The sequence below is a fragment of the Bos taurus genome, chromosome 16 (assembly GCF_002263795.3).
Source record: "Bos taurus isolate L1 Dominette 01449 registration number 42190680 breed Hereford chromosome 16, ARS-UCD2.0, whole genome shotgun sequence".
In the NCBI taxonomy this organism is placed as follows: Eukaryota; Metazoa; Chordata; class Mammalia; order Artiodactyla; family Bovidae; genus Bos; species Bos taurus.
Genome location: NC_037343.1, coordinates 27,290,519 through 27,549,844, shown reverse-complemented (window position 1 = coordinate 27,549,844; position 259,326 = coordinate 27,290,519). Strand labels below are relative to the sequence as shown.

At 40.2% G+C, this 259,326-nt stretch overlaps 4 protein-coding genes, 1 long non-coding RNA gene and 1 pseudogene across 14 annotated transcripts; 3 read left to right on the top strand and 3 right to left on the bottom strand.

Annotated features, from left to right (window-relative positions):
* Positions 1-6,568: 6,568 nt before the first annotated feature.
* On the bottom strand, positions 6,569-20,811 carry CNIH4 (cornichon family AMPA receptor auxiliary protein 4). Of its 2 annotated transcripts, none has more exon segments than NM_001034338.2 (5): positions 6,569-6,766; positions 9,828-9,968; positions 11,966-12,078; positions 17,216-17,284; positions 20,662-20,811. In NM_001034338.2, coding segments are annotated over 5 exon segments (420 nt in total). In that variant the 5' UTR covers positions 20,731-20,811; the 3' UTR covers positions 6,569-6,738.
* Positions 20,812-20,892: 81 nt separating this feature from the next.
* LOC101905510 (uncharacterized) lies at positions 20,893-27,269 on the top strand. The gene is made up of 2 exons (XR_237746.5): positions 20,893-21,166; positions 24,296-27,269. It is a non-coding gene; the product is annotated as an uncharacterized lncRNA (long non-coding RNA).
* A 20,015-nt stretch (positions 27,270-47,284) lies between these two features.
* Positions 47,285-227,351, top strand: NVL (nuclear VCP like). Of its 9 annotated transcripts, none has more exons than XM_059875668.1 (24): positions 47,285-47,376; positions 53,822-53,895; positions 56,399-56,451; positions 56,534-56,633; positions 60,011-60,065; positions 60,624-60,896; positions 63,782-63,914; positions 64,135-64,211; positions 64,771-64,905; positions 66,352-66,453; positions 68,583-68,700; positions 75,236-75,380; positions 79,796-80,060; positions 81,315-81,533; positions 84,378-84,482; positions 89,575-89,637; positions 92,276-92,395; positions 93,960-94,059; positions 107,619-107,725; positions 115,519-115,595; positions 118,606-118,694; positions 127,533-127,603; positions 213,027-213,105; positions 226,983-227,351. In XM_059875668.1, the coding sequence occupies exons 1-24, from the start codon at positions 47,320-47,322 to the stop codon at positions 227,009-227,011; spliced, it is 2,646 nt and encodes an 881-aa protein (XP_059731651.1). In that variant the 5' UTR covers positions 47,285-47,319; the 3' UTR covers positions 227,012-227,351. The 9 variants fall into 9 exon arrangements, with proteins under 9 accessions (XP_059731651.1, XP_059731654.1, XP_059731650.1 ...); XM_059875671.1 differs by lacking the exon at positions 226,983-227,351 and adding an exon at positions 224,567-224,676 and having other exon boundaries at positions 56,404-56,451; XM_059875667.1 differs by lacking the exon at positions 226,983-227,351 and adding an exon at positions 224,567-224,676.
* LOC112441800 (large ribosomal subunit protein P1-like) lies at positions 151,065-176,065 on the top strand (annotated as a pseudogene).
* On the bottom strand, positions 176,114-186,389 carry DEGS1 (delta 4-desaturase, sphingolipid 1). The gene is made up of 3 exons (NM_001034289.2): positions 186,212-186,389; positions 179,448-180,190; positions 176,114-176,601 (listed from the first exon to the last, which is right to left on the bottom strand). Exons 1-3 carry the CDS (start codon positions 186,291-186,293, stop codon positions 176,455-176,457), a joined length of 972 nt encoding a protein of 323 aa, NP_001029461.1. The 5' UTR covers positions 186,294-186,389; the 3' UTR covers positions 176,114-176,454.
* On the bottom strand, positions 218,946-242,867 carry FBXO28 (F-box protein 28). Its single transcript, NM_001046425.1, is given in 5 exon segments — positions 218,946-219,551; positions 220,947-221,142; positions 228,765-228,903; positions 232,081-232,190; positions 242,561-242,867. Coding segments are annotated over 5 exon segments (1,107 nt in total). The 5' UTR covers positions 242,828-242,867; the 3' UTR covers positions 218,946-219,156.
* Positions 242,868-259,326: the final 16,459 nt, after the last annotated feature.

The window sequence follows — 259,326 nt, the reverse complement described above, 5'->3', positions numbered from 1 at the left end:
CCTGAGCAAGAATACTCGAGTAGTCAATCAGTACTTCCAACAATTCTAGGTGACTACCACTGGTTTTACGGCAGTGGGCTCTTCTCCCTCAAACTTGATGAGTGTGCTTACCATGAGCATTTCCTTTTCTGATGTGAAGATTAGTGGCTTCTTTGGTCACTGTATTAAATGGATGTAATGAGTCCAAGCCTTTTTTCTTTTATAGCCTCAGGGAAAACATCTTATTTAAGATATAATTAGCCATGGTGATAGACTATCTACAATTCAAATATATTAATGTTCTTCATGTAAGTCCTGTGCGGCTTCCTTTTTAATATAATACTAAAATGCAGCTACATATTGAATTGAGAATTGTGTACCAAATAGTTTCCAAATACTAACCTTCCCTCATCCCCCAAATGGAAAAATACCAGTCTGCAGCCTGTGAATTCAGAAAAGGGGTCTTGATTTTATTATCAATGAAAAATTTGTTCTAAAAGTTCTTTCACGCTATGTTTAAACATGAAGACCTTTTCAGTAAGATTTTGTTTCCTTGTCCAGAAAGAACTGATTGATAAATCAACTGGTTTGGTTTTAATTTCCTTTTCCTTTGTATAGTTTCTCCTAATGTTTGTGTATATAATTGGGAGTGCTTATTGGATACCAGGTACTTTATATACATTATTTAAAGTTCTATCTCTGTAAGCAAGTATTGCTCACTTTTTTTTCAGTGATAAACTCAGGCTTAAGAAACTAATACAGTTAATAGGCGGTAGCATTGGGATTTGCAAACTCATTTTGATTCCAAAGCCTGTGGTTTTAACTCCTAAATCCAGGTGCACGTGGGACTCACCTGAAGGCGTTTTTAACTTTTAGATTTCTAAGCCATCTTCAGATCATGAGTCAGATTTGGTAACACACGAGGTAACTTGTCAGCTGGCACTTACTGGTGGTTTTTGAAAACTGGGACTGTGCTACATTACTTTAGCAGTGAGACCAAGAATTAAAAGTAGGAGCAAGAATGGTATTGACAGGGGCCAACCACAGCACGTAAGCTTCCCTGGTAGCTCATCCACCTGCAATGCAGGAGACCCCCTCAGCTCCTGGGTTGCAGAAGGGAACAGCTACCCATTCCAGTAGAATTGCCTGGAGAATTCCATAGACTATAGATAGAGTCCATGGGGTTGCAAAGAGTCAGACAATGGCTCAACCACAAAGCTATACACTAGTTGGTTAAGTAACACGATTACAGAACAGGTATTCCTTTGGGCTAATGTATTTGGTGCTTGCTTTAGGCCAGTCACTGTGGATGAGCCACTCATTTCATTCTCATTTCATTCTTATTCTCAAGGTAGCCTCATGGGGCAAATACTAATTTCCATTTTACAAATGAGGGAAGTAGGTTTAAATAACTGGTATGAAGGAACTGGGATTCAAAGCCAGGTGCCCCTGAGCTTATGCTTTTAGCCACTATGTCATACAAACCTTACTTGGTCTGTAGATGGCCACTTAACCCTGGATTAAAAATTGACTTAAAACTTGTCAAAGATAGGCAACATTTAAGGGCACACTTGACTGATTCTAATTAACTGTGTAGTTCATAGAAGAATATGACACCTTTGAAATTCTAGATATTTCTCCATATAATAAAACAGGCTCGTGAAGTTTTATAGAAGAAAACCTCCACAGTAAATATGAATATCTCAATTACTTTATAAAGTAGTGGTTAGAAGTAGTGGTTTTGGAATCATCAGACTTGAATACAAATCCTGTAACTTGCATGTCGCTTTAGGCAAGTACTTAAGTTAGTTCCCTTACCTAACTTAGAAAGGATCTAACAGTATCTTATCAGACAGCATTGTGATGGGTGAGAATGTACACAGTAAAATCACAAACTTTTTTTTTTAAGAGTTTATGGCAGAGGATGCAGTCAGCAAAAGCCAGAATACTACAAGTTCTACACAACAAATGACTTGATTGCTATGTCAAATGAAACCATTTCTTCAATAAATTGCAAAGGAAAAAAGAGGGAATTTAGTAGATTAAGAGTCTTAAAAGAGACTACTCAAGTGAATGTACAGATCTTTGGTGGATCCTGATGTGAACAAATTGTAAAACTTGAGCCAGTGGGGCAAATCAGAGCACCAATTGGCTATTTAGTACTAAGTAGTTACCAATTTATGTATGATATTGGGACTGTGTGTGTGTTTTAAGAACCTTATCTTATAGAAATATTACATATGTAATGTGTAGTACTGGCTTCAAAATAGGTGAGGGAGGGAAGGTAGTAGGTTGTGGATAAAACAAGAATGCCCTTATGTTTGATTACTGTAGCTGGTAAAATAGAAAATTACCAATTAACATGGACTAGTCCTATTACTGTCTTCCCAAAAGTTAGTATTTTATATAGACTTACACCAGAAGACTAGCCTTGCCCTGCAGGTCTCTTAGAGATTAGATGCAGTGGCAGCCAAACTTGCTTTTAATTGGGCTGTTGAGTTCAACCCTCACCTGGTTTGCATCCAGTCTGTGAAACAGGCTGCTGATCAGATCAAATGATAAGATCAGACTCTAGAACTTGATTTCCTGTTATATCCTCTCCTTCAGAGTTATCCATTTGAATGAACTGAGCTGTGAAAACACATGAAGGATGCAAGCTCCTTCCTTGTTCAAGTGCCAGTCTCTTACCTAAGAGTATATGGTACTTAAAATATCATATTTAAGATTAACTATGTCCCCTGGGTCAGTAACAAAGTGGGGACTGATAAACACAGCGTGTTTAAAAGTGAACCAAGAACACAAGAGATGGCTGGAGAGGATGATGTAGTAGGGTGTAGCTTGACACCTTCCTAGTCCTCTCAACCTCTATACACAAGGTGCTCTGCTGGAGAACAGCAAATTCAGTTTTTGTTAAGCTGACTCACTTTTTGACTAGGCACTAATGTTGAATGGGAACTAATACAGATGAAACCAAGATTGCTCCATAAATGGAAGCAGCAAACCAAATACACAGCAGGGAAGCCACAGTCAAACCTCTGAACTCTGAGCTAGCTGATCTGGACTGCCCACCCACTCACTCTTCCTCACCCAGCTTCAGAGGGAAGCAATTGAAAGCAAAAACAGCTTTTATCAAAGAATTTATTCTGAAGAGAATTTGAGCTCAGTACCAACTTAGTGATCAATCCCTTTAACATCTATGTCCTAAAGGTAATTATTACTGTGGTTACTGAAGTTCACAATGCTAACCCCTAAGGCTTTGAATGCCCCTCAGTCCTCAGACTATATTTAGAGCAAAACAGTTTGGCTACTATCTTAGAATTTTCATGGTAAATATGGCTTAAAACCAAAAGGCTTCACTGACAAGTTCTCACAAAGGCATAACAGCCCATTCTCTGAATGGCCTTATTCACTGTAGTGTCACTACACCAAGAATATCTCAAGCTTTGTTACACTACATTGCAAAATGGTAAATCTGGCCTAAAGTACATACATTCAGGTGGCACCAATCTAGATAATAAGCATAGAATTTCAGATTTCCTCTGTCTTGCTGCCTGTTCCATATATTAGAACAATTTTACTTACATTTGAGAATAATTATACCTAGTACATAATAACTCTTACCACAATTACTGACAAAATATTACTTGTGAGTAAAGTTCACAAGTCTCAAGTGCACCAAATACAGCTGTTTCCTTTCCTAACCTAGCATGTCTTAGAACATTCCATAATGTGACTGCCTCGAAAACAGACGGTAGACTTTGATTATGTTGCTCCATTACTTCTGACTTCTCTGACGTAAAGGACATCAGTTAAGACTTCATGCTGAAAGAGCAATAGAACAACACAATCAGATTTACTTTTTTTTTTTCCTATTAGTATCATCTTTAATTTGCACATGAGGAAACTTGAGGCTTGAGAAGGTTAATAACTTTAACTGGAAGATGCAGGGCTTGAAAATCTGAACCCAGAACTGTCTACTTCCTAAGTCCATCCCCCTTCTTCTATGTCAGATTTATTCATTCATTCAATAATCATTTATTGTTTCTGTGTGCAAGGCACTGTATTAGGTGCCAGGAGCAACAGGAAGAAGATACAAACATGAATAAGAATATACTCTGCCCTCCAGGAGTGTACAGTCTAGTAGGAGAGATGAATTGCATACAAATGACCATAATACCAGATAGAAAGTGGTGAGAGCACAGGAGAAAAAGTTCCATTGGGGAGCTTTCTTATCTCTCAAAGTTCAGGTGTGGGGAAGCAGATTTGGACAGTATTACTCCTTTGTCATCTGTGTGGCATGAAAAGGTGGCTGTCAGGCTTTGAAAAACCAAGCTGTACCTTAGATCTTTCTTCTTCAGCTCTCTTAGCTGAGAGTCCCATGATCAGTAAGGGCACCTGCTACCACTGAAGGGAGGGAAGGAAAAGGATAGAACACACAGATAAAAGTATTTTGCACCCAGGAGCACGCCATTGCAGCCTTCACTGGCTGGGCGCTGGGTACTGTCTTCACAGACAGGGAAGAGGAATGACAGGAGAGAGAGAACACTAACCTAACCATCAGGATTCCAGATGCAGTCCCCGGGGCTCTGCTCTCTACCGCTAAGATGAACTTAGACCAAAGGATTTCTAAAGCCCTCTGCAACTCTCCAGTCACATAAAAGCATAGAAAAGTAATCTTTAGCATCTTAACCACAGCTCTTTAAAGTCACTGCTATTTTCCTCTTTTCATCATTTGTAGAAGAGCCCCTAAAACAAAGAACTAGAGTCACCCCCTTTCCTGGCTTTGATACAGACAAGCAATAGAAGAAAGGTGGTTTTGCTTTTAACCACAGTTAATGTTTCAGAAGTAAAGAGCTCCTGTCTTGCTGTAAACAAGGCAACTTTCTGATCTGCTCAGCCTCTGCTCTGTGCCCGACGACATGCAAACTGACAGCCAGATGCTCTCAACTACATGGAGTTTCTATTTTGGTTACTGGGAATACTTGATATATTCAATACCTTGTAATAAACTATAATGGAATAAAATAAAAATGGAATCACTGCTATAGATATGAAACTAACAACATTGTGAATATTGGCATTTTTTTAAAAAGAATATTTGAATGAGAAGGTAAAACATTTTGTTCAACAGTCCTCCACTACCTTTGAGCTTCCTGAAGTAGCTTATTTATCTCTCAGTTCTAAAATTTTCCAACACCTTCACTGCTTTAAAAGCTTGAGCAGAACATTTAGAGGCACTGGAAGTTAGGGATACAGCCAGTTAAGTGACAGTTTTTTTTAAACAGGAAGGTGCCTAAGAAAGAAAAGGTAAGAGGGATGCAAACAAACTAACTTCTGTGTTACAGCTCCTTGGCTCTTTGCCTGGAAGAAATACAAGATAACCCCAAGGAGCAAATTCTGAGACTTGCAGACCAAAAGAACCAAGTTTACTTTGCTACCATTCACCCTTCCTTTCACGTGTGGACAGGGCATACCACCATCCTCAAAATGTGGGTCTGTCCATAAAGAGAGTTTTGCTTAGTGGCTCTCTGGCTTCTGCCAAGCCTAGTCCAAGGCTGGAAAGACATGCAACATTTGATATTTGGTGACCATACAACTTATCTGGCTAACCAATTCTGCCTCCACAGATTGAAGAATCTCTTTGGACTCTGTTGTAAAACACAGCTATGTTTCGCCTAAATACCAGCACCTAAGAGACATTAAAACACAAAGAACTGAGAATAAAATGCGAGGTTCACTTCACCTGGCAAACAGAACCTAAGAGGTTAACTTCTCTCAACAACTGCAAGAATTGACAAATACTCCAAGGAACCGAGTTTGGTTAGATATTGCTATGTCATGACATGGACAAAGCGGTCAGTGCAGCAGGACAGAAGTATCAGTCAGGAACCAAGCAGACTGGCGACAGGATCAATTTCACTGACATTGAATGACCAGCTACTCCTGCATCTAACCTGATGAGCATCTTCTACCAAATCACCTCTCCAAACCCATTAAAAGACATATCAGAGAGATCAAATATAATTAGATCAATTAGAATACAAAACCAAGATCCAGCAAGAGCCAGTGAGAGTGTATGTGTTCGAGGGTGATTGTGGAGGCAGTGGCTTTTAAATGAAAGCTCTTGATAAAATTTGTTTTGGCTTATTTTCCTTTCTATAGGCAGGAATTACATTGTACCTGTAATGGCTTATAAGGCTTCACAAATTCAGCAAAGAAATATATATTTTTTTGAAATGTCATTTTTAACATTCTTATGAAAAGATATTTGGCTTACAGTCCCATAAATCTGTAAACCATGTGAAATATAGGAAGCTGCCACAATATAGGCAAAAGGGTAGTTTAGTTTCTTTCCTCCTTTGCCCAGACTAACAACAATATGGTTTTGCACTCTTGACCTGAAGAGCCACCTTGCTTATCTATTACACTTTCCGTTTACAGCATGTCCTTTACTCTTTGGCATGCAAGGCTGGAATGAGTCCTCTTCCTGCATACAAATAACTGTCTTCTATATACAGATGATGAAACACACCTTCACATGTTGGGGGTTCAGGCTAAAGTTGAGAACCAGAAAGCTACAAAAACTCAATTCATGTTTTTTAAATACTTTATATGGTAAAAATACAGCAAAAATATTTTTTGTTCAAAGAGGAAAAAATATACTGCTATGGTCACGGTTCTAAGGATGATTTAAGTAGTCTCTGGCTCCTCAACTGTGCACTGTAGTGTAGGCTGACTTCAACCACGGCTGCTCCAGCTTCAGTCATTTATCAAAGCTAAAATCATACTGTGGAGAGAAGAAAGTCATGTTACTAACGTTTCCTTAGGAATGTTCCTACAGAGTCTGTTCTGTACAGACCTGCAGCCCTAAGGCTCACCAGGTGACACTCATTTGGGCAAAAAGCAATACCTAAAGGGAAGAAGATCTATTTGGGGGCACCAAGAGGCTCTTATGTTTCAAGAAAGAAGGAAGGAAAGAAAGAAACCTGGGGTAGAGGCGAGGGTGGGGAGTATAACCTAAAACCAACATTGGACTATAGTTGAGGAAAAACAGGCTATATCCAGGGAACAAACTTCAATTCTCTATGGAGGTCTCTGCACATGTTGTTCCTACTCCTGGAACCCCTTCTCTCACACCCTACATTACTCTCAGGCTTCATGACCCCCAGCTTTGGCACCTCCTCTGAGAAGCCGGCCTCTCAGCCCCCAGCAGTGGCCAGGCCTCCTTCCAGAGCTCTATCGCCTCTGCATGCCTCAGCTCCTGTCCACTTTCATTTTCCAGGTGACACCCACATACTGCCATCAGCAGGGTCCCAACTCCGACACAGGGATTCTGTGCTGCTCCTTTGTATCAAATGCAGTGTCTGACATGTGGTGATCACTCAATAAATACTCCATTAAAACCATCACATTTAACAAGAGTAACAAGACTATCATTTTTAACAGGAATCAGCCTTGCTCTGAGATCAAATGACTAAAAAACACAGAAATACCCTTACATTACTACTGCTAAAAGTGATTAGTTGTCCAAATTTAACAAAACTAAGAGTAAGCACTGCATAGCACAAATTAATGGTAATAACTAATATTTTTTAATGTGTTTTTTAGAGTTTACTAGAGATCAGCAAAAACCAAAGTGCTTTATATGCATTATCTCATTTAATCTGTATCATAATCCCATGAGGCAGATACTATTATTATCTCATTTTCAGATGAAGAAACTGAGGCACAGAGAGGGTAAGAAACTTGCCCTGGGTCACACCATGAGGAAGTAGTAGCTTCCACCAGATTAGTACCCAACAAACTCCAAAGGCATAGATTCCACCAATCTCTATAGAAGATGGGCATTTTTTCCCTTTAATTCTATCTAACAAACCCCAAGTGTCCACAAGGTGTCCTGGTGCAACGCACCATGCAAGTGGTGGCAGGTGATCCAGAAGGAGCAGCATAAATCCCTACATTAGAAATTGGTGATTCAGAATTATACACACTTTTTAAAGACAACAACCAAAAGCTAAGAGAAAATTACTCTTCCATCCTGAATCCCTGGGCTACAGGGAAATGCCAAGGAATAAGGCAATAGCACCATGGCTAAAAATGATAAGAAGGGAAGGGGAAAGGAAGGGGAAAGAGAAAAAGGACGCATTCACTGAAGAATGCAGCTCCTCAGTCAAACCAGTTTTATAGGTTGCCTATCTTTTATTTCATTGTAAAGGACCCTTCCTTAAACCTGCCCTCAACTGCTTTCTGATTCTTCCAATCCCCAGTCTTCAGTACATCTTCCCATCTCTTTAAATTCAATAGCTAAGAACTAAGAAAGTCTTGTCAATTTTAAAATCCTAAGACTTTTCTACTAAGCAAGATACTGTTCCCTAATCCTGTTTACACCCGGAAGTGTAACTACACTGGCTGTGCCCCTAGATGTCTCCAGAAGCTCATGTTATCAAGACTCAGGAGGCATCCACTCTAGTTTACTCTCCAAAAACATAAAACCTGGAGGGGAGAGGAGGATGAAGAAAGGATAACCACCTTGCTTTTTGCCTCTGACAAACAGAAGGGAACATATATGATGGTAATGATACCTTCATATGGTTTGACTTTAAAAGTAATAAAAATGAGAATAGATGTATCATTGTATTCTTAGTATTAAACTTCTTTGCTCTTTATGCTTTATGCTAGGATCTTTGCATCTTTAATGCTAGGATTAAAAATTAAACACATGAGCAATAAGTTAGAGTATGAGAACCAGAAACTGATACTACTGTGCTTTTTTGGTCCTGTTTTTTAAAATATAGGAAAGCAAATAAAATAGTAAAAAGGAAACCATCTGAACTCTAATTTCAACCTAATTTATGCTAGTGGGTGGAATCAGCACAGCAAAAGAATTTTAGGAAGCCTGCTTTTTCAGGCAGAGGCTAAAATGGCTCTGACTTCTAAGCTATTTCAGAAAATAGCAATTTTTAGAAATTCTTATCTATGTACAATTTCTAATTATTAGGACTCTTTTGAGTGACAGGAGTTTAATTCAGTACAAGTTTTTTCCCACTAGTCTTATGCCCATGTGAAAATTAAAATTTACCTCAGGAAAACAAATATGATATAATTATGCTTGGATACAAAAGTTAAGCCTTGACTTCTAGCCTCTTAAAGGCTTAACCAAATCATACACACGCATGACAATTTTTTTTTCTATTCTTTGGTCTATCCTATGGATCTATAATGGGTAAGGAAAGAAGTGGCATATTATCTCTAAAACTTTAGGTAATAAATTTAATTTTAAAACAGGATAGCATAAGGCTTGCAGTGTCTGACAGCTAATCCTTCATATTAATTCTTACTTCCAATCTAACTGGAAGACTGATGCTATCTTACCAGAACAGACCACTTGCATCTTGGAGAGAAGGCCATCACATCTAAATTCCCGAACACCAAGAAAGATCAGCCCAGTATGGATAAAAGTTGTTGAGAACTGCTGTCAGTGGTCTGACTCCCAGAAGACCCATGAGTGGGAAAGTCTCTGGGAGTACATTTAGAAATGCTTAAAACAGGCAGTAAGACCTCATAACTGGACACTAGGGCAGGGAAAGAAGAGCAAAGACAGTTTTAAGCCTGTGGACAGCCTCCACAGCTAAGGAGTAACTAATAACATGGAGTAACTCTACTGCAGGTCAGACAGAATGCTGATTGAATGACATGACATATAAAAAAAATCTACCTAAGTCACAAGAAACTCACATAACTCCCAAAAGTTTTGCAATGTCCAAATAAAATCTCACAGAATAGTAATATCTCACCCATCAAAAGCAGGCATGGCATGCGGGGAAATGCCAAGAGGACTGTAAACTCACCTGTAGAGATACATGAAGAAACAGAGCAGGTGGAAGCCAAGTTTGATCATGGCTTCTTTCATGTGTGACTTCAGCTGCCCTCGGTTGTGTATTTCTGTTGGATCAAATACTCCCATGTTACCACTTGGCACCATAATGTACCTGATAAATTAAAGGACGTACATACATTAGAAAGAAAATCAAACCATCAGCATATACACTGAAAAATAAGTAACCAGTAATAATCAAACTTTAAAAATGAATCAGTCATATTCAGACCATATACTGACAGGGTATTATAATGATATCACAGGTCATGACTTAAGTTTTCCTTTGAAAGATACAATACTATTAATTTTTGGTATAATTTCTGCTCTCTGAAACAAATCCACTAATATTCTAGAGAAGGATATTTTATGTACTAAGACCCTTTTACTCACTTTTTGTAGAAAACTACTGAATCAGTAATATCTATAGCCATCTTCCTTGAGACAAGTGAAAGGAGCTGCAAAGACCAAACCAACTTGATCAAGTTCTTAGCAACTTCTTCATCTACAAAGTTCTAAATTAATTAATGCAATTCCCTTCACCTTCACAACGTGTTTATAAGAAGAGTAGTGTCAAACATTATTCCCATTTCACAGATGACACTAAAGAGAGATTCTACATCCAGAATGTATGCTAAGCCACTTCAGTCATGACCAACTCTTTGTGACCCTATGGACTAGCCCACCAGGCTCCTCTATCCATGGGATTCTCCAGGTAAGAATACTACAGTGGGTTGCCATTTCCTATTCCAGGGAATCTTTCTGACCCAGGGATAGAACCCACATCTCTTACATCTCCTGCACAGGCAGATTCTTTACCACTAATGCAACCTGGGAAACCCAGAATAGAACACTCATATTTGATGCTCCTGCTGATCAATAGATGTGTCTCAATCTGCAAGGTAAATAAACAATACTTACCATAAAAGACCAATTTCAAGAAGACATAATTATTTAGAATAAATGCTACTATGGTAAAATAAAACTCTTCTTCAGTGAAGACTATAAATGGATAGTTCAGACACAAACGCAGTACCTAACATTACATGACTCAAAAAAAGATTAATTAAAATATAAATTTTATTTAGATTTAATTTACATCTAAATATTAAATTAAATACTGTTTTGACAAATAAGAACTGTACTTTTTATAGTGATGGAGGTATGACCACAGTGGGGGGAGGAGAATAGGGCTACAAAGTCGGTACAGAAGATAAAGGCCATGGAAAGCATACACCTAGTCCCCAAACCAGACCAATTCAATTCAGTGTTCCCACAGACCCAGACTCAAAACATCTTGAAGACACTGCATTTAACATACTGTGTAGTCTATGGGGCTCCTGATAACATATAACACTTCATATTTATGGAATACTGCTATGTACACAGTATTACAAATGATAATCTTCCTCAATGATTCCTTTTACAAGTAAGAAAACTGGGTAATTTTGAGAGCATCAGTGAGTTTAAGCATCTGAGCTTCAGCATTCACACTGTACCATCTGCACAACATGCATGTCCTAACCTAGTACCGTTCATGACCTCTTCCTTCTCTCATGTCCAAGCCTTTTCTAGTCCAACCTTGGGTTTCTCACCATTAGGTTTCTCAATTATGGCTTCTGAGAAATGCAAATGGCTCTCTGAGGTCCACAAATCTTAAATTCTCCCTCAAATCCTAGTAGCCCAAATGAATATCTGGATAACATTTTTACATTATTTAGCATGCAAGATTTAAAATGAAATTTTCTTCAGAGCATTTTATGTACACTATAATTAAAAACTGCAGATATAAATAATAAAGACCTTATATTCTCAGGTTTTTCATTATTCATAAAGAAAAAAGGTAGATAAGGAAAAAACAACTCACAAGTCTTTAGACATTGCAACATTAAATATTTTTTTAACTTACACATGTAAATTTGTGTTTTTACTACAAGACTGAGCCATGCAAATTGCTACTTGCCCAATATACCAAAGTGAATAAAAATGTATGCTGATTTAATGACGTGTTCTGCTCTCATTTATGAGTAGCATATGTTTTATTGGAGAAAAGAAAGCTGTCAAATCTTAAATTTTTTTCTCTAAACAAAACAATAAACAGAACGTACTCACCGATATATATTCCAGGCAGCAACAGGCAAGTTGAGAAGGAAGATGAACCAGTGCAATGAGATGAGCATTAGTACAGTGACAAGAGTATGGCCAACCAATTCTGGAATCACCCACTGCAAGGGAAGAACATAGTTATCACATCTCATGCTGTGTTCTTCCTAAATGTACATGTTGCTGCTGCTGCTGCTAAGGCGCTTCAGTCGTGTCCGACTCTGTGCGACCCCATAGACGGCAGCCCACCAGGCTCCCCCGTCCCTGAGATTCTCCAGGCAAGAGTACTGGAGTGGGTTGCCATTTCCTTCTCCAATGCATGAAAGTGAAAAGAGAAAGTGAAGTCGCTCAGTCGTGTCGGACTCTTAGTGACCCCATGGACTGCAGCCTACCAGGCTCCTCCGTCCATGGGATTTTCCAGGCAAGAGTACTGGAGTGGGGTGCCATTGCCTTCTCCGAATGTACATGTTACTTGAAGCTAAATCAAAGGAGTACATCTTCCAAGCTAGTATTTCAAGATTATTTTTAGACTCAGATGTCCCAGATTTGCATACTGCTATCACTGCTTACCTCTTGCAAATATATCAGGACACAGCTTAAAAATAATGCACTTAAACTTTAATTACATTTTATCCTAAGCATAGGTTCAGATTCATTCACTAAGCAGGTATGAATGACAACTAGAGAAAAAACAGAATATTATTTACTCTCTTTTCCAATATCTGTGCTAAAATCTCTAATTTGGGATGGTTTATATCCACATTCATGCTGCCTTTCAAGTCAGAGTATCTATCTATACATTTCCAAGCTCCAGAACCCTGGGGAAAATAATCTCACATTTACCAAAAAAAAAAAAAAGTACTTTAACAGCTTACAATATCAGTTCAAAGTTGAACAAATATGATAAAGGACCAGGATAAAAGAATCCCAGACTATTGCTTCTATAGCACCCAATGCCCTTATCCATGCTCTTTATTGTGTAATATTCTAGTTCTCATGTATGAAGAGCTACTGTGGCAGGCTGTCAATTCACCAATAGTCTTCCCCTCCTATGAGTAGAAAATCTTTCTTCTTTTGTTTTTTTTTTAAAGACTTTTCTTTTCATGGAAGTTAACACCTAGTATTTATGCAGCCAGAAACTGGCACTCCCAACTTGCAGAAAGGAGGAAAATAAAGCTCAAGAGAGATGAGGTAACTTGCCCAAGGTCACACAGCTACACAGTGGCAGGCACTGATGTAACAGAGGCTCAGGCTCACTGGCCCCAGGTCTCCGGCATTTAGATTTCAGATGCATTTGGGGGTGGGGGTTGGGGGCCCACTGCTGGGAGGGTTGTGGAATCTTAGTTGTACAACCAGGGATTAAACTCTCACCTTCGCAGTGAAAAGTGCAGAGTCCTAACCACTGGACCACCAGGGAATTTATTCCCTCAGATAGTATTTTGTGGCTACTTTTTTTTTTTTTTTTAAATAAACAAGAAGGGATTTTCTGGGCCTTAAACCTAATTTGCAATCAACAAGGAAATTTAAAATGTAAATTATTTTTAAAGTGTAACCAATTTAACATAATGCTATAATGGCAACCAACTCCAGTGTTCTTACCTGGAGAATTCCATGGACAGAAGAGCCTGGAGAACTACAGTCCATGGGTCTCAAAGAGTGGAACAAGACTGAGCTACTAACACATACACACAGTATGTGTAACCTGCAAAGTCAAATAAACTTGGAGCAAAACCCATGCTCTATCCTATTAGCTGTGCAACCTTAAGAAGCTACCTACCCTCTCTAAATCATGATTTCCTCATCTGTAAAATGGAGATAATAATACTTACACCTCAAGAGGTTGTTATTGAGAATTAGACCAAATAACATACATAAGCCACATGCAAAGCAAGCACTCAATAAATGTTAGCTGATGGTACTATTCCTCCCCTCCATGTTATCAGACCCACGCAGCAGTAGCTTTCAAACTGAACTTCTTACTATGGGCTGCACTTTGTTTTATATAAACACAAACCTAAAACAAAAGTTTCAGGAAGTGACACTTGACCTTATTATACTGGTATATTGGTTTACTGACTTTCAGCCAAGTCCTGTGTTCTCTTCCCTCATTAACAATGTGTTCTTCCCCTAACTTGTTCTCAGAATGCTAGCTCAAGGTTTGTTATCACCCAGGCAAGAGTTTGGAGGATCCTTCTCTGGAGTGCCTTAATGGCACAATAGAAAACACCTAAAAAAACTGCCATTTCAGGTACCCCCAAAAAAGGCAGAAACCAATCACCCTCAGTGAAGTCCACCTATCAGTCAATAGCCTGGACCACCCAATGAGCTTCCAATGAGTATTTTAGCATTTTATGATAAAGTATGACCAGAAAGCCACATATCAGAAACTGAGGAAAGCCCTCAGTATGAAATAAGGGGGAAAAAGAAAGAGAAAGGAACTTGGAAAAAACAGATATAATGTAGGAAGTAGAAGGAAATTTCAAAAACTACTATAATCAATATCCCAGAGAGATAAAGAGTCAAGTATGAACCAAGAGAACAAAAAGCTCTTAGAAATTAAAAGTTCAACATAAACTGTATACATACTAGAAAATTCAGAAGATAAAACAGCAAATCTTACAAGAAGGTAGAAAAAAAACTACAGGGACAAGAATAAGAAAAAAGAATTGGCAGATCAACCCAGCAGAAAAACATCCAGCAAATCCAAGTTGCTGAAAGAAAAGAGAGAAAATAGAGAGGGACAACATTATCAGAGAAAGAAGAAAATTTACCAGACTGAAGGAACCTCTCAGAAGCCTGCAAAATTCCCAAACACTGAGGATTACCATAAATAAATAAATAAAAAACAACAAGGGTAAAGAAAAGATTCTAAAGCTTCTGGAAAGGATGGAGGTGGGGGTGGGGGGAAAGGGGAGAGAAAGATCCCATCCAAAGGACAAGAAATCAAAATGCACCAGATTTCCCAACTTCATCAACACTGGAAGTTAAAAGACATTGATCAAGCAAACTCTGAAAAAAAAGAAGTCTTTTCTAACCTAGAATTCTATACTCAGAGAAACTGTCAAGCAAGGGAAACGATTAGACATTTTCAAACATGCAAGGTCTCAAAAAATTTAATTCCCATGTACCGAATCTCAAGAAGCTACTCCAGCAAAATGAGGTAGTAAGCCAAGAGAAAAGAAGACATGATTTCCAAGAATCGGGAGATCCAACCAGGAGTCCCAAGATGGAAGCTGTGAAAAGGTCTAAGAGCAACTGCTCCAGACTATAGCAAGAGGATGGAGGTCTTGAGGAGAAATGTCACCTGGAAAAAAACAACTGATAGGTTATTTTATGTTTGAGCCATGTAGAAAATAGTACTGAAAGACTTTAAAGATGTTATCTGAAAAGACAAGCTATCCAAAAAAAAAAATTAGAAAGAAAAATACGATCACTGTCTGCCATAAGGCTCAGCAATAAAAAACATAATAGTACATCATGATATAAACATTAAATATGAACTTACCTGCAAACAAAAACAGAAAAACAGGAGTGATGTTTAGAAGTTGGTACCTAAGAACAAAATCTACCATATTGACTCAGAAGTTGATAGATAATGTGTAAAATTGATAAATCAAGAAGTAGTGGGAGTTCCCTGGCAGCCTAGTGGTTAGGATTCTGGGCTTTCACTGCCTGGGTTCAATTCCTGGTAGGGGAAGTGAGATTCTGCAACCCATGCAGTAGAGTAAAACAAAAAAAAGAAAGAAAGAAATAGCATTGTATGCACATAGAGAAATATGAATGTAAATATCAGAAAAAAATTAACAGTTCAAGTGTTGAAATCAGTTGCTCCTCAAAGGCAAAACAGATATGATTTTAAAGGGTCAGGAAGGGTCTGCTGTTTTCACTGTGAGCTTTCTAATACTCTAACTTTAGTTGTGTGCAAGTATAACTTTCACAAAAACAAACATTTAAAAAAAAAAAACTACTTCAAATTGAAGGACTTACTGTCTCAATAGAAGAACACAGGTAATCTTTTCTTTGTATTTAAATTTTTATTTTTGTAAAAGAAAGCCCACAAAATATCCACTGAAAATACTGAGTAAGCAAGAAATATGAAACACACATACACATATACATATATGAGATGGATTTATCTCTCAGTAAAAAATTATTCTTCTAAAGATGAGAAGGCCTATTCAACCATACTTCAATTTTTTAAAAAGGGGGAAGACCCTGCCTGGCACACAGGAGGACTTTACTTTTTTTTAATTAATTAATTTAAATTTAAATTCTAAAAAAATTAAAAATAAAGATGAGGAGGACTGAAACTAATGAATGTTATATTTCAATTATATCTTGAGGAAAAACAAGAACTCTGAAAGCATACCAGATAAACAATCTTTTATTTAAATCTATCATTGTATTAAACCATATTCTGGAAAATTGGAAGGAAAGAAGGAAGGGAAGGACAGGAGAGGAGGAATATAGTTTGCCAGAAATTGTAACTTTTCAAGTATAACTCTATTTCCCTCATGGGTCAGAGAAACTAAGTAGGCTGAAGATGTGAAAAGACCCAAGAGAATTTTTAGGTCAAGCCAAAACGTGTTTCTCAGTATTGTATTTTTTTTCAGCACTGTATTTTTATATACAATAAAAGTATTTTATTGAATATATAAATATTTTATGAAGTTTTTCTTTGGCCGCACTGCACAGCACAGTTTTAACCACTGGACCGCCAGGGAAATCCCCTTTACATGAACTTTTATACCCAAAAAACTTTTGCCTACTCATCTCATAAAATGAATCAGGACCAACTGGTTTCCTCATACTTAGAGAAGCTGGAAAATTCAAAGTTTTATTGCCAATATAAAATTTTGATTATATACTAAAGATAAAACAGTCTGAAAACAAATCAACTAATTCAATTTCTCATCCAGCCACAAAAAGGTCATCTTTCATTTAAAAAAAGATAGACTGAGCTCTTTCCCATGAGTAGGAAGGAGAGGGTTTCCACACAGAAGGCAAAAACAATTACCTGATAATGAACCTTTACTAGTCTGAGTAATGGACAAAGGGACAAGGAAAAAGAGTAAAGAAACAAAATTTCAAGTTAAGTTAAGTATGCTTTCATGATCTAAAAATATTCCAAAGCACAGGAGCTCCACCAACACCTCGGTGTATACCAAAGACACACATGCTGACTATATATAATAATCTCTAGCACAGAAAATGGAGAACTGTCTTCAAGGTCAAAAAACGAGGAAAGACATGTCTTACCTTGTTTAATTTTGAGCAACATGATCTAGCATTAATGTAATCACATTCTAAATCAGACAATGTAATTATCTGACGATCAAGATAAGGAATTATTAGGTTTCTTTTATAATAACTATGTAAGTTTCAGAAAGCAACCCCAGTTGCAAGGCAGATTTGGATTTGACTTGAAAAGATTAAGTTCTTTCCTTAAAGCTCATTTATTAGACACCTAAATTTTCTCATTTATGTTCTTTCAACAAGTTATTTTTCACAAAATAATCCTCTTATTATGTGCAATTCTAATGTGATCCATATCAGAACATTCCACCAGGATTCCTCAAGTGTCGAACAGTGGCTACGAGAAATGGAAAATATGACCCATATAAACAGTTTAAATGTTATAAACCTTAATTCCCAACAGTAGAAAAAGTGTTTATTTATGATATATCCATAAAATATCTGAAAACTAAAATATGAAAAAAATAGGACACAAAACTATAAATTCAGCATGGTCGTAAGTCAGCAGTGTTTATGCTTTGAAAGTTGGATTACAGATAGTTTGTTTTCCCAGTACTTTTCCCTATCACCAAACTTTCCACAGTAAACATATATTACACTGGACTTACAGAAAAAATGGGTCTTAACACAAAATATAGACACATAAATAAAAATCTGAGGGACAGAAAGACAAAAAAGGAAAAGTCTTCCACTGAATGTGTATTTACTTTAAAATGCTCCCACAGCCTCCTCACAACAGTTGGGAGAAAAATGAGAAAGAAATCACAAAATGTTGAAAAATCACTGAAATAACAGAAACATGGGATCTATTACACGACTTTTATGTTTGAAAGTGTCCAATAAAATAGGTAAAAAGAAATGCTCTCAAGTAAATTCTATACATTTCCATATGGATAGTCCCCCCTATTACCTCAACACAGCTAAAATCAAAATCATCACTTTCTCCCCAAACTGTTCCACCTCCAATTTGTTTTATTTCTCTCAATGACGTAAGCATTATTTGTCCAGGCTCAAAATATGGAAAGCTGTTTCTGGATTGTTTCATTATCTCAGAATCAACTGTTACCAGGTTCTGTCAATCATTTCTTTATAATGCCACTCACATTAATCCCTCCTTTCACCTGCCCACAATTAGCCCACAATTAGCACCCCACTCAGATCCAAATGAACCTGTTCTCCAGTGGTTTCTTACCTTCCAGTCTTTCCTGTTTCCAACCTACTCTGCAGACTTATCTTCATAACACACCACTTTGTTTACGTCAAAAAATTGTCAATGGCTCACTATTGCCTAGAGGATAAAAGTGAAAGCCTTTCTCCTTAACAGTCAAACCCTCCCAAACTGAATCTAATCCAGCCTTTCCAAACCGGACCTTCGGCTGCTACCAAAAATCAACCTTTTGCTCCAGATGGCCTATTCCTCCATCACCCAGAAATGCCATGAACACATCTGTCTCTGCACCTTTGCTCTCGACTGTCTAATTTTGAATATCCACCCCTTTCCTTCTCTGCATGTTTTCTTCTAGGTTCAAAGTCCAGGAAAACTCTCATTCCTACAAAATGTATACTCTGGTGATTTTCTACCTCTCGGCTCTACTATTAAGCTTGTACAACTATTCAAAAATACAATATGCTGAATTTCATCAAAACACATCCTGAATATACCTTAATGTTTAAGTCTAAAACTCCACCTAATATGTTTCCATATACATAAATTTGTGTAAGCCAAGGCTTTTTTTTTTTTTTTTGGTTATGCTGCCTGGCTTGCAGGATCAGGGCTAGAACCCAGGTCCCCAGCAGTGAGAGCACTAAGTTCTAACCACTGAACTGCCAGGGAATTCCCTAGACAAGGTTATTTTAAATTATCAAGACTAGTTTTCCAAATTGCAAAAAAAGAAATCCAAGTTTCATTTCTCTGAACTTAAGCTCCAGTTTCTTATGCCACGGGAGAGGTAGATCACCAAAAACTTCCTAAGGGATGCTGCACTTTCAAGTTCCCCAAGCCTAATAAAAAGTCAGGGTTCTCCTCATCAGAAACCATCAGTTAAAGCAAAAACTGCTGTTCAGTGAGAGGTGAGGCGGGAAGGCAGAGCAACATTTACTAAGCATTGGCTATCGGGCACGCATTGTGCTGCTAGATGCCTAGCACACCTCTACCGTGCACACATCTATCTATCTAGAAAGTAAACATTTCCCATTAAAAAAAACAACAACTGAGGCTTAGAGAGGTGAAACAATGTGCATAGCAAATAACTAGCTAAGCAAGGAGTCTTGATTCCAAGTTTTGTCTCATCCCACTTTGACAGGTTGCCAGTCCATAATAAATTATAAAGCCACACTGAAAAATACTCTGTACAACCGTCCTAATGCCAGAATGCTCTGGCAAACAGTTTAATTCTGCCAGAAAGAGACGCATATAATTTCCAAGGGGAAAAAATAAAATGAAGAGTTTCTCATGCTTTTTCTTAGTTTACATTTAATTACTTAAAACTTGATTGTGCATTACATCACTGGGTGACAACTAAGACTAGAAGCTTCCTCAAGAGCAAAGCGGTAGCCCTACACGCTTTCTAGAGTTCAACGACCATTTATTAGCCTGGAAAATACAGTTTGAATACTATAGCGCGAACGGCTATACAAAATACGGAAGTTTTAAACACGCACCGACAGAGAAAACTTAAAGTTGAGAAACGAGGAGAATTAAATCACGTGTATAGATACTGAAATTTACAGATATGCAACCAACAAGGGCAACGAAATAATCAGCTGTAGCTGGTTTTTTAAAACAAACCGTTCCCAGCACTCCCTACAAAACCGCATCGTGAAAGAAACACTTCACTCGCTTTTGAAATGAGTCAACTTGGGGATGTGAAAGGTTCCCTACAAGTTCTAAAACCCGCGAGAACAAAGGGGCAGGCAGCGGGGGAGTTGCCCAAAGAATGACAAGAGGCGCCAAACCGTCTCCGCCTAGCTCAGCGCGGGACCGTCCACGAGAGACCGCCCCCGAGACGTGGGCCCTCGCTCTCCGGACCCCGGACATCAGGCGAAGGGCCCGGGCACAGGGCAGCTGCAAGACAAACCGTGATCCTTCTCTCTCGAGGGCCAAAAAAGAAGTAAACCGCGACCCTCTCCCCCGAGGGCCATAAGGAAAAGCCAAGTGCCAGTGCTGGCGCATGGCAGAGCGGGTCTGGGCGTCGCGGGGAGCAGAAGCGGCGGGCAGGCCGGGCCCGGGCGCTTCGAGAGTAAGGCCCGCTCGGACCCCCAGGTGAGGGGCGGAGTTGGGCCACCGAGCTCGCCTCCAGCAGTGCCAGCACCCAGGGTACCCGCGCCCGACGCCGGCCACCTCCCTCGTTCCCTCGACCCTGCCCTGGCCCCTACACGGGCCCAACCCCAGCCCGGTCCCTCGGACGGAGGGCCCCAGGCCGGCCTCCGCCCGTCTCAGGCAAGGATACGAAGTACACCGAAAGGAAGATGAGCGCGCAACAGTCGAGGAGAGAGAAGACAAACACCACCGCCTCCATCCTCCTCCGCCGCCGCCGCCGCAGCCACCGCTGCCGCGCCGCTTCTTCCGTCAAACCGGCTCAAGAGACCCGACCAGCCCCGCCCCGCCCCGCCTCCGGATAGTCTTTGCCCTGGCTTGTCGGGTCGTGTAGTCCGCTCCGCCAGGCCGCGGCATGCCGGGAGTTGTAGTCCATTAAAAAAAACTTTACCTCCCTAAGTCTGATGCATGCTGGGAAATGTGATTCAGAAGTACGAATACCTATCAAAACGGTGGACAAAGTCTCTGTCCTAAATCTGATTATTTCCAGAGATGTGACGAGCAATTAGTCAACAAGTGTTTACTGATCGCTTGTAATCTTCTGGATATCCAGTAGAACTTCTTTGCCATGTGCTAAATTCTTTAGATTCTGCACTGGACCCACAGGACCCCCTCACTTGGGAATGGACTTGGGAATGGTAAGAGAATTTAATCTCAAAGTACATATCTAACCTCAGTACTCCTGGCTTGATGGTTGAGACTTGCCCTTCCTGGTCTCAGTTTCTCCGGAGATTTCACAGTCTCTTGCTTATTCTTCGTTACAGCCATGTTTCTCTCCACTCTAGATTTTAAGATCTTTGAAAACTGAATATACTGCTTATCCATTCATTTACAACAGACTTACCAACTCCACTTCTCTATATGCCAAGAACTTCTGTAGACTCCAGAGATACAGAAATGAGTTAAGGCAGACAAGATGCTGCCCTTACCAGGTTGGGTGTGTGGGAGGAACCCACAATAAATAAGCAGCTAACCAAGAAAAAGATAACTTCAAAGGGTTATAGGATCTAGGAACATACCTTATGAAAGTCATACATTCATTCAACCAGTATTTTATGAGTAGCTAGCATATGCCAATACTGGACCTTAAAGATACAGAATGAATAAAAGAGAAAAATATCCCCTGTATTTTTTACAGTTGTAAAAAATTGTTTACAATTTTTTAAATTATTATTAGGCAATGGCACCCCACTCCAGTACTCTTGCCTGGAAAATCCCATGGATGGAGGAGCCTGGTAGGCTGCAGTCCATGGGGTTGCTAAGAGCCAGACACAACCCAGCGACTTCACTTTCACTTTTCACTTTCATGCACTGGAGAAGGAAATGGCAACCCACTCCAGTGTTCTTGCCTGGAGAATCCCAGGGACGGTGGAGCCTAGTGGGCTGCCGTCTATGGGATTGCACAGAGTCGGACAAGACTGAAGCGACTTAGCAGCAGCAGCAGCATAATATTATTTTTATATTTTTAAAATATAAGAACATCCTTTATATTTTAAGCTATATATTTTTTATATAGCTTACTTTACAGTCGGGGAGACAGACACATCCATACATGCACACATACATATATAAGTAAATATCCATGACAAGCAGTTTTCAGATTGGAGACTAACTGGTCAGAGACGGCCAAGCTGAGAAACTGACATATAAGTTGGAATCTGAACAATAGCTATGTAAAGATTTGCGGGCAAAGTTTCAGACACTGAGAAGAGAGATCCCAGAGGCCTAATTGCTCATACGAACTTCCTGTGTTTAAAGATCAGGGGGAAAAAGGTAGTGTAGCTGAAGTACAATGAATAAGGGTGAGAAAGTTTTGAGAAAGGATGTCAGAGGCGGGTAGGGCAAGGTCACCTGGGCCTTGTAGACCCCTAGCAAAGAGTTTTTAACTTTTATTCTCTTAAGATGATAAGCTGTTGGAGAGTTTTAAGTATAAAAGTACCTTGATCTGGTTTACATTTTTTACTCTGATTTACATTTTAAAAATATCCTTCTTGTTGGTACACTGAATGTATGAAAAGGTGATAAGTTTGTCTGCAAGGTAACCACTTAGGAGAAAAGAGGATGAATAGGAAAATTAGTATGAAAGCAAAACCAGTTGGATTTGCCTGACACAGCCTAGGTTCATAGGATCATAAAGGGTTCATAGGCTAAAGCTAGATGAACTGCTAAAAGATTATTTATAAACCAGCTATCATTACACTCCTACTGCACCTTGAACGTACCTGTATCAGAGCATTTATTACATTAACTGTCTTCCTTACATGCCTCGCCCACCATGCCTTAAATTTACAATGAAAGTAACATATTGTATTAGTTTTTGTACCACCAGTATCTTCTATCCTGAAAATAACTGGTGTTTGATAAGTGTTTGCCAAATGAATGATCCATACTGATTATATAGAAGAGATATTATTAAAATTAGTCCAGATTTTATTTAAAACATAAACTTCATCTCCCATATATTTTCCTCCAGTTCAAACAGAAAACACAGTCTATCTTATGTTCTCTATCAGCTGTTTTATCTTGAGTTAATTTTTAAAAAGGTGGCACCATAATCCAGGATTAGAAATATCAGTTCTAATTAAGATACTTTGTCTAATCTATGTGAAAAGTTAAAACATGGTTGCAATATCAAAACTATGGGGAATGCAAAATTTTAAAGGGGAAATAATCAGGATTAAAAAGCAATAAGTAGGGTGTGTGTATGTGTGTGTTGTGAGAGAGTTATCAGGACTTATGGTTTAAAATACATGCTATAGTGGGAATTCCCTGGCAGTCCAGAGGTTAGGACTCTCAGCTTTCACTGCCAAGGGCCCAGGGTGTGTGTGTGTGTGTATTAAAATGCATGTTATATGTTTAAAGTACTAATTGAATTGTTTTAGTTTCCAGTCTGACACATGAGGAGCTTAGAAGTTATCAGTAGGTCCTAACATCAAATAAAAAGCCAAAGAAACTGAAAAATCAAGTCTTCTTAGGTCTGTCAGAGAAGTGAGGCGGATAGAATCACAATTTGCCAGAGCAGGAAAAAAATAAAACAAAACCTCTAGTAGAAACCTCCGTGGAACCAGTACTGGAATAGCAAAACATGAACTGTACCTGAGGAGAGTATGGAGGCTTAGCATGGACAGGCCTGAATATAAAAACTCGGTGCAGGGAAGGAAGAAGGAAGGTAGGGGCTTACTTTTGTGAGTCTTATGCCCTATAGTTCTGCCAGATTTTCTTAGTGAAGATCAAAAAAATCTTCTGTCATGTCTGACTCTGCAACCTCATGGATTATAACCCGCCAGGCTCCTCTGTCCATTAGATTCTTCAGGCAATAATACTGGAGTGAGTTGCCATGCCCTTCTCCAGGGGATCTTCCCCACCGAGGGACTGAAGCCCTGTCTCTTGTGTCTCCTGCATTGGCAGGCAGTTCTTTACCACTAGCGCCACCAGGGAGGCCTGGTGATTCCTATGGGAGAAGGCAAAAAGAGGCCACTCAAAAAATACCAGAGCATTCTGCTCTTAACAAGTCCTGCCCTCAGGAGAAACTATATTACATGAGCCTAATCTACTGGAGTTTTATCAGAGTCCAAATGACCTGAGAGAAGGGAAGTACTCAACTCCAGTCCCTTTAAGTCATCAGTAGCCACTTAAGGAGATAGTGGGGGGAGCATTGAGAGGCACTTGTGAAGTTTACAGCTCAGGGGTAAAGAGTCACTAAAAAACTAAGACTTAGTTATAGGACTATATTTTTTGTTTCTAAACATTTTCTTTTTATCTTCCAGCTGTGCTGTGTGGAATGTGGATCTTATTCCCTGATCAGGGATCAAATATGTACTCCTAAGTCTGGAAGCAAGTAGAGTCTTCACTACTGGATCATCAGAGAAGTCCCCTAGTCATGTGACTGTACTATCTATCCGTCCATACCTTACTACTCTGTCACTAAAGGTGCCCTATGTATTGGAGTTTCTTTCATCCAATATATTTTGTCCAGCTTTCAACAACAACAACAAAATTACAAGCTATAATAAAAGGCAAAAAAAAAAAGAGAGACACAGTCATTTGAAGAGACAGCAAGCATGCGATTCAGACTCATGTGCCAGGGATCTTAGAATTATCGGACCATGCATTTAAAATGACTGTGATTAATATGCTAAGGGCACTACGGAAAAAGTAGGTAATATGCAAGAACAGATGGATAATGTAACCAAAATATAGACATTCTAAGAAAGACACACATAGAAATGCTAGAGATCAGAAACATTGCAACAGAAATGAAGAATGTCTCTCATAGGTTCATTAGTAGACTGGACATCACTAAGGAAAGACTGTCTGAGCCTGAGAATATGTCAATAGAAATGTCCAACAGTGAAAAGCAAAGGAAAAAAAAGACTGAAAAATGGACAAAATATCCAAAATCATGGGACAATTAGAAAAGATATAACATGCTATATGGGAATACCAGAAGGAAAAGAAAGAGAGAAACACACAGAAGAAATATTTGAGAAAATCATGACTGAGAATTTCTTCCAAATAAATATTAGACAAAACACAAATCCAGGAAACTTGGAGAATATAAAGCAGGATAAATGCCAAAAAACTAGGTATGTCATATTCAAATTTCAGAAAATCAAAGGTAAGTTTTAGAAATTGTTGAAAGAAGCCAGAAGAAAACAACAACTTACCTACAGAGAAGCAAAAATAAAAATTACATCCAACTCTTCTCAGAAGAAGAGAGTGAAATGAAATAGTATGGAGAGAAAAATACCACCAACTTGGAATTCTGTATCCCATAAAATTATCCTTCAAAAGTGAAGGAGAAAGAAACATTTTCTTAGACAAAAAGAAACAGAGAATTTGTTGTCAGTTGACCTGCCTTGCAAGAAATTTTATTTTATTTTATTTTTTTTTGCAAGAAATTTTAAAATAAGTTCTTTAAAGAGAAGGAAACTGGTTTAAGTCAGAAATTCAAATCTAAATAAAGATCTTTACAGAAGGAATAAGTGAAAATAAATAAAAACTTTTATTTTTCTTATTCTTGATTGATCTAACATAAAAATTTGTTCAAAATAATAATAGCAATATATTCAAATATATACATGCGTGCTTACTATAAGTGAAATGAATAACAGGAATGATACAACTGAAGAGATAAATTGTTTAATCACTAAGCCATGTCTGACTCTTTTGTGACCCTATGGACTGTAGCCCGCCAGGCTCCTCTGTCCATGGAATTTCCAAGCAAAAGTACTAAATTGGGTTGCCATTTCCTTCTCCAGGGGATCTTCCTGATCCAGGGATCTAACCCATGTCTCCTGCACTGCAAGCAGATTGTTTTACCACTGAGCCACCTGGTAAGCCCCAAAGAATATTTTATTATAAGGTACTTGCATTATCCACAAAATGGTATAGTGTTATTTAAAAGTGGAGTTGGATTAATTGTAAATGTATATTGCAAACCCTAAGGCAACCACTAAAAAAAAAAAGTTAAAACTAAAAAAAAGTTAAAAACAAAATAAAACTGACATGCTAAGAAAGAAGAGAAAATGGAATTATTTAAAATACTCAATTAAAACCCCAAATGGAAGGAAAAGAGTGAAGACAAAAATAGCAACAAAGGAGAAGGCAACAAATGAAAACAGTAACAAACATGAATCCAATATAGTATTGGTCCAGCTGTATATATCAATACTTCACTTTTTATTTATTTATATTTTTGGCTGTGCTGCACAGTTTGCAGGATTCTAGTTCCCTGACCAGGGGTTGAACCCATGCCTGAAGCAATGGAAATGCAGGGTCCAAACCACTCTGCCAGGGGATGTCTAAGAAATACAACCTAACTCTATATTGTCTACAAGAAACCCACTTTAAATATAAAAACACATAAAGATTGAAAGTAAAGGGATGGTTGCTATGACATTAGAGCTTTAATGTTTTCACTGTAATAACAAAATGGTAATTATGTGAAGCAAAGGACATGTTCACTAACTTTATTGTGGTAAATATTTTGTAGCAGTATATGTGCATCAATCTGTAAACCTAAAATTTACAGAATGTTATAAAGAAAGCTGAGCACCGAAGAATTGATACTTTTGAACTGTGGTGCTGGAGAAGACTCTTGAGAGTCCCTTGGACTGCAAGGAAATCAAACCAGTCAATCCTAAAAGAAATCAATCCTGAATATTTATTGGAAGGACTGATGCAAAAGCTGAAGCTTCAGTACTTTGGCCACCTGATGCAAAGAACTGACTCACTGGAAAAGACCCTGATGCTGGCAAAGATTGAAGGCAGGAGGAGAAGGGAATGACAGAGGATGAGATGGTTGGATGGCATCACCGACTCGATGGACATGAGTTTGAGCAAGCTCCAGGAGTTGGTGATGGACAGAGAAGCCTGGCGTGCTGCAGTCCATGGGGTCGCAAAGAGTCAGACACGAGTGAGCCACTGAACTGACTGAAAATGACTTATGTCTCATAAAATTGGAGGAAGAAGTAGCAAGGGGCTAGGGATGGAGAAAGATGTACTATGCTAACACTAATCAAAAGAAAGCAGGAGAAGCTATATTAATTTCAGACAGAGCCGTCTTCAGAACAAGAAAAGTTATCAGAGATAAGGGAGAGCACCACCTGGTGATAAAAGTTCAATTCTCCAGGAAGACACAACCATCTGTAATGTGTATGCACCTAACAACAGAGCATCAAAATACGTGAGTCAAAGTTGACAGAAATGCAAGGAGAAATAAATGAATTTACTATTATAGTTGGTGTGCTCAGTCGCATTCTCCTCTTTGCGATTCCGTGAACAACAGCCCACCAGACTCCTCTGCCTGTGGAATCTTCCTGGCAAGAATACTGGAGTGGGTTGACATGCCCTCCTCCGGGTGATCTTCCTGACCCAGGGATCGAACCCATGTTTCCTGCATCTCCTGCACTGCAGGCAGATTCTCTACACTGAGCTGCCAAAGACCTCAACAACTCTCTTAACAGAAATAGCTTCAGCAGGCAGAAAATCAGTAAGGACATAGCTGAGTTCAACAATACCATCAACCAAGTATATGTAATTGATATCTAAGGTGATTTCATCTGAGAGCAGAAGACACATTTTCTTCTCAAACTGAACTGTTCCCTCACTTTCAGGGGGCTTCCCTGATAGCTCAATTGGTAAAGAATCTGCCTGCAATGCAGGAGACACCAGTTGGATACCTGGGTCAGGAAGATCCACTGGAGAAGGGATAGGCTACCCACTCCAATATTCTTGGGCTTCTCTTGTGGCTCAGCTGGTAAAGAATATGTCTGCAGTGTGGGAGAACTGGGTTTGATCCTTGGGTTGGGAAGATCCCATGGAGAAGGGAAACGCTACCTGTTGTAGAAACCAGTACTCCAGAAACCAAGCACCACACTCAGAGAGCTGGAGAACTCAGGTTTATTATGCCAGCAGGCCCAGAGGAGTTAACACTCCAAGCTCTGAGCCCCAAACAAAGAGGTTACAGAGTTTTTATACATGGACAGGCATGATTAAGTGGGTTTGCGGGTTTGTAGGGGCTAGGGCAATTGCACAGAGCAGGACAAGGATGAGTGATATAAGCTCCAGTTCCTAGTGTTATGAGTCCCCACTTTCTGAGACCTACATGATCCAGACTTTGCAAGGAACAAGCTGAGTTACAGAGGCAGAAGGAGCAGGAGGTTATGTAAAAAATTTAACTTTTCCTCTTCACTCCCCACTCTTGATGCTTCTATCACTCATTGTAGAAAGCATCATCTCATGTTTTGGTAAGACATTCAGAGATCCCCCTCAATATAGGGGGCTATATTGAGCTATTACCATTTGTAACTTTACGGATTCAATTTGAGAGGTTATGGACTGGGTGATAGCTTTGAGAATACAAGGGCCAGACAAGAGCGCTGCAAAGAACATGAAGAAAGGATCAGTTAAAGGGAGAAGCCACAATGCCCAGCTCCAGATATTGTTCCAGTTACCCCAGGAATTTGCTAGTTCTTCTCTCCTCTTCATGATTCATTCCCTTAGCTGTTGGGCCATGTCCCTGACTAATCCTGATTGGTTTACATAAAAGCAGTATTCTTCATTTAAGAAGAGGCAGAGTCCTCCCTTTTCAGCTGGCAGTAGGTCTAGCCTTCTCCTATTCTGTAAAACCACCTCAGCCAGGGAATCCAGTTGGTCCCGTAAGGCCACTAAAGATTTGGCAACTCTCTCAATGTCGTGTGTGAAATCCCTGGATAGTGTATGGCAGAAGGTAGTTGATGAAGCAATTCCTCCTATTCCCATTCCTATACCAGCCATAATTCCCAGACCAATTCAGTTCAGTTCAGTTGCTCAGTCGTGTCTGACTCTGTGACCCCATGAATCGCAGCATGCCAGGCCCCCCTGTCCATCACCAACTCCCGGAGTTCAATCAAACTCATGTCCATCGAGTCTGTGATGCCATCCAGCCATGTCATCCTCTGTCGTCCCCTTCTCCTCCAGCCCTCAATCCCTCCCAGCATCAGGGTCTTTTCCAATGAGTCAACTCTTCACATGAGGTGGCCAAAGTACTGGAGTTTCAGCTTCAGCATCAGTCCTTCCAAAGAACACTCAGGACTGATCTCCTTTAGGATGGACTGGTTGGATCTCCTTGCAGTCCAAGGGACTCTCAAGAGTCTTCTCCAACACCACAATTCAAAAGCATCAATTCTTCGGCTCTCAGCTTTCTTTATAGTCCAACTCACATCCATACATGACCACAGGAAAAACCATAGCCTTGACTAGACAGACCTTTGTTGGCAAAGTAATGTCTCTGCTTTTTTCCTTCCAAGGAGTAAGCGTCTTTTAATTTCATGGCTGCAATCACCAGACCAATTAGTAGGGGTATAAACTGGCTGGCTCTTTTTGACCATATGTGTGCTGTCAGAGGTATGGCGAGAGTCCAGTTGTTAGGGACAATGTTCATCTGGGGAATGAGGAAAGCTACTGTGCAGATACCTGTCCGGTTGATTGGCAGATGTAAGTAAGCATTTGTCCCACAAACAAATAAAAGGCCTTGATGAGGGTGGCACCATATTGTGTTTGTGGGGGGATGAGTGAGCCACTCACCTTTTAAAGTTTGATTACATTGGTCCCTGGTTAAATTGCCTACAGGTTCAGTTCCTCCATCATTTGTAAAGCGTTCTGGAGCCTTTTGAGTTAACTCAATTGGCCTTAAGATTGGCCCTTGTAAGGGTGGATCTATAGGAGTTCCCATGGCTGTTGCATTATTTAATGGTACTGGTGTGCTCCACGGTGCTCCTAAGGATAAGCAAAGTCAGCAATCCCTGGCCAACTGGGGGTTGGTGTCATTAAAAAGGCGATGAGTTGTGTTGAGACCATGGTATACAGACAAGAGTCTAAGGGGGAGTTGACTCTGTAACCTGGGTCATACTGCTCAGTGTTACCTGAGGATAACACTAGCAAAGCAGCCTGCACATAACAGATAACTGAACACTAGCTAAAGGTTTTCTCCCTATCTTTGGGTTGTCACAGCTATAGCAACTGAGCCTATCGTGAAGAGGGGGTCAGCTATACTGTGAGTGATTTAGTTAGTAGGGAGAATTGATCATACTGCTGCTACTGCTGCTAAGTCACTTCAGTTGTGTCCGACTCTGTGCGACCCCATAGACAGCAGCCCACCAGGCTCCCCCGTCCCTGGGATTCTCCAGGCAAGAACACTGTAGTAGGTTGCCATTTCCTTCTCCAATGCGTAAAAGTGAAAGTGAAGTCGCTCAGTCGTATCCAACCCTTAGCAACCTCATGGACTGCAGCCTACCAGGCTCCTCCGTCCATGGGATTTTCCAGGCAAAAGTACAGGAGTGGGGTGCCATTGTCTTCTCCGAGAATCGATCATAAGAAACATCTAATAAGAATGAGGCTTCCCCACTACGGTGAGGTAACAGACAGCTAACTGGGGCTCAGTGTCTTTTTTGGGTGAAAACTATTGTTTTTGGAACCAGACCTTGAGGGGATTTTCAGGGTCCTGAACTGTTTTCCAGTTGTCCTCATTACAGGAGGCCACTGCCTTCTTGACTCTGGTGTGGTGGATCCAAGGGATGATGCCTGTAACTTTAACAGCAGTAGGGGTTGTCAGGACAACTGTGAGAAGGCCTGTCCAAACTGGCTAAAGTGGTTCTTTTTTCCAGTGTTTAACTCATACCTCATCTCCTGGCTTATAGGGATGAACCCAATTTCCCAAAAAATGGGTGTCATTTTTAAGGTTTCTCGGGAGAAATGGTGGAAGACTTTTCCCAGGGCCTGGAGATGTTGAGACATCTCCAGGTCAGCTAGTTATTGGTGGTCTCCCTTGAGCTTTTCTATCACTCAGGGTGATCTCGGGGAGATCAAAGATCTCAAAGGGAGACTAGCCTGAGGACCTCGGGGTGCCTTTACGGAGGGCGGTAAGAGTCCACAGAATGATAAGGCAGCTTGTTGTAGCGCTGTCTGGGTGTTGGCCGGCGGGTATTCTTGTTGTACAACTACTTGGAGAAACAAATTTAACAAGAAAGTTAAAGATACATGGCCCAAAGATGAATAGAAGTAGGAAAGCTGCTGAGGGGCTAGCCAGGAGAACCAGATCCAGACATTGATTTGTGACATTAGTGTTTCTCTAGGTTTGGAAGATGCAAGAATTTGGACTCACAAAAATCTTTACCTGAAAACATCTGACAATCTGAAGGCCTGTTTGTTTGTTTTTTTTTCCAGAGCACTGAGTGCCTTATTTTTTGTCTCCATCCTGAACTCCTTTCAAGAGGGTGTTGAAGGTCAGCATCTTGTATTGGTCATGATTTAATCTTTGTAGAGGCAGCTGGCAAGGACAACCTTTCAGTCAGCAGGGCCCCTTCATAGCCACATATTTGACTGTGTCTTGTGGGTTTTTCATGGTCATTGTGTCCCGTGGTGCTGGGAGGGCTCATTTCCAGGTCTAACAAAGATTCTATTGACAGGCCACTCAAATGTGTTGTCACTAGGCCAGGCCTTGTAAGTAGCAAAAATCTCTGGACCATACCTGTCTTACTAGCCTCTTGGTCCAGGAAAATATTTCCTCTTGTTGCTTCTTCCCATATCTAGAGTTACATTATTACAATTATTGATCTCATATGGAACTGCATATCAGCATTTTATCACAGGCTCAGTCACACATTTGGTAACATAAGAAATAATCTTTTGAAACAATCTACATAGAAAATAATATAGCTAGCAGTTATTAGTAAAGTTAAGTCAAAAACTTTCATTGGATATAGCCTGGTATTCCCCAGGTCAATTGACTCAGTTAAATGATTATGCTGCTGCTACTGCTTGCTAAGTCACTTCAGTTGTGTCTGACTCTGTGCAGCCCCATAGACGGCAGCCTACTAGGCTCCTCTGTCCCTGGGATTCTCCAGGCAAGAACACTGGAGTGGGTTGCCATTTCCTTCTCCAATGCATGAAAGTGAAAAGTGAAAGTGAAGTCGCTCAGTCGTGCCCAACTCTTAGCGACCCCATGGACTGCAGCCTACCAGGCTCCTCTGTCCATGGGATTTTCCAGGCAAGAGTACTGGAGTGGGTTGCCATTGCTTTCTCCGTAAATGATTATAGCTAAGTGTTAATCTCCTGGTTGTATATCATGGAGCATCTGACCTTTATCCAAAGACTGGTTACTGACATAAGCTTTAGAAATAATCTTAGAGTGTCCTTTTTAATAACTTAATTAAACCTTTTAGCAATATAATATAACAAGGAACTATTTCAGAAGTGCCTTAGTAAGCACAGACCTTAATTAGCAAAACTAGAACTTAATATTCAATGAAACATAATTTTTTCTTTTCTTTTTTTTTGAAGAACTCATTGTAAAGGCATTAACACTGTAGCCAGGGAAGGCTTTAACCCATCAAATAAAAATGAGGTCTGTCAGGGAGCCAGAAAAAGCCAAGCTACTGTCTTGGATTTCCCATAGCCCTGGCTCTTTGATTTTTAGCTGTTGTTTATCCATTTTTAATTTCCTGATTTAGGAGCAGACTATTACCATGTTTTAAGAACATCAAGATAGCAAAAGTCCAACCGTGAGGGATTATTTTTTTATAGAAGCAGAATGAGCTTTGTCTACATGTACCATAATCTTAAATAATGTTTATTTACTTTACCAAAGTAACAAAAAGATTTTAAAAACAAATAAAATCACTTAAAGGCAAAGAAATTCATAATCTGTTATCAAAAGCTGCATTCTAAGAAAACTTCATTCTCTAAACAGAAAGAAGACCAAATTCCAGTCTGGTACCAGCTTACTGTTAATAACAAAATTTGTTTATCTGCTTAATCTTAGAAAGTCTTTTCATATATTTTGAAAAACTAGTAGTATTCTTCTAAAGGCATGAGAGTAAAACCATAGGAGGCATGTTTAAAATCTGGTTCTATGGCAACTGATAAAGAAACCTGGTCATAACACTTTAATATGATAACTAGAATTATAATTGTATTTTATCATGGCATATCAGATCTATATGAATTTCACATAATTTTAGGGTATCTATATTGTAACATCAACCATACAGTATAACCTGAAAAGATTTATCACCCCTTCAACAGTACTTCTCATGTAATTTAACATGTCCAATGAACCCTGGTAGCTTAATAGCTCTTTGGGATGTTTCAGGGGCCCTCTGGAAGCATCCCAAAGCTAGCTGGAAGTCAAGTTATTTGGAAGTTTTGTTGATAAATATCAAAAGAGTTTATAACACTTAGTCAGGTAGGATCATATAAGTTACTGTGAAATAATAGTTATTCACTTAGCCAAAGTTAACAAAAGATTTCAAAGGTAAATATAGAACAGATCAATTAAGAGGTAAAGAAACTTAAATCTATTATTAAAAGAAGTTCAGCATCTGAAGAAAGTATGTCCTCTTAACAGAGAGAAAGGCCAAATTCAAGTTTTTGTATGAGCTTACTTTAAACTCATTTAGGTAAACTTAATTAAATTTATTTTAAACTCAGTCCTAACCATGCGTAAAACTTTTTTTCAGGGTCCACTTTCCACAAACCTTTTAATTACTTTCTGTAACAGCTACCTGTAAGTCAGACCTACTTTATTTTCCCTTTATAAAATGTAATTTTATTCTTATATCTTCTTTAGTAAAAGCATACATCCTACTTCCTTATTAGATTAGCAAAAAACATTAATACTAGATATTTAATATTGAATATTTCCAAGTTTATGTGAATCTGAAATTTATTTAGGTTAATTTTTCTTGTATTTAGAATTGTTTGATTTGTAAGTACTTACTTTTCTTTAGGCCAATTAAATTAGAACCCATTTACAACGTAAACAATATTATCAGAAAAAAACAAAAGACATACACTGAGACATACATAAATCCAGACAGACAGACTGACAGAGATCTTATAGTTTTTTTGTTTGAGATTTAAAATATCTCTTTGACCCCTTTTTTTCTTTGCTTGAAGTTCTAATTTGCCCAAGGATGAGGTTTCAGGCAAAGTTGGCTGTGTATTTCAAGGACATGGAAAGGGTTAACTTCAAGCTTTTTCCTAGGCAGGCCTTTTAACAAGCTGCTGCTGCTGCTGCTGCTAAGTCGCTTCAGTAGTGTCCGACTCTGTGCGACCCCATAGACAGCAGCCCATCGTTGTTTTTAATTGCATATGCAAAAAGAATTGGTTTTGCAGTTCCCAAGAAGAAAACTTTCACTCTGTTCAATCAGCAGTCACACACTCACAATCATTCAGAGGCTATCACAATGCCTCCTTTCTCCCGAGTCTTCAGGTTTCCTTAACTGTTGCTCCCTTCCTGGGAGCTCCAGGGAGGTTATCAGTCACAATACCTCCCTTCTCCCGGGTCCCCAGTTCTCGCTATCTGATGTTCCCTTCCTGGGAGCCCAAGGAGGTGATCAGTCTCCTCTTTTGCCCGTTGGGGTAGGTCCTCACTGGGGACTGGCCCTGGAGCTTTACCTTATCCTGTGGCCATTCCTGGTGAGTTGGTCCATCCCTCCAGTGAGTCCATTCGGGGCTTGGCCATCCGGAGAGTCGGAACACGGGTCCAAAAGAGAACCCGGAATACCGTCAGGTGGTGTGCCTCCTCCTTCTTCTCAGGGTTCCTTCCCTCCAGCCCGGCTGAGCCACCAGTCCAGTGACTCAAGGGGCTGGCGTGGTTGGAATCTTGCTGGGGCCTCCAGAAATGTTGTAGAAACCAAGCATCACACTCAGAGAGTTGGAGAACTCAGATTTACTATGCTGGCGGGCCCAGAGGAGTTAACACTCCAAGCTCTGAGCCCCAGACAAAGGGGTTACAGAGTTTTTATACACGGACAGGCATGATTAAGCGGGTTTGCGGTTTTGTAGGGGCTAGGGCAATTGCAAAGAGCAGGACAAGGGTAAGTGAGATAAGCTCCAGTTCCTAGTATTGTGAGTCCCCACTTTCTGAGACCTACGTGATTCAGACTTTGCAAGGAGCAAGCTGAGTTACAGAGACATAAGGAGCAGGAGGTTATGTAAAAATTTTAACTTTTCCTCTTCATACCCCTCCAGTATTCTGGCCTGGAGAATTCCATGGGCAGTCCATGGGGTCACAAAGAGTCAGACACAACTGAGCAACTTTCACTTCACTTTCTCACTTGCTGGATGGCTCCCTTCAGTAGATTCCAGCGTAAGGATGTGCATGCACTCTAAGTTGCTTCAGTCGTGTCCGACTCTTTGCAACCCTATGGACTGCAGCCTACCAGGCAACTCTGTCTGTGGGATTCTCCAGGAAAAATGACTGGAGTGGGTTGCCATTTCCTATTCCAGGGGATCTTCCCAATCCAGGGATCAAATCCACGTCTCTTATGTCTCCTGCATTGGCAGGCAGGTTCTTTACTACTAGTGCTACCTGGGAAGCCCCCAGAGAAAGGATATATGAATGTAAGGCTACATGGAAACTTAGTATATCTAGCTTTTTACTAACTATAGCTATTAAGACTAGCGTTTTACTCCTACCTTGATTGATACTTTGAATTAGTACAGAATTATAGGTTGAAATTATTTTCCAGAATAATTTTGACAGCACTGTATTACTGCACACATTGAAAATTTTCTGCCATTCTAAAATTTTTGACACTCTGGATGCATCTTGTCTGTTCTCCCTGAAAGATGTAGGATCTTCTCTTAGCCTAGACGTTCTGAAATGTCATAATAACATGCCTTCCTCATTGTTCAAGGCATTCAGTAGGCTCATTGAATTTAAATACCCATGCCTTCCAGTTCTGATCATTTTAAGGGTTGCTTCTTTGATTATTACTTTTTACTTCTGCTTTCTCCCTTCTAGGTTCATAAAACTCCTTTTAGTTATACACTGGGACCCCCTAGATTGAGGAATATTTCCTCTCCTCTCTTCATCCCTGTGTATTTTTTGTTTTACTTTCTATAAGAATTTCTCCACTTTACCTTATAAACATTCTAATGAAGTCTATAATATTATATTTTTACTTATGAGATTCTTTTTGTCCTCCGATTGCTCTGTTTTATAGCACCCTCTTCTTATTTCAGTGATACAGTATCTTCCCCTTTCTGTGTGCATGCCAAGTCACTTCAGTCGTGCCCAACTCTTTGCGACCCCATGGACTGTAGCCCACCAGGCTCCTCTGACCATGGGATTCTCCAGGCAAGAACACTGGAGTGGGTTGCCATGTCCTCCTCCAGGGGATCTTCCCGACCCAGGGATTGAACCCGTGTCACCTGCAGCTCCTGCATTGCAGGCAGATTCTTTACCTGCAGTGACCACTAGGGAAGCCCCTTCCCATTTTTACAAGAGTATAAGTTTTGACATACTTCAAATACTTCGCTCTGTGCTTTGCCTTTGTTTCCTCTATTCTTTTCACCATTACTTTGTTTTGATCTGTAATTCACAGTGCAAGCAAACTTTGATTCTTGACAGTCTTTTCATATGTTAAATTAAAAAAAAATAAACAATAAAAGGTAGTTGGAGAAATTCCCTGGCTCTTCAACGGTTGGAAGTCTACATTTTCACTGCCGATGGCCCAGATTCGATCCCTGGTCAGGGAACTAAGATCCCACAAGCCACACAGTATGGCCAAAAAAAACAAAACAAAAGAAAAAAGAAGGTAGTGGGAAGCTCAGTGTGGATGAGCAGGACTGGTTGGTTAATGGTTTCATTGTGTGTTGCTCAGTGGTGACCCAGTTGATCAGTAGTTGACCCTCACCTCCTCAAATATGGATCTTTTCCAGAGGGCCCTTCAGTTACTCCAGAAAAAAGCCCAAGTTCTTACCTACAGGAGTACAAGCCAGGCTGCCAGTGTTCTGAAAAACAAATGGGGAAATGGAACTGTGGTTTCGTATTCAAAGACTTTCTCTTAATCTTGTTTTCAGTGTTGGCCCTTCTGTTCTCTGCTATGACTAGTCAGTACAAGAAGGGAAGAAAAAATACTTATGGGCTAAAAAGGAGGGTATTGATTTTGTCTATATCAATTGTCTTATTAACAAGATTGGAAGACACAAAGTCAATACACAAGAACCAATTGCATTTTTATATACTACTGGGGCTTCCCAGGTGGGACTAGTGGTAAAGAATCTGGCTGCCAATGCAGACGACAAAAAAGACGTTAAGATCCCTGGGTCAAGAAGATCCCCTGGAACATGGAAGCAACCTGGATGTCCATCAGCAGACGAATGGATAAGAAAGCTGTGATATATATACACAATGGAGTATTACTCAGCCATTAAAAAGAATACATTTGAATCAGTTCTAATGAGGTGGATGAAACTGGGGCCTATTATACAGAGTGAAGTAAGCCAGAAAGAAAAACACCAATACAGTATACTAACGCATATATATGGAATTTAGAAAGATGGTAACGATAACCCTGTATGCGAGACAGCAAAAGAGACACTGATGTATAGAACAGTCTTTTGGATTCTGTGGGAGAGGGAGAGGGTAGGGTGATTTGGGAGAATGGCATTGAAGCATATATAATATCATATATGAAATGAATCGCCAGTCTAATTTCAATGCAGGATACAGGATGCTTGGGGCTGGTGCACTGGGATGACCCAGAGGGATGGTATGGGGAGGGAAGTGGACTGGAGGTTTCAGGATGGGGAACACGTGTACACCTGTGGCAGATTCATGTTGTATGGCAAAACCAATACAATATTGTAAAGTAAAGAAAATAAATCCTAAAAAAAGAAAAGAAGATCCCCTGGAATCAGAATTGGCAACCATTTCATTATTCTTGCCTGGAAAACTCCATGGACAGAGGAGTCTAGTGGGCTATAGTCCATGGGACTGGAAAGAATTCGACACAATTAAGCACATACTACCAATTAACAGTTAGAAATGAAAATTTTAAAACAGTACCACTTACACTATCACCAAAAATGTGTGAGATATTAGGGATAAAGCTACTAAGTTATCTTCAGGATCTTTTTTTCAAAAAGATCATGAACTAAATCAAACACTTAAATGAATAGAGAGAGAAACAATGTGGATGGATCAGAACATTCAAAATGCTTAAAATGTCAGTTCCTCCAAAAATGATCTATAGGTTCAACGCAATTCTAATCAAAACCATAGTAGGATTTCTTTTATAGAAATATCAAGCTTATTCTAAAATTTATGTAAAAAGGCAAAGGAAATATAATACTTTATATTATAATATAAATATCATTTCAAGATGATTTTGAAAAACAGAAACAAAGTTGAAGGATTCACATCAGCTGATTTCAAGATATACTAAATCTACAGCCATCAAGACATTGTGATATTAATGAGAGTTGAGACACAGTCAGCTTCCCAGGGGGCACAGTGGTAAAGAATCCACCTGTCAATGCAGGAGACTTGGGTTCGATCCTTGGGTTGGGATGATTCCCTGGAAGAGGAAATGGCAGCCCACTTCAGTGTTCTTGCCTGAAAAATTCCATGGACCAAGGGGCATGACAGGCTATACTCTACGGGGTTGCAAAGAGTCAATTACGACTGAGCTACTGAGCGCGCGCGCGCGCACACACACACACACACACACACACACACACAGGTAAGTGGAACAAAATAGAACATTCATAAGAAGACACATATTTATATGGTCAATATATGAGGCTATGGAGAAACTGGAACCATTTTGTACTGATAATGAGAACGTAAAATTGTGCAACCACTATAAAAAAGTAGGATGGAAGTGTCTTTAAAATTTCAGAATAGAATTACCATATGATCCAGCAATCTCATTTCTGGGTATATATATACAAAAGAATTGAAAGCAAAATCTTAAAGAGAGATTTGCACACCCATGTTTATTGCAGTATTATTGACAATAGCAAAGAGGTCCAAACAACCCAAATGTTCCTTGACAGATCAATGGATAAAGAAAATGTGATATATAAATGCAACAGAATATTATTCAGCCTTTCATGAATAATATTCATGTGACATGCTATGATGTGGATAAACCTTTAGGATATTATGCTACATTGAAATAAGCCAGCCACAAAAAGACAAATATTGAATCATTCCATTTATATAAGATACCCTAGTAGTAAATCTCACAGAAACAAAGCGTAGAATGGTGGTTTCCAGGGGCTGAGTTGAGGAGGAAATGTGGACTTTTTAGTCAATGCATACAGAGTTTCAGTTCTTCAAAATGAAAAAGTTGTGGAGATCTGTTGCCCAACAACGTTAATGTGGTTGACACTACTGAAATATACACTTAGAAATGGTTAAGATGGTGAACTGTTACATATTTTTGAAAATTTGCTTACATATTTTAAAATGTTTTTTTAGCTTTTTTTTGTGTGTTGGGGTATAGCCGTTTAACAATGTTGTGATAGTTTCAGGTGAACAGTGAAGGGACTCGGTCATACATAAACAAATATCCATTCTCCCCCCAACTCCCCTCCCCATCCAACCTGCCACAGAACATTGATCAGAGTTCCATGTGCTATACAGTAGGTCCTTGTTGGTTACCCACTTTAAATATAGCACTGTATCCATGTCCATCCCAAACTCCCTAATTATCCCTTTCCCATACTTTCCCCTCTAAAATGTTTTTAAATGAAGGAGAAATGAAAACATTCTCAGGTAAACAAAGACAGAGATTTCTGTGCTAGGAGACCCACTACTAAAAAGATAAAGAGTATCAGTCCTCATGCGAAGAGTTGACTCATTGGAAAAGACTGATGCTGGGAGGGATTGGGGGCAGGAGGAGAAGGGGACGACAGAGGATGAGATGGCTGGATGGCATCACTGACTCGATGGACATGAGTCTCAGTGAACTCTGGCAGTTGGTGATGGACAGGGAGGCCTGGCGTGCTGCAATTCATGGGGTCACAAAGAGTAGGACACGACTGAGCGACTGATCTGATCTGATCTGATCTGATCAGTCCTTTAGGCTGAAATAAAGGACACTAATTTGAAACCATGTGAGGAAATAAAGAATTCTGGTAAAAGTAACAACTTAAGTAAATATAAAAGTTAATGTTAATTTAATTTTGGTTTGTAATTCTTTCTTTCCTATATGATTTAAAATACAATTACATAAAACTATAATTACAAATCTACCGATGGGCACACAATGTATAAATATGTAATGAGAATGACAAAGCTATATATATGTGTGTGTGTGTGTGTGTGTGTGTGTGTGTGTGTGTGTATGCCAATATGCCAGCTTTTTCACTCTCCTCTTTCACTTCCATCAAGAGGTTCTTTAACTCCTCTTCACTTTCTGCCATAAGGGTGGTGTCATCTGCATATCTGAGGTCACTGTATTTATCCCAGCAATCTTGATTTCAGCTAGTGCTTTATCCAGCCCGGCATTTCACATGATGTACTCTGCATAGAAGTTAAAAAAGCAGGGTGATAATATACAGCCTTGACCTACTCCTTTCCCAACTTGGAACCAGTCCATTGTTCCATGTCTGGTTCTGTTGCTTCTTGACCTGCATACCAGTTTCTCAGGAGGCAGGCAAATGAGTGAGTGAAAGTTGCTCAGTCATGTCTGACTCTTTGCAACCCCATGTATTATACAGTCCATGGAATTCTCCAGGCCAGAATACTGGAGTGAGTAGCCTTTCCCTTCTCCAGGAGACCTTCCCGACCCAGGGATCAAACCCAGGTCTCCTGCACTGCAGGCAGATTCTTTACCAGCTAAGCCACAAGGAAAGCCCGGAGGCAGGTAAAGTGGTCTGGTATTCCCATCTCTGGAAGAATTTTCCAGTTTATTGTGATTCATAAGTCAAAGGCTATGGCGTAGTCAGTAAAGCAGAAGTAGATGTTTTTCTGGAACTCTGTTGCTTTTTCTATGATCCAACAGATGTTGGCAATTTGATCTCTGGTTCCTCTGCCTTTTCTAAATCCAGCTTGAACATCTGGAAGTTCTTGGCTCACATACTGTTGAAGCCTGGCTTGGAGAATTTTGAGCGTTACTTTGCTATATATATGTGTGTGTGTGTATATATATATATATATATATATATATATGTATATATATAGTAGTAGCAAAGTTTTCATATGCTGTTGAAATATATTAATTCAAAATAGATTGTTATAAATTAAGGTATTTAATTGTACATCCCAGGGCAACCATTAAGAAATAAACTTTAGGGAAATGCAAATCAAAAACAATGGGATATCATTTCACACCTATTAGGATAACTGAAATTAAAAAACAAAATAACAGAAAATAAGTCTTGGAGAGGATATGGAGAAATTGGAACCTTCATACGCTGCTTGTGGGAAGGTAAAATACTGCAGCTGCTGTGGACAGTGGTTTGGTTGTTCTTCAAAAAGATAAATATTGAATTCCCACATGACCTAGCAATCCCAATCTTAGCTGTATACCCAAGAGAAGTGAAACCACGTATTCATAGAACAATTTGTATACAAATGTTCAAAGCAGCATTATTCTTATAAGCTAAAAAGATGAAATAATCCTAATGTCAAACAACTATGAACTGATAAGTAAAATGTGACATATCTATACAATGGAACACAACCACAAAATGAATGAAATGCCAATACATGCTACAACCTGGATAAATCTTGGAAACAAACTATGCTCAGTGAAAGAAGCCAGACACAAAAAGTCACTATTGTATGGTTTCATGCATATGAAATGTCCATAATAGGCAAATCCAAAGAGATAGACAGTAGAGAATCCACCTGCAATGCAGGAAACATGGATTCGATCCTTGGGTTGGGAAGATCCCCTGCAGAAGGGAATGGCTAGCACTCCAGTATTCTTGCCTGGAGAATCCCATGGACAGAGGAGCCTGGAGGGCTATAGTCCACGAGGTTGCAAAGAGTGTGAAATGACTAAGTGACTAACACTCTCAGTTTCACTTTCATAGATCCAAAAAGTGGCTTAGAATGCTTTCCAGGGGCTGAGGAAAGGGAGGAATTGGGAGTGATTGCTTAAAGGGCACGGGCTTTCTTTTGGAACTGATGAAAATATTCTTGAACTACGTATTCATGACACTGGCCCAACACTGTAAATATACTAAAAGTCACAAAATATCATCTGTATTATATTTAAAATGGTGAATTTTATGTTAATTTTACCTCAATTAAAAAAGTATTGAATTATACACTTAAGATGAATACATTTTATTATAGATACAAGATACATCAATAAAGTTTTTTTAAAAAGAGTATTGATATTTAAATTCTCATTCAACAATCTTTTGCTCTTCTTGGCCATTTGTTCTTTCACATTAATCTTAGGCTCAACTTTTGAAATTTGTCATTATTGTAATTATATGTTTGTTTGTTTATTTATTTTGGCTGCATCAGGTCTTAGTTGCAGCATGCATGGCATGTGGGATCTTAGTTCTCCAATCAGGGATCAAACCCATGTCTCCTGCACTGCAAGGTGGATTCTTAACCACTGCACCACCAGGGAAGTTCCATGTGTTTATTATTTAGCCAGCCCACTGTTTGACCCTCTCACTAGAATATAAGTTCCAAGACCGTATCTGTGATCATCACTGTATCCTCTGGCTTTAGCATAGCAACTGCCATATAGTAGACAATAAACATTTGTAGATATAATGAAAAAATGACAGCTCAGAATATTACTTGTATTCTCTTAGGATTAGGGACGTGAATACGGCATTCATTTCAAAGGAGGACAAACTTGATTAGAAATCAGAATTATTGGCCTTCACAAAATAAACCAAATCAAAGGGTTTTTTCCTCATCTCAGAAAACATGGATACAGCCTCAGCCTCAAGCTCACAGCAAGCAGGCAACCTCCCTTTTGAACCTTGGTAAGGAATCTCAGCTATGCACACTCGCACAGTTTTTCTCCATATTCCTATCATACATTGATGACTATATAATTCATTGTCTAAACTGGAACCCTTATGAGACATAAAGGTGAGAAACTGGGTATTCAAATGAACAATGGCCAGACGCTGTAAAACAAAACAGAAAAACTATGCTCTGATTTATAATCTGCAGCAACCAGCCCAGGAAACCAACCTGCTATCTACAAGTTAGACTTATAGGAAGTGAGAACAATATCTCTAGCAAACAGTCCCAGAAGCCAAACCATAAACCCTGTAGCATTGGTCCTGAATGTCTAGGACTCCACTGACAGGACTCACCAGAAAAATCAAATATGCTCCCCTAAGTAGTCACCTGGGCTTCCCAGGTGGCACAGTGGTAAAGAATCCGCCTGCCAATGCAGGAGACACAAGAGATGCAGATTAGATTTCTGGATCAGGAAGATCCCCGGGAGTAGGAAATGGCAACCCTTCTAGTATTATGGTGGGCTATAGTCTATGGGGTCACAAAGAGTCAAACACAACCGAGGGACTGAGCACACACAACTAGTCACAGAGATGCCCTGCTCTTTAGTTAGCCTTTCAACAGCTTCTCCATGCCAACAGCCTTTAGTCAGCACACATCTGAAACCTTCCCTTCTCTCAGCTATGGTGCTTTCCCAGTCCTTTACCTGCCTTTGAGTCTCTGCCAAAATGCACGTGATTTTTGCAGTCTTTGAATAGTCCTTGCCTATTCTCATTTGGGTGACTTTCACTCATTTCCATGAAAGGAATACTCTTAATAATTGTGCCAAGGACTTCCCTGGCAGTCCGGTGGTTAAGATGTCATCTTCCAATGCAGGGGGTGCAAGTTTGATCCATGTTTGGGGAACTAAAATCCCACATGCCACAGAGTGTGGCCAAAAACTAAAATAAAATAACTTGTGCTGGGACTTCCCTGGTGGTCCAGTGTTTAAGACTCCATGCTCCCATTGCAGGGGACAGGGGTTCAATCCCTGGTCAGGGACGATCCCACATGCTGCAAGGCATGGACAAAATAATGATTGTGATGGGTCAAGAGGCAAAAATTGGGACTATTTTGAGTAAATCAGGACACATATCACCTTAATTAAGAAGCACAATTAGACAAGAGGCTATTTACTAGTGAGGTACAAGGTTTGGGAGGGCAAAGATGTGAAAAATAGATAGTAAAATGTATGACTACCACTAGGTGGGATTGTGCCATCAAAGAATGGAGGACAATTAACTTATAGGAAGTTCTTGAGATGTACATGCACTCAGGTTACTGTTCAGCAATCTTTTTGGTTTATCTGTATGGTACTGTAAAATCTGAATACTGGAATTGATGTAAAATTATCTTCAGGGCAATAATTAATGGAAATAACTCCAAAGGAAAATGTTATAGCATACCATTATTGATGCTGAGCATTAACTTACTTTGAATTATTGCCTACTGCACCTGATGCAATAAATGGGTGAAAAATACTCCTTGCCCTTAACAGGTTTGCATTCTAGAGTACTTAAGGTCCAAATAAGTTATATAATTTTCAGGGCCCTGTACAAAATTAAAATAAGGGGCCTCTTGTTCAAACTGTATTAAGAATTTCAGGATAGCAATTGTGGAGCATTAACCCGGTGTTGAGCCCTTTCTGAGCACAAAGCTCTTTGCAACTGCACAGGTCACACACCCATGAAGCTCACCCCAAATATAGGGTAGTACTCTCAAACAAATTATGGACTAATCAACTATGCTGCTTGGTATATGTTGTAATGCTGCTGGGCCTGTTTTATTCTATGTAGTACATTTGGTACTCAGTCCCTCAGTTGAGTCCGACTCTTTGTGACCCATAGACTGTAGCCCGACAAGCTCCTCTGTCCATGGGATTTCCCAGGCAAGAATAATGAAGTGGGTTGCCATTTCCCCAGTTCATGGGTCTCAGAGAGTCTGACTTGACTGAGTGACTAACACTTAGTGGGCTTCCCAAGTGGCGATAGTGGTAAGAATCTGCCTGCTGATGCAGGAGACATAAAAGACATGGGTTCAATTTCTGGATCAAGTGGAGGATATCCTCAAGCAGGAAATTGCAGCCTGCTCTAGTAGTCCTCTCAGGGTGCACCATTAGGGGCAGGATATGGCTGATGGCATTATGGCCACAACATTCTTTGTTTACTAAAATGGCAGGCAACATTCTTTATCCACACTGTCAACATTTCACCACCTTCTCTTAATTCCATCTCCTCTCCACACCTCAATGCACTACTTCAGTTCAGTTCAGTTCACTTGCTCCGTCTTTTCTGACGCTTTGCGACCCCATGAACTGCAGCACTCCAGGCCTCCCTGTCCATCACCAACCCCCTGAGCCTACCCAAATTCATGTCCATTGAGTCGGTGATGCCATCCAACCGTCTCATCCTCTGTCGTCCCCTTCTCCACCTGCCTTCAATCTTTCCCAGAATCAGGGTCTTTTCAAATAAGTCAGTTCTTTGCATCTGGTGGCCAAAGTATTGGAGTTTCAGCTTCAACATCAGTCCTTCCAATGAATACCCAGGACTCATCTCCTTTAGGATGGATTGGTTGGATCTCCTTGCAGTCCAAGGGACTCTCAAGAGTCTTCTCCAACACCACAATTCAAAAGCATCAATTCTTCAGTGCTCAGCTTTCTTTATAGTCCAACTCTCACATCCATACATGACTATTGGAAAAACCATAGCCTTGACTAGATGGACCTTTGTTGGCAAAGTAATGTCTCTGCTTTTTAATGTGCTGTCTAGGCTGGTCATAACTTTCCTTCCAAGGAGTAAGTGTCTTTTAATTTCACGGCTGCAGTCACCATCTGCAGTGATTTTGGAGCCCCCCAAAATAAAGTCAGCCACTGTTGCCACTGTTTCCCCATCTATTTGCCATGAAGTGATGGGACCAGATGCCATGATCTTAGTTTTTCTGAATGTTGAGCTTTAAGCCAATTTTTTCACTCTTCTTTTCCATTTTCATCAAGAGGCTCTTTAGTTCTTCTTCACTTTCTGCCATAAGGGTGGTGTCATCTGGATATCTGAGGTTATTGATATTTCTCCCAGAAAACTTGATTACAGCCTGTGCTTCATCCAGCCCAGCGTTTCTCATGATGTACTCATGATGTTTCTCATATAAATTAAATAAGCAGGATGACAATATACAGCCTTGAGGTATTCCTTTTCCTATTTGGAACCAGTCTGTTGTTCCATGTCCAGTTCTAACTGTTGCTTCCTGACCTGCAGACAGGTTTCTCCAGAGGCAGGTCAGGTGGTCTGGTATTCCCATCTCTTTCAGAATTTTCCAGTTTATTGTGATCCACACAGTCAAAGGCTTTGGCATAGTCAGTAAAGCAGAAGTAGATGTTTTTCTGGAACTCTCTTGCTTTTTCGATGATCCAGTGGATGTTGGCAATTTGATCTCTGGTTCCTCTGCCTTTTCTAAAACCAGCTTGAACATCTGGAAGTTTACAGTTCATGTATTGCTGAAGCCTGGCTTGGAGAATTTTGAGCATTACTTTACTAGCATGTGAGATGAGTGCAATTGTGCGGTAGTTTGAGCATTTTTTGGCATTGCCTTTCTTTGGGATTGGAACGAAAACTGACCTTTTCCAGTCCTGTGGCCACTGCTGAGATTTCCAAATTTTCTGACATATAGGCTGCACTTAATAGTCTCATAAGCCAAGTAAGACCTCAAATAAGAATATTGAGAACACAATTGAAACAAACAAACAGGTAGAAACTAAAGACAGTAAATTTTTTGAAAATTGATTCTTTATTTGTATCTTCTGAGATGCAAGATAAACTTCTTTGCGGGCAAATACATAGTTAAGAAAATCCCGGGCAGTTTCTAGCCCAAGATGGAGTCTGCCAGTGGATGTGCTCAAGGAATTATCTGCCGAAAATACCGTAAGACCAAGCGATTCCCAAATGTAACAGATGGTTTAGTTTTCTGGTTAAGCTAATTTTTTTTTTTTTTTGGACACCAAGCCCCTTTGTCGGGACTCACTAACGTGGGTCACTGTGTGCGAAAATAAGCAGGAGGGTGGCGGTGTGTTTTTACCCTGATCTAATCATCACAATTACCCAGCTTCGGTTTTAAGATTCCGGGTCAAGATTAACTAAATTCGCAAACTGTGCGCCTCGACAGGCTAGAAACCTGTTACAGACGTGGGTGGCCACGCCCCCGCAGGAACCTCCCAGCTCCCGCCCCTGCGCGTGTCCGCAGAGTCGGGAACAATAAAGTTGAGCGTGTTCAAATGGGTCCTTGTATTCCAGGGCCTCTTGGACAAGCCTGTAAAATAAGACTCTGAAAAACTCCCTTCTTCTCTCAAATCTTCATCTTGTTCTTGGTGATTTTTTCCCAGTTTACTCGCGGTACAAAAGTCTTGAAGGGAACGGCGTGGGCTAGGGCGGGTGGGGCGCATTTTCTTGGGCAGCTGGCTCGGCAATCGCCGTGGACAGCCTCGGGGAGGCCCCCGGTTCACGTGAAGTCCCTGCAGCAACAGTAGAGGCAGCTGCGATGAAGCCCAGGCCCGCGAGGTTCGTGGATAATAAACTGAAGCAGCGCGTTATCCAGGTGTGTATCCTGCACGGCCAGCTCTCAGAGTGGTCCGCGTTCGCTGCTCAGGAGCCCCAGAGGCCCTTTCTCGCCGCAGCTGGGAGAAGGGGGGAGGTTTCTAGATCGGACTGACTTGCCGCCAGCGTCAGTCTGGATTCCAGCGTGGGGCTGTTGACGACTCCACTTCTTCGCGGGTGGTTCAAGCCCCTTCCTCCTCATTTTGCGGCCGAGTTTCAAGGCGCAGCCCGAGACTCTGAGAGGCAGCAGCTTGATGAGGGCCTGCCCGGATCTGCCTGACCTCTGTGCAGATCCGTAAAGAGAGTGGAGATGGCGTTTGAGTTTAAAATTCCTGTCTTGTGTAGTTGGGAAGGAAATGTTCCTCGAAACCTTGTAGGGAAGAATTGCTTTCGGGGTCATAAAGAATACGTTAACTTCCTTTCTTAGGAAACTTGGAGTCAGGTTCGGACACCAGTAAAGACAAGTACTCTGAATCTTACTTCATAACGGGCACTTTACCTGCCTTTTTTTTTTTTTGTATTCATAATCGTCAGTGGAATGCATTGTGTGGTAAATGCCTTGGACATTTAGATTACTAAGCACTCAGTTAGAAGGAGGGAGGGACACTTTAAGAGCTATATTCTCACCTTGTTTTTCTTTTACCCTTCCAGCTCCTATATCGTCAGTTTTTTGAATCTGTTTCTTCCTTTCACCTTTAAATGTTGGAAGTGCCTTGAGCACCTGTGCTCTTACCTTCTCTTTATATTCTATCTATCTGTGCATACTTCTAGGTGATCTCATCCAGTCTAGTACCTTTAAATATTATACATCCATTCATGACTTCAAAATTTATATTATAATCCAGTGTTGATTTTATCTTGAGTTCCAGATTGATATATCCAGCTGCATACTCAACATCTTCTCATGAGTATCTTGTAGGATTTCAGCTTAGAGTATTGATCTCCAAACTGTTCTTTTCTTTGTGTTGTTTTATTTCAGTAAATGACATCGCACCATCTATCCATTTGTTAAGGCCCAGAACCTTAAGAATCATTCTGACTCTTGACTTGCTGTAACCAATTAATCAGTGACCTATTTGGCTTTACCTTCGAAATATACTTCAAACCTAATCACTTGGGCTTCCCTGATAACTCAGTTGGTAAAGAATCCAACTGCAATGCAGGAGACCCCGGTTCAATTCCTGGGTCGGGGAGATCCCCTGGAGAAGGGAGAGGCTACCCACTTCAGTATTCTGGCCTGGAGAATTCCGTGGACTACAGTCCATGGGATCTCAAAGAGTTGGACAGGACTTAGAGACTGTCACTTTCTTTCTAACATCCTAGTTCAAACCACACTCCCTTTAGACTGTTGAAATACCTCCTAACTGATCTCACTGTTACTGGTTTTACTTAGTCTGTTCTACACTAAGAGCACCCAGGGAGATCATTTTAAAGGGAAGATTGGAGTGTGCCAGGGTCCTACTCAAAACCCTTCTGTGGACTTTCAGACATCTAGAGTAAAATCCATCCTAAATAGCCCTTTGTATTTTGGCCCCATCTACCTTTTTGTCCATTGCTTTTTTCCCCTTTTGTAATCTCCCTTGATTGCACGGTCCTATCCACATGGACCTTCTTAAACTTCCTGGGCACAGGACTTCTGTTTTTGCAGTTTACTCACTTTATTGCTCTTTCTCTGAATGTTCGCACAATTTGCTGCTTCAGTTTATTCAGATCTCCGAGCAGTAACTCCTAATGGCTAAATCCAGTGGCCTCTTCTCAGTTTTTGCCACACTTGACTGCTCTGCAGCGTTTGACATTAGCAGTTTTCCTCTCTTTTTACTTTGGTTCATTATAAAAGTAATAGGGGGACTTCCCTGGTGGTCTGGTGGTTGAGACTCCATGCTCCCAATGCAGGAAACCTGGGTTTGAACACTGGTCAGGGAACTGGAACCCACATGCCGCATCGAAAACCAGGAATACTGTATGTCACAACTAAGACCTGGCACAGTCAAATAAATAGTAATTTAAAAAATAAGAGTAATAGGTTCTTATGGTTTAAAATAAAGGGAAAGAAAGTGAAGTTGCTCAGTCATGTCCGACTCTTTGCGACCCCGTGGACTGTAGCCCTCCAGGCTCCTCTGTCCATGGGATTCTCCAGGCAAGAATACTGGTGTGGGTTGCCATTTCCTTCTCCAAAAAAAGGGAACTGGAGGGTATAAAATGAGAAGAAAGAATTCTTTTCATCTCCACTCCACTTCTGCATGAGTAATCATGGAGAGTTTCTGTTGTACTTGTCTTAAAATTTTGTATGCATATATGCACTTATAGATTTTTTCTTTAAATCACACAGGCTCATTTGCATTTCTTCTGCTGCTTGTTTGTTTCATGTAGCAATACATTTTAGACATCTTTCAAGCAGTACACTTGCCTCCTTTTAACTAGCACATTAATCTATTGCTATATAACAGATTACTCTAAAACTTAGCAGGTTAAAGTGGTTTTAGTCCTGTTGTTTTTTGATTTGAAGTGGGTTTGAGATATATATGTGCAATTCAAGATTGACTGTGGTAAATGACAGCAATCTATAGGAGTCCAGAAAAGGGGACAATTAACTGAAACTGCAGCTTTGGACACCTAGTCTCTTGCCATTGGGGGCATTTATGCAGAGGCAGTTCTCATGCATTAGGGATCCTTGAGAAGAAATTGCTGTATAAAGTGGGGAACCTAAACTAGATAATTAGCAAATATTGAAACTTGTGAGTTGATCACTAAACATTCTAGGTTTGAAATCTGGCCCTGTAACCTACGGGCTGGTAAGCAAGTAAGTGATGCTTTCTAAGGCCCACTTGACTTCACATTCCAGAACGTCTGGCTCTAGGTCAGTGATCACACCATCGTGATTATCTGGGTCGTGAAGATCTTTTTTGTACAGTTCTTCTGTGTATTCTTGCCATCTCTTCTTAATATCTTCTGCTTCTGTTAAGTCCATACCATTTCTGTCCTTTATCGAGCCCATCTTTGCATGAAATGTTCCTTTGGTATCTCTGATTTTTTTGAAGAGATCTCTAGTCTTTCCCATTCTGTTGTTTTCCTCTATCTCTTTGCATTGATGGCTAAAGAAGGCTTTCTTATCTCTTCTTGCTATTCTTTGGAACTCTGCATTCAGATGTTTATATCTTTCCTTTTCTCCTTTGCTTTTCGCTTCTCTTCTTTTCACAGCTATTTGTAAGGCCTCCCCAGACAGCCATTTTGCTTTTTTGCATTTCTTTTCCATGGGGATGGTCTTGATCCCTGTCTCCTGTACAATGTCACGAACCTCATTCCATAGTTCATCAGGCACTCTATCTATCAGATCTAGGCCCTTAAATCTATTTCTCACTTCCACTGTATAATCGTAAAGCATCACTGTGAACAAAGCTAGTGGAGGTGATAGAATTCCAGTTGAGCTATTCCAAATCCTGAAAGATAATGCTGTGAAAGTGCTGCACTCAATATGCCAGAAAATTTGGAAAACTCAGCAGTGGCCACAGGACTGGAAAAGGTCAGTTTTCATTCCAATCCCAAAGAAAGGCAATGCCAAAGAATGTTCAAACTACCGCACAATTGCACTCATCTCACACGCTAGTAAAGTAATGCTCAAAATTCTCCAAGCCAGGCTTCAGCAATATGTGAACCGTGAACTGCCTGATGTTCAAGCTGGTTTTAGAAAAGGCAGAGGAACCAGAGATCAAATTGCCGACATCCGCTGGATCATGGAAAAAGCAAGAGAGTTCCAGAAAAACATCTATTTCTGCTTTATTGACTATAAAAAAATATTTGCTCTATTGACCAAAGCCTTGGACTTTGGTCAGTGTCACAATCACAATCACAATCACAATCAACTGTGGAAAATTCTGAAAGAGATGGGAATACCAGACCACCTGACCTGCCTCTGGAGAAACCTGTCTGCAGGTCAGGAAGCAACGGTTAGAACTGGACATGGAACAACAGACTGGTTCCAAATAGGAAAAGGAGTATGTCAAGGCTGTATATTGTCACCCTGTTTATTTAACTTATATGCAGAGTACATCATGAGAAACGCTGGACTGGAAGAAGCACAAGCTGGAATCAAGATTGCCAGGAGAAATATCAATAACCTCAGATATGCAGATGACACCACCCTTATGGCAGAAAGTGAAGAGGAACTAAAAAGCCTCTTGATGAAAGTGAAAGTGGAGAGTGAAAAAGTTGGCTTAAAGCTCAGCATTCAGAAAACGAAGATCATGGCATCCAGTCCCATCACTTCATGGGAAATAGATGGGGAAACAGTGTCAGACTTTATTTTTTGGGGCTCCAAAATCACTGCAGATGGTGACTGCAGCCATGAAATTAAAAGACGCTTACTCCTTGGAAGGAAGGTTATGACCAACCTAGAAAAGGTTGAAAAATTGAAATATTGAAATATCAATATTGAAAAGCAGAGACATTACTTTGCCAACAAAGGTTTGTCTAGTCAAGGCTATGGTTTTTCCTGTGGTCATGTATGGATATGACAGTTGGACTGTGGAGAAGGCTGAGCACCGAAGAATTGATGCTTTTGAACTGTGGTGTTGGAGAAGACTCTTGAGAGTCCCTTGGACTGCAAGGGGATCTAACCAGTCCATTCTAAAGGAGATCAGCCCTGGGATTTCTTTGGAAGGATGATGCTAAAGCTGAAACTCCAGTACTTTGGCCACCTCATGCGAAGAGGTGACTCATTGGAAAAGTCTCTGATGCTGGGAGGGATTGGGGACAGGAGGAGAAGGGGACGACAGAGGATGAGATGGCTGGATGGCATCACTGACTCAATGGACGTGAGTCTGGGTGAACTCCGGGAGTTGGTGATGGACAGGGAGGCCTGGCATGCTGTGATTCATGGGGTTGCAAAGAGTCGGACACGACTGAGCGAATGATCTGATCTGATCTGTTCTGAAGCAAGTAAGTAAGCTTTTAAAGCTTCAAATCAGAGCAGAGTGCTTCCCTTGTTACTCACTGGTAAAGAATCTGCCTGCCAATACAGGAGACATGGTTCCATCCCTGATCCTGGAAGAGCCTACATGCCCCAGAATAACTAAGCCCATGTACCACAACTACTGAGGCTGTGCTCTAGAGCCTGGAGCTGCACATACTGAAGCTTTTGCGTCCTATAGCCCCTGTTCTGCAGCCAGAGAAGCCACTGCAGTGAGAAGCCTGCGCAGCAACGAAGACCTAGCACAGCCAATAAATAAATAATTTTTAAAAAATAAAATAGGGGGAGAGTAACATCTACCTCAAAGCATTGTGAGCACTAAAAGAGAATGTGTAAAAGGCCCCTAGAACAGCTTTACCAGGCAGCTTTACCAGGCTCTTGTTTCTAGGTCCCAAAGTCAGTCAGTGAAAGTCACTCAGTCGTGTCCGACTCTTCATGACCCTGTGGACTATACAGTCCATGAAATTCTCCAGGCCAGAATACTGGAGTGGGTAGCCTTTTCCTTCTCCAGGGGGTCTTCTCAACCCAGGGATCAAACCCAGGTCCCCCACATTGCAGGTGAATTCTTTTACCAGCTGAACCACCGGGGAAGCCCAGGCCCCAGTATGTTTGTATTGGGTTGGCCAAAAAGTCCATTCAGGTTTTTTACTTTGGCTGACCCAATATTTCATTCTTAAATAACCACAGTTATTTACTGGTGAAATTTGTATGCCTTTTGGGCACTGCACAACTTCTCATACTTTGAGATCAGATTGACACTGCTATTCATTTCCTGTTCCACCTTGATTTTTATTACAAGAAACGCTGGAAACCCAGTTTTGCAAAGATGTGACATCGTTAGAAGGTGATTTAATATTGAAACCATGAATTGTCTCAGGCTAGTACAATTGACCCTTGAACAATATGAGGGTTGGGATGCCAACATTCCCTTCTCCCCCCAGCCCCATTCATTTGAAAATCTGTGTATAGCTACAGTTGGCTTTTTATATTTGTGGTTCTATATTGGCATATTCAACCAGCCCTGGATCATGTAGTACTGTAAAATGTATTTATCGAAAAAATCTGCTGTAAGTGGACTAGTGCAGTTCAAACCCATGTTGTTTGAGGGTCATATGTAGTTCCTGCAGATGGACAGATCAAATACTGTGTTCCTTCAAATTTAAAATATCCCTTAGTGCTCTTACGAGTTCAGTGCTTTGTTGTGGTATGTCTGGGAATCTGGGATATAATAAGCTCTCACCTACTGCCTTATAGCCATTCTGGTTATTGTTATTGCATTTCATAGTGATTAATAATGTTAATTAAATTCTTTTATTCTGACTTGGCAATTGTCTGGTGATTTTTGTTTATGTTTCTAGCATGCTTTATTAATGAGTTTGCATTAAAGTATAACATGTTCGAATAGCTCAGTTGCTTAGTCATTGATTACAGTCACTGAGTGTGAACTACTGTGCTGTATTTGTCATGTTTTCTGTTTCAGTACCTCACCAGTAACAGATGCGGCAAATATGTGGACACTGGAATCTTAGCATGTGATTTACAAAGAATGTACAGGTAAAGAAATGTAGTCTCCAAATTTTTGCTTTTCTTTCCTACCTTTCTTTAAAAACAGATTTATTTATTTATTTGTGTGGCTGTGCTGGGTCTTCGTGCTGCGAGGGCTTTCCTCTAGTGGCCATCAAGAACTACTCTCCAGTTATGGTACTTGGGCTTCTCGTTGTGGAGGCTCCTCTTGTTGCAGAGCATATGCTCTAGAGCATTTGGGCTCAGTATTTGTGGCTCCTGGGCTCTAGAGCACAGGCTCAGCAGTTGAGGCGCATGGGCTTAGTTGTCCTGCAGCGTGTGGGATCTTCCTGGGCCAGGGTTCAAACCCATGTCACCTGCATTGGCAGGGGATTCTTTATCACTGCGCCACCATGGAAGTCCCTTTCCAACCATTTTTTAAATTTCCATCCTACCTAAATTTCCAGTTGGTATTTATAGCTGCATTTCCAGTTGATATTTATAGCTGCTAGCTTTAGTTCACCAATCCACAGGTTTAGAACTCAGTTCATTTATATAAGCATTTATCAAGCACCAGTTATATGGAAGGAGCTGCCCTTGTTATTAATGAAAATGGCTACTTCTTAGATTTCAGCATCTTACTCACTCGTCAGTAGTAGTATTCTCTTCACTAAAAAATGAAAACCATCAGGCATGATCTCCTTCAGCTTCCTGACTATCTAAAAATGTGTCATTCCTGCAGTCTTTGCACTACAAATTAAATCCTTCTTTTGTGCCTCGGTTCCAGGTCTTCTGATATCTTTCCTCATTAATTATCCCTGCTTTGTGTATTGGTGTCTCTGTTTTTTTCTCTCCCTTTGTCTGTATATTAATTTGCTAAGGCTGCCATCAAAAAGCATCATAGACTAGGTGGCTTAAACAACAGAAATTGTATTCCTTAATGTTGTGGAGGCTACAGCTTCACGATCTAGGAGTTGTCAGGATTGCTTTCTTTTTGAGGTTTCTTCCTGACTTGCAGATGGCTATCTTCTCCCTGTGTCTCTACTTGCTCTTCCTTCTGTGTGCATCTGTATCCTGATCTCTTATTCTTAAGAAGACACTGGTCATATTGGATTAGGGCCCACCCATATGACTTCATTTTACCTTAGTTACCTCTTTTTATCTTTTGGCCAATACTGTGTGCCATGTGGCATCTTATTCCCTGACCAGGGATCGAACCTATGCCCCCGGCATTGGCAGTGCAGGGTCTTAACCACTGGACCTCCAGGGAAGTCCCTTTAGTTACATCTTTTTTTTTTTAATGTGTCTATTTATTTAAATTAATTTTAATTGGAGGATAATTTGTTTACAATATTGTGATGGTTTTTTGCCATACATCAGCATGAATCCACCACAGGTATGCATGTATCCCTCCCATCCTGAACGCCTCTCCTCCCTCCCTCCCTTTAGTTGCCTCTTTAAAGCCATATCTCCAAAAACAGGTATATCCTGAGATACTGAGGATTAGGACTTAAACATTATGAATTTTAGAGGGACACAGTTAAGCTCCTAACACTGCCCTTTTGCCCCCCAAATTCATGCCTTCATTGTTTGCAAATATACTCTGTCCATCCCAGCCACCCCAGAAGTTCTTAACCAATTTCAGCATCAACTCTGAATCCAAAATCTCATCTGAATATCATTTAACTCAAGTACAAGTGTGACTTGGAGAAGGAGATGGCAACTCACTCCAGTATTCTTGCCTGGAGAATTCCATGGACAGAGGAACCTGGTGGGTTACAGTCCATGGGGTCACAAAGAGTTGGACACGACTGAGTGACTAACATGCATGCATGAGTGTGACCCGAGGTATAGTTCCTCCTGAGGTAGAATTCCTGTCCGGCTGTGAACTTGTGAAGTCAGACAACAACTTAACCTGTTTCCTAAATATGATGGGATAGGCATAGGATAAACATTCTCATTCCAAAAGGAGAAATTGGGAAGAGGAAAGGTGTCCTGGTCTTAAGCAAGTCCAAAACCTGGCAAGGCAGATTCACTAGACTTTAAGAGTAATTGTTTTTGGCTCAGTGCTCTGTCCTCTGGACTCAATAGAATGACTGCCCTGCTCTTTGGGACCAAGCGAGAGACAGTGCCTCTGTCTGGGCCTGTGCGCCCTGGGTGCATGGTGTGAGTGGCAGCCCTGCCAACTTGGAGCTTCCCTTGGAGCCGCCTTTCCGTTTTTTTGAAAGGTAACACATGTTCACAGCTGCATTGTTCTTTTGGCTTGTCTTGTGGGATCCAAGAAATCCAGTAGCCTGCCTTCATTTCATCCCTCCTCTGTCTTCTTCAGTACAAGGTGGCAACTTTGCTGCGGCTATAACCCTATTTCTAGTCAAGGAAAATTAGAGTAGTAAAAATGTAAACATAGAATTTGTTTGAAAATAGGCTTATGGTTAATGTAAGTATAGTGACATAATTATATATACATGTAAGGTTAAGTTCTCAATTTAGATTGAGCTTAATGGGAAAATATTGGTGGAGACCCTGGTACTAAACTTCTTGTTATGTTTTTCAGTATAGACTATGGTCGAAGGAAAAGAAATGCCTTTAGGATTCAGGTGGAAAAAGGTAAGTCTTTTAGTGTTAGAGCCGAATTATTAATGAAGTCATAGAATTGTTTCAGCTCATGGCATTTTTCTTTTTGTTTCAGTTTTTAGCATAATTAGTAGTGAGAAAGAACATAAGGATCTAGCAGAATTAGAAGATGAACATCTGGCCAAAAGAGCAAGACACGGTGAAGAGGATAATGAGTAAGGATTATGGAGTGGAGGGTTTTTCTAAAACTTGAACCTGATCATGTTACATTCCTACTTGTAAAACTTCCAAACAGGATAACTTGGCTCTTCATTGCTGATAAGTTCCTGCAGAATACTTACCTAACCTCTCCAGACTTATTTCAGACATGCGGAATACTCGCTGTTTCTCAGAGAGGTTAGATTCTTTCTTTGTGCCTTTGTGTGGGTGGTTTTCTGTAGCTGGAGTGTTCATTTCCCCTTCATGAACTTTCACTCAGCCTTCAAGAGTCAGCCTTCAAAAGGTTATTTTCTTGCCTTTCAAGCCTTTTTGGACTCCTTTCTCAGCTTTTCCTTAACTCAAAGGTAATTTAGTATAGTGTTTCTGTCATCTGGTATATGAGATTATTTGTGTTACTTACAGAACTTTCTCGTTAGCTTTGTTTTTCTCTGTCCTAATACAATGCCAGGTATGTAAAAAGGTGTCAATTAATTTTTTGTTTAAGAAGTAATATTGTTGACACTTTTATGACTGTATTGCAGTATAATTGACGTACAATTAGTGGTACATTTTTAAAAATGTACAGTGTATTGATTTTTGACATATCTATATACTCATTAAACCATTACCCTAAGCAAGATACTAAGCATATCCATCAACTTCACAAATTTTCCTGCACCCATTTGCAGTTTATTTTTCCTTCCATTCCTATTCTGAGGTAGCCTTTGATTTACTTTCTGTCACTATATATTTATATTTTCTAGAATTTTGTATATATGGAATTGCAGAGTATGCATTAATACTTTAAAAATTTAGATTCTTTCATTCAGGATAATAAGTTTGAGATTTATCAGTGTTGTGTGTATCAAAATTCCATTGCTTTTTATTGCCCTGTATGTATGTATGTATGTATGTATATACCACTATTTTTTTTAATCTGCTTACATATTAGTTTTGGATTGTTTTCGTTTTTTGGTTTTTACAAATAAAGCTACTATGATCACTTATGTACTGGCATTTTTGTGGAGAGTGTTTTCATTTCTTAATACTGGAACCGGAATAGCTGAGTCATATGGTAACTGAGACTGCCAGACTCTTTTTCAGAATGTTTGTATCATTTTACCTTTGCATCAGCAGTATGTGAGAGTTCCTCTGTTACCATGTGAGAGTTCTACATATTACCAACATTTGGTATGATCAGGCTTTAACTTTAGATAGCCTGTAAAGGAAATGGCAACCCACTCCAGTATTGTTGCCTGGGGAATCCCAAGGACAGAGGAGCCTGGTGGGCTACTGTCCACCGAGTTGCAAAGAGTTGAACACGACTTTGTGACTAAGTAACAAAATGTATGTTAGCTGTAGGTTTTTTTAAAAGGTGTTCTTTATCAGATTGAGAAAGCTTCCTAATATTCCTAGTTTGCTGAAAGTTTTCATCGTGAATAGGTATAACATTCGTCAAATGCTTTTTATGTGGATATTTAAGGGTTTTATTATTGGCTTTTTCCCTTTATTCTATGAATCTGGTGAATTTTATTGATTTTTGAGTGGTAAACCAATCTTGCATTCCTGCCACAAACCCTACTTGGTCCTAAAACATTATCTTTGTAATATATTTTAAAACTCTATTTGCTAATCTTTTTCTGTAGATGTTTACATCTGTTTTCACATTGATCTGAATTTTTTCTTTCTTTTTTTTCCTCTTTGTTAGGTTTTGGTATGAGTTCTAGCAGAATACTTATCTAACCTCTTCAGACTTTTGTTATAGTGGTCTTATAATATTAGTTGGAAAGCGTGTGGGTTTTTTGGTCTCTAGTTTATGTTTGTATAATGTTACTGTTATTTTGTTCTGGAAAATTTCGTAGAATTCATCCAGGATTCATCTGGGCCTGGAGTCTTTTTTGTGGATAGGAGTTTGATAACATTTAATTTTGGTAGACATAGGTCTCGTCCCCCTTTTTTTCCCTTACATCAGCATTGGTAAATTGTACTTTTAAAAAAATTTGTTCATTTCACCTATTTTGGCATTTTGGCATTGAAAATTTGTGGCATTTATTGACATAAAACTTTTCCAGATACTCTTTTGTTTTCCTTTTAATAACTGTAGGATCTATGGATGATAACTCCTTTTTGTTCTTTATAGCTGCTCTTTTTTTATTTGGCTTTACCATAGTTCTTATAATTAGTTTCACATTTGTGGGCTTATAATTGTTACCATTTTTGCACTATTGTATATGTAATAAATAATCCTTTAATATATATATCTTTGTACAGATTTCTTTTTTATGTTGAAGTCCTGAAGCGGTATTTCTAGGATCAAAAAGATTTATATTTTTGAAATTTCTGGTACATATGCAGTTGCCATCCAAAAAAGTTGCCTTTGGTTTATATTCCCAACAGTTTTGTATAAAGAGTGCATTTCTCAACATGCTTGCAGTTCTAGTTATATTTGTTATTTAATCTTTGCCAGTTTTATAGGCAAAAAGTTGATTGTGTTATTTTCACTCGTAATATTTTGATAACTAATTTTGTGTTTCCTTTGTGAATTGCTTATTTATGGATTTTGTTTTTCATTTGAGATCTATTTGGACTTTCCTTATTGTCAGAGCTCTTTGTGTAAAATAATATCTCTTTTTATATGTGTTACAAATGCTTGTCACAGTTTGCCATTTGCATTTTATTTTTGTTTATAGTGACTTTTAATTGAAAAATTATACATCTTTACCTAGTCATATCTTTCAATCTGTTCTTTTATGATTTATGCTAATACACTTAGACCTCTGTCACAAGAGTATGTAGAATAATTACTTATACTTTTTTCTTGTATCTGTGGTATTTCATTTAACTCTTGATAATTTTGTAGAGCATGAATTGTAGGGCAAAACAATTTTTTTAAAGCTTTTATTTAATCCTCTGATAAGCCAGTGTGTGCGTGCTCAGTCATGTCTGACTCTTTGCAACCCCATGGACTGTAGCCCGCCAGGCTCCTCTGTCCATGGGATTTCCCAGGCAAGAATACTGGAATGGGTTGCCATGCCCTCCTCCAGGGGATCTTCCCAAGCCAGGAGTCAAACCTGTGTCTCTTGTACGTCCTGCATTGGCAGGCAGATTCTTTACCACTGTGCCATCTGGAAATCCGATAAGCCAGTGAGATAGACATCATTTATAATCTCCATTTTATAGATAAGGAAGCTGAGGCTCAGATTACAAAGCTAGTATCTGGTGAAGATGAATTTTTTTTTTAAGCTGTATTTTGAATCCACACTTCTCTGATTCCAAAGCCTGGATTCTTTACCACCATAGTATTTTGCCTCAGTTTATTTTCTTGTTTTGAGTAGTATTTTTTTTTAGGATGTGGGAGAAAATCATTTACATTTCTTTTCTTCTTTTTACTGAGGTATACTGAAAGCTATTCTGATGATTCAAGTATGGAAGATTACCCAGACCCACAGGTAAGCCAGATATTTAATGAACCAACTTTGATTTTTAGAAAATCATTTTGAATCCTCCTCAGAAAAGACCAGTAAGGAATAGAGTTAGAGACTTTGAACATCTTCATTAGTAAATAATTGAATATTTCTGTGTGGAGCATTGAACTCATGGATTGGCCATCCTTCCAGTATTTGTGTGTATAGCCTGTTACACAGGGAAAAAGAAGGGAAGAGAATGGCCAGAAAAGTCATGATGATATCGTTATATTTGATCTAGTTGAATTGATAGGATAATAATTGCCTACCAGCTCATTTTCATACTTCGATGTTTTAGAAACAACCTTTCTTATTTGGTTTTATTTGCCAAGTATAAATTTGTACATTAACCTGGAATGGAGGGGGTTCATCTTTTTGAATAGTAAATGTTTGTGAAGTATTGTATTGTGAGCACATGTATTTTCTGACTGTAATTGTTTTGGGAAAAGGTATTGAGAAGAAAATATAGAAAACTTAATACATGTAATCAAATTTTCATGAGTGCCTATTGAGTAATTTATGCTAAAATCATGTTTCCACCAGTCAGCAAATCATATGAACAGTTCACTGCTCTCCTTGTATCGGAAAGGAAATCTGGATTCTGTTTCAAGTACTCCTGAGATGGAACAAAAAGAATCCATTACTTCACCACCACGGATAACTTCCAGAACAGGCTCCATTCCTTCAAAGGCCCCTGCTGAAGGTTCTGAAGGAGGATGGTTTATTGACAAAACCCCGGGTAGAAAGAAGGACAGTTTTTTCTCGGATCTATCAGATGAGAAGTGTAATGATAAGAAGCCGATCTCTGAGACAGAGGTATTTTTTATGCTGGCATTTTAGCCTCTTGTAGTTGGAATACATTACACCCTTTTCATTGAATGTAACACCATGTAGATTCTTGTGTTTTATAAAAGGCTTACAAACTTGAGATAGAATTTGCTCACTTCCCACTATGGTCATCATTTTCATGTTGGTCCAAGCTTCTACTCTTTCTTCCCTTAACTTTTGAAATAACCTTCAATTGCTTCTGTGTTTGATCCCCTAGTTTATTCTACACACAGAGATCATTTTTTTACGAGTTAAGTCTGATGATTGTCCTTTTATTAAAAATCCTCCAGTGGCTTCATTCAGTCTTCAGTCAGAGATCTTGCAGTTGGCAGCCCTGCCTGACTTGGCTCTGTGCTGTCTGTTTAATCTTATCTCCTGCTCCCCTCCTCTCCCACCTCCTAAGTTTGGCCTCAGCCACAACTGGGCTTCTTGCTGTTTCTGAATATGCTGACCCTTCTCTCATTTGGGACAGTCACACTTGTACTTTCTGTTTGGAACATCTTTCCCGAGATTCCTGTGGCTTACTCTCTCATTTCTTCTTTTAATTTTTATATTGATTCTTATTCTTGGCTGCACCGTGCAGCATGTGGGATCTTAGTTCCCCCACCAGGGATCAATCAAACTGTGCCCCTTTGTTGGGAGTTCGGAGTCTTCACTACTGGACCACCAGGGAAGTCCCACCATCATTTCTTCACATCTTGTTTCACTTGCGATCTTCCCGGAGGCCTTCCCAGACATGTAAAATAGCGCATCGTTGGATATTCTGTTTCCTAACCCTACTTTTTTCAAGTAATTAAAAAAATCACTATATTTTAAGTATTTAAAATGACTGTTTGTATAATTGTTTTTGGGTTGTTGTATAAGAATGGCAACTCCAAGAGAGGAGGGGCTTTGTTTAATAATGTGTCCCTGGCTAAAATATGTCTAGCGTGAAGTTGTTAGTTTGTGAATTAGTGCCTGATAAACTTCCCGAGTTGTTTTTATTAGTGAAAGTTAAGGAGTAACTACCTCTGGTGTGCATCACAGAAAATTGATGATTGTAGACAGAAGGGAGGGTAGCTGCTAAAATATCTGTGTGGTTTATTTTCAGTTTAGGATGATACTTTGAGGGATCCAACATAAATAGATATACTATGAAAATGGATAAAATAAATAGATACTTAAAATAATTTTCTTTTAATTAATTAAAAAAATATTTATTTAGCTGCTCTGGGTCTTAGTTGCAGCATGCAAATTCTTAGCTGTGGCATGTGGGATCTAGTTTTCTGATCAGGGATCAAACCCAAGCCTCCTTTGTTGGGAGCAAGGAGTCTCAGCCACTGAATGACCACGGAAGTCCCTTTTTTTAATCTTTTTAAATTGGAATATACCATATATAAAAAAAGTAAAGCTTGATGGACTGTTACAGAGTGAGCACATCGGACATCATTCTTACTTGATTCTTTTAATGCCTGGCAGAGAGGGGGTTTCAGGTAATCTGTCTCCCAGTAGAGTGGCTGCTTGGGCTCTGGGTCTCGCTGTCTGGTATGGGAAATGTTAGCTGCCTGTGTCTTTTGAGCTGTTGAAATGGAGCTAGTGCTAATGAGGAATTGAATTTTTAATTTAAATGTAAAAACTATCAGTCAGTTTAGTTATTAGGAAACTTCTGCGTATATTTTAAATAACTTGGGTATGTGAATATACTTTTTCAGCTATAGATTTTATAAAATATAAACACATCAAGTATTTCTCCTGAAAATTTTTTGTCTGAATTAAGATGTGCAGTAGATATAAAGTATCCACTGGACTTTGACAGCTTATTGTAAAAACAATGTAAAACATTTTATTAATAATTCTTAAACTGACTATATGTTGATACTGTTTTGAATATATTTGGTTAAATAAAATAGATTATTATTTTCTTAAAAAATACTTCCACTTATTTTTTCCCTTTTTAAATGTGGCTGCTAGAATATTTGGGCTTCCCTGGTGGTGCAGTGGTTAAGAATATGTCTTCCAGTTCAGGGGACATGTGTTCAGTCCCTTGGTCGGAAAGATCCCCTGGAGTAGGAAATGACAACACACTCCAGTATTCTTGCCTAGGAAATCCCATGGACAGAGGAGCCTGGTGGGCTATAGCCCACAGGGTCATAAAAGAGTCAGACATGACTTAGCAACTAAACAATGACAACTAGAATATTTAAAATCTCATGTGTGGGTGGTATTATGTTTCTGTCGGGTGATGCCATTCTAAGTGGTTTTCAAGCACCAAGCTCTTTGATTTGGCGAAGCCTCTCCCCTCTGCTTTTGAATTATTAATAGGCCTTTTCCAAATCTATTTACTTTGTCTTTAAAGAACATTATTATTGTTGGCAAGGTCAAGGACAAAGCTCGACTTTTATGTTAAATTATATGGCTGTCAGAGCAGCTTTCTAGTCATATTTAATTTAGTGATTGATTAGACATCAGGTGAGTACCAACTACGTAAAAGGCTCAGTGAGGAATAAAAGATGAATGCTGTTATCTGAACTCCAGAAGCACACAACTCAGTGAGGAAGAAATAACATAGACAGGTGAGCCACTCATTTACAAGCAGATTGTATAGGCTCTGCCACAGTTGCAAATTCAGTGTTCTGAGAGTGTGAAGAAGAGATTAATTCTATCTAGAAGATTCTGGAAAGGTTTTTCAGGTTTTAGGAAGTAAACTGAGCATTAAGGTTGTGGAAAAGGACATCCCCAGCAGAGGTCACCCTTAAGCTAAAATGCTGGGAATAGCTAATGGGTGAAAGTACCAGGGTTGAAATGTATTTTTATTTATTTATTTTTTAGTAATTGCCCCCCCCCCTTTAAATGGCGTAGTTCCAAGCATGACACGTTTAATTTTTTTTCCGCAGAATTCAAAAGATTCTTCTCTTCTGGAGAGTAACAAAAAAAGAAAAGGCAAGCTAAACAGCAAAGGAGGCAAAAAGAAGAAAGAAGATCTTCAGGAAGTCGATGGGGAAATAGAAGCTGTCCTGCAGAAGAGAGGTGAGATGGAAGTCTTGTGGGTGGCGGCGGCTGTGTTTGCTTTGAGCGAGACATTGTGATTCCAAGCTCTTTGGCCTGGGGAACCTCCTACGTGTGGAGACATTTACTAGAAAATATTTCAGTGTCTAATGGACCTTTGTTTATGTAAAGATTATTCAGTATAGTTCTGAGTCGCTACTGAATCACTAATCTTTTCACCTCCTCCTTTTTTGTTTACCAGCTAAAGCCAAGGGGCTAGAATTACAGATCTCCAGTGTGAAGTTCGAAGACGTCGGTGGCAATGATACAACATTAAAAGTTAGTTCAGATTTAGAATTTCTACCTCAAATGGGTATATTGCCAATCAAATAAGGCCTTCAAATAAGGTATTCAATAAGGTATTCAAATAACGCCTTCCTCTTTGTATCTAATAGGAGCTGAGTCTAGAAAAGGAGGCCAGGAAAGTGAGAAGGGCAAGCCTGACTTGTCCCCTTCAGGGTCATGCGGGATACAAGAAACATATCTTCGGTTTTTTCACCATTTTAGCTACAGTGTGCATAAGATACTTGCTTTATCAGGAGTAGCACTTTAACAGTTGTAATGGTTAGTGTTTTTTTGTGTTTACTCTGTTTCAGTTACTATGCTAGTTACTATTCATTCTTTCTGCAAGGTAGGTATTATTACCCTTTGGAAATGGAAGCTCACAGAGGGGTTATTGCTAATGCCTCATGACAGTTACCAGAACAGGATTCAAACTCAGGTGTAAGTCTAAAACCTGTCTACTGCATGTTGCTGCTCCAAAGAACAGGTCCTTTCATTCCACATTGGTTCATTCCCTTTGGGGCTGTGAAGGACATGGTTCTGTTTATTCCTACAGGAGGTCTGCAAGATGCTCGTACACATGCGTCACCCAGAGGTGTACCACCACCTGGGCGTCATACCCCCACGTGGAGTTCTTCTTCATGGACCACCAGGCTGTGGGAAGACATTACTTGCACACGCGATTGCTGGGGTGAGGTTTACTGACGTTTGTTTGCTTTTGTTCTTTTGTTGTTATTTGTTTTTATTTTTTCTCATTGGTCAACTTGAGCCAGACTTGGCGTATTTTCAGGAGGACTGATCCCTTCATTCTTTTCATGCTGCTCTTTGTGAGATTTTTTTTTTTTTTTTTAATGTATCCAATTATATGGCAAGGGTCGGGTGGGAAGCCAAATAATATACTTATAAACAACCCATTTTTTTAACCCATAGTTCTTGTTTTAGTTTTAGTTCTTACCCATTGTTTTAGTTCTTGTTTTTAGTCACTGTTCTTTCCATTTAAGCTAGTGGTTTTCAAGAGCAATAAAATTAAACTGGAGGATCATATTTTACATAGAACCAAATTTATTCAGAATTTGCATCCAGAGTCATGTTTTTATCCTTTTTAGTGTAAAAATGTCCTTTCTTAAATGGTGATAATAGATACTCAGTTGGCAAAATAAAAAGTTAGCAATTTTCATTTTAGCCCCATCAGGTTTCTTGGAAACTGTAAAATGCAAAATGTCCAAGTAAGTTTAGTTTGAAGAGGAGCACACTGTCAGTCGTTAATAGATAGTGTGCTTTGAAAGAAAATTGTTTTTCTAGAAGAAATTGATAGATTTGCCTCATTTATTCATTTGTTAAATAAATCTTTTGTGTGACTATTGCGTGCCAGACATTGAGATATAGTGATAAGTACAAGAAACTCAGTTTTTATCCAAAAGGGGTTTTTTGATCTAATACACGAGACGCGTTAAACTGTCTTTTACACGAATAAATGTTGCTTCATGGTTACGATTACACTGAGTGGGAGACAGAAGCAGTGCAGAATGCCATGTGGTGTGTTGTTGGTATGCTGCCTTTACCCACGTTAAGAATTAGGGTTAAAGAGAATATCATTGAGGAAGTGAAATTTAAAGATAGTCAGAAGAATAATAGGGTTTAGGATGGGTTGTTGCCAGTTATATTGGTGGGACAGTGGTAGTTTCTCTTCCTTTAAGAATCTGCCTCCTCTGACTTGTTACTGGCTATTTCTCTGGGTTTCTTTGGTGGAGAAATGCCAGTAGGGTGTGTGGGAAATGACTGTGTCACAACTCCCTGCTGTTTCATATCCAGCAGATAAATAACAGATTTGTTTTGGCTCAGCTCTAAGTAAGGCAAATATATTTCTTAAGATTCAAGACCCTTTATTCAGAAGAGATAATAACAGTTTTATGATATCTGTAAAGTAAAAATAAGTCGAAAGTATCCAGTCAATGTGTTTGGATAAAATTTCAGATTTTTAAGTAATGTTTTTCATTGGAACAGTACAAAAAGATACGACGTTCCTCAGAAAATTGGTCATTTAAAAAATGTAATTTTGAGAGAGGGACTGAGTAAAGAAAAAGTAGGTAAGTGAAACTTTGAAAATTTAGTCATTTTTTAATATATTTATGCATAGGAACTTGATCTTCCAATTCTCAAAGTAGCTGCTACAGAGATTGTATCTGGAGTGTCTGGAGAATCCGAACAGAAGCTAAGAGAACTATTTGAACAAGCTGTGGTGAGTCAGCTAATGACTATAATGTCAGGTTGTCAGATTGTATAAGGCTATATGGAAGTTCTTGTTTTCTTTAAGGTTGGTATCTGTTAACATGTTCACTGGCTATTCTTTTCTAAACGTAGTAATTTGTTCCTCATGATGGCTAAATGTTTAAAGTAGATTAATTGATAGATTGTTGGGTAAAATAATCTGTTTAATCTGAAAATAACATAATTGGTGAGAAGTTCTGACTGTCATACCTGATAGCGATATGCTAAAAATAGATTATCCTTGTGATATTTTTTTTTTATTCTGATTATAACTCATTAAAATTTGGCTGCTTAAGAACTTCTGAGGAAGATGACATTTGTATTCCATTGAAGTTTTATTTTCAGTATAGTGTTATGGTTAAATGTACTTTCAAGTTAGAAACAGAGGTTCAAGTCCTTAGGCCACTGCATACTAATTGTGTAATCTTGGGCAAGAGATTTAACCACTCTTAACCCTGAGTTTCCTTACTAGCAAATAATACTGATCAAATCTCATGGGGTTGTTGATTGTATTAAAGGGTTTATGTAAATTTTTAATGTAGTGTCTAACACATAGCAAAAGCCATGTAAATACTGGCTATGACATCATGCTCCTTTGACCAGTCACTAGTCATCACTGTGGTTAAGAAGTTAAAAATACTGATAAGTTTAATTTTACATTGTCATCATATGCGTCCCAAATACACTGGGACTGGTGAATATGGCCAGTGCGTCTGAAATGCAAAGCTGAGAAGATAAAGTATATTTTACCAGTACTTGAAAATGTTTTTTTAAATAGTAAGAAAGTAGCAAAATTTGTTACCTAGTCCAAGCTCTGTATTGCTTGCTGTGGCAGGTCAATAAATTAACAAGTAGTTGGGGCTGCTGCTGCTAAGTCGCTTCAGTCGGTCCGACTCTGTGCGACCCCATAGACAGCAGCCTACCAGGCTCCCCGTTCCTGGGATTCTCCAGACAAGAACACTGGAGTGGGTTGCCATTTCCTTCTCCAATGCATGAAAGTGAAAAGTGAAAGTGAAGTCACTCAGTCGTGTCTGACTCTTTAGCGACCCCATGGACTCAGCCCACCAGGCTCCTCTGTCCATGGGATTTTCCAGGCAAGAGTACTGGAGTGGGGTGCCATTGCCTTCTCCAGAAGATAGACTGCTGCTGCTGCTGCTAAGTCGCTTCAGTCATGTCCGACTCTGTGCGACCCCATAGACGGCAACCCAGCAGGCCCCCCCGTCCCTGAGATTCTCCAGGCAAGAACACTGGAGTGGGTTACCATTTCCTTCTCCAGTGCATGAAAGTGAAAAGTTAAAGTGAAGTCGCTCAGTTGTGTCCGACTCCTAGCGACCCCATGGACTACACCCCACCAGGCTCCTCCGTCCATGGGATTTTCCAGGCAAGAGTACTGGAGTGAGGTGCCGTTGCCTTCTCCGGAAAATAGACTAGTGTCCCCCAAACCATCCTCCCTGCGTTAGAATATAGGTTTTTTTAATTCCAAAAAGGAGAAGGGCTAAAGTCCTTGTTCCAGTCAGACTCCAGAGGGAATGTGTTCATTTCTTCCTTCCTGTAGTCATTCACAGGTGGGCCTGGTCAGGATGTTTCCTGTGAGCCAAACATAGACTGGCATTAGAAAAGCTGTGGGCATGTACAGAAGGTGCAGTGGAGGGTGGGAAGGATACTCTGCAGAGCACAGCTACATTCTTTAAGGCGTTACCTGTTTTCCAAAATGAGCTTGATTTGTTTGTTAACTGGCGTACAACAGAAAGACAGGTAACCACATTTGTGTTTATGGTGAAGACAATGATGAATGAGGATAAAAGTGACAAAGGGAAAAATTAGTTATTAGTTCTGTGCTTATCTAGCTCTGAACCAGTGCTATGCTGGTACGATGCATAACAGCCGGTACTTAATAAACATATGGTCTAGTACCCCTCTTTTCCAGTCTCCCCATTTCCTGGTGAAAGTCGGTACAATAAGACATGTGTAAACTGCTTTCTTTAGGGTAGTTCTTTTGGTGAATGGTCTCTGAACTTTAAGATTGAAAAATACATATATACTTAACCACACCAGTATAGGGAATACATTTACATTTATGATTTTTTTTCTTATTTCTAGTCAAGTGCACCATGTATCCTCTTTATTGATGAAATTGATGCTATTACCCCCAAAAGAGAAATTGCTTCAAAAGATATGGAGCGAAGAATTGTAGCCCAGCTCCTAACCTGCATGGACGGTGAGTTTGAAACAGTGAATTCACTTTAAGATAATGTTTTTTTTTTAAAATATTGTAAGATGTGAAGATATGAAATATTTAAGTAGCATAAAACTTAGAGTACAAAGCAGAAATCTTTTTCTTTTCATAAAAAATTATATCATTAATTTTTGAAGTATGTCTTATTATTTATTTTTAACACATTTACACACATATGTAAATACACTAAAATCTTGTGTTGCTTTTTCCAATACTGTGCACCACACACACTATTCTATACTCTTTGTATCTTAATAATATCTTGGAAATGTTGCCATTTAAAAAAAAAATTTCATTTTTAATTGATGATTGGTTTACAACATTGGTTTGATTTCTGTCATACATCATCATGAATTAACCATAGGTGTACATATGTCCCCTCCCTCCTACCTTCTGCCCAAATGTTGCCATTTTAATCCATTTATATCTACCTCTTTTTAATTGCTGCTTGGTATCCTTTAGAATAAATTCATTATATTGTACTTAAATATTTCCATTTGATGGATATTCAAGTTGTTTTGATTTTGCTTTACAGTGAACTGTAAGGGATATCCTTAAATGGGCCTTTTTGGTACACATAAATTTTTCTAAGATGAAGTAATGGTTAAAGATTACACATTTAAAATTGTTATAAGAAATGGCAAATTGCTTTCCAAAAAGACTTTTCCATTTACGTCTTTACCAGTACTATTCGAGAGTCACCCTTCCTCCAGATTTTTCCCAACACTAAATTGTTTTAGTTTATGACACTCTGAGGGATGAAAAGTGGCATGTTTGTTGTTATTTGCATTTCCGTGATTACTGTTGATGTAGATCATCTTGCCATAGTTTTTGGCTTTTCATATTCTTTCCAAAATCCCTTTTTTTATCTTTTTCCCTTTGATTGAATTTTTAAAAATTTGAGTGAATACTATATTTTAATATATTATAGAAACAAATCCTTTGTTAAATGTAGTACAATTCCTTCCTATCTGTAGCTTGTTTTTCAGTTTTGTTTAATGGTTTTTGGATACAAATTTGGAAGAAAGAAATCAGCACAAGTAGAACTTCTGGAACTAGATCTTACCTGCTGGAAAATAGCATATGTTTTGTGTACATAAGAAAATTTGAAATAATATGTAATTTGCATTTCTTGTGATGGTAGGTTGTAGGTTGTTTATTCTGCTGTTTTATTCTTACGTAAAATTTTCTTGGAATGTCTTAAGGCCTATGTTCTGAATTACCATCTTTTTAAATTTATTTTTTAATTGAAGGATAATTGCTTTACGGAATTTTGTTGTTTTCTGTCAGACCTCAATGAATTACCATAGTTTATTGAAGCTAATATGTTATCATAAGATGCACCATCATTTTATGTACATCTGAGAAGGAAAAAGACATAACAACAATCAGAATATGACATAATGCTTATTACATTGATAGTATAAGCATTCTGATTTCAGAGATATTAAAATGTGGAAAAATGACTAAGTATAGGGATTAAGCAGACTGCTTATTACTAGAACATTACTGAAAGCTCTGTTAGTTGATGTTTTTGGTGTGTCTCTGTGTATGTTTTAAGGTTTCCTTTTTTAAAACAGAATAGGGAAAACAGTAAACAATTCAATTTACATAGTCAGCCTGTTACTGAACTGAACTTGGATCCAGTTGCATGACGCCCAGCAAAGCCAATTTACTGACGCTGGGTTGTGGTGAAAGAAAGTACGGTGTTTATTGCACGGTACCAGGCAAGAGGAGTAGGTAGCGAATGCTTGAAAGACCCAAATCCCTGATGCTATCAGGCAAGGGTTTTTAAAGGCAGCGTTAGAGGTGAGGGTTTCAGGGTGCGTGAAATCAGCTCTTGGGACATTTTTCTGATTGGTTGGTGGCATGGTGATGTTTCGGGAATCTTAATCATCAGCCAGTCTGGGGTCTCTCTGCTTGTGGTCGGCATGTAGTCACTGTGCTCCACTGGGTAGAGGGTCTTACTTGCTATAGAACAACTCAAAGATCCCTACAGATTGTTATCTGTATATCCCTTCCTGTGACTCCCTTGTTCTAATTATTAGCTGCTTGAGTTCACTTTTTAGAACTCTGGGAGGACCAGACAAGAAGCAGAGGACATGGAGGGGCTTGTACCCAGGAAAGCCCAGCAGGATCTTGCTTGGTTTCAGCCCTCCCTTTTCTTTGATACTTCTCAGTGCTGAGGCGGAACAAGAGTGAGACAAAACAGGAAATAAAGTGTTGGATAGAGGTGTCAATCATAAATTCTGCAGAGGAACTTGATTTTGGGGGGCTTGTTTCTTTCTCCCCAAATAACCTGTGACTTGTAGTCATTTTTCTTCCTACAGTTTGAGAATTTTGTAAAAACATTATTAATTCAGAGTTTATAAATCTGAAATTGTAGTAAGTTAAAACTCTTAAGTAAGTTAATATGTAACAAGATAATTAAGACCACTTTAAAAAAAATTCTAATTTTAATAACGAAACTCAGATGTAATTCTAATTACTAAGACATGTGAAGGATGTTAAAAATACCATTTGTTTATGAGAAAACTGATACACAGCTGAAGGCCAGATGCAAACTGAGTCATTGGCAAAGTATCAGCTAGAATCCGGATATTTATTTACACATACAATTAATGACCTACTCACGAATGCTTTATTTATGAGAGCTGTTACCCAAGAAACGTGTTAACTAGTTTTTTTATTAACTCTGTAAAAAGAACTGAAGCTTCATTTTTTTAAATACTCAGAAATTCATTCTTTTGGCTAATGTAACTTCAGTTTAAAAGATCAAGTCCTCTAGAAGAGGGAGAAAAGGAATGAAGTTTGTCTTATAGTGGATGGCCAATCCTAGCTGAGGTCTGATTTTTATCTTTCTAGAAGCTTTTGAAGCAACCTTTATGTTGCTAAGTATTGATTTCCTGGGGAAGGATTTTTTTCATTACTGAAGATTTAACAGATTTCCATGATTGTTCTTTTTGAATTCTGTTACTAACCCTTGCTGTGTTCAGAACTCATCACCAAGACTATATTGTCTGAGCAACATGAACTAGGAAAAGGAAGCTGACTGCTACCCTTGGTCATTGTTTCTAGCTCTGAGAATGAAAGCACCCCTGAATTAGCAGGGGAACAGCTTTGGCTCTGTGCCAGCATTAGTGCAGGAAGGGTTCAGTTATGAGAACATCTTGCTGTGACTGCAAGTTTGTAACTCATGGTGCTACCTCAATTACGGGGTGTCACCTTGTTACCTTTGAAATATAGGTCTCTTTGTTCACGGATCTCCTTTTGTAGCATATGAGTCTCTTTTTTTTAGCTGATTCCCTTTCTTCAGTTTTCAAAAAGTGTTAAAGAGCTTTCCTGTCTCACTTAAAGACACACCTTATGCATATTTTCTTTATTCAAAGAGTAATTACTGCCAACTAAATGCTTCTAATTTGGTTCTGTTTTGTAACCCCACCCATGTAATTGTCTCTCTGCCTCTGCCATTCACTGAAACTAATCCCAGAAAGGTCATTGACAGTTACCACTGGCCACATCTTTGGGCGTGCTTTTAGCCCTCACCCCTCTGAACCCACCTCTTAAAGTTAACTGGTGGAAGGGACTCTACTGAGTAGTGCTGGCCCAGGGCAAGCACCCAGTGAGTGTTAGCAGTGGGTCTGGGAGCATCTGATACTGTTGTTACCTTGTCCTTACAGGTGTCAGCACACTTGACTTGAGTAACACACTGTCCTTCTCCTGTTCTCTGATAGCTCTCTAACACTTTCTCTTACTTGCCTCCTTTTCCCCATCCTTTAAAGAAAGATATTCCATACGGTTTCACACTTGATCTTCTTTTCTTCTTGCCCTCTCCCTACTTCCAGCTATCTCCTGTTCAGCTCATCTTTGGAAAACTTTGAAATTACATCTCTAACCTTCATTTCTGATAAACTTCCAACCCATGTTCACCGCTGCCTGCTAGATACTTGCAGGTAAGTGTCCCACGTCCCCTCATACTCAGTGGGTCCACTGGCTTCGCCTGTGGCCCTTCCTGCTGTCTGACCCGCCTTCTGTATTCCATATTTAAGGTAACAGCTTCCAGACTGAGTTGTCTTTGTCTCTTCCTTCTCTTCCTCCTTCACATTGAATCATTTGTGTAGTGCTTTTGATGTCATCTACAACTTGGACCTTGAATTGGGGTTTTCTTTTTTATTTCCTTTGTGCCTGCCTTCACTCATCTGTTACCTGATTATTGTATTCAAATCACAGCAAACTCTTGTATTTATTCCTTTTTATTCCATTCAAAATTATTATTAGAGTTATCTTTCCAAAACACACATCTTAACAGAAAAACATTTCGTGGCTTCTGTTGGCAAAAGAATGTTCTATAAACTTCTCATGACTTGACTGTTAGAGGACTTCGTTAGCCATTACCTGTGTGTGGGGCAGGGGGCGGCGTGGTTGGTGTGTAAACCTCAGTCTCTCCGCTAGTCCACTCTGGTTCAGTTGTGAGAAATAATGCTTGTGGAAGGCACACTTTAGGCCCTGTATTCTGTCCATGAATAAAAATCTGTGACTAAATTAGTTGCCAGAGCAACTGGAGGCTATGTTGTATTCCCCCGTCTCAGTGCCACGAGTGTGTTTGAGATACTTACTACTGTGTCTTGCCCAGACTTCCTGATGGTGGACCACTCTCCCTGTCTAAACATGGCACAGCTGTTTGTACCTCTGTGCTTTCACTCATTCTCTTTCTTCCATGTACGATTTCATTAGCCTATGTCTCCTTGTTAATAGCCTATCCACCCTTTAAGCCTTTTTGGAATGTTACCTGCTCCCTAAGTTCTTCCTGATTCCTCAGTCTGAATTCATAATATCTTCCATTGTATCACTGCAGTGCTTTGTTTATACTTCAGTTCAGTTCAGTCGCTCAGTTGTGTCCAACTCTTTGCAACCCCGTGAATCACAGCACCCCAGGCCTGCCTGTCCATCACCAACTCCCGGAGTTCACTCAGACTCAGGTCCATCGAGTCAGTGATGCCATGCAGCCATGTCATCCTCTGTCATCCCCTTCTTCTGCCCCCAGTCCCTCCCAGCATCAGGGTCTTTTCCAATGAGTCAACTCTGCACATGAGGTGGCCAAAGTATTAGAGTTTCAGCTTCAGCATCAGTCCTTCCAACGAACACCCAGGACTGATCTCCTTTAGGATGGACTGGTTTGATCTCCTTGCAGTCCAAGGGACTCTCAAGAGTCTTCTCCAATACCACAGTTCAAAAGCATCAATTCTTCAGCGCTCAGCTTTCTTCACAGTCCAACTCTCACATCCATACATGACCACTGGAAAAACCATTAAGTGAAGTGAAGTCACTTAGTCGTGTCCGACTCTTTGCGACCTCATGGACTGTAGCCTATCAGGCTCTTCCGTCCGTGGGATTTTCCAGGCAAGAGTACTGGAGTGGATTGCCATTTCCTTCTTCAAGAAAAACCATAGCCTTGACTAAGTGGACCTTGGTTGGCAAAGTAATATCTCTGCTTTTCAATATACTGTCTAGGTTGGTCATAACTTTCCTTCCAAGGTATAAGCGTCTTTTAATTTCATTGCTGCAATCACCATCTGCAGTGATTTTGGAGCCTCAAAAAATAGGCTGACACTGTTTCCACCGTTTCCCCATCTATTTCCCAGGAAGTGATGGGACCGGATGCCATGATCTTCGTTTTCTGAACATTGAGCTTTAAGCCCACTTTTTCACTCTCCTCTTTCACTTTCATCAAGAGGCTTTTTAGTTCCTCTTCACTTTCCGCCATAAGGGTGGTGTCATCTGCATATCTGAGGTTATTGATGTTTCTCCCAGCAGTCTTGATTCCAGCTTGTGCTTCTTCCAGCCCAGCGTTTCTCATGATGTACTCTGCATAGAAGTTAAACAAGCAGGGTGACAATATACAGCCTTGACGTACTCCTTTTCCTATTTGGAACCAGTCTGTTGTTCCATGTCCAGTTCTAACTGTTGCTTCCTGACCTGCATGTATACTTCCTGTGCTTCAAATAGATTGAGTTGCTTGAGGACAAAGTTTGTATTTTCCTCACATCTTTCACGTATTGCTGCTGCTGCTGCTAAGTTGCTTCAGTCGTGTCCGACTCTGTGGGACCCCATAGACGGCAGCCCACCAGGCTCCCCCGTCCCTGGGATTCTCCAGGCAAGAACACTGGAGTGGGTTGCCATTTCCTTCTCCAATGCATGAAAGTGAAAAGTGAAAGTGAAGTTGCTCAGTCGTGTCCAACTCTTAGTGACCCCATGGACTGCAGCCCACCAGGCTCCTCCATGCATGGGATTTTCCAGGCAAGAGTACTGGAGTGGGGTGCCATTGCCTTCTCCGTTTCACATATTAGGCATTTAATAAATGGTAAATGTTAAATGTTATGTTTTATATTCATATATATAATATATAATTGTCATTGTGTAATACTTTCTCTCTAACCACTTAATAACTTGGATAACATTAGTACCCTTAGTGTCAAGTGTCTTGTTCACCACTCATCCTCTGTCTGGTTCTTACTAGATCTGAATAATGTGGCTGCTACAGCTCGGGTCCTAGTCATTGGAGCTACCAACCGACCAGACTCCTTAGACCCTGCTTTGAGACGTGCAGGAAGGTTCGACCGAGAAATATGCCTAGGTATCCCAGATGAAGCGTCCAGAGAAAGGTATACTCTTAGAGAATGAAATTTGTATGCCACTATGTCATCTGAACTGCGTGTTTTGAAAATGAGGGGTGAGAAATGCCATGAAGCCTTCTTTCTCTCTTATCTCTTTCTTTATGTGCCAATGAAATTGATTTGGAAAGGAAAAAGCCCACATTAAATTAATGCTTAAGAAAACAATTTACTCACTAATACTGCAGTGGTTTCAGGCTGCTTTTCCAGTAGTGATAATGGACTTCTGTCCACACTCATTTGTCTGATCTTATTAACAATGTCTTTTGTTTTTTAGGTGGCTGTCAGCCTAGGGAGAGTGTTTAGAGCTATGGAATAGTGCTCATTGGTTCACATGTGGGTTAAATCTGAGTACCGTATTTTAACCTGTTGCACTAATCTGCCTAAAACTATAAGCTCCCTGACAGATAATTAAGGGGCAGCCAGAGAGTTGGGAACTGTCTGCCTGCTGTAAGACCACCCTTTCCTAGTGATTGGGTTTGAATGTCCACAGAGCAGAGAGGTGTCCACCAGCATCTCAATAACAAAAATATCTGGGGAGGCACTGTTCAGGCAGTGGAGTAAAGGAAATCTAGTAAAGAAGTGTTCTGAAATACTGTATTTATAATGACTTTCAGCTTAAGTTCATGACACTAAATTGCTGCACACGCTTACTAGCAGCTTTTAGGGAAAGTGGTATATAGTGAAAGGATAGGCATGGGGACAGGGAAGACGGGTAGAGATGAACAGGAGACTTCATGAGTGCTGAACACAAAACTGACCAGAAGACACTGGGCAGGAGAAAGCATTAGGAAGAAGAGGTCATCCTTCCCTTCTTGCTAATACTTAATGTGGCTTCAGCTTTTGACTGATTGGCAGTTGCTTCCTCAGCTGTTGTATTCAGCGTCATCTATAGGTATGCTCATTGTGTTCTCACGTGTATTAATATAATCTTTAAACGGTTACTCAACTATTCAAGTTAAGTTGTTTGTATTTACTTAGGAAACGTGTATTAAGCATATAGTATATGTATACTAATGGGATAGGTAATGTAAGGAATATAAAGAATTCTAAACCCTTGCTTTTAGGATGTTTACGATACTGAAAGAAAAATAAGGCCTGTATCCTTTATCAAATCTTTTTTTTGGTTAAGTGTCAAACTTCATCATAATAGAGACATAGACACAGTAAAGCCCACCATCCCTACTAGATAAAATTGTTCCTTGATCCACTCAGTCGAGTCCTTAAAGGGCTTTCCTAGGTAGTCATATTTTGAAAATATTTAAGCCTACAGAAAAGTTGAAAGAATAATACAATAAATATATGTATGTTTAGCTGAATTTACCACTTGTTAACATTTTGCTATGTTTGATTTCACTCTTTATGTAAAAACATCATGTGTGTATGGGTGTGCGCATGTGTATATATCTTTATTTTTTGCCAGCCCACATGAAGGATAGTTGAAGAAATTATGATACTTTAGCTGTAAATACTTCTGTGTAACTATACCATTTTCCACAGTAAATAAACTTAACACTGATAATAATATTACTCAGTACAATCTATTCTGATTTTCCCAGTTGCCCCCAAATGTCCATTGTTCTTTTAATCTTTCATTTTTTTAAAACCTAGAATAAAGGAACAAACCTGCCATGTAGTTGGCATGTCCCTTTAATCTCCTTTAAAAAGCCTTTAGTCATTAGATACGGACATATTTATAGTTGACATGACATAATGCCTGGGATTTGCATTAAAACACTCCAGAGGGAAAAAAAAGTAGGGGATAAATAAGACTGTGAAAATGTTGATAATTATTGAAACTGAGTGATTAAAAACATGAGGGTTCATTATTGTGACAGTTTTAAAGCATATATTTGTAAATTCTCGGTCCTCCTCTTAGTGGGAGGTGGGTCTGTGTCTCCTCTTCTTGAATCTGGGCTGAGTGACCCATCAGTCAATACAGAATAGGGGAACTGATGCTACGGGACTTTTCTTCCAGGGCTAGCTGATATGCTGTAGACAGTGTAGAGCTCAGTTTCTGAGTCCAGGCCACCTGCTCCAGCCTCTTTACTCAACTGTCTTAAAACTGGAAATCTCTTAATGGTAATTTTCTCCTCCTTTGGAGTTTCCATGTCAGTGTTAGTCTCTCAGTTGTGTCTGACTCTTTGCGACGCCATGGACTATAGCCCACGAAGCTCCTCTGTCAGTGGGGATTCTCCAGGCAAGAATACTGGTGTGGATTGCCATTCCCATCTCCAGGGGATCTTCCCAACCCAGGGATTGAACCCTGGTCTCCTGCAGGCAGATTCTTTACCATCTGAGGAGTTTCCATAGTATGATAACCAAAGTTAACATTTTTTTAGGAGTAGACTGTTAATGAAAAAAGGATGATATTTATTTTATGTTAGCTATTTTTTTTTAACATTCTAAATTTCTTAGTATTCTTATGCATAGTAGCAAATCAGATCTGTGTTTTGAGGAAGTAGTTCTTTTTTTTTAAATTTATTTATTTTTGGCTGTGCTGGGCTTCGTTGCTGCTCAGGCTTTTCTCTACTTGTGGTGTGCAGGCTTCTCGTTGCTGTGGACTTTTTTGTTGTGGAGCAGGGGCTCTAGGTTGTGGGCTTCAGTAGTTGTAGCCCGTGTGCTGAGTAATTGCAGCTCCTGGGCTCTAGAGTACAGGCTCAGTATTTTTGGCACATGGGCTTAGTTGCTCCACAGCATGTGGAATCTTCCCAGATCGGGGATCCAACCTGTGTCTCCTGCATTGGCAAGCAGATTCTTTACCACCAAGCCACCAGGGAACCCCAGGAAGTAGTTCTTTTTTTTTTTTTTTTTTTTTTAGGAAGTAGTTCTATAATGAACTTTTCCTTCACTCCTACTATTTACAGTATCTAAGTGAAAATTTTCATTTATAAGTAATGTTCATCTGCTTCTCTTCTGTTCACTTACATGATCCCAAAGGGTGTTTCTATAACTTATTGTCCAGTAGCTTGACATATTAAACTATTTGTTTCTCTTACACATTTGGAAATTTCACAACATGTTATTTTGTCCAGGTTAATGTATAATATCACAATATCTAAATAATAATAATCAACATTTATTGGGAACTTACTGTGCATCAGCCAGTGTTCTGGCACCTTTGCATATATTCACCTAACATCCCTATGATTAAGTGCTATTATAATTATACTTAACAGATGAGAAAACTAAAGCACAGAAATGAAGTAACACAGAGTGGCAGAGCTGACTTCAAACTGAGGTGGTCTGGTATCAGACCTTTTGTCCAGAATATCTTTACTATTTTTAAATTTTTATTTTAAGTATTCCTTTAGTGATAATAGACTTCCCTGGTGGCTTAGACGGTAAAGCATCTGTGTGCAATGTGGGAGACCCAGGTTTGATCCCTGGGTCTGGAAGATCCCCTGGAGAAGGAAATGGCACCCCACTCCAGTACTCGTGCCTGGAAAATTCCATGGACTGAGGAGCCTGGTAGACTACAGTCCATGGGGTCACAAAGAGTCGGACACGACTGAGTGACTTCACTTTTTCACTTTTAGTGATAATAATTATCCAGAAGTCCACATTTCATTGACACATACCATGTTGCCAGTTGAGTTCAGCAAAGTTTCTCACACATGAAATACAGGGGATCAGCAGTAAATAAAGATGAAATTGGAGAAATAACTGTCCTAATATAGGATTGGGTATTAAAGTTTGTATCAGCATAACTTTTTGTGATGAATAAAGCTAATGGTTTGAGTTTAGAGGCTTTTTTTATTTTTGGCAGATGTCTGTTTAATTTACTCTAAAAGAATTTACCTTACATTCTTATAAATCATTTATCTTATTTCTTCTGTAATACTGTCAAACTCTTATAGGCAGAATATTTTTTAAAAACCTATTTTTTTATTCTGTTGTCTAATACAGCAGAAATTTATAACTTAATCCCTAATAGAATAAGGTGGGATATATATTAGAGAGTTAGCATTTGTTAAATAAGTGAACTATTTGATCTTACATTATGTCTGTTAAGTGAACTGTTTGATCTTAAGTTGTGTCCGTTATAATACCATTGACAGAGAAGAAAGACTTCCATAAACATATATAGTTTTTAATATTTGGCTGTGTCGAGTCTTAGTTGCAGCACTCAGTATCTTCGTTGTGTCACATGAGATCTTTATTGTTTTGGTGCGTGGACTCTCTCTAGTTGTGGCCGGGGGCTCAGTAGTCACGGCGTGGGGACTTAGTTGCTCCGTGGCATGTGGGATGTTAGTTCCCCGACCAGGGATCAAATCCATGTCCCTTGCATTGCAAGGCAGATTTTACCGTCTGAACCACCAGGGGAGTCCCCATAAATATATTTGGTGACTTATTTTTACTAGTAGATTAGGAATCTCAATTTCTTTTCCTTGTCTTTTCCACAGAATACTTCAAACTTTGTGCAGAAAACTAAGACTTCCTGAAACTTTTCATTTTCGTCACTTAGCACACCTCACGCCGGGCTTTGTTGGTGCTGACCTGATGGCACTCTGCCGAGAGGCAGCCATGTGTGCAGTCAATAGGGTCTTAATGGAGCTGCAGGGGCAGCACAAGAAAAATCCTGAGATTGAAGCTTCGCCCTCTGAAGGAGACCAGGAAGAAAGGACTGGGGCTGAACCCACTTCTAAAACACAGGTGCTTCCTATCCAGGTACCTTAAATGACCTTAAACTTTCCATTTGAATGTTTCTAATTTGTGTTAACCTTAAAAGCAGGCAGGTGTCAGTGTAGTTGAAGTTTGCGATTTTCTGTTTCACTGGAACTGTGTCTTTAAAATAATTGTTATACCCAGTATATGTAAAATTTCTGAAGTACAAGTTTTACTTTTTTCAGTTGATTCCAAATAAATTCCCTTTGTAATAATGATTATGAGGTCTAGAGCAGGAGTTGACACACTGTGGCACGCTGTGGCCCACCTGCTTACCTCCTGTTTTTGTAAATTAAAATTCTGTTGAAGCATAGGCATGCTCATTTATTGATGTAGACTCTTTTTCTGTTTTCATACGTGACAGCAGGATTCTCATAGGTGTCTGTATAGCAGAGAGTGCACGACTCACAAAGTCTCTGGTGTTTACTCTCTAATTCTTTCCAGAAAATTTGTCAACTCCTGTGATAACATTGACATTTGGTTATAATTCCAGGTTATCTTTTGTTAGGCAGACTAAAATAGTCTGCTGACATAACCATATCCTTGGCCCTACTTCAACTAGGGGACAGTGCTGGGAATGTGAGGGGGATGTTTATCATCTAAGATCTGTTAAAATTTTGAGTCTTGTGAGTCATGAAAACTCAATATAACACTTATATAGCATTTTATAGCTTGAACAGGGGGATTTTATATAATTTGATCCATATAACTTTATCAAATAAATACCATTCCTGTCCCCATTTTATAGTCAAAGAAATGAAGCTTAAGAGATGGTGACTTGCCTGAGGCCACGTGGCCTCTACTTTCCAGAGCAGGGGCTTAGATCCAGGTCTTTGGTTTTCAAATCATTTGTTTCTTTCTTACTCGTTTGGAACCAAAAGGATATCTGTTAGTAATAATGATAGACTTATTCCTTTTATAATAGTGCATGTAAGCTAGGATTTTTATCAAAATTCACCTGTTTCTTGAATATGTAAAAAGTGAAAATTGGAAATATGTGGTTGTTGAAATGAATATTTACCAATTGCTCATGCCCTAGTATAGTATATAAAGATTATTTTTCTTATCTTTGTTAATAGTTGATATATCTTTTCTTGACTAAATCAGAGCAAAAGAAATGACCTATATCAATGAAGAAAATTATTAAAATGTATAGAGGTTTATATACCTTACAGAAATGTTACACTAAGTGTAAATAGTAACTTTTTCAACAAGCTTTGTGGTTTTTCAGTTTTTCCCTCATTTGTTTCCTTTAAGGAAGAATTACAAAGGCTGCTGGGGTTGCTAAGGAACCAAGATCCCCTCTCAGAGGAGCAGCTTAAAGGACTGTGCATTGAGTTGAATGATTTCATTGTTGCTCTGTCGTCTGTCCAACCCTCTGCCAAAAGGGAGGGCTTTGCCACTGTCCCTAATGTGACATGGGCAGATATTGGTGCCCTGGAAGACATTAGAGAAGAGCTCACCATGGCGATATTGGTAGGTGTTTCTGCCACTAAATGTTGTTGGTGTGTGTGATGCCTAAACAGCCATGCATGTGTACTGGGTTATATATCTAAATTGGCATGATGATAGACTTTCTGTGATAGGTTCTCTTGTAATATTATTATTACATAATAATATATCAATTATAATAATATAATTATTATTGTATGATAATACGATAATAATCATTATTGTATAACAACACAATGGTATTATTGTGACACCCCAGTGATGGCTTTTCATTCTTCTGAGATTTGTTTTATATTTACTCTTTTGGTTGTGTTTGAATTCTATGGCACTGAGGTTTAAAGAGAAAAAGATTTAGGATTCAATGAAGAATAAATTGTTTGAGAAATACTTTCTGAGCTCAGTCACACTCATTGGGATCAAAACAGTTTTAGTGCCCATGAAACTTTCGGTTAATTTTCATTTACTCTTTTCCACTTTCATGCTCCTTCATGGTTCCTTAATGATTTCCAATCCATTTCCGTTCAGTTCAGTCGCTCAGTCGTGTCCGACACTTTGCAACCCCATGGACTGCAGCATGCCAGGGCTCCCTGTCTATCACCAACTCCCAGTTTGCTCAAACTCATGTGCATTGAGCCAGTGATGCTATCCAACCATCTCATCCTCTGTCATCTCCTTCTCCTTTTGCCTTCAGTCTTTCCCAGCATCAGGGTCTTTTCAAATAAGACAGTTCTTTGCATCAGGTGGCCAAAGTATTGGAGTTGCAGCTTCAGCGTCAGTCCTTCCAATGAATATTCAGAACTGATTTCCTTTAGGATGAACTGGTTGGATCTCCTTGCAGTCCACGGGACGCTCAAGAGTTTTCTCCAACACCACAGGGCAAAAGCATAAATTTTTCAGTGCTCAGCTTTCTTTATAGTCCAAGCTCACATACATGCATGACTACTGGAAAAACCATAGCTTTGACTAGATGGACCTTTGTTGGCAAAGTAATGTCTCTGCTTTTTAATATGCTGTCTAACTTTTCTTCCAGAGAGCAAGCATCTTTTAATTTCATGGCTGCACTCACCATCTGCAGTGATTTTGGAGCCCCAAAAATAAAATCTGTCACTGTTTCCATTGTTTCCCCATCTATTTGCCATGAAGTGATGGGACTAGATGCCATGATCTTCGTTTTCTGAATTTTGAGTTTCATGCCAGCTTTTTCACTCTCCTCTTTCATTTTCATCAAGAGGCTCTTTAGTTCTTCTTCACTTTCTGCCGTAACGGTGGTGTCATCTGTATATCTGAGGTTATTGATATTTTTCCTGACAATCTTGGTTCCAGCTTGTGTTTCATCCAGTCCAGCGTTTCTCATGATGTACTCTGCATTTAAGTTAAATAAGCAGGGTGACAATATATAGCCTTGACATACTCCTTTCCCAATTTGGACCAGTCTGTTTTTCCATGTCCAGTTCTAACTGTTGCTTCTTTACCTGCATATAGATTTCTCAGGAGGCAGGTCAGGTGGTCTGGTATGCCCATCTCTTTCAGAATTCTCCACAGTTTGTTGTGATCCACACAGTCAAAGGCTTTGGCATAGTCAATAAAGCAGACATTTTTTTGGAACCTCTTGCTTTTTTGATGATCCACCAGATGTTGGCAATATGATCTCTGGTTCCTCTGCCTTTTCTGAATACAGTTTGAACATTTGGAAGTTCATGGTTCACGTACTTTTGAAGCCTGGCTTGGAGAATTTTGAGTATTACTTTGCTAGTGTGTGAGATGAGTGCAATTGGGTGGTAGTTTGAGCATTCTTTGGCATTTCCTTTCTTTGGGATTGGAATGAAAACTGACCTTTCCCAGTCCTGTGGCCACTGCTGAGTTTTCCAAACTGGTGGCATATTGAGTGCAGCATTTCCACAGCATCATCTTTTAGGATTTGAAATAGCGCCACTGGAATTCTATGACCTCTGCTTTGGAGAAGACAATGGCACCCCACTCCAGTACTCTTGCGGGGAAAATCCCATGGACGGAGGAGCCTGGTAGGCTGCAGTCCATGGGGTCGCTAAGAGTCGGACACAACTGAGCAACTACCCTTTCACTTTTCACTTTCACTCATTGGAGAAGGAAATGGCACCCACTCCAGCGTTCTTGTCTGGAGAATCCCAGGGACAGGGGAGCCTGGTGGCCTTCCATCTGTGGGGTCTCACAGAGTCGGACACGACTGAAGTGACTTAGCAGCAGCAGCAGCTTTGTTTGTAGTGATGATTCTTAAGGCCCACTTGACTTTGCATTCAGGATGTCTTGCTCTAGGTGAGTAATCATACCATTGTGATTATCTGGGTTGTGAAGATCTTTTTTGTATATTTCTTCTGTGTATTCTTGCCGCCTCCTCTTAATCGCTTCTGCTTCTGTTAGGTCCGTACCATTTCTGTCCTTTATTGTGCCCGTCTTTGCATGAACTTTTCCCTTAGAGGTGTGTAAATATTAAAAGAAAATACATGGAGATGATAGTGAACAGGTATCTCCTGCTGTTGACTACATGGAGTACTTCTGCTTCTGATTTCTTAAAGGGGAGCAGTGCCTAAAATTTTTATAGCCTAGAAATCTAGAGACATTTTCTAAAAATTTCCGAGTTTAAAATGTTGAAATATTGTATCTAAAATGTTCCCAGAACTTACATTTAAGTATAAATTTTTTAAGAGCAAGGATTTTAAATTTATCACCCTTTACCTCATGCTGGGAACAGAGGGAAGCACTCTATGCTAAGCCCTGTTCTTATCTTCAGGCCTCACAATCAGTGTTGAAAATAGGCATCTAGAGATAATTTGAATATGCAGTATAGAGTGGACATTTGTAACAGGTCGATGTTGGGATTGTGTTTTCCAGGCACCAGTACGTAACCCAGATCAGTTCAGAGCTCTTGGCTTGGTGACTCCAGCTGGAGTCCTCCTGGCTGGTCCTCCTGGCTGTGGGAAAACTCTGCTCGCAAAGGTATGGCATAAATCAGTGGCATGTGTTTTGTTTCTTACTATCAGGGTAATATGAATTCAACTTTAAATGTTACAGTGGGATAATTTTGCATAGTTTCTATTAGAAGTTCATTTTGGAAAGACTAGCAAATTTTCTTCATGAAAGTTTCCCACTTTGATTTGAATTACAAAAGATAATATCATTGAAAATTTAGAAAAGAAAAATTTTAATACATCAAAACCCTATCGATTTTAACAGAAATTGTATATTCTATGTATTATATTGATTTTAATGAGCATTATCACATAGTTGTAGTTTGTAGCTAAGATTGTTTCCTGCCTTGGTATAGTTATTTATAAGTGAAGTATTTTTTTCTGCATTCCTTATTGCAGTTGTTATTTTGAAAACTTCGTTTTTTACAGTATTAACAGAAAAAATAGATAAGCAAAAGGGGAAAGCATTACTTATAATCCCCTCTTTCTTCCCTGCTAATAATTTCATTTTGTTGTTAGTCCTTCCAGATGTTATTCTCCACTTACATATCAAGATAACATACATAACTTTTACACATATATGTACAACTCTAAGATTTTTAAACATGGATTTCTCACTCAGCGATACTTCTTGAACATCTTCCCATGTCAATATACATAGATAAACATTAGTGTTCTTAATACCTGCAGAGTATTCTGCTATAAAGATGCTCTATAGTTCATGAAATGATCCCGTTTAAACAACACTGCATGAAACAGTCCTGTGCTGACGTTTTTGTACTTTGATGGGTAATTTTAGTAGAGTGCACTCCTGAATATTTCTTTAGTGAAAAGAATGCATGCGTTCAAAGGTTTTGATCCATTACCACTCCATCAAAATACTTCGTTACCCAGGTGCATTGGATCCGTTACCAAAGTGTCTCCTAAGAAGTTTGTGCCAGTTTCTCCCCTTCCAGTAGAGTATGAGTATCTGTTTCCCCAGCACCCTGAATTAGCAGTAGCCGTTGACACTGTTTTTAATATTTGACAGTCTTATAGGTAAACATGGTTATCTTCCAGGTTTTAAGTTATGTTTTAAAAATATGGCACCCCACTCCAGTACTCTTGCCTGGAAAATCCCATGGACTGAGGAACCTGGTGGGCTGCAGTCCATGGGATCGCTAAGAGTCAGACACGACCAAGCGACTTCACTTTCACTTTTCACTTTCATGCATTGGAGAAGGAAATGGCAACCCACTCCAGTGTTCTTGCCTGGAGAATCCCAGGGATGGCGGAGCCTGGTGGGCTGCGGTCTCTGGGGTCGCACAGAGTCGGACACGACTGAAGCGACTTAGCAGCAGCAGCAGCAGTGTGTTTTTAAAAATAATGTGTTTTATTGGCTTTTTTCTTGATGAATTGTTTGTTCATATCCTTTGTTTTCCTACTGACATGCATGTGATTTTCTTTTAATCACTCTTCATATAGTAAGATCTGTTATATTTGTAGTTTATCAGTATTTTGGGCCTTCTTATTTTGTTAATCATATTTTTGACACTTTTTAAGTTTTGTGGCTTTCCCTCCTGCCCCCAGTAATCATCTGGGCAGTTTTCTCAGTCTTTTGTGATTCCTACCTTCCCTTTGGAATCAAGCTTACTAGAGTCATTTTTGTTATTTGTAAACTTACATTAGTCATGGTTTTTAGTGTCTGTATAATATTCCATCTATAATTTACTTAACCCTTATCACCTTTTAAAGACATTTGGATTACTTGTAAACAAATTAAAATTGATGCCAAAAATAAATTAATTGATTAAAAATAAAATTATAGAATCAAAAAATAAAACCAATGGCATTTTTACTAAGTTTCACAGCAGCCAAATAATTTGTGGCTCTTCAGTAAATACCAAATATCCACAGTGCCATTTGCTCATGTGTGTGTGTATACATGTAAAATTTTTTAAACTTATTTTTACTTATGTCATTAAATTTTCTTGCTTAATGCTTCTAGTACTCTTATACAGCATTGCTGTAAAGGAGTTTGGGAGCGGATGAGAATAAAGGAGGGGGTTGTTGGTCTGCATTTTTTCACAACAGTTTTAGAAAACTTTAGCCAGAAGGAAGGTCCTGCAAGCTAATATGTGGATTCACTGGGTTGATGCAGTTCCCTGGCCTGGGTGCCTTGTCAGGTTTGTTTGTTTTTGAATTGGTTATATTTGCACCTCAGGTTCTTATTAGTTACCCATTTTATGTATGATACTGTGTGCATGTCAGTTGCAATCTCCCAGTTTATCCCTCCCCTCTTATTTACATTTTTAAGAATTCCTTGACAGTTAAGTGGAAAATGGACTGGAGGAAGACAAGAGGGAAAGTAGTCAGGGTTTTGGGGGTTTGATTTGATCTGGGTTTTTTGCCTGTTCAGACAATAGGACATGATGTGGATGAAGGTGATGGTATAGTGGACAAATAGGAAGTGACAGACTCACCTACGTTTTAGCATTAGAGCCAGTAGAACTTCCATATGGGCTCACTGATCTAACAAGAGATCAAGCGGAGACACCGTGGCTTTGGCTTAGAAAATATATTTACTTGGATGAGGAGGAAAAGAGTTTGGGGTGTGGGGTTTGGAGTGTTAGGGGAGATTCAGGAGTCCTGCTTTGGAAATGACAGACTTGAAATTCCTATAAGATCCAAATGGAAAAGTTCCAAGTGGAGATGCTGAGGAGTGTGTTGAACACAGATCTTGAACTCAGATATCAAGTTTTAAACATAGAAAGGAGCTTTATTCCTTGATCGTTTTGAAATTTTGAGTGATTTTATTTAGATTTCATCTCTGCATTCACAGTATAGTTTTTGGATTCTTCTAAATGTATCACCATATATTTCTCCTTATTTGCTATCAGTGGCTTTAAACCATACAGCTTAATCTTTATTAAAAAAATAATCTGTAAGTACCATAAAGGACAGAAAAGTTATGGACCTAACAGAAGCAGAAGAGATTAAGAAGAGGTGGCAAGAATACACAGAAGAACTATACAAAAAAGATCATGATCCAGATAATCACGATGGTGTGATCACTCACCTAGAGCAAGACATCCTGGAATGTAAAGTCAAGTGGACCTTAGGAAGCATCACCATGAACAAAGCTAGTGGAGGTGATGGAATTCCAGTGGAGCTATTTCAAATCCTAAAAGATGATGTTGTGAAAGTGCTGCACTCAATATGCCAGCAAATTTGGAAGACTCAGCAGTGGCCACAGGACTGGAAAAGGTCAGTTTGCATTCCAGTCCCAAAGAAAGGCAATGCCAAAGAATGCTCAAAGTACCACACAATTGCACTCATCTCACACACTAGCAAAGTAATGCTTTAAATTCTCCAAACCAGACTTCAACAGTACGTGAACCATGAACTTCCAGATGTTCAAGCTGGATTTAGAAAAGGCAGAGGAACCAGAGATCATATTGCCAACATCCGTTGGATCATTGAAAAAGCAAGAGAGTTCCAGAAAAACATCTGCTTTATTGACTATGTCAAAGCTTTTGCAGAGAAGGCAATGGCACCCCACTCCAGTACTCTTGGCTGGAAAATCCCATGGACGGAGGAGCCTGGAAGGCTGCGGTCCATGGGGTCACTGAGGGTTGGACACGACTGAAGTGACTTGGCAGCAGCAGTAGCAAAGCCTTTGACTGTGTGGATCACAACAAACTATGGAAAATTCTTCAAGAGATGGGAATATAGGCCACCTGACCTGCCTCCTGAGAAATCTGTATGCAGGTCAAGAAGCAACAGATAGAACTGGACATGGAACAACAGACTGGTTCCAAATTGGGAAAGGAGTATATCAAGGCTGTATATTGTCACCCTGCTTATTTAACTTATATGCAGAGTACATCATGAGAAATGCTGGGCTGGATGAAGCACAAGCTGGAATCAAGATTGCCAGGAGAAATATCAGTAACCTCAGATATGCAGATGACACCACCCTTAATGGCAGAAGGCAAAGAAGAACTAAAGATCCTCTTGATGAGAGTGAAAGAGGAGAGTGAAAAAGTTGGCTTAAAAGTCAGAATTCAGAAAACAAAGATCATGGCATCTGGTCCCATCACTTCATGGCAAATAGATGGGGAAACAGTGAGAGACTTTGTTTTCTTGGGCTCCAAAATCACTGCAGGTGGTGAGTGCAGCCATGAAATTAAAAGACGCTTGCTCCTTGGAAGAAAAGTTATGACTAACCTAGACAGCATATTAAAAAGCAGAGACATTAATTTGCCAACAAAGGTCCATCTGGTTAAAGCTATGGTTTTTCCAGTAGTCATGTATGGATGTGAGAGTTGGACTATAAAGAAAGCTGAGCGCCGAAGAATTGATGCTTTTGAATTGTGTTGGAGAAGGCTCTTGAGCATCCCATGGACTGCAAGGAAATGCAACCAGTCCATCCTAAACGAAATCAGTCCTGGGTATTCATTGGAGGGACTAATTTGAACTCCAATACTTGGGCCACCTGTTGCAAAGAACTGAGTCATTGGAAAAGAGCCTGATGCTGGGAAAGATTGATGGTAGGAGGAGAAGTGGGCGACAAAGGATGAGATGGTTGGATGGCATCACCGACTCAATGGACATGAGTTTGAGTAAACTCCGGGAGTTGGTGATGGACAGGGATGCCTGACGTGCTGCAGTCCATGGGGTCGCAAAGAGTAGGACACAACTGAGCAACTGAACTGACTGAAGTACCATAAAGACTAATATTGATGCTTTTGAATTTTGGATTATAGATGAATGAATGACTGATTGCTTTCATTGGGCAGGGCATTTGTGCCCAGTGAGATTATGATTTTACTAGGATTCTAAACTCAGGCTTCAAATATGCTTACGTGTACCACATTTATGCAAACAAAAGATTTACATAAATGTTTCTGGTCATTTTCATCTAAATTTTGTCTGAGTAGTTTGTGAAAAGTATTGAGTTTCTTTTTATTCCCATTTGTCTATTGTCCTTCTAATGAGAAAGAGGCAGCTATGAAAAGGGGGAAATAGAGATAAACAGCAAAAATTCCTTGTATTAAAAAAAAAATTCCTTGTATTATCACATATTTTTAGTATTTTATTGTATCCTTGTCTTATTTATGTCTTTTTTCTCTTACTAGGCTGTTGCAAATGAGTCGGGGTTAAATTTTATATCTGTCAAGGGCCCTGAATTACTAAACATGGTAAGTTGCTGTGGCATTAGCTATTATTTTTTATTAGGAAAAGTAATGGTCAGAGTACAGGGTCCTCAGATTGTTGAAATAGTCATGGTATTTTGGTAAAATCACTGCATTAGGAGTGAAGAGATTGAGCTTTGCTTTGCTATACTGTTCACTGTGTATAAATGCTTTCTTAATTAAGTCTGTTAACATCTGAGCCTAAATTTTTTCACCAGCAAAATGGAAATAATCAAAATAGTCAACATTTTAAAGTGTTAACTCTGAATTTGTCAAGCACTTTACATGTATTATTCTTCAACAACCCTGTGAGGTACATATTATTGTTGCCCTGATTCACAGATAAGGAAACTTAAGTTTTGAGGAGTTGCATAACTTGGCCAGTGCCCAATAGCTTGGAGTTAGTGGAGCTGACATTTGAATCTTTGTCGTCAGACTCCTAACCTGCTTTCCTTCAGATGAGCTAAGGATTAATAAATAAAAATACTTAGAGGGAAAGAAATCACTGAAGTATTTACTATATAATAACTTCTTTCTGCATTTAAGCAATTTGTATCTCAAGTTTGAGACTTTGAATTTCTTATTTCCTGTTTATGCCTGTGAAAAGTAAAAATGCCATTCTATAATATTCAAAGAAAGAAGAAATGAAAATGGTATCATTTGTTTAAAAAGCCTTTTTCAATTCATTCAGTGCACTTTTTACATTTACTATATATTTTATATTTATCCCTATATTAAGAAAATAACTTTTAAGTGTGGTAGTCATGTAGTTAATGTTAAAACTACTATCTTTTAGGGGTAGTAAAATATTTATAAATAAAGTTATGATGTCTGGGCTTTCCATCAAAATAACAAGAAGAAAGAAAGTGGACAGGGTTTAGATGAAATAAAACTGGTCATGAATTGTGTTGATAATTATGAAGCTGGGTGATGGAGGTATTTGGGATTCATTACATTATTATGTCTACTTTCATTATATGTTTGGAACTATAAAAACAAAGCCACTTTTTATAAATGTTATGTGTTCTTTTATAACTTGATTTTGTTATTTTTGTTAAACATTATAATATTTTCCTTGTTGATATATTGCCTCTAGTTATTAGTTTTATGTGTAGTAGTCTATTGAATGACTTATAACCACAGTTTTAAAAACTTTGTTACAACCTAGAGGGATGCATGGATTGGGAGATAGGAGGAAGGTTCAAGAGGGAGGGGAAATATGTATACCTATGGCTGATTCATGTTGATGTATGGCAGAAACCAACATAGTATTGTAAAGCAATTATTATCCTTCAATTAGAAATTTGAAAAAAATAAAAACTCAGTTTTTTTTCTGGATAGATGTTTAAGTTGAGCATTATATACAAGTCAAAGTGCAGCAACAAAGACCCAGTGCAGCCAAAATCAATTAGTTTAAAATGATAATAATTTTAAAATATCTACTGAATGTTTCAGTTCAGCATTCCAAATTTAATTTTTGTTAATTTAGATTTTTTCAGGAAACTAAATTGGTCTGCTGTATTTGTACACTGTGCAGGATGTTATGGTCACAGAAAAATTAGAAATGGTCATGGCTTCTGCTTTCCAAGGACTTATGTTGTAATATGGTGAAGGTATTGTAGAATAGCTCAGAAATTACAACAGTAGGAGGTGCTATAAGAGATGAGAGAGCGATGGGAAGAAAGATCAATGATCGTTTAGACTGCAAGAACTGTGTTGAGGTAGGTTGGAAAAGCAGGTCCTGTGAGAGAAGCAGAGTAAGGCAAAGTACAATGAAAGCTATAGGACAGATCTGAAGAAAAGGAGATCTCCTCAGATAGAAAACAGAAGTGCTTTAATCGCTGTCATCTCTGATGTCTTCTGTGCCTTACTTTCATATGGCCATGTAGTCATACAGTAATATAAAAGATACTTTAGATATAATTGGTGTTGTAAAGATGTTTTCAGATTCTGTCTTATTTAGCAATATTAGAAAAAAAGCTTTTCTTAGTTAACTAGGTTGAAATTTTACACAAATAATTTTTTGTGCCTAGCTAAAAGTGAAACTATTTTACATATAACTTTTTATTTTAGTTAGTTCTAATGTTATAGCTGCCTATGAATTGCTTTGTATTTTGATTTTACCATACAGTATGCATTTATGAAACCTGGTAGATATCTAGCTGGCTTGATTTGCCTCCTCTGATGCTATATTATGATCATGAGTTCTTCCTTTAGCAAGATGACCTATATAGAAACAACAGTAGGACAGTAAGTTGTCCTCTTTGCATTTAAAATACTGTTGAATTAATGAAAATATATGCTGGGTGTTTTATATGCATAAAGCTTTGATCAGTTCTAAAATGCCATAGAATTGTGGAATTTTTCTTGACCTAGAAGAGACCTTATATTCTATTTAGTCTTCATTTTATAAATGAGGAAATTTGTAATAAGTTTAAATAAGACTTAATTTTACGAAGTCGAACCAAATAAAACTATTTTTATAGGTCAAAATGGTTAAATGTCAGCTGTTGTCTGTGGTTTGACCTAATGCTTTTTGAACTCTGATATATACATGTCATTTAAAACTAGTATTACTATAATTTGGCCCAAACTCCAAAGTTGAATTGTTTCTACATTTTATTTCCATTCTGTGTATGGTCAGTATGTTGGTGAGAGTGAGCGTGCTGTGCGACAGGTTTTTCAACGAGCCAAGAACTCAGCACCCTGTGTGATATTCTTTGATGAAGTGGATGCCTTATGCCCTCGAAGATCAGCCCGGGAGGTAGGTATCATAGTTTAGTGATTACAGATTTTTTTGAAGCACCAAACCTTTTTTAACTTCTTGTAAAGTTATGTAGAGTTCAAATAGTTGTTTTATAAAGTCATTCCTTGAGAACGCTGAGACTGTTTAAGTGAAGAAAGCTAGTAATTTGAAAACGGCTTAAGGATAACAGTTTTATTTTTATTAGTCTCTGTATTCATTTTGTTTTCCTGTGTATTATTTTGGTTTGTCATACCTGTTTGACACAAGTGTGTTGTTGGGAATGGAATGTTAGTTCTGGATAGCTTACCTTGTAATCTGATTATTCTTTTCAAGGTTCCTGAAACAGTAGAAAATATAATTTCAGACATCATGTACTCTAAGTAGGGTCAGATAATATGCTTTAAGATTCAGCACCATTTCTATCTGGGGAAGATATGAATTGATCTGCATTAAATACCACTTGCATTACTACTGTGAGTCACTGTTCTTAGAAATTTCAGTACAATGAGTGCTCAGAAATAGGTCTCAGGAATACTGTTATAAAGAGCTGGAAGAGTAGTGAAGCATAGTATAAAAAAATACATAACCTTTCTCTTGGATGTTGCCCTGAGCTTTGTATTACATGCTTCACGGAAAAGAGAAAAGGCCTCAGCGTCCCAGCTGATAGCTCTGGATATCCAGTGTCCTGGGGAGTCTGATCTGGCATCCAAACACTGAGTCTTGGGACTTCCCTGGCAGTCCAGTGGTTAAAACTTCACATACCAATACAAGGGGTGCACGCTTCATCCTTGGTCAGGGATCTAAGCTCCCACATGCCTTGTAGCCAAGAAACCAAAACCTAAAACAAAAAATATTGTAATAAATTCAATAAAAACTTTAAAGATGGTCCACATCAAAAAAATCTTTAAATACCTTAAAAACGAGAGCTGAGTCTAGATTTGCCTAAAGGGAAATTCACTGTAGCTGTTAGATCTTTTTTAAAAATTTATTTTATTGATGTATAATTGATTTACAGTGTTGTATTAATTTGTATTAAAGCTAACTGATGGTATTAATTATACTAATATTGATATTTAGTGCATTAATATTTATGTTATTATATTAATATTTAATATTAATGCAATTAATATATATAATATTAATTGTATTAAAGCAAATTGATTCAGTTATACACATGTACATTTCTTTTCATATTCTTTTCCATTATGGTTTATCACAGGATTTTGAATTCTCAGCTGTTGCTTCTTCAACTGACTCAGAAGCGTAAAACTTTGGGACTAGCTGAGCCTGAGACTGAATTTCATTTCTATCTTTATCTAGCTTTGAGACCTTGGACGAAGAGCCTCTCTCAGCCTTGGTTTCCTCATCTGAATTGTGGATAGTAGCAGGATTGCGGGGGAAGCACTCTGACAAGAACATGTTTTGCACAGTGATCAGATACAGTGACTTCTGGAAATGATATTATATCTTTTGACAGAAACTTTCATTCAAGTTAGCAATTACAATGTTTTGTATGAAAAAAAAATAGCAGTGTGTTGTTCTTTTTATTAGGAACTGATGGAGCTATATTTATTTGTTTTAGACAGGGGCAAGTGTCCGAGTGGTGAATCAGCTGCTTACAGAGATGGATGGTCTGGAAACACGTCAGCAAGTTTTTATTATGGCAGCCACTAACAGACCAGGTAAGAAAGAAGATTATAAAACAGCTAAGTCTAAAAACTTCCAGCATTTACAAACAGTATAATTTACATACATCCTAGTAAAGAAAGATTAAGTTTGGGGAATCCCTTTTTGGTTCATAAGTTGGAATAAAACTTTAGGAAGCATTTAAGTCACCTATAATTTTTTTTAAATGGATATGTGTGTGTGTGTGTTTGGTGGTATGGCCTGGATTCTGTAAGACTTTTTCTGTGTTGGTGGACAGCAAGTTGTCTTGTTGGCCAAGAACACTTGTAACATACACTTTGACCGTGAAGTATTATCAGGATTTATATCCTGTGGTTCCTCTCAAGCTTATAGGACACAGGAACCAGGCTCTTTTTCACTGTATCTGAAGGTTGAAGGTGGGTGTTTAAGGTTTTATCCTAGAAGCTTATCCATATACCTGCACTTAACTCATTTTTTAAATTGTTAAAAAGCTTAAGTCCTCTGGGAAAGGCTCAAAACTTCAGAAATAATGAATAGAGGTGGCTTATACTTTGGGTCCTAAATTGTTTTCGTATTGTTCGATACTTCGCCATCCATATGAGTGACTCTCATAGCTGCCCTGCACTGAGGTTTCTAACTGTGTCTGCCAGCAGTGACATGGGACTTTAATTGCTGAAATGGGTTTTTCAGTTTTCCAAGCTGATACAATTTTTCGTTTCTCATAAGTTAGTACAGATACTAAAATCTTCATGAATTGTATACCATTTCATTTTAAAAAGAAAAATGGAAAGGTGTTATGGTTTAACACCTTTGAATTAGACTCTTATCTTTGAATTAGAGATATTTCCTTTGAGTTCGGCAGAACTGGGTATGAGTCCTGGCTGTAGCACTTCACATCTTACCAACTCTTCTCTTTCAACCCTAACTAGTCTGTACCAACTGAGTAGGTTATATATAGTTCAGTTCTGACACTAACCACTTAGAGTTAGTGCCAGAACCTGCAAGTTAAGGGGTGAGTCGTCTGGACGACTGCCCTGCTTCAGATGCTGGCTGCACGTGGTGTCTCCAGGACACCTGCACTTCTGACCAACTTGCTACACAGACTTGGGGATACCCATAACTGCCCTCACGTTCAATAATTTGCCAGAAGGACTAACAAAATGAAGAAAAGCACTATACCTACATTTCCAGTTTATTATAAAGGGTACACTTGGGGCTAGATCTCAGAGGTGGTATGGTTTCCAGGCCCTGTCTCCACGGAGTCAGGACACGTCACCCTCCTGTCCCATCAGTGTGTTCATCGACCAGGAATCTCCCTCAAGTTTGATGTCCAGAGTTTTTATTGATTACTCATCAGCCATGTGTTTGAACTCAGTCCCCCTGCCTCCCCAGATGTCTGGCTACAAGTTCCAACCCTCTAATCAGATGGTTAGTTATTCTGATAACCAGCCCCATCCTGAAGTTATATTGGGGCCAACCTTGAGTCATCTCTTGAGCATAACAAAAACACTCCTGTTGCACAGAAAACTCTAGCCAAGAGCCAGAGGTAACGACCACTGTACTTACTCTTTACTGTACCACATTAATCCTGAGCATGTATTACTTCATCTTGCTGCTGCTGCTGCTGCTGAGTCACTTCAGTCGTGTCCGACTCTGTGAGACCCCATAGACGGCAGCCCACCGGGCTCCCCCGTCCCTGGGATTCTCCAGGCAATGGAATGGGTTGCCATTTCCTTCTCCAACTTCATCTTGCTAACCAGTACTTATTCATCTATAAAATGAGGATGATAATACCTAATAGGCAGTATTGTCAACAAAGCTTAAGTGATGTTGGTTATGTATGTATTGTAGTGTGTGGCAAGTAGCTGTTAAGTAATTATTATCATTGTCATACACACTTTAGGTATTGGCAGTAGGAACAGTCGTTGGGTCATAAAATCAGAGTCATGCTAGAAGAAACCTTGAAGGTCTCAAATTTGGATAGCATTACATCCTGCCTTTCCAAGCAGCTGCAGATCTTTTCTAGCAGATTTCAAGAAGACAGTATTGGGTCTGCCATAACCTATTCTGTCTTTAACTGCACTCAACATCTTTCATTCATGTTTATTGTAGACATCTTATCTTTTAGTTTAATCTCTGTAGATTAGAAAATAGTGGATCCTTCAGCATTACTTAAATTTTACTTAAAATCCTTTCCTTCAAAAGGACTCGGGTACATTGTCTTTCCTCATGTTTTTTTCACCTCCTCTGATCTCTTTATTCACCTTTTAACTCCTTCTCCAGATTCTCCTTAGTTGTAAAAACGGACAACTGAGTGTAGTCGTCTACTGAGCTTAGCCAGTGAATGGAGGCTGAATCATCACGTGGCCCCTGTGTTTTGTTCTTTCCAGCATCCTTGAGTATTGTCTTCCTCTCTTCTGTACCTCACCCATCACTTCCTCCCAATTACATTGAGGAGCCACATAAACTTAAAAATAGATGTTCTGGGTCTCTCTGCTTGTATTGATGCTTGTTTGGCAGTTCTGTCCCATTGTATTCTATCCTGTGACATTCTGTGTGGTTGTTTATAACTTCTTTCCTGGTTAGCTTTAAGAAATCTGCTCTTGCCTGATGTACTGGTCAGCTATTGCTGCGTGACAAACTGCTACCATACTTAGTGTCTTAAAATCACCATTTTTGCATTGTTCCTCATTTTGTAGGTCAGGAATTCAGGGAGGGCTTGTCCAGGGGGTTCATCTGTGATCCACATGCCACCAGCAGGCATGGCTGGGCCAGAGAATCCCTTCCGAGGTGACGCCTTGGTGCTCCTTGGCATTATGCCTCCCCTCTCCCTTAGCAGTTGTCCTCTTCCAAGGCCTCGCCATGTGGCTTGACTTCTGTTAGCATGGCTCTCTGAGTACTCACCCTTCTTAGACAACAGCTGGATTCCAAGAGATAAAGGCAGAAGTTGCCATTCCTCTTTAAGGTAAGGCCCAGATTAGACAAGTTCTCTGTCAGGACAGTGACAGGAAGAGCCAGATTCAAAGGGAGAGAATTCGGAATGTAAAAACATGTAGTTATCTTTAATCCTTGTTATGTAAATTTTTCTCTCATCATATTCTTTGTGTTATGGTGCAAGTTATACATTCAGCCTTACGGTTTGGTGTTGTATATGGATCAGTTATATCAGTATAGTTTTCTTTAATCTCAGAAGATTTACTTTTTCACTCATTTTTACAGAATTTTTATTATATGCCTGGTCCTACTGAGCTTTGGGAATTCAAAGGTTAACAATTCAGAAAACTTATTTGCCTGCATATGTTCTGATTTGGGGCTGAACAGGGAATAAGTAATAGGCAGTCCAATAAAACAGGGTAAGAGGATGGAGAATGTCTATTTTGGGGAAAGGAATGCTAACTTAGATATGATGGTCCAGGAAGCCTTCTTCAGAAGAAGTGACATATGAGCAGGAAACCAAATAATGTGAAGAATTGAGCTATACAATAATCTGAGAGAAGGCGTTCCAGGTAGGAAACAATAAGTGTAAAGGCCCTGAGGTGAGAACAAGTTTGGAGAACCAGCACGGCTAGTGTGTCTCAAGTGAAAAGACCTGCGGGGGGCGGGGGGGAGTCAGTAATGGAGAGGAGCAAGGGGCCTTTTAGGCCACAGTATGGGGTGTGGGTTTTATTCTGCCGTGAAGATTTTTTGAATGGGAATGATGTGATCTAGTTTTCTTTTTATAAAATACATGACTTTTTTTATTAATAACTTTGTATTTTGAAACATTTATAAACTCACAGGAAATCATAAAAAATAATGCACAGACGTTCCATTTACCCAGTTGTTACATTTTACATAACTATGGTACAAAATCAAAACCAGGAAATAGACATTTGTGTAATTTTGTCTATTTCTGTGCTGTTTTAGCACATGTGTGGATTCATGTAATCCCATTGCAGTCAACACAAGAACTGTTCCATCACCACACAGACCTCCTTCCTGCTGTCCCTTTATGGAAATAACCACCTCTCTCCCCCCATCTCTAACTCAGGGCAACTGCTAGTCTGGTCTCCATCTCTATAACTGTATCACTTTAAGAATTTTGTATGAAAGTAATCATACAAAATGTGACCTGTAGGTTGACTTTATTCACCTATTCTAATGCCCATGTTGTTCAGTTGCTAAGTCGTGTCTGACTCTTTGCAACCCAGTGGACTGCAGCACACCAGGCTTCCCTGTCCTTCACCATCTCCCAGAATTTGCTCAAACTCATGTCCTTTGAGTCGGTGATGCCATCCAACCATCTCATCTTCTGTGTTCCTCTTTTCTTCCTGCCTTCGATCTTTCCCAGCATTAGAATTCTTTTCCAATGAGTCAACTCTTCATATCAGGTGGCAAAATATGAGACTGATTGAAATTCTTGTATGTATCAATAGGCTGTTCCTTTTCAGTACTGAATAATATTCTATGGTGTGGAGGTAGGTCCTGGTTTGCCTAACCATTCTCTTCTTGGGGGCATTATGTTCATTTCCAGTTTTTGAGTGCTTCATATAAAGCTGCCCTGAACACCTACATACAGGTTCTTGTGTGGACATAATTTGTTTCTTTGAAATAGATGCCTGGGAGCATGGTTGCTGGGTCATATGATAAATATATGTTCATTTTTAAAGAGGTTGTCAGACTTTGCTTGAGTTACTGTGATTTCTATCAATAAGGCTAAGAGAGATTCAGTTTTTCTTGCATCTTTGTCCCAGTCTATAGCTTGTCTTTTCATCATCTTATTTCCTTTTATACATTACTTTCTGAGGACCATGTCTAAAATCTGTTTTTCAAAACTATGTTGCAAAGATTGTCTCCAGTGTTTTCTTTCAAAGTGTTATGGTTATGTTTCACACTTAAACTGTGATCTGTTGTTAGGTCACTTATGTGAGGCACAAAGTTTAGGTCAAAGGTTTTTTTTCCCCCCTGTGGTATCTAGTTGTTCTACCATCATTCATTGAAAAGACTCCTTCCTCCACTGAGTCACTTTTACACCTTTTTCAAAAATAAGTTGGTCAGTGCTGGCAATGAATAATTGGAGTTTGAAATTGAAAATACAATACCATTTACATCAGCACCAAAAAGAAAGAAAAACAGGGACTTAGGTATAAGTTAATAAAATATGTACAAGATCTGTATGAAGCAAACTATGAAACTCTGATGGAAAAAAGTCAAAGATCTGAATAAATAGATACCTCTTGTGTCTGATAGGAAGACTCAGTGCTGTCAAGATGTTGGTCTTCCCAGTTTGGTCTATAGATTCAAAACAATCCTAGCAAGTTTTTTTTAAAGAACATTTGTTTCTAAAGTTGATATTGAAGGGCAAAGTTTATATTCTAAAGTTTATATGGAAGTGCAAGTTTATTCTAAAGTTTATATGGAAAGGCTAAAGTTTATTTGGAAACGCAAAAGACTCAGAAGAGCAAGCACAGTATTAAAGGAGAGAACAGGGACTTCCCTGATGGTCCACTGGTTAAGAATTCACTTGCCAGGGCAGGGGATTCGGGTTCAATCCCTGGTCCAGGAAGATTCCACAGGCCTCTGGCATTGAGGCCCGTGAACCACAACTGCTGAAACCTGCATGCTATAGAGCCTGTGCTCTGAAACAGGAGAGGTCATGGCAGTTGAGAAGCCTGTGCACCACCATTGGAGGGTAGCCCCTGCTTACCACAACTAAAAGCCTGTGTTCAGCAACAAAGACCCAGCGCAGCCAAAATATAAAAAGTAAATAAAAATTTAAATAAACAAAAAAGAATAAAATTGGAGGACTGGCACTACCCAGCTTCAATATTTATTATAAAGCTGTGATAATCAAGACAGTGTAGTACTGACGAAAGGATAAGATAAATCAATGGAACCGAACAGAAGCCAGAAATAGACCCACACAGATATAGGCGACTGATCTTTGACAAAGGAACAAAGACAGTATCCTAACAGAAAGGATAGTCTTTTCAACAAATGGTGCTGTAACAGGTGTACACTCACATGCAAAAAAAAAAAAAAACTAGACGTAGATCTTACGCCTTTCACAAAAATTAACTTAAAATGATATTCTTAACCTTGGGGATCTGTAGCTAGAATTTAAGGGATCTAGACTTCACTTTCACTTCTCACTTTCATGCATTGGAGAAGGAAGTGGCAACCCACTCCATTGTTTTTGCCTGGAGAATCCCAGGGACCGGGGAGCCTGGTGGGCTGCCGTCTGTGGGGTCGCACAGAGTCGGACACGACTGAAGCTACTTAGCAGCAGCAGGACCCTACATGGGGCTTCCCAGGTGGTGCTAGTGGTAAAGAACCCATCTGCCAGGAGACGCAGGTTCAGTCCCTGGGTGGAAAGATCCCTGGAGGAGGGCATGGCAGCCCACTCCAGTATTCTTACTTGGAGAATCCCATGGACAGAGGAGCCTGGCTAGCCACAGTCCATAGAGTCACAAAGAGTCAGACACGACTGCGTGACTTAGCACGCATGCACACGCATGCAGACATGAGCCTAAATGTGACAAACTTTTAATTTCACCAACGTCTAACTGAATTTTAGCATTTCCCTAAATTATGAACGTTGGTGACAAGACAGAGTATACCTGGAACTGTGAACTTGTAGCTATTTCTCTGTCACCTTACAGTCTTTGCAGATATCACACAATACTGTTAATATCTATACTACTCCACAATTAGTTTAATCAGACTTGCTGTTTAAGATATTATTAAGGAAGTACATGTATTATTAGAAACTTCCCTGGTGGCTCAGACGGTAAAGCGTCTGCCTACAATGTGGGAGACCCAGGTTCGATCCCTGGATTGGGAAGATCCCTTGGAGAAGGAAATGGCAACCCACTCCAATACTCTTGCCTAGAAAATCCTATGGACGGAGGAGCTTGTTAGGCTACCGTCCACAGGGTCGCAAAGAGTCAGACACGACTGAGCGACTTCACTTCATATGTGTTATTCAAAATTTTGTTTTCCTAACAGTTTGGTAACTTTTAATACCATTGATTTCTTTGTAATCCTGTGCATTTTGCGTTATGCATTAAAGCAAGTTTTTGACAAGGAGTCCATACATTTCACTGTAGTCCCAAAGGAGTTCTTAACATAGAGGAGCATCTGAGTTAGAAGATCCATGGTCCAGAGCAGAATTGGTGTGAGTGTGGTGGGAGAATTAAGAAGTGATCAGTGGGAGCTGATCCCACTTTGGGATATATTTTGAAGGTTAAACCAATAGAAAGTACTGTAATTAGATGTGGATGTGAGACAGAGAATAAACAAAGGTTACTATTAGATTTTTTTTACCTAAAAGCTAGGTAAAAAGTTTGCTACTTGTTGAAATGGAGAGCACTTGGAGAGAAGTAAGTAGGTTTCTATTTTATATCAGTTTCTTTTGCTATTATCATACCTAAGCAATCATTGCCTATCCTGAGGTCACAGAGATTAACTCCTACGTTTTCTCTTAAGAGTTTTATACTTTTAGTGCTCATATTTAGGTCTTTGATCCATTTTGAGTTAATTTTTATCTGTTGTGAGAAAGGTGTTCATCCTTTTTCAGGCTATTCATGTGTCTCAGGATCCTTTGTTGCAAAGACTAATCTTTTCCCCATAGAATTGTCTTGGCAGCATTGTTGAAAATTGAAGGTCCATCGGTAACAAATTATTTTCTGTAAGTTGAAAGTTGCTACTGTTAGCTCTTAAATTTTAGCTTTTTTTGAGTACTTAATAGGATAGCTAAAAAGCCTCTTGATGAAAGTGAAAGTGGAGAGTAAAAAAGTTGGCTTAAAGCTCAACATTCAGAAAACGAAGATCATGGCATCTGGTCCCATCACTTCATGGGAAGTAGATGGGGAATCAGTGGAAACAATGTCAGACTTTATTTTGGGGGACTCCAAAATCACTGCAGATGGTGACTGCAGCCATGAAATTAAAAGACACTTACTCCTTGGAAGGAAAGTTATGACCAACCTAGATAGCATATTGAGAAGCAGAGACATTACTTTGCCAACAAAGGTCCGTCTAGTCAAGGCTATGTTTTTCCTGTGGTCGTGTATGGATGTGAGAGTTGGACTGTGAAGAAAGCTGAGCGCCAAAGAATTGATGCTTTTGAACTGTGGTGTTGGAGAAAACTCTTGAGAGGCCCTTGGACTGCAAGGAGATCCAACCAGTCCATTCTGAAGGAGATCAGCCCTGGGATTTCTTTGGAAGGAATGATGCTAAAGCTGAAACTCCAGTACTTTGGCCACCTCATGTGAAGAGTTGACTCATTGGAAAAGACTCTGATGCTGGGAGGGATTGGGGGCAGGAGGAGAAGGGGACGACAGAGGATGAAATGGCTGGATGGCATCACTGACTCAATGGACGTGAGTCTGAGTGAACTCCGGGAGTTGGTGATGGACAGGGAGGCCTGGCGTGCTGCGATTCATGGGGTCACAAAGAGTCAGACACGCCTGAGTGACTGAACTGAACTGAACTGTATAGGATAGCAGTTGCTTTTTGATCAATAGCTGAGGAAGAGTTTCTCCTGTTCTGCATCTGTCTGATTTGTAAGCGAATGGATTTTGTCCTTAAATCTTTAGAATTGTTGATGACTTCTTCATTGCAAAGTTAAGAATTGTTCTGTTAGAAACCGAAGAGGGTAAGAATTGTTATCTTGAGTCTTCAACTTAAAGTTCTGACACAATTAGGTAAGGAACCATTTAGGAAGCTGTAAAAATAATCCAAGTAGAAGATGATAGTTTGAATCAGGTAATATCTGGGGGTAGAAAGAATCTGAATATGTTGTATAATAGAGTTGACAGGATTTGCTAATGGCTTGAATATAGATGTGGAAGAATGGAATCCAGTATGACTCCCAAATTTCAGGCCTGAAAAACTGGAAGGATCTGTTGGCCTTAACCAGGGTGGGAACTGATGGAGAAAGATCGGAATCTCAGTCATCATTAAGATGCCTGTAGTGAAACCGAATTGTTGAGTATGAACCAGCTTTTCTTTGAGAAATGATGTAATACATGAAAATTTATAAGAGCTTTTGTTGGAGCATTGTTTAAGTCATCTAACCCCCCCACCCACCCACCCTAGCATGCACACTTTATGGCATGTAAAGTTCTCAGGATGCTTTTTACTGTAAATAAAGTAAGTAAATAATTTCTTAAAATAATAAACTCTAAAATACTAAATGTAATGTTTGTTGGTAAGAGAGTTTAAATTATTATTAAAGTCCTAAACTAAGAATCCTTTCTAAATACAATAGGGATTGTTTATATCAAGCTTTATTTTGAGACATGCCGATCTGGCTTTAAGACCTACATTTGTGGACTTCCCTGGTGGTCCAGAGGTTAAGACTGTGCTCCCAGTGCATGAGGCGCAGGTTCAGGCCCTGGTCAGGGAACTAGAACCCACGTGCCTCAACTGAGAGTTTACATGCCATAACTAAGACCTGGTACAGCCAGATAAATAAAACTAAATAAATAAAAATTTTAAAAAAAAATCTGCATTTTTATGTTTAAAATAAAAGATGTTTTCACAGCATGGTATTGGCATAGACATAGACATATAGATCATTGGATTATAGAATCAAAACAATGTTTCTACAAATATGTGGACAATTGACTTTTTTTTTTTAATAAAGCACAAAGGCACTGGTGGGAAAAGGATGACCTTTTCAGCAGTGATGGGACAATTGAATATCCATATGCAAGAAGAGTAAACTTTGATCCATACCTTTTATGATGTGTAAAAATGAACTCAAATGATCAAAGACCAATGAAAATCCAAAGCTACAAGACTGCTAGAAGAAAACATAGGGTAAAATTTTTTCTACCTTGGATCAAGCAAAAGATTTCATAGATGTGATACCAAAAGTGCAGTCTTTCGAGCAAGTGGTTTAATTGAAATGGTCTTCAAAGGATGCCACTAAGAGAATAAAAAGACCACAGACTGAGAGAAATTTTGCAAAGCATGTTATTTGATAAAGGATATTTCATGAACTCAACAACATAACTAAAAACTCAACAGCAAGAAAAGGTATTAAAAATAGGCAAAAGATTTGTACAGACACCTCATCACAGAAAGTATACAGGTGACAGATGAAAAGGTGCTCAGTGTCATTAGTCATCAAGGAAATGCAGATTAAAGCTGCAGTGAGATATCACTGCCAATCTTAGGATGACTAAAATGAAAGAGACTAATTATAGGGCCTTTCATGGATGCCGAGTCTGTGAGAGCGTACGTGAGTGCCAGGCGGGAGGGCACCAGGAAGACCCAGCTGAAGGTGTACGGATTTGAGCCTCGATATTTCTAAGCCAGGATTTAGAAATGCATTGTGATTCCTGTCCATTAGACTGTGAAGTTATGTAGGTAATCTTGGAAACTATGATGACGGCTGAATTGGAATGACCTTTAGACTATTTTGGACCACTCCAAAAAATGTGGGTTGCCAGAAGCCCTCCCAGCTTTGCTTTTGTTGAATTGGAAGATCCCTGAGATGCAGGGCTAGATGGGAGAAGACTATGTGGGCATCTAGATGAGAGGTTTGAGAGTTCCACCGTTGGTGTTCGCACTGGACAAGAGGTTTTCCACTTGGTGTGGAATCCTAGAAATTTCAAAAAAGTTAGTTTGCCTTTGCTTTGGGTCAGAAGTTCTGTATGTGATTTCCTGGTGGTGGGCTTCCCTATTGGCTCAGAGGGTTAAAGCATTTGCCTGCAATGCAGGAGACCTGGGCTTAATCCCTGAGTCAGGAAGATCCCCTGGGTGGCACCCCACTGCAGTATTCTTGCCTGGAAAATGCCATGGACGGAGGAGCCTGGTAAGTTACAGTCCATGGGGTTGCAAAGAGTTGGACGTGACTGAGCAACTTCACTTCATCAGTATCTCATGACTTCCTATTCTTGCATTCCAGTCCCCTATAATGCAAAGGACATCTTTTAGGGTGTTAGTTCTAGAAGATCTTGTAGGTCTTCATGGAACCGTTCAGTTTCAGCTTCTTAAGCATTACTGGTTGGGGCATAGACTTGGATTACTGTGATATTGAATGGTTTGCCTTGGAAATGAGCAGAGATGATTCTGTTGTTTTTGAAATTTCACCCAAGTACTGCATTTTGGACTCTTGTTGACTCTGATGGCTACTCCATTTCTTCTAAGGGATTCTTGCCCACAGTAGTAGATATAATGGTCATCTGAGTTAAATTCCCCTATTCCCATCCATTTAAGTTCCCTGATTCCTAAAATGTTGATATTCACTCTTTGCATCTCCTGTTTGAATCAGTTTGTCTTGATTCATGGACCTAACCTAACAGTCCAGGTTCCTGTGCAATGTTAATGTTGTTCTTTACAGCACTGGACTTTACTCCCATCACCAGTCACATCCACAGTTGGGTGTTCTTTTCACTTTGGCTCCGTCTCTTCATTCTTTCTGGTGGTATTTCTCCACTCTTTCCAAGTAGCATATTGAGCACCTACCGATCTGGGGAGTTCATCTTTCAGTGTCATGTCTTTTGCCTTTTCATACTGTTCATGGGGTTCTAAAGGCAAGAATACTGGAGTGGTTTGCCATGCCTCCTCCAGTGGACCATGTTTTGTCAGAATTTTTCACCATGACGCATCTGTCTCGGGTGGCCTTACACGGCATGGTTCATAGTTTCACTGAGTTAAGGTAAGTTGGTTTGTAGTTTCACTGAGTTATGTATATGAATACATAGCTCTTTGTAACATTCTTTATTTGGAAATTTGAGACTATTCAAGATAACTGTGGCCTCCAATTTAAGGGTACATTATAGAGCTGAACTTTGAGATACTGTGTAAGAATTTTTTTCCATACTGTCATTTGTAATATATTTTGTGAGAATTCTTGGGATTAAAGTTTTCGTTACAAATTGTTGTTTTAACCTGAAAGCCTGTTTTTTCCTTAAAGAACTAAAATATTGTGTAATAGTTTAATCCACTATTACCATAGTACTTGTCCCATAGAAGGCAGTTGATTACACAAATCTTATTTTGTAAAGAAACACAATTGAGGGTTTTGAATTGAAGGAAGACTTTGGTTGTCTTACCTTAGTGATGGTACACTTTTAGGAGTAGAAACCAGTTCAAAGTTCATGATACTCAGTGACCAACATTTTAAAATACAGTTACATGATACATTATAATTCAGTTTCCCTAAAAAAAGAAAAACTTTTATCATTAGTACGAAAACTTCCCACAAAGCTTTAAAAATTGCTTCCATTTTATGTAATTTGAGATATTACGTGGTAATTCTACATTGATCCATCATGATGTAAAACGCACTTTATGACTCAGAGGTAACTGCAGAATTGAATATGGAGGCACACATATCCTTCCACTTAGAAATGGAGAGGAGTTGTAATTTCAAGGTTTTGTACAATTAGATTAAATCATAATGCAACAACAACAAAAGATTAACTGTACTAAGAACTGACAAGGATACCGAGTATATGAATGTATTACTGTTGGCAATGTAAGATGGTACAGCTTGTATGGAAAGCAGCTTGTTGATTTTTAAAAGTTAAATGTACACCTGCAGTGTGTTACTGCCATACTGCTTTGCATCCCATACACAGGTATTTACTGAAGAGAAACAAAAGCATATACAAAGACTAGTACTTGAGTGGCCACAGCATCTCTGTTTATAGTAGTCCCAAACTGGAAATGAACCAAAGGTTTGTCAACAGAAGAATTAAAAAACAAATGTGATATAGCCACACAATGGAATGCCGCTCAGCAATAAAAAACAGTTAAGTACTGATACATATGACAACTTAGGTGAATCTCGAAATAATTATGTTGAGTAAAAGAAAGCAGACAGTATATGCTGTATGATTCCACTTACATAAAATTCAAGAAAATGCAAACTAATCCATCGTGATAAAACGGATCAGTGGCTGCCTAGGATAAGGGGATTTAGGGAAGGACAAGAGAGAGAGGAAATCATCAGTAAAGTGGAATCATCAGTAGAAAGGAATCATCAGTAAAAAGGAATCATCAGTAAAGTGTACTCCATTTTTAAAGTGCAGTGGTTTCCTAAGACCACAATGTTTACGAACCTTTGCCCTGTAGAGTCAGGTAACCCTTAGGCTTGTCAGACACGTGGTGGTGAAAGTGTCAGGCTTCATTCTGCAGGGTGGAGCTGGATTTGAGAGAACTGAATATGTATTTTAGGAAGATAACTCTGGCAGCATTGTGAGGGGTCCCAGGGAGGGGAAATTTAGAAAAGAACCAGTTAAGGGGACATTACATTTGGCCTTGACTGAGGTTCGAGGTAATTGGAAGCAGACTTGATAAAATTGATAGAATGTGTCACCAATTAGAAGGAAGGGAGAAACCTGCCTGGTATTTGGGGGACAGGCAGGGGTCATCATATAAGTTTGAGAATCCTGAAGGAAAACAGGTTTGGGGCAGGAGGTGGATAGATAGACTTCACTTTTTTAAGGACAAGGAGAATCTTTTATTTCTAAAACTACTGTAATTTATCAGTTTTTTTCTCTTAAAAATGTACTCTTCCTGTCTCTCATGTTAATTATATTTTGTAAAAGATTTTATTTTATTTATTTAAGGCTTTTCCTCCCTTTGTCTCTAGATATCATTGACCCTGCAATCCTGCGCCCAGGCCGCCTGGACAAAACACTCTTTGTGGGTTTACCACCCCCAGCAGATCGTCTCGCCATCTTAAAAACTATCACAAAAGTGAGTAAAGGAAATGGTATATTTTTGTGTATATTTCTGACATTTTAAATATAGATAGGTTTAAATATTGCCCAACCTATATCTCCCAAGGGAGAAGGTGAACTATTATTTATAATTTTTTAATTAATTTTTATTGGATTGTAGTTGCTTTACAGTGTTGTGTTTCTACTGTACAGAAAAGTGAATCAGCTATATGTATACATATATCCCCTCTTTTGGGGATTTCCTTCCCATTTAGGTCAACACAGCACTGGAGTTCCCTGTGCTATATAATAGGTTCTCCTTAGTTACCTATTTTATACATATATGTTACCTAGTGTATACATATATGTCAGTCCCAGTCTCCCATTTCCTCCCACCACCCCTCTTTCCTCCTTGGCACCCATACATGTGTTCTCTACTACTTTTGCTTTGCAAATAAGATCATCTTTACCATTTTTCTAGATTCCACATATATGCATTAATATACAATATTTGTTTTTCTCTGACTTACTTCACTCTGTATGGCAGTTTTTAGGTTCATCCATTTCTCTACAAATGACCCAATTTCATTCCTTTTTATGGCTGAGGAATATCCCATTGTATGTATGTCCACATCTTCTTTATCCGTTTCTCTGTTGATGGACATTTAGGTCATTTCCGTGTCCTGGCTTGTGTAAATAGTGCTGCAGTGAATACGGGGGTGCTTGTGTGTTCTTGAATTATGGTTTTCTCCAGATATATGCCCAGTAATAAGGTTGCTGGGTCATTTGGTAGCTTTGAGAAACCTCATACTGTTCTGCATAGTGGCTATTATCAGTGTACATTCCCACCAGTGGTACACGAGGGTCACATGTCTTCATACCCTCTCCAGCATTGATTGTAGACTTTAATGATGGCCATTCTGACTGGTGTGAGGTGATACCTCATAGTTTTGATTTGCATTTCTCTTGTAAAAGTGGCAAGAATACACAGAACTATATTTAAAAAGTCTTAATGACCCAGATAACCACAATGGTGTGGTCACTCACCTAGAGCCAGACATCCAGGAGTGTAAAGTCAGGTGGGCCTGAGGAAGCATTACTATGAACAAAGCTAGTGGAGGTAATGGAATTCCAGCTGAGCTATTTCAGATCATGAAAGACGTGCTGTTAAAATGCTACACTCAATATGTCTGCAGTTTTTGAAAACTCAGCAGTGGCCACAGGACTGGAAAAGGTCAGTTTTCATTCCAGTCCCAAAGAAGGGCGATGCCAAAGAATGTTCAAACTACACACAGTTGCACTTGTTTCACAAGCTAATAAGGTTATGCTCAAAATCCTTCAAACTAAGCTTCAGCAGTATGTGAACTGAGAAATTCCAGATGTACGAGCTGGTTTTAGAAAAGGCTAAGGAACCAGAGATCAAATTGCCAACATCCGTTGGATCATAAAGAAGGCAAGAGAATTCCAGAAGAATATCTACTCTGCTTCATTGACTATGCTAAAGCCTTTGACTGTGTGGATCACAACAAACTGTGGAAAATTCTTAAAGAGATGGGAATACCAGACCACCTTACCTGTCATCTTCTGAGAAACCTATGTGTGCGTCAAGAAGCAGCACTTAGAACTGGACATGGAACAACAGACTGGTTCAGAATTGGAAAAGGAGTACGACAAGGCTATATATTGTCACCTGGCTTATTTAACTTATATGCAGAATGCGAAATGCTGGACTGGATGAAGCATAAAGTGGAATCAAGATTACCAGATGAAATATCAGCAACCTTAGAAATGAAGATGATATCACTAATGGCAGAAAATGAAGAGGAACTAAAGAGTTTCTTGATGAAGGTAAAAGAAGAGAGTAAAAAAGCTGACTTGAAACTCAACATTCAAAAAACTAAGATCATGGCTTCTGGTCCCATTACTTCATGGCAAATAGAAGGGGAAGAAGTAGAACCTGTGACAGATTTCATTTTCTTGGGCTCTAAAATCACTGCAGATGGTGGCTGCAGCTATGAAATTAAAAGACACTTGGTCCTTGGAAGAAAAGCTATGACCAACCTAGACAGCATATTAAAAAGCAGAGACCTCACTTTGCTGACAAAGGTCTGTGTAGTCAAAGCTATGATTTTCCAGGAATCATGTATGATGTGAGAGTTTGACCACAAAGAAGACTGAGCACCGAAGAGTTGATGCTTTTGAACTGTGGTGCTGAAGAAGACTCTTGAGAGTCCCTTGGACTCCAAAGAGATAAAACTAGTCAATCCTAAAAGAAATCAACCCTGAATATTCATTGGAAGGACTGATGCTGAATCTGAAGCTCCAGTACTTTGGCCACTTGATACAGAGAACTGACTCACTAGAATAGACCATGATGCTGGGAAAGATTGAAGGCAAAAGGAAAAGATGGAAGCAGAGGATGAGATGGTTGGATAGCATCACTAGACTCAGTGGACGTGAATGAGCAAACTCCAGGGGATAATGAAAGACAAGAGAGCCTGCTGTGCTGTAGTCCATGGGGTCGCGAAGAGTTGGACACGACTTAGTGACTGAACAGCACCACAGTGAGGCCCCAGAAAGCTCCCTCCCTGCTTTCATCGTTTGATATTATAGCAAAAAGAAAGTCTGTGAACCAGAAAGTGGCCTTCACCAGACACCGAACCTACTGGCATGGCTTAGAGTCGGACAAAGAGTCGGACATGACTTAGTGACTGAAAAACAACAGACGTGATTATCCAGGAGTCTTGTTTTTCTGTCGATCCATCCTGGTCAGGAATGGGCTTGTTTGATGTTGATGTTCTATAAAAAAAAAAAGTGTTTATGTTCAACAGAAGAGCACCACTGCCTAGCTGTGAGCCCAGTCAACTCATAGCAATGCCATGGGCCACTTGCTGGATGTCAGGGCCTGCTTTTCTCTGTCTTGGTGGCTTTGTATTTCCAGATTTTTCTATCATGAACATATAGCTGTATATTAGGGGGAGGGGTATGGAGAATTTTTTCCCAAACAAAAACATAAATGTTGAGGTTAAAAGGGAAGGGCCTAGAATTAGCTAGAAAGGCTTTTTGGGCAGCTTCCCTGCACAAAGTTGTGACTGTTGAAAGAAAAGAAAAAGCAAAAGACTGATAAAAATCTGTACAGCTTCGAAAGGAACTTTTGTGGGCTTGTGGTTTAGACCGTTAAATTGTCAGTTCTCAACATCTGTCTATGCTAAAGGCTAAGGAGGGCTCTGGGCCACTTTTTCTTCGACTTTGTTTTTGTAGCAGTTTCAAGTGTGTCGTGTTCTCAGACCCATTCCACAGGAAGGGACCCGCTCGGGCCTGGGCAGCCAGGCACATTTTGTTGCCCTCTGAGGAGAGCTCCTTGCACTGCATTTCACATCCTTACCTCACTTTTCCCCTCCAGAGGCCTGAAATGTTTAAACATCTTTGTCGATGGCTAAAGCTGAAGCAGGGTAGAGGGAGGGGAAGCAGAATCTCTAACTTCAGGGCAGAGTCCACAAGGCAGACCTCCTGCCCACAGGTTGTCTTTATAAAGACTCAGCCAAAAGTGAGGAAAATTGGCATTTTTAATGTTTAGTAAGCCATTGTATTTCACAGTTTGCTAGCTTTTTACTTAATGTCCCCAGATGGTTTTTATACTCTTTCCTCTTTTTCCAATTAATACTTGGAATAGTATGGGGAGATTAGAATAAAATTCTTTAGTCTTGGTCTGAAAAGTGTAGGTCAGAGCAACTTTTCAGTATCTCTCGGAGCCTAAGTTTCTTAAGAGAACAGTGAGCAATGACATACTGTTTCTTTATACTTTGTATTTGGTGATTCTGGTAATCATGTGATAATGAGAGGCTTATCACTAAAAACCCCCTTGGACAAGTGGAATTTTTTTCTTTCGTAATTTCCATTTCTTTCCTATAAGTGTTATTAAAACTTACCCTCTTCTCAGAAAGCCAGAAAGGTTATTTGATGTCTGCCAGTGCTTTGAGATAATAATATGCAATCTTTAAAATGGTGATAAAAATCCTACTGAAAGACCCAAGATTCTCAGTGTTTATAAAATGTGCTCCCAAAGACTAAAACGTATAAAACATCTCACCTAGAAGTATAACTGTTAAGTTTTCATGAGCTAAGATAAAAATATCTGATAGAATGATAAGTGATATTTATTAAACACTGTTCTAGGTACTTTGCATATATGAATATGCTTAATCCTTGCAACTGCTTTTTGAACTCTAATATTTAAATATTCACATGAATATTATTTCCATTTTACTGATAAACTAACTCTCTCTCAACAACAAGATACAGAGATGTGTGTTTCTTTTTATTTTTTATTTTATTGAAGCATAGTTGAAGAGTCCATCTCCAAAACTCTTCATTTTGCAGCCTAAAAATCTATCCCCATTAAACTCCCCATTCCACCCTCCTCCCACCCCTTGGCAACCACCTACTTTCTGTCTCTATGAATTTGAATATTCTTTCAGCTTCTCTGGTGGCTCAGGTCACCTGCAATGCAGGAGACCAAAGTTCATTCCCTGGGTTGGGAAGATCCCCTGGAGAAGGAGATGGCAACCCACTCCAGTATGCTTGGAGAACCCCATGGACAGAGGAGCCTAGGGGTACAGTCCATGGGGTCGCAAAAGTCAGATTCTTAAGAGACTATTTTTCTCTAACAGTTGCTTTGACTCAGCTTTCTCTAGTCATGAAATTATTGAGACTTCCATTAGAGTTTTATTAAGAGGGGCTTCCCTGGTAGCTCAGATGGTAAAGGAATTTGCCTGCAATGCAGGAGACCTGGATTTGACCCTTGGGTTGGGAGGAGAAGGGAATGGCAACCCACTCAAGAGTACTTGGGAAATCCCATGGACAGAGGAGCCTGGTAGACTTTAGAGTCCATGAGGTTGCAGGGTCGGACACGACTGAGCATCTAGCACTTTGGCACTTTCAAGAGGTGATAAATCAGTAGTGAAGAAGACCAGTATAAAAAGTTCTAAATATTTTCATACACATGTAAGTATCATTTTAATAAATGAGTCTCTATAGTATTTACATATTTGGTTTTATAAGCTTACTAATATTCCACTTAAACTTGTTCTAATTGCTCCCACTTGACAGTAAATAGAATTGACCTTTCATTTTACTTCTTACTGAAGGTCAGAAACATTTCCACATTTCAGTTAGGAATAATTAGATTTTAATGATCCCAAGATTCCTTAGCCCACATTTCTACACACTGGAAAGTAATGTTGTTATTGAAACTTTTGTAAGTATCTTATGTTGACCACACCACTGCTGCTACTGCTGCTAAGTCGCTTCAGTCGTGTCTGACTCTGTGCAACCCCATAGATGGCAGCCCACCATGCTCCCCCGTCCCTGGGATTCTCCAGGCAAGAACACTGAAGTGGGTTGCCATTTCCTTCTCCAGTGCATGAAAGTGAAAAGTCAAAGTGAAGTCACTCAGTCGTATCCGACTCTTAGCGACCCCATGGACTGCAGCCTACCGGGCTCCTCCATCCATGGGATTTTTCCAGTGCCTTCTCCATGACCACACCACACACACCCCCAAAAAAGGACAATTTGTTATTTTTTTCCAATTGATAATATATTGGGAGTTAATTTTTCTAAAATATTGCTCTTAGATAAGCATTTGTTTATTGTGTTCCTTTATATATTGAGCTTTCTCAAAATATTTAAAAGAGTGCCCTGAATATAGGAAGTTGGCGATTGCTCCCAGTATGTAGTTGTGAGAAAAGTTTCTCCTCTAGGGTGTCATAAAGAAAGCACTCAGATGTGATAGATGTTTTTGATAATATCCCTGTCAAATAATAGCACAATAATAACACAATAAACACAATATAAGCTTTTCAGTACTGAAGCTGGTGGTTGTCCTGGTGTAAGCTGAGGACATAACTAAAAACCGGCTCATTAAAAACAACTTGATGAAAGGTCAAAGACATGCATTCGGAGATGTGTGGGCCTCTGTGAAAGTCCAGCTTGACCCAAGAATAGAATTTAGATGTTGAGAAATATAAAAGAAGTATCCTCAGGTATTCCTCCATGAATTGATTTCTTATGATTGAGTTTTTGATCAAAACAGACAATAGATAGTTTGAAGTAAAATTCTCTAGCAGCGCAGGGAACGTCCATATACTGGGTGACAGTCAGGGTAAGGTTGATAGTTTCTCAGGAACATTAAAGAGACTCATAAGGGCTCAGGCCTAATGAGGAAGCCTCTCATCCCACCCCGTGCCTCCTCCTACAGTGGACTGGGACTCAACAAGGCAGTATTCTCAGGCTTTCCCACTGCAGACGTAGCTTGGAAAGTCCAAACATTTTTCTCCATCATAATAAATCCTTATTACATGTTCATCATCACTATTTAAACAAGACTTCCCCTCTCTCTCTTAAATATAGCACCAAATTATCTCTATTTATCTGGTAATAAGATCTTGGGTTTTTTGGGGGGATTCCCTGGTGACCCAGTGGTAAGAACTTGGTAAGAACTTGGTGCTACCATGGACTTGGGGCCAGTCCCTCATCTGGGAACCTAGATCCTGCCTCCTTGAATCCCTGCCCACCTCTGCCCCCTGACAAAATTGAAAACATTGATATTAAAAGGAACCATAGGGGTCACTTAGTCTGTCTAGTTTTATATACAACCGGAGAGAGAAAGGAAAAAAGCACCAAAATTGTCTGCTGAGGTCACCCAGAGAGTTTACTTTCCCATGTTTATTTCACAGGTCAGAGTGGATTGAATGGGAAACATAACTTTCTTGAATCTGTGATAGATGAACATTTGCATTTTATCGTATAATAGCAGCTAGCGTATGTACAGTTTGTGAAATTCTTAAACATGCCCAGCTGCAGGGACACCTGCTGAGCATGTGCTAGAGGAAGGTGATGGCTCAAGTGCCGGGTCGTCTGACCCTCTGCTGAGAGCACCTGCTGAGCTAATATTTACACTTGAGGCTTAATGACATATGTTTATTTGCTGTTTTCCTATATATATATTTCTTCTTAAACTGTGTCCATGTAATATCTGCTACAAAGGAAAGACAGTATGCAGTGTAGATATAAGTTATGAATCAGAATAATAAAGCACATATAAGCCTACCATCTAACATCGTAAACTTTGTCACTAAAATCTGTTTTATTTGCCTCTGCAGTGTAAGTCACTAAAAATGTTATTAAATATGTACTGTATGCATGCAAAGTACCATGTTAAGTGTTGTTGAAATTTTGAGACTGTTCTGATACTTGTCCTTGCTAGCATCTCTTGGTATGAGCTGGAGGGGAGATGGCATCAGAGTGAGGGTTAAGTTTTAGATAAAGGGTTGGAAAAGAAGACATTGAGCACAGAGGGCTTTAGGCTTTTGTTGTAGAGCCGTTTGCTGATTGTTCTTTCCTGGCCACGGTCAGTGTTATTTCTCCCTTCCGAGCCAACCTCACGCTAAAACTAAGCCAACATATACACATCAAAACTAATTACTGCTTGTGTATTTGCCATATTGAATCAGGCAAAGGAAATGTGAGTCTTCACCTTGGAAAGATTGAGGGTGTGGGTTTCGTTCTCGGTGTTTTGTTTTTGGCTGTGGTGCTTGCACGTTTGTCATACTTCACCAGCATGAACTGTTTGCCTTTGGCTTTCCCAAGTTTGGGATCTGCTTCTTAACCTTGTTTCTCAAAACTGAAATTTGTAAAAATCTGTAACACTAGTCTGGGAGTCAGTTACATTCATTCAGTCAAGCAGCCGTTACTGTCTGTTTAGAACCTATTATGTGGGGAAATACTGGTCTTTAAAGTCTCGACTAAAGTGGATGTTTCTCTCTCACTTAGAATGGTACAAAACCCCCACTGGACGCAGATGTAAACTTGGAAGCAATTGCTGGTGACCTTCGCTGTGATTGTTACACGTAAGTATGTCGGTCTCAGATCACTTAACTCTCTGAGGTCCCATTTCCTCATGTGTAAAATGAAGGAGAGTGATAGCAAAAGGATTAAGTTAGGAGTCCTGTAAAGCACTAGGGTCTGGCTCTTCCTCCTTCTTAGAGACAGGACCACCCATTTTGAGGCCCTGAGGAGTTCTCAGGAATAGGCGAGTCCTCTCGTGTGTCAGCTGCTGGTGTTCAGCCATCCTGACCACCATCACTGCCCTTCACAGCTTGTCTCTCTGTCCTTCCAGAATATTGCAGGAGACATCTCATTACCAGCTGCCAAATTATCTAGGTGCTTCAGCATTTAAAAGAAAATAATCTACAAGCTTTTCAAGCCTCAGAATGCATTTTTCATAGCACACCTATTAATATCCACACAATCTATGAAAACAGGAGGTCAGATATTTCTACTTTCATAGTTTATGGTTGTTACGAGTTTTTGTTGTTTTCTTCATTATCATAAAACTTCATTATAGTAACTTTCCCAATTTTGGGTCACAGGGAAGAAAATGAAATTCACATTTAACAGGGCACATCTCTCCCTCCGTTTGGGGGTTTGTTTTTTTTTTTAATGAGGTGGTGAACCTCAAAGCATGTGGGATCTTACTTCCCCAAGCAGGGATTGAACCCATGCTCCCTGCCATCGAAACATGGAGTTTTAACCACTAGACCACCAGGGAGTTCTCCTCTGGCTTATCCCTGTTGATTGTCCACAATATACTTGGTGTTCATGATATTCCTATAGCTGAAAGCCAAATAAATGTGCTTTCTGAAGCTAAGTCAGTCAAGGAAGGTAGTGTTGTAATCTTCGAGGTCTTCTAGAGTCTGTTGTTCACAGTGTAAATTTATATCCGAAGAACATAACTACCGGTACTGATACAGGCATCCAGTTCTTTCCAGTTCTGGTTGAAGATTTTCACAAAACTGTCTCATGAGATGATTACACTTGAAACCATGCTACTCACTTTTAGGGAGTGTGGCCAGGATCCAAGGTCTAATTTCCAGTTTTTTCATACATAAACATCTTAGGGATGTGAGTCTTGATCTTTGTTCTGCTACCGCTCCCCTAGTGCTCCTGAGAGATTTGCTGCACTCCAGCTGGGACTCTTGTCTCACTTAAAAAAGCGGTGACTGTCTCAGTGGAGGGGAAATGGTCAGTCCCAGGCCATGGTGTTGAAGGGCGTGTGTAAAAGCCCTGCATTACCTTTAAGGAGAATATACCTTTTTCCCTCGTTGGGAATCAAATTCGTGCCAGTCTGTAGTTAACGAACTTACTGCTAAAGAAAATAGGACTTAAGTGAGTAGTTTATGTATTTGAGTGCTAAAATCTGAAAAGATTTTCAGTTGATAATAGAGGCAGTTTTGATGCAGAACTGACCCTGGGCCAATCTTTTGGATTATACCACATAGGAGGTCATTTATTAAATGGGTCAGGGTTAAACTTGAATGGTATATGTTTTGGGTTTTAATACCACTGTCATCACAGGGACTGTAGAAGACTGCAGCCTTCAGCTACTTGTTACATTAGGTAATGGTGTCTCTGCACCAGTGTTGATTTAACATATGGGGTTTCCCCCATGTCTCAGACAGTAAACAATCTCTGTGAATGCAAGAGACCTGGGTTTGAGCCCTGGATCGGAAAGATGCCCTGGAGAAGGGAATGGCAACCCACTCTGGTATTCTTGTCTGAAGAATTTTATGGACAGAGGAGCCTGGTGGGCTACAATCCATGGTGTCACATAGAGTTGGACATGACTGAGTGACTAACACTTTCACGCTTTTCACAAAGAAATGAATACCCTGGCATGTATGTACCCACTCCAGGTTCTTGCCTGGAGGATCCCAGGGACGGGGGAGCCTGGTGGGCTGCCGTCTATGGGGTCGCACAGAGTCAGACACGACTGAAGCGGCTTAGCAGCAGCAGCAGCAACAGCATATGTATGATTGTTAAATAATATTACAAACCTAACACCTAACCAGCAGAAACATTGAGTTCAGTTAATAATTTAAACTAAATTTAATAATCTTAGGTATGTGGATTATCAGCATTATATATTAAATTAGTTTGTCTAGAGATGAGGATTTTAATTTTAAAGATGAGGTTTTTATCTCCCAGTTGAAACTCTTTCTCAAAGAATCTCTAAGAATCCTGTTAAAGATGTAATGTATTGAAACACCAGTCAACCCCAACATCTTTCATTGAACGCAAGAACCATGCTGATTCAGCATGTTATTACACAGACCAATTAAATGAAGGCTTGTTAGTTCTTGTCATATTTTAAGTAATTTATGATGTGTCAATTCAGCTTGAGCTTGAATCAAATGCATCAAACTCTTTAGCCTTTGTATTTTCCTTTTTTGAACTAGGGGTCCTAAATGACTTTTTATATAAGCTTAGTTTAGACTTTAGGTAATATATTAATGGTATATACTTGTAATGGGCCAGTTTGTACTTTAGCATGAGCCTTGTGAATAAAATTTTACAGTAAAAAATGTGTAGGTTGCTTTCTTCTGACTGACTGAGACTTTTTATATTAACATTACTATCTATAGTGATTAGCGTGAGAATATTTGACTCACTGCATGTTTCCTTCATAATTTCCTTTCTTCTAAAACTTAGAAGTATTTTGAGTAAAAACTAAAAGCTCTTTCCTAGTGACCATGATTGGTTTATCCCACCTTTATTGGTCAGTTTCTTTCCTAAACGTTTAATATGTGACTTAAAAGAAAATTACAGGACTTCCCTGGTGATCCAGTCCAGACTTTGCCTTCCAATGCAGGGCACACAGATTCGATCCCTGATCGAGCAGCCAAGATCCCACATGCTTCTTGGCCAAAAAACCAAAACATAAAACAAGCAATATTATCAAAAATTCACTGCTTTCAAAAAATACATTTAAAGAAAAAAGGAAATTGCTTTCAGACTTTTTTCTGGGCTTTTGCACAGTGTCTAAGAATAAATGAGTTAAGAGCTCTTCTCTTATTTCAGGGGTGCAGATCTCTCTGCTTTGGTACGGGAGGCTTCTATCTGTGCCTTGAAGCAGGAAATGGCAAGACAGAAGAGTGGAAGTGAAAAAGGTACAGTTCTCGCCAGAATCTCTCAGTCCTAGTTAATTATCACTCTGGGTACCTAATGCCACTGTTAACCTGGAAAATGACCATTTCCTAGCATTTATCATCTGTGATATTAAAACTGACATTTTTCTGATGAGACCTTTAGCAGCTGTTCTGGAATATTATATAACCTCTGTAGCTGACAACTATAATAATAGCAGTTACTTGGTGCCTTATACAATGTATTCTGTCTTTGCTTATCATCATACATATACTGTTTGCATCATGAGTTTGGTCTGTTTATCAGTCCTGGAAAACCTCCTCATTCTTTTTGTTAGGGCAGTGCTGCTGCTGCTAAGTCACTTCAGTCGTGTCCGACTCTGTGTGACCCCAAAGACGGCAGCCCACCAGGCTCCCCCGTCCCTGGGATTCTCCAGGCAAGAACACTGGAGTGGGTTGCCATTTCCTCCTCCAATGCATGAAAGTGAAAAGTGAAAGTGAAGTCGCTCAGTCGTGTCTAACTCTCAGCGACCCCATGGACTGCAGCCTACCAGGCTCCTCCGTCCATGGGATTTTCCAGGCAAGAGTACTGGAGTGGGGTGCCATTGCCTTCTCCGTGTTAGGGCAATACCTATGGTTAAAATGTAACCTAACCTGAAGAACTTAGAAAACACATAAGAAATGAAAATTGAAATGACTTTCCATATACCTACACTTTATTTTGGGACATCTCAACAGCTTTACCCTGTTCTTCATATTTGACAGTGTGTTTGAGAATACCATTTGGGTGTGTAGTACTCTTGCCTGGAAAATCCCATGGACGGAGGAGCCTAGTGGGCTGCAGTCTATGGGGTCGCAAAGAGTCAGACACTACTGAAGCGACCTAGCAGCAGTGTGTAGATGAAAATGCTTTATTTGTGACCTGCAGTCTGTCAAGTAGAGAAATAGCCTCTGCTTTGCTTGGTTTCTGGGTGGATTGTTTGATCGGTTGCAGTATGTGGCCGTCTTTGAACATATACATTTAGTACTGTCGAATACTTTCTTCAGAAAGACCTACCTTTTCCTCAAAACCTGTACTTTGATCTCAAGTTCAAACCTGTATTGATCTCCTTTTATTCATTAGATTTCCCAGAAGATGTTTCTTTATTTGTGTTTATTTCATTTATTCTTTTCCCTTTTTTCTTTGGCTACCAGGAATCTTGGAGCTAACTTTTGTTTACAGTTACAGCCGCATATGCTTAGCTTAGATTTATCAACACACATATCTCCTTTTTTTTTTTTAATTATTTAGGCTTTACTTTTTAAAAATTGATTTATTTTTAATTGAAGGATAATTGCTTTATAATATTGTGTTGATTTCTAGCATACATCATCATGAATCAGCCATCAGTATACATATATCCCTTCTCTCTTGAACCTTCTTCTTACCTCCTAACTCATCCCACCCCTCCAGGTTGTCACAGAGCCTTGGTTTGAGTTCCCTTAGTCATACAGCAAATTCCCACTGGCTACCTATTTTACATATGGTAGTATATATGTTTCTATGTTACTCTTTCCATTTGTCCCATCCTCTCCTTCCCCCACCCCCTTTTTTTATGTTTAACAAACATTTATAAGGGGGGAAAATGCTCCAGACTAAGAAGTGAACCACTGTTATGTATACAAACATTTATTAAGGCAAAATGTACCCTATAGGACCAGGAAAATCTAACCTGCCATAGAAATCAGACAGATGAAATACAGTATAATAGAAACAAAGATGTTCTCTTTTCTATAAAACCAAGTTGAGGGATGCTGCTGCTGCTGCTGCTAAGTCACTTCAGTCGTGTACGACTCTGCGCGACCCCATAGACAGCAGCCCACCAGGCTCCACCGTCCTTGGGATTCTCCAGGCAAGAACACTGGAGTGGGTTGCCATTTCCTTCTCCAATGCATGAAAGTGAAAAGTGAAAGTGAAGTCTCTCAGTCATGTCCGACTCTTCGTGACCCCATGGACTGCAGCCTACCAGGCTCCTCTGTCCATGGGATTTTCCAGGCAAAGAGTACTGGAGTGGGTTGCCAGTAAACTTATATGCATATATAGAGGCTTCCAAACCAATCTGCTGTCTAAATGCCTTCCAAAGTACCATTTCAGAGACAAGAAGGAGGGATTTAGAGGGGACAGTCTTTGAATCACCATTTTGCCTTCAATTCTTTGCTCCACTGACATCTGAGAGTTTGGCATATTGGGGGTCTTCAAATTTAAAAGAAATGCCAAAGCTTGACTAATGCAATCTAAGAAAAATGGTATAAACTCCAAATGCCTGTGCAGTTTTCTATAATTTCCAGCATTATGCCTTGAAAATTTATCAGATTTAAAACTTAAGCCACTTCCCGTAGATGGTATACTTTTAGGAAAAAGCATTATCCAAAAATTAAGGTAACACTAAAATTGTATACCCCAAATTCAAGTCTAATGCCATTTTGTTGTTCTGGGTTACTTAGTGTGTAGGAGGATGTATGCAGATATTAACTTTGTTTTTGAAAAAACTTGAAAATTTTGCAGTGATTCTGTCTTACAGTTTCCTCAGTATATGTTCAGGAATCTCCCTCTTTGAGGTTGAATTCTACTGACCACCAACATGGTCCTCTTAAAAATAGGTCTCCGTCCATCATCCCCCTCCCCCATGGTCTAAAACATGTTCCATCTTCCATAGTTTGGGGCCTGATACAGCCAGAGCTGAAAATAAGTATACTTCACCTTTGCTGATTTCCATATTTCAGCTTAATACAAATAGGAGTCATGGCATTGACTGACCTCTTCTCTGTACAGCACTACTTTTGCAGTTATTCTGCTGTATTACTTTTGCAGTTATTCCACTACTATTCTTTTTTCCTCAGAAATATTAAGATTTATGTGCTTAAATATCTGAACGCTATGCATAAGAGCAAGACTTTCAGTAAGAAGTATTAAGTTGGAAAAAAAAATAAACCTGAAAAACAAGATGTTATCTTGTTTTTAAAGAAAGAGGGCTGAATTCCCTGGTTTCAGAATTAAAATTTGACTCTAGTTTAAAAGGTAAAAAGAAGGACCATTGATGTACTTCTTTGTGTCAAATTTCACTTAAACTTTAAAGTATCAGTGCAGAATAGAAAGAACTGGAAAGAAAGGATAGAAACATAAGCCGCCAGTTATTATTTAAGAGTAGATATGACTTCAACCAAAATCAAAAGTATATCAGGAATTGGCCTCTTTTAGGGAGTCTTTTAAAAAAAAAAAATCTATCATTTGGTATAGCCACTGCACATCAACTTTGAGATTTCTTTAAATAAGTTAGTATTCTTGTCTAGCTATGTGAAATTTTTCAGAGTAATTTTACTAGGAGGTAATTGGATATCATTTGGTACCTTCACATATGACACTGACATGGAATAAAAAGTTGACAGGTGGGAAAGGGGAGGAAGGAAGATCGACAAAGTATAAAGTGAATTATAATGTGTAAAAACTTTTTAAAAAGTAGGGCTGAAGAATTTGAAACCATAAGAACAAGCTATGTGTATACATACATATCTAAAAAAGTTTTATATCTTTAAAATTAGAATGTTATTTTACTTTAAATGTACGGCATGCAAAATGCTTTGTAAGAGTAGAATGTGTACAACAATATAAATTTAAGTTTCTAGACACTGACCTAGGTCCTTAATCACTCACTTATCCAGCAAAGAGATTATTCACCCAGCCATCACTCTTGCTTGGACAATGCTTACTTGTACCTGGACAATTTAAAGTGTATATGAATTGTTTTCATCAGTGAAGACACAGCTGTTCAGTTCAGTTCAGTCACTCAGTCGTGTCCAGCTCTTTGCGACCCCATGAATCGCAGCACGCCAGGCCTCCCTGTCCGTCACCAACTCCCGGAGTTCACTCAGACTCACGTCCATCGAGTCAGTGATGCCATCCAGCCATCTCATCCTCTGTTGTCCCCTTCTCCTCCTGCCCCCAATCCCTCCCAGCATCAGAGTCTTCTCCAGTGAGTCAACTCTTCTCGTGAGGTGGCCAAAGTATTGGAATTTCAGCTTTAGCATCGCACTTTCAATTGCTGAATTACATGTTTTTTCACTTTGATACCTTATGATCATTAGAAAGCTGCTTATATAATGTTATAATCACACAGTATGCTAACTGCCTATTTGTAACTACAAGAAACTTGTTAAAGACACACTGTTGACTATGATACTTTACAGAATCATGGCCACAAGTTTCTGCAAATGAGGTTTACTTCTCTCAAATCAAAAAATATCCCACAGTTCAGATTTTCATAAGTAGTGCTTCTTTTAAAATAAAAGCAAACATGTTGTCCTGTCTGTAAAATTATATTTCTAGTCCACTTTACAGAATATTAAAATGCTTATAAATGCATTGTATGCTGTGTGCTCAGTCACTCAGTTGTGCCTGATTCTTTGTAACCCCGTGGATCTGTCCATGGAATTTTCCAGTCAAGAATACAGGAGTGGGTTGCCATTTCCTCTTCCAAGGGCTCTTTCCAACCCAGAGATTGAACCTGCATCCCTTGCATCCCCTGCATTGGCAGGCGGATTCTTTTTATCTCCTAGTGAAAAACAAAACCAGTCATCACACTGGCCCATGGAGCCATCTAGGGCTATTTTATATTTCCTACCATTAGAAAAATTGAACTAAATAAGGAAAAAAAGCAAAGGAGAGAAAAGAAATTTTACAAAATGGCAACTAGCATGACCTAAAAAAAGAGTGTACTGAAATATCTTCCTTCAGTTCAGTAACCAGGCCCTTTCTGGAATGAACATTTATTGGTAACTAGGTTAGCAGAGTGTTCCTCTTAGTGCTCAGGACAAAAATACAAGGTATGTTGAAATAACTTCTATCTTTGTGTAAGGAAAGACAGACTTTGAAACAGAGTGACTTTTAAAAACCACAAACCTATATTTAGCCAGAATGTTCAAGATTGACAGGTTTGATGGAAGGAAATCTTTATTGGCAACAAAATTAAAAATCATAATCTTATGGATGCCAATTGTTTTTACCAATGTGAAGATTGTTTGAACTTGTAACATGTGTCTTAGAAGTAAAAAGGTTGCTTTAGTTCTGTGGACTGTTGAATTGCCCTTTAAATAAATATTGCCTCCATCTTAAAAAAAAAAAAAAAAAAAGCTTCTGAATAGCCTGGACTTCTTCACTGTGGGAAAATAGCCTTGGCAAACTTGTTTCAGAGACTCTCTCCAAGGAGATTGATTCATCCATCAAGTCTATAGTTATCTTAAGATCTTCACAAGACTGATTTCATCCCATCAAGTCTATAGTATCTCCAGATCTGCACCTCAGACTTCAGAAGTCTGTCTACTTCAGCTCCTAACATTTTCTCCATGCTTAAGCATAAAAGTCTAGTTCTGTCGGAGTCTTCATGTTTTGAATTTCTCATAGCATTTATTCAAAATCTGGTTTTTCCAAATATCTTGTTAACAGCTCATCCATTGAGATCTACTCCTTCCTTAAACCTTACTTTCCCTAATCCCATCCTTTACTGATGAGTTGTTCTCCAGGAGGTCAGTAAGCTGCTGCACTTGCCCTGGCTGGCTGCATTGCCCTGAGAGTGCTTCTGTGTTAGTGTAGATGAGGAATGCTGCTGCTGCTTAGTCGCTGTTGTATCCGACTCTTTGCGAGCCTGTGGACTGTAGCCCGCCAGGATCCTCTCTCCATGGGGATTCTCCAGGCAAGAATACTGGAGTGGGTTGCCTTGCCCTCCTCCAGGGGATCTTCCCAGCTCAGGTATCGAACCTAGGTCTCCCACATTTCAGGAGGATTCTTCACTGTCTGAGCCACCTGGGAAGCCCAGGGAATGCTGAGACCATGTCTGATAAGATGCCGTCACACAAGAACATAGGTTGTCATACAGTGGATAGCCTGCTGTAGAAGTAAGGCCATACAAGTGGCTGCTCTTGTCACTCCTGACACTGCTGCAGTATCCTCCAGTAGTTTTTGTTACATAGATTGTATACTGTCCAATATTGAGGCCTGCGCCGCTGCAGACAGCCTCAGCAAACCCAGAAAATCAACACTCGTATCTTAATCATGAAGTCCCTGAGCTTTTGGTTGTTTAATTTGAAGATTCAGTTATCTGAACTTCTTTTATGTAAGCTGTTTTAAGTTTGTTTTGAAAGTGGGTGGGATATAATTCACAAAATCAGAATGTCATGTAAAAAATCCTTATGTGGTACTATGCTGCCTGAGAACTGATTATGATAACTATATTTGGATTTGTTTGTCACTAAAAATTAGCAGGCCTCTGTATATGTATTGATTGCTCCTAATAACTCTAATGGGATGTCTTCTTATAAATATATGTAACAGATTCTGACATCCCTGCTTTGCTGCAGTTTTCATTTCCAGCTGCCTGTCCTTGAGGGACTTTGCATTGATATCTTACTGAACCTGAAATCAGTAATGCCATTCAACTTCCATTTGACATGTTCAGCTACACATTGTATTTTACTTTTAGGTAAATACACTTTCTTAATTTATATATTAGTACTATTTTAAGTATGAATTGTCATCTCGTAAGTTGTCATATGATTGTAAGCGAAGCCTTTCTTAAGTAACATTTAGGTACTGGATTTCTCTTACGTGTGTTGGCATAACCTTACAAGGAATCAAAGCGCCCTTCCAGTCCGGTGTTGCCATATGACCTGTATGTATTATGTGTTATGATGTAACTCCATTCATCTCATTATGTGTATGTACCCTTAAGTAATATGGAATTCCGTTTTCCATTCTTAGTTAAATTAATTTGAATTATCTTGAAAGAGAAGAATTCTGATGCTTTGTCCTGAACATTGCCATTAAGTTAAACAATACAAAGATAACGGGGTTATCTGTTAATGAGTGATAGTTCTCTTACTACATTAAACTATGATGAGCCAGAGAGTGGGAAAAATGGGGAGGTATTGATCAGAGGGTACAAATTTCCTGCTATATGATGAATAAATTCTGAGGATCCCGTGTACTAATTATCAGTAGTGTGTTATATACAGTTAACCTGGGTTTGAACTGTGCAGATCCACTTATACATGTGGATTTTCTTCAGTAAATATGTAGTACAGGACTACACGATCCATGCTTGGTTGAATCTACAGAAAAAGAACTACAGATTCAGAGAGTCAGCTATAAAGTTATACATAGATTTTTGACTGAGGGCCACCACTCCTAACCTTCACATTGTTCAAGGGTCAGCTGAACTTGAAAGCTGTTCAGAGGGTAGATCATAATAAGTATCACCACAAAAATAAATAAAAAGGTGATCATGAGGGGCCGGAGGTGTTAACTAACCTTACTGTGGTAACCATTTTGCAGTAGATCATCGTGTCACACTGTACTTCTTAAAGTTAACTTATATTTATTATGTACCAACAGTATCTTAGTAGAGCTGAGGGGAACACAAAGTAACAGAATATATGAACCATTTATCTTTTTTAAGGATAAGAATCTCCTTTCTAATTAAATATGGACAAAATACTTTTTAATATAATTTGTCCCATAATAAACTGTTTTGATTCCTGGGGGGAAAAAAAGACTGTGCTTTTAAAATATATGACATAACTTATGGAAAATTAAATATGGTTCAGTTCAGTTCAGTTCAGTTGCTCAGTCGTGTCTGACTCTTTGCGACCCCATGAATCGCAGCACGCCAGGCTTCCCTGTCCATCACCAACTCCCGGAGTTCACTCAGACTCACGTCCATCGAGTCAGTGATGCCATCCAGCCATCTCATCCTCTGTCGTCCCCTTCTCCTGCTGCCCTCAATCCCTCCCAGCATAGGGAGTTTCCAATGAGTCAACTCTTCACATGAGGTGGCCAAAGTACTGGAGTTTCAGCTTTAGCATCATTCCTTCCAAAGAAATCCCAGGGCTGATCTGCTTCAGAATGGACTGGTTGGATCTCCTTGCAGTCCAAGGGACTCTCAAGAGTCTTCTCCAACACCACAGTTCAAAAGCATCAATTCTTCGGCGCTCAGCCTTCTTCACAGTCCACCTCTCACATCCCTACATGACCACAGGAAAAACCATAGCCTTGACTAGACAAATCTTTGTTGGCAAAGTAATGTCTCTGCTTTTGAATATGCTATCTAGGTTGGTCATAACTTTCCTTCCAAGGAGTAAGCGTCTTTTAATTTCATGGCTGCAGTCATCATCTGCAGTGATTTTGGAGCCCCAAAAAATAGTCTGACACTGTTTCCACTGTTTCCCCATCTATTTCCCATGAAGTGATGGGACCGGATGCCATGATCTTCGTTTTCTGAATGTTAAGCTTTAAGCCAACTTTTTCACTCTCCGCTTTCACTTTCATCAAGAGGCTTTTGAGTTCCTCTTCACTTTCTGCCATAAGGGTGGTGTCATCTGCATATCTGAGGTTATTGATATTTCTCTTGGCAATCTTGATTCCAGCTTGTGTTTCTTCCAGTCCAGCATTTCTCATGATGTACTCCACATAAAAGTTAAATAAGCAGGGTGACAATATACAGCCTTGACGTACTCCTTTTCCTATTTGGAACTAGTCTGTTGTTCCATGTCCAGTTCTAACTGTTGCTTCCTGACCTGCATACACATTTCTCAAGAGGCAGGTCAGGTGGTCTGGTATATGTAAATTAAATGAAAATGAAAAACTGTCTATAACTTTGATGAGCAGAATATATCTGGCTTGAATATTGCTCTGAAAAAGAATAGAGCCAGTGTCGTTAATTGCCTCAGTGTTTGCCTTGAATGCTTGTAAGTCTCTCAAGAAAAATTTAGTTATAAATCACAGTTAGCTTACCATACCCAAAAATTATGTATGTTCATGCATTTGCTCCACAGGTGAACTGAAGATTAGTCAGAAGCACTTTGAAGAAGCTTTCAAGAAAGTAAAATCATCTATATCAAAAGAGGTAAGCAATGCTCTTAAAGGTAGAAGAGCAATTAGAATTGAGAGTAGTAAGTATGAATTTATGAGAAAAAGCAAAATGGTTGCCTCTGAGAGAGTGTTCTTGAGAGACTGTAATTTTTAATGTTTCTGGAGACTAAACACAGAGAAAATGACCTCGTGTATGTTTTCATAATCTCAGAATTTTTAATCATTCAAGTGTTACTTGAGCTGTATCACCCTTTACACTTACCCATAGTTTCAGGAAAGTAAAAATACCTTCACTGTAAGGTCAGAGAAGAGTTAAAAATCACTCAGACTTATCCTTACAAAAAATGCTGAATTTTACTGTATTTCTTACTGTGTTGAGGTATTCTGTCTGTAATAAGTTAAAATGTTTGCTGTTAAGTGAAGTGAGGTTACTGTGACACAAAAGAGTTGAACCCAACCCAAAGTAATGTCTGAATTGAACACTGGATATCTTAGGGCTTCCTCATAGCTCAGTTGGTAAATCATCTACCTGCAATGCAGGAGACCCAAGTTCTATTCCTGAGTCAGAAAGATCCCCTGGAGAAGGAGATGGCAACCCATTCCAGTATTTTTGCCTGGAGAATCCCATGGACAGAGGAGCGTGGCAGGCTATAGTCCATTGGATTATAATAGTTAGACACGACTTAGCGACTAAACCACCTATATTGGATGGATATCTTTGTTTCTGGACTTCCAGAAGTCTAATTTGCCTTAGCCAAGTGATTCTGTTTATTGACTATACTTAAAATTCCTCTAAGTCATTATCCATGTATTACCCCTGGCTCAGTATTTCTTAAGATTATTGATGGAAAACACTCAAGTCCAAGTTCAAACAGTTACATGAGATGGGTTGCTGTGTTCCAGTACCTCCAGTCCTGGTGTAAATACTCTTATTTGACCATCTTACCACTTTTAACTAAAGTAATCAGTTAAGGAGTTTGGGCTGGTGATGGTGTCTTTTAAGTATATAGTTTACTTCTTTTTCAACTAAGGTCTAGTCTGCTGAACCTGGCCTGGGTCTTTTACTATATGTGGAGAAATGAAAGTCTGTTTTGACCTCCCAGGCATTTTGTACACTAGAGGAAATGTTTTTATTTCATTGTCTGTCTTTGAATAAGATAGTCTTATTAATTAAAATCAAACAGTTTTACAGTTAATCTTACTGGCACTTTTCATTGGAAAGTAGTGATACAAGTGTCCCCCCTCCCCAAAGATTTAGTCATTAAAAAACAAATCTTCCTTATGTTTATTACCTGTAATCAGAGTTCTGATTTGAGGCTTTTCAAGAATCAGGACATACTGGCATAGCTCCACATTTGTCACTCTCATCCTGTAACCTTACTTTTTAAAATTGAAATTTTATTTACCTTTGTAGTGCACAAATACAGTTCTGTGCATGTGCGTGTTAACTTGCTTCAGTCGTATCCGACTCTGTACAACCCCATGGACTGTAGCCCACCAGGCTCCTCTGTCCATGGGGATTCTGCAGGCAAGAATAGTGGAGTGGGTTGCCATGCCCTCCTCCAGGGAATCTTCCCGACCCAGGGATTGAACCCATGTCTCTTATGTCTCCTGCATTGGCAGATAGGTTCTTTACCACTAGCGCCGTTTGGGAAGTCCTACAGTTCTGTAAGTTTTGGCACGCTTAACTGGTACTTCAGTCAATATAGAGAACATTTTCATCACTTCAGAAAGTTCCTGTGTTCTTTGTAGTTGTCAGTCCCTTTACAAATGCTGTACCAGGTAACCCCTAATCTGACTTCTGTCATCATGCTCTAATTTCACCTGTTTAGGAACTTTATGTAAATAGAATCATATCGATATACTCATTTGTCTGGCTTCTTTTGCTCAATGTAATGTTGCAGAGACTCATCCACATTGCTATTTTTCACTAGTTTGATCCATTCTCTTGCTGAGTAGTTTTCCATTAAATGAATATACTGCAGTTTGTGTATCCTTTCCCCTGCTGGTGAGCACTTGGGTTTTCTCCAGTTTTTGGCTTCCTCAGATAATAGTGTGTCAGAGAGAGAGAACGAGAACATGTGTTTTTATTTCTCTTGAGTAAATAACTAGGAGAGGAATTGCTGGAACTGCGGCAAGTGTATGTTTAACTTTATAGGAAACCGCCAACCTTCTTTCCAAGTGACTGTAATACCGTTTTGCATTTTGTGAGCTTTCCAGTTGGCCCACACTCTTACCAACACTTGAGTATTTTCAGTCTTTTAATTTTAGCCATTCTACTGGATGTGAAATAGTATCCTGTTGTGGTCTAAATTTGTTTTCCTAATGACTAAAATGTTGAGCATTTTTTCATATGCTTATTGATCATTGGGATATCTTATTTTGTATCCTCACCTTTTGCTCTTAAAACATTGAGTTGTTTTCTTATTATTAAGTTATGCAAATTCTTAGTTTATCTTGGCTTGAAGGCTTTTATGAGATACACATTTTTTTCTGAAATATCTGTAGGATTTATTTTGGAGTATAGTTAAAATGTGTTTCAAGATTTATACAACAAAGTGAATCAGTTATATATATATATCTCCACTCTTTTTTTTTTTTAGATTTTTTTTCCCTCATATAAGTCATTACAGAACATTGAGTAGAGTTCTCTGTGCTGTGCAGTAGGTCCTTATTAGTGATCTATTTTGTATATAGTAGCATGTGTTATGTCAGTCCCAATCTCCAAATTTATCCATCCCTCCCTCTTCCCCCCTTGGTAACCATAAGTTTGTTTTCTATATCTGTGACTCTGTTTCTGTTTTATAAATAGAAGTTCATTCGTACCTTTTTTTTTCTTTTAGATTCCACATATAAGCAGTATCATATTTGTCCTTCTTTTTCTAACCTACTTTACCTTCTATAATAATCTCTAGGTTCATCCATGTTGCTGCAAATGACATTATTTTGTTCTTTTTTATGGCTGAGTAATACAGATGTGCATATTGAGGATATTTTGTCCTAATTTGGTTTTTTGTTTTGTTTTTTCAATTTTCTAAAGGCATCTTTTGAAGAACAGGAGTTTTTAATTTGTATGAAATCCATTTTTTTAAAATGATTTGTGTTTTTCTGTCATAAGAAATCTTGATTATCCTAAGTTTATGAAAATTTTCTCCTTTGCTTTTCTCTAGTAGTTTTATAGTTTTATCTTTTACATTTAAAACTATGATCCATTACAAACTAATTTTTTTTAATTTAAAGTTAGATAGAAAAGTCATGATTATTTTTTTCCATGCATCTATCTAGTTACTGTGGTCTTGTTGGTTGAAAATACTTTCCTTTCATTGAATTATCGTGCACTCTTTTTGAAAACCAATTGATCATATATGCATGAATTTATTTATTCACTCTTTTTTCTGTTCCACTGATCTTTATATCCATTTTATGCCATGTATATGTTTCGCCACTCTGTTGATTGTTTTACATCAATTTTTAATTTTTATTTATTTTCTGGCCACAGAATGTGGGATCTTAGCTCCCCAACCAGGGATCAAACCTGTGCTCCCTACAGTGGAAATTTAGGTTCTTAATCACTTTTGGGGAAGTCCCCTTAAATATTACAGATTAGATATGTTAATCTTGAAGACAGCTAGTGTAAGTCATTCAGATTTGTTCTTTTTTCCCCCCAAAATTGTTTTATCTATCTTAGTCTCTTTGCTTTCCCATATAAAATTTGCAGTCAGTGTATCAATTTCTGCAAAACAAACTTTCTGGGATTTTGAATGGATTTGCATTGAATCTGTAGATCAGTTGGGAGAGTATTAAAAATACTGAGTTTTTCAATCAGTGAACCTAGTATATCTGTTCATTAATTTAGGTCATTTTATTTCTTTTATATAAATTTATTCATTTTTTAAAAATTCACTTATTAGAGCCATTTGATCTCTCCCAGTAACGTTGTGCATTTTCAGGATGCAGATTTTTCAGGATGTACATTTTTCATCAAGTTGATTAATTTATGGTTTTTTATTTTTATAATGTTTTTTAAAATATTGTTCTCCAATTGCTACTAGTATATGGAGCTTCATTTGGTCTTTATGTATTGGCCTGGGATTGCTCCTAGTATATGGAGGTTCATTTGGTCTTTATGTATTGGCCTGGGATTGCTCCTAGTATATGGAGGTTCATTTGCTCTTTATGTATTGGCCTGGGATTGCTCCTGGTATATGGAGGTTCACTTGGTCTTTATGTATTGGCCTGGGATTGCTACTAGTATATGGAGGTTCATTTGCTCTTTGTGTATTGGCCTGGGATTGCTCCTAGTATATGGAGGTTCATTTGCTCTTTATGTATTGGCCTGGGATTGCTCCTAGTATATGGAGGTTCATTGCTCTTTATGTATTGGCCTGGGATTGCTCCTAGTATATGGAGGTTCATTTGGTCTTTATGTATTGGCCTGGGATTGCTCCTAGTATATGGAGGTTCATTTGGTCTTTATGTATTGGCCTGGGATTGCTCCTAGTATATGGAGGTTCACTTGGTCTTTATGTATTGGCCTGGGATTGCTCCTAGTATATGGAGGTTCATTTGGTCTTTATGTATTGGCCTGGGATTGCTCCTAGTATATGGAGGTTCATTTGCTCTTTATGTATTGGCCTGGGATTGCTCCTAGTATATGGAGGTTCATTTGGTCTTTATGTATTGGCCTGGGATTGCTCCTAGTATATGGAGGTTCATTTGGTCTTTATGTATTGGCCTGGGATTGCTCCTAGTATATGGAGGTTCATTTGGTCTTTATGTATTGGCCTGGGATTGCTCCTAGTATATGGAGGTTCACTTGGTCTTTATGTATTGAATGGGATTGCTCCTAGTATATGGAGTTTCACTTGGTCTTTATGTATTGGCCTGGGATTGCTCCTAGTATATGGAGGTTCACTTGGTCTTTATGTATTGAATGGGATTGCTCCTAGTATATGGAGGTTCATTTGGTCTTTATGTATTGGCCTGGGATTGCTCCTAGTATATGGAGGTTCATTTGGTCTTTATGTATTGGCCTGGGATTGCTCCTAGTATATGGAGGTTCATTTGCTCTTTATGTATTGGCCTGGGATTGCTCCTAGTATATGGAGGTTCACTTGGTCTTTATGTATTGAATGGGATTGCTCCTAGTATATGGAGGTTCATTTGGTCTTTATGTATTGGCCTGGGATTGCTCCTAGTATATGGAGGTTCATTTGGTCTTTATGTATTGGCCTGGGATTGCTCCTAGTATATGGAGGTTCATTTGGTCTTTATGTATTGGCCTGGGATTGCTCCTAGTATATGGAGGTTCACTTGGTCTTTATGTATTGAATGGGGTTGCTCCTAGTATATGGAGGTTCATTTGCTCTTTATGTATTGGCCTGGGATTGCTCCTAGTATATGGAGGTTCATTTGGTCTTATGTATTGGCCTGGGATTGCTCCTAGTATATGGAGGTTCACTTGGTCTTTATGTATTGAATGGGGTTGCTCCTAGTATATGGAGGTTCATTTGCTCTTTATGTATTGGCCTGGGATTGCTCCTAGTATATGGAGGTTCACTTGGTCTTTATGTATTGGCCTGGGATTGCTCCTGGTATATGGAGGTTCACTTGGTCTTTATGTATTGAATGGGATTGCTCCTAGTATATGGAGGTTCACTTGGTCTTTATGTATTGGCCTGGGATTGCTCCTGGTATATGGAGGTTCACTTGGTCTTTATGTATTGGCCTGGGATTGCTCCTGGTATATGGAGGTTCACTTGGTCTTTATGTATTGGCCTGGGATTGCTCCTAGTATATGGAGGTTCATTTGCTCTTTATGTATTGGCCTGGGATTGCTCCTAGTATATGGAGGTTCACTTGGTCTTTATGTATTGGCCTGGGATTGCTCCTAGTATATGGAGGTTCATTTGGTCTTTATGTATTGGCCTGGGATTGCTCCTAGTATATGGAGGTTCATTTGCTCTTTATGTATTGGCCTGGGATTGCTCCTGGTATATGGAGGTTCACTTGGTCTTTATGTATTGGCCTGGGATTGCTCCTGGTATATGGAGGTTCACTTGGTCTTTATGTATTGAATGGGATTGCTCCTAGTATATGGAGGTTCACTTGGTCTTTATGTATTGGCCTGGGATTGCTCCTAGTATATGGAGGTTCATTTGGTCTTTATGTATTGGCCTGGGATTGCTCCTAGTATATGGAGGTTCATTTGCTCTTTATGTATTGGCCTGGGATTGCTCCTGGTATATGGAGGTTCACTTGGTCTTTATGTATTGAATGGGATTGCTCCTAGTATATGGAGGTTCACTTGGTCTTTATGTATTGGCCTGGGATTGCTCCTAGTATATGGAGGTTCATTTGCTCTTTATGTATTGGCCTGGGATTGCTCCTGGTATATGGAGGTTCACTTGGTCTTTATGTATTGGCCTGGGATTGCTCCTAGTATATGGAGGTTCATTTGGTCTTTATGTATTGGCCTGGGATTGCTCCTAGTATATGGAGGTTCATTTGGTCTTTATGTATTGGCCTGGGATTGCTCCTAGTATATGGAGGTTCATTTGGTCTTTATGTATTGGCCTGGGATTGCTCCTAGTATATGGAGGTTCATTTGGTCTTTATGTATTGGCCTGGGATTGCTCCTAGTATATGGAGGTTCACTTGGTCTTTATGTATTGAATGGGTTTGCTCCTAGTATATGGAGGTTCACTTGGTCTTTATGTATTGGCCTGGGATTGCTCCTAGTATATGGAGGTTCATTTGGTCTTATGTATTGGCCTGGGATTGCTCCTAGTATATGGAGGTTCACTTGGTCTTTATGTATTGGCCTGGGATTGCTCCTAGTATATGGAGGTTCATTTGGTCTTTATGTATTGGCCTGGGATTGCTCCTAGTATATGGAGGTTCATTTGCTCTTTATGTATTGGCCTGGGATTGCTCCTGGTATATGGAGGTTCACTTGGTCTTTATGTATTGAATGGGATTGCTCCTAGTATATGGAGGTTCACTTGGTCTTTATGTATTGGCCTGGGATTGCTCCTGGTATATGGAGGTTCACTTGGTCTTTATGTATTGAATGGGATTGCTCCTAGTATATGGAGGTTCACTTGGTCTTTATGTATTGGCCTGGGATTGCTCCTAGTATATGGAGGTTCATTTGGTCTTTATGTATTGGCCTGGGATTGCTCCTAGTATATGGAGGTTCATTTGGTCTTTATGTATTGGCCTGGGATTGCTCCTAGTATATGGAGGTTCATTTGGTCTTTATGTATTGGCCTGGGATTGCTCCTAGTATATGGAGGTTCACTTGGTCTTTATGTATTGAATGGGGTTGCTCCTAGTATATGGAGGTTCATTTGCTCTTTATGTATTGGCCTGGGATTGCTCCTAGTATATGGAGGTTCACTTGGTCTTTATGTATTGGCCTGGGATTGCTCCTGGTATATGGAGGTTCACTTGGTCTTTATGTATTGGCCTGGGATAGCTCTTCGTTTGTCACTCTTTTACCTTCTTTACCTCTAAAAAATTACTTCAGTTTTCTAGACTAAAAAAATGAAACCATCTTGTTTGTATATGCCTGATCTAATTTTGAAAAGCTTCCATGTTTAATGTTTTTACATTTAAGAGTTACATTTATATTTTGCAGTTACAATTAAGTAATTGTGTTAGAGTTGGCTATAAAAATGTCATGCAGGGTTTGAAAATTGCTTGCTTGACCTATCCTTAAATTGGGCCACATTTTCATCCTTGCATTTGTGATAATTAAGGAGTAAATCTTTATTTTGTTACCTGTTGTGAAACTCTGCTGGTAGATTTGAAACCAGTGGAAATTACGTTTCGTGGGGGGCGGGCACTCAGTCTCTGCTTTCTGATTCTCATCCTTCACAGTCCACAGCTGTGCCAGAGAACATCTTCCTTCCTTAAATTGTTCTTAGTTGAAGCATAGTTGATTTACAATGTTGTGTTAGTTTCTGGTGTACAGCAAAGTTGAATCAGATATATATTTATGTATATTATATATGTGTGTGTATATATATACTTTTCATATTTTCATTATTATTTTAAGATATTAAATATAGTTCCCTGTTGCTATTCAGTAGGGTCTTCTTTATCTAGTTTGCTCATTTATTCTGGCCGAGCTATGACGCTTACAGGATCTTAGTTCCCCAACCAGGAATTGAACCCCAGGCCCCTGGCAGTGAAAGCATGGAGCCCTATCTATTGGACCTCTGTGGAATTTGCTATCTCTTTTATATATAGTAGTTTGTATCTGCTAATCATGAACTCCTAATTTGTCTCTTCCCCAGCCCCTTTCCCCTTTGGTAGCCATAAGTTTGTTTTCTTTGTCTGTGAGTCTGTTTTGTAAATAAATTAATTTGTGTCCTGTTTAGATTCTACGTATAAGTAATTTCATGTGGTATTTTTCTCTTTGTCCGACTTAATTCACTTAGTATGATAATCTCAGTCTGTGCATGTTGCTGCAAATGGACGTTATCTCATTCTTCCAGAAGGGTGCCCAGGAGTGGGATTGCTGGATCGTATGACCACTCTATTTTTGGGAAGCCTTCTTCTGATTTAGGAGAATTCAGTTGAAATTAGAGGAGTTGGATAGTCAAACAGAATCCATTTGAAAAATCAAACCAAAAGACAGGTGTGGCGTTTGTTGATACAATTCTGAACGTAGGATTGAGTGGCTCATTTGTAACCCACCTCTTTCTACTTTTAATATTAGGGTTCCTTTAGTTGTAAATGACAGAAACCCAACTCTCTAAGTGGGAGTAAAGAGGAATCCATTCCACATATAAGGAAGTTGAGAGTACTGCTGGCTTCAGGCATGCTGGATCCAAAAACTTCATTGCTTTGTTTCTTGGAGGAAAAGGCTGCCTGCAGGCCCAGACATACAGGCTACTTGTTTATTAACCCCCATAGCAAGAGAATTTCCTGATAGCTCCAACAGGAGAGTTTCAGGGAACCTGTGATTGGTCCAGCTCAGGTTAGAGCCCATGGCAAAACTAATCACTATGATTAGCTCAAAAGTTAGATACTCTGGCCAGGTGGAATGTAAGCGGTAACATAGTTTTCTAAAGATCATGACTTCAGGCCCTAGGATAAAAAGCTATAGATAAGGCGAACTTAAGTCTTTTCACACTAAAAGAAAATCTACTAGGCTTGTTAAACACAAAAGGAACATTTAATTACATTTTACATTTTAACCTTTCAGACATACTTACAGAGATAGCAGTTGCTTTGAAGTGAGTTAACATTAAATAAATGATTGGTAGATGTCGAAAAAGGAAAAAGAAAAATGAAAGAACGGTGTGCACATTCTGTGCCAAGGTCCACAGAGCTGGTCCGTATAGTTCAGAAATGTCCAGCCTGTTCTCAGGCTAGGTAAATCTGCCCTGCTAGCTGGTGCCTTCTCTTTCCTTGAGGCAGTCAGCTCCCTGGTGCCACATGGTTTTTAGTTTGAGGTTGGAAAACAACAGCGTGTGAAGTGGATTCGAAGTGTCCAGCAATTGGCAACATGATAGTAGGGTCTGGTTTAGAGGCCAGATGCAGAAACTTGTCATCTGACCCAATGAATCCTCATAACCAGCTGAGGGTGAGAGGGGAACACAGTTTGCAAACATTCCTTCTGAGACTCTGCCTGTATTCCTCATTCATTCCTACTTCATTGCTACCAAACTTTCAGGCTCCATCTGAAGATCCCTGCCCAGTCCTAGTTTCTCATGAGAGGCCACGTCCTATTGTGATCCTAAGAAGACTGAATAGATGGGCAATTCATTACGCCAGATACCCCAACTTAGACGATTGTACTCTTTTTGCCAGTTTCTTCTTAGTCATCTGTTACTTTCTTCCCTGAATGAAACCATTGTCCAATATGTGTCACTTCACAGACTTATAAAGCATAACTTACTTTGTTGGTTTGGTTTTTTTCAGTAATAACTGCTCACCAGAAACCTGAGCCTGGGTTAACATCAGTAAATGTTGAGACCTTGAAATTGTTTTCCCGTCTATGTATTATCTCAAATGTAGGCTTTTCCCTCTGCCTACAATGACATTGTTCAACTGTCAGGAAGGAAACCTCACTCAAACATAAATTAGGTATTTTTTTCCTTCCTCCTCTATTAAAACCATACCATAGAAACCCTCCTGTTTTATTAATTCATTGGTCTAGTGTTTTTCACACCCACTGGCTGGCGCACTTGATTCTCTTCTTCACACTCAGGATTATATGGTTCATCCATTTGCTTGATCAAGTCTGTCACATTGAGAGAGAAAAACTTCCCAAGTAGAGTTGCTCTTGCCTCTAGCTGTGTATTGAGTTGCCTAGGAGCCCATCCTTTAACCCATCCAGAAACATATATGTATCATGTACCTGCCATACACATGCCAGGCTTTGTGCTAGACTCACAAGGTATAAAATTGCATAAGACCTGAGTTAGGAACCATTTTGAGCAATTAAAGAGTTGTAAACACTACCATAGATGTGTACATAGAATACACCTGACCACTCAAATTCCTTCAGTGTTAGAAAATAGTTTGCAAGTAGCTTTTGCTTAGAAGGTATCAGCACAGTGTGACAATGGCAATGTGACTGATTTTATTACTCACATATCTGAACCAGTGGTTCCACACACTATAATTTTTTTTATCCTCTGAAGAACATCCACAGGAAGGCTACGTGTGTGTCCCGGTGATACTACTTGATTCCAGTATATTCTCTTTAATACTTTTGATGGTCATAAACCTTAAAACTTTGAAATATTTAATTTCTGAAAACTACCCTAGTGAATCATAAGCTGTCACTTCTCTTTTGGAGATAGGCATAGTATGAATTTTGAATAAATAATAAATAGATGACCAAGCTGATTATTACTTTGTGAGATCTTTTAAAAAATTAAGGCACAACAGTTAAGGTAGAGAGACAGCTTTCCTTGTTTGGCATCGTAACTGGCCCTTATGAAACTAATGATGGTTGTGGGGAGAGAAACTGGGTGACTGGAGGACAGAAGTTTGAAAATGAACCTTTCATCTTATTTGAATTTTTAACCATGTAAATGTATTACCTAATTTAAAAACTTAAATACTAAAAAAATAATAATTTAAAAGACCTTGAGGACCAAAGTAGTAGTGATAGTTATTTCTGAAAATTAAGGATTACTTTTTAATTTTTTCTGCTGATCTGTATTTTCTAATATTTCTACAATAAATGTTTTATAATTTAAAACATTATTAATAAAAAGGGAATCACTTTAATCTGGCTATAAACACAGCATGCTTAAAATGTTTGTTGTTGTTGTTCAGTCCTGTTTGACTCTTTGTGACCCCATAGACTGTAGCACGCCAGGCCTCCCTGACCCTCACCATCTTCCAAAGTTTGCCCAAGTTCATGTTCATTGCATTGGTGATGCTGTCTAGCCATCTCATCCTCTGACGCCCTCTACTCCTTCTGCCCTCAATCTTACCCAACATCAGGGACTTTTCCAGCGAGTTGTTTGGAATTCCAGCATCAGTCCTTCCAGTGAATATTCAGGGTTGATCTCCCTTAAGATTGAATGTCTTTACTACACCTTTATTATTTAGCAGTGAGTTGAAATACCAAGGCCCTCTTATCCTACTTCAGAGTTAATTCAGCATTTCACTAATACCTGTTTTACATTCACTGTTGACACTGTTTGAGAGCTACTTGCCAGGAGTTGGTCCAAGGGTTACAAAATGATGTTTTCATTGCCATGGGCCCAGGTTCAGTCCCCGGACAGGAAACTTAAGATCCGGCAAGTTGCATAATGCGACCAAAAAAAAAGAAGAGAGAGGTACTTGAAAAAAATCACAGAAATAAATATATAGAATTTTTTAAATTAATCTTTACATGGTCTTCTGTGCCTTAGTCTTTACATAGTCTTCCCTCTGTGCATGTCTGTGTCTTACTCCTCCTCTTATGAGGACACCAGATCATATTGGATAACTAAAGCCCACCCTAATGACTTCATGTTAACTTAAATCGCTTTAAGACCCTCATTTCCAAATCCAGTCACACTCTGAGGTACTGGAGGTGAGGACTTCAACATCTGAATTTTGGGGAACACAGTTCAGCTCATTTCAGTGTCTAGCTCCATATTCTGTCCTCTCCTCTCCTCTCAGGATCGAGCAATGTATGAGGCTCTCCAGTGGTCCCTCAGCCGGTGACTTCTCCAGCAGCGAGCCTTCCGAGAGTCCAGTGCCTCGAGATGCCAGAGATGCCCACGTGCTCTGAGCTGCCCACTTTCAACTTGACACATGTGGTCTCACATAAGCGTTTTATCCTCAAATTAATGAGGCCAAGTCAAAGCTGAAGATTCTTCCCATCTGGACAACCTCATATGGAAACACCCTACCTCCTATTTAAGGGGAAAAAAAAAATTAATTGTCAAAGTAAAGTAACAGATAACCTTTTTAAAATAAAAATGTTTATTTTGAAACAACCTCGACTGTACTACAGAAAAGTTGTAATTACAGTAAAAAGAACTTCCCCCCCAAAACCATCTGGGGGTGCTTCCCAACCTGATGCCTGATTACCCGTAAATACTTTACATTTCCTGCACAGCAGGATAGTCCCCTACATAACCAGCCATCCACATCAGATCAGCCATGTCAGCTGTGATACTTCCCTGCCAAATCCTCAGGCTGCATTCAGGTTTCTCCAGTTGTCCCAATAAAGTCCTTTATAACAAAGGAATCTAGTTTGGAATTAGCTGTTGCAACTCCTTGCTTTTCTTTTGGGGGCGGGGGGTGTGCTGGGTCTTCGTTGCTGCACGCAGGCTTTCTCCAGCTGTGGCAAGTAGGGGCTACTCTTCCCTGTTGTGTGGGCTTCTCATGGCAGCCGCTTCTCTTGTTGCAGAGCACAGGCTCTAGTTGCCCTGCCGCGTGTGGAATCTTCCCCGAACCAGGGATCAAACCTGTGTCTCCCACATTGGCAGGCAGATTCTTAACCACTGAACCACCAGAGAAATCCTGCTATTTTCCTTAAAAGTCCAGAACAGCTTCTGTCTTAACTTTTGATACTTTTGAAGGTTATTGGCCAGTTACTTTGTAAAATGCCTTCAATGTGAGTTTGTCTGATGTTTCCCCATAATTAAATGCAGCTTGTACATCTTTGGCAGGAATAAATATCATGAAGTGATGGTCTTCCCACTGCATCCTGTCAGGTAGGTGCAGTCTTGGTTTGTTCCATTACTAGTGATGTTCACTTTGATCATTTAAGAGGGTTCTGCCAAGCTTCTTACACTATAAAGTTCCTCTCATCACACTGAGGTATTGCTATTGTTTTAGTGTGTTCTCTTTTATGTTGTTGGAATCGTCCCAGATTCAGTCAGTCAGGAGTCCCTTCACATTTGCCTCTGTGCACTCTTGACAAGTCTCTAGCTGATAATTTCAGAAGGGTTTGTGTCCTCTTGTATCTCATTGCTGATTTACAGCGCTGCTCACAGTGTCTTCTGAGACTGTGTAGATGGCTTTGGTTACCCACTTTCTCCCCTTCCAAATTTTCTATTCCACCTGACTCTACAAAAGTGTTTATACTACTTTTAAAAATGTGATTGATAAAATGAAGAAAATAGTAATAGATCAAAGCAAGTCAGGTAAGTAAGGCACAGTCCTTTTTTTTCGAGTTCACGACCGAATATAGGCTCCTAACCAGAGTATCACAATACCCAAGGGAGGGGCATGAAAAGGAGGGTGCTGTAGGACCCCAGAGGAAGAACACCAAAAGAAAAAGCAAATCAGGGTCGTGTCTTCAGCATAGATGATTAAGAATGAAAGCTAAAAAGTGTAGGCCACAAGGTCTTAAAGAGTTATGTAGTTTGAGTATTAGATTTGATTGGGCTTGGTACCAGCCAAATCAAGAGAGAAACGCAGTCTGGTATGTCGTATATATAATATAAGAGATAGTGAAGATTGTCTTGACAATTGAATTTTCTTGACAATTTCTAGATAAGTACCAAACTTTCTGGTTGTTTAGCTTATCCTAAATGCCAAGTGTTGACTGCATCACAGGTTAGGCTGCGTTTGTCTGTCAGCTTTGCAAATCAGCTGTGATGTACGTTGGACAGCAGGGAGTTATTGGGCAGGAGGTTAACCAACTAATGTCACAGAGAATATTGCCCACACTCTCCATAAGGAAGGAAAGATAACATGTTCTAAGCACCATCTGTGTGCTGGACAGTGTTGTATTGTTTTAATTCTCCCAACTCTTACTCCCCATACAATAGGGATCGAATAGCATCTTCATTTTACTAAAAAGAAGAGCTTCTTCACAGTCACCTGCTGTATATACATGCTTGTATATGGAACAGCTGAATTCTGGTCCACAGCTGTCCATCCGGCTTTTCTTTCTCTTGAGAAAAAGTTCCAGCCCTGTGTTAGGAAACATCTGGAGTTGTATCCTCTGTTCTAGCATTGTGAAAGATTCAGCAACCTCATTAAATGCTTTGTGCTGCGCACTGATAACATACTGGTAAACTCGGAACTTACTGCCTAATTTGATATGTGTAGCGGAAATAGCCAATTGTCCCATAATATACATTCTTCCCTTCTTCCTTTTAGTAGGAAGAGTTCTTGCTGCCAGGAGAGTGACTGTGTTCTGTCTAGTGTAATATTAACACTGGTGATGACCTCAGTTCTGGTCACACCCTTAAAAAGAAGACACTTGAACTGCAAACCTATCATTAAATGGGGGCAATCTGCCTTGAACTCAATGCATCTTAGCCCATAAGCAGACTCTGGAAAATGTCCTCAGAAACCACACCTGGTTTAAAAAAGAAAACACTGTTTGCCCATTTAATTCTAGTTCTCCCTTCCCTAGGCTGGAATGATGAAGTGAAGACTGGCTTTGACCATATAAATAGTGACATTCTAGAAGGTGACAGAACCATAAGACATAAGAAACTTAAGGTCCCTAAGCACTTGTTGGGCAGTTTTCTCACCACTCAAGGCTCATTTAGCCTGAACTTTTATGTATGACCTTTATCTTGCTTAAGCCAGTTAAATTTTTGTCTCTTAGAGCAGCCAGTCTAATATCCTAGTTAATGGCGTGTTGAGACAAGGAGGAAGTTGCAAAACCGCGCGCAAATGGCTGTGAAGGGATGAGAGTAGATGCTGTTAGGAGGAGCCCAGAGGAAAGGCAGCTGGTTCATCACGGGGTCAGGGAGAGTTCTCCAAAGAAAATGATGCCTCACCTCAGCTGAGTCCTGAAGGCTGGAGAGGGAAACGCAGGAAGAGAATAAATGATCTGACAGATGGTAGAGACCTCAAGATGTGAGAGGGACTGATGTCTGGGAAACTAATTCTCCTGTTCATCCATCAAAGTTGTGTTTACAAGACGGTCTTACTTCCAAAAGCTGAAATAGTGAGAAAGCAAATTAGTTATGTGTTAGGCACAATCTTCAGTCATTGTTTATCTCTCACTGTTGAACTCAGAACTGAATGGATTTGGATATATTTTTGCACCACTCAGTTCCAAAGCCTAGGGGCCAGGTACATTTGGGATAAAACGGAATCCCACATCATTCAGATGCTATCCTTAACTCCATTGCTTTAGTTCCATGAGACCTATGCTTGTGCTGGCATCAGCATTTTTAATTTTCAACTTATTTTTTATAAAACAAGGACAACAAATTCAATTAAATATGCAGGTGTTATAGTTGACTGACTGACTTTGGGTCTCCTGCTAAGTTTCATGAGGGGAGGGATCCTGTCAGGCTTGTCTCCTTAGCATCCAGCCCAGTGCCTGGATCACAGGAAGCATTTAATAATAAATATTAAATGTTCTTAGGCAACAGGACTGCCAAAATTAGACACTGTGCCCAGCGTCTCCCTCTGTGGGAGAACTGTAAGTGTTGATTCATTGGGTAATAGAAACCTCACTGTGTCATATGAAAAAAGATAAAGGAACAAGTGAATAACCTATAACCAACAGTTTCACTCTAACACATATATCCAAAATAGAAATGCATACACAAAGGCAGCAAAATTCATAATTGACCAGAAATGGAAACCAAAGTATCCATCAATAGTAGAGCGGGTAAACATGGTATCTTCATGCACTAGAATACTACACAGTGATGATGAACTATACGCAACACACGGATGATTCTCACAGATACTGAGTGGAAGAAGCCTGTCCTGAAATCATCTTGGGCAATTCTACGTATTAATATATAAAATTCAAAAAGGCAGCTGGTCAATGCCATTAGAAGTCAGATCAGATCAGATCAGTTGCTCAGGCGTGTCCGACTCTCTGCGACCCCATGAATCGCAGCACACCAGGCCTCCTTGTCCATCACCAACTCCCAGAGTTCACTGAGACTCACGTCCATCGAGTCAGTGATGCCATCCAGCCATCTCATCCTCTGTCGTCCCCTTCTCCTCCTGCCCCCAGTCCCTCCCAGCATCAGTATTTTCCAGTGAGTCAACTCTTCACATGAGGTGGCCAAAGTACTGGAGTTTCAGCTTTAGCATCATTCCTTCCAAAGAAATCCCAGGGCTGATCTGCTTCAGAATGGACTGGTTGGATCTCCTTGCAGTCCAAGGGACTCTCAAGAGTCTTCTCCAACACCACAGTTCAAAAGCATCAATTCTTCGGCGCTCAGCCTTCTTCACAATCCACCTCTCGCATCCATACATGACCACAGGAAAAACCATAGCCTTGACTAGACAAATCTTTGTTGGCAAAGTAATGTCTCTGCTTTTCAATATGCTGTCTAGTTTGGTCATAACTTTCCTTCCAAGGAGTAAGTGTCTTTTAATTTCATGGCTGCAGTCACCATCTGCAGTGATTTTGGAGCCCAGAAAAATAAAGCCTGACACTGTTTCCACTGTTTCCCCATCTATTTGCCGTGAAGTGATGGGACCGGATGCCATGATCTTCGTTTTCTGAATGTTGAGCTTTAAGCCAACTTTTTCACTCTCCACTTTCACTTTCATCAAGAGGCTTTTGAGTTCCTCTTCACTTTCTGCCATAAGGGTGGTGTCATCTGCATATCTGAGGTTATTGATATTTCTCCCGGCAATCTTGATTCCAGCTTGTGTTTCTTCCAGTCCAGCGTTTCTCATGATGTACTCTGAATATAAGTTAGAAGTCAGGCTTACGGTTAATATTAGAGGGCAGTGCCTGGAAGAAGCACCAAGTGGCGTGGCCTCTAGGTTGCTGGCCATACCCTCCTGGATCTGATAACAGTTTCCTGCGTGTGTTAGTGATGACTCATTGCTCCATATGCTTATCATAGCTCTTTTCTGTAAGTATGTTCACATCAGTTAAAAAGGTTTTTTTTTTTAAACTTATGAAGATTTATCTATAATTTATGATTTCATATGATTTTATTTATAATAAACATTTCAAAAATTTAAAAGGATAGGAGTAGCAGTATTAAAAATGTAGGTCATTTAAAGGTAAAGAACCACACAGAGCCCAGTATACTTGAAGAAAAGCCAGCCACATGTTTCTTTTCCCCCTAAAACACCAGGCATGTTGCTCATACTGTCCTTTCAGCTGGTTAGAGTTAAGAAAGGTTAAAGAGGTGAGTGGGGTGGAATTTGGTTGTTTAAATTACCCCAGTTCTAATGTCTCTCTCTCCACTTGGGAGAATGTGAGCTTCAAGGATGTCTGTAGCCATCAAGGTTGTCTGGAATGTTTCTTTAGAGGGCATGTTGGCCATGCAGTCTGGTCCCACTTCCAGGCAAGCTTTGCCCCTAAGAGGAGAGCAGGAGGAACTTGGCAAAGTTTGTTCCAAAGACCTCTTTCCTAGGTGTGCAGGTGAACAGTCCACATTACATCATAGACAAGGATGTTCTATTTTCCAAGACTGCAGTAAGCCTCAAGATGGAGAAACTCAACAGTTCCTTCCTCTGCTTTTGTGCCCTACCTCTGCACTGAAACACTTTCTCTGCCTCCCACAGTCCTCATCACCCAAGCCAGAAGGGTGAAAGTCATCTTGAGTACTACTTATCAGTGATCAGTCATTCATTATTTATTCTCACAGACACTGACCTAGTTCAAGCTGTAATCAGCCTTCATATGTTTACTTTGACCTAATTAATGTCCTATTCCAAACTCGTACTAAAACCAGGATTGCCGTCAGAAGATACTTATTCATTATGTCACTTTTCAGGCCTCCTGTGGCCTAAACTCATTGGTCTCGTTATGCATGGGCCTTTGCAGGCAGTACACCTCTGACACCCATCCAACCTCCTCTCCCCTGACTGGATTCATTGCCATTCCAGTAGAACACCGTATTGTTTCACATCTCGGCCTTGGCTCACGAGGTTCCCATTACCTGGCAAATCCACCTAAACACAGGACCCTCTTCCAGGCTTGAAACACTCCTATTGAGAAGTCTTGCCCAATCCCTCACTCTGCTTTTTGCTCACTGTTCTGACCTAGACTATATGCTTTAAGTACTAGATTCTCAGTGGCAGAGTCCTTAGTTTATTTTTGCATTACAGCACTTGACACATAATAAGAACAAAGTAGCTTTTTAACAACACAATTCAATCACTTGCTCAATGGCACAAAGCACTGTCAACAGTGGGGGGATTTGGTGCAGATTTTATGTTGTTTTCACCTGAGGAATCTACCAGACTGGAACTTCATGGCTCATGGCTCTCTGAAGAGAAATCAGCAAAGTTCTGGAGGTGTGGCCTCTGCTGCTGCTGCTGCTGCTAAGTCGCTTCAGTCGTGTCCGACTCTGTGCGACCCCATAGACGGCAGCCCATCAGGCTCCCCTGTCCCTGGGATTCTCCAGGCAAGAACACTGGAGTGGGTTGCCATTTCCTTCTCCAACGCATGAAAGTGAAAAGTGAAAGTGAAGTTGCTCAGTTCTGTCCGACTCTGCGACCCCATGGACTGCAGCCTACCAGGCTCCTCCGTCCATGGGAGTTTCCAGGCAAGAACACTGGAGTGGGTTGCATTTCCTTCTCCAGTGGCCTCCTCTAGCACTTACTTATTGCTTGTCAGAAGTCCTTTTAGCAATACTCCTCCATGGCTAAGGAACCCCTCTAGGTGTGCTAAAGAATTCAAAAGAAACTATTTCTAAGAGCTTGCTCTACATAAGTATTCTCTCTCTAAAGCAGAAAGCTTTAAAAAGAGATTATATATATTTATTACAACTGCTGTTTATTACAAATGCTAATTACCTTTACACAGACAGGAAAATCTGCTCTCCTACTCTGTGACTGAGTGAGCCTGATAAATGAACAATGGGTCTTCTTTACAGACTCCAGGAAGTTTTTGTAGCTTGAACTTTCTCAAAACTAATATTACAGAAAGCTAAATGAGTTTCACAGAAACTGAGGCTGTTAAAAGTGGAAATACCAGGTGGCAGAAGTAGCTTAATTCAGGGACCTGAGAATCGCTGTTTTGCAGTATATGTATAAGAAAGTCTGGGTTCTCTGGGTGGGTCAGTGGTAAAAAATCCACCTGCCAAGCAGGAGATGTGAGTTTGATCCCTAGCTTGGGAAGATCCCCTGGAGAAGGAGATGCAACCCACTCTGGTCATTTTGCCTGGGAAATGCTATGGATGGGTGAGCCTGGTGGGTTACAGTCCATGGGGTCACAAAAGAGTCAGACTTGGCAACTAAACAACAAGCAAATTAATTAATTCAACACTTTTGGAACATCTATTTCATATCTGCTTTTGCTTTTTTATTCATTTGCCTCCATTATTCTCAGCTCACTTAGAACTTGGATGTTGGAGCAACAGATTCTCTGACACTTTATTGTCAAACTCAGTTTGTAGTCCAACGTAGAGTCACTTATTAAAAATGAAATTATTTGTGCCACTTTAATTTTGTACCTTGCATGGCAGAGGTTTGGAGCATTTGTGCTTTGATAAACAAAATATCACGGGCTTTGTTGTTATTGCCAGCGGCATGGGATGAGGAAAGAAGAGGAAGATGGACTTACAGACTGTTTCTTTACTGACACATTAAAACTGAGACAAATAGTATCTTCATTTTATATTTGAGAAAACTGAGGCTCACAGAGGCTTCCCAGGCGACACTAGTGATAACCCTCCTGCCAATGCAGGAGACATAAGAGACATGGATTTGATCCCTGGGTTGGGAAGATCCCTGGAGAAGGGCACAGCAACTCACTCCAGTATTCTTGCCTGGAGAATCCCATGGACAGAGGAGCCTGGCGGGCTACGGTCCATAGGGTCACAAAAAATCAAACACAACTGCAGCAAATTAGCACGAGGCTCAGAGAGGTTGAACAACTTATCTTGGTTCTCAGCTAATAAATTATTATCTGGAAAAATCAAACTCGAGAGTGTCTTACCTTTAAAGTCTTTGCCCTTCTCCTACATCTTACTGGCTTTGGGGGGCAGAAAATGGACTTCTGTGTCATTAACTAGTGTGAGTTGTAGTAATAATATTCTTTATTAAATAGTGAATAACTTTTTTTTTCCTTTGAACTCAAGCAACTAATATCAGAAACTGTACACTCTTGCCACCCAGAAAACTCATAAGATTGTAGCAGACAAGCTTTGAAGTGACCATTTGTTGTTCAGTTGCTATGTCATGTCTGACTCTTTGTGACTCCATGAACTGCAGCATGCCATTCTTCCTTGTCCTCTGCAATCTCCCTGAGTGTGCTCATATTCATGTCCACTGCATCAGTGATGCCATCCAACCATCTCATCCTCTGTCACCCCCTTCTCCTCCTCTTGCCCTCAGTCTTTCCCAGCATCAGGGTCTTTTCTAGTGAGTCGGCTCTTCACATAAAGTGGCCAAAGCATTGGAGCTGCAGCTTCAGCCTCAGTCCTTCCAATGAATACTCAGGGTAGAATTCCTTTAGGATTGACTGGGTTGATCTCTGCAGTCCAAGTGACTTTCAAGCGTCTTCTCCACCATCACAGTTCAAAGGCATCAGTTCTTTGGTGCTCAACCATCCTTATGATCCAATTCTCACATCCATACATGACTACTGGAAAAACCATAGCTGTGACTATATGGACCTTTGTTGGCAAAGTAATGGCTCTGCTTTTTAATACGCTGTCTAGGTTGGTCATAGCTTTTCTTCCAAGGAGCAAACGTCTTTCAATTTCATGGCTCTAGTCACAATCTGCAGTGACTTTGAAACCCCAAAAAATGAAACCTGTCACTGTTCCACTTTTTCCCCATCTATTTGCCATGAAGTGATGGGACTGGATGCCATGATCTTAGTTTTCTGAATGTTGAGTTTTATGCCAGCTTTTTCACTTTTCTCTTTCACCTTCATCAAGAGGCTCTTTAGTTCCTTTTCACCTTCTGCCATTAAAGTGGCATCATCTGCATATTTGAGGTTGTTGATATTTCTCGCAGTAATCTTGATTCTAGCTTGTGATTCATGCAGCCCAGCATTGGCATTTTGCATGATGGACTCTGCATAGAAGTTAAATAAGCAGAGTGACAATATACAGCCTTGATGTACTGCTTTCCCAATTTGGAACCAGTCGGTTGTTCTATGTCTTGTTTTAACTGTTGCTTTTTGTCCTGCATACAGGTTTCTCAGGAGACAGGTAAGGTGATCTGGTATTCCCATCTTTTAAAGAATTTTCCATAGTTTGTTGTGATCCACAGAGTTAAAGGCTTTAGCATAGTCAGTGAAACAGAAGTAGATGTTTTTTGGAATTCCCTTGCTTTTTCTATGATCCAACAGATGTTGGCAATTTGATCTCTGGTTCCTCTGCCTTTTCTAAAACCAGCTTGGACATCTGGAACTTCTCAGTTCACATACTGCTGAAACCTAGCTTGAAGGATTTTGAGCATAATCTCGCTAGCATGTGAAATGAGTGCAGTCATACGGTAATTTGGACATTCTTTGGCATTGCCTTTCTTTGGGACTGGAATGAAAACACCTTTTCCAGTCCTTTGGCCACTGTTGAGTTTTCCAAATTTGCTGGCATATTGAGTGCAGCACTTTCACAGCATCATCTTGTGGAATTCCATCACCTCCACTAGCTTTGTTTGTAGTGATGCTTCCTAAGGCTCACTTGACTTCTCACTCCAGAATATTTGGTTCTAGGTGAGTGACCACACCATCATGGTTATCTGGGTCATTAAAGGACTTTTTTGTACAGTTCTGTGTATTCTTGCCACCTTTCTTAATCTCTTCTGCTTCTGTTAGGTCCTTGCTGTTTCTGTCCTTTATTGTGCCGATCTTTGCGTGAAATATACCCTTGGTATCTCTGATTTTCTTGAAGAGATCTCTAGTCTTTCCCAGTTTGTTGTTTTCCTCTGTTTCTTTGCATTGTTCAGTTAAGAGGATCTCTTCTTGCTATTCTCTGGAACTCTGCATTCAGATGGGTATATCTTTCCCTTCCTCCTTTGCCTCTCTTCTCTTCTTTTCTCAGCTATTTTTAGGGCCTCCTCAGGCAACCACTTTGCCTTCTTGCATTTCTTTTTCTTGGGGATGGTTTTAGTCACCACCTCCTGTACAATGGTACGAACCTCCATCCATAGTTCTTCAGATACTCTGTCTGTATAGTGACTGTATAGGGTCCTTTTTGGAGAAGGCAATGGCACCCCACTCCAGTACTCTGGCCTGGAAAACCCCATGGATGGAGGAGCCTGGTAGGCTGCAGTCCATGGGGTCGCTAGGAGTCAGACACGACTGAGCGACTTCACTTTCACTTTTCACTTTCATGCATTGGAGAGGGAAATGGCAACCCACTCCAGTGTTCTTGCTTGGAGAATCCTAGAGACAGGGGAGCCTGGTGGGCTGCTGTGTATGGGGTCGCACAGAGTCAAACACGACTGAAGTGACTTAGCAGCAGCAGCAGGGTCCTTTTCAGGAGTTAACTATTGGTCAAGCTCTAAACTGCAAAATGTAAGCACAAAGGTAAAAACGAGAGGAATGAGGATATAGCTGAGTGTGTGATTTCACTGTTCACCATGGAAATATTCAAATACATGTATAAAAAAATCATTAAGTTATACCAAATGAAATGGTCATTTTTATAAGTTAAAAGGATCAAATTTACCAATGCCACATGGTTCAACTAAATAGAATGATTCCCATGTGCCTCATCACCCAGCTTCACCAGTGATCACCTCATGCTTAATCTTTTCATCTGTTCTTTCCCTTGCTATCCCCACCCTGAATAATTGTGAAGGAAGTCTGAGACAGCCTATCATTTAATTCATATACATACATAAATGCCACGTGTTAGTTTTATATAATGCATACATACATTTATTTTTGGCTGTGCCACGTGCCATGCAGGATCTTAATTCCCCAATCAGAGCTGGAACCTGCGGACCAGGAGTTGATCCCACACTGCCTGCAGTGGAAGCTTTGTAGACTTAACCACTGGACCACCAGGGAGATACTGCCTGTGTGTATTTTAAATAGTGATTTTTAAATGGGTAGGCTGGAGGCAGAAAAGTCATTGGAAAAGTCCCTGATGCTGGGAACGATTGAGGGCAGAAGGAGAAGAGGGCATCAGAGGATGAGATGGCTGGGTGGCATCATTGACGCAATGTACATGAACGTGGGCAAACTTTGGGAGATGGTGAGGGACAGGGAGGCCTGGCGCGCTGCAGTCCATGGGGTCGCAAAGAGTCGGACAGGACTGGGTGACAACAACAGGCTGTAGGCAGAGAAACTTACTGCTATCTTACTCTCCAGCCTTGGGAGTAAAAGGTGTAAGAAAATGGACAAATGTTGAAGTCTGGGGACATTAGACGATGCTCAAGTCCCTCCTTAGGCATCATCGGAAACCATTGTTTGCATTGTGCTTTTCAAATCCCATTGAACTCTGGAGAACAATGGTCATTTCTCCACATCCAGGGATCTCAGGTCATCTAGCAGCATTACCATTTGAGTTTTATCTTGCAGATCAGTACCTCCAGTTTACTTACAGCCTCCTTCTCAAGACTATTGAATTGTCATGCTACAAGAGGCCTTTGAATCCTCTGTCGGTGTTTCTCAGTTCTGGATGACAGAAAAATCAACTGAGGCTTTTAAAAAATACCTTATCTGCCTGTCTCCCAAGTCAATACAAATAAAAGCAAAAATAAACAAATGGGACCTATCAAACTTATAAGCTGTTGCACAGCAAAGGAAACCACTAAAATAAAAGCCTACAGATTGGGAGAAAATATTTACAAATGATGCCACGGATAAGGAACTTAATTTCCAAAATATACAAGCAACTCATACAATTCAAAACAACAACAAAAAACCCCCAAACGATCTAACCAAAAAATGGGCGGAAGACCTAAACAGACACTTCTCCAAAGAAGACATACAGCTGGCCAATAGGCACATGAAAAGATGCTCATCGGTAATTATTAGGTGCAAATCAAACTACAATGATGTAACACCTCACACCAGACACGGTGGCCATCATTAAAAAATCTACAGGGCCCTGGCCGTCAGTGGTTAAGACTTCAGCTTCCATTGGAGGATTTGATCCCTGGTCAGGGAGTTAGGATCACAGGTGCATCTTGGCCAGAAAGAATACAAAGCGGGAACAATATGGTAACAAATAAAATACAATTCTCTTTAAAAATAGTCTACATCAGAAAAAAATCTACAAATAATAAATGCTGCAGAGAATGTGAAGAAAGGGGACCCCTCTTATGTTGCTGGAAATATAAAGGGTACAACCACTATGGCAAACAGAATGGAGGTTCCTCAAGAAACTAACAATGGAGTTGCCGTATGATCTTGCAGTCCCACTCCTAGGCGTATATCCAGACAAAACTGTGATTTGAAAAGATACATGCACCCTAATGTTCATAGCAACCCTATTTACAATGGCCCAGCCGTGGAAGCAACCTAAATGTGCATTGACAGATGAATGGACAAAGAAGATGTGGTACATGTACACAGTGGAATAGTACTCAGCGATCAGAAAGGATGAAATGCCACTCGCAGCCACACAGATGGGCCTAGAAATTATCATACTAAGTGAAGTAAGTCAGAAAGAAAGAGACAAACATGCTGTCACTTACATGTGGTATCCAACATACAACATAGATGGACATATCTATGAAACAGAAATCAGCTCACACACGTAGAGCACAGAGTTGTGGTTGCCAAGGTGGAGGGGAGGGAAGGACTGAAAGTTTGGGACCAGCAGATACAAACTATTATATGTAGGATGGATACCCAACAAGGTCCGACTGTATTGCACAGGCAACCACATTCAGTATCCTGTGACAGACCACAATGGAGAAGAATACAAAAAAGAATATATATAACTGAATCACTTTGTAATACAACAGACATTAACACAACTTTGTGAGTCAACTTTACTTCAATAAATGTTTTTTAAAAAATGCAACCTGGGCCTCACTGCAGTCCTACTGAGTCAGAGTCCCTGGGTGGGGCTTGGGGAGCTGCAACTTGGATCTCCCTAGGTGATTTTTTTTTTCACTTGGAATATAGTTGACATACAATAATATATTAGTTTCAGGTATAGAATATAGTACATTAACATTTATATTCATTATGAATTAGTCACCACAATGTCTAGCCAGCATCTATCACCATACAAAATTTTTGTAATATTATTGACTGCTTCTATATTGTATGCTTCCCTGGTGGCTCAGAGGTAAAGAACTCGCCTACCAATGCAGGAGACACAGGTTCAATCCCTGGGTCAGGAAGATCCCCTCGAGAAGGAGATGGCAACCCACTCCAGTATTATTGCTTGGAAAGTCCTATGGACAGAGGAGCCTGGCGGGCCACAGTCCATAAGGTTACAAAAGTTAGACATGACTGAGCAACTAAACAACATCAACACATGACCAGGTAAAGCCTCAGTCATGTTGAAAACAAAAGAGAAAGCGAAAGTGGGTTCTGCCAACCTTGGCTTTCTGCTGACCTTGACCAAGCAAACAAGCCGGCCTTGGTGAGCAAATATGTGCCATCCAGACGTGCTCGCCACCCTCCTTCTCAAGGTGAAGTCTGGAGAGTTACCAACCCAGGGATGGCTTTGGTGCCACAGTTTCCACCTCCTGTTTCTTTCTTTCACCTTTAGCCTAATCCTTGCAGCTAGCTGTGGGGTGAGCTGACACATGACAAAATTTGCCCCAGTGGAAGTTCACGTGTTCCTCTCTTACAGTGCAAGAGAGCAGGAGAGGCGTTTCAGATCAAGAGGGTGTGCTGGGCAGGGAGCAGCGTGATTGGCAGCAAAGGGGCTGAGGGACAGATTAGGAGCCCTCTTTCCTGCTGCTCAGCATGTGGCAAAGCTGGAAAAGGGGGAAGACTTTCAGATTTACATGAGGTCTCAAATCTTGAAGAATCCTAAATTTGTTTGCATTCGGGAACCCGTAAGGTTTCTGTTGCTAGATGAAACTCAAGTTCATTTAAGGTGAATCTAATGATTGAATTTTCATTGGCATCAGGGCACAGTAGCTATAGTAGTTTGCAGTCCATAGTCCACTCGTAACTTGAAATCAGAAACTGAAAGGCAGTCACGTAAGTGGGAGGAGAGATTTCATTAATTTGTTCAACAAATATTTCTTGACTGACGACCGAGAGCAGGTTTGCTGCTAGTTGTGGACAGTACAGCTCAACCTGGAGCAAAACCCAAGTCATTCCTCTGAGAGGTGTGGGGAGGTAAAAAGGCAGTTGATAAGTCCAGGTGTTGTTCAGTCACTCAGTCGTGTCTGACTCTGCGATCCCTTGGACTGCAGTACCCCAGGCTTCCCTGTCCTTCACCATCTCCCGGAGCTTGCTCAGACTCATGTCCGTTGAGTCAGTGATGTCATCCAACCATCCCATCCTCCGTCGACCCCTTCTCCTCCTGCCTTCAATCTTTCCCAGCAGCAGGGTCTTTTGCAATGAGTCAGCTCTTTACATCAGGTGGCCAAAGTATTGGAGTTTCAGCTTCAACATTAGTCCTTCCAATGAATATTCAGGACTGATTTCCTTTAGGATGGACTGGTTTGATCTCCTTGCAGTCCAAGGGACTCTCAAGAGTCTTCTCCAACACCACAGTTCAAAAGCATCAATTCTTCAGTGCTCAGCCTTCTGTATAGTCCCACATCCATAGATGACTACTGGAAAAAACTCTCACATCCCTAGATGACTACTGGAAAAACAGTAGCTTGGACTATATGGACCTTTGTTGGTAAAGTAATGTCTCTGCTTTTTAATATGCTATCTGTCATAGCTTATCTTCCAAGAAGCAAGCGTCTTTTCATTTCATAGCTGCAGTCACTGTCCACAGTGATTTTGGACCCCAAGAAAATGAAATCTGTCACTGTTGTTTCCCATCTGTTCACCATGAAGTGACGGGACGGGATGCCATGCTCTTAGTTTTTTGAATGTTGAGTTTAAGCCAACTTTTTCACTCTTCTCTTTCACCTTCATCAAGAGGCTCTTTAACTCCTCTTCACTTAGTGCCATAAGGGTGGTGCCATCTGCATATCTGAGGTTATTGGTATTTCTCCCAGCAATCTTGATTCTGGCTTGTGGTTCATCCACCCTGGCATTTCGCATGATGTACTCTGCATAGAAGTTAAACAAGCAGGGTGACAATATACAGCCTTGACATACTCCTTTCCCAATTTGGAACCAGTCCTTTGTTCTATGTCCAATTCTAACTGTTGCTTCTTGACCTGAATAGATGTTTCTCAGGAGGCAGGTTAAGTGATCTGGTATTTCCATCTCTTTAAGAATTTTCCACAGTTTGTTGTGATCCACCCACACAGTCAAAGGCTTTATAGCATAGTCAATGAAGAGAAGTAGATGTTTTATGGAATTCTCTTGCTTTTTCTATGATCCAACCAACAGATGTTGGCAATTTGATCTCTGGTTCCTCTGCCTTTTCTAAATCCAGCTTGAACATCTGGAAGTTCTTGGTCACATACTGTTGAAGACTAGCTTGAAGGATTTTGAGCATTACTTTGCTAGTGTGTGAAATGAGTGCAGTTGTGCAGTAGTTTGAGCATTCTTTGGCATTGCCTTTCTTTGGGATTGGAATGAAAACTGACCTTTTCCAGTCCTGTGGCCACTGCTGAGTTTTCCAAATTTGCTGGCATGTTGAGTGCAGCACTTTCACAGCATCATCTTTTAGGATTTGAAATAGCTCAACTGGAATTCCATCACCTCCACTAGCTTTGCTCATAGTGATGCTTCCTAAGCGCACTTGACTTCGCACTCCAGGATGTCCAGCTCTAGGTGAGTGACCACACCATCGTGGTTATCTGGGTCATAAAGATCAATTTTGTATAGTTCTTTTGTGTATTCTTGCCACCTCTTCTTAATATCTTCTGCTTCTGTTAGGTCCATACTGTTTCTGTCCTTTATTATGCCCATCTTTGCATGAAATGTTCCCTTGGTATCTCTAATTTTCTTGAAGAGATCTCTAGTCTCTCCCATTCTATTGTTTTCATCTTTCTTTGCATTGATCACAGAGGAAGGCTTTCTTATCTCTCCTTGCTATTCTTTGGAACTCTGCATTGAAATGGTTTATCTTTCCTTTGCTCCTTTGCCTTACCCTTCTTTTCTTTTCTCAGCTATGGCCTCCTCAAGCAACCATTTTGCCTTTTTGCATTTCTTTTCCTTGGGGATGGTTTTGATCACCACCTCCTGTATAGTATTATGAACTTCTGTTCATAATTCTTCAGGTACGCTATCTATCAGATCTAATCCCTTGACTCTATTTGTTACTTTCACTATATAATCATAAGGGATTTTATTTAGGTCATACCTGAATGGCCTAGTGATTTTCTGTACTTTTTCAATTTAAGTCTGAATTTTACAATAGGAGTTCGTGATCTGAGCCACAGTCAGCTCCTGGTCTTGATTTTGCTGACTGTATAGAGCTTCTCCATCTTTGGCTGCAAAGAATATACTCAGTCTGATTTTGGTGTTGATCATCTGGTGATGTCCATGTGTAGAGTACCAAGTACATGTATGCTTAGGCACAGGCACAGCAAATAGAACGAGAGGTAAGTGCTGCTAAGAAAAAGGAGGGAAGGGGCAGAGCCAAGTTTGTGGGTCTGTGGGTCAATGGTTGTTTTACGTAGATGAGTGGGAACAGGAAGCAAGAGAGAGGCAGGCAGCCTTTGGGGTTAAGGGTGCTGGACCACACTGCCATTCGTCAGGAGCTCCTTATTCTTCCCCATGAGGCCTCGGAACCTAAACTTCCATCAGTCGAAGGCATTTACTCCCCACTGGGCCACTGTGCCTTCACTTTCTACCTACATCTTCATTAGACCTACACACAACATAGTACCCCTGGGCAGCCTCTTCCTGCTGGATGTGCGGCTCCTCAGATACTTTCTAGCCTCCTAACAGGCCAGGCTGGTGGTCTGGTCTTGTCTCTGTCCTCCTCACTCTCCAGGGTAGGGCATGACTGCATTGCGGCTGTCTCAAGCTCCATCTGTGGCATCAATGACCCCTAACCTCTGCAGGGAAGGAGAAGTGCAGAGCTGTCACACCTGGATTCCTGTGGCCTCAAGGGTCATTACCTTGAGGCTGAGGGGCAGTGAGCTGGCTGCCTTCCCAGATTTTAGCTCTTTCACTTCTCCCTGTAGCCCTGGGAGGATGGTGTGTCTATTATCCTCAGTTTGCAGATGAAGGAAATCACCCACGGCTAGAGGCAGAGTCGGCCAAGTCTTATCCATAAAGAAAATCCCTTTCTTTAGGGAAACAAAGCACAATTATAGAAAGTTCAAAGGTCTAGGGTTTAAATAACGCCGAGTGTAGTCACAAGGCAAAAAATGGTGACTTAGGAAAGGAGAGAGGACTTAAGTAGTCTTAAATACTGCCTGCGGGTTGGCACAAAAAAAGGTTGTTTGTGAGGAGCCTAGATAGAATGACCAACTTAGGTATGGGAGAGCCATTTAATACACCTGTGGATAGCTTTGTTCATATATCTTTTTGTTGCTAAAGGAATTTGTAAAAAAAATTACAGAGAGTTATAAAAAGTCATCCAGAATCAGAAGAATATCCACAAACTGACCACACACCCCACAACTCCCCTCCCTCACCCTCTTTATAAACCTTTCCCTTAAAAAAAAAAAAAACCTTTCCCTGCAAGCCTTCGAGGAGTTCATTCCCTTTGAGCACTCGCCACCTGGACTTCTTGCTTGCCGCCTGCAATAAATGCTGCACTTTTCCTTCCCCACAGCCTGGTGTCCGTAAATCGGCTTTTTTGGGTGAGTGGTCCTGAATTTGGTTCGGTAACAGTACCATGCTCCATGTATCCCAAATGTCCTTGAAAGCCAGTTAAAAATAAGAGAGAATAGGTCCAACCAGTCAATTTACATACTTATTGTTCAAGGAAAGTTTAGTGAGCCCTGCCAGGCTCTGTTAGAGAGTTGGGGATGTGGTGGCAAATACGGCCCTTTCTCTCCCAGAGCCCACGTGATGGTTCATAACTGAAGCAAGCACATATCTGGATGGGACACCTGTGGTAGCAATGCGTACCTGGAAGGAAATAAGTTGGGAATGGGCGGGGGCAGATCCCAATTGTGGATTGTTTTGGATTTTTTTTTAAAGATATATTTATTTACGGGCTGTGGTGGGTCTCCATTGCTGAACGAGGGCTTTGTCTAGTTATGGTGAGGGGGCTACTCTTTGCTGTGGTCCACGGGCTTCTCAATGCAGCGGCTTCTCTTGTTGCAGAGCATGGCTTCTAGGATGTCTGGAGTTGAGGAGTTGAGGCACATGGGTTCAGTCGTTGTGGCTCCCGGCCTTGGTTGGTCCTCGGCATGTGGGATCTTCCGGGACCAGGGATCGACCCGGTGTCCCTTGTATTGCAAGGCAGATTCTTAACTACTGGGCCACCAGGGAAGCCCCAGATCCCAGTTTTGTGGAGGCGGAAGCTTATCTGAGGGCCATCTTTTAGAAAAAGAATACATGAGCTATTAATTTTCCAGGGCTGTCATGATGAAGTATCACAAACTGGAGGCTTCAACAATAATTATCTCAGTTCTGGAGGCTAGAAATCCAAAGTAGGGTTGGTTCCTTCTGAGGACTCTGAGGGCAGGTCTGTTCTAGCCCTCCGTGGCCCATCCTTGGCTTGTAGATGACACACCACTCCATCCTCCACCTTCCCATGGCGTTGTTCCTGCACTGACATCTTCCTCTAAGTCTTGTTGGATTAGGAGCATGACTTTGCCTTTTGTTTTTAATATTATATTGGAGTATAGTTAATTAATGTTGTGTTAGTTTCAACTGTACAGCAAAGTGATTCTGTTATACATATGCATGTATCTATTCTTTTTCAAATTCTTTTCCCATTTAGGGTATTATAGAATATTGAGCACATTTCCCTGAACTATACAGTAGGTCCTTGTTGGCTATCTATTTTATACATAGTAGGGTGTACAGGAAAGCCCAAACTCCCTTTTTAATTGTGCATACCCACCCCACCTCCACCAGCATCAACTCATTTTAACTAATCACGTCCAGTGACCCTACATCCCATAAGATCCCGTTCTGAAATAGGCAGCCTTCAGCATGTCTTCTGTGGGGGACAAAATTCAACCCCAGCACAAGGCTAGGGCTCTTCCCAGGGCTTATAGGGCCTTGTGCCAGCGAGGGGCTCTGAGGCATAGCTTCTTCAGCGTGGCAGCAGCTGTCCCCGTGGGATGCAGGTGAGCAATGGTGTGACGGGAGGGGACGCACCATCCCTGGGGTGGAGGGGACACGGCAGACCCATCACTGCCCCTCCTGTCTTCTCCACCCTCCTTGGAGGTCCCAGTCCCTCTTTTGCAGAAGCCCTCCCTGGGTTTCTCAAGGGCTTCCTCTGTCTCCACCCTCAGCAGCCTAGAAGTGGCCCCAGGAGAAACCATCAAGCAAAGAGGGTCAGGAGTTGGTGAACATACCCCTCAGCCTCCTCCTCCCTCAGAGGGACTTTTTAAAGAATCTTTTATTGTGAGTGCAGATGCAGAAGTCGAGGGCTTCATGGCTTACTCTAAGGCAGACACCCCATGACACTGGGGGACTGTTCTCAGGTGCAACCCGTCCAGTCTCAGGAGGCACCGCGGCGAGACTTTTCTGACTCACTTCTCCATTGCCTCATTGTGCTCCTGGCACCACGTTCCAAAGAAGTGGCTTGCACCAGATTCTTGTCTCTGGATCAGTTTTTGGTGAAACGCAAAGCAGGCTGTTGGTAAGGAAAGGCTTCTTTAGAGAAATGGCATCTGCGGTGGGACCTGGGTGTTGAAAGGACATTGGCCATGCAGAAATGTGGCCAGGTGTTTCAGATAGTAGGGGGGGGGGTGCCCATGGAGGCCCCAGGAGAATGGGCCCAGGTGCCCAGGCAACAGAAAGAAGCCTGCTATGTGGCTGCGACACAGGCACAGGAGAGGCAGCAGAAGCCTGGAGATCCTGTGTGTGTGTCTGTGTGCGTATGTACGTATTTGAGTTGTGTGGGTGGTGGGGCAAGGGCCCTGTGGGGAGAGGCCCTGCCTCCTTCCCTACCCACCACCCCCCCAATCCAACCTGAACGTCCACAAGTGCACACACTCACCAGAAGCAGAGCTTTGAAAACCCAATTCCATGTGCCCATTTGCAAGTATTTATGCAAATCAGGTCATTTGAAACCAAATCATCTCCCCATGAGCCACACTAAGTGTGGAGATACCTGAATCACCAGGATGCCACCTCAACTGTGCTGTTCTGGCTAATGATGGAGATACGACTGTGCTTGCCCAACTGCAGCCCTGGAGCTGAGATGCCCCTTCCTGGGGGCAAGTCTCTCCAGCAAAGGGGAGTGAGTCAGTGTATGGAGAGCTGCCTCGACCTGAGGCTGGGGTGGGTGTGGCTCCCCCTCTAATGAATACCTGTCTTTGTTACTCTACTGTGAAACAGGCCTGCCACGGAGTGCTTGTCATGTGGATTGACATGCACAGTGAAAGGTTTTGCTGGAAAAAAAAACAAACCACTCAAGTCAAACTCAGAGACAGAAAGTAGAATGACAGATGCTAGTGGCTGAGGGAGGGAGACTTGTTCTGTGGGTATAGACTTTCAGTTTTGTAAGGTGAAACAGTTCTGGAGACTGGTTATACAGCGTTGTGAATGTTGTTGTTTTTCTTCAGTCTTCAAGTCACGTCTGACTCTTTCTGACCTCATAGACCGCACCTTGCCAGGTCTCCCTATTCCTTACCATCTCTCAGAGTTTGCCCAAGTTCATGTCCACTGAATCCGTGATGCCATCCAACCATCTAATCTGTCACCCTCTTCTCCTTGTGCCTTCAATCTTTCCCAGCATCAGAGTCTTTCCCAATGAGTGGGCTGTTCGCATCAGGTGGCCAAAATATTGGAGCTTCAGCTTCAGCATCAGTCCTTCCAATGAATATTCAGGGTTGATTTCCTTTAGGATTAGCTGATTTGATCGCCTTGCTGTCCAAGGGACTCTCAAGAGTCTCCAACACCACAGTTCAAAAGCATCAGTTTTTCAGCACTCTGCCTTCTTTATGGTCCAGCTTTCACATCGATACATGACTACTGAAAAGACTGTAGCCTTGACTACACAGGCCTTCGTCTGCAAAGTCCTGTTTAGGTTTGTCATACCTTTTGTTCCAAGAAGCGATCATCTTCTAATTTCATGGCTGCAGTCACCATCGTGGTGATTTTAGAGACCAAGAAGAGGAAGTCTGTACAGCTTCCACCTTTTCTCTTTCTATTTGCCATGAAGTAATGGGGCTGGATGTCATGATCTTAGGTTTTATAATACTGAATTTTAAGCCACTCTTTCCACTCTCTTCTTTCACCCTCATTAAGAGGCTCACAGTGATGTGAATGTACTTAATAATATTTAAGGATGGTTAATTTGGGGGCCTCTCGCCTTCTGAGATGGCTCACACTCTGTGGAGTGTATGTCTCTCTAAGTAAATCCACCTCTTACCTATCAAAAAAAAAGACTGATTAATATGGGTAAATTTTGTTATGTGTATTTTACCACAATTAAAAAAAAAAATCCTAGGACTTCCCTGGTGGTACAGTGGATAGGAATCCACCTGCCAATGCAGGGCACAAGTTCAATCCCTGGTCCGGGAAGATCCCACGGAGATGCCACGGAGCAACTTAGCCTGTGTGCCACGACTACTGAGGCTGTGCTCTGGAGCTTGGAAGCCATGACTACTGAGCCCACGTGCCCCAAGTACTGAAGCCAGCACACCCTAGAGCCCGTGCTCCGCAACAAGAGAAGCCGCCGCAGTGAGAAACCCACACACTACAACTGTGAGTGGCCCCTGCTCGCCACAACTAGAGAAAGCCTGCCCATAGCAACAAGGACCCGGTGCAACCAAAAGATAAACAAATAAAAAATATTTTTCTAAAAATTCTCGGGACCTCCCTGGTGATTGAGTGGCTAAGACTCCACGCTCCCCATTCAGGGGGCCCAGGTTCCATCCCTGGTCAGAGAACTAGATCCTACGTACCCCAACTAAAAGATTCCATGTGCTGCAACTAAGACCCAGCACGGCCAAATAAATAAAAATAAATATATTTTTTTTAATTCCTGAAAAAGCCCAGATATCAGACCATAGTTTAGGCAGCGGTTCTTAATTGCTCTGGGTTGGAACTTTTTTGGTTTCTGGCACTGTTCCAGGTGGCCCATTCCAGCACCTTGATGTTCCAGTAGTCATCATTCCTAGTGACAGTGCCTTACATATTTAATCTCCACAATCCAGCCCAACAGCCCAAGAGGTAGATAGAAAGATAAAGAAACCAGCTCTGAGAGGTTAGTGAACTGACTCCAGGCACATGAAGGTCCTGTTTTCTTCCTCACTGCTGTGACTTTCCTCCAAAAGCCACAGAACATTGGTGACCCAGTCAAGATCCCTTTCCAGATTTCCCCCTCACAGGCCCGTGCTCTGTCCTGGGCCCTGGCAACTAGGGTTTACAGCTGAGGCTTATTAAGTAGCTGACAATTGTCCTCCTGTCAGGAAAAGGAGTCACCATTTTAAGGAGCTCACAGCACCCAGCTGTCCACCTTCCTTTCTTGTTGGCAAATCAGGCCCAGGTTTTGCCTGCTTTTGCTGGAGCATCTAATCTGAGCTTTGTAGGACTGATTATTTAGAAAATCATAACTGCTGAGAAAGCTCTTAAAAATGTGTGGTTATGTGTGAGCTCCAGGCCACAGGCTCCTGTTCTGACTTTTGCTTAAGTACCCTGTGACCTAGGACATGTTGAAATAGCTTGAGCAGTTTACAGGCCAAGCCTTCCCCACCTTCCTCATGGCACCCTGTCACTGAGCCTGCTGCCCAAATTCCTGGGAGGGTCGAAATTGATAATATCTTTAAAAAAAAAAAAAACTTCACACGTTACACTAATTAGGACAGGGCTCTGAATTCACCAGTAATGTTCACTGTAAAGTCCAAATGCAAAAGTCATGAACTTTGATTTTTAATTTTCATTTTTTGGCCATGCTGATTGGCATGTGGGAACTTCCTTGATCAGGGATCAAATTCCCAGTTTCTGGGCCTTAACCACTGAACCATCAGGGAAATCCCAGAAGTCATGGACTTTCAATTTAGACACTGGATTCAGGCTGACTGTGGCTTTAGACAAGTTACTTATTCTTTCCTATTCATTCATTTCTTGACTGAGAAATGAGACTGATGCCAGCGTAAAGCAGAAAATATTAAGAAGCGGTGGCAAGAATACACAGAAGAACTATACAAAAGAGATCTTAATGACCCAGATAACCACGATGGTGTGATCACTCACCTAGAGGCAGACATCCTGGACTGCGATGTCAAGTGGGCCTTAGGAAATATCACTAAAGCTAGTGGAGGTGATGTAATTCCAGCTGAGCTATTTCAAATCTTAAAAGATGATGCTGTTAAAGTACTGCACTCAATATGCCAGCAAATTTGGAAAATTCAGCAGTGGCCACAAGACTGGAAAAGGTCAATATTCATTCCAGTCCCAAAGAAAGGCAATGCCAAAGAATGCTCAAACTACCGCACAATTGCACTCATCTCACACACTAGCAAAGTAATGCTCAAAATCCTTCAAGCTAGTCTTCAACAGTATGTGAACCAAGAACTTCCGGATGTACAAACTGGATTTAGAAAAGGCAGAGGAACCAGAGATCAAATTGCCAACATCTGTTGGAGCATAGAAAAAGCAAGAGAATTCCAGAAAAACATCTACTTCTGCTTTATTGACCATGCCAAAGCCTTTGACTGTGTGGATCACAACAAACTGTGGAAAATTCTTCAAGAGATGGGAATACCAGACCACCTTACCTGCCTCCTGAGAAACCAGTATGCAAGTCAAGAAGCAACAGTTAGAACCAGACAAGGAAAAACAGACTGGTTCCAAATTGGTAAAGGAGTATGTCAAGGCTGTATATTGTCACCCTGCTTATTTAACTTCTATGCAGAGTACATCATGTAAAATGCTGGGCTGAATGAAGCACAAGCTTGAATCAAGAATGCCAGGAGAAATATCAGTAACCTCAGATATGCAGATATGCAGCACCACCCTTATGGCACAAAATGAAGTAGAATTAAAGAGCCTCTTGATGAAGGTGAAAGGGGAGAGTGAAAAAGTTGGCTTAAAACTCAGCATTCAAAAACTAAGATGATGGCATCCAATCCCATAAGTTCATGGCAAATAAATGGGGAAACAATGTAAACAGTGAGAGACTTTATTTTCTTGGGCTCCAAAATCACTGCAGATAGTGACTGCAGCCATGAAATTAAAAGCCGCTTACTCCTTGGAAGAAAAGCTATGACCAATCTAGACAGGATATTAAAAAGCAGAGACATTACTTTGCCAACAAAGGTTCACCTAGTCAAAGCTATGGATTTTCTAGTAGTCATATGTGGATGTGAGAGCTGGACCATAAAGAAGGCTGAGCACCAAAGAACTGATGCTTTTGAACTGTGGTGTTGGACAAGACTCTTGAGAGTCCTTTGAACAGCAAATAAATCAAACCAGTCCATCCTAAAGGAAATCAGTCCCGAGTATTCATTGGAAGGACTGAGGCTGAGGCTGAAGCTCCAAGCTTTGACCACCTGATGTGAAGAGCTGACTCATTGGAAAAGACCCTGATGCTGGGAAAAATTGAGGGCAGGAGGAGAAGGGGACGACAGAAGATGAGATGGTTGGATGGCATCACCTACTCAATGGACATGAGTTTGAGCAAGCTCTGGAAGATGGTGAAGGACAGGGAAGCCTGACATGCTACAGTACATGGGGTCACAAAGAGTTGGATACAACTGAGCGACTGATCAACACAGCAACAACCAACATAAAGATTAATAGTGCATGAACAGACTGGTCCAGTGCCTGGCACGTGGCAGGAGCCCCATCAGTACTGTCAGCCCCCGAGTTAGGATTCTCTGGGAGCATGTATGCTTATGGCCCTTATATCCTTAGAAACAGTTTGGCTTCTTACCATGTAATTCTGTGAAGAGGATTAAGGTTCTTCCTACACGCTTGCTTACATAGTTAGTTTTCTCAGCAAACTTTTACGGGCCGGCCAGATCCAAATGCGTCTGGAGCAATGTCACTTTTCCCCTAGAAGGGCAACCATGGGCCTGAGTTGGTAGCAGAGACAGCTGGTGATATTGTTAGCTGTTTCTCCCTGGAATTTGGGGAGGGGATTGGGGCATGGATGGGTTTCAGCCCTCTGTGGTGGAACATTCAGAAACTCTAGGATTCCAAACTGGATGGCACTATACCCCAACACCTTTGCTTCAAGTGGGAACAAACAGAGATTCTTCAGAGAGAAGTTAGTAACTGAAGGGAGGTGTCCACCTGTGCTGGCAAGGGCTTGGACTGGGAGTAAGCTCAATAACATCCGGGTTGTGGGAGATCAAGCTGGCCAACCCAACCTGAAGCAAGTTACTTAACTTCTTTGATTCTCAGTTTCCTTCTCCTGTAAATGCAAATAAGATTAGGGACTGTAATCAAGTGATTTAAAAAGAGATAATGATGCTAAATGGAAATAAGACAGTGACTATCCTAATCCGACAAAGGTCTGTCTAGTCAACGCTATGATTTTTCCAGTATCTTGTATGGATGTGAGAGTTGAACCATAAAGAAAGCTGAGCACTGAAGAATGGATGCTTTTGAACTGTGGTGTTGAAGAAGACTCTTGAGAGTCCCTTGGACTGCAAGGAGATCCAACCAGTCCATCCTAAAGGAAATCAGTCCTGAATATTCATTGAAAGGATTGATGCTGAAGCTGGAGCTCCAATACTTTGGCCACCTGATGTGAAGAACAGACTCACTGGAAAAGACCCTGATGCTGGGAAAGATTAAAGGCAGGAGGTGAAGGGGACCACAGAGGATGAGATGGTTGGAGGGCATCACCAACTCAATGGACATGAGTTTGAGCAGGCTCCAGGAGTTGGTGATGGACAGGGAAGCCTGGTGTGCTGCAGTCCATGGGGTCACAAAGAGTTGGACACAACTGAGCGACTGAACTGAACTATCCTAATACATGATTACTCTCGTCTCTGATCCTTTAAGAAAGGAAATAACAAAGCTATCAAACAGATGAGTGAGACCATCAGAGCGCACTTGGGGTGGTGCCCCCACTACTTCCCAGGGAGCCTGGCCTGTGAGCTCAGGGGTGGCAGAATCCCACACGTACTTGGAGAAATCTCCTGACTCTACAGAGGAAGAGACTCTAGATCAGTCAGCTAAATGCCAACTCAGTTCCCAAAGGACTATGGAGATTTTCAAAATCTGTCTTTTCCTCTGGTCAAGCCCCTCCTTCTGATGGAAACAAACAGCTCTGGTCAAACTACTTTAAGATCCAGCTAGTTTGATGGCCCCAGGGACTCAGGCCCCAGAGGGAGTCAGGTACTCAGAAAGGAAAGAAAGAAATTTTCAGAAATTTGACGACGCTGTCATTCAGACTTGATTTTTGGTGAATTCTCATGCTTTCACTTACCTGTTTTTGAGAAGGTAGCAGGAGGTGAAAAGATTGCTTTCATGAAATTTAGGGATGGCAGAATTTCAACTGGAAACTGCAATTGTTTTCAATTCTAAAAGTCCTCAGAGTGGGGGCATAGTGGGTGAGCTACCAGGCTTATTTATGCATCTGTGGAGAGAAAGCAGCCACACCAGCCAGGGAGCACTTAGAGGATGGGGTGTGTGCCAAACAATGGGACACACAGGGTTTAGAAGCCCGGCTTGCTAGGCTAGCACTTTTTTGGTCAACGCTAAACCAAAAAGCAAGGAAAAGTGACATGAAAGTACTTTCACTCAAGGCTACAACAGAAAAGAATTACTTTCTCACACGTTTAAGGCCCAGCCTGGAGGGGAAACCAACTGTCATGATGTGTGTTTACTAAGTCAACTATACTCCAATAAAAATTTTAAAAATAAAATTTGCTTGCAAAATTGTGATGAAAAAAAGCTGTGTGATTATTATGGCTTATGGCTTAGATCAGACTGCCATTCGGGGGGGTTGGAACCCCAACCTAACCCCCACAAACTTCCAAAAAAAAAAATCTCAACTACTAATTGGAAGGGAAATTTGAGGCTTAAACCACAACCAAACCAATGAATGCACCCCCCAACCCCGGCCTTTTTTTTGAATAATAAAGGGTTACTCTTGTTCTGAGGGTCTGTTCCTGCAGTCCTGGATCATAACCTCACAGGGAAGGGATATTAGTGGCCCTCCTTGGATTAGCAACTTGCTGACCTATGAGGATTTAGAACCCAACATCGAGGGCAGCTCCATTCCTCAATGCAACTATTCTGTGCCTTTGCTGAGGATTGCAAATACAGGAATGTGTGCCTAGTAACACGGAATCCACTCTTAATTCTACAAATGCTGCTCGGGTTTCTTCGGGTTCTGCTTTTCAAAGAAAGTTCTAGGTGTGTGCCCTGGATCACAGAAGGGGTCCATTACAAAGAACCCCCTCAAACCCACTCTTTTTGATCTGTGTGTGCCAATTCACACACACTTGTTACAGCAGTCACCTTCTGAGCGGCAGGGATACATTCTTTGTCCACATCTGAAAGCTTCCCTCTTGCTGGGTCCAGTTATTGGCCTCAGGAGCCATATGCCAATCTGGATTAAATTTAACAAAAACAAAACTCCAGTTTCAGATGACGCTCCGCATTCTTCTTCTTCATCTAACATGTCATTCATTTTCCAACCAAAAAGTAGCTGCATGTCCCTCTGTTGTCAAATCTTACTCCTTTCCCCACTCTTTGGGTTGTCACCACACCCCTTTCTGCTAATCCCCACTGCAGACCTCGCCCACAGCCCAGTGGGGATCTCTTACTTTGATGTCTTTAGGCCTCAGTTGCCCCTTCTCCTCCACTCTGAGACCCCCCTTGCAGGTGCTACCCCTGTCCTTATCCTGTTTCAGAATCAGATACACGAAGAGGGTCTCAGGGTTTTTGTGCTTTTGGGTTTTTGCGGGTACAATTTTTTTAGGACCTTCCCAGCCCAAGGATCAAACTATCCTTGCTTCATTCCAAATGACTAAGGCTTCTGGAAGTTTTCCCTAAGAAAACACTTTTTTTTTTTTTTCCTTATCCAAACAGATCTTCCAAGTCAGCTGGCGAGTGGAACAGCAGCAACAGCCCTGGCTTGGACAGCTCACAGTGCTCACCTCAGGCTAATCTCTTGGAACCTCCCTGTCTTCATGGGAATTTACAAGGGATGATATTTGCCTCCCCAGGCCAATATGGATGAAAACAATAGCCTGCAGGGATGGTCTGGCAGAGTTTAGACACCTGATACTGTTGTGCACACCAGCCACATCGTGACTGTCCTATTTTTTTTTTTAATATTTATTTTTATTTATTTATGGATTTGGCTGTGCCCGGACTTCACTGTGGCACGGGGCCCTCTCATCTTCATTGCAGCATTTGGGATCTTTGATCTTCCATGCGGCGTTCGAGATCATTAGTTATGGTGTGCAGGATCAGGTTCCCCAACCAGGGACTGAACTCGTGCCCCCTGCATTGGGAGCACAGAGTCTTAGCCACAGCACCACCACAGAAGTCCCATGACTCTCCTAGTTAAGGCATTGAGTTCTTTATTACTGAATTCTTTTCTTTTTTCAACTTTGATTGGAGTATAGTTGATTCACAATTTTGTTAGTTTCAGGTGTGTATAGCAAGGTGAATCAGTCATGTATATATGGATATGGATATATATATACTCATTCTCTTTCAGATTCTTTTCCTGTATAGATTATTACAGAATACTGAATAAAGTTCCCTGTGCTATACAGTAGGTCCTTGTTAGCAACCTATTGTACATATGTTTATGTGTGTGCTCAGTCATGTCCGAGTCTTTGTGGCCCCATGGACTGTAGCCCACCAGGCTCCTCTCTGTCCATAGAATTTTCCAAGTGAGAATACTGGAGTGGGTTGCCATTTCCATGATAGTTTCTAGATCTATCCCTGTTGCTGCAGATGCCTCTATTACTGAATTCTGATTCATTTGCATATCCCAGCACTAGGGCATCAGCTCCTTAACTTCGGATATTTTGTCTTTGCGTCCTCTCTGCCTAATGTAGTGCCTAGCCAAGTACCCATAGAATGAATGTGCTTAGTCAATCGGTTGTGTCCGACTCTTGGCGACCCACCAGGCTCCTCTGTCTATGGGATTCTCAAATACTGGAGTGGGTTGCCATGCCCTCCTCCAGGGGATCTTTCCAACCCAGGGATCAAACCCAGGTCTCTGGCACTTCAGGTAGGTTCTTTACCATCTGAGCCACTAGGGAAGCCCCTAGAATGAATAAGTAAGTTCATTTTTACTTAGGATTTAAACCAGTGTTTCATATAAGAATTTAGTTGGGTTCTTTGCTCAGCTTCTGTGAAAATGCTCAGTCCTACCAAGGAAGCTAAGGCAGTGTTGGAGTGAGGCCCTCGTTTCTGGTGCTCAATGCACCTGGCAGTCGTCCACTTGGCACTCGCCCCTCCACGGTCTCCATCTCTGAGCTCACCTGCATCTACCCAACCCTCATCCTGTGCAAGGATGAGGTGCCAGTCACGTAGAGTATGGTCAACACCCTCATTAGCAGCAGCCAATGTGAATGTCAAGCCTTTCTGGCCAGGTTTGTTTGCAAAGGCCCTGGCCAATGTCAACATCGAGACTCTTATCTACAACACAGGGCTGGTGGCCCTGCCCCAACAGGAGGTTCTGCCCCTACAGAGGACAAAGTGGGAGCAGAGAAAGAAGACTGAGGAGTCTGAAGATGACATAGGGTTTGGTCTTTTGATTAAATCTCTGGTGTAATATTTCTATTTTGTAATGTTCAATCCAAAGCTGACCTCTTAGAAAAAAATAAAAAAGAATTTTTGATTGTCAAAAGTCAAACCCCCTCCCAGAAATATAGCCCAAACTGCTGGCACACAGGAAGGGGTCCACCAGGCAGTGGAATGAACACACATTTGATAACACATGGGAACATGTGTTCCTTCATGCTCCCGCTGCAGGACTAGGCTCATTAGATAAGCCCCGTGAAGCTCGGTAGAGTCTGGGTTCTCCAGTCACTGTCTCAATCTCACATCCTGTCTCCAAGTGTGACCTTGTGCCAGTTACTTAATCTCTCTGAGGCTCAGTCTTCTCATCTATAAAATGAAGATACTAATAATGCTAACTGCTTCCCTGGTGGCTCAGATGGTAAAGAGTCTGCCTGCAATGCAGGAGACCAGGTTCGATCCCTTGGTCGGGAAGATCTCCTGGAGAAGGGAATGCCAACCTACTCCAGTATTCTTGCCTGGAGAATTTCATGGACAGAGGAGCCTGGTGGGCTACAGTCCATGAGGTTGCAAAGAGTCAGACCCAGCTAACATTTTCAACTTTTTTTCTTTCCTACATCACAGCCATGTTGAGAATAGAATAAGATAATTAATTAAAAACCTTAGTTCAGGGCTAGTGAATAATAGAATTCTCAATAAATGTCCACTGTGTTCAGTATACCACATTCAAAGGTTATCCATATGCCCTCTATCTTGAACTTTGCCTCTGTTTTCAATGAAAAGCTTCTGAAGTTTTAATAACCTCTATTGGTCTCCATTCATCAAGCACTTCAAGCCAAGCACTGACCCTGCTAGGCTTGGGCAACAGAGAAATAAAAGATCATCCCAGCCCTTAAGTTACAGCATCAGGGGGAAAACAAACTGTGTATTTAAATAGTACATGGTAAGCACAAATGTTGGAAGAGGGTGTTTGCTATGAGCAGTGCATTCTCTTGGCAGAACTCTATTAAGCCTTTGCCCTGCTTCATTCTATACTCCAAGGAGAAATTTGCCTGTTACTGTTATTCCAGGTGTTTCTTGGAGAAGGCAATGGCACCCCACTCTAGTACTCTTGCCTGGAAAATTCCCATGGGTGGAGGAGCCTAGTAGGCTGCAGTCCGTGGGGTTGCGAAGAGTCGGACACAACTGAGCAACTTCACTTTCACTTTTCACTTTCCTGCATTGGAGAAGGAAATGGCAACCCATTCCAGTGTTCTTGCGTGGAGAATCCCAGGGATGGGGGAGCCTGGTGGGCTGCCGCCTATGGGGTTGCACAGAGTCGGACACCACTGAAGTGACTTAGCAGCAGCCAGGTGTTTCTTGACTTCCTACTTTTGCATTCCAGTCCCCTATAATGAAAAGGACATCTTTTTTGGGTGTTAATTCTAGAAGGCCTTATAGGTCTTCATAGAACTGTTCAATGTCAGCTTCTTCAGCGTTACTGGTCGGGGCATAGACTTGGATTATTGTGATACTGAATGGTGTGCCTTCGAAACGAACAGAGATCATTCTGTCATTTTTGAGACTGCATCCAAGTACTGCATTTTGTACTCTTGTTGACTGTGATGGCTACTCCATTTCTTCTAAGGGATTCTTGCCCACAGTAGTAGATATAATGGTCATCTGAGTTAAATTCACCCATTCCAGTCCATTTTAGTTCGCTGATTCCTAGAATGTCGACGTTCACTCTTGCCATCTCCTGTTTGACCACTTCCAATTTGCCTTGATTCATGGACCTAACATTCCAGGTTCCTATGCAATATTGCTCTTTACAGCATTGAACCTTGCTTCCATCACCAGTTACATCCACAACTGGGTGTTGTTTTTGCTTTGGCTCCATCTCTTCATTCTCTCTGGAGTTATTTCTCCACTGATCTCTAGTAGCATATTTGGCACCTACCGACCAGGGGACTTCTTTCAGTGTCCTATCTTTTTGCCTGTTCATGTGGTTCTCAAGGCAGGAATACTGAAGTGGTCTGCCATTCCCTTCTCCAGTGGACCACGTTTTGTCAGAACTCTCTACCATGACCCGTCCGTCTTGGGTGGCCCTACATGGCATAGCTCATAGTTTCATTGAGTTAGACAAGGCTGTGGTCCATGTGATCAGATTGGTTAGTTTTTGTGATTGTGGTTTTCAGTCTGTCTGCCCTCTGATGGAGAAGGACAAGAGGCTTAAGGAAGCTTCCTGATGGGAGATACTGACTGAGGGGGATCCTGGGTCTTGTTCTGATGGGCAGGGCCATGCTCAGTAAATCTTTAATCCAATTTTCTGTTGATGGGTGGAGCTATTCCCTCTCTGCTATTTACCTGGGGCCAAACTATGGTGGAGGTAATGAATGGTGACCTCCCTCAAAAGATCCCATGCATATACTGCTACAATCCATGCCCCCAACCCTGCAGCGGGCCACCTCTGACCCACGCCTTCACTGGAGGCTCCTGGACACCCACAGGCAAGTCCGGGACAGTCTCCTGTGGGGTCACTGTTCCTTTCTCCTGGGTCCTGGTGAACAAGGTTCTGTTGTGCCCTCCAAGAGTCTATTTCCCAGTCCTGTGTAAGTTCTGGCAGCTCTATGGTGGGGTTAATGGTGACTTCCTCCAAGAGGACTTATGCCATACCCACACCCAGAGCCCCTGTCCCTGCAGCAGACCACTGCCGACCCGTAGCTCCACAGGAGATGCTCAAACACAGTTCAGTCTCAGCCTTTGTGGCGTCTCTGGGTCCTGGTGTGTGCAAGGTTTGTTTGAGCCCTCTGAGCATCTATGGCAGGAAAGGGGTTTGATTCTAAACACGAATTCACCCCTCCTACCATCTTGCTGGGGCTTCTCCTTTGGCCTTGGATGTAGGGTATCTCCTCACAGCCACGCCAGTGCCTACCATCTGTCATAGCAAACACCCTCTTAAAAAAACACAAGGGAAGACTCTACACATGGACATCACCAGATGGTAAACACTGAAATTGGATTGATTATATTCTTTGCAGCCAAAGATGGAGAAGCTCTATACAGTCAGCAAAAACAAGACCAGGAGCTGACTGTGGCTCAGATCATGAACTCTTTATTGCCAAATTCAGACTTGAATTGAAAAAAGTATGGAAAACCACTAGACCATTCAGGTATGACCTAAATCAAATCCCTAAATGTTATACAGTGGAAGTGAGAAATAGATTCAAGGGATTAGATCTGATAGACAAAGTGCCTGATGTACTATGGACAGAGGTTCATGACATTGTACAGGAGACAGGAATCAAGACCATCCCCAAGAAAAAGAAATGCAAAAAAGCAAAATGGCTGTCTGAGGAGGCCTTACACATAGCTGTGAAAAGAAGAGAAGCAAAATGCAAAGGAGAAAAGGAAAGATATACCCATTTGAATGCAGAGTTCCAAAGAATAGCAAGGAGAGATAAGAAAGCCTTCCTAAGTGAACAAAGCAAAGAAATCAAGGAAACCAATAGAATGGGAAAGACTAGAGATCTCTTCAAGAGAATTAGAGATATCAAGGGAACATTTCATGCAAAGATGGGCTCAATAAAGGACAGAAATGGTATGGACCAAACAGAAGCAGAAGATATTAAGAAGAGGTGGCAAGAATACACAGAAAAACTGTACAAAAAAAAATCTTCACGACCCAGATAGTCATGATGGTGTGATCATTCACCTAGAGCCAGACATCCTGGAATGTGAAGTTAAGGGGGTCTTAGGAAGCATCACTACGAACAAAGCTAGTGGAGGTGATGGAATTCCAGTGGAGCTATGTCAAATCCTCTAAGATGATGCTGTGAAAGTGATGCACTCAATATGCCAGCAAATGTGGAAAACTCAGCAGTGGCCACAGGACTGGGAAAAAGTCAGTTTTCATTCCAATCCCTAAGAAAGGCAATGCCAAAGAATGCTCAAACTACCACACAATTGCACTCATCTCACATGCTAGCAAAGTAATGCTCAAAATTCTCCAAGCCAGGCTTCAATAATACGTGAATCGTGAACTTCCAGATATTCAAGCTGCTTTTAGAAAAGGCAGAGGAACCAGAGATCAAATTGCCAACATCCGCTGGATCATCGAAAAGCATGAGAGTTCCAGAAAAACATCTATTTCTGCTTTACTGTGCCAAAGCCTTTGACTGTGTGGATCACAATAAACTGTGGAAAATTCTTCAAGAGATGGGAATACCAGACCACCTGACCTGACTCTTGAGAAACCTGTATGCAGGTCAGGAAGCAAGAATTAGAACTGGTCATGGAACAACAGACTGGTTCCAAATAGGAAAAGGAGTACGTCAAGGCTGTATATTGTCACCGTGCTTATTTAACTTCTATGCAGAATACATCATGAGAAATGCTGGGCTGGATGAAGCACAAGCTGGAATCAAGATTGCTGGGAGAAATATCAATAACCTCAGATATGCAGATGACACCACCCTTATGGCAGAAAATGAAGAAGAACTACAGAGCCTCTTGATGAAAGTGAAATTGGAGAGTGAAAAAGTTGGCTTAAAGCTCAACATTCAGAAAACTAAGATCATGGCATCTGGTCCTATCACTTCATGGCAAATGGAGAAACAGTGGAAACCGTGGCAGACTTTATTTTGGGGGGCTCCAAAATCACTGCAGATGGTGACTGCAGCCATGAAATAAAAAGACGCTTACTCCCTGGAAGAAAAGTTATGACCAACCTGCTAAGTCACTTTAGTCATGTTAGACTCTGCATGACCCCGTAGACGGCAGCCCACTAGGCTCCCCCATCCCTGGGATTCTCCAGGCAAGAACACTGGAGTGGGTTGCCACTTCCTTCTCCAATATGACCAACCTAGATAGCATATTCAAAAGCAAAGATATTACTTTGCCAACAAAGGTCCATCTAGTCAAGGCTATGGTTTTTCCAGTAGTCATATATGAATGTGAGAGCTGGACTATAAAGAAAGCTGAGTGCTGAACAACTGATGCTTTTGAACTGTGGTGTTGGATAAGACTCTTGACAGTCCCCTGGACTGCAAGGAGATCCAAGCAGTCCATCCTAAAGGAAATCAGTCTTGAATGTTCATTGGAAGGACTAATGTTGAAGCTGAAACTCCAATACTTTGGGCACCTGATGTGAAGAGCTGACTCATTTGAAAAGTCCCTGATGCTGGGAAAGACTGAAGGCGAGAGAAGGGGACGACAGAGGATGAGATGGTTGGATGGCATCATCGATTCAATGGACATGAGTTTGGGTGAACTCCAGGAGTTGGTGATGGACAGGGAGGCCTGGCGTGCTGCGGTTCACGGGGTCGCAAAGAGTCAGACAAGCCTGAGTGACTGAAGCACAAATGATTAGGTAAGCATTGGTTGGAGAGTCCAAAAGTGACACCTGACCTGATGGGATCCTTGTCTCAGGACCTGTCCTTGTGCCTTCAAGGCTCTGCAGCCCAGCCTTCCTATGCCCTCTCCCTACCCCCGACTCCTCCTTCTCCCTTTGGAAAAGTCACTGCCAGTGACACAAAGAATGGCCATAGTTTGCAGATGGGAGCCAGACTGGCCCAGAGATGCTAGGAGGCCAAAACCTCCACCAAGCAAGAGGTACAAGCAGAACAGGTTTGGGGAAGGACAACGAGGCACCCCCTCTCCAGACCCAGCAGAAAATGGAACTGAGAGAGGGCTGACCCGGCAGGAGATCTAGGGGCTTTCAGCATTGGTCTGGCAGCTGCAGCCAGAGTTGTACAGGCGAGGGGAGTGGAGGGTTCAGTGAGAACGTAGGGCCCACTTAGCATCAAACCTGTCGGTAGGTTTTACCAGATACTTTTACTTGACTCAGCGTGTACATCTGAATCGTAAAGTTGCTTGTTATGACTCTAAACGTGTACTTTGTCCCCCAAAATTAGATCTGTGAGAAACCAATACTTTTGAGCGTGAGTATTGTGCTATTCACCACCAGTAGGCAAAAGTGTAATACAGCTGAGAATTACACAAGTAGGAATTTTATAGTATCTCATCTTCAGTACACCGGAGGGTTGGTGTTGTGTACAAATCGTAGACTATTTGACTTCTTTGATACTGAAGATTACTTTTAAAATAGTTCACTGTATTACAATAAATATACCTGAGTGACATGTTTCAGGTCACCAGGAATACCAGCCTAACAACCCCCAATACTGGCTACTTGACACCAGCCATCTACCATCAGACCCAACCAGTTTCTGCTGAAATGAAATGACATAAAATTATCAGTAAAGCTACTTCTAATCTGAGAGTCCACGCAGAAAAGGAAGTTGAGTTGTTGGACATGACTGAATTCAATAATGTCCTTATTTATGAGTAAGCTTGTGCTGGACTCGGTAAGCTCACCCCAGTCTGTGATTATAAAGATAGTCAATTAAAAAAAAAAGTGATAAACACTATGTATTGTGATTAATAGCTCAGTTTATTAGCGATTTTAATAAAGTAAATCCTTATAGTGAAAACAACATACTAGAAATAGCTTTTTAAAAGCTTTTTTTATGATATGCTTACAAAGGGTCAGACCTAAGTGAAAACATCCACCACAGTGGTAATATAATGAGTAAAGCTGAACACTGCGCAGATGGACTCTTTAAAGCCAGATTAGCTTCTTGACACTATGAAGATCACACTCTGAATTTGTATGAGGGCAGCTTCTAAACATAGTTGGTCTTAATAATTCAAAAATTCCACTTTCTCAGTTATGATCAAGTTTCAGAGAGGAGTTCCTTTGGTCTTAATGACATTTACTCCTGAACCTCGTTGCCTTTCAGATGCCTCTTCATTCTCGAATAGGGACTTATTGTATCATCCGTCACAAAATCATATAGCACTTTTATCCAGGAATTGTAGTGGGGGAGGTTGTCATAGTACTCAGCAGCTATTTTCCTCACCTAGAAGGGAAAAAATACAGCAAGATGAATAATGAGTGTTAACAGAGTCCTATTAAAGATGACAGATGGATGTCTGACATGCACACTCAGAAAAGAAACCATGAAACTTTCTCCTACCTCCCTCTTAAATAAATAAGTAACAGCAGCAGCTTTGGGAATTCTAAACAGAAAGCAGTTTACATTTTTGGAATAAACCATCTTTGACCCTCTAGGATTACTGACTCTTTTCAACAAGCTCTGAGGGATTAGTTTACTTGTAAATTTACTTGTAGTTTATTAGCTTACTTGTAAATGTGGCACTTGCCATCTTTTAATAACAAATACTTGCAATCCAATCAACTTGATGTTTTTTAAATGTCATACTGAATGACTGGCATTGCAGGGTTTAAAGGCACCACTTGACGCTGCCATTAAGGAACCTGCCTGCAAATACCGATGAATTATTGTGGCATGCCAGTTAGAAATTGATCACTTATCAAACGTACAATTCAGCCACCTCACGTTAAGGATGTCTTTTTAAAAAAAATGACTATGGCCAGTGTGATTAGCAAGCAAGACTAGTTAGTGCGGAGTAAAACACTGATTTCAACAAAATGTGATTGCAGTGATGTTTTTAAGGCTCTGAACAATCTAAAAACCACTGAATTGCACATTGTAAGTGTATGAATTGTATCTATGAGTTACCTTTCAATAGAGATGTTGAAAGAAACCTTGTTATGCATATCTATTAACTAACCATGTGATCATTACATGCAACATAATTACTGCAACACAACTATTGCAGAACAAGGTACTTCTTGGCATACACAATAGAACAGGCAGGAAAGGAAGACCAGAGAACTTTGAGAATGTCTATTAGTTCAGCAATGTGTGGAATGGAGTGGGAAATAAATTCTCACTGATGAACCATGAGCAGGTAATGTTTAAGCTGACCTAAGTTTTCAGTTTACAGACTGCTCAAGAAAATTACAAGTCAAAATATGTGGCTTATGTTGGAAAAGGTGAATTATTTTGTTCAAAGGTGACCAGCTTTCTCCTTAAACCATGTCATGTCCAACTCTTTTTGCGAGCCCATGGACTGTAGCCCACCAGGCTTCTCCATCCATGGGGTTTTCCAGGCAAGAATACTGGAGTGGGTTGACATTTCCTTCTCCAGGGGATCTTCCTGACCCAGGGATCGAAACTGTGTCTCCTGCATTGCAAGCAGATTCTTTACCAGTGAGCCGCCTAAGAAGCCCTAATCTCTTAAAAATATAAAAATGTACTTTCCTAGGCAGGGAAGAGGTGAGCAAAGGTGGGCACACTCTCCAACCAAAATGACACAAAGTAGCCACACGGGCACATCACACCACGTTCAAAACTGTTTTCAGCCAGCTGTGTGGTGATTTCCCCCATTTTATTTTGAAAACACAAAACCGACAGAAAAGCTGAAAGAACAACAAAACCATCAGCCATATGCTCTTCATTTAGGTCCACCAATTAACACTATGCCACAGCTACTTTCTCTCTCTCTTTCCATATATGATATAAATCACATACTTTGCTCTTTGCTGGAAGAGAAGTTGCAGATGTTATGTGCAAACTTACTCTGAATATTTCACCCTAAATATTCAATACATATCTCCTAAGAAAAAGTTATGTCATCAGTCGTGTCTGAGTCTTTGCAACCCCATGGACTGGTGCCTGCCAGGCTCCTCTGTCCATAGGATTTTCCCAGCAAGAATACTGGGATGGGTTGCCATTTTCTCCTCCAGGGGATCTTCCCAACCCAGGGATCGAACCTGCATCTCCTGCACTTGCAAGCGGATTCTTTGCCACTTAGCCACCTGGGAAGCCCAAGAACAAGGACATTTCCCGACAAAACCATAATAGCATTCCACACCCAAGAAACTTAACACTGACACAATATTACTATTATGTGGTTCATATTCAAAATTTCCCACTAACTCAATGTCCTTTCTAGATTTTTCTTTCCTCAACTAGTAATCCAATCAATAATCAAATGTTATATTTAGTTGTCATGCTGTATGCAAGTTTGTAAACAGTCAACAGTTAAAAACTTAAGATGAAATCTATAAAATTTGGGTGAGTAGATATGCTAGCATAAAATATCTGGTTATGGTTTCCTTAATATCACAGCTAAAAAAATAAAAAATCATGAAAAATTGATACTACATCTCCTACAACTTCCCCTTTTTAGAATTACAGAAACATTTTTTGGTAATGGAACTGTAAAAGCTATCCATTCTGAGGATGGAAAGTCTAATAAGTGAATTCATCAGAAATATAACTGAAGTTTGGAGAGGATTATCCTTTGAGAAAGGATGAAAGTCAATATGCTGCCTTTCATTTACTCCACAAGCAGTAAGATAAAAGTCTACTGTGACGGGAAACGGATGGTCCCTGCCTGTGGGATGTCTGCACCACTGGAAACTGACATTCACTTATTCTGCAGAGCAATTATGCAGAGTATCTGTATTTCACAATAAACCAACACAAACTTTAGCTAAGTGTATTTAACAGTGATAAAGGTTATGTAAATTTTTGCTGCCTCCACAGAGGGAATTTCATTTTCCATTTCTGAATTACTTTACATGTCAGTTGATTATACAGACCCCCCGAACACTCTAAACTTTATGTGTCACCACAAGGCTTAGGGATCCAGGACAGTGAGGTCTGTAAAATTAGGCTGCCCAACTCATGACTTTTAAGACTCTTGCTGTTTTCTTTGATGAACTGCCTAGATGGACAAAATATACTACATTTCATTTTAAATGAGCAAGTCAAGACTAATTGTGATCACAGAACCATCAGAAATTAGAACATGTATAAAATCCTTTACTTACCAGGGGAAGGCTTTTTCCGGGAATGTTGGGAAAGTCGTGGTGTTCATTATGGTAACCCACATTGAAGGTGAGTAAATTCAGAGGCCCATAATATGAATAAGTTTCATGTCCCTTTAAGAACATATAATGTTCAGCTATAAAATGTCCAGAAATCGGGTGCAAACCTAGGCCAAATAAGGAGGCTGCCAACATGTAGACTAAAGATTTAACTCCCAAAACATAGTAAACCACGATGTCAAAAGTGATCTGGATCACAGTATTGATTATTTCCAGATAGGAGATTGGTTTGGGGTTGATGAACAGAGGTCGAAAAGCATAAAAGAGAGGCTGAAGGATGACCCATATAAACTTTCTAAAAGTAGTACAGAAGAACCAGCCTTCAAAGTCGGTTGGAATATCCACATCGATGCCGTCAGCTCCGAGGTATCGATGATGATCCATGTGATATCTCTTAAAGGAAACTGAATATGGGACACCGATAGGGAGATTGGCAAATATTCCAAACCAACGATTCCACATAGCTTTGTAATGGCCAAAGGCGCTGTTGTGGGAAACTTCATGAATAGCCAGAGTCATTGAATGATTAACGCAGCTGCCAAAGGCATATGCCCAAAACAGGACCCATTTCCAGTCTAAGTCCTTTACTAAGTAAAATGCAACAAACTGAGTGAGAACCATCATAATTACAATCCATATCAAGTTGGAATCAGGCTTCATTAAGGATTTTATCTCTGGATACTTTGCTGTAAGGAAAAAAACAAACAAAAAATCAAAGCCTGAGAAAAGTGCATAACAGTTCTGCAATTAAACTAATATCAATTTACACATCAATTAATTTTTTCCAAATCATATGCTCTCTTTGAGACTATCAAATGTTCATCTACTACAGGGAAGGGGTATATGCTTTTTTAAAAATAGGTATATTTTGATGTGGACTATTTTTAATGTCTATTGAATTTGTTATAATACCACTTCTGTTTCATCTTAGCTCTCTAACTAGGGATGGAACCAACACCCCCTGCATTGGAAGTCTTTTTTTTTCTTTAAATAGAGTATGCATGGGTTCTAAGTCCCTTCTGACTCTTTGCAACTCTGGACTGTAGCCTGCCAGGTTCCTCTGTCCAGGGCCCAGGCAAGGATACTGGAGTGGGTTGCCATGCCCTCCTTCAGGGTGGAAGGCGAAATCTTAACCACTAGACTGCCAGGGAAGTCCCGGGAAGAAGTATATTCTAACAGTAAAGTTACTAAATATCATGTCACAACAAATTTGAGAATTTTTGTAGGAAAAAATGAGCCTCAAAATCTAGACCCTCATACATTAACAGAAAGATAGTCACAACATGAATAAATGTTATCTAGTTCCCTTTTCTGGAGAAGGCGATGGCACCCCACTCCAGTACTCTTACCTGGAAAATCCCATGGATGGAGGAGCCTAGTAGGCTGCAGTCCATGGGGTTGCAAAGAGTCGGACACGACTGAGCAACTTCACTTTCACTTTTCACTTTCATGCATTGGAGAAGGAAATGGCAACCCACTCCAGTGTTCTTGCCTGGAGAATCCCAGGGACGGGGGAGCCTGGTGGGCTGCCGTCTATGGGGTCGCACAGAGTCGGACACGACTGAAATGACTTAGCAGCAGCAGCAGTTCCCTTTTCACTCTTAAAAATTTTTGTATGTTACCCCTTTCCCAGGGGGGGACGCGCGGGGCCGGGGGGCCGGCGGCGCGCGCCTGTCGCCGCTGTCACACGCGTCCGCGCTCGTGTCCCTTCCCTCTGCCCCGGGCGGTGGGGGGAGGGAGGAGGGCACGCAGGCGTCGGTGTGGCCCTTGCACTCAAAAAAAAAAAAAAAAGAAAGAAAAAAAAAAAATTTTGTATGTTAAATTTGTAAGTTTTACAAAAGTGGCAATCATAGTCTGATAAACTGATGTATCTGATTTAGGTTTTATAATTTCCTTATACTAACCAAGTCACTTCTACTTGCCAGTTTGTTGTAACTTCTAGCCATTTTCTGTATTTTCAAATGTTTAGATGTATAAATTTCTGCCAATGTAGACTTCTAGTTATCTCAAATTAGTGTAGATTCTAAAGAACTCTTATCGATTCACAATGCCTCTTTCTTTCCTTTCCTTCTGCATCAGGACTGAACAATGCTAATTTGTGTTAGATTATTATTTGTTGACTTCACACACAAATATCTAACCAAGTATTATGGAATATGCTAGTAATTCAGGGAAGTATTGCCTAGAGGCAAATGCAGATTCTTCTCCGTATCCTGCCACTCCAGGTAATGGAAGCCCAGATACACACTTTGGTTTTGTGGGTTGGCAAGTATGTTTAACCCAGCACAACAAAAAGAAGAGGAGCAGCTTCACCTTCTTTTCTCTAAAAGTGAAATGAAGAATTCTAGCTTAAAATGCAGGACAGGAAGGTAAGTCCAGTTTCACATATATAAGGGTCGGGTTAATTCAAGGTAATTCTTCTTGTTCCTTTCCTTTCCCCTCTCCTATCCCTAACTTCTCATCTTTCTTGCTGTTAGTCCATTTCATCAGTGTTAACAATTTTGTAGGCAATGGGTCAAAAAAAGTAATCTTATGGGTTTTGAGTCTAAAACTAATTATCCTGGGATAAATTAAAAGCTCAAGTAAGTATTTCATTTAAATATGGGTACGTCCAACAGTTGTTCAAACATAAAATAACAAAGTATTCAGTTCATTGGTGAATAAGTAGTAATTCTTTTGTATTAAAATGTTATTTCTATTTAGAGCTCCAGCATTTTTAGTTTAAATAAAATTTGATTAAATGGACATATCTGACAAAAGATAGAAGATAACACACGTTTTGCAGGTGTGCTGCTGCTGCTGCTGCTGCTGCTGCTGCTGCTAAGTCACGTCAGTTGTGTCCGACTCTAGTATATAAAAAATCAACACTAGGATGCCAATATAATTAAACAGGACAAAGAATAGTCTTTTCAACAAATGGTGCTGGAACAACTGGTCATCCACATGTAAAAGAATAAAACTGGACCTCTCTCTTACACCATACACAAAAATTGAGTGAGTGAGTGAAGTTGCTCAGTCGTGTCTGTGGACACATGGACTCGTGGACTGTAGCCCACCAGGCTCCTCCGTCCATGGGATTCTCCAGGCAGGAATACTGGAGTGGGGTGCCATTTCCTTCTCCAGGGGATCTTCCCAACCCAGGGATCGAACCCAGGTCTCCCACATTGCAGGCAGACCTCTGAGCCACCAGGGAAGTCACAAAAATTACTTGGCTACAAAAAGGAATGGAGTACTGATACATGCTGCAACATGCGTGAACCTTGAAAACATCGTGCTAAGTGAGAGAAGTCAGTCACGAAAGACCAAGTATTATGACCTCATTCATAAGAAATGTCCAGAACAGTAAAATCCACAGAAACAAAGATTAGTGTTTGCCCAGGACTGGGCAGTGTGAGTGAAGGATATATTCAATGCTAATGAATATAGGGTTTCTTCTTGGGGTGACAAGAACTTTCTAAAAATTAGATTGCAGTACCGACTTGATGGATGTGAGTTCGGGTGATCTCCAGGAGTTGGTGATGGACAAGGAGGCCTGGCGTACTGCAATTCATGGGGTTGCAAAGAGTTGGACACGACTGAGCGACTGAACTGAACTGAACTGAATGGTTTAATACTGTGAATATATACATTAAAAAAAAAACAAAAAAAAAAGCACCCTACTGAATTGTACACTTTAAATAGGTGAGCTTTTGGGATTTCCCTGGTGATCTAGTGGTTAAGACTCTGTACTTCCAATGAAGGGGGCTCAGCTTCCATTTCTGGTCAGAAAACTAAGATCCCACATGCTGTGCAGCAAGGGCAAAAACAAAAAAGGGGAGGGGGAGGGGGAACTTTACAGTTTGTGAATTATATCTTAATAAGACAGTTAAAAAAAAAAAGTTTCCCAGCAGAAGTACAGCAGTAAAGGGAACATTTCCTGCAATTATATGACCTACTAATAATCATCCTTTCCCTGATAGCTCAGATGGTAAAGAATCTGCCTGCAATGCAGGAGATCCCAGTTCGATTCCTGGGTTTGGGAAGATCTGCTGGAGAAGGGATAGGCTACCCACTCCAGTATTCTTGGGCTTCCCTTGTGGCTCAGCTGGTTAAAAATCCGCCTGCAATGTGGGACATCTGGGTTCGATCCCTGGGTTGGGAAGATCCCCTGGAGAAGGGGAAGGCTACCCACTCCAGTATTCTGGCCTGGAGAATTCCATAGACTGTACAGCCCATGAGGTCGCAAAGAGTCAGACACTACTGAGACTTTTACTTTCACTTCACTTTCACTTTCTGATGGCTCAGTGGTAAAGAATCTGCCTGTCAATGCAGGAAATGCAGGTTCAATCCCTGGGTGGGGAAGATGCCCTGAAGAAGGAAATGGCAAACCACTCCAGTAAGCTTGCCTGGGAAATCCTATGCACAGAGGAGCCTGGTGGGCTACACAGTCCACAGGGTTGCAGAGAGTGGGACATGACTGAGCGACTAAACAACAATAGTAATGGTCCAACTAAACAACCATAAATGGCCCAATCAATAGCTTTCATTAGTTTTGTACATAAATTTTGTAAATTTAGTGTATGGATGTTGGCTGTTATCATATCCATGTTCTCTTGTGCCTCTCACCCTGTCAAAACCTGACACATTTCAAAAATATCTCATCATTTAAGTATAATTTAAACAAATCTCCAGATTCTTATCTTTTCTGAGGTTATTCCATCTCCACCGCTGATATGGAACACTGAGCAGTATTTACACCTGCAGAGAAAATGATTAGCATCTTCATCGGGAAATACTGTAGTCCTTTTACTTTCCAAGTGAAACGGTCCAGTGATAATAAGTTTGTGGAAAAAAGGTTCATGTTGAGATAAGCATGGACAAACACCTTTTCACTTCCTTGATTGTCTGAATATTAAACAGATAGCTACATTTTGGTATTCAGGTGTTTGTTTTTACAGAGTTGAGACCAGATTATTCTTATGCATGTATTGATTAGGCATAGATTAAAATGTACTATATGCCATCTCTTATGTGTGATTTGCAAAATACACATTTTTGATTAAAAATAGTAAAGAAAGCATCCAAGAACCAAAGTCTCTTAAAGGGGTAGCGTTAATAGCAACTATAAATGTTCACGCTCCCAGCTTATTGATTCGATTTTTAAAAATCCATTTCAATAGGATCTACTAATGCTTTTTTTTTTTACAATTTATAAATTTATTTAACAGAGTCCCTAGTGTCAGAAGGATATGGGTTTAAATCTAGATTCACCCATGTATTAGTTATATGATCACGTATTACCCAACTCAGGTTCCATTGTTTGCTAATACTTGAGAGACAAGTATTGGTTGGAAAGGAACAGTTGCTTTATCCAGGACGCCGGCAATTTGGAGAAGGCGAACTGCTGTTCAATAGCCAACTTTGAAGAGTCTGCTAGACTATGGAAGTTTTTAAAGGTCTAATTCCTTTCCTTTTGTGAAAATATGACATTTCTACCTTACTCCAGCAAAGAGCAGGGACTTGCCTTTTCTTTTCACTTGGCGAATGGATGCTGACAAGAACAACTAGGCGGATACTCTGTATGAGAAATAATTCCTCCTATTCAACTTGTCACCCATTAGTTTCCAGATTTTCAAAACAAGAGCAAACGTTGTGGTAGAATCTAACCCAAATCAGAATGCCCCTCTAACAGTTATTCACTCCTACCACATCTTTAAAATAGGGGTAACATCGACCTAGTCACTGGGAAAATTAAATTGGTTAATGTTTGTAAAGTACTCAACACAGTACCTAACACAACCCTGGGAGAGATGAGAGAATTCTCTATATAATATAGAAGCTGCAAACAGCTGAGCGCCTGACACCTCCAGAGAGTTGTTAGGGCCTAGTTTAACCTGATGTAAAAGCCCTAAATTAGCAGTCAGGGAACCAGAAAGCTAATCTTGGCAAGTCTTCCACACACAGCCTTTTCGTCCAAAAAAAAACTGTGATGGATGAAAAATAAACATGAATCTGCCCCTCTCGCAGCCTTATTTGTGAGAATTCACGAGATCAGCGTGAGCACCCCAGGACCCAGGCCCTGGAAAGGTTACCCTTCCGGTCTGAAAGGCCCCTGGGGGCAAACGGGTGGGATACCACCAGCCCCCTCCCTGGGCCCAGGCTGCAGCCGCCGGCGCCGGGATCGCTAGCGGGCGTCGGCCAGCGTCCGCGCGCCCCGCGTGTGGGCCTCTAGATGCTCCGGGACCACGCCCTGCCTCGCACACGCTCGCAGCCTGGCTTCGCCCGGGGCCGCCGGGCAGAGGAAGAAGGGAGAGGAAGAGAAAGAGGCGGGGGAGGGGGGAGACGGGGAAGGGGGGAAGGCGGAAGGGAGAAGGGAGAGGAGATCACTGCGCCCACCGGCAGCACGAGTATCTCTGGGCGAGAGGATCTACTCGAGCGCGGTCTGGCCGAGGGAACCCGGCTGAAGAAAACCCTGTCCCCGAACGGACGCCCGCGCTCGAGGGCGCGCCTGTGCCTCCCCCGCCGAAGGTTCGGGTCTGCGCGGCCAGGCGGGGGCGCGCGGGGGAATCCCTCCCTCACGAGCCGGGCCGGGGCCCGGGCGGCGGCGGGACGCGGCCGGGAGCGGGCTCTTAACGGGCCTCGGGCGCGCAGGGGCCGCCGCGAGGAAGGCGCGTCCAGGTGGCGGGAGGCCGCGCACGCACATAACGGGGCGCGGGCCCGAGCCTCACCCAGGATCTCCTGGCGCCGAGTGGCGTGCGGCTGATCGGTGTAGACCCACTCGAAGTCTTCCCGTGAAACGCGATTCCCCATGGCGGCGGCTCACGGGCCAGCGGCGGGCTCTCGCTCCTATCCACTCTCCTCCTGGGCGGCGGCGAAAGCGAAGACTGCCGCTCCGCAACTCGTGTCAGCCGGCGGCGGAGGGGCGGGAGAGGAGACGCAGGCCGGGGCGGAGTCCCGAGGCCCCGCCCCCCGGCGGAGTCCCGAGGCCCCGCCCCCCGGCCTGGAGCTGGGGTGGGCGGGCGCCCCCTCCGAGGGGCGGGATTCCGTTGCTCCGCGGCGCTCGTTTCTGCTTTTTATGTGACTCGGCGACAAGCCGGGATGCCGAGTTCCTGCAAGTCCCAGCTCCCTGAGGCCTGTTCTGCGCGGTGCTGGTGCTGGTCCCCGGGAAAAGGTGAAAAAGGCAGGAAAGGTCTCAAGTGAAATGAGACTGCGCTTTAGCGCCTCGCGGGGAGGCTGGAGCTTGAGCCCAAGAATCCTTGGTCAGTAATCCGTGGCAACTTGCCCAAGTTTTGTTTAATTTTGAAAAGCAAATTATTTACTGAGCTGTTTTTGGCTGCCTCCTCGAAATAATACCTCAGGAAAAAAATGCGGAGCGTGTGGTGATTAAGAGCTAATTAAGAAAAAGGAAATCACTCTCGTTGAGAGTGAAAAATCATGAGGAATTTGTTGTTCTGCCTGAATTATTCTAGTGTGACCATTTCTCTTGTAAGTTCATTGCTCAACCTTACATCTATCACAGGTCGTTTGAACCACCGCCTCTTCCTGAGAGGACATTTTGTCTCAAAATTAAGTTACCCCTTCTCCAATAAAAAAGAAACTGACTAAGATTACAAAAAGGAAGATAACCAACAGGATATTCTCAGTAAAACACCACATCCACACATGCACACTACAGCCAAGTGTGATCACATACCTAGAACCAAATGCTAATGTATAGAAAATAGAACAGAGGAGCATGTTAAACTACACCACAGACATAGAATCAGCAAGATCTTGACTGTGGGAAATTCTGTAGGGCAACATCCTGAGTACTTTAATAAATAAAATGCAAGAGAAACAAAAGAGGGAAAACCGACAGATTAAAAGGGCTGCAAAAAACGTCAATCAACTGCAATTTATTGATTTTGTATTTTAAGTCGTTTACAAACTGTATTTACAGCATTTTAGTTTGTGTGTGTGTGTGCGCGCGCAGCTGTTCTGGGTCTTCCTTACTTTGCAGGCTCTTCTCTAGTTGCTGTGAGCAGGCTTCTCATTATGGTGGCTTCTCTTGTTTCAGAGAACAGGCCCTAGGGCCCCCGCGACTTCAGTAATTGCCACTCCTCAGCTGTAGAACACAGGCTCAATACTTCTGACAAGGGCTTAGTTGCCCGAGGCATGTGGGATCTTCCTGGGTCAGAGATGGAACCTATGTCTCCTGCCTTGGCAGGTGGATTCTTTACCACTGAGCTGCCAGGGAAGCCCACAGCTTATTCATCTTATTTAGATTGTGATTCAAATTGTGAAAAGTTTTAAAAATTGACACGTGATCATTTCATTCAGATATTGATTAGATATGTGGTGATATTGAGGAGTTGTTAATTTAACTGTGATAATAGTGCTGTATTATGGTTACAGTTTTTTTGTTGTTGTTGTTTTTTTTTAAAACCATATCTGTTAGTGTTTCATACCAGAGGTAAAAACCTCAAACAAACTAAAACAAATAATGGTGCATGCAGTTAACCATACAATGTTATACTATGCCTCACTAAAAATAAATGAGGAAGGTCTTTGTGTGTTAATATGAATTAATCTTCAAAATACACCATTAAATGCAAAACATTGAGCAGGAGCGGGGAGTGTATGCATAATGCATATATAATATGTTTTTCCTTGATATGCACAAAATAGGTTTAGAAAGACACTCAAGAAATGATTATATTTTAGGAGAGTAAGTAGAAATCTGAGGGAAAGGGTTGGGAGGGAATATTTTCACTTAGTTCTTTTCACCTTTTATATTTGAATTGAATGTGGATTTTGGCATTCTAGAGAAAAGGAGAAGAACTCAGTTACAGGCTTTTTGTGGGGATTAACAATATTTTAATTACACATAGGCATGCACACGCACTCAGCAGTGGCCACAGGACTGGAAAAGGTCAGTTTTCATTCCAGTCCCAAAGAAAGGCAATGCCAAAGAATGTCCAAACTACCGCACAATTGCACTCATCTCACACGCTAGCAAAGTAGTGCTCAAAATCCTTCAAGCTAGGCTGCAACAGTATGTGACCAAGAACTTCCAGTTGTACAAGCTGGATTTAGAAAAAGCAGAGGAACCAGAGATCAAATTGCCGACATCCATTGGATCATTGAAAAGGCAAGGGAGTTCCGGAAAAACATCTACTTCTGCTTTATTGACTACGCCATAGTCTGTGACTGTGGATCACAACAAACTGTGGAAAATTCTGAAAGAGATGGGAATACCAGACCACCTGACCTGACTCTTGAGAAATCTGTATTCAGGTCAGGAAGCAACAGTTAGAACTGGACATGGAACAACAGACTGGTTCCAAATAGGGAAAGGAGTACGTCAAGGCTGTATATTGTCACCCTGCTTATTTAACTTATATGCAGAGTACATTATGCAAAATGCTGGACTGGATGAGGGACAAGCTGGAATCAAGACTGCTGGGAGAAATATTAATAACCTCAGATGTGCAGATGATACCACCCTTATGGAAGAAAGCAAAGAAGAACTAAAGAGCCTCTTGATGAAAGTGAAAGAGGAGAGTGAAAAAGTTGGCTTAAAACTCAACATTCAGAAAACTAAGATTATGGCATCCAGTCCCATCAGTTCATGGCAAATAGATGGAGAAACAATGGAAACAGTGAGAGGCTATATTTTCTTGGGCTCCAAAATCACTGCAGATGGTGACTTCAGCCATGAAATTAAAAGACGCTTGCTTCTTGGAAGAAAAGCTATGATCAACCTGCTGCTGCTGCTAAGTCGCTTCAGTTGTGCCCAACTCTGTGCGACCTCTGAGACAGCAGTCCACCAGGCTCCCCCGTCCCTGGGATTCTCCAGGCAAGAATACTGGAGTGGGTTGCCATTTCCTTCTCCAATGCAGGAAAGTGAAAGTGAAGTCGCTCAGTCGTGTCCGACTCTGAGCAACCCCATAGACTGTAGCCTATCAGGCTCTTCCATCCATGGGATTTTCCAGGCAAGAGTACTGGAGTGGGGTGCCATTGCCTTCTCCGATGACCAACCTAGACGCATATTAAAAAGCAGAGACATTACTTAGCTAACAAAGGTCCATCTAGTCAAAGCTATGGTTTTTCCAGTAGTCATGTATGGATGTGAGAGCTGGACTATAAAGAAAGCTGAGTGCTGGGGAATGGATGCTTTTGAACTGCAATGTTGGAGAAGACTCTTGAGAGTCTCTTGGACAGCAAGGAGATCCAACCAGTCCATCCTGAAGGAAATCAGTCCTGAGTATTTGTTGGAAGGACTGATGCTGAAGCTGAAACTCCAATACTTTGGCCACCTGATGTGGAGAACTGACTCATTGGAAAAGACCCTGATGCTGGAAAAGATTGAAGGCAGGAGGAGAAGAGGATGACAGAGGATGAGATGGTTGGATGGCATCATCGACTCTATGGACATGAGTTTGAGTAAGCTCTGGGAGTTGGTGATGGACAGGGAAGTCCGGTGTGCTGCAGTCTGTGGGGTCACAAAGAGTCGAAAAGGACTGAGGGACTGAACTGAACTGATGCACATACATACATGTTTCTTTAGTTTGGGCTTTTAAAAGATCTTATTGTGTTGTCTTACTTTCATATGTTTTTCTTAAAAAAAATTCTGAATGTCTTTTTCTGTGGGTCGTATATTGTACACTCTTTAAAAGATTTATTTATTTTTGACCGAGAGCAACACTGGATCTCAGTTGCTGCACACAGGCTTTCTCTAGTTGCAGCAAGTGGGAGCTGCTCTCTGGTTGCAGTGCTCAGGCTTCTCATTGCGGTGGTTTCTCTTGTGGTGCATGAGCTCTAGACCACAAGCGCTTCAGTAGTTGCCACTCCCAGCCTCACAACTGGCTCAACAGTTGTGTCTCTCAGTCTTCGTTGCTTTGTGGCAAGTGGAATCTTCCTAGACCAGGGATTGAACTGTTGTCCCCTGCATTGCAAGGTGGATTCTTAACCACTGGACCACCAGGGAAGCCCTCATTTTCTTACTCTTGACAGGGAGTTTGTCTTAAAACAATCATACCAGACATTCTAGAAAGGCAGTACTATCCAGTCTGCTCTCAGAAGTTGTGGGTAAATCCCAATAGCTCCTGATGATAACTGGGAAATGTCAGACAATGTAGTTTCAGAACACAATAATCATATTTTTGAAATCAACCTGTTCTTCCATTTGAATTTTTCATTTTCCATTTAAAAAAAAATTTTAATGAGAATTCATTTTTAAACATTGAAGCATAATTGATTTACAATATTGTTAGTATATTTCAGTTTACAATATTGTTTTGTTATACAACAAAATGATTCAGCTATATATATTTATCAGACTATTTTCCCTTATAAGTTATGACAAGATATTGAATGTAGTTCCCTATGTACATTCTTTTTCTAAAAATATTTATTTATTTATTTGGCTATCCTGGGTCTTAGTTGCAGCACGAAGAATCTTTGATCTTCATTGCAACGTGCAAATTCTTCATTTCGGCAAGTGGGATCTAATTCCCTGACAAGGAAACCTGCATTGGGAGAATGGAGTCTTAGCCACTGGACCACTAGGGAAATCCCCCTTGTGTAAATTGTTGTTGAGTATCTGTTTTATATATAGTAGTATGTGTTAGGAGAAGGCGATGGCACCCCTCTCCAGTGCTCTTGCCTGGAAAATCCCATGGACAGAGGAGCCTGGTAGGCTGCAGTCCATGGGGTCGATAAGAGTCGGACACGACTGAGCGACTTCACTTTCACTTTTCACTTTCATGCATTGAAGAAGGAAATGGCAACCCACTCCAGTGTTCTTGCCTGGAGAATCCCAGGGACGAGGGAGCCTGCTGGGCTGCCGTCCATGGGGTCGCACAGAGTCGGACACGACTGAAGTGATTTAGCAGCAGCAGCAGTATGTGTTAATCCCATACTCCTAATTTATCCTCCCTCCACTTTACCCTTTGGTAACCACAAATTTGTTTTCTATGCTACAAGTCTGTTTCTGTTTTGTTAATAGATTCATTTGTACTATTTTTTAGAATCCACATGTAAGTGATATAATAGTAGTCTTTCTCTTTCTGACTTACTTAGCATGATAATCTCTAGGTCCATCATGTTACAAATGCAATATTTCATTCTTTTTTTTTTTTTTGGCTGAGTTATATCCCATTGCATATCAATACCACACCTTGTTTATCCATTTATCTGTTGATGGATAATTTGCTTCCATGTCTTGGCTATTGTACATAGTGCTGCTGTGAACTTTGGAGTACATGTATCCTTTTGAATTAGAGCTTTCATCTTTTATGGATATATGTTCAGGAGTGGGCTTGTTGGATCAAATGGTAGCTTTATTTTTAATTTTTTTAAGGAACCTCCACATTGTTATCCATTGTGACTGTAAAAATTTGCATTCTCACCAACAGTATAGAAAGATTCCCTTTTCTCTACACCCTCTCCAACATTTATTATTTGTAGACTTATTGATGATAGCCATTCTGACTGGTGTGAGGTTATACTTCATTGTAGTTTTGATTTGCAATTCTCTAATAATTAGCAACGTTGAGCATTTTTTCACGTGCCTGTAAAGTCATCTGTATGTCTTCTTTGGAGAAATACCTATTTAGGTCTTCTGCCCATTTTTTTTATTGTGTGTGGTTTGTTTTTTTTAATATTGAGTTGTATGAGCTATTTGTATATTTTGGAAATTAACCACTTGTTGGTCGTATTATTTGCAAATATTTTCTCTCATTCCGTAAGTTGTCTTTTTGTTTTTTTGATGGTTTCCTTTGCTTTTAAGTTTGATTAGGTTTCATTTCTTAATTTTTGTTTTTGTTTATTTGCCTTGGGAGACTGATCTAAGAAAATATTGCTATGATCTGTGTCAGAGGATATTTTGCCTGTGTTCTCTCTAGGAGTTTTATGGTCTTATATTTAGGTCTTTAAACTATTTTTTGGCCACCTCATGCGAAGAGTTGACTCATTGGAAAAGACTCTGATGCTGGGAGGGATTGGGGGCAGGAGGAGAAGGGGACAACAGAGGATGAGATGGCTGGATGGCATCACTGACTCAATGGACGTGAGTCTGAGTGAACTCCGGGAGTTGGTGATGGACAGGGAGGCCTGGTGTGCTGTGATTAATGGGGTCGCCAAGAGTCGGACACGACTGAGCGACTGAACTGAACTGAACTATAGTCACCATGCTGTACATTATATTCCCGTGACATTTCTTTTATAACTGGAAGCCTGTACCTTTTGACTCCCTTCAAATCTTTTGTGTTTTTATAAACAGTAACAACCAGTTAAATAATGCAGTCAAATAGAAAGATACATTTATAACATAAAAAAGGACCTAAAAAGCAAAAAAAAGGACCTAAAAGCAAATCTAACAAGAGATGTATAAGATCTTTAAAAGAAAATATTAACATTTTATTGAAAGACATTAAAGACAAATGGTGAAATAGGCTCATAGATTGAAAGACTAAATACAACAAAGATGTCAGTTATTCCCACTCCTACAATTGATCTACAAATTCAATGTAGTTTTATTCAAAATTAGGTTTTGGTGGAACTTGATAAATTTGTATTAAATTTATGTAGAAGAGTAAAAGCGGAGAAGGCAATGGTACCCCACTCCAGTACTCTTGCCTGGAAAATCCTATGGACGGAGGAGCCTGGTAGGCTGCAGTCCATGGGATCGCTAAGAGTCGGATATGACTGATCGACTTCACTTTCACTTTTCACTGTCATGCATTGGAGAAGGAAATGGCAACCCACTCCAGTGTTCTTGCCTGGAGAATCCCAGGGACGGGGGAGCCTGGTGGGCTGCCATCTATGGGGTCACACAGAGTCAGACACGACTGAAGTGACTTAGCAGCAGCAGCAGAAGAGTAAAAGGGTCAAGAATAGCCAAAACATATATCTATAAAAGAACAGGTAAGAGAACTTAGTTCACCAGCTGAAAAATTCTTATAAAGCTTTAATATATAGTTTGAAGATAGCATATTAATAATATAGTGTAGTATAATAGATAGCATAGTAATAATTCAGGGATAAATAATATAATAATGAGACAAAATAGAGGGTACAGAAATAAGTTCTATCAGTATATATAATTATAAGATCAGTGAGGAAAAGGAAAGATTTTCAGTAAAAATAGTGCTGGGATAATTGGTTATCAATATGAGAAAACATGAGATTGAACTTATATTTTATACTAAAATTAGTTCAGTGTATCTTATAGACTTAAAAGTGGAAGATTAAGAAGATTTTGAATAGAAGATATTTAGGGAAGTTTAGGAAGTGATTTCTTAAAAGAAGATGCAAAAAGCACAAATCATCAAGAAAACAAATTTTAAAAGTAGACTACTTCATTAACTCTAGAAACTTCATCAGAAGTCATCATGAAGGGCTTCCATGGTGGCTCAGTGGTGAAGAGGCTGCCTGCCAATGCAGGCGATGGGGCTTTGGTTCCTGATCTTTGAAGATCCCACATACCGAGGAGTAGCTAAGCCCACGCCCCACAATTCCTGAGCCTTGTATTCTAAAGCCTGGGAGCTGAAACTACAAAGCCCATGTGCTGCAACCACTGAAGTCCGCATGGCTTAGAGCCCACAACAAGAGAGGCTACTGCAGTGAGAAGCCCGTGCACCACAATTATATAGGAGCCCCTGCAAATCCCATGGACGAAGGAGCCTGGTGGGCTGAAGTCCATGGGGTCGATAAGAGTCGGACACGACTGAGCGACTTCACTTTCACTTTTCACTTTCATGTATTGGAGAAGGAAATGGCATCCCACTCCAGTGTTCTTGCTTGGAGAATCCCAGGGACAGGGGAAGCCTGGTGGGCTGCCGTCTATGGGGTCGCACAGAGTCGGACACAATTGAAGCGACTTAGCAGCAGCAGCAGCAGCAGCAGCAGCTCACCGCAACTAGAGAAAAGCCTGAACAGCAACGAAGACCCAGTACAGCCGAAAATAAATAATAAACAAAACTATTTTAGAAAAGTCATCGTGAAGAGTGAAAAGACAAACCATAAACTGAGAGATTTCCAACACATACAAATAATAAAGGACTAGTATAAAATATATACTTTAATATATATAAAGAACTCTTAAGAATTAAAAAGAAAAAAAGGAGGGGAGACTATAAGATAAAAAAGTAAAAACTAAGACTTTAACAGAAAAGGAAGCCTTAGTGTTGTCTCAGAGTCTAATCTGGCATGCAGATACCATGTCAAGTATTTACAGCAGAGGGAATTTAACATAGGGCATGAGTTATACCAGTGATGGAGGAGTTGGGAGGCAGAGGGAATAGCGAGGACAATGTGGGAAACTATTCCCATTCCCTCAGCTGGAAGGAGACAGAGGTAGGAGAAAGTGTTCTAGGGCCCCAGAAGGTAATACTACCCAGTGGAAGCTGAAATTGCAGTGAGCATGTCTGGGAGGAGCTCAAGCCACAGTCGCAGCAGGCAAAGCCCAGGGTAGAGAAGGGAGGGGAGAACTCCTTGGCTTCACCCTTCTGCCTTCAAGTGTCCTCCCCTCGGTGTTTCCTATTAACCAAACTCAGCCAGAATCCAGTTGACATGAGAGCCCATGGAGTGAGCCCCTCTACAGTGCACTGCAGGAGAACATGAGGAATGGATCTGAGGGTAGACGGGCATAAACTAACACAAATGACCCAGGATGAAGTGAAAAATGTTCAACCTTATTATATCAATGACATGCAATTAAACTCTACAGGAAGATACCATTTTAGAAGTTCTCACTCCCAGCCAAACAACTACAACTGGTGGATGTTTTAGAGAACAGCAGCTATTTAAAGTCTGTGGAAATTGTCCTAAGGACATACAGCAAATAAAATATTTATTCAAAGGATCTACTAAATTTCAGCAAAAACAGCAAATGTCTACAGCACTTGAATGATGACCTGCTTTTACTCCCGTCAACCCAATCTCAATATAACAGATGCACCTCTCCAGGCAGCTGTGGCCAAGAAGATAAGGTTCCCTATTCCCCAGCTCCCAGTAAAGGGCTATGGTGTCTTCCTAGGAGGGACAGGTTGCCAGCATTTCTCATGCTTCCACCTCAACTGCCTCACCACAGTTCCATGTTGCAAAGGGTAAATTCCAAGAGAAATGAAGCAGGAAGTCAAGAGTATTCATCCACTTGCCATCTCATGGAGTGGGAGCTCTACAAAAGCTGAGGCAGACTGAGAATACTGGGCTCTCAATCATCCTCACATCAACTCGTTTGTATCCCTGGAAAGGGCCTCACATTTAACTGAATCAGATTGTGGAGCAACTTATGCTCGAGGACATTGTCAATAATAACAGAGTTATCAGCCAGCAATTAGAGAAACCTACCAGCTGGGTGTTATACCAAAAGAAGCAGCCAACACATCAGGGAAAGGTATAATCAAAAAGTGCCCTGATGACATCCCTGGTGGAAGAGTGGATAAGAATTCACCCGCCAATGCAGGAAACATGGGTTCGGTCCCTGGTTCGGGAAGATCCCACATGCCGTGGAGCAACGAAGCCCATGCGCCACAATTACTGAGCCCATGCTCTGAAACAAGAGAAACCACAGCAATGCGAAGCCTGTATACCACTACAAGAAAGTAGCCCCTGCTCGCTGCAACTGGAGAAAGCCAACACACAGCAATGAAGACCCAGTGCAGCCAAAAGTGAAAAAAAAAATTTTTTTTAAAGTACCTTGCTAATCACATTCTGAAGGAGATCAGCCCTAGCATTTCTTTGGAAGGAATGATGCTAAAGCTGAAACTCCAGTACTTTGGCCACCTCATGTGAAGAGTTGACTCATTGGAAAAGACTCTGATGCTGGGAGGGATTGGGGGCAGGAGGAGAAGGGGATGACAGAAGATGAGATGGCTGGATGGCATCACTGACTCAATGGACGTGAGTCTGAGTGAACTCTGGGAATTGGTGATGGACAGGGAGGCCTGGCGTGCTGCGATTCATGGGGTTGCAAAGAGTCGGACACGACTGAGCGATTGAACTGAACTGAATCACTGAGTGACTGCAGAACTTCAGGGCAATGCCCCATGGTGAGCAACATTAAGGCCTTCACAATGATAGAGAAATAGGATTTACTAAAATAGTCCAGCCAAGGGACTTCCCTGCGTTCCCAATGTAGGGGACCTGAGTTCCATCCCATCAGGGAATTAGGTCCCACATGCTGTAACTAAGAGTTCGAATGCCACAACTGCAACTAAAATATCCCAAGTGCTGCAGCCAAGACCTGGTGCAGCCAAATAAATTAAACAAAGAAAAAGTCCAACGAATTCACTTAACAAACAGCTACCACAACAAACTCTGAGGGATAGGGGGAGGAGAAATCAGTATTGAGAGCTCCTACAATTATATTACCCAAGCTGTCCGTTTTTCAGGGTTAAAAAAAAGAGAGAAGAAGACATGCAAAGAAACAGGAAAGTGAGTATCATCCACACAAGGGGAAAAAGCAAATGACAGAAATTGTCTGTGAGAGGGCCCAGACTGAACAACACTTCACAGCTGTGACAATAAATATGCTTAAACAACTAAAGAAAACTGTGCTTAGAGAGGTAAAGGAAGGTGTGATGAAAATATCTCATCACACAGAGAATATAAATGAAGAGATAGAAATTATAAAAAAGAACTAAAGGGAAAGTCTGAAGTTGAAAAGTTTAAGACCTAAAATGAAAACCGCACTAAAGAGGCTCAACAGTAGATTTCAACTGACAGGAGAAAAATCTGTTGAATTTATAGATAGAGATGATACGACCTGAAGAATAGAGGGGGTTTTTTTGTTTTTAAATGAAGAAAAATGAGCAGAAACAGGGCAAATGCCATGTGAATGTGAAGATAGACATCTACAAGCTGAAGATAGAGTTCTAGAGCAAATCCTTCCATCAGAGCAAAAGGAATCAGCCTTGCCAACAGCTTGATCTCATGGTGTTAGCCTATAGAACTGTGAGATAGTAAATTTCTGTTAAGTTTCCCAGTCAATAAGTTTGCAGTAGAAACTAATACAGGCACCAATCTGTCATCTGCTGCTAATCTCTCCAAAGTGAGTCTGAAAAATGTTTTAGCATAAACTTTGATTCCGCAATACAAGTGAGCTTTCAGTTAAGAAAAGTGTAAAACCTGTACAGGTTGGTCTTTTTCTTTTAATTTGTCTGTGCTGAGTCTTTGTCTTTAGTTGAGCCGGTGGGACCAGGCTCTGACCAGGGATTGAACCTGGGTCCCCTGCATTGCAAGCATGGAGTCCAAACCACCAGATCACCAGGGAGGTCCCTCAGGTTGGTCTTTGAAGTCATGTCTCCATAAGCAAAAATGCTGACCTACGAGGGGTTCATGCATAGAACATACAGAACAGAGTTGCTTGCATCTTCTTTCACCTATGACACTATTTGGAAAATAGGTAAAGTCATACTTTTCTGTAGCAAAACACTTCAGAAGAAGCTACTCTTGTGGCAAAATTGCTGAAGGAGTAGACTGGGGAAAAAATTATTGTATTTCCCAAAGGTATTTCTTTCTGTCAACCCTAGAGGTATTGAAGAGACACAGACTGTAGATTATAGTAAAACATCAGCGTGTCAGGAGGCAATCTATGGGAAAGCCCTGCAAGCATGACTCTTCCTCGCACGCAAGTAGACTTTCACTTGCTTCTGCTGAAGTTGCCAGATGCCTTCACTCCTTGATAGTCTGGTGCCAAGAAAAATACACATGTGTTTTCAGTGTAAGCAGAAATCTGTGTGAAGTCTCTGCTCATCTGCAGACATGGGATCAGAGAGAGGAATTCAAACTTGTGGAACGTGTGATCGATTTTGTGAGAGCCTTCTCAGGCAACAAGTTTAAAAGCATAATCCTAAGTATATTAATGTTGGATACAAATTTGACTTTTCCTTTTGTTTAGGTGTTTTATCAGAGGCTTCAAAACTGTGAATGGGAGGGGGTCAGGTGCTCCATGTCAGTCATGCTCAAAGATGATGCAAACTGCAAAGACTAGAAAGAAATGTCCTGGACTTCAGACTTCTGATAAGAGATACGTCACACGCTCCCCACGTTGTTATATATGAGGAAACTAATGCCTGCTGAGGGTAAATTTTGTTATTATTAGCTTATCACCCCCCACCCAAATGTCTGTAAGAAGAAGCAAAGAGAATAATCAAGAAAGGTAATAGAGAGGATTCCTTGGGTGGTTCTGTGGTCCAATGCAGGGGCCCAGGTTCAATCCCTGGTCGGGGTAGATTCCACATGCTGCAACTAAAAGACCCTGAGTGATACAACTATGACCCAGCTTAATCCAGTAAATAAATTTTTTAAAAAGTAATAGAAGTTCTTAAATTTCTTTTGAGTGAGTTAGTGGTGGTGGGCTGGGCTTCTCTTCTCTGGTACACGAACCAACCACATGCTCTGCTGAAAAAAAGCATTGTCACTTTGTAAATCCTGGCCAAGTGAGGCGGGTTTCATGAAACCATCCCTAGAGCTTGACGTTTGTGTCTGGGGACACACAAGGGCTAGTCCCTGCCTCGGGACTGACAGTACCTAAAGGTTAGAGGTGCTTAGGAGCTGTCTGTGGACAGAAGGTCTCTGCAGGTAGTGGCTTTGCCAGCAGGGAAATCAGGTGAAATGGGTCAGAGTATAACATTTGACAAGGGCTGGATCTGCACCTTCATGGTTGCTGGCATGGCAGAAGAAAACTACCAGTAGTGTGGGACTCTGTCCTTTTAAAAAAACCTGCCTATCACCCCCTCGCCTTCTCCCACCTTCCTCACCCTCCTCTCCTCCAGGTTGCTGCTACTGCTGCTAAGTCGCTTCAGTCATGTCCAACTCTGTGCGACCCCAGAGACGGCAGCCCACCAGGTTCCTCCATCCCTGGGATTCTCTAGGCAAGAATAGTGGAGTGGGTTGCCATTTCTTTCTCCAGTGCATGAAAGTGAAAAGTCAAAGTGAAGTCACTCAGTCGTGTCCAACTCTTAGTGACCCCATGGACTGCAGCCTACCAGGCTCCTCTGTCCATGGGATTTTCCAGGCAAGAGTACTGGAGTGGGGTGCCATTGCCTTCCCCCAGGTTAGATGCCAAGAATCCTGCAAGAGTGGGTAGAGGAAAAGCCAGGAAGAAATATCCTCCTCCCTGCCTTTCTCCTCTGTAAACATCTAAGCCTAAATCAGGCCTGACCAGTAGAAAGAGGAAAGAAGCTTTTAGTCTAGTGAAACAATATCATGTTTACCTGGATCAGACTGGAGTTTTAAATACCCAAATAAAGGGAATTAATTTATTAGTGACCAAGAGAAACTGAAAGACTCTGGGCTCTGCCTGAGTCTTCATCTGAGTCAGAATTCAGCAGAACAGTATAAAGGGCAGCTAAGAAGGAAAACATACTATCTACTCCTGTCAGCACTCTTCCACGTCCAGCTCCTCTGAAAGCAGTTGCGCTCTGATGACTCTTGTATCCTCCAGCGTCTCTGGTTGATGAGAAATGAACATCATGACTCAGAATAGGGGCAAAGGGCAAAGACTAGAAAGAAACGTCCCAGACTTCAGATCCCCTGATGCGAGATATGTCACACGTTCCCCATGTTGTTTTATATGAGGAAGCCAATGCCCGGGAAGAGTAAGTGGTGTGTCTTAGCTCACACAGCTTACAAAATGTCAGTAGCTCAGCTGGTAAAGAATCTGCCTGCAACACAGGAGACCCTGGTTCGACTCCTGGAAGATCTACTCCCTTTGATTCCTGGAAGATCTGTTAGGAAGATCTGCTGGAGAAGGGATAGGCTACCCACTCCAGTATTCTTGGTCTTCCCTGGTGGCTCAGCTGGTAAAGAATCCACCTGCAGTGTGGAAGACCTGGGTTCGACCCCTGGGTTGGGAAGATCCCCTGGAGAAGGGAACGGCTACCCACTCCAGTATTCTGGCCTAGAGAATTCCATGGACTGTATAGTCCATGGGGTCGCAAAGAGTCGGATACGACTGAGTGACTTCCACTTTCACTTTGAAGAAGGAACCAAGGCTCTCTGGCTCCAAATCCCTAATGGAAAAGGGAATGATCTGGAAGGGACTTGCACTGTGAGGAAGGTGGGGCTCAGGACCCTGTCAACACCATGAACCTGTGACAGAACAGTTCACAGGGTGAAGTAGTTGCCAACCATACCCGTGAGTGGAGGAAATGGTGTGTAGCTTTTATTCTTTCCGAGTCTGGATTTTGCAGACTGAGTGACTGTTTTGTATATTTGTAATAAATATACAGGGGACTTAGAGCTTTTCAATGCTTTGAATTTTCTAGAAAACAGAGGCTGTTTCCTAGGCTTTTATTGATATAAGGCATGTCCAAAATAAAACCATAAAAGGCTCATGCCTTCCTAAAAATACTATGTTTCTGGTCCGCTGATGCCTGGAGAAGCATTAGAATTGGTACAGACCATTTCAGGGGGGAAAAAAATAGGAAGAAAGAAAAAGAGGAAAGAGTTTTTACATTATTGCCCATGAAATGTAGAGAGCCTGAACATGAACATACAGAAATTATTTCTTCTGGCAGATGTGTAAAGGAGTGTCTTTACTGTTTTTAGCCACAGCACTTCTGACACCAAATGAGAGGCTTTTTTTTTTTTTCTCCTGACATGAAAGAGGTGGTGTCTTTTCCATCATTTCTTCTTCAACTTGCTGACATGACCTACCGAGAATTAGCATCAGGTTCCACAGATTTAAAGGTTCAGTCCCCTCAGTGGTCCTCCACTTCAGATGTCAATCACAAGTCCTGGGCCTCATGAATGTTTGACCAAGCCCAGCTATAAGTTGGGGGTTCCATAGCCCCTCCTCAGGTTTGATAATTTGCTAGAATAACTCACAGAACTCAGGAAAGTGCTTTACTTTTCTCTTTTTTTTGGCTGGGTCTTCGTTGTGGCTTGTGGGGGTTTCTTCTGTTGCCGAGCATACGCTCTAGAGTACTCAGGCTCTTTCACTGAGATGCTTTCAGCTTAGTTGCTCTGTGGCATGTGGGATCTTAGTTCTCTGACCACGGATTAAGGCTGAAAATTCTAACTCTCTAATCATGCCCTGGCCTTTCTGGTGACAAGGCCCATCCTGAAGCCATCTAGAGCCCTGCCAAGAAACACTTCATTAGAAAAAAAAAATACACAGGATGACTCAAGGAATTCCAAGCCATTTATGAGCTCTAAGTCAGGAACCAAGAATAAAGATCGAGTTTCAGTTCAGTTCAGTTCAGTTCAGTCTCTCAGTCGTGTCCGACTCTTTGCGACCCCATGAACTGCAGCACACTGGGCCTCCCTGTCTATCACCAACTCCCGGAGTTCACCCAAACCCATGTCTATTGAGTCGGTGATGCCATCCAACCATCTTATGCTCTGTCGTCCCCTTCTCCTACTGCCCTCAATCTTTCCCAGCGTCAGGATCTCTTCAAATGAATCAGCTCTTCACATCAGGTGGCCAAATATTGGAGTTTCAGCTTCAACATTAGTCCTTCCAGTGAACACCCAGGGCTGATCTCCTTTAGAATGGACTGATTGGATCTCCTTGCAGTCCAAGGGACTCTCAAGAGTCTTCTCCAATACCACAGTTCAAAAGCATCAGTTCTTCAGCACTCAGCTTTCTTCACAGTCCAACTCTCACATCCATACATGACCACTGGAAAAACCATAGCCTTGACTAGATGGACTTTTGTTGGCAAAGTAATGTCTCTGCTTTTTAATATACTGTCTAGGTTGGTCATAACTTTCCTTCCAAGGAGTAAGCGTCTTTTAATTTCATGGCTGCAATCACCATCTGCAGTGATTCTGAAGCCCAGAAAAATAAATAGGTTAGGGTTAGCTGCTCTTGCTAAAAAAAGATTCTCCACATCAAACACTTAGAGGGACATATACCCTCCCTCAGTCCTCAAAAGGATGCTATTTACCCATACCTATCAGGCTCAGGAGGTAAAAGTGCTCTAATAATTTTTTAAAAACTTTTTAATATAGCCCTCCTGCCCCAGATTATTTTACGTATGTATGTATGTATTTGGCTGCATTGGGTCTTAATTGTGGCATGCAGGATCTTTATTGGATCATGCAAGATCTTTTCTGCATTTACAATGGAGAAAAGACAATCTCTTTAACAAGTGGTGCTGGGAAAACTGGTAAACTACCTGGAAAAGAATGAAGCTAGAACACTTTCTAATACCATACACAAAAATAAACTCAAATGGATTAAAGATCTAAATGTAAGACCAGAAACTATAAAACTCCTAGAGGAAAACATAGGCAGAACACTCTCTGACATAAATCACAGCAAGATCCTTTATGACCCACCTTCCAGAATAATGGAAATAAAAGCAAAAATAAACAAATGGGACCTAATTAAACTTAAAAGCTTTTGCACAATGAAAGAAACTATAAGCAAGGTGAAAAGACAGCCTTCAGAATGGAAGAAAATAATAGCAAATGAAGAAACTGACAAAGAATTAATTTCCAAAATATACAAGCAGCTCATACAGCTCAATACCAGAAAAATAAATGACCCAATCAAAAAATGGGCCAAAGGGCTAAACAGACATTTCTCTAAAGAAGACATACAGATGGCTAACAAACACATGAAAAGATGCTCAACATCACTCATTGTCAGAGAAATGCAAATCAAAACCACAATGAGGTACCATCTCACACTAGTCAGAAAGGCTGCTATCAAAAAGTCTACAAACAATAAATGCTGGAGAGGATGTGGAGAAAAGGGAACCCTCTTACACTTTTGGTGGAAATGCAAACTAGTACAGCCACTATGGAGAACAGTGAGGAGATTCCTTAAAACACTGGAAATAGAACTGCCATGTGACCCAGCAATCCCACTGCTGGGCATACACACCAAGGAAACCAGAATTAAAAGAGACAGGTGTACCCCAATGTTCATCGCAGCAGTGTTTACAATAGCCAGGACATGGAAGCAACCTAGATGTCTATCAGCAAACAAATCGATAGGAAAGTTGTGGTACATACACACAATGGACTATTACTTAGCTATTAAAAAGAACGCATTTGAGTTCTAATGAGGTGGATGAAACTGGAGTCTATTATACAGAGTGAAGTAAGTCAGAAAGAAAAACACCAACACAGTATATTAACGCATATATATGGAATTTAGAAAGATGGTAACGATGACCCTATGTGCAAGACAGCAAAAGAGACATGGGAATAAAGAACAGACTTTTGGACTCTGGGGGAGAAGGCAAGGGCAGGATGATTTGAGAGAATAGCATTGAAACATGTATATTATCATATGTGAAATAGATGACCAGTCTAAGTTTGATGCATGGAACGGTGCACTGGGACAGCACAGAGGGATGGGGTGGGGGTTTGGGATGGGGGGACACATCTACACCTGTGGCTGATTCATGTCAACGTATGGCAAAAACCACCACAATATTGTAAACTAATTAGCCTCCAATTAAATAAATTAATTTACAAAACCTTTTTAAATAGCCCTCCTGCCCCAGATTATTTATGTGTCTATGTATATAAGTGTGTATCCTGCCCCAGATTATTTTATGTGTGTATGTATATAAGTGCGTATCCTGCCCCAGATTATTTATGTGTGTATGTATATAAGTACGTATGTGTTTGGCTGCGTTGGGTCTTTGCTGTGGCATGCAGGATCTTTATTCCATCATGCAGGATCTTTCACTGTGGCGTGGGTGCTCTGTAAGTTGTGGCTCTTTGACTTAGTTGCTCTTCGGCATCAAACCCAAAGGCCCCTGTATTAGAGAGTGGATTCTTAGCCACCAGACCACCAGCGAAGTCCCTGCTCTAATAATTTTTGAATGCATTTACTGGTGACATGTTTTGAAATGACTTTGATTATAACAGGAGCTACTCTTCATAGTCAACCAACCTGTTATTTGAAAAACATGTTAAGTCTTGTGCAAAAAACTCTTTCATCATATCATCTTACAGAAAACAATTGATATAAGCAGTAATTCCTTAAAACCACAAACTTTGAGGTTCATAATCTTTGGGAACAGGAGCAGACAATGTACTCAGGCACCATTCCTTTCCCTGGGCTTGCCCTTGAAACTGGTCATCTATGCTGTGTGATCAGATAAGGCGATCAACTAACTTTATATAACCTTTGCTAATTTAAGCTGAGATTTGTCCTACTGATAAACAAAGATATTCTGGAGTGCCTGGTGAGATGAGTCACCACCATTCCCAGTGGCCACTGGCTTATATTTGTCTGTTTTTTTTTTTTTTCCTAGGCAGTTATTTTGTTAAATTATATATTTAAGCCAAAGAATTTCCCCTCCTTCCCTATGTGAACGTCTGACTAAAAGGGGAGCTGCTGTGATTAAAGTTTAAAAGTTGACCAGATGTAGAGACATAAAAAATAATAGAAGTTAACAGAGGCAAAGGAAGAGAAGAATGGGGAGTTATTTTTTAATGAGTACAGGGTTTCTGTCTGGACTGATAAGTGGATAGCAGTGATGGTTGTATAACATTGTGTATATACACAATGCCACTAAATTGTACAGTTAAAGATGGCTAGAATGGTAAATTTTATGTATATTTTATGACAAAAGAAATGAATAGGGCCTCAGAGAAATATGGGACACCATAAGCTCATCAACATACATGTACTGGAAATACCAGAAAGGGAGGAGAAGTAGGAAAAAAAATTTTTTTAAAGCGGAAAACTACCCAAATTTGATGAAAGACAAAGAAATCTAAGCTCAATGGACTCCAAGCAGAGTGAACACAAAGCAAAGAGATCCTGATCCAGGCACATCACAGTAAAAATGCTAAAAGACAAAGAGAAAACTTTGAAAGAGCAAGAGAAAAATCACACAAAAGGAGACCCCAAAGGATTAACAATTGACTCCTCATCAGAAACAATGGGGACCGGAAGGCAGTGGGATAGCATATTCCAAGTGCTGGCTGGGCAAAACACTGTTAAGCAAGAACTAGATCCCAGGGACTTACTTCCCTGGTGGTCCAGTGGTTGAGAATTTGCCCTGCAATGTGAGGGACGTGGTTTTGGTCCCCGGTCAAGGAGTTAAGATCCCACATTGCTGTTGGTCAACTATGCCTGGTGCTGCAACCACTGAGCCCATGCAGCACAACTAGAGAGTTCACGCACTGAAATGGAAGGTCCTGAGTGGCGCAACTAACATCCCACGCAGCCAAATACATACCTAAATAAATGAATCAATATTAAATAAAAAAGAAGGTCCCATGCACCACACTAAGGGAACCTGTGGGTCACAGCAAAGATCAAAGACCTTTGCAACTAACACCTGGCCCAGCCAAATAAATAAATATTTAAAAAAAAAAAAAAACACCAACAAACCGGATCCCACATGCAGCAGCTGAAAGTTTGCATGCCACAACTAAAAAGATTATGAATGCCACAACTAAGACCTGGCACAGCCAAATAACAAAAAGTAAATAATATTTTTAAAAAAACTATCTTTCAAAAGTGAAGACATAATGTAGAGGTTTTCAGGTAAACAAAAACTGAGAGAATTGCTGCTCAAAAAGCCACTTGCTAAGAAGTATGGAAAGAAGTGCTTTAGGCTAAGAGCAAACGATCTCAGAATGTAACTGAAGTCCACATGGAAAGATAAATAGCCCCAGTATATGTCAAATAATGATGAAAGACAGCATAAATGCTTATTTGTTTTCCTTGCTCCTCTTAACTAATTTTAAAAGCAATTGTGTGTGTTTGTGTGTGTGTGTGTGTGTGTGTATATACATATTATATATATATGTAAATTGTATTATTGGGCCTATAACATATAAAAATGTAAAATATTTGACAACAGCACAGAAGATATAATGGGAGCAAAGCTGCCTTGGATTAAGGACATGACACCAGATGATAACTCAATTCCACAGAAGCAAAGGAAGAGAACTAGAAATGGTAAATAAGGAGGCTAGTATAGCAAACTTTATATGTACTTTCCTCAGTTTCTTTATAAGGCATAGAATTATATAAAGTAACAATTATAACAGTGTATTTTTGTAATGTATATAGATGTAACATGTTTAACAATAATATTAGGTTGGTGCAAACATAATTGCAGTTTTGGACCATGAATTTTAAATCACTATAACTAGGCTCATTATAACACATCTTTATTACTCAAAATAGGAATCATTACAATCAACACATTTTTGCCAATAAGAAATAAGTTTGTTTATTCCTGTGGCATAAAAATCCATGCATTTTCTTCATCCCAGGGGTTGTGGAAGCGTTTTCCTTGCAAAAAGTTGTCAATATGCTTGAAGAAGTAGTAGTTGGTTGGCGAGAGGGCAGGTGAATATGGCAGATGAGGCAAAACTTCGTAGCGCTATTTGTTCAACTTCTGAAGCGTTGATTGTTGTGAGGTCAGATTTGTTGTGGAGAAGAATTTGGCCCTTTCTGTTGACCAATGCCAGCTGCAGGTGTTGCAGTTTTCAGTATATTTCATTGATTTGTTGAGCATACTTCTCAGATGTAATGGTTTCATTGGGATTCAGAAAGCTGTAGTGGATCAGACCAGAAGCAGACCACCAAACAGTGACCATGACCTTTTTTTAGTGCAAGTTTGGCTTTGGGAAATGCTTTGGAGTTTCTTCTCAGTCCAGCCACTTAGCTGGTCATTGCTGGTTGTCGTATAAAATTCACTTTTTGTTGCATGTCACAATCTGATTGAGAAGTGGTTTGTTGTGGTTGCGTAGAATAAGAGAAGATGACACTTCAAAATGACAATGTTTTTAATTTGTGCTCAGCCACGAGGTACCTATTTATCAAGCTTTCTCGCCTTTCTAATTTGCTTCAACTGCCAAACAACCCATTGAATGGTCAACTTTGAGTTCTTTGGCAACTTCTGGTGTAGTTTTAAGAGAATCAGCTTCAGTGATGGCTCTCAATTGGTCATTGTCAGCTTCTGATGGCCAGCCACTCTGCTCCTCCTCTTCAAGGCTCTGCACTGTACGTTTGTTAGCAGTTCTTGGGCCAAATGCGTTATTGAAGTTGCAAGTTGTCTCTACTGCTTTATGACCCGTTTTGAATTCAAATAAGAAAATGCCTTGAATTTGCTTTTTGTCTAATATAATTTCCATGGTTTAAAATAAATATAAAATAAACAGCAAGTAATAAATCATTGGTAAAAAAGAGAGATGCACATTAAAATGATGTATAACATAACCACATTTATTTAAGAATGTATTCCAATGTCAAAGGGCAAAGTTCAACAGTGCAAGAACTGCAATTACTTTTGCACCAACTTATCAGCATGAAATGGAGGAAAAAGAAATAGCTATATATTTCTACATCTTACTGGAATTAAATTAGAATAAATTTAAAATATTCTAATTAGTTAAGATGTATATGTTAAGTTCTAGTGCATCTACAAGGAACATAACAAAAACACACAGTGGAAAACTTAATGGAATTAAAATTTTACATAAGAAAATATTCATTTAATACAAAAAGAAGCAATAAAAGAGGAATAGTGTGAAAAAAGAGATGGAACATACAGAAAACAAAAATTAAAAAGCAAACATAAATCCAAGCATACCAATAATAATATTAAATGTGAATGGATTAAACAATCCAATCAAAAGGTAGAGATTGACAGATTAGATTTTTTTTTAAAAAAAGATCCAATTACATGGTGACCACAGGAGACACACTTCAGATTTAGAGATACAAATAATGAAAATAAAAGAGTGAAAAAAGATATGTGTGCAAACAGCAATCATAAGAAAGCTGGACACAATAGACTTAAAAAAATTGTTACTAGAGTTAAAAAGGGACTTTTTTTTATGGGACATTTTATAAGGATTGAAAGGTTAATCCATTAGGATATCCATCTAAGAACAGAGCCCCAAAATACATGACGCGAAACTGATAAAATTGAAGGGACAAATAGAAACTCAATAATAATAGCTGATTGAGATGACAATACCCCACTTCCAATAATGGATAGAACAACTACACATATGTTCCACAAGGTAATAGAAGAACTAAAACTTCAAACCCACTTTAAACCTCAAAATCCATAGAACACTCCATGAAAAAACAATAGAATACACATTCTTCTCAAGTGCACAAGAAACATCCTTTAAGATATACCACATTTTAGGCCATAAAGCAAGCCTCAAAATGTTTGTAAGGATTGCAACATGCTAAGTAAGTTTTCTGACCACAATCAAATGAATTAAAGTCAAAAGTAGAAATTTGGGGAATTCACATGTGTTCTGGATATTAATTCCTTATCAGATATATGCTTTGCAAGTATTTATTCCCATTCTGTGGGCTGACTTTTTAGAAAATATTTATTTCTTTGGCTGCGTCTGGTCTCAGTTGTGGCACGCGCAGTCTTCATTGTGTCTTGTGGGATCTTTTGTTGTGGTGCAAAGACTCTCTAGTTGTGGCACGTGGGCTCTGGAGTGTGAGGGCTCAGTAGCTGCGGAGCTCGGGCTTAATTACCCAAGGTATGTGGGATCTTAGTTCCCTGACCAGGGGTCGAACCGGAGTCCCTGGCATTGCAAGGCAGATTGTTAATTACTAGACCACCAGGGAAGTCCCCAATACTAGCATTTAGACTGATAATTTTTTTTTTAATTTTTATTTTATATTGGGGTTTAGTTTTACAATGTTATGTTAGTTTCGGGTGTCCAGCAAAGTGATTCAGTTATCTATCTATTTATATGTATATCCATACATATATCCATTCTTTTTCATATTCTTTTCCCATATAGATTATTACAGAATACTGAGTAGAGTTTCTGTGCTATAGAGTAGGTCCTTGTTGATTGTTATATATGGTAGTGTGTACACATTAATCCCAAATCTTTTTTTAAATTTTTATTTTTATTTTTTTAACACCAGAAACATTTTGTCTTGGGTATGAATGGATACATGTATGTATGGCTGAGTCCCTTTGCTATTCACCTGAGACTATTGTTAATTGGCCATACCCCAATCCCAAACTCTCAATTTATTCCTCCACCTTTCCCTTTTGGTAACCATAAGTTTGTTTGTGAAGTCTGTGATAGACTAGTTCTTTTTTTTTTTTTTTAATTTTAAAAAGTTTATTTATATTAAAAATAATTATGGATTTTTGGCTGCACTGGGTCTTTGCTGCTTTGTGTGGACTTCTCATTGTGAAGGCTTCTCTTACTGTGCAACACAAGCCCTGGGCACGAGGGCTTCGGAAGTCGCAGCTCATGAGCTCAGTAGCTGTGGAGTTTTGTTGCTCTGCAGCATGTAGAACCTTCCCGGACCAGGGATTGAACCCATGTCCCCCGCATTAGGCAGGCAGATTCTTATGCACTGCACCACCAGGGAAATCCCTTTGAGCCTCTCTAAAAAAGTTATTTTAAAATGTCTGTCTAGTATATCTGCCTTTACGCCTTTTTAAGTTCTGTTGATTTATATTTTCCTCTTTAATGGGCTGTAAGTATAAGCTTACACTTATAAGTATACTTATATCCTGTTTCTTTGTATGCCTTGTGGGCTTTTGTTGTTGCTGAAAACTAGACATTTGAATCTAATAATGCAGTGACCCTGGGAATCAATTTTTTTATATGTTTATTTTGATTGTGGTAGGCTCTCTCTGTGCTGAGGCTCTGGCTGAGGTGTAAAATTAACGTCCTTTCAGTTCTTTATTTGAGCCTTTCCCTCAGCATACCTCGTCACTTTCTAATTTTCTCTGTACATATCGAGGTTGTTAAATCTTAGTCTTTAAAGTGTGGCTTTTAGACAGTAACAGAGAGAAAGACGAAGGAGTGTTGGGGAAAGGAGTGCTGGCTTTTTAAATCTCAGGGCTTCCCTTGTGACTCAGATAGTAAGAATCTGCCTGCAATGCAGGAGACTGGGTTTGATTCCTGGGTTAGGAAGATGCCCTGGAGAAGGAAAATAGCTACCCACTCATACCACTATTCTTGCCTGGAGAATTCCATGGACAGAGGAGCCTGGCGGGCTACAGTCTGCTGCTGCTGCTGCTAAGTCACTTCAGTCGTGTCCGACTCTGTGCGACCCCAGAGATGGCAGCCCACCAGGCTCCCCGGTCCCTGGGATTCTCCAGGCAAGAACACTGGAGTGGAGTGGGTTGCCATTTCCTTCTCCAGTGCATGAAAGTGAAAAGTAAAAGTGAAGTCGCTCAGTCATGTCTGACCCTCAGTGACCCTATGGACTGCAGCCTTCCAGACTCCTCTGTCCATGGGATTTTCCAGGCAAGAGAACTGGAGCGGGGTGCCATTGCCTTCTCCGGGGCTACAGTCTATGGGGCCACAAAGAGTCGGACAAGACTGAGTGACTAACACTTTCGCTTATACTTCAGAAGGCACTTCAGCTGGTTGGGGAGAGGCTTGCAACAATGGAGGGAGGTACCACAGTGGCTTCCCACCATCTTTATCTGCACTCCTGTGATTAGAAGCAGCAATCAGTGATCAGAGCACAGATCGCGACTACGGCAGGGGGGACAGGGCTCCTTTTTGCTCAGCATAGGACCCAGTCTATTGCCCAAATCAATAGATCTCCAGGGTTCTAAAATAATTACATCAGACAGGTTCTGCCAGTGTAATTTTCCTCTAGGTGGGGAGGCAGATTCTTGGTTTCTCCTACTCCTACTCCACTCTTCCCAGAGTCCTTTGGATTTTTGTACTGACTCTCTCAGGTAGAAAGTATTTTACAGATGATGAAACTGAGCTTCAGAGGTACTAACTACCCAAGCTGGTATTACATAACTCATAACAGGTCTGGCTGGGAATAGGGGCCCACTAATTCTGGTTCCACAGCGTGTATGCTTGACTCTAAGTTGTGTCTTAAGGTGAAGGAAGTTCTGAAGAGGCTCCTCTCTTTATTCTACCAGGTACAGCTCAAGGTCCTCCTTCCTTTTCAGGTCCATCAGCCCAAGGTGGAGAAGGATGAGGGCTGCCAGACTGGTTTCTGTCCCATGGCTCTCAAGGAAGTACTGTTGTTGTTCAGTCACTCAGCTGTGTTTGACTCATTTTGACTTCATGGACTGCAGGACGCCAGGCTTCCCTGTCCTTCACTATCTCCTGGAGTTTGCTTAGATTCATGTCCGTCGAGTCAATGATGCCATCCAACCATCTCATCCTCTGTCATCCCCTTCTCCTGCCCTCAGTCTTTCCCAACATCAGGGTTTTTTTCCCCAATGAGTCAGCTCTTCGCATCAGGTGGCCAAAGTATTGAAGCTTCAGCCTAAGTCCTTCCAATGAATATTCAGGATTGGTTTCTTTTGGATTGACTGGTTTGATCGCCTTTCTGTCTGTCCAAGAGACTCTTGAGAGTCTTCTCCAGCACCACAATTCAAAAGCATCAATTCTTTGGCACTCAGTCTTCTTTATGGTACAACTCTCACATCAGTACATGACTACTGGAAAATCCACAGCTTTGACTATGTGGATCTTTGTTGGCAAAGTGATGGCACTGTGGGGCAGTGCAAAAAGTCCTGTGAAATATTAAAAATATCAAAAGCAAAAGTTTTAAAATATTAAAAATAAACTTCTCCAGGAGGCTAGAAAGGCTGTAATAGCAAATTGTCTTCTGTGGTTAAAAAATATATAATATACATGCTTAAAGTAGGACTTAGAGGAAATACATGTAGCCAATGCAATGTATATTCTATACTTCTATTTCCTTAGTCATATCTGTTGCTCTATATAAACCACTATTTATTTTTAATTACCTGCTTATTATGCGCTGAGCACTGTTAACTCCTTGACATTCATTGCTTTATTATCCTCTTATAAATAAGACACGGGCTTCACTGGTAGCTCAGCTGGTAAAAGAATCCACTTGCAATGCAGGACACCCTGGTTTAATTCCTGGGTGGGGAAGATGCCCTGGAGAAGGGATAAGCTACCTATTCCAGTGTTCTGACTCAGACAGTAAAGAATCCGCCTGCAATGCGGGAAACCTGGATTGGGAAGATCCCCTGGAGGAGGGCGTGGCAACCCACTCCAGTACTCTTGCCTGGAGAATCCCCATGGACAGAGAAGCCTGGCGGGCTACAGAGTCAGACACGACTGAGCAACTAAGCACAGCAGAAGGGAGGCACAAACTGCATTTGCTTTGGGAATGAAAGGCCACTGTTGTGGCAGCACCTAGGGTATAGAACTGGATATCTAAAGAGTTAAGGCGCTTTCTTGAAAGCTTGCTGCAATCCTTCAAAGGAAGAACAAGCATTTGAGGTCCCCTTCCCTTCTTCCCTCACTCCGTCTTCTGTTTAGCCTTGAAGTTTTAGCAGAAGTTTTCCCTGTGTCTTAAGACCGAGAGACACACCTTAGGTCATCCCAGGAGCCAGTATTACTCTTTACACTGCTGCTTCAGATTCCAAGTAGAAACTGACTTTTGTTCAATGCAAAGAACCCAGGGAAAAAGAATCGAAGGAAATGTAAGAGTTGAGGAAATTGAAAGCTCTTTGGTTGAATATTTTTCTATGAACAAAACTGACTGAATTTGGGGGAAGTTCATCCTTGATTTGTACTCCTTTTCCAGTCGTAATTTGGACTTTGTGCTCAAACATCCACATTGTTTTTTCTCCTTACAATTTCCTATAATTTTGCTTTCAGGAAATGACTCACCAATACCAGAGCAACACAAGCAAGTTAAAATATTTTCTGGATGAAAGAATCACCTTTAATGGATCCTGTAAGTGTTGTTTCAGGAATTAACACGAGAAAGGTCATAAATAGAGACATCCTTTTATTTTTAAAGCAACAATACTGGTGAAGTTCTTGGTTTCCCAAAATGTGCTTTCTACACAACTGAACCACCTGAGTACAAAGAATTCCATCCTGATCCGCCCTCCAAAGACGGGGAGATACACAAGTTGTCTTTATTTTTCTAGGTTTCTATGATAGCTTGATGACTAGAATGCAGTGATGGTGCTGGAGTAACTGGTAACACTGCTGTCATCCTCATCTTTCAACTTAAATTCATCTGTGATCTCTTTTCTGAACATCTAAGTTATGAACAAAGTAGGTAAAGTGTGTCTCAAAGAGTGTTTCCAGTCATTTCATTTTGTTTCTAGTAATTCCTTATCAGTTACATCTTTGTGAAACAGAGGTGAAATTGATTTGCATGGTTTTATTTCATTGAAATTTTGAATATTTAGTTTTGGAGCTGGAAGGAATTTTGAAAAGAGAACTAGTCTTCTTCCCCAGCAGGGCAAGAGAATTGGTATCACTTCTTTCGTATTGATCGGTAGCCAACTTTGTAATAAAGTGACTGTGTTAGTGGCCTCTGACTACATCTATTGCCAGGACTGCCTTATTTAAGATTACGGGTTCTCATAAGTTGGACACGACTGAGCGACTAAGCACACACACACACACACACACACACACACACACACACACAGAAGCCTTAAAAATATTTTTTACCCATATGCCTAATGTAAATGCATTACCAAAAAACTTCAGGACAAAAGTTGCCTCCTTAGAGCCTAGTCTTTCCATGATTTTAAGCTTTGTATATTACTCTTAACATTAGTGATTCTGGCACAGACTGCTTCTGGTTGATGTATGAAATCTATATATTTATTGAAGAATTAATGTAATCTAGAGTCCCACAGCTCCCAGACATTTTAGAATGTAGCAGAGTGTAGCAGCGGAGAAGGCAATGGCACCCCACTCCAGTACTCTTGCCTGGAAAATCCCATGGACGGAGGAGCCTAGTGGGCTGCAGTCCATGGGGTCGCTAAGAGTCGGACACGACTGAGCAACTTCACTTTCACTTTTCACTTTCATGCATTGGAGAAGGAAATGCCAACCCACTCCAGTGTTCTTGCCTGGAGAATCCCAGGGACGGGGGAGCCTGGTGGGCTGCAGTCTCTAGGGTCACACAGAGTCGGACACGACTGAAGTGACTTAGCAGCAGCAGAGTGTAGCAGGAATACATAAGCTTAGGAGGCACGGTTCAAATCACACTTAGGTGACATTGTGGCTTTGTTGCTTAACCTGAGTTTAACTTCCTTATAGACAGTAAAACCTGCTTTATAAGGCAGCTGCTGTTTTGTGCTTACCCGCTCAGTCATGTTCAACTCTTTGTGACCCTGTGGACTATAGCCGGCAGGCTCCTCTGTCCCTGGGAATTCTCCAGGCAAGAATACTAAAGTGGGTTGCCATGCTCTTCTCCAGGATATCTTCCCAACCCAGGGATTGAATCCAGATCTCCCACATCGCAGGCAGATTCTTTACCATCTGAGCCACCAGGGAAGACCAAGAATATTGGAGTGGGTAGCCTATTCCTTCTCCAGGGGATGGATCTTCCCTACCCGGGAATCGAACTGGGGTCTCCTGCATTGCAGGTAGATTCTTTTACCAGCTGAGCTACCAGGGAAGCAGTTACAAAGCAGCTGTGAGGATTAAATTAACAAAATAAACTGCTTTTAAGAGGTGGTAGCTATTAAGGTGGCATTTAGGATGGCTCCGTCATCTTCTGTGTATGAAATACAAAGAAAACAGGTAGCACTGGTAACAACACATTTATTTATGCACCCTGCTGTGTGACCGGGAGGTGTTTTTCACTTTCCAGTAATTAAATTAGGTTTTAACAATTAAAATTCCAGATAAACTACTGTAATTTATTGTTGCTCATGACCATAAGTAAACAGACATGGCACAACATAAAGGAATTGTAAACGCATCTAACTTTAGGTATAGCTTTGAATACGGAACAGTATCTACTTTGGCAATGGACCTAATGGGTTACCAATATGCTTCTAAATCTCATGGTTCTCTTCAGACACAACAGGAAAAATTTCAGTTTTTGACGTTTGAATTTCAGAAATTTAACAAAGATTCTTAGGAAGCTGGAAAAGGCCATTACTTAAGCCTATTATATTTATCACAAATATAAATGTATTGCTATTAAAAATAAACTTATGGTAGGCAGCAGTCAACTAATTGCTCATCTCATTTTGTAGATTATATAGTATTTCTTGAAAATAATTCACCTCAAGATGGCAGGCTACAGAGCTTTTTGAAGTAGTTCTTGCTAACCTTTTAAGACTAGTGAAAGAAATTCAGATCCCAAGCCAAATCACTGCATGTATTGGATTTTACATTAGGAACAGCCATTTTTCAAGAGACTGCATCGTACAAGGCAGAATGCCTTTATTCCTGGTTTCAAATTTTACAACGTATGATTATTCTGAAGGAGGTTTGGTAAGTGTTAACAAATGGGTACTCATTGCTAGAGCAGTATATTAAGAATGTGCTGATCACCAAGTATGAGATTTTAAATTAAAATTATATACTGTTGAAAATAAGACAAGATAGGGAGTTCCTAGATCCTAGAAAATATTATGGCTAAGGAAATAGAGAACTCAAAAGAGGAATCTACCTCCAAGAAACTACTTCGGTATAGTAAAATAGAATTAAGTGCCCTGTCTCAGGAAACAGATATTAATAAGGAACAACTGGGACATCACACATCATTTCTTTGGAGATTAAAGTGCAGGCTATGAAATGGCATATAAAATAATGCATAAAATAGTGCAATCTTAAGGTGCCATTATTTTTATTACACATAGCCTATGTTCATATGTCCATTTTCTCTCAAAAATCCAGCTGTAGTGACACCTTTTAGCTTATTTATTTAGGCATTACTTATACTCTCTTACCCACCTTAGGGGCTACATAGAATATTTTAACAAGTAGAATAATAGCGCATATATCTTGAAACTACTAAATAGAGATTAAGGCAAGCCCCTGTAAAGTTCAGTACTCCAAAAACATGTTACACCAAAAAAAAAAAAAAATTTGCTTCCAAAACCAGTGGCTTTAGACCTGATGGCACCCCAAGTTTTTAAAACAGTATAATTACTGATTACTCTGATTACATCTGTGTTTGCCCTTATTTCCAGGCTCTGTACATCAAAAGAGGAGCTTAAAAAACAACAGGTTCTATATCCTCATGTTCTGAAATAATACACAGTTCAGAATACGTGAAAACCAAGTCAAGTCCACGTGGGAAACAAGCAGAGACTCCTGTGGGGCGCGAGGGGGCGGCAGTCCTTTCCATTTTTCATCCGCCCTTCCACATTTCATCTGTCTGTAGTGTTGTGATCAGTTTGCAAATGGGACAACTTTAAGTATCCTCTGAAAGACTAATCAAGGAAGATGATGGGAATACTCTATGAAATGTCCTAACATTTAACATATTAACATACAGTATTTAAATTACCGACCTACAATCCAGAGCAGGATAGTTCTCTCTCGGGTTGCTAACTTACAATTTTCCTGTAACATATGTCAGTTTTAGGTGATGGAAATATTTTGTGATTTGTTGACACTTAAAAATCATTATACTACCCAAATGCAAGTATAACAGCTATCAAACTGGCCAAGGCAATATCCTAACATATTTTAGCTAGTTAAGATTTAAAACAACTGTAGTGCTTTATTTCCTACTGTTATGCCACATTCACCCATTAACAAGTGCAACTCATTAAATTTATGGGCAGATGATTACAAGTATATATGGTAGAAATTTGGATTTTGAAACAGAAAATCTATCTTTTAATAGTGTGAATGTTTATTATGGAAGCCAAATATTCATGTTAACTAAGACTGTAGAAACATTTAGGGTTATCTAGCTGGAGTTTAAAAAGAAACCCAGGAAACTTTAAATAATTCATTAACATTATTAAAAAAGATCATCTGAGGTCATATCCCTTTGATGCATAAAGATCATACTTTATAAACCTGTAAACATGTACTTTGTTACTTAAAAACATCTTCGTATTACCAGGAAAGCAGACTATTAAAGGCCATGAGTAAGTATTCCAGTAGGCCTCCTCCAAAGTTGTGATAATATGGCTAAATCCTATGACTAAACAAATGAGACCTGCTGAGAAAATGAGTTCCAGACAGGGACTTTTATGGATGATCTTGGCTGACAAATGTTTTTTGGAAATTGTTTATTTTAAAATTACCTTCCCAACAAACCATGAAAACACTTGGACGTTATTTTATGTTTCATTGAAAACATAACTACATTGTGAATGGAGTTTTAATGTTAGACAAAGAACTGATCAAAATCTAAGGACACTATTATGTAAGGACAATATTAAAAATGGATAAGAAGTTTCATTTGGTGAAGTTAATCTCAAGGATGCATAACCATATCATGTTGGACGGATTAAAAAAAGGTAGTGACCTTGTGCTTTTCTTCAACTAAGGTACTTACCAAAACCTTAGGTTTTATACAGGTGTCAAACTCCCACCTGGAAAGGGATAGTATTCTATATTACACCTAAGTTTACCTTAAATAACTGAAGCCCAAGGCAACAGTTGTTTAACTTAACAGTCAAATAATGACTACATAATTTAGTACATTAAAATAAAACTAGACAGTAATAGTTGACTGTTCCAAAAAATACACAACTGGGGAGAATAATCACTGTACAGGTGTTAAAGTGACCACTCAGAAGGTTGACAGTGCAAGACATGCTTTTCCAGTTACAAGCTCAAAACAGGAGTGCAAACAAAATTAAAGCTTTTGTTCAAAGTTGAAGGATAAGGAAAGCCTGAAATTAATGTTAAAAAGCTTCCCTCAGGTCACCCCCCAGAAATGAAACAATCAAAATGCTTTTTCATAGTACAATTTTCTTCAATGAACTGTTTTTCAATGGCAAAACAACTGCATCCCATAAGTTGGGTTCCCTACTCATACCACTGGTCATGGCCACAATGGATCAATGAGCATACACAGTGGTGAGTCAGGAATAGTAATAGTTACCAGAGGTCTGATATCAACATAAAGAATTTGGGGTTCTGTCTTAGCCAGTGTACCTGAACCCTACAGAGAACAGCTAAAGCAGCGGGCTTTAATACTCTCTTAATCCTGTAAAACCGGAGGACAAATGGACATACAAATACCACTCCCCCTCACCCACCAAAGCAAGCTGTTACAGTGGAAGATGTTAAGTGCTTAAATGAACTAAGACACTGCTCTAAAAAGTGGAGAAGTATAGAGGTTCAAGATCAATACCAGTGCAAGAGCTTTTGTAAGTGAATTGACTAGGCAATGCATGCATGCATCCATGCAAATGTAGGTCATGGCCCCAAAAGAGAACTGAAAACATGTATATAACAACTGGGTAAGTCCCTTGCCAGTAGTTTATAAAAATATATAGTCAATACTGTAGAGGCCCCTTCTACAGTCAATACTATGGAAGTCCGTTTTAGTTACCCATTACTTCAATACCAAAAAGCATTTACTACTTTTCAGACATTCCAGACAAAGGTCACTTATAACAAAAAGTCAACTTTTTTTTTTTTAAAAACAAGATACTGTCCATTTAAAAAGTAGGTCTTCTCTTTCAAGTGAACAGGACATTTTCTGTATTAAACTTAGTTTCTAGTCTGTCAAGACTGGTTTAAGATCCTTATGTAATGTGCATATATGCAGAAACTAATTTGCTTTAAACATTATCTGCACACAAAAAAAGGTTAACTTCTCAAAACATGATAGAATAGGTCTGGTTAGTACAAATCTATTGCAAAGTAAAAAGATTCTGTGCATCAGTTCAACGAGGAGAAGCAGGAAAAAAAAAAGTCCCAACCATGAGAGTTCAAGTTGTGTTCTGAAAGCCTAGAGCTGAGGGACACCGTGTCGCGCGGTGTCCAGATACGCAGAACTGGTCAAGCTACAAAGCCAGGTCTTCCTCTGGCGCTAGAAGCACGTTCCGATTTACTTTCTATTCCGGAGACGTTTAGATTTCCTAAGAGAGTCTATGGCTTCTGCGGCCTTTTTTCGTTTCCGAGGAGACTCTTCGCTCTGCCCAGACCCTGAGGAGTTTCCCACTGCACTCTCCATTACTTCTCGCAATTTGCGCTCCAGCTCTGCCAACCGTGCGTTCTGTTCACCTATGATCTGGGTCTGCTCTAGCAGTTTCTGGTCCTGGTCTTGAAGTTGTTTCTGCTGTTCTTGCACTTTGGTGCGAAGCTCAGAAATTTCACGCCTGAGAACAGTCACTCCAGCACCATTTGTCTTAACCTGCTGCTGGAGTTTGGTAACCTCTTGTCTTGAAGGGTTTTGCTTGGAGAAGAGTTGCATTGTAGTCAAGGCTGCAGACGGTCCTGGAACTATGGAGAAATGGTTTAAAATGGTCAATCATTTCAATGGCTCACCACCAGTAATAATTAATGAGACTTCTTAATGTCCTCAGTAATATCACCTCTGCAGATTTCTTCTTTGCAATCTACTTGGTCTAATGAATTAATCAAATACTTTGTCTTAACTATAAATGAGTCTGAATTCTGATTCTCATGTTCATGTGGCAATATGTGGATTGCCAGCAAAAGCAAAGAGTGTCCAGGGGTGTTAACTTGGATTTAAAAATATTATAACACTTTTTTAGAACCTAGTTAAGAAAATATAAATGTAAAACTAGAGTAGAATTACTTTCTATCTTATCACACACAAGGAAACATAAATATCTGAGTCAGATGTACAGACCTATTAGGTTCATAAGTCAAATAACTGGGATACCACCAAAAAGGGTTACATCACACTCGATGACCAGGAAGAACTTCTGACATGATGTAGGAAGGCTTTGGAACTATTCTGTTTTAGGAATAACAATGTACCATGGGCATAAAAATCACTATTTTAAACTAATAACCTGCTTTTTTTTTAAACCCTATCTCTGAAGCTTTTCTAAAAGAACCATATGGATCCATCTGCACCCTAATGCTAATTTTCTCCTCATACATTTAAATAACCAGAATATTTTCCTTGACTGATACATTGTTCTTTCTCAGCTTACCTTTAGCCAACTAACAAGGCTCAGATCAGTTCTCACCTCTTGTGAAGTCTCAATCAGACCAGCCAACAATGATCTTATCTTCCTTAAGATTTTCTCTCTACTCATTTGGCATGTAAATGGACACTCCTTTAAACTATTCTCTTGCCTGCAATAATTTGAGTCATGATTATGTCTTACCCTATGAAATAATAAGATTCTTGAGAGCAGATATCATGTATTACAATTCTTTTTAGTCTTCATAGGACACAGTATAGTGCTGTCCACATAATAGTACTCAATAAGTAATAGATATATTAATGCTGAGATGTCATAAGCTTTATTATTAAATTACAGACACCCACTCACTCTACTGAGTACTCCAGGGAGCTAACTAATCTGAATGAAACAAATGTTTTACTAAAAATTGCTCTAACAAATTTATGCCCAGTTAAAAATTGTGGGTATGTATAAAGATTCAGCCTTAAGATTGTTCTTCAGTGTGGTTCAAATACTGAAAAACCTGGAGACAAATGTGCATAACAACAGGGGATGAACTACGTAAGATATGGTCTGTAATCTAATCTGTCATTAGACTACAAAAATGATGCTGCAGATACACAGTTACAGACTCAGAAAAGTTCAAGATACACAGTTAAGTGGGAGAAAAAAAGGCAAGTTACAAACCTGTGTATGAACATGATTATAAACTGAAAGTATTATAAACAAAAGATACCTGGAGGAGAGCCCATGAGTCTTCCAGATACATCTGATCCTGGCAATTTCCTCTTTAGAATTGGAACAATCTTTTCATCAAAGTATTCCATTGCCATGGAGGAAATATCCCTTAACTCTTGAAGGACTTCATGAGCTCGCTGAGGGGCTCTGGTAGAATTGACATATCTCAACACACGATAAATCTCATCAATCACCTAAAATAATGAGCTCTCATTAGCACTTTATCTTTTTTAAAGAATATAGGTAAACAGGGAGTAAGGTAACTGCTTGTTTTGCAAATTCTACAGAGATCTACAGGTTGACTTAACTGATACACTGACCAATGGTAACATTACCACCTGTAACACCTGGCTTTGGGCTTGTTATAATACTATATGTTTCATATTTATATTTATTAAGCATCTTTACTGTTCTGGGGCTAAAAAAAATTACCTAATATTTATATATAACTACAAAATGGTCAATTACAAAATATACACTTATATACGTTAGCAGTAGTCCTTCATGTTACTAGTCTGTCACATTCTACTACAAAGAATCTGCTAGTGATAGGGTATCAACCGATCCATAGTAGTGCTACATGTGTGTTGTAAGTAAGCAAAGTGCTGCAACACTCCAGTATTATTTGATGTCGTCCTAGGTGCTAGTACATTCCACCTACAGGTGCAAAGTAACCCTCAGCTCTCTGACCTAAAGCAGACCCTCTCTCTCTCTGTTGCTCAATGTTTTGCACATTATGATCTCTTTTCTGTCATGTTCTCCCTGCATATCTCCCCTACCTTCTCCAGCCCCAAATTTCTAATTCACACTTGAGGTCTCAATAACACTTTCTCAGAGTAAGTAGTCTTTTCTGAACCCTTTTTAAGTATGTTAACACCTTCATCAAATCTTTTATTTTTTCTTCAGAATACACATTACAAGGTTTAAGTACTACCTTTTTCTGTTAATTTCTTCTTCCCATAACACAGTAAGCTCAATGAGAGAAGAGACCATACCTAGTTTCCACTGTCAGATCCCCAGAGCCTAGCAGTATCTGGCATATAGCAGACACCCTAATCAACGTACATTAAATGAGTGATAAAGATGGTCAAATAACATAAACTGCCTAATACTGACACATCTAAATAAAACTGGTTAGGGACAAGCCACAAGGTTAAAGTCAATACAAGAATATGATTTTTAGAGGCTAGATTTTGTTTTGAATACAATGGTCATTGTTAACAGAATTTTTACTGAGAGAATAAATGGACCTAATAAGTTTATGTACATAAATACTGGTAGACAGAAGAATATTTACAGTATGTTTGACCTAGACTAGAAATGACTGCTACAATGACTCAAGCATGAATAAGACCTACATCTTAACCTGTGCAAGATGACTTAGTGAAAGACCCATACACAGCAAAGACTAGTTCAAACTGAGTAAGTTCAATGTACAAGCAAAGCGTTGTGTGAAAAAGGAAGCAGACAGGGATAAGATTTGTTTGATGATTGAGTAGGCCTAATGAAGGACTTGGCAATGAGAAATAAGCAGAATTTCAACGAGAAGAGAAGTCTGAGCAGAAGGAGGGTGTACATGACTGAAGGAGGAGTGCTGCAGTGAGGAGGTGGCTAGGGAATCAAAATGTATGTAGTGTTATTAGTACCACGGGCTTCCCTGGTAGCTTAGTCGGTAAAGAATTTGCCCAAAATGCGAGAGACTGGGGTTCGATCCCTGGGCTGGGAAGATTCCCTGGAGAAGGAAATAACAAACCACTCTATTATTCTTGCCAGGAGAATCCCATGCACAGAGGAGCCTGGCAGGCTACAGTCCATGGGGTCACAAAGAGTGAGACACGACTGAGCAACTAACACTTTATTACATACCATGCATTTATTCTAGGTTTTTAAAATAAATTTATTATGTAGTGAATCCTCTTCCATAACCCTGATTCTTCAGAATTAATTTCATATCAAAATATTGCATAGGGATTACTAATACTAAATGACATCTGTAAGGCAAAATGTGAAAAATTCTTATCTACCGTATTCAGCCTTCTAAATACAGTGTGAAAACAAGGTGTATCTCTTTCCCTTTGCCCAAGTGTTCTATTAGGAAATTTAATGTTTTTAAATCTTACTACATAGAGGTTATTTTAATTAAGGGGACTCATCCAATCCATGTTTTCAATAAAATTAAAAACATTTTCTTTCCTGTGTCCAAAAGTTATAAGCAAAGGACAAGGTGAAGAAAAAGACAGCATGTTAGAACCAAACCACTTCTGGCATTCAGAGTCATCAGTGGCTGAAATGGTTGTAGAGATACATGTTAAGAAAAGCACAGTATTTACCTGATTTTTTAAATATTTCATTTTCTCAATAGGTTTAATCACTTTCTGAAAATTACTTTAGCAACCAGAATGTAATGGTTTGAGTCTTGTATCCAGTGTAAAGACCACAGGTCTTAGGCAGGTCACTGAAACTCTTTAATGGCTCTTTATACACTTTTCAAGTAATATGCCACTGCTGAATACTAGAGATAATTAATACTTATGAAAAATATTTTTAAGTTTTAAGAAAGAATGGTAAGAAACCAAATGTGAACAACTATCACATTCCCAGCACATATAGTTTACTCTATCATGCTTATGTTTAAATTGGCAGAGTAATAAATGACATACTATGAACATCATTTAAGGCTTTCAACTATTATAGATGAGAGAATTTCTATCTTATTTTAATCTCCTGTTTAGCAAACAAAGTAGTGCAAGTGAGTGAAAGTCGCTCAGTTGTGTCCAACTCTTTGGGACTCCATGGACTATATAAAGTCCATGGAATTCTCTAGGTCAGAATACTGGAGTGAGTAGCTTCATGGGATCTTCCCATCCCAGGGACTGAACCCAGGTCTCCCGCGTTGCAGGAAGATTCTTTAGCAGCTGAGCCACCAGGGAAGCCCAAGAATACTGGAGTGGGTAGCCTATCCTTTCTCTAGCAGGTCTTCCCGACACAGGAATCAAACCGGGGTCTCCTGCATTGCAGGCAGATTCTTTACCAGCTGAGCTACCACAGATGCCCTTAGCAAACAAAGCTCCCATTAGAATATTGAACCTTGTATGTTCTCATTTTCTGTTTCTTTTTGTTCCACTTGCTGATGTGCTCAGCCATGGCTGATTCTTTGTGACCCCATGAACTATAGCCCATCAGGTTCCTCTGTCCATGGAATTTTCCAGGCAAGAATACTGGAGTGGTTGCCATTTCCTTCTCTTTGCTCCACTTGAGATTTCCTTAATTTTCCTCTCATTTATTTTTTCTTCCATATTTGTGAGTAATTCTTTATATGGCATGTGTTTGTCTTTATTTTTCTGATTAATATTTCTCTTAGACCATTAGTCACAGTTTGTTCAAGTTTTATATCCTTGTATTGCTTTCTCAAAGGTCTTTTGTTCTCCATTTGTTTTACTTTGCGTTTCTTATTAGCCTGGTGATTCTCTACTCCTTGCTTATATTTAAAAATGCAGCACATAAAAAGCTGATCAGATCTAGTTAGCCAAACTGGTGGTAAAGGTGGAGTTTAGGGGTGTAAGAACAGGGACCTAAAAAATTCAATGAAAATAGATTAATTTTTTTTTCATTTTAAAGGTTCAATGACTGCATGTATTTCCTTGAGGACCAGCAAAATGAAAGGAGGAAATGCTTCTAAGCCAGAATTATTTTTAAGAATGTCTTCACACTAAAACCAATTTTAAAAGAAACAAAAATACAACATTCTGGAAACATTAGATAAACTGAAGGATATTTATTCCTCAAAATAACTTCAAAAACTTGAAGCCCAAGAAACACAAAGTGTAGGGAATTATTCCACATTAAAGAGAACTAACAAATTCATGTGTGATCCTAGATTGGATTCTGGACTCAGAAATAAGAAGAGCTAGGAAAACTATTATTGGGATAAGAAATGAAATTTGAATAGGACTGCTGATCAGTGTATTGGATCAACGTTAAATTCCCTGAGCTTGTTATCTGTACTGTGGTTAAGCAAGAAAATGTCCTAGTTCTTAGGGAATACACTGAAATATTTCAGAATAACGGTCACAGTATCTCCAACTTTTCTTCAAACGGTTCAGAAAAATAAAACACATATGCAGAGAGAGAACAAAAGCAAATGAGACAAAAGGTAAATAACTGCTGATCTGGATAAAAGAAATATGGGAATTCCTTGTCATATTTTTTGCAATTTTTGTGTAAATATGAAATTGCATCAAAAGAAAGCTACCCCTCAAAAAAAGAATAAAGAATGACCATCACCAGTTCCCTCCCCCCACCGAAAACAGTATTAAAAACAAACCAGCAATACAAAATCTACAGATTTTTAAGTTCCTTCAGGGAAATCTAGCTTCATGACAATCATTTATACCATGAAAGCACTGACTTTTGGAGACCACTGTATTTCAATAAGCACAAAAGATTTACTGGGGTTGTTAGTAACAATGAAGTAAACAAATTATCCATGTCTTTTTTCATTATTGTATCTCCTAGAATGGTTAGTTGGCCTCTGCTCCATGTGGTTTTCAGTTTGTGTGAACTGCTAATAATGATCAAGAACTTACTGTAAAAATTTGACTTCTGTATGTCAGTCAGAAGATTTGAGAAATATATATAGGAATAAGCCAAGAATCTATACTTGATTCTGAGAAAAGATGAATGGAACATCAATATAGTGGCCAGAGTCTGCAACTATGGCCCTAACTGACCTGTGCCTATTTCTGTAAATAAGGTTTTTATTAGAACATGAGCACACCCATTCATTTACCACATGTAGAATCATGGCTGTTTCTCAGTTGAGAAACAGACCATGACATGACACAGACCACACGGTCCACAAAGTCAAAAATATTTATTATCTGGCCCTTTACAGAAAAGTTTGCTGATCCTTCCCAGAGCTCATAGTGGCAAACTCCCAACCAGTCTGAATTCTTTAGACAGACCTTTAAATGCCTTTGTTGTTAGTACTGTATCCTTGTCAAGAGACTCCATTTTAAACGCCTCCCATGAATAAGCCTTAGATTTTCACTGGGTAGAAGGGCAATGATTTAGCTTGTTTGGAGTTGGAGAGGGGACCTACAGATTTAAATCATTCCTAAATACAGATTCTCAACCAACCTTTTTGTTTTAGCCCCATTTTCAGAAGTGTTTTCAACTCTAGAATTTTTTAGAGGTTCAGCTGTGCATACTACATTGACTCCCAGCTTCCCCCACTGACAGGTTAGGAATTAACTTCCTCAGTTCTTCTAAGTCAGTTATCATTTGTTCATCTACTGTCCAACTTCTAAAATTCTGCTGCTACTGTCTACTCTCTTGACCTCCTTTTCATGGGGCTTTATCTTTTCTTCCTTTTAAAAATTACATCATTTACTTTACTGAGTCAAGTATGGGGAGGAGTTAAGAGGTAAACATACATTTAATCTTCTATCTTCATCCTACCATTTAATTTTACAAACGAATTTGATTGTTCTTTCAGAGAATAATTAAAAAAAAATTTTTTCCCCCATCTGTTAGTTTAAAAGTCCAAAATTCTGGTATATATCAGGCAATCTAATTTAAATGAATGTTGCTATTACCCAGATTCACGTAAGTAACTTGTAAAAACTAATTTGTGAAATGAACCCAGGAGCAAGATGCTGGGGAAACCAAGAATAAACTACTATAGAAATCATATACCAAATCAAGATTATACACTAAACTGAAAGAAAAGTATTTCATAGAATATCTTCATTTACAGATGTGAAATTTAATGCCATATCCTTATGTTCTGAAGACAGAATATGAAAGTTTAAGGATGAGAAAGTTCAAAAAAGAACAATGATAAAACAACTCAAATGTTGCAAACTATGTTAAGTTAGCAGTTTAGACTTAGCCTAAGTAAGCTAAAAAGTACCAGCTACATAAAAATAAAAAGTATTAATCTAAGTATACAGTGTTTAGGCAAAATATAAGCTATGAAGATGGCAGAATAAACCAAAGTGATAATCAAAACAAAAATTATTTGTTTTTCCAGTTCAGACTTGCAGGAGAAAAATAAATTAGAATAAGATCTTGTGAAGAAATGGGTAATATTAAGGAAAAATGGAAGACTTTTCCACTGCAGGTAAGGTAAAGGTCTCAGGTAAGGAGCAAATGCCCAAGGGATACACATACGCTTCAAAACTGAAAACGTCCTCCGCTGCTACCACCTCCGTTAGTACTGGAGTTAAAAGAGAAAACAAGTGGTTTCCAAAAAATAGCAAGACTCAGCTGAATTTAACCTCATTTGTTTAAACAGTAAATAGCATCATTTCAATCACATGATCTTGATCAACTAGAACAAAAGACAGACAACTTCTGTAAAGGCTGGTACTAAAATATCTTTGGCTTTGCAGGCCATATGGACTTCGCTGCCAACTATTCAGCTCTCATTAACAATAACTGGTTGAACTGTCTCTTGAGGTTATGAAACATAGAGAGGTGTCTTAAATATTCATAATCTTAACATTTTGAGATACGCAATAAAAACTATGAGGCTAACTACAGGAGACAACCTATTTTAGTTCAGTGAACATCACTGAATTAAGACCTATGAATTAGACCTGGATAAAATCTGGCCTAAGAATTAGAATCTAAAGTTTCTAACTGGTCACCTTTTTATAGAAAAGCATCAGTAGCTAATATGAGGAAAGTGAGCCATACCAAAGAATACTTTAAATAAGAATACTTTAAATAAGAAACAGGACTCCTCTGCCTCCCAACAAACATTATAGAATATTGAAAATGAAGAAAATAATAAAATATTGCCAATGTTAATTATCAATGGAAATAACAAAAAGAGAGCATTCAAATTTTACTAAGTATTAATTAGTTCCAACCATGTTAAGGGAACCTTTTGCCAGTAGCAGCTAAGTAGCAAAATGATCTTTAATTCTATCTCCATCTCTTCCACATAAAAAGATACTGAAGTTATTTCATTCTGAATTTACACTCAATTCAAGAAGCAAGGTATCAGTGAAGGTATGAGCAGCATGTTGAATTCTGGGTCCTTTATTAACTTAGTCACAGTAAATACACCACAATAAACATTTCTGTGTAAAACAGCACTATTACTTGGCCCAGAGTATACTGCTATACAGTAATTATCTATTCTTGTCGAATCTGGAAGTTTTTAAGTTGTTTTCATGAAACATTTCTCAAACAAAACAAAACCAGCTTGTCTCTCCCAACTCCCCTCCCTAAAATGGTAACAATCTTGAAGGCAGAGACAATACCTATTCTTGCTCATTGCTGTATCTCTGGCATCTTTACAAAAAGTAAAAGCTTAAAAATTTTTCTTTGCGTATGAACCCTTAAAAAACTTTCCTGAAGAACTGTAGGGCTTTTATAGCAGATTTCATAATCATAAGTTTAAGTATATAGATCACATAAATGATATATATTTATATAAGTTATTGCACAGAAGCTAAACAAATCCATTCCAAGAAACCCACTCAAAGTAGCAGCAATGGGACTTCCCTAGCAATTAAGGAAGACTGCACTCCCATAGCAGGGGGCATGGGCTCGGTCCCTGCTCAGTGAACTAAGATCCCACGTGCCTCATGTGCTGGCCAAAATTAAAAAAAAAAAAAAAAAAAGTCAAAAGCCCACAATTATCTATACAACTTACCCTTTAATATTGTGACTACTGAATTCACAGATGACCAAAGAAGTAGGAGTGATTCTGTCATTAAAAAAAATCACTCTGTAACTTCATAGTAATTTAAAGTTTAAACAGTCCAATCCAGCTGTTACTAAGTAAGCAATTCTATTTTACCTTTCCTGGTATGAAGCAACAGAGATTGGAGTCCACATACTTCATGAAAGTCATATTTAATAATGACAGCCTTGTTTCAACAGCAGCGAGGATGTCTGCATGCCGAGCTAATGAATGGTTTCTCCTTTCTGACTCTCTCCTATCAAAAAAAAAAAAAAAGCAACCATTAAAAGAAGTACTGTGGACTAAAATGCTAACCAAACAAAATACCTTAATGTAAGCCTAACATTTACAGGTTAATTTAGAAATCTACAACTGGGTCATAATTTAACACAATGATAAATGAATCACTATGTTTAGAAATCCTTGCTAAGGATCAATCAAATATTTATTGATAAAACATTTGAAAAAAATTATTTTTTTGTGTTTTGCCCTTTGACTATATGGATTCCTTAGTGGCTCAGTTGGTAAAGAATCTGCCTGCAATGCAGGACACTTGGGTTCGATACCTGGGTTGGGAAAATTCCCTGGAGAAGGAAATGGCAACCCACTCCAGTACTCTTGCCTGGAGAACTCCATGGAGAAGCTGGGCAGGCTGCAGTCCACGGGATTGCAAAGAGTTGGACACTACTGTGCAACTAACTTTTACTTTCACTTGGGTATATCAAGCTCAAGCCTAATGGCTATTAGAATCAGAGAAATGAGATAAATGAAAGAAGTATACATGGACATAAGGACAAGAGACCATGTATTTTTGCTCCAAGATCAGCTCATTTTAACTTTTCAAAAGTTTTGAGACATAATTCACATATAATTCACTTTTCAAGGGTACCATTTAGTCATTTTTAGTATATTCACACTTGTGTACCCATCACTACCATCTCATTGCAGAACATTTTCATCATCATAAAAAGAAAGCCTGTAACCATTATTAACTACTCTCATTATCCAGCCCTTGGCAACAACTAATGTACCGTTTCTATTGATTTGCCTATTCGGGACACTTCAGATAACTGGAATCATAACAGTACGTGTTTTGGGTCTATCTTCTTTCACTTGGCATGTTTTCAAGGTTTATCCATGTAGAAGGATGCCTCGGAGTTCTTCATTCCTTTTCATTGCTGAATATTATTCTATGGACATTCCATAATTTTGATTATCCATTCATCTGTTGCTGGACTCCTGGGTTGTTTCCCCTTTCTGGCTATGATGAATAATGCTGCTGTGAGTATCCGTGTACTTTGTGTAGACATAGCTTCATTTCTCCTGAGTATATACAGCAGTGAAGTGCGGTATACAGCAGTATATGCATATAAGCAGCATATGCCTGCTGCATCATTTGGTAACTCTGTATTTCATTTTTTGATAAAGTGTTTTGTAAAGTGGCTGCAACATTTCATTATCCCACCAGTAATATGTCCAAGTTCCAATTTGTCCATCTCCCTCCCAACTTTTGTCCTTTTAAATTTTAGCCATCCATCCTGGTGGGTATTCACTGGTATCCCATAGTATTTTGATTTGCAATGCCCTGATGACTAATGATGTTTGGCCTTTAGTACATCTTCTTTGGAGAAATTTCTGTCAAATTCTTTGCCCATTTTCAAATTGGGGTTATTACCTTTTTATTGTTTATGCCTTAAAAAAATATTTTGGTTACACCAGGAAAATGTGGGATCTTAATTCCTGGACCAGGGGTGGAACCTGTGCCCCTTGCATTCGAAGTGTGGAATCTTAACCACTGGCCACCAGGGAAGTCCCCCTTTTTATTGTTGAGTAGTAAGAGTTCCTACTATAATCTGGATACAAGTCCTGTAACAGATACACGGGCTGCAGATGTCTTGTCCCATTCTGTGGCTGTCTTTTTATTTTCTGGATGGTGTCCTTGGAGGCACAGACATTTTAAATTTTGATGAATTCTAGTTTGTCTACCTTTTTCTTTTGTTACTTGTCCTTTTAGTGTTGTATCTAAAGAACCTAATCCAAGTTAATAAAGGTTTATGACTGTTTTCTTCTCAAGGTTTTATAATATAGCACTGACATTCACACTTAAGTCTGTGGTTAATTTTCAGCTAATTTTTGTATATGGTTTGAGGAACGTCTTCAACTTCATTCTTTTGTCCCAGCATCATTTGTTGAAAACACTATTCCTTCCTCATTGAATTTTCCTGGCATTTTTGTTGAAAATCAATTGACAAAAAATGTAAAGGTCGACTTTCCGGACTCTTTTCCATTGATCTGTATGTCTATTTTTATGTTAGCACCAGACTGATTATTGTGGCTAAAACTTTGAAACTGGGAAATGGTAGTTTTCCAACTGTTCTTTTTCAAGATTGTTTTGATTATTCTGAGTTTTTTGCATTTCCATAGGAATTACAGGATCAGTCTGTCAATTTCTATAAAAAGACAGCTAGGATTCTGATAGGGGTTGCTCTGTGTGCTAAGCTGCTTCAGTCACATCTGGCTCTTTGCAACCCCACTGTAGCCTGCCAAGCTCCTCTGTCCATGGGACTCTCCAGGCAAGAATACTGGAGTGGGTTGCCATGCCCTTCTCCAGGTGACCTTCCCGAACCAGGGATCACACCTGTATCTCTTATGTCTCCTGTATTGGTATCCAGGTTCTTTACCACTAGTGCCACCTGGGAAGCCCAGGGGTTGCACTGAATATATATATATATCAATTTGGGGAATAGTGCCATTTTAATGGGCTTCCCAGATGACTCGGTGGGTAAAAAATTTGCAGTGAAGGAGACACAGGAGATGCAGATTCAATCCCTGGCCATCTTAAAATGAAATCTTCCAATCCATGATCACAGAATGCCTTTCCGTTTATTTAAGCCTTTAATGTCTTTTAACAGTGCTTTCTGGTTTTTAATAAACAAGTTTTGTACTTCTTTTGTTATATATATATATTACTATCAATGCTACTGTAAATGGAATTGTCTCCATTTTTGGATTGTTTATCGCTAGTGCATAGCATTATACAATTGATTTTTGTATACTAGTCTTTTATCTAGTATCCTTGCTGAACTTGTTTTTAGCTCTGATAACTAATCAGTGTATTTTATATATAATATCATGTGTATACAAGATGATGTTATCTGTGAATAGAATTTTATTTCTTCCTTTCAATCTGGATGCCTTTAATTTCATTTTCTTGCCTAAATGCCCTGGCTCAAACTAAAATGTTGAACAGATATGGCCAGTGTGAACAAACCATAATAAAATCATTTATTGTGATCTGTGTATACTTTGCTACAAAAACTTGGAAACCATTTAACATGTAAACCCTTACTTAGATTAAAACATAATAATAATAATCAAGAAACAAATAAAATCCCCAGTTGTAGAATTACTGCCACTGCTAACCATAACATACCTTGGGAGTTGTGCTTTAACTTGTTTCTGACATAGATTATGGTACCTTTCCACCTTTAGAAATCCCTGATTCAACATTCTCTGGCAGACCAAGTCCATTCTTTTACAAACCTATGGGAAGACAGAATGAGAAAGAATTTTAAAAGTAAAAACTTCAGAAAATGTCTGTGGTAACCTAAATATAGAGGAAATCTAAAAAGGGGATATATACGTATATATACAACTAATTCACTTTGCTGTGCAGCAGAAACTAATACAACATTGTTAAGCAACTATACTCCAATAAAAATTAATAAAGGGACTTCCCTGGTAATCCAGTTGTTAAGACTCCATCCATGCTTCCAATGTAAGGTGTGTGGGTACAACCCTTGGGTCAAGGAACTAAGATCTCAGATGCTGTATGGTGCAGCCAAAAAAGTATATAAAAATTAATTAAAAACAAATTGATAACAATTAACTTAGACTCATTAACTGATGGTTCAAAGTTCTCTGTGCTAGAATCGTGCTCCAGTTTGCTATCTGAATCTTTAAATCGGTATATGTGAATTCCTCACTGTAACCTGCAATACTACATTTAAAAATTAATATTGTATGTAAGCAAGGAATAATTTACTCTTTTTTAAAAAAGGGAATATATATGTTTCCTTGTTTATTTATATATTTGACTTTTTCTTGGTTGTGCGACATGGCTTGCAGGATCTTAGTTCCCTGACCAGGGATCAAACGCGTGACTCATGCAGTGGAAGCTCAGAGCCCCACTTGATTCTTCACTTTAGGTATCTGTTGAAATGTTCTGAATGTATCCCCACTATTATGGTCAAAGTCTATAATTCTGAAGATCATTAAAACAAAATATTTGAAGGCTTTTAATGGTTTGAAACAAGAAAATTCTTCTCTGGCCAAAAATACATATTCAAACTTGAGTCTAACCCCTCACAAAGTTTTTATCATTACCAGAATGAAAGTTTTAAATCATTTCTTCTAGTGGCTTGGATGAAGTATGACAGTTTATAATGGCCAAAGCCTCTACTAGATGCTGTCATATCCTTCAAAATATTTTAACATGTATAGCAGACACTTAACTTTAAAAATGGTATCTTTATACAATAAAAGCATAGGATCTGAAGTCAGAACACCTAAATTTGAGTCCAGCCATTTTATGTCCTTGGGCAAGTCAGTTTCTTTTTGAAAGCCTGAATCAGACATCTGTAAAATATGGATAGTACCTCATACACAGGGATATCATTAGGATTAAAAGAAATAGACATTAAATTACGGTAAACTATAAATTGCTATATAAAAATTGTTTAAACAATTTTGTTAACAATTTTAACTTTACCACTAATTTGAAAACTTTGCTTTATATACTTAGCTCTTATATTTCTGAAATATCCCAGTATCTTTCTTATCTTAATGAAACCTACTACACAAAATATGTTTGTTGTTTGTTTCCTGAGTATTTTGCATTGACTCAGAGGTATCAACCTGGACCTCAATTCTCACTATATAGGTGTGGATGTTGAAAGCACAATGCTGAGATAAAATTGAGATAAATCTACATCAAGGAAGCTAAGTCAATTAGGCAAGGGCTGTCTTAACGCTTCTTTCTATCTCTCACAGAACCCAAATACAAATGTTTGAAAAATACTTGCTAAAACCAAATACTGATGAAACTCAAAAGTAGCTTTCTCCTGAGATTATACAGACAAAAATTCCGGTAAACTGGGCTGAGCTGATAAAGGTTTTGATACCCTAATACTAAATACTAGCCATTCCCTACATAATAGTACGCCAGATGAAAGGTATGAAGGTAAACAGTTCTTTTCAATTTCAAAGTAGATGAAAACATAATAAAGTACTGATACTTTACTGATAAATCATATTTTAAAATACAGTGGAATCTATTTCTAGCTGAATAAGTTATAAACATTTGTTCAGTGTCTATATTGAAAAAATAATAAACCCAATATGTACTGATATAAATGTTTCTAAAACAAAATATTTAATGAGTACATCTACAAATCTCTTTAATTTAGTTTAGGTCTAGTAGTTTAATAGAAATAAGTGAATTTTCATATCTGCTTCTTTTGCATTAATCTACTGAGGTATTCTTACCTAAGAAAATTCTAGAAAACACAATATACAAGTGCACATTTCATTAGCTGTATGATGGTACCATCACATATCACAGAACTACTGGAAAACTCCACTGGACCTTTGTGAAAGAATGAGAGTAAAAAATGCAAACAATACCCTTAGTACAGTAATGAAAATATTTTAGATTATATAGACTCCCTGAGTCTTGGGAATCCTTCTGGTAAACCTGGTCTGCATTTGAGAACCACATTGCCATAAACAATGGTACTGAACTTTGTGTGAGGAAAAAAGAAACTTTTATCATGCTATTGGAGGAAGAAAAAGAAAGTATGTCTTTGTGTGTGTGATGGGGGGATATAAAGCTGGCTAAATTCTAATCTGTCATAGGAGAAAGTCAGTTCAGTCACTCAGTTGTGTCTGAAAGTCAACAGACATTATCAAGTAGGAAAAAAAAAAAAAAAAACCCACCCAAAGACTTCAAAATGAACTCTGAGGAATAAAAATTGGGGATTTCATTGTTGTTAAAACTATTTAATGTGAGGCATCCCCTAACACGACTTTGTAGAAAAATACTCTTTTGTTCTGTGGACTCTATAACCTCTCTGATAATTTCTGAGTTCAATAATGGAACTAAATCCACTGTGGTAATGATTTCCTAATTTTTTTTAAGTCAAATCATTATTCTGTACATCTTAAACTTATACAGTGCCATCTCTATAAAACTGAAAAAAAATGTTTATTTACAAAGTAAAAAATTAAGTCAGGAGGCTCAATCATAAAGAATCCGCTTGCAATGCATCAGGCACATGAGCAGCAGGTTCAATCCCTGGGTTGGGAAGATTTCCTGGAGGAGGGCATGACAACCCACTCTCGTATTCTTGTTTGGAGGATCCCATGGACAGCGGAGCCTGGAAGGCTACAGTCCATAGTGCTGCACAGAGTAGGACATGACTGAAGTGACTTAGCACACAACACACTGCTGTAATAACTTCCAAGGTACATTCTAAATTATTTCATTATTCTAAAACTTTGCTGCACTAAATCTAGCTAAATACTCAATTTAGAAATCTTTTAATGATCTAGAAATGCAATGGAATGAGTACTGACTCGTATGAGCATACAATTGGCTGAGTAATTTGTGATAAATAAATAACCAGGTAAGGTCAACCAAGGAAGACTTAACGTGATCCTAGGCTTTAAAAGAAGAAAGGACAGGACTGCTAAGTTAATGCTGATGGGACAAAGGCACAAAGCCTGGAATGAATAAACCATTAGCAAACTACTTCCGAAGACAGATCAGATACGCAAGCAAGGCTGAGAAGAATAAAAGCTCCCATGTTTTGATCAGGAAAATCAGACAGTAATGAGAAATAAATTGAAAAGGAAAAAGAGCATCTATTTTGGGAGAGACCTGGTATTGGGACAGTTGACTGGTCATTTTCCATAAGCAACTATACTGTTACAACTAAAGATAAGGTTCTGGAGATCTCACACGAAGATAGCTGAAACCACCGCAAATGAATCCCAAATAAAGAGGTAAAAGACAAGAAAAAAGATTTATCTTTTTAGAGTCTTAACTGATCATTCTAATTAAAAGCTGGCAAAAAGATCAGAAAATATACATCTGAAACAAATACTGTAAATCAACCATACTTCAACTAAAAAAAATTAGAAAATAGGAGGTAACAAAAGCAAACTAGAATAGCACCACAAAAACCAAAAAGATCTGAAGCATTAGTTGATATTATAAGAACAGTATTTAATGTAATAGTCTTCCTTTCATAAATGTTTTATAAGCACTGACTGACCAATAAAATAAAAACAAAGACACCATAGAGCATATGAATTCAGAAGAAAGCAAAGTGACCTCTGAAAAAACAGAAATATATTAATTGTCCCCAAGGTGAGCAGTATAATTATAACTGCTATCAATGCATATTAACTTGCAAAACAAAATTACCTTATTTAAGTGTAGCTCGAAATTTGGGGTTACTTTAATTATTTCCCAAGATTACAGAAAAGAAATATCATTTCCCCAATTAAAACAAAACAAAAATCCTAGCAGTTCGGCAATTTACTCAGGACAGAAAAATTCTAGAATCTAACATACAAAGATGATGACTATGTCAAAAACGATCAATGTATTTAGAGATTAGGAAAATACATACTATATAAACAAAAGGTAACTAATGGAATAAGTATACAATAGAGACATTTAACTTGCCCCTCTATTATTTGCTGTTCTAGTATGAAGAACAGATTTGTTTTGTTAATTATTTCAAGATTTAAAATGCCATGTTTATTTTTTTCTCAAATGAACTGAACAGTCAATGCATGCGTGCTAAGTCGCTTCAGTCGTGTCCGACTCTTTGTGACCCCACGGACTGCAGCCCACCAGGCTCCTCTGTCCATGGGATTCTCCAGGCAAGAGTATTGGAGTGGGTTTGCCACGCCCTCCTCCATCGGATCTTCCTGCCCAGGAATCAAAGCTGCGTCTCTTATGTCTCCTGCATTGGCATGAGGGTTCTTCACCACCAGTGCCACCAGGAAAGCCAATAGTTTCCCCCAATTAATGAGGAAGCTATTATCAAAGATTAGGCTGCTTAGACCCTTGACCTGAAAGGGACAGACGACACCAGAATCTACCCTTTCTTTTTACAATGAGAAAACTGAGGCCTTAGGAACTTATATAACTTATTCAAGGTCATCCAATCATTAAGGGCAAAAAGTGAAATTAAGAATTTGGGTCTTCCAGCAAATAGTGATTCACACACACACACACACACGTATCATTCTAATATGGACTTTAATATGGTTTACTCTCAGTTTCCTCATTTTTTCATACTGGCTACACATTTCAAGGGTTAGCAAAGTGCCTAGGATGGCACCTCAATAAAAACCAAGCTATGTTGGGGGCGGGGAGGGGAGGGAACAATCCAGGTCTTTTGATCTGTGTATTCCCTCCCCTAATTTTGTTTATTTATTTTTGGCTGTGCTAGGTTGCACCAGCTTTTCTCCAGTTGCAGCAAGCAGGGGCTACTCTCTTGCTGGGGAGCATGGGCTTCAGGGTGCTTGGACTTCAGTAGGTGCAGTTCCTGGGCTCTCGAGCACAGGCTCAGTAGTTGTGGTGCAAGGGCTTAGCTGCTCCGAGGCATGTGGGATCTTTCTGGACTAGGGGTTGAACCTGTGTCTCCTGCACTAGCGGGCGGATTCTCTACCACTGAGCCACCAGGGAAGCCCTGATTTGTGTCTTGTTAAATTTAGTGATCAGTAGCTATGTAGACTGAAATGTTTATCCTAATTATTCTCAATTGATTAGGGTCTCTAACACTCTACTGCTATAGAAACTGTTGGCACGAGTCTAGAAAGCAGGACTTCAGTGGGTGGGGTGTTTTCGCCACACCACTAAAGTTTTGCGATGGAGCTAAACCAAGATCTTCCTATAATCCTCTCAATCAGACAAATCTTCTGTGCAGAATATTTGACAGCCATCTGGGCTGGATTCTTTAGAAAGTCATGAAAGAATGAAAACAGTGAAAAGGTGGGAGAAATGTTCCAGATTAAAGAGACTAATGCTTTATTAGATTTAAGAACGTTAACTACCTCCCCAACCCCTCTCCAAGCTATCAAAACACATTTTGGTGACAACTGAGAAACCTGAATATAAAATGTAATATTAAATACCTTGGAAGTGATGATATTGTGATTATATAGAAGTATTTAGGGGTAAAATGTCATTGTACTTGCACCTTACTTTCCTATGGTGAATGAGCGTACAAGATAAAGTAAATGTGGCAAAAAGTTAATGACGGGTACATGCATGCTCAGCCATGTCCAACTCTATGTGATCCCATGGACAGAGGTGATAAAATCATTTAAAAAATGAACAATGAATGAGCCAGTCCTATACAACTTCCCATCTCTTTCACAAGAACACTTTAATCTTTTATGAGAAAAAATTCTATCTTCTTGGTATTGACCATTTAAGATATAATACTATATACAGAGACAGAGAGTTAATTCTCAATTGTCTGTTGGTAAAATTACAACAAATTAAAAATTCCCTGTGTGTCCCTCCTAAATATGCACTTGGAAAGAAAATATAAATTTAATGTTAGCCTGAATAAAACAATTAGGATAATTACATATCTTTTTTTTTTTTCCTACTGGGAATGTTCTTCCATTTTTACTGACTGGATAAAAATTCATGACACTGAGGAAGCCTCTGCTGATTAACCTCAACACTCTTGTATTTCCTACTCTGCATTTGTTATCCTGATTCTTTGTAAATGTGCTCAAGGAAGGCGTGTACATTCTGTCTCAGTGATGATTTTGTAGACAGGGTTACTGATCAGACACCTTTGAGAATCTGCCAGAGTGAAGTATTCCCAAAATATAATTTCTTACCTATACTTAAGAACTTGTTAATAAAATAAATAACCTGATGATGACATAGTAGGGGAGAAAACCCCCAGCAGTATAGACAGTGTATTTTCTATAATACAGCGATACAAGCAATGGTTCTCAAACTGTGGTTGAAGGACCCTTGGGGTTCCCAAGATCCTTTCAAGAGTTTCTGAAGCTAAATCATTTTCATAAAACCAAGATATTATTTGCCATTTTCATGCTATTCTCTCACAAGACACAGCAGAACGTGTGTGGCAACATGACATGTGATGACAGCTAATGGAATTATGCACTGTGCATTCTTGTGTATTTTAGAATTTTCAAAGGTAAGCAAATTGGGTCCTCAACAACTTTTAAGAATGTAAAGGTGTCCTGAGACAAAATTGAGAACTACTGATATAGAGAAAGAGATATAAGGAAGACATCTTGCCTACTTAAAAAAAAAAAAAAAGGTAATACTTTCCCATTTTCCTTCATATTTTCTACCAGTCAACTCTCTCTACAACTGAACTTTTCAAACACATTTGAAGAAAAGATGTGAAAGGAACTATAAATGAGTAATAGACTTAACCAGCTAGAGTGCACCAGAGAAATATCCTGGGACAAAAACATAGATTTACATATTTTGCTGTCAAATGGAAAATTTCATTCCAGATAATTAGCATGACACTTGAATTGAACTTTTAATCAAATCTGTCCTGAACCACTAATAGGATTCCATTACATTTACAGGAGCTCCACTAGAACCACAGAGGAAAAATCTATAGGGTCTCTTTATAAAAGTGGCAGTCCACTGGGCTGCCAGGGAATTCCCTAAGACAACTTTTAAAAAGCCTTGCATACTGTTTTTTTCAGTGAGAATTCTGTACTCACAAGTCAACGTTATATGTTCCAACTTGGCTGTGATGTGCTCTGCAACTAGGTGCAGGACCTTCCTTAACCTTTGCCACTTGTTTCAAAAACTCTCCTACCTGTGAAGGGGGCCTTATGTGACAGACTAATGCTGCATCAGCACAAATTTATGTGATTTACTGCAAAACAACTCAAAGTACACATTTTGTCATTTCAAAAAGTATCTTCATCCAAATAATTTTAAATATATTAGAGAAGTTAAATATTTAAAGAACTATTTTTATGTAACCAGGATTTCCAAGTTCCAGGTACATTTTGGGAGCAGTAGTCAACGGCAGAAAAAAAACAAAACAAAATCCAGTTCAATAAGGGATCTGGACATTCCTTTGGAAATAACCAGACTGGAGAGTCAAATTTCAATTATTCATGGCGAGAGGAAGCAAAGATAATTGGAAAATGTTATTTTAGCAACTTGGGGCGAACTGTATAAAGAAAATATAGAGCAGTAAGTACATGGACCCTGCACCTGTCCTCTAATTTAGGTGTGAACAATAGTAATGACTGAGGCCCTAATGTGTGTGCTAAGTCGTGTCCGACTCTTTGCTACCCTTTAGACTGTAGCCCGCCAGGCTCTTCTGTCCATGGGATTTTTTGGGCAAGAACACTGGAGTGGTTGCTATTTCCTCCTCCAGGAGATGGTCCATGACCCAGGGATTGAACCTGAGTCTCTTGTGTCTCCTGCATTGCAGGTGGATTCTGTACCACTGAGCCATCTGGGAAGCCCAAGGTTCCAACAGGGCAAGTAAGCTGAAGGAAGAAAAAAAGAAGCACCTGACAAATACATAAACCAGCTCATTAACTACTGAATGGTTGACATTTCGCTTTATGGAAACTAATTCTGTTCTTAATTAATATCACTCTTTTCTAAGTACACCCAACCTTAACTCTACTCAAAAATACACTTGACAATAAAAAAAAACTATGTAATTTATATGCCAGTTAGCAGCATACACTCGGGTATTGATTTTCTCGCAAACAGTCTGTTAGGTATAAACGGTCACTTACATTAGGAAAGGCTTTACATACTACGCACTACCGCTAGACTGCCAATTTCACTAATGACCATAATTAAATTAATGCTGACACCTAGTGGCAAGAATCTTTCATGTTACTTGAATTGCACCTTATGACATATGAACCAAAGAATTTAAAACCAAAGACACTTCCAAATCGCCACAAAAGGTTACCCACTTAAATCTAAGAATTATCCATTAATCTCAAGTAAAGAAAGGACTAAGAAATAGTTCCTCATTACTAAAACAGAGAAAAAAACCATCTTTAAGAAGTAAAACTGGGAGCTGAATCTTTTTAGGGGGGTGGTAAGGGACTCCTTATGATAAAAATCTCTGAAACTACAAATTTGTATCTTTAAAATACTAGAATAGATAACTGCTTAAAAATAAGAATGCAGCTGAGTATTTCACTTGAAAGAGATGTCATTTACTAATAAACTGTGGGATGTGTTTTTAACTCTGTCCCCTAGGATAGGCTGGTTTTCTCCCCTTTAAGAATGTTTTTAATTTTTAAAGAAGTAAATTGACCAACAAATGAACACCACCCCACCCCACCCCCACACACAGTTTTTCTCAATACTTATAAAGAAGAAGGTGAACATTCCAAGCTTTACAAAGGCATTGTCTGGCTGAAAGGCTCAATTCAAATGTCATGTCCAATTTCCAGGCAACAGGAATGTATATCATGAATTCTGATCAAGTATCATTCTTTATCAAAAATCGAAGCAATAGTTAGGATTCTACAAGAAATTCTAGGATAACATGTTTTGGAAATTCAATCATTTAAGGGACAATCATTTTTAAATATTACTTTTCAAATGAATTTTTCTATCCTGTAGACTGGCATGGTTGATTGTGCTGTGTTGACAAGAAAATAAACGGTTCACCAGCTTGAATATTTAAGAGCCTCCTTTAAAAAATATGCTTGCATCTCAAAAATACAGTTATAATCAATTTTAAATTGAAGGTGTAAATCTAAAATAGGGTTTATTGATTATTAAGAAAACGCTATACACAGCACATTCAGATATGTCTTTGTCCTCTTAAAAAACAACCCCGACCACATATTTAGCTTCTACACAGAAACGGTTTGTAATCATTTCAAAATGTCCACCTCCTTCAATTTCCTTCCCACTTAAAGATAAATTCACTGAGGAAGCAAAATAACTGACTGACTGAACTAAGACAGTCATTGAACCTTCAGTGAAGCCTCTGGGATGAAGAAAATCCCAAAGGCAAATTCATTTATTTTCATTAATCATGGACAGAATAACTGTGATTTTAAGGTATAAAACGTCTCCTAAAGCTGGCGAGTGGGCGTAAATCACTAGTTAGAAAATGAAATGCAGGAGAGGAAAAAACCTTCTCAAGGGGCAAGGTGCTTCACGATGGGGTGGCAAGTGTCAGGGGTGAGGGAAAGCCCGATAGTCACTTCTCAGGATTGCCTTCATTGGTCAACCAAGGCGCTGGGGTTGAGGTTACCAAAACGACTTTGAATTCCTCCAAACCTCTACTGGCTTTTGGGAGGACTGACCGATCCTACTTTATCTTTTGCAACAAGGAAACTTGGGTGGTAGGGGGAACAATACGTTATTCTCACAGACAAACCAAACCTAGCCGGGATAATCTCGCCTACTTCGGAGTGCTCGCCTCCAACTCCAGCCTGGGGTTGGAAGGTGATACACAAAAGGCAGGTGGTGAGACCCCTCCGGCGTCCACGCTCAGGCCGGACAGAGGTTGGAAGCCCAGCTCTTGCTGCCCCCGCCCGTGGCCCCGCTTCCGGATCGGGGGCACAGAGCCCCCGAGCCCCACAGACCCTCAAAGCCAAGTTCCTGAAAGCAGTCGCCCCCACTCTCCAAGCAAGGGCGGAATCTGGACAAGCCCCGCGGGCCAGCCCCAAGAGAGACTTTGGGGCGGGAGGGGTGCGCTTGGTGCTTCAGCTGCAGCTGCAGCTCGCCAGGGGCTCCCTCCCCGGAGAACGCTCTTCCCTTTCGGGCCCTCCCCAGACCTCGGCTCTCGGAGAGGGCGGCAAGGGTCCCCAGGGGGCCTCACCAGACGGAGCTGGCTAATTTCGTCGTAGGACATAAAGCTGAGGATGTTCTCGATGGCTACGATGGGCAGCGCCACCAGCGTGTTGTTTTGAGGCAGCTGGTCCGGAGCCAGCGCCGGGGCTGGGGGCGCCTGGGACCCCGGCTGCGGGGGCTGGGGCGGGGGCGGTGGGGGCAGTCGCTGGGTAGAGGCGATGGCCGAAGGGGAGCCGCCGTCGCCGTGACCACCGCCTCCTTCCTCAGCCATCCGCTCCTCCGACGCTGCCGCCATCTTGGGGGTTTGATTCCTTCCCCCCTCTGCAAGTGGAACAGGGACACTTCCGGTGCGTCACTTCCTTCTCTTGAGCTGCCGGGAGGGGCACCTGGAGGAGGGGGAGGAGCCTTTGGGGTGACAGGCAGAGAGAGACACTTGGATGCTAGTTCAAGTGGGAAGGAGAGAGGATCACGTAAACTCCTGGAAAGGTGGTCACTGTAAGACCTTTCATCTAAGATTGGAAACGACTTGAGGGCAGAGGAACCGTGTCTGAAATTGACTTCACAGTGCAATTTTTCCTAAAGTGCTTCCCTGATAAAGGGAGATAAAAATAATGTTAACTAGTAAGTGAAGTAAGATCATGGCACCTGGTCCCATCACTTCATGGCAAATACATGGGGAGACAATGGAAACAGTGACAGACTTTATTTTCTTGGGCTCCAAAATCACTGAGGGCAGTGACTGCAACCATGAAATTAAAAGACACTTGCTCCTTGGAAGAATCAGTTCAGTTCAGTTGCTCAGTCGTGTCTGACTCTTTGTGACCCCATGAATCGCAGCACGCCAGGCCTCCCTGTCCATCACCAACTCCCGGAGTTCACTCAGACTCACGTCCATCGAGTCAGTGATGCCATCCAGCCATCTCATCCTCTGTCGTCCCCTTCTCCTCCTGCCCCCAATCCCTCCCTGCATCAGAGTCTTTTCCAATGAGTCAACTCTTCACATGAGGTGGCCAAAGTACTGGAGTTTCAGCTTTAGCATCATTCCTTCCAAAGAAATCCCAGGGCTGATCTCCTTCAGAATGGACTGGTTGGATCTCCTTGCAGTCCAAGGGACTCTCAAGAGTCTTCTCCAACACCACAGTTCAAAATCCTCAATTCTTCGGCACTCAGCCTTCTTCACAGTCCAACTCTCACATCCATACATGACCACAGGAAAAACCATAGCCTTGACTAGATGGACCTTTGTTGGCAAAGTAATGTCTCTGCTTTTGAATATGCTATCTAGGTTGGTCATAACTTTCTTTCCAAGGAGTAAGCATCTTTTAATTTCATGGCTGCAGTCACCATCTGCAGTGATTTTGGAGCCCAGAAAAATAAAATCTGACACTGTTTCCACTGTTTCCCCATCTATTGGCCATGAAGTGATGGGACCGGATGCCATGATCTTGGTTTTCTGAATGTTGAGTTTTAAGCCAACTTTTTCACTCTCCACTTTCACTTTCATCAAGAGGCTTTTTAGTTCCTCTAAAGTGAAGACTTTCTGCCATAAGGGTGGTGTCATCTGCATATCTGAGGTTATTGATATTTCTCCTGGCAATCTTGATTCCAGCTTGTGTTTCTTCCAGCCCAGCGTTTCTCATGATGTACTCTGCATAGAAGTTAAATAAGCAGGGTGACAATATACAGCCTTGACGTACTCCTTTTCCTATTTGGAACCAGTCTGTTGTTCCACGTCCAGTTCTAACTGTTGCTTCCTGACCTGCATACAGATTTCTCAAGAGGCAGGTCAGGTGGTCTGGTATTCCCATCTCTTTCAGAATTTTCCACAGTTTATTGTGATCCACACAGTCAAAGGCTTTGGCATAGTCAATAAAGTAGAAATAGATGTTTTTCTGGAACTCTCTTGCTTTTTCCATGATCCAGCGGATGTTGGCAATTTGATCTCTGGTTCCTCTGCCTTTTCTAAAACCAGCCTGAACATCAGGAAGTTCACAGTTTATGTATTGCTGAAGCCTGGCTTGGAGAATTTTGAGCATTACTAGCATGTGAGATGAGTGCAATTGTGCGGTAGTTTGAACATTCTTTGGCATTGCCTTTCTTTGGGACTGGAATGCAAACTGACCTTTTCCAGTCCTGTGGCCATTGCTGAGTTTTCCAAATTTGCTGGCATACTGAGTGCAGCATTTTCACAGCATCATCTTCACCTTGGAAGAATAGGTGTGACAAAACTAGACAGTGTGTTAAAAAGCGGAGTCAGACTTTGCTGACAAAGGTCCGTATAGTCAAAGCTGTAGTTTTTGTGGTAGTCTTGTAGGGATGTGAGAGTTGGACCATAAAGAAGGCTGAGTGCTGAAGAATTGATGCTTTTGAACTGTGGTGTTGGAGAAGACTCTTGAGAGTCCCTTGCACTGCAAGGAGATCAAACCAGTCAATTCTAAAGGAAATCAACCCCAGATATTCAGTGGAAGGACTGATGCTGAAGCTGAAGTTCCAATACTTTGGCCACCTGATGTGAAGACCTGACTCATTAGAAAAGACCCTGATGCTGGGAAAGATTGAAGGCAGGAGGAGAAGGAGGAGACAGAGGACAAGATGGTTGGATGGCATCATGGACTTAGTGAACATGAATTTGAGCAAACTCAGGGAGATAGTGAAGGACAGGGAAGCCTAGTGTGCTTCAGTCCATTGGGTCGCAAAGAGTTGGACATGACTGAGCGACTGAACAACAACAGTAGTAAGTGTAGATGAAACAATGTAAAATATCATCATTTTTCAAGAACCATACTAATGATTGATTTAGGCAAAAAGGAATGTAGGATTGATTAAAACTGCCATATGAATGAGCCTTAAAAATGTTTTCAATTAAAGAAGCAAGACCCAAAGGACCACATATTGTATGAATCCATTGATATGAGATGCCTGAAATAGCCAAAACAATAAAGACAGAAAGTAGATTACTGGTTCTGAGAGGCTGGAAACAGCAGAGGAAAGGGGAACGACTGCTAAGGGGTACAGGGTTTTTTTCTGGGGCAATGAAAATGTTATGGAATTAGACAATGGTGATGGGTACACCTCTGAATCCTACACTTTAAAATAGTGAATTTTTGGACTTCCTTGGTGGACCAGTGGTTAAGAATCCACCTTCCAATGCAGACGATTTGGGTTCCATCCCTGGTCAGAGAACTAAGATCCTACACGCTGGGGCAACTCAGCCTGTGTGTGGCAATTATGGAGTTTGTGCACTCTGAAGCTGCGTGCCACAGCTAAAGCCCAGGGCCACAGTGAAAGAGCTTGTGTTCTAACAACCCAGCCAAATAAAGGAAAAAATAAATATTTTTTAAAATAGTGAACTTGATAGTATGTGAATTATATCTCCATAAAAAATTGATTTAGGCAAGAATCATCAAAAGATGCTAAAATGAGAAAGTAAGAGTGTGATCTGGAAAATAATATTTACATAGATTCAAAATAACCCCCACAAATTAATTATCAATTACAAGATAAAAAAAAGTTTGCAATAGAGAGATTTGGTGGACACCACCATAACCAAATGATCAAAATTAACTTCACAAGTTATGAGTGGAATTGACATCATGTAGCTCCTGATATGATAGCTTGAAAAGGACATAGCATAATGTGGTATTCCTACCAAAAATGCATAACCTGTATTTGAGGTAGACAAATCGAGGTAACTACCCCATAATTTTTTAAAAATTTTATTTACTTATTTTTATTTTTGGCTGTGCTGGGTCTTTGTTGCTGCTCACGGGATTTCTCTAGTTGTGACGGACGGGGACTACTCTTTAGTTGAGGTGTGAGGGCTTCTCATTGAGTTGTCTTTTATTGCAGAACACAGACTCTAAAACTCGAGGGCTTCAGTAGTTGCCCCATGATGGAATGTGGAATCTTCCCGGACCAAAGATCACGACCATGTCCTCTGCATTGGCAGGCAGATTCTTAACCACCAGACTACCAGGTAAGTTCCCCCATAATCTAAAAAATTATTACTGTCATGAAAGACAAAGACTATGAATTTGTACCAGATTAGAAGAGACTAAAGCAACAAGACAACTAAATGCAAGGATAATCCTGGACTGGATCATGGATTAGGAAGAATAGTAGTGAGAACACTACTGTGAGAATTAGCAAAATTTGTAATTTTTAATTGTATTTAAATTTAAATTATCATATTGTGTTTAAATTGTGATTATATTAAGTTTCATATTACTATGAAACAATGTAATCATATTAAGTTTCTTGATTTGGATCATTTTATTGTGGTCTTGTGGAGAAGGCGATGGCACCCCACTCCAGTACTCTTGCCTGGAGGATCCCATGGACGGAGGAGCCTGGAAGGCTGCAGTCCATGGAGTCGCTGAGGGTTGGACACGACTGAGTGACTTCACTTTCACTTTTCACTTTCATGCATTGGAGAAGAAAATGGCAACCCACTCCAGTGTTCTTGCCTGGAGAATCCCAGGGACAGGGGAGCCTGGTAGGCTGCTGTCCATTGGGTCGCATAGAGTCGGACACGACTGAAGTGACTTGGCAGCAGCAGCAGCATTGTGGTCTTGTAAGAGAATGTCCTTCTTCTTAGGAAATACACATTGAAATATTTAGGGTCATAAATGGGTCATGATGTCTCTGTTTGCTCTTCAGTGGTTCAATATGTAGATAGAGAATGAGATAAGTAAAGCAAATATGATAAACGTTAACACTTGGTGAATCCGGATGAAGAGCATACGAGAGTTTGTACTATCTTTTTTTTACCTTCCAATTTTCTGGAGATATAGTTGTCATACATCACTGTATAAGTTTAATGTGTACAGCGTAATGACTTGACTTACATACATCATGAAATGATAATCACAATAAATTTAGTGAACATCCATCATCTCATGTAGGTACAAAATGAAAGAAACAGAAAAATTTTTTCCTGTGATGAGAACTCTTAGGATTTACTCTCCTAACAACTTTCATATATAACCTACAAGCCTGCTCAATTGCTTCAGTCGTGTCTGGCTCTTTGTGACCCAATGGACTGTAGCCCGGCAGGCTCCTCTGTCCAAGGGATTGTCTGTGAGTGAAAGTGACTCAGTCGTGTCCGACTCTTTGTGACCCCATGGACTATACAGTCCATGGAATTCTCCAGGCCAGAATACTGGAGTGGGTAGTCTTTCCCTTCTCCAGGGGATCTTCCCAACCCAGGGATTGAACCCAGGTCTCCCACATTGCAGGTAGATTCTTTACCAGCTGAGCCGTGAGGGAAGCCCAAGAGTACTGGAGTGGGTAGCCTATCCCTCCTCCAGGGGATCTTCCTGACCCAGGGATCGAACCCCCGTCTCCTACGTTAGCAGGCAGATTCTTTACTACTAAGCCACCTTGGAAGCCCATCCTTGTAATAGCCTATGACAAAGATAAAGGTGCAAATATCACTGAGTTTTGAAGCTTTCTCTTTTTTTTGGGGGGGGGAGGGTCTTAATCTTAAAATCTCCAATATATCTTTTGTTTTTCAGCTTTGGTTTGGAATCTAATTGTTGCGTGGTAGAAACTGCAGAGAAAGCCAAGCACGACTAAGGGCTGAGGAAAAGCAGGTAGCAACTAAAGCAAGGAAGTGAACTGGAAGTGCTGTGGGTAGCTTATTAGAGTTGGCATCTTTTCCTCACTCATGGGTCTGTAAACTGTTGGTAATTTTACCTATCATTGTTTCACATCATAAAATTCTTTGAAGTTATTGAACCCAGGTTTCCCGCCTTGCAGGTAGATTCTTTACCAGCTGAACCACCAGGGAAGCTATATCTTCATAGAACCTGTTTCAATTTGATCTGAAATGAATTCACTTTTTACCTTGTTTTATTGGAGTTAGATACTTTCTTGGTAGATTGGATTGAAATTGAACTTCTGTAAATGGAATCATGCTTTTTCATTATAAAGGAAACCCATAGAAAATCTTTTAAAAAGTGAATCATCACTGCCTTCGTCTATTCGGTGAATCCACTAGTTATGTGCAGTTTTGTTTGGCTTGAAATGGACATGGGGAAAGCCTTCCTGCTCCCTTATCTCTCCACATGTGGTCAACTAGTTAACATCTAGGGCAGGCTGACCCCTGAGCTAAACAGCAAAATAAAACTTTGGAAACAATTTAAACCACTTCCTGCCAGTAAGCCCACTTAAATTATCCTCTGTTTATGTATATTGGATCTGTGCCCCTATATTTCTTACACATCTTTTTTTTTTAAGTGAAAATTTCAAAATAAATGATTGCTTTGTTTCAATTATTGAAACAAATGCTTGTCTTGGAGACATTTCCTGATCAAAACAAATACTTGTAACTAAAACAAATATTTGAACTTTTAGTAGTTCTGAGTTGTAAATGTGGTTTTACACCATCAGCAGGATTTTTACACCGTTGCAGGATGATGATCTCAAGTACAGGATGGACCTATGCATTTTTAGATCTCTGTGTTTCTAGTTTCGTTATTTATACCTTCCTTCTTTATCTCACAAAGTTAATCTGAGGCTGACTGGAGACAGCAAATGGGTGAGCTTTTGATTCCCTAGATTAACAACATTCAAGTCAATTTAACATGAGACAGTTACTGGATAGACAGCATATTAAAAAGCAGAGACATTACTTTGTCAACCAAGGTCCACCTAGTCGAGGCTATGGTTTCCCCAGTAGTCATGTATAGGTGTGAGAGTTGGACTATAAAGAAAGCTGAGCGCCGAAGAATTGATGCTTCTGAACTGTGGTGTTAGAGAAGACTTTTGAAAGTCCCTTGGACTGCAAGGAGATCCAACCACCTAAAGGAAATCAGTGCTGAATATTCATTGGAAGGACTGATGTTGAAGCTGAAACTCCAATACTTTGGCCACCTGATGCGAAGAGATGACTCATTTGAAAAGACCCTGATGCTGGGAAAGATAAGGGCAGGAGGAGAAGGGGACAAGAGAGGATGAGATGGTTGGATGGCATCACCGAGTTTGGGTGATGACTCTGAGTCATGAGTTTGGGTAGACTCTGGGAGTTGGTGATGGACAGGGAGGCCTGGCGTGCTGCGGTTCATGAGGTCGCAAAGAGTTGGACACGACTGAGTGACTGAACTGAACTGAACTGATCCTGGCCCCCGTTATCCATCTGCCCTCCTGGTTAGGGTGTGTGTTGGGGGGATAGGATTGGGTTGGGTGCAGTGAAGTAAGGTAGGGGCTAAGCTATTTAATGGTACCTTCACAAGATGGACTTTATAATGAAAAGAGTAAATTAAACCCAGACATTGTATTTACTATCTGTTAGCAGATTTGCAACTTATAAAATAGACTAAATAAAAAGAGGTTTGAGAGTTTCAATGGATTCTGATTAGCCATATATACTTTTTCCTTTTTATGCAGAAAAAAACATATAACACAAGACTTAGCACCTTCAGTTCAGTTCAGTTGCTCAGTAGTATCCTTCTCTTTGCGACCCCATGAATCGAAGCATGCCAGGCCTCCATGTCCATCACCAACTCCCGGAGTTCACTCAGACTCACGTCCATCGAGTCAGTGATGCCATCCAGCCATCTCATTCTCTGTCGTCCCCTTCTCCTCCTGCCCCCAATCCCTCCCAGCATCAGAGTCTTTTCCAATGAGTCAATTCTTCGCATGAGGTGGCCAAAGTACTGGAGTTTCAGCTTTAGCATCATTCCTTCCAAAGAAATCCCAGGGCTGATCTCCTTCAGAATGGACTGGTTGGATCTCTTTGCAGTCCAAGGTACTCTCAAGAGTCTTCTCCAACACCACAGTTCAAAAGCATCAATTCTTCGGCGCTCAGCCTTCTTCACAGTCCAAATCTCACATCCATACATGACCACAGGAAAAACCATAGCCTTGACTAGACGAACCTTTGTTGGCAAAGTAATGTCTCTGCTTTTCAATATGCTATCTAGGTTGATCATAACTTTCCTTCCAAGGAGTAAACGTCTTTTAATTTCATGGCTGCACTCACCATCTGCAGTGACTTTGGAGCCCAGAAAAATAAAGTCTGAACACCGTTTCCACTGTTTCTCCATCTATTTCCCATGAAGTGATGGGACCAGATGCCATGATCTTCGTTTTCTGAACGTTGAGCTTTAAGCCAACTCTTTCACTCTCCACTTTCACTTTCATCAAGAGGCTTTTTAGTTCCTCTTCACTTTCTGCCATAAGGGTGGTGTCATCTGCATATCTGAGGTTATTGATATTTCTCCTGGCAATCTTGATTCCAGCTTGTGTTTCTTCCAGCCCAGCGTTTCTCATGATGTACTCTGCATAGAAGTTAAATAAGCAGGGTGACAATATACAGCCTTGACGTACTCCTTTTCCTATTTGGAACCAGTCTGTTGTTCCACGTCCAGTTCTAACTGTTGCTTCCTGACCTGCATACAGATTTCTCAAGAGGCAGGTCAGGTGGTCTGGTATTCCCATCTCTTTCAGAATTTTCCACAGTTTATTGTGATCCACTCAGTCAAAGGCTTTGGCATAGTCAATAAAGCAGAAATAGATGTTTTTCTGGAACTCTCTTGCTTTTTCCATGATCCAGCGGATGTTGGCAATTTGATCTCTGGTTCCTCTGCCTTTTCTAAAACCAGCTTGAACATCAGGAAGTTCACGGTTCATGTATTGCTGAAGCCTGGCTTGGAGAATTTTGAGCATTACTTTACTAGCGTGTGAGATGAGTGCAATTGTGCGGTAGTTTGAGCATTCTTTGGCATTGCCTTTCTTTGGGACTGGAATGCAAACTGACCTTTTCCAGTCCTGTGGCCACTGCTGAGTTTTCCAAATTTGCTGGCATATTGAGTGCAGCACTTTCACAGCATCATCTTTCAGGATTTGGAATAGCTCAACTGGAATTCCATCACCTCCACTAGCTTTGTTCCTAGTGATGCTTCCTAAGGCCCACTTGACTTCACATTCTCTAAAAGTATAGTTCAGTAATGTTAAGTATAGTAACATTGCTGTGCAATCGATTTCTGGAAAGTTTTCATCCTGCAAAACTGAAACCCTGTGCTCATTAAACACCAACTACTCATTCCTCCCTGCCCTCAGCCCTTCACAGCCTCCATGCTGCTTTCTATTTCAATGAATTTGACTACTTATATAAATGAAATTATTCCATTTATCTTTTTGTGACTTATCTCACTTAAGATAATGTCCTCAAGTTTCATCCATGTTGTAGCATGTGTCAGAATTTCTTTCCTTTTAAGACTGTATAATATTCTATCATATGCATGTACTCAATTTTGTTTATCCATCAGTGGACACTTCAGTTGCTTCTACTTCTTGGCTATTGTGAATAATGTGGCTATAAACAGGGGTGTGCAAATATTTCTTCATGATCCTGCTCCCAGTTCTTCTTGATATATGCTCAGAGATGGGAGTGCTGGATTATATGGTATTTTCATTTTTAATTTTTTGAGAAACTACCATACTGTTTTCCATAGCAGCAACACTATTTTGCATCACCAACAACAGTGCACAGGGGTTTCAATTTCTCCACACTTTTGCCAACACTTGTAATTTTCTGTTCTTTTAATAGTAGCCACCCTAATGAGTGTGAGGTGATACCTCCTCAGGATTTTATTTTTCATTTCCCTAATTATTACTCATATCAAGCATATGCTTGTTGACTATTTGTAGATCATTCCTGGAGAAATGTCTATTCAAGTCGTTGCTCAGTTTTTTTAATTGTTTTTGTTGTTGAGTTGTTGGAGTTCTTTTTATTCTGGATATTAGCAACATGCAAATAGTTTCTCCCATTCTATTGGTTGTCTTTTCACTATGTAGATTGTGTCCTTAGATGCCCAAAGGTTTTTAAGTTTGATGCAGTCCCCTTTATTTTTTTCTTTTGTTGCCTGTGTTTTTAGTGTCATATACAAGAAATGATTGCCAGCCAAATCCAGTGTCATGAAGCTATTGTCTATGTTGTTTTTTTTTAAAGGAGAGATACAATTTTAGAACTTACATTTAGGTCTATGATCTATTCAAAGTTAATTTGAACTTCTCTCGTGGCTCAATCCATAAACAGTTGGCCTGCAATTCAAGAGACCCCAGTTCGATGCCTGGGTCAGGAAGATTTCCTGGAGAAGGAAATTGCTACCCTCTCCGTGGGAAATTCCATGGACAGAGGAAATTGACTGGCTGTAGTCCATGGGGTCATAAGAGTCGGACATAACTTTAGCAACTAACCCACCAGAAAGTAAGGGTCAACCTTCTCTGCATAGATCCTTTGCCTAGATACCTAGTTTCCCTAGTATCATTTTTGAAGAGCCTGTCCTTTCTCCATTAAATGATCTTGGCATTCTTGTCATAGATTTTTTGATCACATATAATAAGTGGGCTTATTTCTGGACTGTCTAGTCTATTCCTTTGGTCTATATACCTGCCTTTATGCTAGTAACACCCAGTTTTGATTACTATAATTTTATAATAAATTTTGAAATCAAAAAGTGTAATACCTCCAACATTACTCTTCTTTAACTGTGTCTTTTAAGACACATTTTAAGACTAGATGAGCAGTTTCCTGTCACAACTCGTGTCTGAAATTCTATCATTAGAGGTATGCTTTAAATATAAAACTTTGAGTGTAGGGAAAGATAGCTCACTAAACTTTCAGTTCAGCAAGTGTTTATTGGTTGCTAGATGGACAAGGCACTAGGGAGACACTAAGATAAATGTTTCACATCCTTGAGAGAATGTGAATCTGACTGCAATATTGGTTACCACATAGATCTGCTGAACTGATTCCATTGGCCTGGCTGACTGGACCAGTGTCTCTTTATTTCATCATATATAGTCTTTCTAAAGTTATCTAGGTCTTCCCAGGTGGCACTAGTGGTAAAGAACCAACCTTCCAATGCAGATGTAAGAGATGCAGATTCAGTCCCTGGGTGGGGAAGATCCCTGGAAGGAGGGCATGGCAACCCACTCCAGTATTCTTGCCTGGAGAATCTGGTTGACAGAGGAGCCTGGCAGGCTACGGTTCATAGGAAAGCAAAGAGTCAGACACAGCTGAAGTAATTTAGCACAAAGTTGTATATTTGGAAAGAAAAGGTAGATTTCGTGGAATATTTTTCATACAAAGTGATTCAGCTAACTGTGTTCTCTCCTGCCATTAGAAAAGTATATAAACAAAAATTATGGGAACATGTAAGTAGTAGTTGCTGCTGCTACTGCTGCTAAGTCACTTCAGTCGTGTCCGACTCTGTGCGACCCCACAGATGGCAGCCCACCAGGCTCCCCCGTCCCTGGGATTCTCCAGGGAAGAACACTGGAGTGGGTTGCCACTTCCTTCTCCAGTGCATGAAAGTGAAAAGTGAAAGTGAAGTCCCTCAGTTGTGTCCGACTCTTAGCGACCCCATGGATTGCATGCAGCCCACCAGGCTCCTCCATCCATGGGATTTTCCAGGCAAGAGTACTGGAGTGGGGTGCCATTGCCTTCTCCAAAGTAGTAGTTAATCCAACTTAAAGAATCAAGGGAAGCTTCACAAAGGTTACATTTCACCTTTGCCTAGAAAGATGGGGGTATTGGGATACTTGTGGAAGCTTTCTAAATTAAAAAGTGAAGAAAGTTATGTTGTTGTTGTTGTTTAGTTGCTAAGTCGTGTCGAACTCTTTGCAACCCCATGGACTACAGTACGCCAGGCTCCCTTCTCCATCACTATCTCCCAGAGGTTGCTCAAATTCATGTCCATGGAGTTGGTGATGTTATCTATCTCATCCTCTGCTGCCCCCTTCTCCTTTTGCCTTCAGTCTTTCCCATCAGGGTCTTTTCCAGGTTCTTCACATCAGGTGGCCAAAGTAGTGGAGCTTCAGCTTCAGCATCAGTCCCTCCAATGAATATTCAGGGTTGATCTCCTTTAGGATTGACTGGTTTGATCTCCTTGCAGTCAGTCCAAGGGACTCTCAAGAGTCTTCTCCAGCACCACAGTTTTAAAGCATCAGTTCTTCAGCACTCAGTCTATTTTATGGTCCAACTCTCATATCCGTACATGACTACTGGAAAAACCAAAGCTTTGACTATACAGACCTTTGTCAGCAAAGTGATATGTGCTTTTTAATATACTGTCTAGGTTTGTTATTGGTTTCCTTCCAAGGAAAGGAGCAAACGTCTTTTAATTTCATGGCTGCAGTCACCATCCACACTGATTTTGGAGCCCGAGAAAATAAAATCTGAACGTGCATGTTCAGCGAGTTTGACTCTTTGTGAACCCACGGACTGTAGCCCATCAGGCTCCTCTGCTCACGGGATTTCCCAGACAAGAATACTGGAGTGGATTGCCATTTCCTTCTCTGGGGGATCTTCCTGACCCAGGGATTGAACCCACATCTCCTGAGTCTCCTGCATTGGCAGGTGAATTCTTTACCACTTGAGTCACCTGGGAAGGTGAAGAACAGCACGAGGACATTTCAAACAAGAGGAACAGTAAGAGCAAATAAATGAACTATGTAAACACCCAGAAGATCAGAAAAATGCAGGTGGGTACAGGATTTTGAACTTTAATTCTGTAGACAGTGGGGATTCTTTTTGTTCTTCTTTTAAAATTCTTGTGTCAGTTATCAATTTATTGCCTCTGAGCTCTAAATTCACTCTTTTTGCCTGCCCTGTGAATATGTTTTCCTTCCTGGAGAGATGTTGCAGCAGAAAAGGGTTTTCTTGCTTGTTCCTGTGAACTTGCTTGACAGGCTCCTACAGTGAGCATGTGGGTGGCTTCTCCTTCACCAGCTCCTAAACGGTGTTAGGAGCAGCACCCTGTGATCAGCAGCTCTCCCTGGCACCTCCTCCTCCCTTGGTGGCTTTGTATTAAAGTGCCTCTGGTCTCCCTCCTGGAGAACAGTTTTCTCTTTCAGTAAGTTCTAGAGGGTGGGTTATTTCCAGCAACTTTTGTCAGCACAGCACGACACAACAGCAACTTTCCTGCTATCCTATGAACCACAGCTCTGCCCTCCCACAAAGTCAGGGTCTCAGCCTTGAGGAGCCTCTTCCTTCAATGTTGTATCTTAGTTCAAAGAATATGGCTGCTCCTTATATTTGCCATCTCTGTATTCTTTAGAGTTCTCTTCATTGCTTACTAGCCAACCTCTCAATGTTCCAATCTGCTACTATATTCAATCCTGATATTAAAGTCTTCTTGTTCAAATTACTATTTGGTTTCTCTCTCTTAATTGGACCCAGACTGATAAAGTAGTGAAATTGATTTTTTACGATGGATGTCTTTCAAGACTCCTAATACAGAGAACAGATAAAAGCAGATCTTTTTTAATTGAAGCCAAGTGGGAAGATCCAAGACTCATCTCATTCAATCTTTCTTTTGTTCCCTGAGGAAATTTATCGAAATCTACTACTCTACAAATACTTGAAAACTATTGCTGTGGGCAATTGGGAGCCATCTTGAGTTGGAGAAATAACTTGATCAGTGGTGTGTTTCAGGAAAATGATTCTAGTAATAATAGAGAGACTACATTGGAAGGCAGAGAGTTGGTAGGTATGATGCCTATTAGGAGGATAGAGTGGTAGTTACAGAAAAATAAGATTTGGGGACTGAAATAGAGCAGAGACTTTTAGGATGGAAAAGAGAAATGCACAGAAACTGTAAAATTGCCAAAAATGAAAGAAAGAAAAAACCCTGACACTACTTAATGACTGGATGTTGGAAATCAGGTACTGGAAAAAGAGTTAAAAGGTGACACTGTTACACAAACTCACCAATGGGGTGACTGGATGGGCCGTCAATGAATATTAGGACCATCAGAAAGGCTCAGGTTGGGGGTGGGAGGAGAGAAAATGAGTTTGATTTGGGGCCTAGTGAGATTAAATGCCTATGAGGCACCCAGAAAATGATAACAGCTCTAATTCTTTGAAGACTTCCCTTGTGCCAATGACTCTTGCAGGTGTTCTCATTTTCTTTATGCTCTATTTTTAAATGTATCCAGGATTTTGTTTTCATCAGGTATAATGTAAGATGACAAGACTCAAAGACAACTACTTTGAAAGGAGAGTTTATCACTTACAATTCCCAAGAGGAAGGGGCAGGCCACACACAGTCCTCTCTCCCCCACTCCACGTGAAGTCATGTGGGGAAGAACCACGGTCAGCTACGACATGCAAGGAACAGAGAGGAAGGTATGGCCGCAGCCTTTATTGTGTCTTTTTATAGGACAGAATGGGTGAAGCAAGGGAGGCAAGTTGACCAAGTTTAGGATTGGATAGCTTGAATAATTTCAGCAGACTCTGGGCTCCTGGGTTATCTCTGGTTCCACTGTACTTTTCTCTGGCATGGTTTACGGCAAGGGTTTAGTGTTCCAAACTACCAGAGGCTGATAAAAGGAGTTGGTTGGACTCTGAATTGGTCAGTGTACATATCAAAGGCATGTTGTTTTCTGGGGGAGAATGGATACGTGTATACGTCTGGCTGAGTCCCTTCGCGGTTCACCTGAAACTATCACAACATTGTTAATTGACTATACCCCAATACAAAATAAAAAGCTTAAAGTTTGGAGAAAAAAAAAAAAGACAAGTTGTTTGCTATCTCAGGGAATATGCTAACCCTGGGAGGCCCAGTCCTTCCCCAGGTTGAAATGCCCCAAGATGTCAAAGCATTGTAAGATACAGAAAATAAAAAACATGATCAATACATTCTCTCTAATCTCTCTTCTTCTCCCAGTGATCTTATCTTCCATTCTATCACAGCTACTTACTCTCATAGTCATGTAGTAGACCATGTCATTATCAGTGACTGCAATTTTTTCTGCCCGTTTCAAACATCCCAATCTCTGGCCATCTCTTCCTGTCTTTGCAGCTCACTGCCTCTAATACCTTATTGTTAAGAATCCTCTGAACCCACTGGGACCTACCTCCATTGATCACACTAGTTTTTTCCTGTTCCTCATCCTTCTCATAACATCTCTTCCTGCCTAACTCTGCTAAAATTCCACTGATAGTCATGATCTTTACTCCCTTGTAGAAATCCTCTACTTGCTCGCCCTTTCTTGCTTTATTATGGGTGCTTGTGCATGCTCAGTCACTTCAGTCATGTCTGACTCTTTGAGACCTTATGGACTGTAGACCCGCCAGACTTCTCTGTCCATGGTATTCTCTAGGCAAGAATACTGAAGTAGATTGCCATGCCCTCTTCCAGTGCTTTATCATACTTCTGGATAAACTAGGGTTTCAGTTCAGTTCAGTCGCTCAGTCATGTCTGACTCTTTATGACCCCATGGATGCAGCATGTGAGTCCTCCCTGTCTATTTCCAACCCCCAGAGTTACCCAAACTCATGTCCATTGAGTTTCTCACCCTCTGTCGTCCCCTTCTCCTCTTGCCTTCAATCTTTCCCAGCATCAGGCTCTTTTCAAATGAGTCAGTTCTTCGCATCAAGTGGCCAAAGTATTGGAGCTTTAGCTTCAGCATCAGTCCTTCCAATGCATATTCAGGACTGATATCCTTTAGGATGGACTGGTTGGATCTCCTTGCAGTCCAAGGGACTCTCAAGAGTCTCCTCCAACACCACAGTTCAAAAGCATCAATTCTTTGGTGCTCAGCTTTCTTTATAGTCCAACTCTCACATCCATACATGACCACTGGAAAAACCATAGCCTTGACTAGACGGACCTTTGTTGGCAAAGTAATGTCTCTGCTTTTTTAATATGTTGTCTAGGTTGGTCATAACTTTCCTTCCAAGGAGTAAGCATCTTTTAATTTCTTGGCTGCAGTCACCATCTGCAGTGATTTTGGAGCCCCCCAAAATAAAGTCTGCCACTGTTTCTACTGTTTCCCCATCTATTAGCCATGAAGTGAAGGGACCAGATGCCATGATCTTAGTTTTCTGAATGTTGAGCTTTAAGACATCTTTTTCACTCTCCTCTTTCACTTTCATTAAGAAGCTCTTTAGTTCTTCATCACTTTCTGCCATAAGGGTGGTGTCATCTGCATATCTGAGGTTATTGATATTTCTCCCGGCAATCTTGAATCCAGCTTGTGCTTCATCCAGCCCAGCATTTCTCATGATATATGGTATCTGCATATAAGGTAAATAAGTAGGGTGACAGTTCATAATATGGTTAAAGTATGATTAGGTGCAGTTCTCTACTTACTCCTGCCTGTATTAGAGAACTGAATGTGACTGCCAAAAACAAAAACAAAACCCCCAAAAAACTAAACCATGCTGATTGTTCTTACTTTAAATTCATGATCACAACTCTCAAATGTACCTTACTGCTGCTCTGCAATCACTGTACACTTTCCAAGTTCATTTCCTCTACTGTTTTTCTAATGATTATTTCACACCATCTCCTCTCTTCTCTAACTTTAAATATTTTTCCACCTCCCCATCTACATTCAGTTATTGATCTGACTTCTAATTGCTTCAGTGACAAAGAGGACGCAATCAGAAGAGGACTTCTACAAGCTCCTCATTTCACATGTACTCACTGACCTGTACCTACCCATGAACTCTGACTTTCTTTTGTTACTTTGGATGAATTTTCTGTCTTTTTATTTTTTATTATTTAGCCACGCTGCATGGCATGTGAAATCTTAGTTCCCTGGCCAGGAACCAAACCCGTGCCCCCTACATTGGAAGCAGGGAGTCTTAACCACTGGACAACCAGGGCAGTTCCTGGATGAATTTTCTAGTTCCCAGCAAGGGCTAACCTTTCTGCATGTGCAGTAGATCCCTCCATCCCACCTCTATTCAAGGAATCACTCCAGCAATTTCTCTTTTCATTAAAAGTTCTCTCTTTTCTTGGTATTTCTCCTCACCATACATAAATGCCATTAGTT

What these genes read in the sequence shown, in the direction of transcription:
- NVL (XM_059875667.1), top strand. Translation starts at nt 47,320, where the DNA reads ATGAAGCCCAGGCCCGCGAGGTTCGTGGATAATAAACTGAAGCAGCGC. An exon ending in GGAAAACTCTGCTCGCAAAG is followed by an intron (nt 84,483 to 89,574) that starts GTATGGCATAAA and finishes TTCTCTTACTAG; the next exon opens with GCTGTTGCAAATGAGTCGGG. An exon ending in GGCAGCCACTAACAGACCAG is followed by an intron (nt 94,060 to 107,618) that starts GTAAGAAAGAAG and finishes CTTTGTCTCTAG; the next exon opens with ATATCATTGACCCTGCAATC.
- CNIH4 (XM_005216808.4), bottom strand. Translation starts at nt 12,033, where the DNA reads ATGCTCATCTCATTGCACTGGTTCATCTTCCTTCTCAACTTGCCTGTT. An exon ending in GCTGCCTGGAATATATATCG is followed by an intron (nt 9,969 to 11,965) that starts GTGAGTACGTTC and finishes TTAATTTATCAG; the next exon opens with GTACATTATGGTGCCAAGTG. An exon ending in TTCTTCATGTATCTCTACAG is followed by an intron (nt 6,767 to 9,827) that starts GTGAGTTTACAG and finishes TTCTCTCCACAG; the next exon opens with TATGATTTTAGCTTTGATAA.
- DEGS1 (NM_001034289.2), bottom strand. Translation starts at nt 186,293, where the DNA reads ATGGGGAATCGCGTTTCACGGGAAGACTTCGAGTGGGTCTACACCGAT. An exon ending in TCGGCGCCAGGAGATCCTGG is followed by an intron (nt 180,191 to 186,211) that starts GTGAGGCTCGGG and finishes TTTTCCTTACAG; the next exon opens with CAAAGTATCCAGAGATAAAA. An exon ending in CCGGAAAAAGCCTTCCCCTG is followed by an intron (nt 176,602 to 179,447) that starts GTAAGTAAAGGA and finishes TTTCCCTTCTAG; the next exon opens with GTGAGGAAAATAGCTGCTGA.